Genomic DNA, 231,654 nt, shown 5'->3' on the forward strand with positions numbered 1-231,654 from the left:
AGAACGAATGTTTTTTTAGTATACGTATGTTCCAAATATTGCTTGGGATACACGTATGACTAAAAAATTGTGTTTTATTATTTTTTAAAATCTGAAATTCAAATTTAACTCTTTTTTAACTTAACAAGGGTGGGAAACCAGAGGTTGGCCTGGGGCACTTGGGGCAGTCCCCTCAGGAGGTGAGACTGTTTGGAGGTCAAGCACCGGTTTGGGGATCCCGCTTCCGGCACCGGCAGCCCCTCTCCCGGCGGAGGCAAAGCGCTGAGGGCTGCAGCCCTCAGCAGCTGAGGTCTCGCGCTGGGACCGTGGGAAAGTTCTTTCGGGAGGAAGGGAGGAGTGGTGGCCTGTCCTCATTCTTGCTCGCCTGCAGCCTCGGTTGCCACCCGCGGGCTCCCCCCAACCCCGCGGCCTGCCCAGCGGCCGGCCCACGGTCAGCCTCTACCGCGGGCACCCTCCGGACCACTCCTAGCAGGTCCTGGCGGCTCGCCGCAGGGGGGAGGGGCGGGGCAGGCGGCGCTGAGTGCGCAGGCGCGGCGAACCGGTGGGCGGGGCTCGCGCGCGCACGCGCGGGCGGGAAGGGACGGCGTCGCGCGGCCAGGCGTGGGCGTGGGCGTGGGCGCGAGCGGAGGTCGAATCCCTGGCGGGCGCCCAGCGATTGGGCGTCGCTATTGCTCGCCGAGCGGAATGGAGGGGACGGCCGTGGCCGTCTGCGAGGTGATGCCGGGAAGGGAGTGAAAGCGGAGGAGGACGCTCTGAGGAGACGGGCCTCGTGAGGAGGCCGCGAAGTTTGGGCAGAGGGGTCTGGCTTTGCCTGAGGGGGAGAAGGAAGGTTCGGGAATGATAGGATTCGGTGAAAGTCAGCGTGTCCCTCGCGGGGTTGTGAGGAGCAGAAGAGAAGTGGGGCGTGGGAGCATCTGGGCAGTAAAGCCCGCGGGGTGCTCAGTGAGGAGAATTTAGTCAGTGGGTGGCATGGCCGTCCTCTGAGCGCTGGTGTCGCCCCCACCTGACAGCTGAGAAAACCGAGGCTCAGGCAGCTCAAGTGTTTGCCAAACCTCAGCGGACGCCCAGGTTCGAGCCCGGATGCCAGCGCAGGAGGACCCGCCCGTGCCGGGAGGGCGAGCAGAAAGCAGGGGTGGGCGACCTGCGGGGAAGTCGGGGCCATCCGGTGCAAAGTGGGAGCGAGGGAAAGCCGTATCCGGCCCGCGGGTCAGCCGAGGTGTGGAGGGGATTCCTGGGTCAGGTCCCAGAGCAGCTGCCTGATGAGAGGCTGAGGTTCGGAGGCCTCACTCACCCAGCTCGGACCACACCAGGCGTCAGAGATGCTCTGGGGTGTGGGACTGAACCCCTGGCCCCGACTTGCCACCTTTGTTCGTTCATGACAGCGTTTTTACAGCCTTACATGATTGAATTCGTAACTACTGGCCTCGTATTAGACAGATTAACTACTAGTACGTAACTGCTAGACAGGTGAAATAGGACCAGAGGCCACAAGGGGTTGACCTGAAGGCACCTCGAGTTCTCCCAGTCTTCCTGCCTTCTTTGTTGTCAGAGAGAGTTGGAGGTTTAGATTTTACAGATGACAGAACCTAGCATAGAACCCAGAGCTTCTGACTCACAGGCTGATGTTCTCTTCCCAACTGCTCTCTCATTGTGGATAAAGAAACTGCGGGAAAATCTGAACAGAGGGAGCACAGTAAGTCAGAGGATGTGTGAAGGAAAGTGTTAGGCTGTAGAAATGCCTGGAAACCTTTCTTACAAACTGGTACAAATTGGGATCTTAGTTCCCAAGTTCTCATGCTGGGATCTCCCTGCCTTTAAAAAGAAAGTGGGGGGGGGGCGGGGTAATAATTTTCGCTATGGTACCTCAGTGTGGAATGAAAGTCTACTTTCATAAATAGTAATGGAAATTAAATACAATATGTTTTATTTTAAAATTGTCTCATCAAGATTGAATGTTTTACCAAGATATCGTGGAGACCTGTTAAACTTAAAATATTGTGTGCAGATGAATTTGTTAGAAATAATAGCTAATATTTATTAAGCATTTACTATATACCAGGCACTGTGTTAAACATTTTGCACATATTGTTTTGTTTACATTCAGCAGCTGCTGTATGTGGTAGATTTGTCCTCATTTTTATAAATGAGGAAGCTGAGGTACAGGGAAGTTAAGTAATTTGCGCAAGGTCACATGCTAGTGTTTGGCTCATCAGAGATTCAAACCCAGGCATCTGCTTCTGGAGCCAGTGCTCTCAACTAGTATTCTGACGCTCAGAAGTGTTGATTTAATGAAAGGTAAAGGTGATTCACAAGCAGATGCCATTCTTATTCATAATCTTCATGTTGGCTTTTATTTAGGGAGAAGAAAAAAATAAAACAGGAAAAACAAACTCCCACTTAATTTTTTCAAATTATTATTTCCAGATGAACTTATCCTTTGACTAAAGCAATTTTTTGTCTCCATTTCCTGTCTTGGACATTGTGTTGAATTTCGCTGTCTCCTTTTTTATGTCACTCACCTAGCTGTTTCTTCTGTTTAGACACAATGCTTTGTTCTTAACAATTGTAAATCTGGCATTTTGCAAGCAAGAATATTAGTTTTTGGAAATGAGAATTATTAATTTAACTGTGTCATACAAGTTTATTATTACCATGATTTTTAAAAGAAGTTTGTGTTTTCTTTGAATTGTGCCCTTTTCAGATACTGAAATATTTAATTATTCACTGGAGGTGTGAAACAGCAAGAATATCAAAGGGAGCATTGCTAGAAGGAGAGCTAGTGATTTCCATAGAAGCATTAAATTCTAAGCACCAGGCAAATACTCTTCATTGTGTAACAACTAGTAAGTGGAGGAAGAAAAAATATTGATTTCTATCTTTGTTTTGTCATGATTTATGTTATAGTTTATTTAAACATTTCAATTAGTCATAATCTTTTATTATGTTATTACTCCAGAGTTGTTCCATAATTAAACTTAAGTGATTATGAAGTAAGTATCTGGTGATAGATTTACGAATCTGTCATACAGGAAAGGTGAGTAGGATGACTTATCAAAGGATTATTTATTTTACTGGTTTAAGTTTAGATTGCTCAGAAACAATCTAACTCTTGCTCTTGGTTTTAACCTCCTTTTTCATAGCTAAATTATATTACATTGAATTTTGTATCCTCTTTCATTCATGTCCAGCCTTTGGTAGTTGGAAAAGAGCCAAAAAAAAAAAAAAAGAAATTAAATGATGAATGGTGCATACTTTGATAATTCTAACTTGCAGTTAATTTGAAAATATATATCTCTTCCATTTGGCTCTTACTCTTTCATCATTTTTGCCTGTACTCTTGGAAAGCTGATGCACTGAGTGGCCCTGACACAATTTTCTTGAACTTGTGAAGTGATAACTTTTTTGTCTGACTGTTTTTTGGGTGTGTGTGTGTGTGTGTGTAGGTTTATTGAAGGATACTTTGGAATGAAGTTGTCCCATCAGCCTTAGAGGAGTCACCCTGAGTCCCAGTTGAGACTGGATAGTACTTTAGGCTCTACAAGACATTTTCTCACCTGAACTGGAACGACCTGTCTTCTCTTTGTTTACCTAGCAGTAAACATCCTCAAGAGGGGTATGATAGTTTGGTTTGCTGTTACTCCACATGAACTCCACTCTGATTGGACAGAGTTCCCACCATTTGTGAGAGAGGTGGTTAGTTACATGGCTAGGGTGATATTGGTCTGCATATGGTTCTCTTAGCTTGTGCATTGATCCTGATCCAGTAAACTGTGCTCAAGGTGGCAGGGTTGATTTCACTCAAAGGGACTTGAGCCACAATAGCTTTTGGCAAGAAACTGAATTCTGTAGACATTTTGAGCCTAATGGACCTCTTCAGCCCATCTAGTATAAGGGGCCTTTCTCTTCTGCTTATTGTCTCTTTATTATTTTAATTATTTTTTTGACAGGAGGAAAGGCGATACGTGCTTGTCATTAAACATTATAACATTACAGAAACATATATTATGGAAAATGAGACTCTTCAGTAATCTCACCTCTTGAGATAATTATTAACATTCAATATATATTCTTCTAGATTTTTCTATGCATATGTTCAGAGTCTTTCACCAGGTGGATAAAAAGCCAGATTGCCAGCATTCTGGGATTGAGGGATTGGGGTGGGGGGAGTGGGGGGGGGTTGTATCTTAGCATTCAATGTTTATGTTCACTCAATCCGTTTGTTTTTAGTACAACTTTAGTTCCCAGCCCAGAGACCCATGCTTCTATCTTTTCAAAGAATAACCTCCCCCCAACCCCTCACCAAGGTTAGGGAGGGCCAGTCCTTAGACGGCTGAGTGGAGAAGGGAATCTAAAGATCTGACTACTTCTTAAATTCATTTTTTCAGCTGACTCCTTATTTTGGCTCCCACTCCTACTTCCAGAGGTTCCTAATACTGCCATTTTTGAGTCTTTGGGGATTTTGTTGTATAATTGGTGTCGTTTCTTCACCTTTCCCTTTTTTGGCTTATAATTCAATTTTTCAGGTCTTGAGTCCGAAATCCTTTCCCACTAGTCCTTCTGCTTTTCTGTTTCTATAATATTATTATAATAATCTTTCTCTCTTATTTTCTATCTTTGTGGGTTTATTCCTTTAAAAAATACTCCTTTTCCATTTTATTGAGATTTCAGGAGGGAGTAAAAGTAGATGTGTATGTTCAATCTGTCATCTTTACCTGAAAGTGTGGATTGGTGTCATTGGGCTAGGGCTGGGAACTAAACCTGGGGCTGCTGTAACAAAGTATCAAAACCGGGTGGCTTAAAACAAAGTAAATTTATTCTCTCACAGTTATGAAGGCCAGAAACCCACAATCAGGATCTCAGCAGGGTTGGTTCCTTCTGGAGGCTCTGAGGGAGAAATCTATTCCTTATCTCTCTCCTAGCTTCTGGTAGTTGCCAGCAAGCCCTTGGTGTTTCTTGACTTGTAGATGTATTGCTCCAATCTCTGTCTCTGTCTACATGTAATGTCCTCCCTTGTGTTTGTGTCTTCACATGGCCTTCTTATAAGGACACCAATTGGATTTAGGGCCACTCTAACCCAGTATGACTTCATCTTGATGACATTTATGAAGACCCTATTTCCACGTAAGGTCATATTCACAAGTAATGGGACTTAGTTCTTCAAAATCTCTTTTAGAGGCACAAAATGCAACTCACAACAAACCAGAAAATTTTGTTGCTGGAATGATCCATCTGTGAGAAGCTGAGAGATGAGTATATATTAGGTTGGCCAAAAGGTTTGTTTGGTTTTTTTCTGTAAGATGGCTCTAGTAGTGTTTAGTTGTCTTTAACTTCATTCAAAACAATTTTGTTAGATTGTATTGTGACAGCTGTCGTATCAGCGTGCATTTAAAAAAAAATCAAAATTGGTGAATTTTTGTGTAGCCATTTTAATATCAAAGATGGAAGAAAAAGCAACATTTTCAGCATATTATGCTTTATTATGTCAAGAAAGGTAAAAACACAACTGAAACACAAAAAAATTTGTGCAGTGTATGGAGAAGGTGCTGTGACTGATTGAATGTGTCAAAAGTGGTTTGCGAAGTTTCGTGCTGGAGATTTCTCACTGGACGATGCTCCACGGTTGGGCAGACCTGTTGAAGTTGATAGGGATCAAATCAAGACATTAATTGAGAACAATCAACATTATACTACACGGGAGATAGCCGACATACTCAAAATATCCAAATCAAGTGTTGAAAGTCATTTGCAGGACTTCCGTGGTGGTGCAGTGGTTAAGAATCCACCTGCCAATGCAGGGGACATGGATTCGATCCCTGGTCCGGGAAGATCCCACATGCCACTGAGCAACTAAGCTCGTGCGCCACACACAACTACTGAATCTGCATTCTAGAGCCCGCGAGCCACAACTACTGAGCCCACGCACTCTAGGGCCCATGTGCCGCAACTACTGAAGCCCGCGTGCAAAGAGCCCATGCTCTGCAACAAGAGAAGCCACTGCAATAAGCCCGCACGCAGCAACGAAGACCCAACGCAGCCAAAAATAAATAAAATTTAAAAAAAAAATCATTTGCACCAGTTTGGTTATGTTAATTGCATTGATGTTTGGGTTCCACGTAAGTTAAGCGAAAAAAACCTTCTTGACTGTATTTCCGCATGTGATTCTCTACTTAAACGTAACGAATGTTATGTTCCATTTTTAAAACAAATTGTGACAGGAGATGAAAAGTGGGTACTGTACAATAATGTGGAATGGAAGAGATCGTGGGGCAAGCGAAATGAACCACCATCAACCACACCAAAGGCTGGTCTTCATACAAAGAAGGTGATGTTGTGTATATGGTGGGATTGGAAGGGAGTCCTCTATTATGAGCTCCTTCCAGAAAACCAAACAATTAATTCCAACAAATACTGCTCCCAGTTAGACCAACTGAAAGCAGCACTCTGAAAAGCGTCCGGAATTAGTCAACAGAAAATGCATAATCTTCCATCAGGATAACGCAAGACCACATGTTTCTTTGATGACCAGATGAAAACTGTACAGCTTGGCTGGGAAGTTCTGATTCATCCATTGTATTCACCAGACATTGCACGTTTGGATTTCCATTTATTTTGGTCTTTACAGAATTCTCTTAATGGAAGAATTTCAGTTCCCTTGAAGACTGTGAAAGGCACCTGGCCCAGTTCTTTGCTCAAAAAGATAAAAAGTTTTGGGAAGATGGAATTATGAAGTTGCCTGGAAAGTGGCAGAAGGTAGTGGAACAAAACGGTGAATACGTTGTTCAATAAAGTTCTTGGTAAAATGAAAAGTGTCTTTTATTTTTACTTAAAAACTGAAGGAAATTTTTTGCCAACCCAATAGTTTTTCCTATCAGTAATTGTTGAAGGCTTTAACAAATATTATTTACTGCAGTGTTTCTCAAAATGTGTGCTACAGGATGTTTATATAAATTATGAGAAAGGAGTTATGCAGTCATCTAAACTTGAGGAATGCTGGTTAAAATCAAATGAGTTTTGTTACTTTAGATCTTCTCAGAACCTTTAATATGCAAGCACGGACTGTGAATCTTTAAAAATGGGCTGTAGTATATAGCATTTCCCAAACATATTTGACCTCGTAGCTTTTTTAAAAATCATCTTCTGTTCTATAAAGAGAATTTGGGAGAATGCTGTTGCTTTAAAAATATGTGTTCTGTCGTCTTTGCATTTGAAGGGTAGCACTTTATTTAATACAGAAGGATTAGAAGCATAGCTGAAAATTTGGGGCTGGGTTGGGTGTGGAGCAGGCAGAATGATTGCTCTCCCTGCACATGTTCACCCAAAGTGACCCATTTCAACAATTGTTGATATGATACTAGTTAAAACTAAGAAAGGTTGTTGGAACAGTGTGATATACGCAGTTGAGAAACATCATGGACACACTGTGAGACATACAGTTTGTGGTTTGTTTCTTGTTGATATTCTAGCTCCTCACTAATCACTGGTGTCGGCCTGCTACCACCTTCCATCCCTGTCCCAATCACAATCACCCACTCCTTTAGGTCAGAATCAGTGTATACCTGTGAGGAACACTAAGTTTAAAAAAAAAAAAAAAGATTGTTTTTGTTAAATATTCTATGCTACCTGGGCTCAAGCCTTTTGAAGTATGTATCATTTATCCAGAATCATTCAAAATCTGGAGATCTAGAGCAATGCTATCTGATAGAACTTTTTGTGATGATGGAAATGTTCTTTATGCTGTTCAATACCGTAGCCATTAGCCACACTTGGCTATTGAACACTTGAAATGTGGCTAGTGTGACTGAGGAATGGAGTTTCTCATTTGATATATTTAGTTAGATTTAAATAGCCTCATGTAGCTAGTAGCTACTGTATTGGACAGCACACATTTAGAGAATGGTATTGCCTCTCACCCTAGATCAGTGTTTCTCAACCTTTTTTTCCTGCCTGAAGAATACATATTTCTTGAGGGATAGACACATTTCCATTGGTTCTTGTGGCAGTGGTTCTTAGATTCTTAACTACGGGGTCGCATCACTCTGGGGGAAGGCATGTTCTATTTGGGAAAAAAGCCTCCAGGTGATTCTGATCTTTTCCCCCCTCTTAGGTGCCTGCTTCCTCCCTTACCCTCTTTCCCTGAAGAATTACTGCTCTAAGTGCCCAAATGTTCAGATTTAGAACTCTAGGTACAGATAATTCTTACCTGATAGTCTAGTAAAGAGTAAATTTACTAAAGAGTAAATTGGTTAAAAGAAAGGCCAAAAATTTTAATTGAATCTCATACTGGAATATGAGTTATTGGCACAATATACTCTGATTACTAGCAACAGTCTGTGGTCTTCCTATGATCCTTTTCTATCGGGAATAGTAATATCCAAAGAGGCAGCCCTGGTGTTTAATATAGGTAAAAAGAGTTGCTATTTGGTTCTCATCTCTAAGAAGTTATTCTGCCCCTGAACAGTTGTAGCCTCATAATAATTCTTTGGTGCCTCCATTTTTACTGAATTCATTAGTAGTGACCATCTTTTAATGTTCTGTATTTATAAACAATGATTTCAGGCTCCCATATGATTCTTTAGATGAAATCCATTGAATTGCTTTATTTATGATACTTCTTTGTATTCTGTTTCTTACAGTTGCTTCTGCAGGAAGCATTTTTGGCGGTTTGGTCCTCAAGAAGTTCCTAAAAGGTAAAGAATTACCCATCTTCCACAAGATTAAATCTCTTCCTGTCAATAAATTTAGTATTTTCTGAAACAAACTTAACATATACTGAAAGATAGAGTTGTCAGATTTAGCAAATAAAAATACTGGACACTCACTTAACTTTGAATTTCAGGTAAACAATGAATACTTTTTTAGTATATTTGCATGTTCCATGCAGCAGTTTATCCTGTAATTTATCTGAAAATCCTGCTGAAAGATGATCTATAAAATTGTACAGATACAGGAAAATTGTATAGACCTAAGACAAGGTACCTAGGTCACTGTAGCTTCTCTGAATACTCTCTATACAACCTCAGGCAGAATTTTCCCAGATGTAAAATACAATTTTTAGTAAAGTATTTGTTCCCATCTACCTCAAAGAAATAATATATGGAGAATGCTTTTACTATAAAAGATTTTGGCTGGTATTAATACTGTTTTCCACATGCCAAGGTTTATGGTTTAGGAGTTTTCAGTGACCTTAGTTTTAGAAGTTCTTTCCTTTGATTTGAGAATAATCTAAAACCAAAGGACATATGTACATTATTTTAAGGAGACCAAAATGATTTGAGAACCATTGTGCTTTCATTTTTATCTTTTATGGTTGTGTGGCTTGTAAATATTATCTAATGGGTCTGTCTTTTCCTAATGAGTGGTTAATTAACAAATTTTACAAAACAATTTTTTAAAAGAAATTTCCCCAACTAAACCTGGAATATAAGTAGATTGTGGTGGGTTTTTTTAAACTTTTTATTTTATATTGGAGTACAGTTAATTAACTGTGGTGGGGTTTTTTTGACTTATGTTTGTCACTGCTTTACGAAAATATGCTATATATTAGATATAGAAACAATCAAAAAGCTACATTAGAAGGGTATAATGTTATAAAGTAAATGTTTGTGAAATATATTACCATTGGACATTTTTAAATAGCAGGGTTTCTTAATGCTGTTTAAAATACAATCAATTTATAATTTTAATTTATACCCAAATTTCCAGCAACTCAGTTACTGCATAAACCAAAGTACCTTCCTTTATCTTGGTCTTATCAAAGAAAAGAAGAAACTATTTTTTTGCAACTCACAATATGAAAGACTAAAGACATAAACATATAGGAAACAATTCTACCTTTTGAAACTTCTTATTTGAAGTAACGTTTAGTTTAAACATGGGGATTTAAAAGTGCTTGCTTGTTAATTTAAGGGTCATCAGGTGTATTCCCTTTCGCCTATGAAATTGTCTTGGCCCTCTGAATCTACCTTCCAGCTGTCTGTACACTGGATTCTTAATAAACCTCAGCTTTTTGCTCTATGGTCCTAATTTGTTTAGATTCTGCTTGGTGTGCACACATTTAAAAGCAGTAATTGTGGAGGAAAACTAATAAAACAAAAAATAGAGATTTTTGTTCTTAGCTCCATAACAGATGTTCTGTGGGAGCTTGGGTAGAATGTTCTCCCTGTAGTAATAATCAAAATGATGATTTATTGAGCATTTACTGTGTGCTGAGCTTTGTGCTTGACACAGAGGGGTTACAGTGGTGAACATGATAGATTTGGTTTCTCCCCTTAGTGCCATATTTAAGATATCTTAATCATCTAATTATACTGCCTCCCAAAGCCTATGCCTGGAAGAAAGACAGAATCAGCTTACTGTCCTGGAGAGTTTGCTGCAATTCTAAGACTTTTAGAAAATCTGAATTCAACTTTAAGAATCATGAGTTGACTGCCTCAAAATCATCTAGTCTATTTATCAATCTTTAGTTCTCTTTCTTTTTGGATTATGCCATTGAGATGATGCAAAGAGTGGAAAGGCATTCTTAATGCCACTGCTCCAGTTAAATGTGTGAAAGTGCTTTGAAAGAAATGAAAATTCATAAAAATAAAAGGGAATATGTTATTAACTCTAGGGAGGAGATAGGAATATTTCCTGCACCTTAAACCTAAACTGCACAATGAGTGCTTAGATCATACATAGTGCTGCTTCTTTGACTAATATTTGTGAAAGTGCTTTGAAAACAGTGAAAAGCCATGTAAGTACAAGGAAATGGTTTTATTATCATTGTTAATACTAGGGAGAAGGTATTGAGTATAGTTTATGGAATAACCACCTATTTATTATGCTAATACAAACTTTAGACAGTTTGTGTCATGTTGACTTAGTTTATTTTTTTTATTTTTTTTATTTTTATATTTATTTTTGGCTGTGTTGGGTCTTCGTTTCTGTGCGAGGGCTTCCTCTAGTTGCGGCAAGCGGGGGCCACTCCTCATCGCGGTGCGCGGGCCTCTTCACTATCGCGGCCTCTCCCGTTGCGGAGCACAGGCTCCAGACGCGCAGGCTCAGCAGTTGTGGCTCACGGGCCCAGTTGCTCCGCGGCATGTGGGATCTTCCCAGACCAGGGCTCGAACCCGTGTCCCCTGCATTAGCAGGCAGATTCTCAACCACTGCGCCACCAGGGAAGCCCTTGACTTAGTTTTAATTTGTTATTTTAAAAGCTCAAAGCAATTTTGTGCATATTTATTTAGTCTATTTTCATATCCTTGTGATGAAGTGGAGGTGGCTAACTTTTTGTACAAAGAGGAACTAGTGCACATCAAATACACAATAAAAACTGAGTCATTTGCTCATAGTCAATCACATTTAGTAGCCAACTTTAGCCTGTCTTCTCTCTAGCTGTTAGGGCTCATGATATTAACTTCCACTCAATAATGCTATTTATTCTTACTAATTAGTAACAAAAATGACTCAGTGAAGCTCACAAAGGAAACTGTCCAAGACTAAGATTTGAATTCCTTAGCTCCCTGACTTATGTACCATTAATTATGCCTTTATTACTATTGTTATTTATTTAGCATTCCTATAACATTATTAGCAAACTGCTTTAAATTGGTCCATTCACAAATCTTTACACTATTTAATTAACTTCATCAGGAAGTCTCTGGTGGCTGATTCATTAACCATCAGATTTCCCAGTGCTAAAGAATTACATATCTGTACAAAATTAATACGCCTCTGAATTCAGTTTGTTAGCTGTGTCATCCTCTTCATTGCTCAGTTGATTTCTCTCAGTGCCTAAAAAGAGGTCTGCCCTCTCTTTAGGGGAACTGTACTGTTGTAGAGCCATCCAGCTTCAGTTTTCTTTACTCTTCAATCTATTCTATCAGAGTTGTATCAAGGTACTTTTTCTCTGGATCTGGACCACTTCAGATCAGTTCCTATACAAACAGGCTCATATTTTTGGGTGTTTTATTTATGCTGGATTAATAAATGATGACCAAGATAATCTCCCTGTTTTTCTACCTCTCTAACGGTTTATGTTCTTTTTAAGTTTTCTTTTGTCTGTGGTCCCTAACTGTTTGAACTTTTGTCCAGTAAACCTTCATTGAACCTCTACCTTGCCACAAGAAAGTTATAGTGAGAGGTACCTCTGAAAATAAAATACAGTGTAATAAGTACCATAGTGCTTCTTTGGTAACACAGAGGATATTCCCTAAAGTTCAGTCACCAATATGCCTTTCTTCCCTTTATTATTCTGCATCATTATTCTACGTTTACTTCAGATATCTTCTACTTTTAAGGCTTTAACTATCATTTCTATGTTGATGAGACATTTTTTTGTCTCTATCTCTAATGTGTTTCCAGCTTTGATTGTCAATTGGACTATTCCATTTGAGGGTTCCTCTGGAATATCATGTGCAACATGTCTAAAATAGGGTTCATTTTCTTAAACTAACTTGCTGTGTAATCTCCATTCCTTTCAGTGATACTAACATTTTCATAATTCTCCAGGCTTAAAATTTTTGGCTTTCTTTGAGGGGAAGGGGAGGCTTCTCCTTTTCTTTTCTCCATTATCTAATGTAATTGAATTTTTGGTTAATTCTGCTTTTATAGTGTAGAATTATTATTTATTAAATTATATATTAATTTAAACACAGCTTTATGTTCGTCCCATAACGACTCCCAATTGCTTATTAGAATAAAACACCTCAGACAGGATTTGAGGTCCTCTGTCAATTAGAATAATCTTCTGCACTTTGAAGGATGATGCTCATTAAGATAGATAAATTCTTCTGTGTTTAAAAATTCTCATTCCTTTATATTAACATATGTACTACTATTCTGCATCATATAGTTATCCATTTATGTAGAAATCCATTTACATATTCATTTGTTATCCATTTATGTAGAACTAATTCTATCATAAATATCTATTTGGTGAAACGGGATAGTTTTAGCTTGTCCTTCTTGCCCAGATCTAGAAGCTACTTCCTAACATGTCTGTACTTTAGTGAAGAAAAGAAGGAAAAGAAAGGGTAGAAGAGAGTGATGAGATGGAGGAATATGAAAAAAGCCATATATATATATAGGTATATACTCAATACCTTATTTCACTGTTTTTTTTGTCTCTCCTAGTCATATTATTTTTACTTGTTTTTTAATCTTATTTTAAATATCTCCTCATTCCCATGTTTATTGACATAATTTAACTCTTTACTAAAATACAGTTTGGCCAATCATTTAAAAAAACGTTCATGTATTTTTCCCAAGTAAGAAAATTTACAACCTTTGTTTTCTTCAAAAGACTAGATAGGAATACCAACCCTTGAAAGTGGGGAAGACAGTTTTGCTGTTGATGTATGGTTACATAGTTATGATAGTTCAGCTTTTGCCTCCAAAATGGCATCAGGGAGATTTAAAAAGAAAAATATTTAGTTTTGTCCGTTTTGTTAATTTGTTGGGAATGGAAGTCAGTAGTTGTGCTTTTCATACATTGGAGAGATTGATGTGTCCAGGCTTGCTCAGCATTGAGTGAAAAACTCACAATGGTGAACTCTTGGATGTCTGACTTAATATATATTTTTAAAGTCTGAGATTCTCATAATCAAAAATTTAAAATCTATTCTTTTTTATCTTACAAGATCAACAACTCCAAATCTCACTACTTATCTAACGCTTTTTCTCCTGGGAGCTTGTTTTGTAGACATGACCTCATTCTCGAGAGATAGGTCAGACATAAGTTATCACCATTTCTGTTTCAGGGATGAGGAAACTGAGACTTACCTCAATCTCCGATATTAAGTTTAGAAGTAAGGGAAGAGTTTGGGGACTTAGGTCATTGGTTATCCTGTGAGTCCACACTTAACCCTCACGCTTTTGATACATTCTAAATAGTCTCTTGCTGCTAAATTTGCATAACACATGGCAAGATTTTATTAAGAGAAGATTGACTGAAGATCAAGAGAAGTTAAAATAAATGAATTTGTCTTCTTTTGTTTCTTTAATATTTAAATATGCCCTTTATTGGTTTGAGGAAGTTCTCTTTTAGTCCTGGCTTGCTGAGAGTTTTTATTAGGAATGGATGTTGGATTTTATCGAATGTTTTTATGCATTTATTGAGAAGATCATATGATTTTTCTTTTTTAGGCTGTTAATATGGTGAATTACATTGATTTTCAAATGTTAAACCAACTTTGCATTTCTGGGATAAATCCCAGTTGGCCATGATGCATTATGTATCCTTTTTATGTATTGTTGGATTTGATTTGCTGACATTTTATTTATTTATTTAAAAAACTTTAAAAAATAAATTTATTTTGTTTATTTTTATTTTTGGCTGTGTTGGGTCTTTGTTGCTGCGCACAGGCTTTCTCTAGTTGCAGCGAGTGGGGGCAACTCTTCATTGCGGTGCGTGGGCTTCTCATTGTGGTGGCTTCTCTTGTTGTGGAGCATGGGCTCTAGGCGCGTGGGCTTCAGCAGTTGTGGCTCGCAAGCTCAGTAGTTGTGGCTCACGGGCTCTAGAGCGCAGGTTCAGTAGTTGTGGCGCACGGGCTTAGTTGCTCCACAGCATGTGGAAACTTCCCGGACCAGGGCTCGAACCCGTGTCCCTTGCATTGGCAGGCAGATTCTTAACCACTGCGCCACCAGGGAAGCCCGATTTGCTGACATTTAAAAAATAATTTTTCCATCTGTGTTCATAGGAAGTATTTGTAGTTTTCTTTTCTTGTAATGACTTTGTCTTATTTTGGTATCAGAGTAGTGCTGACTTTATAAAATGAGTTAGGATGTATTCTCTGTTCTTCAATTGTCTAGAAGAATTTCTGTGGAAGGTATTATTTCTTCCTTAAATATTTGGTACAGTTCATCAGAGGAAGCCATCCGGGCCTGATTTTTCCTTTGTGGGAAGTATTTTAACACAAATTCAATTTCTTTGATAATTATAGGGCTATTCAGATTATTTTGTTTTTTCGAGTAAGTGTGGGTAGTTTGTACCTTTCAAGGAATTTGTCCATTTCATCTAAGTTGTTAAATTTATTGGCATAAAATTGTTCATAATATACCCTTACTATCCTTCCAACACTTGTAGAATCTCTAGCAATATCACCTCTCTCACTCCTGATGTTGGTGATTTATATTCGTTCTCTCTTACTTTCTCCCTTTCTCTTTCTTTAATCAGTCTCGCTAGAACCATATTCTTTCTGTTGTATTCTATTTCATTGATTTTCACTCTGATTTTTATTCTTTCCTTTCTTCTGCTTGTTTTGGATCTCTTTTGCTTTTCTGTTTCTAGTTTCTTAAAGTGGAAGCTGTAATCATTGATTTGAGACCATTCTTTTTTACACTGAAGTCATGATATTCTTTTAAATAGTTCTTTTAGTAGTTCTAAAGTTTTTAAATGATATTTAATTATTATTATAATTATAATTAATCTAGAGTTTATGTTTATTTATGATACAAGTTAGGAATCTAATTTAAATCTTTTCCTTTCCCCAATAATTTGTGTTATTATTCTTTCATAAACTAGGGCTCTATATATGCTTGGATCTGTTTCTGGGTGCTCTAGTCTTTATGTCTGTCCCTAGGCCAGTATCATAGAGTCTTATTTCCTAAAGCTTTAGAATTAATCTTGTTGTATGATAGGGCAAATCCCCCCTCCTTATTTTTTTACAGAATTGCCTTTGGTTTTTTTAAAAAATAATTAATTAATTTATTTTTGTCTGTGTTGGGTCTTCGTTTCTGTGCGAGGGCTTTCTCTAGTTGCGGCGAGCGTGGGCCACTCTTCATTGCGGTGCGCGGGCCTCTCACTCTCGCGGCTTCTCTTGCTGCGGAGCACAGGCTCCAGACGCGCAGGCTCAGTAGTTGTGGCTCACGGGCCCAGTCGCTTCGCGGCACGTGGGATCTTCCCAGACCAGGGCTTGAACCCGTGTCCCCTGCATTGGCAGGCAGATTCTCAACCACTGCGCCACCAGGGAAGCCCTGCCTTTGGTTTTTAAAACCATTATCTTGCTTATGAATTTTTTTAAAAATTTATTTATTTTTGGCTGCTTTGGGTCTTCGTTGCTGCGCGCAGGCTTTCTCTAGTTGAGGCGGGCGGGGGCTACTCTTTGTGGTGCTCGGGCTTCTTATTGCGGTGGCTTCTCTTGTTGCAGAGCACGGGCTCTAGGCGCGTGGGCTTCAGTATTTGTGGCACGTGGGCTCAGTAGTTGTGGCTCCCGGGCTCTAGAGCGCAGGCTCGGTAGTTGTGGTGCACGGGCTTAGTTGCTCCGCGGCATGTGGGATCTTCCCGGACCAGGGCTTGAGCCCGTGTCCCCTGCATTGGCAGGCGGATTCCCAACCACTGCGCCACCAAGGAAGTCCCGCCTATGAATTTTATAGTTAGTTAAGTTCCATGAAAAATCTTATTGTGATCTTGATTGTTTTATTCTGAATTTGTATGTTAATTTGGTAGCAATTAGCATTTTTATAGTATTAAGTGTTTCTGTGAGTTGATATACTTTATCATTTATTTAGATCTTCTTTTTCTTAAAAAAAATATGTTATTTAATTTTAATTGTCACAACTGGGAGGTAGGCCCTATGATCTCCAGTATATAGATTCTAGAGAATGAGGGACTTTCCTAAGAGCACCTGGCTAGTAAAGCCGAAGCCTGCCTGACTCCAGAGGCCATTTTGCTAGATTTTATTATTTGTTTGAAATATTTTCTTCTCTCCCTATGGGCTGGGCCATGTAACTTGCTTGGGCCAGTGAAATGTGAATGGAAGTATTGTGCACCACCTTCCAGGAGAAGCTTTAAGAGCCAGTGTGTTTTTCAGTCATAGCTCCTTTTCTTCTGCTGTGAGGCTAGGATGCCTATGATGGACGGTGCTCCTTTAGCCTGGATCCTGCTTTGGAGTGACTCCTTTTTGTGCTTGCCTGGCATGCTGCAACCTCTTAATTGGTTTCTAGAGTTCTCAAAAAGGCAATTTGATATTGTTGTTAAGTTTGGTATCTCCAAGGGAGAGTGAGGGCCTGATACTTGCTCTTCTGCCATCTTGCTGACATCATTCCTATTTAAATCTTCTTTTATGTTAACACTTCGTAATTCTTTTCGTAAGTCCTAGGCATCTTTTGTTGTATTTATTCCTAATGTCTTATAGTTTTTATTGCTCTTGTGGGTGGTATTCATTTTTTCAATATTACTGACTCGAACTGTTATAAATTTTGATAATTTATCTGTAGGTTCTGTTGGATCTTCTATAAGGACAATCAAAGCATTTCTAAATTCTTACTGTTTTTTTCTTTTCATTTTCACTTCTTTTATGGCTTATTTCTTTTCCTTGTCATATTGCATTAGATAGAACAATATTAGTATTGGGTAGAAGAGCACAGGTGATATTAGGCATCTGTGTCTTGCCTTCCTTCAATGATATTACTTAAAATTCTACCATAAAGTATGATTTTACTATAGTTTTCTGATATTTGCTCCTTGTCAGGTTAAGGAATTTCTCTTCTCTTCTTAATTTGCCAGTAGTGTTTGTTATAAATGAGTATTGTACTTTCAAAAGTGCTTTTTCTACATCTTTTGGGATTATGATATGGTTTTTTAAGTCTTTAATCTATTAATATGATGAGTTATGGTGATAGACTTTCTGATAAAAAACACCCTTGCTGGTTGTATCACAATTTCATTATATAATTGTTACATATCCTGGATTTAACTTTTGCATCTGTATTTCTAGTGAGGTTGGTTTATATTGTCCTTGTCTTATTTTGGTATCAAGATTATACTAGCTTTGTAAAATGAGTTGAGTAGGTTTATCCATTTCTGTTCTCGAACTTTTTGTATCTGTCCTCTGAAAATTTGGTAAAATTACCCTGTAAAAAAATCATTTGAACCTGGTATTTTGGGGGTGTGGGAGGTGAAGAAGGAATTATTTTTGATAACCAACTTGCTTTCTTTAATAATGTTTGGCTTGTTAAGTTTTCTGTTTCCCCTAGAGCCTATTTTGGAAATACGGTTGATCCTTGAACAACATGGGGGGTTGGGCCGCCGACCCCCCACACAGTCGAAAATCTGCTACTGTTATCTCTGCCTCAAAAACAAATGAATTGATAAATGACTCACCCAAAGGCAGGAAGTTGAAACAGTTTGGATAGAATCAGGACTCAAACCCTAGTTCTTTTGATTTCACATATTGTGATCTCTAATCAGACACAAACTTTGCCCCACACTTAATTAAAGATCTGTAAAATGAAAATGCAGGTACTATAGTTATTGAAAAAAAAATCAGCATATAAGTGGACCCACGCAGTTCAAATGCGTGTTGTTCAAGGGTCAACTGTATATATATATTAAAAAAAAATGCATGTGCGCACACACACACACATACATTATCCCTTATTCCTTTTAATTCATTCATCCAGTACATATTTATTGAGCACCTGCTATGTGTTCGGCATTTCATCTTAGTTTTCAGATTAATTGATGTGAAGTTATTTATAGTATTCTTTAAAAAAATTTTTTTTATTATTCTTTTTTGGCTGCTGGTTGGGTCTTTGTTGCTGCACGTGGGCTTTCTCTAGTTGCGGCGAGCGGGGGCTACTCTTTGATGTGGCGTGGGGACTTCTCATTATGGTGGCTTCTCTTGTTGCAGAGCACGGGCTCTAGGTGCGCAAGCTTCAGTAGTTGCAGCATGCCGGCTCAGTAGTTGTGGCACGCGGGCCCTAGAGCATGTGGGCTTCAGTAGTAGCGGCACGTGGGCTCAGTTGTCGTGGCTTGCAGGCTCTAGAGTGCAGGCTCAGTAGTTGTGGCACATGGGCTTCGTTGCTCTGCGGCATGTGGGATCTTCCTGGACCAGGGATCGAACCCGTGTCCCTTGCATTTGCAGGCAGATTCTTAACCACTGCACCACCAGGAAAGTCCTATAGTATTCCTTTATGATTTAAAAATATTTGTACGCTTATCTCTTTGGGGTTTCTTATGTTATTTTTGTGCCTTCTCTTTTTCTTGATGGTGGTAATGATAACACTAATAGCAAACATTTCATTTTAAACACAAAAAGGTTAAGTAACTTGTTCAAAGTCACAAATCTATTAAGTGATTGAGTGGGTTATATGAACCCAGACAGACTGGCTCCAGAGGCTGTGTCTTAACCACTATTCCATAGTATTTTGGTCTACTATACAGTATTCTGTTTTGCTAGAGGTTTGACTATGTATTAACTTTTCAGATAATCAGCTCTTTATTTATGCTCAATGAATGGATAGATATTAATTTCTCTCTTTCTTTGACAACTTCTCACTTCACTGTCATACCACAAGTTGAAGAAATCTGTAGCCTGTATCATTTTTGACGGTTGAGTTGTTGAGGTTGTGTGAAGAGGTAAGTGTAGGCTTGGAAGAATGATCATGTTTTTCTTCCTCCATTTTCAATCTACATCTTTTTGTTTGGGGTAGTATGAGGCTCAGGTGCATGTTCCTTTGTTAGGTACCTGAGTGACCACACCTTTGTTGACTGGCTTGCTTGGCTGGGCGAGCCAACTGGATATGCAGCAATGGCCACTAGTTTCTCTGCTTTTTGAGGGAGTGAATGAAGATTTGACAGTGTTTCTGAAAGGTTGCTCATTCTCCATTATAATGTCCTGCTTTCTATTTCCTTCTCTAAAGCATGTCTGGGGTTGTTTTATAATGTGGAAATAATTAGCCAATTTAACTAATGACATCAAGCCACAGAGCCAGCCAAAGAACTTTTCATCTTTTGGCTTAATTAGCCTCATTCTTTAAAATGTTTGGTATTACTATTGTTACTTTATTCACTGGGTAAAGGCAAGAAAACCAAATAATTACTGGTTTGCTGAGTCTGTTGGGAAACAACAACAGACAGCCGGATCTCAACTTTTGCCATCATCAGAGAAATTATTTTTAAATGGTACTTTTTGTTATAGAAGCAATATAGCCCATTTTAGAAAATTAGGGGAAAATAGGGAAAAGGAAAAAACTTCGCACAAACTTTTCCCCCATGTATTTTTAATATAGTTGTAATCACAATACATACACAATTTTGTCCTACTACTTTTTTCTCACTTAACGTGTCAACATTTTTCATGTTATGACAATCTTCTAGTCATTATTTTTAATGGATAAGTTGTCCAGAAGAAGATGTATCATAAATTAAGTAACCATTTTATATTTTTAGGCTTTTAGGCTTGTTCTTTCTTTTTTCCCATTACTATGAATAGCAATATATTGTAGAGGTTAAGAACTCATACTGTGTATCCTTGAGCAAGTTATTTGATCTTTTGAAAAATACCTACCTCATAAAAAGCTGTTTTGAGGCTTAAACCAGGTAATACACATAATGCATGTGGCATAGTGGTTATTCTGAGTGCATAGTTCTCAATAAGTGCTAATTAATCTTAATGTCTCTGGGATGAGTATCTTAATGCATATAGCTTTTTACTTAATTGAAAAATTTAGGACTAATTTCCTGAAGTAGATTTAAGTTGATTAAAGTCTATATTTTTATGGCTCTTGAAATTGCTTTTTAGAAAGTTGTATCATGTATTAGTAGCATTTGTATATGAGGATATTAACTTCCTGTACTTTGCTAGCATTAGGAATTTCAATTACTTAAACTATTTTAGCCAATTTACTAGTTAATTAACAGGTATATAATTTTAATTCATATATTTTTGAAACTTTTTATAAGTGTTTACTATCTGTACTTTCTTTTTTCTGAACTTTTTCCATGTCTTTAGGGAAAAACTTCTAAGATGAAGTTTAAAATAAATTCAGCCATTAGCTCTGTGCTATGGTCTGAATGTTTGTGTTCCCCCAAAATTCATATGTTGAAATCCTAATGGCCAATGTGATGGTATTAGGAGATGGGACCTTTGGGAGGTGCTTAAGTCATGAGGGTGGAGCCCTCACAAATGGGATTAATGCCCTTATAAAAAAAGAACTGACAGAGTTCTCCAGGTTCTTCTGCCATTTGAAAATACAATGAGAAATTTGTAATCCAAAAAAGAGCCCAGAACCCGACCATGCTGGCAGTATGATCTTGGACTTCCAGACTCCAGAACTGTGAGAAATAAATTTCTGTTCTTTATAAGCAATTCAATCTGTCTTATTTTGTTATAGCAGCCCAAAGGGACTAAGATACTGTGTAAATTGTATTTTTAGGCTTGACACAATGATGTACAAATCATTGAGATTCAGTTTCTCTGTTATAATGCCATTTTGTTTCAAGATGCACAGTTGGCTATGGAATGATAGGTCTAATGTAATGATTTCCTAAATCTCATTTTCTTCTAATACTCTACTGATACAAGAATATCACTATGGATGTTCTTTTTTTTTTTTTTTTTTAAATTTATTTATTTAGTTTTGGCTGCGTTGGGTCTTCATAGCTGTGCACGGGCTTTCTGTAGTTGCGGCGAGCAGGGGCTACTCTTCGTTGCGATGCACGGGCTTCTCATTGCGGTGGCTTCTCTTGTTGCGGAGCACGGGCTCTAGGCACGTGGGCTCAGTAGTTGTGGCTCAAGGGCTCTAGAGCACAGGCTCAGTAGTTGTGGCACACGGGCTTAGTTGCTCCACAGCATGTGGGATCTTCCTGGACCAGGCTCGAACCCATGTCCCCTGCATTGGCAGGTGGATTCTTAACCATTGTGCCACCAGGGAAGTCCCCAGTGTGGTATATTTTTTTATTTTTCACTTTGAGTAAGAATTTTCTTATCTCACAGGGTCTTTAAGAATATCATTTAAAAATCATAGTAGAGGTTCTAGCCAATGTAACAAGGCAAGAAAAATAAGTACAAGGCATAGAAGTTGGAAAGGTGGAAGTAAAACAGTCTTTATTTTTAAATGATATAATTTTTTTAATGTACAAAATCCTAGAGAATCTACAAAATAAATATTAGAAGAAATATGTGAATTCAGCAAGGTCACAGGATACATGGTAAATATACAAAAAGATTTTTGTTTTTGGCTGCGCCATGTGGCTTGCAGCATCTTAGTTCCCTGACTAGGGATTGAACCCAGGCCCTGGCAGTGAAAATGCCAAGTCCTAACCACTGGACCACTAGGGAATTCCCCCAAAAGATTTTTTTTTTATACTAGCAGCTAACAATTGGAAAATAAAATTTAAAAATAGTTACATTTATAATAGCATCAAAAAACATGAAACACATAGAGGTAGATTTAATGTAAAAAGTAAAAGATCTTTGCTGAAAACTATAAAACATTGCCAAGAGAAATTAAACAATAAATGGAGAGATATATCATGTTTATAGATTGGAAAGTTCAATATTACTAAGATGTCCATTCTCCCCAAATTGATCTATGGAGTCAACACAATCATAATATCAGCAGACTTTCTGTAGAAATTCACAAACTGGTTAAAAATTTTACATGACCTGATAAGCAGTTATAACAATAACAAGCTTGCAGGATACAAGGATAATATACAAAAGTCAATTGGTTTCCTATATGCAAGCAATGAACAAGTGGAATTTTAAATTAAAAACATATTACCATTTACATTAGCACCATAAAAAACAAAATACTTAGATATAAAGCAAAAAAAAAAAAAAAAACCGCAAAAACCCAAAACCTATGTATAAGAGCTATATGAGGAAAACTATAAAACTCTGATGAAATATATCAGAGAAGAACTAAATAAATGGAGAGATGTTCCATGTCATGGATAGGAAGATTAAATATTGTCAAGGTGTCAGTTCTTCCCAACTTGATCTACAGATCCAGTGCAATCCAAATAAAAATTCCAGCAAGTTATTTTGTGAATATCAACAAAATGATTCTGAAGTTTACATGGAGAGACAAAAGACTCAGAGTAGCCAATTCAACATTAAAGGAGAACAAAGTCAGAGGACTGATACTACGTGACTTCAAGACTTATAAAGCTACAGTAATCAGGACAGTGTGGTGTTGGTGAAAAAATAGACAAATAGATCGATGGAACAGAATAGAGATCCCAGAAACAGGCCCCAGAACAGAAAGAATAGAGAGCCCACATAAATATAGTCAACTGATCTTTGACAAAGGAGGACAGGCATTACAATGGAGCAAAGATAGATTTTTCAACAAATGGTACTGGAACAACTGGACATCCACATGCAAATAAATAAATAAATAAAAGAATCTAGACACAGATGTTACGCCTTCATAAAAATTAATGAAAATGGATCATGAACCTAAATGTAAAACACAAAACTATAAAACTCCTAGAAATTAATATAGGAGAAAACATAGATGACCTTGGGTGTAAAGATGACTTTTTAGATACAACATCAAAGGCATGATCCATGAAAGAAATAATTGATAAACTGGGCCTCATTAAAATTAAAAAGTTCTGTTCTGTGGAAGACAATCTCAAGGGAATGAAAAGGCAAGTCACAGACTGGAAGGTAATATTTGCAAAAGACATACCTGATAAAGGACTGTTATCTAAAGTATACAAAGATCTCTTAAAATTCAACAATAAGAAAATCCAGTTTTTTTTGTTTTTGTTTTTGTGTTTTTTAAATTATTATTTATTTATTTATTTTATCTTTTTGGCTGTGTTGGGTCTTCGTTTCTGTGCAAGGGCTTTCTCTAGTTGCGGCAAGCAGGGGCCACTCTTCATCGCGGCGCGCGGGCCTCTCACTATCGCGGCCTCTCTTGTTGCGGAGCATAGGCTCTAGACGCGCAGGCTCAGTAGTTGTGGCTCATGGGCCTAGTTGCTCCGCGGCATGTGGGATCCTCCCAGACCAGGGCTCGAACCCGTGTCCCCTGCATTAGCAGGCAGACTCTCAACCACTGCGCCACCAGGGAAGCCCAACAATCCAGTTTTTAAAAAATGAGCAGAAGACTTGAACAGGCACTTCACCAAAGAAGATATACAGATGGCAAGTAAGCATATGAAAAAATGCTCCACATTATTATGTCATTAGAGACATGCAAATGAAAACGAGATACCACTACACACCTATTAGAATGGCCAAAGCCCATTGACAACACTGGCAACAAATGCTGACAAAGATGTGGAGCAATAGGAACTCTCTTTCATTGCTGCAGCCACTTTGGCAGGCAGTTTGGCAGTTTCTTATGGAAGTAAACATATTCTTAACATATGATCCAGTAATCGTGCTCCTTGGTATTTACCCAAATAAATTGAAAACTTAAGTCCACAAATGGGAGTATGGATATATGAGAATTCTCTGTACTTTTCCTCAATTTTTCACTCAAGACCGCTCTAAAAAATAAGGGTTGTTAATTTTTTTAAAATAGGAAAATATATGGAAATGAAAAGGAGCCAGAAACAGGCTCATACTTATATGGTTATTTGATTTTTTTAAAAAAATAAAGGCACCAAAGCAATCCATCAAGGAAAAGAAAGTCTTTTCAACAAACGTTGCTGGAATGACCATATGTCTATAAGGAAAAAAAATGAACCTTGACATCTACTGCAGATCACACACAAAAATTAGAAATGGAAGACAGACCTAAAAATAAAAGCTAAGAAGATTCTTGAAGAAAACAAAGGAGAATATCCTTTAACCTAAAAGTAGGCAAAATCTTAGGGCATAGAAATAAGTAACCATAAAAGAAAAAAATTGATAAACTTCATCAAAATAAAAAACTTTTGCTCATCAAAAGATATTAAGAAAGTGAATATGTTAACCATACTTGTGAGAAAATATTTGCAAAACATGTGTGGCAACAGGCTTTTATCCATAATATCCATAATATAAAAACAGCTTCTAAAACTTAATAATAAAAAAAAGACATCCTGATTAAAAAAAAAACAAAAACAGGCCAAACACTGCACACCTACTAGGATAGCAGTGATGACGAAGACAGTGATGATGATGATGATTATGGGAGAAGAATGGGAAGTTGGGTGAAATAGGTGAAGGGGATTAAGAGATACAAACTTCCAGTTATAAGATAAATAAGTCATGGGAATGTAATGCACAGCATAGGAAATATAGTCAGTAATATTGTAATAACCTTGTATGGTGACAGAATGTTACTAGACTTATTGTGGTGATCAATTTGTAATGTATATGAATTCAAATCACTATGTTGTATGCCTGAAACTAATATAATATTGTATGTCAACTATACTTCAATAAAAAAAGAATAATAATGAAAATAACAAATGTTGACAAGTATGTGGTGAAACTGGAACCTTTGAACATTGTTGATGGGAATGTAAAATAATTCAGCCACCATGGAAGAAAGTTTGGGAGCCCCTCAAAAAGCTAAATATAGAATTGCCATACAATTCCACTCCTATGGATATGCCTAAAGGAGTTGAAAGCGGGGATTTAAAATAGATACTTGTACGCCAGTGGTCATTGCAGTATCATTCACAATAACCCAACGGTGGAAGCAACCCAGTGTCCATCAATTTATGACTGAATAAACAAATTGTGATATATATATATGAATATTATTCAGCTATGAAAAGGAATGAAGTTCTGATATGTGTTACAACATGGATTAACCTTGAAAACATTATGCTAAGTGAAATACTCCAGACACAAAGGACAAGTAATGTATGATTCTACTAATATGAAATATCTAGAATAGGCAAATTCATAGAAACAGAAAGTGGATTAGAGGTTACCAGAGATGGGAGGGGGGGAGAATGGGGATTTACAGCTTAATCGTCACAGAGTTTCTGTTTGGGATGATGAAAAGGTTTTAGAAATAGATAGTGGTGATGGTTGTACAACATTGTGAGTGTAACTAGTGACACTGAATTGTATACTTTAAGATAGTTAAAATGGCAAATTTTGTTATATGTATATTTTACCACAACTTAAAAACTAATAATGTAATATACCCCCAAACCACTGAATTGTACACTTTAAATGGATGAATTGTATGATATGTGAATTGTATCTCAATAAAGCTATTTTTTTCTTTCTTTTTAAAAAATATTTATTTATTTATGTGTTTGGCTCGCCGGGTCTTAGTTGCGGCATGTGGGATCTTTGTTGCCACGTGCGGGATCTTTTTAGTTGCGGCATGCGGGCTCTAGTTCCCGGCCAGGGATCGAACACGGGCCCCCTGCAATGGGAGTGTGGAGTCCCAACTGCTGGACCACCAGGGAAGTTCCAAATCTATTTTTTTTCTTAGTGGGCCAAAGATTTGAATAGATACTTCACAAAAGAAAGTATCTGAATGGCCATTAAGCACATGAAGAAGTGCTTACCATCATCAGTCACCAGAGATTGTAAATTAAATTCACAATCCACCAGAATAGCTAAAATTAAAAAACGCCAGATATTAGCAAGGGTGTAGAACAATCAGATCTCTGATATAATGCTGGTGGGAGTGTAAAATGGTACAACCACTTTGGAAAACTGTTTGACAGTTTCTTGTGAAGTGAAACATAAACCTATGCTATGACCCATCAATTTCATTTCTAGGTATTTACCCAAGAGAAATGAAACTGTTTGTCCAAAACAAGATTTACACCAGCTGTTCATAGCAGCTTTATTAAAAATAGCCAAAAACTGGAAAAATCCAAATGTCCAACAAGAGAATGGATAAATAAGTTGGGTGTATACATGTAATGGAATGCTAGTCAGGAATAAAAAGGAATGAATTACAGGCATACCTTGGATACTTTGCAAGTTCAATTTCAGACCATTCTGATAAAAAAAAAACTCAATAAAGCGAGTCACACGGATTTTTTGCTTTCCCAGTGCATATAAAAGTTATGTTTATACTATACTTAGTCTATTAAGTATGCAACAGCATTATGTCTAAAAATATACATACCTTAATTTAAAAACACTTTATTTATTACTAAAAAATGCTAACCATCATCTGAACCTTCAGCTAGTCATAATCTTTTTGCAGTAGTACAATAACATCAAAGATCACTGATCACAGAATACCATAACATAATAATAATGAAAAAGTTTGAAATACTGCAAAAATTATCAAAATGTGACACAGACACTAAGTAAGCAAATGCTGTTGGAAAAATGGCACCAATAGACTAGCTCCATGCAGAGTTGCCACAAACCTTCAATTCGTAAAAAAAAATACAGTATCTGTGAAGTGCAATAAAGTGAAACAATAAAATGAGGTATGTCTGTGCATTAATCTCACAGACATTATGCTGAGAAAGAAAATGGACACAAAAGAATCACTGTATATGGATTTCATTTATATAAAGTTCAAGAACAGTGAAACTAAACTAATGAAAAAACTTCTAAATGATTGCCTCTGAGAAGTGTTCACTGAGAAAAAAGCAATTAGGAATTTTCTGGGATGATGGAAATGTTCTGTATCTTGATGGAGCACGAGTTACCTGGTTATATGCATTTGTCAAAACTCTGCAAGTTGTACACTTAAGATTTGTGCATTATATTGTATGTAAAGTTTACCTAAATAAAAGAACTATAAACAAATGTTGAAATCTAGTTAGTAGGTTTGCTTTGCAGAGATAAGGTTTAACAATTCTGAAACTACTGCCTGTGTATTCTAGCTTGATAAATTGAGTAAATATGCTGAGATTAATAGGAACATGATTTTTCACTGTTGGATAAAGAAGTTACAAGTATGGAAAGGGGGCAGACTAAAATGCACCCTGTGGAATTCGAACTCATGGTTCCAACTGTATAGTATATATTACATATGATAGATAAATATAGAAACATAGAGATATGTGTGTGTATCCTAGCTTTGTCTGTTGAGAGAGCCTAGAAATAATAATATCCCAATAGCAATTGCTTAGCTCTCAAATCTTGGTTTCCAACCACCCTTCTCCACTAAAAAGAACTAGAACTCCTTGGGGAAAACACTGATTCCAGGATTGGGGTAGGGAGAATACAAGATGAGCCTAGAATATCCTTGATTTTAATTTTTAAAAAAAATTTATTTATTTTAGGCTGCATTGGGGCTTTGTTGCTGAGCGCGGGCTTTCTCTAGTTGTGGCGAGTGGGGGCTACTCTTCGTTGTGGTGCGTGAGCTTCTCATTGCTGTGGCTTCTCTTGTTGCAGAGCATGGGCTCTAGGCACGTGGGCTTCAGTAGTTGTGGCTTGTGGGCTCTAGAGCGCAGGCTCAGCAGTTGTGGCACATGGGCCTAGTTGCTCCGCGGCATGTGGGATCTTCCTGGACCAGGGCTCGAACCCGTGTTCTCTGCATTGGCAGGAGGATTCTTAACCACTGTGCCACCAGGGAAGCCCCCGTATCCTTGAAATTAAGGAATTCCTTGAAGGTGATGTGGACAGACACACAAGCCAGCTTGAAGGGACTTCCATTGACCAAATATGGGACAATAATATATGGTAAATAATGATAGTAAGAGATTATAACTCAGTGAATAAAATAAGAACACATGACTCCATACTGATGTAAATAAATAAGGAGAAAGGAAAGCTGTTCTTTACAGGTAGAATGCCAACTAATAAGTGTCGAAAAGATAAAGGACTTAGGAAATCATCAATCGATGCTAACACTAATGAGTGCAACTTTAATGAGGAACAGATACATAATTTGTGGAGATTACTTTGAAAATATTTATCAGTTACAAGGGGAAAATACTAACTTTCACAGTAAAGGAATCTATGGGATACGTTAACCAAAAGATCAAAGTTAACATCACCAATGTTGGAACAAACTGTTATCATATGCTTCCTGATATGTGCTGAGAAGGACACAACATCACTTTTGTGGTATTTCTGCAAAAATTGCATAACCTGAATATTTTAAGGAACAAGTAGATGATCCAATTTGAGGGATATTCTATAAAAAAATTGGTCTGAACTCTTCAAAAATGTCAAGACCAGGAAAGGCAGAGAAATAAAGGAGAGTAAGACTGAAAACTAAATGTAATGTGCAATACTGGATTGAATTCTGGGCCAGGGAAAGATAGCTATAGAGGACATTATTAGGATAATTGCTGAAATTTGAATATGGACTATGGATTAGATAATAATACTATATACATTCATACTAAATTTCCTATTTTGATAATTATACTGAGATTATATAAGAGACTTTCTTCTTAGAACTTAAGCACTGAATTATTTTAGGGATAAAGGGGCACAATGTCTCCAGTTTATTCTCAATTGGTTCAAGAAAAAATATGCATACATACACACACAGAGAAAGAGAAAGAGGATAAAGCAAATGTGTCAAAATATACAATTTCTAAATCTGGATAAAGGGTATATGAGAGTTCCTGGTACTATTCTTGCAACTTTTCTGTAAGTTTGAAATTATATAGTAACAAGTTAAAAAAATTTATAGTATTCCATTGAAAGGTTATAATAATTTATTAAGCTTTCCCCTCTTTCAGGATGTTTGGTGATTTCCAATCTTATGGTATTATAAATAATACTTTGATGAAATTATTAAATTGTTCTCCATAAAATTATTGCAATTTACATTTTTACTATCAATGTATACAAACACCTGTCTCATCCCCTTCTTACCAGTATTGTGCACTACTACTACAAAGAAGACTTTGTTAATTTGATAGGCAGAATATTGCCTTTCATTTTTTAGATATTTAAAACACTTAAAAAAAATATTTCAAAAGTGGGAGTTCCCTGGCAGTCCAGTGGTTAGGACTCAGAGCTTTCACTGCTGTGGCCTGAGTTCGATCCCTGGTCGGGGAAAGCAATTCCCATTATTATTAAAAAAACCCAAAAAAACTAAAGGTGAAAAATAATTATAATATTATACATATTTATAATGTAATCTCAGAGACAATCATACTTTGAAAACCTTGGCATACCTTCTTTCAGATTACCATAGTGGGGTGTGTGTGTGTGTGTGTGTGTGTGTTTCTATTTCTACTGAGAAAAAAACTAGAATTATTGTATCTCATTTTAACTTGCATTTAATACAAGTGAAATGACTGTCTTATGTTTATTGATTTGTTTATTTCTTTGTTGAATGTTTGTTCACATTTTTTGCTCATTTTCCCCTTTAGGATCTTAGTGCTTTTCTATTTGATACAAAGTTCTATCCTGTGTATAGTAAGTATAGTAAACCTCTTTGTCATTGTTGGCAATTATTCTCTTAGTTTTTTGTTTGTGCAGTATTTTAATTTTGAGTGAGTTTTAAAAAAATTTTGTTTTTAGAATTTTATTATTTTTTTATACAGCAGGTTCTTATTAGTTATCCATTTTATACATATTAGTGTATATATGTCAGTCCCAATCTCCCAATTCATCACACCACCACTCCCCCCCCCCCCCCCCACTTTCCCCCCTTGGTGTCCATACGTTTGTTCTCTACATCTGTGTCTCTATTTCTAACCTGCAAACTGGTTCATCTGTACCATTTTTCTAGGTTCCACATATATGCATTAATATATGATATTTGTTTTTCTCTTTCTGACTTACTTCACTCTGTATGACAGTCTCTAGATCCATCCACGTCTCTACAAATGACCCAATTTCGTTCCTTTTTATGGCTGAGTAATAGTCCATTGTATATATGTACCACATCTTCTTTATCCATTTGTCTGTTGATGGGCCTTTAGGTTGCTTCCATGACCTGGCTATTGTAAATAGTGCTGCAATGAACATTGGGGTGCATGTATCTTTTTGAATTATGGTTTTCTCTGGGTCTATACCCAGTAGTGGGATTGCTGGGTCATATGGTAATTCTATGTTTACTTTTTTAAGGAACCTCCATACTGTTCTGCATAGTGGCTGTATCAATTTACATTCCCATCAACAGTGCAAGAGGGTTCCCTTTTCTCCACACCCTCTCCAGCATTTGTTGTTTGTAGACTTTCTGATGATGCCCATTCTAACTGGTGTGAGGTGATACCCCATTGTAGTTTTGATTTGCATTTCTCTAATGATTAGTGATGTTGAGCAGCTTTTCATGTGCTTCTTGGCCATCTGTATGTCTTCTTTGGAGAAATGTCTGTTTAGATCTTCTGCCCATTTTTTGATTGGGTTGTTTGTTTTTTTAATATTGAGCTGCATGAGCTGTTTATATGTTTTGGAGATTAATCCTTTGTCGGTTGATTCATTTGCAAAAATTTTCTCCCATTCTGAGGGTTGTCTTTTTGTCTTGTTTGTAGTGTCCTTTGCTGTGCAAAAACTTTTAAGTTTCATTAGGTCCCATTTGTTTATTTTTGTTTTTATTTCCATTACTCTAGGAGGCGGATCAAAAAAGATCTTGCTGTGATTTATGTCAAAGAGTGTTCTTCCTATGTTTTCCTCTAAGAGTTTTATAGTGTCCGGTCTTACATTTAGGTCTCTAATCCATTTTGAGTTTATTTTTGTGTATGGTGTTAGGGAGTGTTCTAATTTCATTCTTTTACATGTAGCTGTCCAGTTTTCCCAGCACCACTTATTGAAGAGACTGTTTTTTCTCCATTGTATATCCTTGCCTCCTTTGTTATAGATTATTAGTTGACCATAGGTGCATGGCTTTATCTCTGGACTTTCTTTTTTTTCAGTTTTTATTTTTATTTATTTTTATTTTTACACAATTTTATTTGCAGAACATTTTATAGCATACCCCCTCCATTTATCGCATGCATGGATTTTTTTTTAACATCTTTATTAGCGTATAATTGCTTTATAATGGTGTGTCAGCTTCTGCTTTATAACAAAGTGAATCAGTTATACATATACATATGTCCCCATATCTCTTCCCTCTTGCATCTCCCTCCCTCCCACCCTCCCTATCCCACTCCTCTAGGTGGTCACAAAGCACCAAGCTGATCTCCCTATGCTATGCGGCTGCTTCCCACTAGCTATCTATTTTACGTTTGGTAGTGTATATATGTCCATGCCACTCTCTCACTTTGTCCCAGGTTACCCTTCCCCCTCCCCGTATCCTCAAGTCCATTCTCTAGTAGGTCTGCATCTTTATTCCCGTCTTGCGCCTAGGTTCTTCTGGCCATTTTTTTTTTTTTTTTTAGATTCCATATATGTGTTAGCATACAGTACTTGTTTTTCTCTTTCTGACTTACTTCACTCTGTATGACAGACTCTAGGTCCATCCACCTCACCACAAATAACTCAGTTTCGTTCCTTTTTATGGCTGAGTAATATTCCATTGTATATATATGCCACATCTTCTTTATCCATTCATCTGTTGATGGACACTTAGGTTGCTTCCGTGTCCTGGCTATTGTAAATAGAGCTGCAATGAACATTTTGGTACATGACTCTTTTTGAATTATGGTTTTCTCAGAGTATATGCCCAGTAGTGGGATTGCTGGGTTGTATGGTAGTTCTATTTTTAGTTTTTTAAGGAACCGCCATACTGTTCTCCATAGTGGCTGTATCAATTTATATTCCCACCAACAGTGCAAGAGGGTTCCCTTTTCTCCACACACTCTCCAGCATTTATTGTTTGTAGATTTTTTGATGATGGCCATTCTGACCGGTGTGAGATGATATCTCATTGTAGTTTTGATTTGCATTTCTCTAATGATTAATGATGTTGAGCATTCTTTCATGTGTTTGTTGGCAATCTGTGTATCTTCTTTGGAGATATGTCTATTTAGGTCTTCTGCCCATTTTTTGATTGGGTTGTTTGTTTTTTTGATATTGAGCTGCATGAGTTGCTTGTATGTTTTGGAGATTAATCCTTTGTCAGTTGCTTCATTTGCAAATATTGTCTCCCATTCTGAGGGTTGTCTTTTTGTCTTGTTTATGGTTTCCTTTGCTGTGCAAAAGCTTTTAAGTTTTGTTAGGTCCCATTTGTTTATTTTTGTTTTTATTTCCATTTCTCTAGGAGGTGGGTCAAAAAGGATCTTGCTGTGATTTATGTCATAGAGTGTTCTGCCTATGTTTTCCTCTAAGAGTTTGATGGTGTCTGGCCTTACATTTAGGTCTTTAATACATTTTGAGTTTAGTTTTGTGTATGGTGTTAGGGAGTGTTCTAATTTCATTCTTTTACATGTAGCTGTCCAGTTTTCCCAGCACTGCTTATTGAAGAGGCTGTCTTTTCTCCACTGTATATTCTTGCCTCCTTTATCAAAGATAAGGTGACCATATGTGCGTGGGTTTATCTCTGGGCTTTCTATCCTGTTCCATTGATCTGTATTTCTGTTTTTGTGCCAGTACCATATTGTCTTGATTACTGTAGCTTTGTAGTATAGTCTGAAGTCAGGGAGTCTGATTCCTCCAGCTCCATTTTTTTCCCTCAAGACTGCTTTGGCTGTTTGGGGTCTTTTGTGTCTACATACAGATTTTAAGATTTTTTGTTCTAGTTCTGTAAAAATTGCCATCGGTAACTTGATAGGGATTGCATTGAATCTGTAGATTGCTTTGGGTAGTATAGTCATTTTCACAATATTGATTCTTCCAATCTAAGCACATGGTATATCTCTCCATCTGTTTGTATCTTTAATTTCTTTCATCAGTGTCTTATAGTTTTCTGTATACAGGTCTTTTGTCTCCCTAGGTAGGTTTATTCCTAGGTATTTTATTCTTTTTGTTGCAATGGTAAATGGGAGTGTTTCCTTAATTTCTCTTTCAGATTTTTCATCATTAGTGTATAGGAATGCAAGAGATTTCTGTGCATTAATTTTGTATCCTGCAACTTTACTAGATTCATTGATTAGCTCTAGTGGTTTTTTGGTGGCTTCTTTAGGATTCTGTATGTATAGTTTCATGTCATCTGCAAACAGTGACAGTTTTACTTCTTCTTTTCCAATTTGTATTCCTTTTATTTCTTTTTCTTCTCTGATTGCCGTGGCTAGGACTTCCAAAACTATGTTGAAAAGTAGTGGTGAGAGTGGACATCCTTGTCTTGTTCCTGATCTTAGAGGAAATGCTTTCAGTTTTTCACCATTGAGAATGATGTTTGCTGTGGGTTTGTCGTATATGGCCTTTATTATGTTGAGGTAGGTAGGTTCCCTTTATGCCCACTTTCGGGAGAGTTTTTATCATAAATGGGTGTTGAATTTTGTCAAAAGCTTCTTCTGCATCTATTGAGGTGATCATATGGTTTTTATTCTTCAGTTTGTTAATATGGTGTATCACATATATTGATTTGCGTATATTGAAGAATCCTTGCATCCCTGGGATAAATCCCACCTGATCATGATATATGATCCTTTTAATGTGTTGTTGTATTCTGTTTGCTAGTATTTTGTTGAGGATTTTTGCATCTATTTTCATCAGTGATGTTGGTCTGTAATTTTCTTTTTTTGTAGTATCTTTGTGTGGTTTTGGTATCAGGGTGATGGTGGCCTCATAGAATGAGTTTGGGAGTGTTCCTTCCTCTGCAATTTTTTGGAAGGGTTTGAGAAGGATGGGTGTTAGCTCTTCTCTAAATGTTTGATAGAATTCACCTGTGAAGCCATCTGGTCCTGGACTTTTGTTTGTTGGAAGATTTTTAATCACAGTTTCAATTTCATTACTTGTGATTGGTCTGTTCATATTTTCTGTTTCTTCCTGGTTCAGTCTTGGAAGGTTATACCTTTCTAAGAATTTGTCCATTTCTTCCAGGTTGTCCATTTTAGTGGCATAGAGTTGCTTGTAGTAGTCTCTTAGGATGCTTTGTATTTCTGTGGTGTCCATTGTAACTTCTCCTTTTCCATTTCTAATTTTATTGATTTGAGTCCTCTCCCTCTTCTTCTTGATGAGTCTGGCTAAAGGTTTATCAATTTTGTTTATCTTCTCAAAGAACCAGCTTTTAGTTTTATTGATCTTTGCTATTGTTTTCTTTGTTTCTATTTCATTTATTTCTGCTCTGATCTTTACGATTTCTTTCCTTCTGTTAACTTTGGGTTTTGTTTGTTCTTCTTTCTCTAGTTCCCTTAGGTTTAAGGTTAGATTGTTTATTTGAGATTTTTCTTGTTTCTTGAGGTAGGCTTGTATTGCGATGAACTTCCCTCTTAGAACTGCTTTTGCTACATCCCATAGGTTTTGGATCATCGTGTTTTTGTTGTAATTTGTCTCTAGGTAGTCTTTGATTTCCTCTTTGATTTCTTCAGTGATCTCTTGGTTATTTAGTAACGCATTGTTTAGCCTCCATGTGTTTGTGTTTTTTACATTATTTTCCCTGTAATTGATTTCTTATCTCATAGTATTGTGGTCAGAAAAGATGCTTGATATGATTTCAATTTTCTTAAATTTACGAAGGCTTGATTTGTGACCCAAGGTGTGATCTATCCTGGAGAATGTTCCATATGCACTTGAGAAGAAAGTGTAATCTGCTGTTTTTGGATGGAATGTCCTATAAATAGCAATTAAATCTATCTGGTCTGTTGTGTCATTTAAAGTTTGTGTTTCCTTATGGATTTTCTGTTTGGATGATCTGTCCATTGTTGTAAGTGAGGTGTTAGTGTCCCCCTCTATTATTGTGTTACTGTTGATTTTCTCTTTTATAGCTGTTAGCAGTTGCCTTATGTATTGAGGTGCTCCTATGTTGGGTGCATATATATTTATAATTGTTATATCTTCTTCTTGGACTGATCCCTTGATCATTATGTAGTGTCCTTCCTTGTCTCTTGTAACATTCTTTATTTTAAAGTCTATTTTATCTGATATGAGTATTGCTACTCCAGCTTTCTTTTGATTTCCATTTGCATGGAATATCTTTTTCCATCCCCTCACTTTCAGTCTGTGTGTGTCCTTAGGTCTGAAGTGGGTCTCTTGTAGATAGCATATATATGGGTCTTGTTTTTGTATCCATTCAGCGAGCCTGTGTCTTTTGGTTGGAGCATTTAATCCATTCACGCTTAAGGTAATTATCGATATGTATGTTTCTTAATTGTTATGGGTTTGTTTTTTTAGGTCCTTTCCTTCTCTTGTGTTTCCCACTTAGAGAAGTTCCTTTAGCATTTGTTGTAGAGCTGGTTTGGTGGTGCTGAGTTCTTTTAGCTTTTGCTTGTCTGTAAAGCTTTTGATTTCTCCATCGAATCTGAATGAGATCCTTGCTGGGTAGAGTAATCTTGGTTGTAGGTTCTTCCCTTTCATCACTTTAAATATATCATGCCACTCCCTTCTGGCTTGTAGAGTTTCTGCTGAGAAATCAGCTGTTAACCTTATGGGAGTTCCCTTGTATGTTACTTGTCATTTTTCCCTTGTTGCTTTCAGTAATTTTTCTTTGTCTTTAATTTTTGTCAATTTGATTACTATGTGTATCAGTGTGTTTCTCCTTAGGTTTATCCTGCCTGGGACTCTGCGCTTCCTGGACTTGGGTGGCTATTTCCTTTCCCATGTTAGGGAAGTTTTTGACTATAATGTCTTCAAATATTTTCTCGGGTTCTTTCTCTCTCTCTTCTCCTTTTGGGACCCCTATAATGCGAATGTTTTTGTGTTTAATGTTGTCCCAGAGGTCTCTTAGGCTGTCTTCATTTCTTTTCATTCTTTTTTCTTTATTCTATTCTGCAGCAGTGAATTCCACCATTCTGTCTTCCAGGTCACTTATCTGTTCTTCTGCCTCAGTTATTCTGCTATTGATTCCTTCTAGTGTATTTTTCATTTTAGTTATTGTATTGTTCATCTCTGTTTGTTTGTTCTTTAATTCTTCTAGGTCTTTGTTAAACATTTTTTGCATCTTCTTGATGTTTGCCTCTTGTTTTTCCGAGGTCCTGGATCATCTTCACTATTATTATTCTGAATTCTTTTTCTGGAAGGTTTCCTATCTCCACTTCATTTAGTTGTTTTCTGGGGTTTTATCTTGTTCCTTCATCTGGTACATAGCCCTCTGCCTTTTCATCTTCTCCCTCTTTCTGTGAATGTGGTTTCTGTTCCACAGGCTGCAGGATTGTAGTTTTTCTTGCTTCTGCTGTCTGCCCTCTGGTGGATGAGGCTATCTAAGAGGCTTGTGCAAGTTCCTAATGGGAGGGACTGGTGGTGGGTAGAGCTGGGTGTTGCTCTGGTGGGCAGAGCTCAATAAAACTTTAATCCGCTTGTCTGCTGTTGGGTGGGGCTGGGTTCCCTCCCTGTTGGTTGTTTGACCTGAGGTGACCCAACACTGGAGCCTACCCGGGCTCTTTGGTGGGGCTAATGGCAGACTCTGGGAGGACTTACACCAAGGAGTACTTCCCAGAACTGCTGCCAGTGTCCTTGTCCTCACAGTGAGCCACAGCCACCCCCTGCCTCTGCAGGAGACCCTCCAACACCAGCAGGTAGGTCTGGTTCAGTCTCCTATGGGGTCACTGCTCCTTCCTCTGGGTCCCGATGCGCACACTACTTTGTGTGTGCCCTCCAAGAGTGGAGTCTCTGTTTCCCCCAGTCCTGTCGAAGTCCTGCAGTCAAATCCCGCTAGCCTTCAAAGTCTGATTCTCTAGGAATTCCTCCTCCCATTGCTGGACCCCCAGGTTGGGAAGCCTGACGTGGGGCTCAGAACCTTCACTCCAGTGTGTGGACTTCTGTGGTATAAGTGTTCTCCAGTTTATGAGTCACCCACCCAGCAGTTATGGGATTTGATTTTATTGTGATTGCGCCCCTCCTACCATCTCATTGCGGCTTCTCCTTTGTCTTTGGATGTGGGTATCTTTTTTGGTGAGTTTCAGTGTCTTCCTGTCGATGATTGTTCAGCAGTTAGTTGTGATTCCTGTGCTCTCGCAAGAGGGAGTGAGTACATGTCCTTCTACTCCGCCATCTTGAACCAATATAAAATTTTTTTCTTTTAGCTTTTGTATATCATTGGAAATAGATTAAACTACTTATGATCAGCCTTGTTACAAAGAATCCCCCCTTAGGATACTTGATAATTAGCAATCTTCATAAATGCAGATTCTACATAGGTTAAGTCTGAAATTTTTAAAAGTTGAGGTATAATTGTCGTATAACATTATATTAGTTTCAGGTATAGAACATAATGATTCAATATTTGTATATAGTGCAAAATGATCACCACGATAAGTCTAGTTAACATCTGTCATCATATATACTTACAATTTTTTTTCTTGTTGAGAACTCTTGAGATCTACTCTTTTAGCAACTTTCAAATATGTGATAGAAAAAAGGTAGTTGCCGTGCTGTACATTATACTCCTGTGACTTATTTATTTTATAACTAAATCCTTTGACATAATCTCATTGGCCTTTGATAACTTCCTTGCTTTCTGGCCCAACAAGATACCCATCTCATCTTGTACAGTTCTACTTTAGGCCCAGAATCAGCCATTTCTCCTTTTTAGTGAGCACTGGTATTTAGAGAACACATTCTGAGTACCAGGAGTGTTTGTTGCTTCTAAGTTTTAATGACCATTTTAACAGGTGTGAGGTGGTATCTCATTGTGGTTTTGACTTGCATCTCCCTGATGATTAGTGATGTTGAGCATTTTTTCATGTACCTGTCTGTCATCTGTATGCCTTTTTTTGGAAAATGTCTATTCAGATCCTCTGCCTTGTTTTTAATTGGGTTGTTTGTCTGCTATTGAGTTGTATGATTTCTTTATATTTTTTGGTTATTAGCTCCTTATCAGATATATGATTTGCAGATTTTTTCTTCCTTTTCATTTTGTTGATGGTTTCCTTTGCTGTGAAGAAGCTTTTTAGTTTGATGTAGGTTCCACTTATTTATTTTTACTTTTGTTGCCTTTGCTTTCAGTGTCAAGTTAAAAATATCATCGCCAAACCCCATGTCAAGGAGGTTACCACTTATGTTTTCTTCTAGGAGTTTTATGGTTTCAGGTCTTTTTTTTTTTTTTTTCTGAAACATTTATATTAACATATTTCCATACATATTTCCATACAAATACAAATATAAGATTTTTAGAAATTTCATGTAATGTCTGAAACATTTATATTAACATATTTCCATACAAATACAAATATAAGATTTTTAGAAATTTCATGTAATGTCTGAAAATTTATATTAACATATTTCCATCCATATTTCCATACAAATACAAATATAAGATTTTTAGAAATTTCATGTAATGTCTGAAACATTTATATTAACATATTTCCATATAAATAACCCAATGAAAGTTTAGTATTAGTTGTTTTGTTTGTTTGTTTGTTTATACTGCAGGTTCTTATTAGGCATCAATTTTATACACATCAGTGTATACATGTCAATCCCAATCACCCAATTCAGCACACCACCATCCCCACCCCACTGCAGTTTTCCCCCCTTGGTGTCCATATGTTCATTCTCTACATCTGTGTCTCAACTTCTGCCCTGCAAACTGGCTCAACTGTACCATTTTTCTAGGTTCCACATACATGCGTTAATATACAATGTTTGTTTTTCTCTTTCTGACTTACTTCACTCTGTATGACAGTCTCTAGATCCATCCACGTCTCAACAAATGACTCAATTTCGTTCCTTTTTATGGCTGAGTAATATTCCATTGTATATATGTACCACATCTTCTTTATCCATTCGTCTGTTGATGGGCCTTTAGGTTGCTTCCATGACCTGGCTATTGTAAATAGTGCTGCAATGAACATTCGGGTGCATGTGTCTTTTTTTTTTTTTTTTTTTGTACACATCAGTGTATACATGTCAATCCCAATCGCCCAATTCAGCACACCACCATCCCCACCTCACCGCAGTTTTCCCCCCTTGGTGTCCATATGTCCATTCTCTACATCTGTGTCTCAACTTCTGCCCTGCAAACTGGCTCATCTGTACCATTTTTCTAGGTTCCATATACATGCATTAATATATGATATTTGTTTTTCTCTTTCTGACTTACTTCACTCTGTATGACAGTCTCTAGATCCATCCACGTCTCAACAAATGACTCAATTTCGTTCCTTTTTATGGCTGAGTAATATTCCATTGTATATATGTACCACATCTTCTTTATCCATTCGTCTGTTGAGGGGCATTTAGGTTGCTTCCATGACCTGGCTATTGTAAATAGTGCTGCAATGAACATTCGGGTGCATGTGTCTTTTTGAATTACGGTTTTCTCTGGGTATATGCCCAGTAGTGGGATTGCTGGGTCATATGGTAATTCTATTTTCAGTTTTTTAAGGAACCTCCATATTGTTCTCCATAGTGGCTGTATCAATTTACATTCCCACCAACAGTGCAAGAGGGTTCCCTTTTCTCCACACCCTCTCCAGCATTTGTTGTTTGTAGATTTTCTGATGATGCCCATTCTAACAGGAGTGAGGTGATATCTCATTGTAGTTTTGATTTGCATTTCTCTAATAATTAGTGATGTTGAGCATCTTTTCATGTGCTTTGTGGCCGTCTGTATGTCTTCTTTGGAGAAATGTCTATTTAGGTCTTCTGCCCATTTTTGGATTGGGGTGTTTGTTTCTTTGATATTGAGCTGAATGAGCTGTTTATATATTTTGGAGATTAATCCTTTGTCCGTTGATTCATTTGCAAATATTTTCTCCCATTCTGAGGGTTGTCTTTTCGTCTTGTTTATGGTTTCCTTTGCTGTGCAAAAGCTTTGAAGTTTCATTAGGTCCCACTTGTTTATTTTTGTTTTTATTTCCATTACTCTAGGAGGTGGATCAAAAAAGATCTTGCTGTGATTTATGTCAAAGAGTGTTCTTCCTATGTTTTCCTCTAAGAGTTTTATAGTGTCCAGTCTTATATTTAGGTCTCTAATCCATTTTGAGTTTATTTTTGTGTATGGTGTTAGGGAGTATTCTAATTTCATTCTTTTACATGCAGCTGTCCAGTTTTCCCAGCACCACTTATTGAAGAGACTGTCTTTTCTCCATTGTATATCTTTGCCTCCTTTGTCATAGATTAGTTGACCATAGGTGTGTGGGTTAATCTCTGGGCTTTCTATCTTGTTCCATTGATCTATGTTTCTGTTTTTGTGCCAGTACCATATTGTCTTGATTACTGTAGCTTTGTAGTATAGTCTGAAGTCAGGGAGTCTGATTCCTCCAGCTCCATTTTTTTCCCTCAAGACTGCTTTGGCTATTCGGGGTCTTTTGTGTCTCCATACAAATATTAAGATGATTTGTTCTAGCTCCGTAAAAAATGCCGTTGGTAATTTGATAGGGATTGCATTGAATCTGTAGATTGCTTTGGGTAGTATACTCATTTTCACAATGTTGATTCTTCCAATCCAAGAACATGGTATATCTCTCCATCTGTTGGTATCATTTTAATTTCTTTCATGAGTGTCTTATAGTTTTCTGCATACAGGTCTTTTGTCTCCCTAGGTAGGTTTATTCCTAGGTATTTTATTCTTTTTGTTGCAGTGGTAAATGGGAGTGTTTCCATAATTTCTCTTTCAGATTTTTCATCATTAGTGTATAGGAATGCAAGAGATTTCTGTGCATTAATTTTGTATCCTGCAACTTTACCATATTCATTAATTAGCTCTAGCAGTTTTCTGGTGGCAGTTTTAGGATTCTCTATGTATAGTATCATGTCATCCGCAAACAGTGACAGTTTTACTTCCTCTTTTCCAATTTGTATTCCTTTTATTTCTTTTTCTTCTCTGACTGCCGTGGCTAGGACTTCCAGAACTGTGTTGAATAATAGTGGTGAGAGTGGACATCCTTGTCTCGTTCCTGATCTTAGAGGAAATGCTTTCAGTTTTTCACCATTGAGAATGATGTTTGCTGTGGGTTTGTCATATATGGCCTTTATTATGTTGAGGTAGGTTCCCTTTATGCCCACTTTCTGGAGAGTTTTTATCAGAAATGGGTGTTGAATTTTGTCAAAAGCTTTTTCTGCATCTATTGAGATGATCATATGGTTTTTATTGTTCAATTTGTTAATATGGTGTATCACATTGATTGATTTGCGTATATTGAAGAATCCTTGCATCCCTGGGATAAATCCCACTTGATCGTGGTGTATGATCCTTTTAATGTGTTGTTGGATTCTGTTTGCTAGTATTTTGTTGAGGATTTTTGCATCTATAGTCATCAGTGATATTGGTCTGTAATTTTCTTTTTTTGTAGTGTCTTTGTCTGGTTTTGGTATCAGGGTGATGGTGGCCTCATAGAATGAGTTTGGGAGTGTTCCTTCCTCTGCAATTTTTTGGAAGAGTTTGAGAAGGATGGGTGTTAGCTCTTCTCTAAATGTTTGATAGAATTCACCTGTGAAGCCATCTGGTCCTGGACTTTTGTTTGTTGGAAGATTTTTAATCACAGTTTCAATTTCATTACTTGTGATTGGTCTGTTCATATTTTCTGTTTCTTCCTGGTTCAGTCTTGGAAGGTTATACCTTTCTAAAAATTTGTCCATTTCTTCCAGGTTGTCCATTTTATTGGCATAAAGTTGCTTGTAGTAGTCTCTTAGGATGCTTTGTATTTCTGCAGTGTCTGTTGTAACTTCTCCTTTTTCATTTCTGATTTTATTGATTTGAGTCCTCTCCCTCTTTTTCTTGATGAGTCTGGCTAATGGCTTATCAATTTTGTTTATCTTCTCAAAGAACCAACTTTTAGTTTTATTGATCTTTGCTATTGTTTTCTTTGTTTCTATTTCATTTATTTCTTCTCTGATCTTTATGATTTCTTTCCTTCTGCTAACTTTGGGTTTTGTTTGTTCTTCTTTCTCTAGTTTCTTTAGGTGTAAGGTTAGATTGTTTACTTGAGATTTTTCTTGTTTCTTTAGGTAGGCTTGTATAGCTATAAACTTCCCTCTTAGAACCGCTTTTGCTGCATCCCATAGGTTTTGGGTCGTCGTGTTTTCATTGTCATTTGTCTCTAAGTATTTTTTGATTTCCTCTTTGATTTCTTCAGTGATCTCTTGGTTATTTAGTAACGTATTGTTTAGCCTCCATGTGTTTGTCTTTTTTACGTTTTTTTCCCTGTAATTCATTTCTAATCTCATAGCATTGTGGTCAGAAAAGATGCTTGGTATGATTTCAATTTTCTTAAATTTACTGAGGCTTGATTTGTGACCCAAGATGTGATCTATCCTGGAGAATGTTCCGTGCGCACTTGAGAAGAACGTGTAATCTGCTGTTTTTGGATGGAATGTCCTATATATATCAATTAAATCTATCTGGTCTATTGTGTCATTTAAAGCTTCTGTTTCCTTATTTATTTTCATTTTGGATGATCTGTCCATTGGTGTAAGTGAAGTGTTAAAGTCCCCCACTATTATTGTGTTACTGTTGATTTCCTCTTTTATAGCTGTTAGCAGTTGCCTTATGTATTGAGGTGCTCCTATGTTGGGTGCATATATATTTATAATTGTTATATCTTCTTCTTGGATTGATCCCTGGATCATTATGTAGTGTCCTTCCTTGTCTCTTGTAACATTCTTTATTTTAAAGTCTATTTTATCTGATATGAGTATAGCTACTCCAGCTTTCTTTTGATTTCCATTTGCATGGAATATCTTTTTCCATCCCCTCACTTTCAGTCTGTATGTGTCCCTAGGTCTAAAGTGGGTCTCTTGTAGACAGCATATATATGGGTCTTGTTTTCTTATCCATTCAGCCAGTCTATGTCTTTTGGTTGGGGCGTTTAATCCATTCACGTTTAAGGTAATTATCGATATGTATGTTCCTATGACCATTTTTTAAATTGTTTTGGGTTTGTTTTTGTAGGTCCTTTTCTTCTCTTGTGTTTCCCACTTAGAGAAGTTCCTTTAGCATTTGTTGTAGAGCTGGTTTGGTGGTGCTGAATTCTCTTAGCTTTTGCTTGTCTGTAAAACTTTTGATTTCTCCATCAAATCTAAATGAGATCCTTGCCGGGTAGAGTAATCTTGGTTGTAGGTTCTTCCCTTTCATCACTTTAAGTATATCATGCCACTCCCTTCTGGCTTGCAGAGTTTCTGCTGAGAAATCAGCTGTTAACCTTATGGGAGTTCCCTTGTATGTTATTTGTCGTTTTTCCCTTGCTGCTTTCAATAATTTTTCTTTGTCTTTAATTTTTGCCAGTTTGATTACTATGTGTCTCGGCGTGTTTCTCCTTGGGTTTATTCTGTATGGGACTCTCTGCGCTTCCTGGACTTGGGTGGCTATTTCCTTTCCCATGTTAGGGAAGTTTTCGACTATAATCTCTTCAAATATTTTCTCTGGTCCTTTCTCTCTCTCTTCTCCTTCTGGGACCCCTATAATGCGATTGTTGTTGCGTTTAATGTTGTCCCAGAGGTCTCTTAGGCTGTCTTCATTTCTTTTTCATTCTTTTTTCTTTAGTCTGTTCCGCAGCAGTGAATTCCACCATTCTGTCTTCCAGGTCACTTATCCATTCTTCTGCCTCAGTTATTCTGCTATTGATTCCTTCTAGTGTAGTTTTCATTTCAGTTATTGTATTGGTCATCTCTGTTTGTTTGTTCTTTAATTCTTCTAGGTCTTTGTTAATCATTTCTTGCATCTTCTCAATCTTTGCCTCCATTCTTATTCCGAGGTCCTGGATCATCTTCACTATCATTATTCTGAATTCTTTTTCTGGAAGGTTGCCTATCTCCACTTCATTTAGTTGTTTTTCTGGGGTTTTTTCTTGTTCCTTCATCTGGTACATAGCCCTCTGCGTTTTCATCTTCTCTATCTTTCTGTAACTGTGGTTTTTGGTCCACAGGCTGCAGGATTGTAGATTTTCTTGCTTCTGTTGTCTGCTCTCTGGTGGTTGAGGCTATCTAAGAGGCTTGATGGGAGGCTCTGGTGGTGGGTAGAGCTGACTCTGGTTTCAGGTCTTATAGTCAAGTTTTTAATCTATTTTGAGTTAATTTTTGTGTATGGTGTAGGATAGTGGTCTAGTTTCATCCTTTTGCAGAGTATTTACATTTTTAATTTGAAAATAATTTTTGATTTATAGAAGAGTTGTAAAAACAGTACACAGAGTTCTTATATACTGTTCACCCAGATTCCTCTGCAGTTAATGTTTTAAATAACTGTAGTACAATTATCAAAACTAAGAAATTAACATTGGCAAAATACTACTAACTAAACTACAGACTTAAGATTTTATCAGTTTTTGTACTCATGTTGTTTTTCGATTCCTGGATCCATTCCAGGATCTCACTTTGCATTTAGTTGTCATGTGTTACTAATCACTTTCCATCTGTGACAGTTCCTCAGTCTTTCTTTTTCTTTCATAACCTTGACATTTTTGAAGTGTACTTGTCAGGTATTTTGTAGGATGTCCTTCAATGTGAACTTGTTTGATGTTTTCTTACATTAGATTGAGGTTATACATTGCCAGAAAGAATACCACAGAGATGATGTGTCCTTTTCAGTGCATCATATCAAGGAATTGAAGATGTTATGTCTTATTGTTGGTAATATTAAACTTGATCACTTGATTAAGGTGTTATCGGTCAGATTTTTCCAAGTAGAGTTACTCTTTGTAATTTTTAAATATTTGGGGGAAATACAATGAGATTATGCAAGCATCCTATTTCTCCTTAAACTTCCATCTGCTAATTTAGCATTGGTGGGTCTTGCCTGGAGCAATTATTACTGTGGTGTTATCATGATTTAATACATCCTCATTCCTTCTACATTTATTTATTGGAATTTATCTGTAAGGAAGACCTGCCCCTTCTTCACCTTTAATTCAATTATTTATATGAGGATGAATTTGTGAATATTTATTATATTTGGGGGGTGTTACAACTTAATACTATTTTGAATATTTTTAGGTGTTATAATTACTGCTTTACAATGTTATTATTTTTGTTTAAACTGTTAGTTGTATTTTAAGAAAAATGCAAGAAGAAAAAAATAGTATTTTATATTTATCTACTTATTTATTATTTCTGATGCTTCATTTCTTCCTGTATATCTGGGTTTCCATATTAAGCCTAAAGAACATCCCTAGCATTTCTTGTAGTGCAGGTCTTCTAGCAACAACATCTTTTGTTTACCTAAAAATGTCTTTGTCTTACGCTCATTTTAAGAGGATATTTCACTGGATTTGAAATTCTAGTTTGATAGTTTTTTCCTTTCAGCATTTTAAAGATGTCATTCATTGTTTTCTGGCCTCCATTGTTTCTTAGAAGTCAGCTGTAATTCATATTATAGTTCCTCTATGTGTAATATGTGCTTTTCCTCTACCTTCTTTCAAGATATTCTCTTTATCGTTTTTTTTTTTGTCATTTTGACTATTATGTGCCTATGTGTGATTTTCTTTTTATTTATTCCGTACTGAGGTTTGCTGAGCTTTTCACATCTTATTAATTTTCATCAAATTTTAGAAAATTTTGTCCATGATTTCATATTTTTCCTGTCCCATTCTCACTGTCTTTTCCTTCTGCGACTCCCATTACACATATTTTTGACTAGTTGATATTGTCCTGAAGTTTTCTAAGATTCTATTCATTTTTCTTCAGCCCTTTTTTCTCTGCTTTCCAGATTGGATAATTTTTGTTCTTTGCCTTCAATAATTTCACTGACTTTTCTGTCATCTCAATATTATTATTCTGTCATCTACTATTAAACCTATCTAGTGAATTCTTAATTTCAGTTATTGAACTTTTCAGTTATAGAATTTACATTTGGTTTTTTTTTGTTTTTTTTTAACAGTGTACATATTTCTCTGCTGGTATTCCCTATCAGTTCACTCATTTAAACCACAATTTAAGCCTTTGAACATATTTGTAATATATGCTTTAAAACCTTTCCTAAATGTAACATCTGTAACAGGCTTGGTTTTTATTGATTGCTTTTTTGTATGAGTTATATTTTCCTTTTTCTTTGCATGTCTATTAAATATTTATTTTCTACTGGGTAATGTGATCATATTCTATATTCTGTTCTACCTCTGAAGAGTGTTGATTTTTGTTCTAGCAGGCAGTTCTAGCAAGCTAATCACCTTAACCTTGTGTAGGCTTTTAAAATACATTTTAAAGGGTAGATCTATAGAAAGACAAGTCATTTTCAAACCCCTCTAACTTGATACCACTCAACCTCCAACTGTATCTTCTCTGTGAATTTTGTTGAGACTTGGTTTTAGGCTTTTTTAGGGTGGATCAGACCTTCTTCTTGAATGTGTTTTTTACTACTAAAATATTACCTTTTTGCCCTCTCAACTGGACACCATCAGTTTTATCAAGTTCTCTCCATTCTGGCTGGCCCTGAAGGCCAACATTTCCCACCATTGCTTCACCACTAATTTCTTGTTCCATTTTCAACTCCATTGCAACTGCTCTCTGGGAAATCTTATATTGTCTCACCTCTGTATGCATAGCCCAGCCCTTGGCCAAGGGCTCATGGGGAGCTTCCATACAGACTTTTGGTACCCACTTCTGCACAGCTCCCTCCTCTCCAGTGCCCTGCCTTGTAGATTCCAGGTACTTTCACAACCCTGAGCTCTATTCCCTGTCTCCTCAGCTTAATGGAACCACTGTGCTCTGCTTGGGCTCCAGCTCTGTCCTCCATGGGCAGGAAAATTTCCCCAGGCAGACATTCAGGGCAATCATAGGGGTCATGTCATGAGTTTCCCTTCTCTCAAGGATCACAGCTTGTGCTGTTTATTGTTCAATGCCTGAAAACAATTGCCTAATATATTTTATTCAGTTTTATAGTAGTTTTTGGTGGGAGGGCTTATTTGGTACCAGTTATTTCATCACTGCAAGAAGGAGAAGTCCCAATATATCGTTTTGATGTATGTTCACATTGCCACAAGATTGAAATTTTTCTATCTACTTTTTCTTTAACAGTTGAAGAGCTATGTCAATAAGTAGTTTGATATTGATATTATATCATTCTTTCCCCCTTATCTCCACCCCATCTCAGCAAAAAGGTGCAAATGTAAACTCATTTTCAAAGATCATGCTGGTTTATTTAGTAGTTCTTTCAGCAAGGGCTTAAGGAATATAAACATATTAAGTTTCTCATTCTTTAATGGTAGTTTGGTTCTCTTAAAAGTCCAGAGTCAAAGTGAATTTTCTTCAGATCTTTGAAGGTAGTACTCATTTATCCTCTGGCATCTAGCATTGTTGATGAGAAGTCTAACTCATGTTTCTTTTGGCTAATTTGATTCTCTTTTGTAGCTTTTAGGGTTTTCTCTTTATCCTTGTTATTCTGGGTTTCATTGTGATGTGTTTAGCTGTGTGGCTCAGTCATTCTTTATTCTGAATTTTTTTAATTTTAATTTTTTTAGTGTTTTTGTCTTTTAGAAATCTGTTCTTAATGTCTTTTATCTTTTCCTTCTTTTAATTGATATATAATTCACATGTCATAAAATATACCATTTTAAAGCATATAATTCAGTGGTTTTAAGTATATTCACAAAGTTGTACAACTATCATCACTATTTATAACATTACATTTTCATCACCTGCAAAAGAAACCCTGTACCCATTAGCAGTCACTCCCCTTACCCCTACCCCCTGTCCTTTGGCAAACACTAATCTACTTTCTGTCTTTATGGATTTGCCTGTTCTAGACATTTCATATAAACAAAATAATACACTATGTGGCCTTTTGTGTCTGGCTTCTTTCACTAAGCATAATGTTTCCAAGATTCATTTATGTTAGTATGTAGCATGTAACAGTACTTCATTTCTTTCTGTGGCTGAATAATATTCCATATTTTGTTAATCTGTTCATCATTTGTTGGACATTTGGGTTGTTTCCACTTTTTCCTACTATGAATCATGCTTCTATGGACATTCAAGTACTACCTTTTCTTTTAAATATGCTCTTTTACAGTGTATAATGTACCATCCATAGGGTTTTCATTTCAAACACTGTATCTTCAATTTCTAAGATTTCTAATAGGGTTTTTGGCTGTTACTTTCTGTTTAATTGATGGCAGTGTATTCTTGTTTCATGGCTTCTTTTTATATTTGAGGGTATAAAATACAGAGCACTTATTTTTAAAGTTCTTTATAGATTGTTTTATTAACTCTATTTCCTCAGGTGTACATTTTGTTGGTTGATATGTGTCCTATTTTTCATGGTATTGGTCTTCATTGGTTGGTAATTTTTAGTTAAGAGCTAATTGTCCATGACCCTTTTGTCCTGAACACATCCTGCATTGACAGCCTTCCAGTAGGAGGTTCTCTGGGTTGCTGAGCCCTAATCTGCAGGGCACATATCTTGGATTAAACTTTGCTTGAGTGGAAAGATAAAAGGCTCTTGTATCTTAATAGAATATATAGTTCTGAGTCTTATCCGTACTTATATTACATGGCTCTAAGGCCCTCATCCTGCATCACTGATGCTGCTACTAGCATCACTTGGCTTTTAACCAGCCCTCAGGTAGGCAGGTGGCATACCTTTGGCTTTTGTTCATGTTTTGGTCCCTTGCTTATACCTCCTATGTGTGGCCTCTGTGGCTCTTGCTCTTAAACCTGTTGGTGTTGCAATTTTTTTTTTTCCATTCCATGCCTCAAACATGGGGCCTCTTTGGTCCTTACTTACCATTGTGGATTCTCTCTCTCTTTTTCCTTTCTGAAGATTAGGGAAGAATACCTCTCTATTTCTGGTCTATAAAGGTTTCTCTTTTCTTTTTTTCTCACTATGACTGTGTTTTGTTTTGTTTTAATTTTTTTTTTTTTTTAATAAGAATGTGTCTGGATTTTACAAGTCTCACGTTTTATAGCAGGAACCCTGATGAAGCCTGTATTTTTTTTTTTTAAACTAAGTATTTCCGCTTACTTTTTTTTTTTTTTAAACTTTGGGTTTATTTTATTTATTTATTTATTTATTTATGGCTGTGTTGGGTCTTCGTTTCTATGCAAGGGCTTTCTCTAATTGTGGCAAGTGGGGGCCACTCTTCATCGCGGTGCACGGGCCTCTCATTATCGCGGCCTCTCTTGTTGCGGAGCACAGGCTCCAGACGCGCAGGCTCAGTAGTTGTGGCTCACGGGCCTAGTTCTCCACGGCATGTGGGATCTTCCCAGACCAGGGCTCGAACCCGTGTCCCCTGCATTGGCAGGCAGACTCTCAACCACTGCGCCACCAGGGAAGCCCCGTTTTAATTTTTATTCATTCATTTATTTATTTATTTGGCTGTGCCACGCGGCATGTGGGATCCTAGTTCCCCGACCAGGGATCAAACCCACACCTCCTCCATTGGAAACGTGGAGTCTTAACCACTGGACCACCAGGGAAGTCTCTATGACTATGTTTTATTAAAATTTAAAAATACTTGTTTTATCATTTTATGTGTTTGAATGGGAAGATGAAATTTCAACATATGCTTGACTTATCTTGAAATAGAAGGCTTTTTATTTAGTTCTGTTGTTTCACCTTTTCACGTTTAACTCTAGTCAATCCATCTGGATTTTTTTTTTTTTTCCTTTGGTGTATGGAGTGAGTTAATTGAAATTAATTTCCCCCAAATAACTACTCATTTAAAAAAAATCGTTATTAAGATTTCTAGAGAATACCAAGTTATTGACAAAACTTTTTCTCATGTATCTACATGTTTTCCCTATTTTTCACTGTATTACTACTTTATAGGATTGAGGAACAATTTTTTCTTATTTCACAGACAGGTAGTTGAATCACAGAAAAAAGGGGGTCACCTTAGGTCAGAAAGTCAGTCAGTGGTAAAACTGAAGATTGATGTAAGTCGTCCTGGTTTAGTGCCAACTTCATTAAACTTCAGTGTAGCATAACCTTGCTGCCATATTATCTCAAGCTTTGTGACTGAATTATATTTGAAAAACAAACTAATGGCAAGAAAAATATTGCCCATTAAGATTGATAGCTAGAACTTGATCTTCTTTGAGATGGTTAAAGCTTTATTAGATATATGGTATGAATGTTTTAGAAGAAAGTTGTGCTATTATTTTAGGATATATGTTATTGTTATTAAAATTTTTAAGTTGAATTCTTGTATAATATCAACATTGTCAACCTCATTTATAAGGTAGAACGTTCAGAGACTGAGATATATATTTTTATTCATATTTAGTTCTCCATTATAATACTACTATAGAGGGGAAATAAGGGATGGCATTTTATAAAATGGGAGATTTGGGGTATTTTCCCTTTATAATATTAGTGCCAGGGTACAGAAAGAAAGAAGGATGGTGCATACTTTGAGGTTCTATTTGTTGATGATGATCCAGGACTCACTGATGCTTTGTGTAAAGAGTTCTGAATCAACATATGTAAATATACAACGTGGTTAATTGACAATTAAATTAGCAAGAGTTTGCTTTTCTTTGTTAAAGACTACCTCTTAAAGGACAATACTGTATTAGGTAAATGCCTGAGAGGGTCATTCTTGAATTTTTCTGTTTTAAGTTCTAAATTAGCTCACTTACTGGATTTGTGTTATTAAATAATGAATTGATTTATTAAAAAATATAAGAATATCAGTTAGAGCTATCAACTCTGAAGATTTGTGGCATTGGATATGACCTTGTGGAAATTAAGTGAAAATACAAATTGATTTAGCAAATTTTCAATTTGTGTAAAATTGAAAACATGTGATTAAATGTCTTATCCCCATAAAGTAATTATAAATGTTTAAACAACTTGCTGATGCATAGCCATCTCCAGTCATATTTAAAATTTTGCAGATAATCTTTTCATCAGGGAAGAGACTTCTTGGCTCATCAGTTTAATAACTCCAGAAACTTTGGTGCTTATGCAAACTGCTTGTTCTATTCTGCCACCATCTCTTCTCACACAGGAATACAGTCTATACTGCCTGGACTCTCTGCAGAGCTGAGCTGGACTTCAGAGGAAGCCAGCTATTCTCAGGACGTGTCAGGGGTAACACCCTTCCAGATGATTTTTGAGGCAAGTTTTGCTGTGGTTCTATAAATTAATGATGTTTTGATTCTTATTTTTCTACAAATGTAATAACAGGAAAGAAAAGCCTAGGTCCGTTATAGTTCAAAGTTGAAATGAAATAAGGCATTGGTCCCCAAACTTCCGTGTGCCGATTTTAAATCACCTGGGAGCTTTCAAAATAGTGATGTTTGTGTCCCACTTCAAGAGGTTGTGATTTAATTGGTCTAGGGTGCTGGATTAGTCTGCTTAGGCTGCCATTAAAAAAAAATACCACAGATTGGGTGGCGTAAACAACAGAAACTTATTTTCTCATACCTCTGGAGGCTAGAAGTCCAAGATCAAGATATCTTGTCACTGTTCACATGACCTTTCCTCTGTATGTATGTGGAGAGAGAGCCTTCTGGTGTCTTTTCCTCTTCTTACAAGGACACCAGTCCTATCAGATTAGGGCGCCCCCCTTATGACCTCATTTAACCTTAATGACATCCTTAAGGCCCTGTCTCCAAATATAGTCACATGGAGGCTAGGGCTGCAACAGATGAATTTTGGGGGACACAATCCAGTCCATAGGAGGTGTGGCCTGGGCTTTGGAATATTTTTAAAATCCCAGATGATTCCTAATGGGCAGGTAAATTTGAGAACCACTGAAATAAACCATTATTTGAATTTGGATCTCCTGAAAAAGAAAATAAAAATGGATTCCCAGTGCAGATCCTATTTAGATACATTTTTATTAGGTTGGTTTAAAGATCTTTATTGATTTATTTGTAGCCCAGATTTATGAGAGTGACAATTGAGTTCTCCATTCCCTTTAACAATTCTCTGATCCCCTATCTTGCCTTCCTTTGAACTGGTGGAGACAAAGACTTAGAGTACTTTAAACGTTCTCCCAAAAAGCACTTGGGAGGCCTTTCTCCATGTTGGAACAATTATATCCTTCTTCTAAGAGGAAATGAGTATGGTATCGGGACAAAAGATATCCGTGGCTGTGCCATATCTTGTTTAGGGGAACGAAGGGTAAACAATCTGGAGCAATTAATGGTTAGTCAGCTCTAAAACTATTAATGTCGAGTAGCAATAAAAAAGCTGATTTCAGTGAGCCAAGGAAAGTAGTTCTAGAAAAGGAAATCATGTGTTTTAGCCAGTCTGAACAAACAATGGTAATTCTTATACCTAACATATATATTATTTAAGCCTCCTGACAACTCTATGAAATGGATAGGACAAGGATTATCATCACCCCATTTTACAGATACAAGAAAACTGAAATTCAGAGAATTTGACTGACTTTCCCAAGGTCATACCAAAGTTAAGGACAGAATTAGAATCTGAACCAAAGTCTTACTCATATTGATCAGTGCTGTTTCAATATTCATTCATTCACTCAGAAACCTGTGTTTGTTCACGACAGCTTCACTGTGCTAGACAGAGTCCCAAGACATGTTACTTGATCCCAAGGAACTTGGAATCTAAAGGAAAAGATAGATAAGTAAACAAATAATTACAATGCAGTGTAATATATATCATGATAGAGGTAAGCACTGATGCTGAGGTAGCCTAGAGGAAGGGTACCTAACCCAATGGGAAGTTGTCAAGGTCTAGAGGTCTTTGATGAGATTGAAAACAGATTTACTAGGTATAAGAAGTTCAGAGACTTGAAAGAACAAAAATTTGTCATCAGAGTGATAAAGTTTCTTTCTTTTTTTGTTTTGTTTTTTGTTTTTCCTTATTGCAAGAACAGTGTTTCCCTCAGGAAAATCAAAGTGTGCATTTAGAGTACAGATAATTGACTTAATCAAGGTAGCCACTATTAACATCTTGCCGCATATTTTTTCACATAAGAGTGGGACATTTTAGTTTAAGCCTTCCAGAGCAATACAGTTCCAATCTATGGCCATGGAAGTAGGTGGCTGGAAATGAGTGGAGGTCAAGGTCGTTGGAGTTGTGGAGGTCAGAGAATTATGAGACCAAATTGTTGCTTAGACTGGTCATCTGTTTGTATGTGGAAGTCAGCCAAGATGATGGCAGGACTTAGAGTACAGAGGAGAACTGTGAGCTTATAGAGTACAGAGGAGAACTGTGAGCTTAGTGCCCAGTAATCAGTTGGTGATAGGTGGGGAGGGGTAAGAGTAGTATAACCTAAGAGGAACAAGGATTTCCTGAAAGCATTTGCTCTATTACATCTCATTGTCTCTGATACTGTGCAGCTATTTAAAATATTTTTAAAATAAATTTATTTATTTATTTATTATTTATTTTGGGCTGCGTTGGGTCTTCGTTGCTGCGTGTGGGCTTTCTCTAGTTGCAGGGGCTACTCTTTGTTGCGGTGCACAGGCTTCTCATTGCGTTGGCTTCTCTTGTTGCGGAGCATGGGCTCTAGGCGCACGGGCTTCAGTAGTTGTGTTTTTCGGGCTCAGTAGTTGTGGCTCACAGGCTCTAGAGCGCAGGCTCAGTAGTTGTGGCGCACGGGCTTAGTTGCTCCGCGGCATGTGGGATCTTCCCGGACCAGGGCTCGCCCTGTGTCCCCTGCATTGGCAGGCGGATTCTTAACCACTGCGCCACCAGGGAAGTCCCTATTTAAAAGATTTTTGAATGAAGAGAAAAAGGGGAGGTTGTGAAAGATTTCATCATACACGTATATCTCAACTGGGAAGAAGGGTCAAGTGGCAAGGTTTATAGCAAAGGCTAGTGAATGGAGACCTCCATGAAAATGCGGTAATAAATGATCCACTGCTTTGGGCATGTGAAGAGAGCTAATTCCAGGGAAGACTGAGGAAAACTTCATTTAAGAGAGATGCTGGTTTTGTGTTTATGCTCAGTCAGTCCTGCATCTTGGAGTCCATTAGGCTGGATAACATGTCCTTCCAAAAACAATTTGATTTTGCAAGATCCTCTTGACGGATTTATCCATTTTTATATTTATCTTTACCATGATACAAAATGATAAAATGGGTAGAGATATACATATATACATACAAACCTATCTATCTATCTTTGTATTTCTCTATTTCTCAATTATCTATCGTCTATCTACTTACCTATTTAAGCAAAGAGAGAGAGAGACAGAGACAATGACTTTCTTTTAGAAAGTCATATAGAGCCCATAACCACATAAGTTCATGTTTGAAAATATAAAACAGCTCCCATATTCTATGATATGATTAGACTTGTATTTAAAGGCTGAAACATGTGATTCAATAGTAGTTTCTGCTGCCCAGGGCTGGCAGCATATGTTTTTTCCTAACAACACATAAGTAAATTCACTAATTCTGAAGGTATGTCAGGCCTGGGGTACTGGGTTTCTAACACCCAACTGTAAAAGGCTGTAAAAGACTGTGTAGTGTCTCTTTCTTTCTTTTTCTTTCTTTCTTTCTTTCTTTCTTCCTTCCTTCCTTCCTTCCTTCCTTCCTTCCTTCCTTCCTTCCTTCCTTCCTTCCCTCCCTCCTTCCTTCTCTTTCTTTCTTTCTTTCTTCCTTCCTTCCTTCCTTCCCTCCTTCCTTTTCTTTCTTTCTTTCTTTCTCTCTCTCTCTCTCTTTCTTTTTCTTTCTTTCTATCTTTCTTTCTTTCTTTCTTTCTTTCTTTCTTTCTTTCTTTCTTTCTTTCTTTCTTTCTTTCTTTCTTTCTTTCTTTCTTTCTTTCTTTCTTTCTTTCTTTCTTTCCTTCCTCCTTCCTTCCTTCCTTCCTGTCTTTCTTTCTCTCTTTCTTTCTTTCTTTCTCTCTCTTTCTTTCTCTCTCTCTCTCTCTCTCTCTCAATAATTTATGAGTGGATCTTAAAAGGAGCTATTTGCTTTGTGTTAAGTATCCTCCGCTGACCTGACATTATGTCACTTTATCTTCTCAGTCTGGATTAGGTGCCAATCGTTCTTGTGTATTTCTTTAGCATCTCTTATATATTTAAATCATAAAGCTTCTTCCCATTGTCATATAAATTATTTATTTTGTCTTTCTCTTCTACTTATGTGTAAACTCTTCAAATTCAGAGATTGTTTTTATTTATCTCTGTAAGCCTAAGTACATGATAAGCGACATTAAGTGTTTTATCAGTGAATAAATACACATACATGTTCAGTAGTCATGTGTAAGCATTGCCCATCAGGCTTCATAAAAAATAATGATAGATTACGTAGTATCTGATTCAGATAGCTATGTGTACAGAAAATGAACATTCTTGGAGAGGCAGCATTTCATAGTGAAATGTGGGCTCTGGAGTCAGATCTAGGTTTGGATCCCAGTTCTGCCACTTAATTAGCTATGTGTGACCTTGGAAAAATTAATTCGCTTATTTAGTCATTATCCTCATCCATAAAGTGGGGATATTTCCTACTTGTATATAAACTGCTTGGCATGTAGCAGGTGTTCAGTAAATGGTAGTTCCCATCCTTACTAATTGTAGACCCTCTCTGGTAGCTGCTCAAGGAACTTTCACTTACTTGGTTGCCTTACTTCTAGATATAATTAAGCCCTTTCTGTGATATACCCTATAATCACTAAAGTTACAAAAGTTTGAAACTGTTCCAAGAAGTTGTTTTGGAAGTGTTAAGTATAGGAAATGCTTTAAATAGAGACCATTGCTTTTCTACTATTTGAACATTTTATAATAAAAAATTTTAAAAGAAGGATGTGACTATGGTATGTATGCTGCAATTACTGTTTAACTACTGCTGTTTACATGTGTGAATAATCCTAGATTTGTTTCCAGAATTTTCTAATAATCCCCATCCATTTTTCTAATACTTTCAAATATTTTTATAGTAGTTTTTCTAATTATCCCCACCCATTGCACAGTTCTTTTTAAAAAAATTTTTTTTTAATTTATTATTTATTTATTTATTTTTGGCTGTGTTGGGTCTTCGTTTCTGTGTGAGGGCTCTCTCCAGCTGCGGCGAGTGGGGGCCACTCCTCATCACGGTGCGTGGGCCTCTCACCATCGCGGCCTCTCGTTGCGGAGCACAGGCTCCAGACGCGCAGGCTCAGCAGCCGTGGCTCACGGGCCCAGCTGCTCCGCGGCATGTGGGATCCTCCCAGACCAGGGCTCGAACCCGTGTCCCCTGCATCGGCAGGCAGACTCTCAACCACTACGCCACCAGGGAAGCCCCTTTTTTTTTTTTTTAAACGACAATAATCATTTATTATGTCTCACAATTTCTGTGGGTCAGGAATTGGGGCGCTAAATTGTGGTTCAGGGTCTCCCATAAAGTTGCAGGCAGATGTCAGCTGGGGCTGCCATTGCACAGTTCTTGATCTCTTTTTCAGTGTACTTATAAAAAGTATTATAATAGTTTATTCTTCTTTATTAGATATTTACATGTTTCTTTATTGTGTTATGAGATTTTGGGGTCTGGGACCTTTTTTCTCCTTTAATATACACCTAGTACATGGCTCTGTGTTTTCTGAGCCACTAATAAGAACTTACTGGTTGGACTTCCCTGCTGGTGCAGTGGTTAAGAATCCGCCTGCCAGTGCAGGGGACATGGGTTTGAGCCCTGATCTGGGAAGATCCCACATGCCGCAGAGCAACTAAGCCCATGCGCCACAACTACTGAGCCTGCGCACCTAGAGCCCGTGCTCCTCAACAAGAGAAGCCACCGCAATAAGAAGCCCGCACACCACAATGAAGAGTAGCCCCTGCTCGCTGCAACTAGAGAAAGCCCGCGCGCAGCAGTGAAGACCCAACGCAGCCAAAAATAAAAAATTATATAAATAAATAAATTTATTAAAAAAAGAAAAGAAAAAGAACTTACTGATTTCTGACTCTATTTCTTCTTCACTGACTTCTCCATTTTTTCGGAGACGCATTTTAACTTCGGTTTTAGGGACACTATATTAAATATAGTATAGGAAAGTGGTTAATACTAAAGCTTTGGAGCGAGATCAGGCACACCTTAGGAAAGTTGTTTAACCTCTTTGAAATTCATTTTTTTTTATCCATAAAATGTAGGTTATATGTACCTAATAGGGTTTCTGTGAGGGGTAAATGAGGTAATATAAGTAAAATATTTAGTACCATTCCTGGAATAGAGAAAGCTGTCATTAAGTGATAAATCTTATTATATTTGTATGGAGGTATCAGGGTATATTGGAAAGAGCATGGACAATTGTTGTTAGATAGACTTAGGGTCAAATTCTGGCTCTATTACTGAACATCTTAGGCAAGCTGCATAACTTCTCTGAGCCTCATTTTTTTTTTTTTTTTTTTTTTTTTGCCGCGCTGCAGGGCTTGCAGGGCCTGCAGGGATCTTATTTCCCCGGCCAGGGATTGAACATGCGCCCTTGGCAGTGAAAGCTCGGAGTCCTAACCCCTGGACCTCCATGGAATTCTGAGCCTAATTTTTTTTTTTTTTTAATTAAGTAATTTGTTATTATTATTTTTTTGGCTGTGTTGGGTCTTCGTTTCTGTGCGAGGGCTTTCTCTAGTTGCGGCGAGCTGGGGGCCACTCTTCATCGCGGTGCGTGGGCCTCTCACTATCGCGGCCTCTCTTGCTGCGGAGCACAGGCTCCAGACGCGCAGGCTCAGTAGTTGTGGCTCACGGGCCTAGTTGCTCCGTGGCATGTGGGATCTTCCCAGACCAGGGCTCGAACCCGTGTCCCCTGCATTGGCAGGCAGACTCTCAACCACTGCGCCACCAGGGAAGCCCCTGAGCCTCATTTTTTTTAATCTATAAAGAGGGGATTGTAATACCTGACTTGAGGATTGTTGTAGATATAGCACCTGCACATTGCTTGCCACATAGTAGGCATTCATCAAGTGGTGTCTATTATTGTTACCATGTCTAACATATATTTTCAGATTATTCTTTGGTCCTTAAAACAGTTTTGTGAGGTTGAAAGGCTAAGTTTTATGCCTGTTTTGCAGATTAGGAAATAAGGTCCAGAGAAGTTAAGTGATTTTTTTTCATGATTACTGAAGTAATTTTTATAGAGCCAGTATTAGAACACAGGTCTTCTGACTTTTGAGCTTTCTGCTTTACAGCTTTTCCTTAAATATAAATGTTTGGATGAATGGATTAAGGTTTAAAAATAGGTCCTTTTTAGTGCCTGCTCCTTTGACTCCACTCAGATTCTTAATACAGATTGACCCGCATTAGAATAGTAAAGATAGAGTTACTCTTCTCAGCTCCAATCTAAATTACTTTTAAATTTGTTCCAAAAGGTGGTTTTGAGATTGTGGGTTTTACTCCGGTATTTGTTGACGTCTCCTGAAGTTTCATGAAATAGGTACCTTAGCCCAAGAAGTGATGGCTATTAGATTACCTTTGGTGTTCAGTTTTCAGACCCAAAGATGTTTCCCCTTGGATGTCTGAAAAGCTTTCTGAGGTGTAGTTACTTTTATAAGAAGAAATACCATAATTTAATTCACTTGTGCTCTTGGGTTTGTGTATGTGCGGTGGATGTTTTTGTTATGTTGTTACAGGTTCATGAAAAGCCCAGAACTTTGATGACAGATAGCCTGGTTATAAAGAATTTTTTACGCAAAGTCATCACTGTGCTCCCCAAGGTAAGCTGTTCTTTTGCACAGTAACGATTCTCTTGTTTAAGTCATATGTTTTTAAAAGACCTCTACTCTGTAGGGCATGGAAGGATCTGATTGGTCCTCTTTCTTTTAATTACAATGATTAAAAGTTTTAATATTGAATTGATTTGGTTCCTGTATCCCTAAGGCAGGCTTGATGTTGGTCATGTGACATAGTTGAGAGCCCTTGGATATAGAGAGAACTTTCTTTTGGGTTCTTATTTTCACTGCCTTACTGTTTTATTGTATCACTTTGGATACCTCGTTTCCCTCTTCTGTGCTTCATTTTTCTTTTAAACCTGGATGATAAACTTTGCTGATTATCTCCTTTTTTTCTAAAGTGACTATAAGAGCAACTAAGGAAATTTTGATAAAATACTTTGAACTCTGGAAAGCTAAAGTTTTTATTATTACCTGTAGTTTGATATGTTCATAAAGTTGCACACAAGTATGCTATATAACTTCCCCTTTTTTTCTTGCACGTTTCCTACTTTTTCTGTCTTAAGCAGGATTCAGTACTTAATTGTTTGCCAGTCATTCTTCCAAGTGCTCTCCACGTACTCACTCATTCAACCCTGCCAATACCCCTTGTGAAGTAGGTTTTATCATCATCATTCCCATTTTATAGCCAAGGAAATATGGTACAGAGGTTAAATCACTTGCAGGGCCAAGATTTGCAATGAGGCAGTCTGGCTCTAGAGTGCCTTATTACCCATTATATTATATAGAAAGAAAAATAGAGGTTGAAGGTATAAAATAATTAGAACAGTGAAGTAAATTGGAAGGAGGACATAAGAGATGGGGACAGGGGAAGAAAAAACGAAGAAAAAAGCATGGAATATTCCATGTATGAAAACAATGGAAACAATAGAGAGAAAAATTGATAATTAATTTAAGAAGGGGAGAAGAGATACATTAGGAGAACAGCAGAGGATAAAAGGGTAGTATTTCCTCATAATTTGTGACTACTTGGAATTGTAATGTAGAACTCAGTGTATTTAAGATGCAGAATTTGAACACAGACAAGTGTTAAGTATGTTTAGGGAAAGTGCAATGGAAAAAAAAAAGGTGATACAAAGAATATCTTCTCCTTTAGGAATTGAGTATGGAAATTTTTAATCCCTATTCTGGTTCATGTTAAATATCGCACCCCATTTATTTTGCAGATTAGATTTAATTTTAGTGTAAAGGTGAATGGAATCCTCTCCATGGAGATCTTTGGGTAAGTCCTTAATCCATGGCTTAAGTTTATGCAGTGGCTCTACAATTTTTCTCAGTCATTATTGTCCTATTTCCAGTGGGTTCACAGTTTGATTTCTTGACTCGAAGTCACTTTGAAACTAATTTTCTGAGACCCCGCCCCCCACATTTTCTTATTCTAGATTAGTTCTTTTTTAAATAAATTTATTTATTTTACTTTTGGCTGCGTTGGGTCTTTGTTGCTGCGTGCAGGCTTTCTCTAGTTGTGGTGAGTGGGGGCTACTCTTCGTTGCGGTGCGCAGGCTTCTCATTGCAGTGGCTTCTCTTGTTGAGGAGCACGGGCTCTAGGCGCCTGGGCTTCAGTAGTTGTGGCACACGAGCTCAGTAGTTGTGGCTCGCGGGCTCTGGCGCTCAGGCTCAGTAGTTGTGGAGCACAGGCCTAGTTGCTCTGCGGCACGTGGGATCTTCCTGGACCAGGGCTCGAACCCGTGTCCCCTGCATTGGCAGGAGGACTCCCAACCACTGCGCCACCAGGGAAGCCCTCTAGATTAGTTTTTTTTTTTTTTTTTTTTTTTTTTTTTTTTTTTAATTTATTTTTTTTTATTTTATGGCTGTGTTGGGTCTTCGTTTCTGTGCGAGGGCTTTCTCTAGTTGTGGCAAGCGGGGGCCACTCTTCATCACGGTGCGCGGGCCTCTCACTATCACGGCCTCTCTTGTTGCGGAGCACAGGCTCCAGATGCGCAGGCTCAGTAATTGTGGCTCACGGGCCCAGTTGCTCCGTGGCATGTGGGATCTTCCCAGACCAGGGCTCCAACCCGTGTCCCCTGCATTGGCAGGCGGATTCTCAACCACTGCGCCACCAGGGAAGCCCTCTAGATTAGTTTTTAATGAGTAAGTAGATTAAACCTTTCATGACTTTCCCTTTCACTAAAATGAGAAAACTTAAAAATAGACCTTTTCCCCTTGGTTAATTGGTTACTAAATTTCAGTAATCTCTGGGGTTGGTACTCATGGGCCAAAATTTGTACGAGGCAGAGATTGGCTTTAGAATCTTTGAGATATGGCTTAGTTTTTCTTTGCTTTGCAGGGCAGAGAATGAACCTACTTTGAACCTGTCAAATGGAATTGCTCTTGTCGTAAACTATCAGCATTATGTGAGGTGAAGGGGAAAGCATTGTTGTCCCTCTCCATGTTTTACTCTCTTACTATGAGTATGAATGTGGGCAGAAATTGAAAATGGTCTCAGTTGTCAATTCTTAGTGCCAAGTGTCAGATTCTCTGTAAGAAAATTGAAAGTAAAAATTTTAAGCTATCTGTATTGAGAACTATTATTATTCCTGGCTCCTTGAATATATTCTAATTGACCTGAGGACATGCATGTTCCTTCTCCTCTCCATGCCTTAATTTCTTCTGTAAATGAAACAAAACAAACCCTGCTAACTCCAATCCCATTTAGACATGAGAAGAGAGGAATGACTTTAAAGATTACTTGAACTCTTGGCTAGAGAGATACTATGACTGCAAAGGAATTCTTTGTATATTATTGCTTGTGTATTAACATTTTGCATAGGTTTAGAAATCATCTTTCTTCCCACCTCTACCTTTTTCAGACTGCAAAAAAATCCATTGGAGGAGGTGGAAAATAAATGGAATAGGACCCTGGGCTTTGCTTTCCTGTACTATCCAATTACCACAGAACCCAAAGGACATGAATTATAGCAAGAAAATGCCTAACTTATGTTTAAGTCCAACTAATCTATTCTTTATTCAATAGTTTCTGCCTCCACTTATATGCCCTGAATCAACACTGGTAGTCATAGGATCTTAAGGCTTGAAGAGACTGCCTATGGTTTTTCAGTCTGTTTTCTTTTGACCAAAATTACCTCTCAGATTAGACTATGTTTTATTCTTTAATATCTGCAGGACACAAAACCCCCACCCCACATCTTTCTTTAGTAATCTTCTAGCATCATACAATCCCTACAGGCAGACAGCTTGCTATCATAGATTTACTGAAAGAGTTTAAGCCTCTAAGCCAATGTTTGTGGACATATTTCCCTGGGTGACCTGATTAGTTTAGAGAAAGGGGGAAAGGTTCATTAACATTTCTTTTCTGTTTAGAAAAGAGCTGTTGGAAAGTAAGCAAATACCAAATTTCACTAGATTCTTTCTAGGAGAGAAAGATGTCCCAATTTTTTCTCAATCCTCCTATCAAATAGTAACCTCAGACTTCTTCAGGGGAAGGTATAGCATGTGTAAAAGCAGAAACCTAAGTATCATGAAGCCAGTTTTAGGCCATTTGTGATTCAGGGACCCCTGACCCTCACCCCCACCATGCTGATCTTTGAATGATCTTGGAAACTTCTGCTCAGAACCATAGAGTAATTTTAGTGGAGGGAATATACTTTTGAGAATATAAAACTGCCATTAGTGGCAGCAAAAGCAGGAGCCATGCTATAATTCCTGAAATGCCAATTTGTCTACTTTTTCCATTCCCTGTGATTCACTGAGTGGGACACAAGTTACTTATACCAACAAAATTTATATGGTGGATGATATAGTTATGCATATGCTAGAGGTTATAAAAAGAATTTTGAATTCCCTTTAAAATAATTTCTTAAGAGGGAAAAAAGCTAAATTTGTCTTACCTGTTTTTTGACAGTACACCAAAATTTGGTACAACTGAATTACTCTGCAGCAGAATCCATCCTGTGCTAGGATATCCAGTAATGCTCTTCATCCCTGATGATGTGGCTAAAATGGGCTTGTTGGGGGAGCTGATACTGACTCCAGCTGCTGCTCTCTGTCCTTGCCCAAAGGTCTTTTCCAACCAGCTGAATAGGATTTCTTCAGCTTCCATATCCTTTTGATGACAGAGTCCACCAAAATGTTAAAATTCATTGTCTTTAAAAATGGATTTTTATATTTCAATTCTAGAAAAGCCTCTAACGTATAAACTCTGTATCTAGAAGCTGGTACGATTTGTATAAAAACAAAAATCCAATATGAAAGCTAAGCTTGAGAATTTTTCCAAGAAACTGAAAACTATAAAATATGACACGTGCCACACTGTTTTCATATAATCCAGTATGACTGAAGCATGGAATGAATGGTGCAAGAGGGAGAGATGAGGCTGGAAAAGTAGTTTGGAGTTGAATATGGTGGATCTTGAGTGCCACACTAAGGAGTGTGAACTTTATTCTCTATATAATGGGAAACCATTAAATGTTTTAGGAATCTCTAGCAGCCTTGTACAGAATGGGTGGATGAGAGACGTCAGTAATCACTAATTAAATAAGTAAGTGAGCTGGGCAAGAGCTATTAAGTGCATGAATTAAAAGTGTGATGAGCATAGAAAGGAGAGACTTATCACTGGAAGGAATCAACACGATGAGGTAACCAGTTCATTGTTTGGCTAGGGAGAGATTAGGGGCAGAGAATTGCTAAAGTTGATGTCAAGAACTCTATATCCAGAATAGGCAAATTTATAGAGACAGAAAATAGATGGGGAATGATTCTCCTGGGAGTGATAAAAATGTCCTAAAACTGATAGTGGTGATGGTTGCACAACTTTTTGAATATACTAAAACCAATTTAATTGTACACTTTAAATGGGTGATTTGTATGATATGTAAATTAAATCTCAGTAAAGCTGTTAAAAAAGATTTCCATAGATGGCCGACAGAATAATGATACTGGCAACAAGATGGAAATTATAAATAGCAGATCTGAGGAGTGAAGAAGATTACTTTGGCTTTACATATGTTGCATTTATGGTGCCTGCAGGACATCCTTTAAAAATGGCAAGCAGCCATATAGAAATTTTGGTCTGGAATTTGGAAGTGGTCAGATTTAGAGATATAGATTTTAGAGCCTCAGAGTTTTCTCCATAGGTACCTATAGTATAGTATAGTGCTATGGCTAGAGCATGACACGGGAGTAAAAATGCTAGATTCACCACTAATTAGCTGTGTGACTTTGCACAACTTACTCAACCAGCCTAAGCCTTTATTTCCTCAGCTTTAGTATGGGGATAATAATACCTACCTCATAGACTTATTTATTTTCCCTTGCAAAGATTTCTCTTGTTGTTGTTCTTTTGGGATTTGTTTGTTTTAGGGTTAACTATATAATAATCCATGTGAAGCTCCCAGCATATTGCCTGACACATAATATAAGTGTTTGATAAATGTTCAGTATTATTATGATTATATGATTGAAGCTGTAGGAGTAAAGGAAGTTGTAGTAGAGTATAAAGAACAAGAACAGAAGAGGGCCAAGGTCCTGGTATGTTAAATGTCAGCTGAGGACGTCTTTAAGGAGGAAGAAGGAGCCAGGATAGTGATAAACACTATCACTGCATAGTGTCCAAATGCATGGACATTTCATATTTTAAAACATGCTTTTTCTTAATATCTAGATCATACAGAAGAGTATAAATAAAATATGAAAGTTTCTCTTCGTCCTCATCCCATTCTCCAGAGGGAATAAGACAAATTTTCTATCCTCTTGGAGTTTACATTTTCATGGGAAAATTTAATAAATAAATGGATATTAGGTAGTGATAAGTGCAGTGAAGATAAAATAATGTGGGTAAAGAGATAATGATGGGGATGTCATTTTAAATATTAATGGTCAGTGAAGACTCCAGGTAGGGGATGTTTTAGTAAAGAGAGAGAGCTAACTATGGAAACTGGTGGGATTTCAGTTTCTGAAAATGGCAAACTAGGTAATTTAGACCAACCCTCCTAATGAAGACAAAGGCTGGATGAAATACCAAGACATCATGAAAGTATCTAACAGCTAGTGAATAGGGAGGAATTTCTGGGCCCTGATTTAGGAAAGAAAGGAATTACAAAAAGCTGAGCCCAGCACTGAGGGCTCTTTTGCCCTGGGGTCATTTGCCAATTAGAGCAAGCAGCTGAGAGACTAAGACAACTTCTGAATCAACGCAGGAGAAGAAGGCCAAAAGAGTTCAGGGCCTGCTGAGCTTGGGAGTGCTGTTAAAGACACCTCTTGTTTTGGACAGGGATAACTAAAAGGCTATACTTTAAGGAGTAAGGTGAACCTGAAATAAACCATCCTTCAGTGGTGTGCATTTATTTTGGGGGCTGATTTAGGCAGGCCAGAAAATCTTAAACTTTGAAATTGGTTTAAGATGATTCTAAATTTCTAAGTCTCCCAGATGCCTTGTAGAAGCAAACAGAAATTCTTGCTAGAGGAAGATAACTGCATCTATGCTTCAAATTATTTAACAAATACTTAAATATAACATCCAGCTCCATGTGCATGCACACATTAACATATACACACATACACAGTCAGGTACAAGAGAAGACAAGGAGGTGTGAACAAGAGCTAACAAAATCAAAAGCAACAGCAACATGCACTGGGACTCCAGATAATTGCTAATATCAGACACTGATTTTAAAAATAAAAAAAATATGCTTACTATGTTTATGCAAATGAAAGGCAAGCTTAAAAATTTTGCCAGGGAACTGAAACTATTAAATGTGACACAATTTTAAAAAGAACCAAACAAATTGTAGAGCCAAAATATACAATAACCAGTATTGAAATTCAGTAGGCAGGTTTAACAGCAAATTAGACACAGCATAACTGAATTTGCGAACTGAAATATAAGGATAGCAAAAACTGAGCAAAACAAAGCAAAGTGAGACAAAGGACGGAGAATACAGAAGAGGTACACAGTGAGAGGAAACAGTGAGATATTCTAATGTACATTTAATTCATGTTCCAGAGAAGAAGAGAGAGAAAAATGGGGCAGAAACTATATTTGAAGAGTTAATGGCTGAAGCAACTAAAACAGATTTCAAGCTGAACCATCAAGCAGGATAAATAAAAAGATATCCACTCCTTGGGACTTTCCTGGTGACGCAGGGGTTAAAGAATCCACCTGCCAATGCAGGGGATATGGGTTCGAGCCCTGGTCCGGGAAGATCCCACATGCTGCCGAGCAACTAAGCCCGTGTGCCCCAACTACTGACCCTGCATGCCACAACTACTGAAGCCCATGCGCCTAGAGCCTGTGCTCTGTAACAAGAGAAGCCCCCACAACGAGAAGCCCACGCACTGCAGCGAAGAGTAGCTCCCGCTCGCTGCAACTAGAGAAAGCCTGTGTGCAGCAACGAAGACCCAACACAGCCAAAAATAAGTAGATAAATAAATTTATAAAAAATATATATCTATAAATATCCACACCTTCTAGAAGATCAAAGACAAAAAGAAAACCTTAAAATCACTCAGGGAAGACAGATTTTCTTCAAAAGAGAAACTGACAGCTGACTTCCTCATACCAATAGAAGGTAGTAGAATAATAGTGTTAATGTCCTGACATAAAATAATCATCAACCTAGAATTCCATACCCAGTAAAAATATTCTTCAAGATAAAAGGTAATGAACCTACCTATATATTATATTACTGTCAGAATCCATACAAGAAGAAGAATTAATTCAACTGACTAGAACATAGTGTTTTGACTGTACATTCTTGGTGGGATATTCTAAGGATGAAATGAACTGCAAAGAACTCTTAAAATTCATTAAGTGGTCTTGATTCTTAGTAATAATATTGGTATTATTATATTGAAATTGTGTGCATACTTATGTAAAAACAAATAAGTAATTATGGTAACATTGTTAGGAACCAAATTTTTTAGCGTAAGATAGAAGATATATGAGTGTAAATTCAAAGAAATAAGAATTTTTAAAAGTAACTTTGAGACAGAATTGAAAATACCAATGTGAATCCTCAATTTTTCTGACTTTAAAAATTATATATTTCTTAGCTCTATCCACTAAAAAACCTTAGAAGCAATGAACATTCCTGGTACTCAGAATGCGTTCTCTAAATACCACTGCTCACTAAAAAGGAGAAGTGGCTGATTCTGGGCCTAAAGTAGAAATGTACAAGATGAGCTGGGTATCTTGTTGGGCCAGAAAGCAAGGAAGTTATCAAAGGCCAATGAGATTGTGTCAAAGGATTTAGGAACTTCCACTTCCAGCCATGATCAAATAACAGGGACTGGATTTATTTTCCTACCTTGAACAGCTAGAAAAAATGGACAAATTATATTAAACAACAATTTTCAGGTATTACACAACAGATAATGCAAGACAGTGGTTCTAGAAGGAGGAGAAACAAACAAGTGAACCTTGTGTTTGCCCCACTGTACTGTCTAGAGAGAATTTCCAGGCTACAACACCAGGAGGGGATACTCAACTGGAGTCTGGTGGATCTCTCTGAGTTGAGGAGACAAAGTTCAGAGTTCAGGGAGGTCTAGACGGCTAGGATTTATAGAAAAGAGTACTGAAGAGGAAATAAATACATAGAAATAGAGCTCCAGACAGAGGAGAATCCCTGGAATGCACACAGAGCTGGGAATAGTTCCTGTTCCTATCAGCCAGGGTGGAAAGCCTCATACTTCTTAAGGCATGAGGTGGAGTCTTAAGAAGGCTTTGCCTGAGTAGTGGGGAAAAGTTAGCCATAGCCTACAGGATTCTCTAGTCCCACATATCAAAGCTTAAATGTAAGACCAATAAGACTGAAACTGTTTCCAAATAACTTTACAGTGTCCCAGAGAAAAAGTTCAAGAATATTTATAGGAATACAAAAATATTCTGCACCCAAAAAGGTAAACTTCACAATGCTGGGCATCCAATAAGAAATTACTTGGCATGCAAACAAGCAGGGAAATAGGGCCCATAATGAAAGAAAAATTTCAATCAATGGAAGCCTACCCAGAAATGACACAGGTGATAGAATTAGTAAACAAGGACATTAAAACAGTTATAACTGTATTCCATGTTCAAAAAGTGAGAGTAAAGATTGAACATATTAGGGAGGGACTTCCCTGGTGGCACAGTGGTTGAGAATCTGCCTGCCAATGCAGGGGACACGGGTTCGAGCCCTGATCCGGGAGGATCCCACATGCTGTGGAGCAACTGAGCCCGTGCACCACAGCTACTGAGTCTGCGTGCCACAGTTGCTGGAGCCCGCGCGCCTGGAGCCCGTGCTCTGCAATGAGAAGCCTGCGCACCGCAACGAAGGGTAGCCCCTGCTCGCTGCAACCGGAGAATGCCCGCGTGCGGCAACGAAGACCCAACGCGGCCAAAAAAAAAAAAAAAAAAAAAAGATTGAACATATTAAATAAAGAGATGAAAGAGATTTTTTAAAGACCCAAATTGAACTTCTAGAGGAAAAAAATATAATTTTCAGGATGAAAATAATACTGAATGAAATTGATGGCAGATTTACACATTGCAGAAGGAAAGATTAGTGAACTTGAAGACACAACACTAGAAACTAACTAAAGTGAAATTAAAAAAGACTCTAAAAAAATAAACAAAGCATCAGTGAACTGTGGGATAACTTCAAGTGGCCTAATTCGGGGATGTGTAACTGGAGTCCTGCAGGGAGGCAAGGCAGATAAAACATTTGAGGAAATAATGTTCCCCAAATTTCCAAATTTGATGAAAACTATAAACCTGCAGACCCAAGAAGATCAATGAGCCCTAAACGTAAGAAACATGAAGAAAATTATACCAAGCCACACCATAATCAAATTGCTTAAAGCCAGTAGTAAAGAAAAAATCTTAAAAACAGCTAGAGATAAAAAGACACATTACATATTGAGGAACAAAGATAAGAATTACCACAGATTTCTCACTGGAAACAGTGTAAGCTAGAAGAAAATGGAGCAACGTCTTTAAAGTAATAAAAGAAAAGAAAACTGGTAATGTGGGATTCTATACCAAGAGGAAATACTTTTCAAAAATGAAGGCATAAAATAGATAACTAATAAGAACCTGCTGTATAAAAAATAAAATAAAATTCAAAAATTCAAAAAAAAAATGAAGGCAAAATAAAAAATATTTCAGATGTACCAAAGTCTTCATCACCAGGAGACCTGTATTATAAGAAACGTTAAAGGAAATGCTTTTGGCGGAAGGAAAATGGTACCAGATGGAATTCTGGATCTACTCAAATAAAGACGAGCACTGGAAATCATAACTATTTGGGTAGATATAAAAGATTTTTGCCCTATTTAAAAAACCTCTTCAAAAGATAATTGACTGTTCAAAAATATAACAGTGTATAAGACTTAACAACATATGTAGAAGTAAAATGTGTGACAATAGCACTAAGGCCAAGAGGGGAGAAATGGAAGTACATTGTTGAAGGATTCTCATACTATACATGAGTGAACTGTTACAATATCACTTGAAGGCAGACTGTGATAAGTTAGAGTTGTATACTGTAAAGCCTAAAGCAATCCCTAAGTTAATACCACAAAGAGTTATAACTAATAAGTCAAAAAAAGGGATAAAATGGAGTTATAAAAAATACCCAATCCAAAAATAGAAAAGAAAAAAAAGGAAATAAAATACAAGGAACAAATAGAAAACAGGTAACAGGATGCTAGATTTAAACTCAGCCATAACAGTATTCATATTAAATGTAAATAGTTTAAACAACCCAATTAAAAGACATTCACACATTTTGACTCTTCAGATATTCCACTCTTATTCTGAGTTTGCAGTACCTAAAATCTCCCCTGGCTCTAAACAGTGAATGTGTTGGCCTCAGCTAAAGTGTTAATGCCTTCTTCGATTTGTGATGGAGACTTCATTTATAGGCACTGCCTCCCTTTGCTCTGTTGTGACTTTCAGTAATGCCCCAGTGCCTACTGGGTAAGGATTTTAATCTTCACACTTAATGCCTCATGTTTACCCTATGAAAAAGAGGATGAAAACAGAAAGATACAGGAAAATATATATTCTGGTCTTATTAGCCTTGGTTCAGGGGACAACAGAGTTTAGGCAGTGGTTCTTAACTGGGTGATTTTGCCCTCAGAGGACATTAGGCAATGTCTGGAGACATTTTGATCCTTATGACTGGAGGGAGAGGTGATATTGGCATCTAGTGGGTAGAGGCCAGGGATGCTGCTAAACATCCTACAATGCACAGGACAGCCCCACAATAAAGAATCATCTGGCCCAAAGCGTCAACGTGCCAAGGTTGAGAAACACTGGGTTACAGGGAGGGTGAGGGTAGGAATGGGAAGTCAAGAGAAGGAAACCATTTAAGGGCCTACCTTCCTTAGTCTTGGTTAGAGAGTAGGTTGCAGAAGGTGAAGTGTTTCCCTCTCAATCTGAATATACTCAAATACTTACTGGGAGATATTCCTTTGTATATACTTTTATTCTAGCATGTATCACGTCATATTACAGTTCACTGGTTTTTACATGTATCTCCCATACTATAAATATAACTTGACGGTAAGTATTAAATCTGTATATTCATCTTTGTATCCCCAGAACTTAGTACAGTGTAGTGTTTAGCCTGTGGTACCATTCAAACCTATGATTTAATGAGTAGGAGCAGTAAATAAACGAATTGTCCCAATACTATATTTGTAGCTCACACTCATTAAACCCGAAATAAATTCCTGGGGATTCTAGTGGATCTATCTCTGGCACCTCACACCTGTCCTTAATGTGGAAAAGGCTTAATATGTAATCGCCTAGCACACTAGTTTATTTCTGAGAGTGTGAACCAGGTCAGTGTTGTGTTTGTTTTATGCATATAAATACAGTTATAAAAAACTAAAAATTTGCAGTTTTCTTTAGCAACTATACATATTTCTATATGGACCTTCAGGTCTGCCTCTGATATTGCCAAATCCGGAGCAGCCAACTTCTACTATCTTCAAAGATACCTCTTATTTCATTAACTGGAAGAAATACCACTTGTGTATGGTGCCCAATTTGGATTTCAATTTAGATAGAGGTAAATCTCTCTCTCTTTGTTTGCATAGGAATAAAGAACTCTGGAGAATATTAGAGAAATGCAAGGAAATATAAATAGCAAGTGTATATAAGAATAGGGCCTAGTGATCTGATGGCTTAGGTTGGGGGGTACAGGTGGGAGTCTGGCTAAGTTTGAGATTCCACATGAAGTGAGTCAAACAGGTGTCAACAGGCAAAGCCCCATCAGAGCTTAACCGTTCTGGCATTACGTGTTGATGCTGGTTCTCCTCATTTCTACTGCCTTCTCTATTCCTGGCCCTCTTGATGTAGTCAGTGGGCCTTCACCTTCCAGGGACTTGTTCAGAGGGTTTCTATTGTACCTTAATCCATCAACTCTGGGGTTTTAGAAAGGTTAGTAAAGTTGCAAGGACATCTTTGAACTATCATGGAAGAGAATTATTTCCCAATGAAATGAAAAAATCCATATAAAATTACTTAGAAAAATTATAATACTACATAAAAGCAAGGCAGGAGTATAAACCATATAGTAATAAACCTAGGAACCTGACTGTACTGTTCATATAGAGCCTAACCACATTGGCTTTGGGTGAATCATACTGAAAGTTGGATGCTTAATAATTAGACCAACAAATAAAACTGAGAAATAGGAATATGCAACCATGAGCTGATGTCTAAGAGCTTTATAGTCTTGAGTTTGACTGTTGTTAGCTAGAATCCTTTGAAATTTAGAAGGCAGTCTGTTCAACTGGATCCTGATGAAGTGCACCAGTAGCGAGGAGGTATTCTAGAGTTGTGACTGGTATGAGAAGATTGAAGCCTGCCGGTATAGGGAAGTACCTCTGGGGGAAAGATAGAATCTTCATCTTGGAAGTAGGCCTCGTGGTAAGACACTTTTTCTTGAGTAGGTAGTTATTCCTGAGGGCGGAATGAAAGAAGAGTGTCCTCGGGCTTCTGGAGGTAAGTGGTTTTGTGAAGAAAGAATGTTTGGTCTTAATAAGGCTGTGGCCACAGCTGTGGGCTGCCCCTTAGCACTTATATGGGGCCATCAATGAGGGTGAAGTGCTTTCCTTGCTCCCTTGGGTAATGGCTGCCTACCGCACCACCTGGCCCAATGAGGGGGAGTACTTACTACTCCTCTTCCCTGGCAAACTGTGGAAGATGTATTAAGAGAACAGTGTCCCCTAATGGCTCTGCTATTGTACCAAAGAGAGCCTTTTGGAATTGGTTTGGCTTTTATCTTGGGGGGGTGTGTGTGAGTGTCTGGGTACCTGAGTCCAAATCCTGTTCTCTCTTCCTGGTTTTAACCCTCGCTAGGAGGGTCTTAGTAACTTGAATGGTGATTCATGTTCCTCTGAAATTGAGGCAAGTGAATGTGAGTGAATGATATGTATTATTGTCTATTACTGTTATTTGTTTAAACTGAATTGGCTATTTAGAAACTGAAAAAAATCCCTGAAAACGTCCAAGATGGGACTCTTCTGACGTTCTAAAAACTGGTTTTTGCATAGGCCTTAGAGGAAGTTAGCTTTCTAGAAGGAATTGGTATTTCTCTTCCTGTGTCTTTGAGATGTAAATAATCTACCTGGGCTCTCAGGAACTTTAATTACCTGTGATCCCTGAGAGTGAAGAAAAAAAAAAAGGCCTTTTTAAACTCTAGCAAGAAAACTGTGAGATCTCTGTGTCCATATAAATAAATGTGTCTATGTGTACCTTATAAATATGAGGTGTCTCTGCCTCCAAATGGCACTGCCAAGATTGGTTTGTGGATGAGCTCTGTTTAATTGGCTTAAGAGAAATTAAGCGCTCATATAAACTCTCAGAAATATAAAAGAAACTCCAGAATGAATTTCAGTTTGACGTGATATGGGAAATATTCAGTACTGAATGGATATCTGGTATTGAAGCTAGCTTAAACTTGTTGGTTTGATTAATATAGACATGTCTTTAGAGTCATCAGTGTTAAGTATAATACTTCTGTTGTACCTAGGCTTATTTTGAGATCAAATAAGACCATATTTGTTGCAAATTTGTCAGCAAGGAAAATATCTTGCTATGATGAAATTTTAAGTAAATGTAAATGAGATAAGCGCCTTTAGGTAAACTCTATAGGAATAATTATGTTTTGGGAATGTCTATCTAGAATAGTTTCTCCAGATTTTGATAACCATGTTCTGCCTGCTGTCTGCCACACACAGTGGGGTATCACTCCAGGACCTTGCTTCAGACATGTAAGATCCCCCTATCCATTAAACCACTGATGTCTCTGAAAAAAAAAAAAAATTTTTTTTTGGTCTTAACAGATGGGATGTCATGCCATCAGGATTTTTTAAATCTCGAGGGCTCTCCATATCTCCTTTTCTCTTTCATTTTTATTTTCATGCTTTGTTGATTTCCTTCATTTTTTGCCAATTTGTGATGCCTAAACTTGCTCAGTTAATTTTGGAAATGAATAGCGTAGAAAATGTCCGCACATGTCACCTTCCTTCATTACAGAACCAGGATCCACATGGAGGTACTTCTCTATATGGATCTGGATGGAATTTAGGACTATAGTGATTATATTCTAGAAAAAGACCATAGGGATCAGATTACTTGGGAATACAAATATTATTCTGTGGTTAAGAGCACAGATTTTGGAGTTAGTCTAAAACAGTTCCACCACTTCCTGTCTCATGTTGGGCAATGTATTTAACCTACCTGTGCCTCTTTTCTTGCCTGTAAAAGAGCATAAGACTATGTCCCATGCCATAGTGTGGTGAAGTCTGAATGTTGAGATAGTACATGCCAAGAATTTAATGTGGTACGTGGCATGTGGTAAGCATTCAATACAAGTTAGCTGTTATCATTATCATTACTCTTACTAGCTATACCTACTTTTTTACTAGCCTCTTATTAGTGATACCTACCTTAGAAAGTTACATGAGGAGTGAATGAATTTCCTGTATAATACTTCCCAGTAAATTCTAAGGAATGCTGTTTGGTTTGCATTTTATACACCCAGTTGTTATTTTGATGTTCTTCCTGTGAGTCACTATTATTTGCTTTTATCATGTGGGTAGAGAAACAGATTCAGGAGGAGAAGGGAGTGTTCAAATTTAGATTTATCTCAGATCCCTCTTTGTTTGAGGTATAGGTTCTTTATTCACTTAGCATTTTGAAGGCTTTACTTAGGATACTCTGTAATATCTTGTCCTCTAGATTTGGTGCTTCCAGATGTGAGTTATCAGGTGGAATCCAGTGAGGGGGATCAGACCCAGAATATGGACCCCCAGGGACAAACTCTGCTGCTTTTTCTCTTTGTGGACTTCCACAGCGGATTTCCAGTCCAGAAAATGGAACTCTGGGGTAGGTATAGGAGAGTGGGGCTGCCAGCTTGGGTGTGCTTAAATGTTAAGAGAATAAAGAAAGGAGACTTTACATGATGCATAAATCTGAATAGATGTGTTTCTGTAAAATAACTCATTTCAATGAAAAACCTTGCTTAAATAAGTTAAACAAATTACATGCTCTACGGGAAAGATCTACATCTTGAAGCCTCACTTAGATGATGACATTCCCAGATTTGGTTGACCAGAAATCAGCAGACACTTCCTGTTGGTCCCTACAGAGTATATTACCTTAGATGGGTAGTTCTCAACCTCAGCTGCACAATGTATTACCTGGGGAGCTTCTAAAAAATGCCCAAACCTCACCCCCAGAGGTTCGGATTTCCTTGGATTGAGGTGGGCCTCAGGTATCAGTATGTTTTTAAAGCATTTCAGGCTTGAGAACTGTTCACCACCCTACTGCTTTTCCAAGTGGAATCAAGAAAAGTTATCAGTTTTACTTGGCCTTAATGCAACATCTCAGATTGAACACGAGGAGCTGTGGGAGTACATTGGTATGAATGGCTTTGTGTGATTGCCACATCAACCTCTGAAAAGGGAGAAATTGTCCTTGTTCAGGCATACAAATGCCTTTGGCGTTTATCTAGCAGATAGGTGATAACCTGTTATCAGAAGGTCTCTCTGTTAGTGGTAAAGCAGTGATTTCACTGTTCTGTGGTCCATGAAACACATGCATCAGAATCACCTGGAGTATTTGAAAATGTGCAGCTTCCTGGGCAAGGATTAACTCATTGTTTTGCTAATGTAAAAATCTGGTATGGCTCAAGAATATGCATTTTTAACAAGATTCTCAGGTGATTCCTAAACATAGTAAAGTTTGAAAACCACTGAGTATGAGTATGAGAGTTGGCTTATGCATTTTTAATCCAGTAAAGCCTGAGACATAAATTTAAGTGTTTCTCAGTGTCCTCCTAAACTTTGAAGGAAGAAGCAAGAAGTGGAGCTTATAAATGTCTGGGGAAATGTTCACAAGCCTTCCTTTTGGTGTTCCTGATATGTTTTTGGGTTATTCTTTCTTTGTGGGCGACTGTTTTTTCTTGGGACTTTACTCTCTAGGCGTTCCAGTGCTATTTGGTGAGTCATAGAGAAATGAGACAGCTTACAACACCAGACCAGAAGACCTCACATTGCTGCCAACTATTTGTTGAACCTGTGGGATTCTTCCTACTGCCAGCCTTCCATGCCTCTCCTACCTTTTTCCATCATGTATATATTCTTTAGGAGAGAAGCACTGCTTTCCAGGGCTCTGGCTTGTAACTCTTTTATTTGAGGAGCTGGTGTTCTCTGGTGCCCCACTGTGTCCATTCATTAAGGCCCTGGAATGGAAACATAGAAGAGACCCAAACTAATGAGGCTTCCAGCAAGGAGGTCAAAGGTGAGAATGCCTAGGGCTATTATCCGACCTGTGCTGGCATGGACAAAGACTTATAAGAGAAGCAGCTTAGTATGGTGGAAAGGACTTCAGGGTACAATCAGGAGACCTGGGTTTAATTTTAGTTCTGCTACCAAATTCCTTAATGATTTTTTGGGTAGCAAGTTGCATAAATCATCTGATCCTTCCTTTTCATATGTTTAACATGAGATTTTTAGACTAGGTGCTATCAAAGGCCCTTCCAAGTCTAAAGACCCTCTTAAGATGTAAGATCTGCTATCTTTGACAGTTTTTTTTTTTTTTTTTTTTAAGGTTGGTCTGCTAGAGGGAGCACCATGTTCAGTCTTCCCTAGGATGACATAAAATCTGGTATCACATTCTGAATCCTATTAAACATACTTCCTCAGAAACCAGGGTTACCTATCATTATTATAGTACTGTGAGAGTTTGTACACCTCTGTTTAGCTTGACTCTGAAGGCCTGCAGCATCTCAGGTAGTGGTACTCAGTACTGGTTAAACAGAAATCCATCACTGCATTAGTAAACATAGTAGTTATCTTTTAAAATTTCCTTATACATCTGAGAGTTTAGGACTAGCCTTTGAAGAAGATGCACCGTAAGGGTAGGTAGGTATAGATACATGGATATAGATATATGTAGTAATTTTATTTTCTTTTCCCCCTCTTCTTTCTCAGATCCTTGAAAGCTTTCTCCAGAGCTCCTTTTAGGAAACAGCTTGTGCAGAACTACAGTCTGTTTCCATGTGTCTTAAAAAAGAAAATCACTTAATTGGCCTTCTGCCTACCTTGTCATGGTAACTTTTCTATGATTAACTCATTTTCCCACAGTGTTAAAGGCATCTGGTGGTATCAGCAGTTTTAGGGATGAAACTATAGCTTTTTAATTAAATGTCTGCTTTCAAAGGGGCTCCAACTGATTTCTTAAGGCTATTCTTAGGACCAAACTATAGAAAATAGTAATCCACATGATATCATAGCAATAGCGATATTTTCTCTTTGAATATTGCAATGTACATTTCAAAACACTTTATATATATTATCCCAGTTTATCTGCACAAAATACCCATGAGAGCAGGTGGTATAAAGACACTTTCTGTACTAAAATGAGAAAAGTGAAGTGACTTGGTCACTATTAGTTGATAGTAGAATTGACGCTAGAATCTATGTTCTCTTGATTCCAGTTCCAGAACCCTTTTGAGCAGAGCAATTCTTCCCTTCCCTTCCAGGAAAGCATCATGGTGCCTTGTGGTAGAAAATGTTCCTTCTGACTTGCATTTTTTTTTCTGACTTGCATTTTAATTGCAGCCCTGAGAAAAGCCAGCCAGCCTTACCTTTGAACAGACCATACAGGGAGTAGAAAAACACTGAAAGAAGAAAGATTAATTAAGAAGCATTTTCTCCAGGTGTCCCAAAAAATAAATTTGTCTTCCTGTATTGGTTGTATCAGGATCATCAATGCTGGCATATTGTTTAATGACGTATTTTGCCCATCGGTCTCACGTGTTAGCTTTTCTGAAGGATGCTGAGCAGTGGTGCCTATGGTTACTTTATCAGAGATAGTCCCTCATTTAAAAAGACCTTATACCAGCAATTCTCAGATTGTGAGTTTTAACTTTTTCTTTTTTTTTAAAATAAATTTATTTATTTCATTTATTTACTTTTGTCTGCGTTGGGTCTTTGTTGCTGTGTGCGGGCTTTCTCTAGTTGTGGCGAGTGGGGGCTACTCTGTTGCGGTGCGTGGGCTTCTCATTGCGGTGGCTTCTCTTGTTGCAGAGCATGGGCTCTAGGCACGTGGGCTTCAGTAGTTGTGGCACGTGGGCTCAGTAGTTGTGGCTCACAGGCCCTAGAGCGCAGGCTCAGCAGTTGTGCTGCACGGGCTTAGTTGCTCCACAGCATGTGGGATTCTTCCCGGACCAGGGCTCGAACATGTGTCCCCTGCATTGGCAGGCGGATTCTTAGCCACTGCACCACCAGGGAAGCCCTTAACTTTTTCTATGCCACAGCGTATCTAAAAGGATTGATACCCTGACAGTAGCAATGGCTCACCACAACAGTGACGCTCAAATAGGAACAGAGTAGAGTTAGACATACTCTCCAGGTTTTTCCTTTCCTTTGGGAGCCACCAGTATCATTGTTTATAGTATATAGCATATATTTCTGTTTCTGATATGAATTAAACAGGATTCCTCATTTGATTCTTCAAAAATAATGTCATTCTTCACTTTAATTTTAGTGAGCTTTCGTTCATTTGTAAGTGGGAATTGGGTATGTTTGTAAATTGCTGGGGGTTTTTGTCTAAAAAAGTAATTATCTGTGGATAGGCAGAAGCGGCTTCTTTTTTCAAGCGGCCTCTTTCCCATTCTCAGTCCTGACTCACAGCATATGAACAGCAGTCTTGAAGTGGTCATTCTCACTCAAGGTTACCAACATTCTGCCTCCCCTTAGGAGTCCACACTTTGCTCACAACTCATCTCAGTGCCATTCTCACGGAGAGCCACAGTGTGGTGCAAGATTCCATCCAGGTCGCTGTGGACCAGGCCTTGGAGCAGCATCACCAGGCTGTCAAGGTAATAAGAAATTCACAACTCCCTTTCTCCTCTCTCTAAGAAAAAGATAGAGTATATGGCAGACAGGGCCTGAGAGCCCTTCCTCCCTGAATGCTTCTTCCTCTCCTCTTTGGTCATCTGGGATGATCTTTTTAAAAATATTTATTTATTTATCTGGTTGCACCAGGTCTTAGTTGTGGCATGCATGTGGCATCTAGTTCCCTGGCCAGGGATTGAACCTGGGCCCCCTGCATTGGGAGTGTGGAGTCTTCACCACTGCGCCACCAGGGAAGTCCCCACCTGGGCTGGTCTTATAAACTGAATCTAGCCTAGGAACTCGGGCTTTAACTTAGATGGGTCACGGTAACCAGCTTGCTTAGTCTTATCTCCTAGTAGGTGAGTTTGAATAAATACGGGCAGAACAGTAGACCAGGGAAAATGACTGATAACATACCTCTTTTCTTTTCTTTTTTTTTGAGTGTGAACAAATTTTATTTTCTTTTTGGAACACGTGACTTACGATGTGAGTGTGTTTTTTCACAAGCAAAATGAGCTTGGTTTTGCCTGCCTGTTAGTTTGTTTTCACCACTCCCATTATACCAGGGGACAGGAAAACATTTATAAAAGAGGAACAGTAAACACTGAACCCAGGACACTATATTCATTCTAGGTGGTTTTACACATTGAAGTATTTTTGTATATTAATTTGTAGTGTCATTAATGTCTTCTTCCCTCTTTCACACATTGAAGTGCTATATTATTGACTATAAGTTCTGGATAAATTGAAAGCACATGCATGCACTTGGCCTGAAAATTTTTTTTATTGAAGTATAGTCGATTTACAACATTGTGTTAAGTACTGCTATACAGCAAAGTGATTCAGTTTTACATATATATACATTCTTGTTTTATATTCTCTTTCATTATGGTTTATCATATGATATTGAATATCGTTCTCTGTGCTATACAGGACTTTGTTGTTTATCCATCCTATATATAAAAGCTTACATCAATGCATAGCTATCTTATCTATATATTTCCCCTTCCCACACATGTTTCTAGAGCTGCTGTTTCATTAAATCTTACATTCTTCCGCCACTTCCTAATCCTTTATAACATCACTTTGTCTTCTTACCTGACTTTTTGAATCCCTCCATCCTGTGTACTTTTGGTAACACATTTCTTACTTCATATGGCCTCCTTTTCAGAGAAAAGACAACTACACTAAAAGGGTAAAGCTTAAAGCTTTTTGTTTTTTAATAGTAAGTATATCTGTTTTGTTGCTCAGTGTCTTACTACGTGTCTTTTCTGAATGTATCTATGTCAGTAAGTCTAAGTGTCCTTTGTCATGATCTCAGTAAGTATTTTTGGTGGAGGGGGAAGAATTTTTGAAATCCTGCTCTGACTAAAATCTTTGGTCGCTTTGTGATTCTCTGAACCAGCAGTTTGGGGTTATTATAAACTGCGGTCTCCCGCTTCCTTGTTTTATTCTCTAGGCTCATCAGAAACTACAGGCCTCACTCTCAGTGGCTGTGAATTCCATCATGAGTATCATGACTGGAAGCACAAGCAGCAGCTTCCGAAAGACATGCCTCCAGACACTTCAAGTTAGTAGGCGGTTGGGGATGCTTAAAAGTGCCAGGGTTTTAATGACATTCTACTACCTATCTGAGTAATATGTGCAGTGCTCTTAGAAACATTATTTACTTTGATCCTCCTATGATTCTACATAAGTAAGTGTTTTAAGAAATGTTTGTTGAATGGATAGTGATGCGTATACTATTTTATAAATGAGAAAACAAGTTATTTAAAATTTCTGTTTCCTTTTGATCATACAGGTAGTTATAAGCAGAGCTAGGATTATATCAGTGATTCCCAGTTTCTTATTGAAGAATGTTCTATTACCTCATGGCAACAGAATATACTGAAAATGAGCAACCATAAGCATTACATGTGTTTGGCAGTATGGAATAGTGTAACAGGGTTTGGAATCAAAGGCCTGAGTTCAAATTTTGGCTCATTTGTTTACTAGCTAGGTGGACTTAGGCCTGTACTGAACTTCTCTGAGTTTCATCTACAAATTAGAAAAAAATAATAGTACCTCACAGGGTAATTATGAAGTTGAGAGCTAAGTGTGAACCTGCATAACACATTGTAGATTCTTTTTTTTTTTAATGCTAAAGTTTTAAGTTTTAATACATTTCATCTTAAATTGTCTTAAGTAGTATGCAATGGGTAGTATTTTATTTTATTTTATTTTTTTGAATTTTATTTTATTTATTTTTTTAATATAGCAGGTTCTTATTAGTTATCTATTTTATATGTATTAGCGTATATATGTCAATCCCAATCTCCCAGTTCATCCCACCACCACCCCCCCACCCCTGCTTCCCCCCCTTGGTGTCCATACATTTGTTCTCTACATCTGTGTCTCTATTTCTGCCTTGCAAACTGGTTCATCTGTACCATTTTTCTAGATTCCACATGTATGTGTTAATATACGATATTTGTTTTTCTCTTTCTGACTTACCTCACTCTGTGTGACAGTCTCTACAAATGACTCAAGTTCATTCCTTTTTATTGCTGAGTAATATCCCATTGTATATATGTACCACATCTTCTTTATCCATTCGTCTGTCGATGGGCATTTAGGTTGCTTCCATGACCTGGCTATTGTAAATCATGCTGCAATGAACACTGGGGTGCAAGTGTCTTTTTGAATTATGGTTTTCTCTGAGTATATGCCCAGTAGTGGGATTGCTGGGTCATATGGTAATTCTATTTTTAGGTTTTTAAGGAACCTCCATACTGTTCTCCATAGTGGCTATATCAATTTACATTCCCACCAACAGTGCAAGAGGGTTCCCTTTTCTCCACACTCTCTCCAGCATTTGTTGTTTGTAGATTTTCTGATGATGCCCATTCTAACTGGTGTGAGGTGATACCTCATTGTAGTTTTGATTTGCATTTCTCTAATAATTAGTGATGTTGAGCAGCTTTTCATGTGCCTCTTGGACATCTGTATGTCTTCTTTGGAGAAATGTCTATTTAGGTCTTCTGCCCATTTTTACACATGGTAGATTCTTAATAAATATTGGTTTTTTTCCTTCCTTCCTTCCAATGTGTGCTGACCAAATTATCAGAGGGGTAACACATTCTTTCCATGTCACTTCATTTTTTTGTACTTTTTTTCTTGAAAAGTAGTGTAATATACATAAAATTTAAAATAATAACTAATAAACTTTATCACTTAATTTTTGCGTATTATCGCATATACATTATACTATATAGTCGTAACCAAAGTATTTTATATTCATATATAATTTGACCTTTTCCCCTGTTTCAACAGTCTTAAAATTTGTATTGGTTAACCAATATTCCACTATATTAGTTTAATCTAATTTAATAAACCATTCCCCTAATGACAGACATTTAAGTTGTTTACATTTTTTCTGCCAACAAATAGTACTTCAGTTAATACCTATATGTGATCGCTTGCTTCTTTTGAATTATTTCCTGGAATAAATTTCTATAAATGGTAATGGGTCAAAATGTATAACACCTTTATAATCTAGTGCATCTTCTCACAGCTTCAACTTTCTGGGTCATGTGGGTAGCACAGTGAAAGTCAGCCCTAACTTTCATTCTAACTGGCTATGAGATCTTGGGTGGTCACTTCTCCTTTGTGAATTTCAGTTGTCTCATCTATAAAATTAGTGTGTTCATCCCCAAGTTCCCCAGGGCTGCTCCTTTATAGTCAGGGGTAGCGCCACAATTTTGGGGGCCCTTGCAAAATGCAAAAAAGGGGGGAAGCAGTAAAGATAGTAAAGTATAAAGCTTTTAAATTTCTTCTGCAGTTTCATTTGACTTGTCTGGTGTTTTTTATTTGCTAGTTAATGTTCTCAGTAAAGAAAAATTAAAATTTTACATTATTTGTATAAATTTTATCATTCATTTTCATTCTGTGTGGTGCCAGTTTTAAATGCAAATATAAGAGCATTTAAGTGGTATGTGGCATTACTGAAATTATGCAATTTATATTTCATTGCTCGAGCATGCATATGTATTTTGTTCTAGATAGAATTATGGAAAGCTGCATGAAACTGTAACTGAGCAGGACCCTATGGGGCCTTTCCTATAGGGGAAGACCCCTCCACCCATGTCCTCTGCTTTAGCTCCTCTGTGAGGTACCTAGATAACAGTATATGATGCACATTTCCTGAGTTGTTTCATATATGTTTTAAAAACCCTCACCAAATGGAGGATTCTAACTACTTGATGACCATGAGCAGTAGCCCCCAGACCTACTGGAGCCTGAAGACTGATAATGTTACCTCCTGTGACACCACCCTGTTACCTCACCATCAACCAGTCAGAGAACTGTGCATGAGCTGATCACATAACCTGCGACTCCCTCCTTCACCTGGCCTTTAAAAATACCCCCCTGAAACCCATCAGGGAGTTCAGGTTTTTTGGAGCATTAGCTACCCTGGACTCCTTGTATGGTGCCTTACAGTAAACACTGCACTTTCCTTCATGACATACATACATACATACATAAACAAATAAAAATAAAATGAAATGAAATTAGTGTGTTGTATTAGGTGATTACTCTGGCCCCTTTTAACTCTAATATCCTATCAATACAATTCTATACTAAAAAGTAGAGGCTGTTACCCATTCCTTAATGGATGCAAACTAAATTACTACTGTTCCTTTCCTCCCTGAAAGATTTATCTGGGGAAAAGTTCCTATATCAGCCTTAGTTGTTCAGTAGAACCTCTGCTCTCTTGGAACTTGTTTTAGAGGAGAGCAGTTTATATAACCTCTTCACGAACAGATGGATCTCTGGGATATTTATCTCCTATAGAGATAGGAGAACAAAGACCTTGTTTGAAAGATCTTGCTTAGGTAACAGAAATTGGAAGATATATAGGAGCCACAGCTACCTGTCTCATGTCAAGTATCCCAGACCTTCTTTCTACTTATCCTGTGTCCACAGGAACTAAGGAAACTTCTAATACAACATGAAGGATGTCAGTGGTTTGCCTTTCTGTTAGTCTCGATCTCTCCCCATATAAACTTCCTGTGGGTACTTACCCTTTGGTTGCCAGTACTGGAACTCAACATATTCTGTCTCTGGCCCATTTTAGGCAGCTGACACACAGGAATTTGGGACCAAGCTGCATAAATCATTTCATGAGATCACCCAGAACCGATTTCTTCACCACTGCTCACGTGAGGTGAAGCAGGTAAGTGTAAAGTAATAATAGGTACTTTGGTGGAAATCTTCCATATTGATGTATGAGAACCCTGAATACACAATGGGTAGGTGTAGGACTTTAGACTGCACAATCTGAGGTTAGCCTTTTAGCAAGGAAGCCTGTGGTTTAGAAAAACTTTATAGAACATAGTATTACATAGAGGTTAAGAGCATGGTTAGAGATGTCACTTGAATTCCATTTCTGCCACAAACTAGTTGCATGGTATTATTATAGAAGCTATTTATTCCAAGTCTCAGTTTCTTTATCAGTAAAATAAGAATGATGCACACCTAAAATGATCGTTGTGAGGTTTGAATAAGATAATGTAAGTAAACTGCTAAGCACATAGCTACTTTTATGAGGATGATGATATGATGGAATTCCTATGTTTAGTTTTGCCTAGTGAAAAACATACTTTTATCTATTTACCTTTTTGGATGATGGAGATATAGAGTTGCATTAGTTGGGGTCTCTGCCCTCATGGAGGTCAGATAGTTATAGGCTCCTCTAATGAATTAAGAGAAATCATAGCTGGGAAATTTTATGTATTTCCAGATTCTGGGTGTACGTAGTAGTAGTGTTTCAGCTGAAGCCCACTTTTCTGGCTCTCTTGGCAACCATCAGCAGGATTGACTTTTCTGGAATTAAAGTGTAAGATGAGTAAATAAAAGAGATTAAGAGGGAAATGATTATACAGTGGCTTCTGGCCAAGATAGAGTAACAGGGACCAGATTTACCCTCCTGCCTGAAATAACCAAAAATCTGGACAATAACAAAAAAAACAACATATGAAACAATGGTTCTCAAGACATTGGGCCTCAGACAATGGATGGGATAGTCATTCCTGAGAGATGGAAAACAACGAAGTGAGCTCTATGAATGCCCTTGCACACTGCTTAGAGAAAGTACAGAGACTGTGGAACAGGGAGAAGGAATCCAGGCAAAGCCTAGTGGTGTCCCTGAGTTGAACAGATGAAGCTAGGAATCCAGGGATGCTAAGGTAGCTTAAGCTTTCAGGGCAGAGTACCAGAGAAGAGAGAGCTGCACAGAGAGAGAATTCTGGAGATCTGCAGAGGCTCCTCTCTCTAGTATTCAGTTGAGTACTGATCAGCTCATTCATATGAAGAAACCATCCTGGTAAAGAACCACTCAGAAGGATTACAGGGGACAATAGGCAGAGCTTACACAGGGCTGGGAATAGTGCCTATTCCCATCAACCAGAGAGCAAAGTCTTATAATTTACGGAGCATCAGGTAAAATACTAAGAATAGCCTTGCCTCAGAAATGGAAAAAAATTACATCTACAATAAACACTCCTTGGTTCTGCCTAACAAAGCTCAAAAGCAGAAGCAAGACCTAAAAGGATCAAGTGGTTTCCAAGTAATTCAATGGCATCTCAGAACAAAGTTCAAGAATATTTATAAGAATACAAAAATATCCAGCACCCACCAAGGTAAATTCACACTGCCTTGAATCTAATAAAAAAAATAACAGACATGCTAAGAAGCAGGAAAATACAACCCACAATGAAGAGAAAACTCAGTCAATTGATCAATCAGTCAATCCAAACTGATCCAGAACTGACATGGAAGTTAAAATTAGTAGACAAAAAACAGTTATTCTTATAACCGTATTCCATATGTTCAGGAAACTAGAGGACAGATTGAACATATTCGTAAGAGATGTGGAAGGTATAAAAAAGACCCCAAACAAACTTTAAGGTGAAAACTAATGTCTCTGAGGTGAAAATTATACTGGTTACACCGAATAGTATCAATGGCACATTAGACACTTAAGGAAAAACACATAGCAATAGAAACTATCCGAAATTAAACACAGAGGGGGCTTCCCTGGTGGCTCAGTGATTAAGAATCCACCTGCCAATGCAGGGAACACGGGTTCGATCCCTGTGTGGCCCGTGTGCCACAACTACTGAGCCTGTGCTCTAGAGCCCATGAGCCACAACTACTGAGCCTGCATGCCACAACAACTGAAGCCCATGTGCCTAGAGCCCATGTTCTGCAACAAGCGAAGCCACTGCAATGGGAAGCCCGCACACCACAACAAAGAGTAGACCCCACTCACCGCAACTTGGGAAAGCTAAACAAACAAACAAATAAATAAATAAATAAAAATTAAACACAGAGGTTAAAATAATAATAGACTATTGAGCATCTGTGAGTTATAGGACAACTTCACATAGGCTAATACATGTATAATTAGAGAATCTGAAGAAGCAGCAGAGGCAGAAAATATATTTGAAGAAATGATGGCTGAAATTTTTCCAAATTTGATGAAATCTATTAATCGTACAGATCCAAGAATCTCAACAAACTCCAAGCCCAAGAAGCAAAGAAAACTACACCAAGGCACATCATAATTAAATTGGTTAAAACCAGTGGTAAAAAGAAATCTTAAAAACAAACAGAGACAAAAAAAAAAAACCTTTTTATATAATACAAGGAAACAAAGATAAGGATTACAGCAAGTTTCTCATCAGAAACCGTATAAGCTAGAAGAAAATGGAATAACATCTTTATAGTACTGAAAAAAACCCCAAAACCTGTCAACCTAGAATTCTTTACCCAACAAAAGTATCCTTAAAAACAAATATGAAATGAGGACTTTTTATGACATACAAGAGATGAAAGAATTCATTATCTGCAGACAAAAAATATAAATGTAAAAGAAGTCCTTCAAGCAGAAGGTGATACCAGATGGAAACCTGGGTCTACACAAAGGAATGAAGAGTACTTAAAATGGTAACTATGTGGATAAATATAAAGACTTTTCTTATTATTTAAATCTCTTTAAAACATAATTAACTTTTTAAAGCAAAAACAGTAATAATGTATTTTGAGGTCTATAACCTATGTTAGAAGTAAAATGTATGACAACAATAGCGCACAGACCAGGAGGAGAGAAATGGAGATGTATAGTTGTAAGGATTTATGCTATCTGTGGAGTGGTATAATATTACTTGAATAAACTGGTAAGTTAAAGATGAAAGGAACCATCAAAATAACACATCAAGGAGTTATACCTAATAATCCAAGAAAGGAGATAAAATGGAATCGTAAAAAATATTCAACTCTCAAGAGAATGAGAAGACAAGCCACAGGCTGGGAGAAGATATTTATAAGACACCTCTGATTAAAGGACTATTATCCAAAATACACAAAGAACTCTTAAAAATCAACAACAAGAAAAAAAATTTTTTTTTTTAATATTTATTTATTTGGTTGTGTTGGGTCTTAGCTGTGGCATGTGGGATCTAGTTTCCTGACCAGGGATCGAACCCGGGCCCGCTGCATTGGGAGTGCGGAGTCTTAGCCACTGGACCATCAGGGAAGTCCCCCAAAGTTTTTTTTTATAGTCATAGATAGATAAGCTTTATTCCAATGTCTACATAAAAATGAGTTGATGTCGAACAGGAAAAGGTTTTTCCAAAGGGTTAAAATTTATCAAACAACAGAACTTGGTCCTTTTCCCTTTAGTTTGTCTCTCAATTCATTTGGCTGACACATCATTATTAGTATCCACCCTTACTAATCATTTTCACCACACACAATATCTAAAAGTCTTCGGGTGGCACTTCCCATTTCTCTGGAAATCTCTTAAACTGCTTTCAGTTACAAGAGATGGGCAAGGTTTTTATCTGCTCATACTCTACTCCACTGGAGACAAAAACACATCCCTGAATTCTCTCGTTTAAATTGTGGCTGTTGGCAGAGTGTCCAAATGAAGAACTTAACGCTAACACACAAAGAACACAGTATAATCTCTGTATAATAGTAACTTCGCTTTAACTTTTTCTCATTAAAGAATTACTTTTATTATCTCTCCACAAGGAAGTTATAAAAAATACCTGTAAAAACATTGAAAAGGCTCTTAGAGTCCTGGAATGAAAAATTCTGAAGTATAAATTATGATACATCGTCTATGATTTGTAAATAAGAATAAAATAAATTCTACAAGCTAGAATTTCTGAATGATTTTGATAGGAATTTACCAGAAGGAGCCAGAACATCAAACCTTAACAATTTCCTATTTTCATCCCAATTGAGTTTTTGAAAAGCTATATAATCTGTCGACAGGCACAATCCACACAGGAACTTGCTGCTGCCACTAATGATGAAATCAATCTGAGGGACAGAGATTTGTATGCTGGATGCGCCAGGCTCTTCCATGCAACTGATTGAAGTGGTCGTCTCTTATTTTTTCCCTTATGTTTTAAATAAAAGTAAATATACATATGGTAAAAAATTTAAATGGTACAGATCTAGAAAAGATGGTCCACATCATATGTCATCAGGGAAATGTAAATTAAAACAACAATGAGATATCACTACACACTTACCAGAAGGGCCAAAATCCAAATGCTGGCAAAGATGTGGAACAACAGGAACTCTCATTTATTGCTGGTGGAAATGATTTGGAAATGTCTTCCAAATCATCAGTCGTATGAATAATTTGCAAAGTGAAGTCAAACTTGGAGTCTCCTCATCTGAAAATTATTCTCAGGACTTTCGGAATGTGTTGACTCTGTCATATATTACTTCTGTTACAGAGGAAAGCCATGCAGTCTTCTTCTTAAAAAAAACTAATTACAAAAGCAACACGCACACTCTGCTCAGAGACAGCAAGTCCAGGCAGCACCTTGTACAGGATCTGGTCCTGGTTACGGGCAGATTCCTGGGTATCATCCAGAGTCACGGGCGGCAGGAGCTCAGCCGAGCCCTTCCTGAATGCCTCGGATCCTCCTGGCCAGCGGCACATCCTTTGGGAAGAGAAGGACGCGGCTGGCATGTAAGGAGAGGAGATGGGCATCCTCAAAGAGATGAACTAGAAACGCTTCTGCTGCCTCTTGTAGGGCCAGCATGGCCTGAGCTTGCCAATTGAAGTCCACACCATGAGTGAATTTAACACATATTTCTCTTGCCAGGCGGCAGAAGGGGGTTCTTCCTTAACAACAGGTGTGTGCTCTTCTCAAGAGTTCGGATCTCCTTCAGAACCCAATGTCTCCAGCGAGCAAGTTGACGGGAGGAAGTGCCTAAGTATGGGCCCGGCCGGGCGGCGGCGGGAGCCGGGCTCGCGGTGCGCCTCCTTGGGGCTTCGGGCTTACGGATCTGTTGGCGCGGGCCCATGGCAGGCGCTCAGGGTTGTGGACCCGCGGGCTCCTTCTCGGCCTTCCGGGTCCAGAGGCAGAGGCTGGCGTCCAGGTGAGGGCCAGCAGCGCCCTGGTCGCGTGCCCCGGCTGGGTGGCGTTCAAATTGCCCGCTCCGCCATGGATTCACTCAACAAAAATTTTTAAATGGGTCAAAGACCTTAACAGATACCTCACGAAAAATGGCATCAGATAGCAAATAAGCACATGAAAAGATGGTTCACATCATATGTCATCAGGGAAATGTAAATTAAAACAACAATGAGATATCACTACACACTTACCAGAAGGGCCAAAATCCAAATGCTGGCAAAGATGTGGAACAACAGGAACTCTCATTTATTGCTGGTGGGCATGCAAAATAGTACAGCTACTTTGGAAGACAGTTTGGCAGTTTTGTATAAAACTAAACATACTCTTACCATGTGATCCAGTAATCATGCTTCTTGGTATTTACCCAAAGGAGTTACAACTTATGTCCACACAAAAACTTGTACACAGATGTTTACAGCAGCCTTCTTCATATTGCCAAAACTTGGAAGCAACCAAGATATCCATCAGTAGGTGAATGGATAAATAAACTGTGGTATATGCAGACAATGGAATATTATTCAGCGCTGAAAAAGAAATGAGCTATCATGCCATGAAAAGATATGAGGAAACTTAAATGCATATAAGTAAAAGGAAGCCAACCTGAAAAGGCAACATACTATATGATTCCAAACACAGTGCATGATATTCTGAAAAAGGCAAAACTCTGTGGAGACAGTAAAAAAAAAATCAGTGGTTGTCAGGGGTTAGGAGGAAAGGAGGAATGAATAGGGGGAGAACAGAGGACTTTTAGGGCAGTGAAATTATTCCATATGATAGTATAATGGTAGATATGTGTCATTATACATCTGTTCGAACCCACAAAATATACACCAGGAGTGAACCCTAACATAAACTATGAAATTTGGATGATAATGATATGTCAGTGTAGGTTCATCAATTGTAACAAATGTACCATTCCAGTGGGGGATGTTGATAATGGGAGAGGCATCAGTGGGGACAGAGGGAATATGGGAAATCTCTCTATCTTCTGCTCAATTTTGCTATGAACTTAAAACTGCTCTAGAAAATAATCTATCAAAAAATACTCAATCTAAAAGAAGAAGAAGATGAAAAAGAAAAGGGAACAAAGAACAGATGAGACAAATAGAAAACAATTAGTAAGATGATATATTTAAACCCAGCCATATCAATTATCGTATTAAATATAGTCTAAACAACCCAATTAAAAGGCAGAGATTGTTAGATTGAATAAAAAGCCAACTATATGCTGCCTACAAGAATCCCACTTTAAATATAAAGACAGAAATGGATTAAAAGTAAAAGAATAGAAAAAAGATATACCATGCTTACACTAATAAAAAGAGAGCTGGAGAGGGTATAGTATCAGACAAAGTAGAATTCAGAGCAAAGAATATTACTAGGGATAAAGAGGGTTACTTCATAATGATGAATATAATACAGTGAGTACAATGAACACAATAGCTCTAAACATTCATAAAACTTTTTAGAGAGTTTTTAAATGCATGAAGCAAAATTAATAGAACTCTAAGGAGAAATAAAGTCCACAATTATATTGGGAGATCGTGACATACCTCTCTCAGTAATTTGTAGAACAAGTAGACAGAAAAATCAGTAAGTTTGGGGACTTCCCTGGTGGCACAGTGGTTAAGAATCCACCTGCCAATGCAGGGGACACGGGTTCGATCCCTGGTCCCAGAAGATCCCCCATGCTGTGGGGCAGCTAAGCCCGTGCACCACAACTACTGAGCCTGCGCGCTAGAGCCCGCAAGCCACAACTACTGAGCCCACGTGCTGCAGCTTCTGAAGCCCGCGCACCCAGAGCTCTTGCTCTGCAACAAGAGAAGCCACCACAATTAGAAGCCCGCGCACCACAATAAAGAGTAGCCCTGCCTCACCACAACTAGAGAAAAAGCCCGTGCGCAGCAACAAAGACCCAACGCAGCCAAAAAAAAAAAAATTTAGTAAGTTTGTAGAAGTCTCAAATAACACTATGAATTAACTTTACCTAACTGATATTTATAAAATACTCTGCCCAACCACAGTAGACTATACATTATTTTTAAGTATGCAAGGGACATACCGCAAGATAGACTATATTCTGAGCCATTAAATACATCTGAATAAATTTTAAAGGATCTGAGTCATATAAAGTATGTTTTTGACCACAATAGAATTATTATATTTTATTATAATAATATCAATAAGAAAAAGATATCTGGAAAACTCCAAATATTTGGAAACTAGATGACACACTTATAAACAACCCATGGGTCAAACACAAAATCAAAAGAGAAAGTAGAAAATATTTTAATTTAATTAAAATGGAAGTACATGTTATCAAAATTTGTGAGACATAGCTAGTGCAGTACTTAGAGAGGAAAATACCTGTGTTAGAAAAGAAAAAGGTCTCGGGACTTCCCTGGCGGTTCAATGGTTAAGACTCCGTGTTTCCACTGCAGGGGGCAGGGGTTTGATCCCTGATTGGGGAACTAAGGTCCCACATGCCATGTGGTGCGGCCAAAAAGAAAAAGATAAAGAAAAAGGTCTTAAATCAATGACCTCAGCTTCCAACTTCAACTAGAATAAGAAGAGCAAATTAAACATAAACAGAAGTATGAAATAATAAAGATCAGAGTGGAAGTCAGTAAAATAGAAAAACAATAGAGAAAAAAAATCAATGAAACGTAAAGGTGGTTCATTGAGAAAGAAGATTAATAAGAGAAGACACAAATTGCCACTAATATCAGAAATTAGAGAGGTGGCATCAGATATTAAAAGGATTATCGGGGAATATTATGAACACTGCACTAAATTTGACAATTTAGATTAAATGGAAAATTCCTTGAAAGACATAAATTACCAAAGTTCACTCAAGAAGAAATAGCTCCATATACCTGGTAGTTTTATACTATTAAGGAAGTTGAACTTTTAGTTAAAAATTTTACCGTCATGTTCAGATTATTTTAAAACTCTCAAACCTCAATAATAAGAAAACAAACAACCCAATTTTTTTAATTGGCAAAAGATTTGAACACACATTTTACAAAAGAAGATATACAAACAGCAAATAAACATACAAAAATATGGGGACTTCCCTGGTGGCGCAGTGGTTAAGAATCACCTGCCAAAGCAGGGGACATGGGTTTGAGCCCCGGTCCCAGAAGATCCCACATGCCGTGGAGCAACTAAGCCCGCGTGCCACAACTATTGAAGTCCGCGCGCCTAGAGCCCGTGCTCTGCAACAAGAGAAGCCACTGCAATGAGAAGCCTGCGAACCACAACGAAGAGTAGCCCCTGCTCACTGCAACTAGAGAAAGCCCACGCGCAGCAATGAAGACCCAATGCAGCCAAAAAAATAAATAAAATTAATTAATTAATTAATTTTAAAAAACATACAAAAATATGCTCAACATTATTAGTCATTAGGGAAGTGCAAATCAAAACCACAATGAAATAATATTTCACACCTACTTGGAATAAAAAGACTGACCATACCAGGTGTTGGCAAGGATGTGCAGGAACTGGAACTCTTATATCCTATTTGTAGGAATAAAAAATGATACAACCACTTTGGAGAACAGTTTTGCAGTTTCTTAAAAAGTTAAATATACACCTATCTCACGACCTAGCCATTCTACTTCTAGGTATTTACCCAAGAGAAATGAAAGCATATACCACACAAAAATGTATACACCAATGTTCATGGCACATCTACCATATTTGTAACAGCCAAAAACTGGAAACAACCCAGTGTCAACAGGTAAATGAATAAACACACTGTGGCATATCCATTCAGTGGAATACTACTCAGCAATAAAAGGAGTGAACTGTTGATACACACAGTAGGATGGATGAATCTCTAAATAATCATGCTGAATGAAAAAACGTGGAAATACAAGAGTACATACTGCTTGACTGAATTTATAACAATTCTATAAAATGACAATTACTCTGTAGTTACAGATCAGTGGTTGCTTGAAGACGGGAGACATAGGAGTTGGAGGGAGTGGAGGAGTAATGAAGGGCAAAAGAAACTTTTGAGGGTGATGGATATGCTGGTTATCTTGATGGTTTCACAAGTATGTACATTTGCCAAAACTTATCAAATTGTACATTTTATAAAGATGCAATTCATTATATGTATGCAAGTTACATCTCAATAAAGTTGCTATAAAAATTACAGACACTGTTTCTGAGAGACACCTCTTCTGCCTCTTTCCTACTTTTGTTTGCCTGGTCAGATGGGGAGGTTTGGGTACCTAGTCACCCAAGGATCACAGCATCTCACGGATTTGCCCACTCTCCTCTGCTTTGTAGCAGTGAAGCCCCTATAAATACTCCCTTCACTGCACTGTTTTTTTCATGGCTGCATGTACCTTCTAGGAAGCACCTTCCTAGGAATGCATCTGCCGTTCCTTTCAACTGGCTCACTGCAAATGCTCTTGCTGGTTTCCCTTCAGCTCGGTAAGCTGCTGCCCACAACTTGAGCGAATAGGTAAAAGCTAATACCCACTGTATCAGTTACCCGTGGATGTTGTAACAAATTACCACAAATTTGGTAGCTTAAAAACAAAAGAAATTCATTATCTCAGAGTTCTGGAGTCCAGAAGTCTGAAATCAAGGTGTTGGCAGGGTCACACTCCCTCCAAAGGCTCTAGAGGAGAATCCTTCCTTACCCCTTCCAGCTCTGGTGGCCCCAGATGTTCCTTGACTTGTGGCCACATGACTCCAGTCTCTGCCTCCATCTTCACATGGCCATTCCCCTTTGTCTCTCAAGTCTCCCTCTGCCTTTCTCTTACAAGGACACCTGTCATTGGATTTAGGGCCCTCTCTAAATCCACAATGATCTTGAGATCCTTAATTATATCTGCAAAGACCCTTTGCACATTCACAGGTACTAGTGGTTAAGACTTGGACATATCTTTTGGGGGGCTACTATTCAATTCACTACAGCCATCTATATCTTCAAATTTCTAGGGATAGGTCAAGGGTAAGGCATGTGGCATTATCATAGGACCTGAGATATATGGGCAGGATCTACGAGTGTTTCAGCCTGTGAAGTCCTTTTGCTTGGGCCTCTCTGATATCCCAGTGAGATCTGAAAAGGAAATGATCTGACCTCCTTTGCCCCACTGTATTGCTATAGTGATGGCCCATAGCCTCAGGGCCATTCACAGCCCAGTAAATTTGGCAGATGGCTGGCTAGTCTTACGCAGTAGTCATAGGGCTTGGAAGGAAGGAACATTTATTGAATCCCTAATCTGTGCCAAGATTTCCACTTTAATCTCTACAAAAATCCTATGAGGTAGGTTGTAGATTTCCCATTTTATAGATGAAGAAACTGGTTAGAGAACTTTTCTAATTTGCCCAGAATCACACAGTCAGTAAATGGCAAGGCTAGGATTTATAATGAGGTCTCCTGGATCCGAAGCCTAGTAACATTTTTGCCATATAGGACTGGATCACAAGCCCAGGGAAGATGAGTGACCAAACCCATACTTCTCTACTCAAGATCATTACCGTTTCCCTCGGATAATGGCCATTTAGTGATTAGTAACTTGTTAGTGGCACACGACTGGCACCCAGTGGCTATAGCTAAAAACTACAAGATTAATGATGATAGGTCCAATTCTTTTACCTCTGCACCAGTCCCTCAGTTTCCATTTCTAAACAGGTAAAGTAGAATAGTTGACCTCGAGTAATATTGAATAAAACCATCTATGGCTATTATATAGTTTATGGAGAAATGAAAGAAATGAGAGAATATTTAGTGTCTGATAGAATATATTCATGGAAAGGTCGTGCCAGGAGTGGAGATTTTAAGCCTTGGTGTTGGAACAGAGGACAGTGGGCCATGAAGACAAGATAGTAATCCTGGACTTACTGTCACATTTGAGTGTAGGGACTAAAAACTTAAACCCAGAGTAAGCAGGAGCAGTAGCATGGAGGCAGCTTCTTAAGGAAAGGTATTGTTTCACAGGTGGTAGACCAGAATTAAATGTCTCATCGAGTGTTAAACTCAAGGAGGTCTATCCTGAGGATAGGGCTGTCTCATCTGGGGGACCTGATGAGAATGGAAGGTGTGCAAGGCTCTCCTAGGACTCAGAGATTTATATCTGAGTGTAGGTATTTCCATGAGTAAATGTTTATTACATGAGATTTCTAGGCTGGAGTGAAGTAAAAGAATAAGCTTTTTCTCAAAGAAGAAAAAAGATGTTTGGAAATTTTCCTAATACTGTTTCTTTTTTCACACCTTTAGGGCCATCTTTACCTCTTCTATGTTTCTTGGAATATAATTACTTAGAAACTGAAACTTGCCTTGGTAAACAACATATGATAGAATACATTTTTTATTGAGTTATAATTCACATACCATAAAATTTACCACTGTAAATTTACAATTCAGTGGTTTTAAGTATATTCACTGTGGTTTGCAACCATCACCAGTAAATTCCAGAACATCTCCATCACGCCAAAGAAAAAAACCTTGTACCTAATTTGCAGTCAGTCCCAATTCTCCTATCTCCTGTCCCCTGGCAACCACTAATTTACTTTTCCTCTCAGTGGATTTGCCTATACTGGATATTTCATATAAATGGAATCATACAGTAAGTGGATTTTTGTGTCTGGCTTCTTTCACTTAGCATGTTTTCAAGGTTCATCCATGTTGTAACAGGTAACAGTACATTCCTTTTTATGGTTGAGTAATAGTCCATTGTATGGATATATACCACATTTTTTAATCCATCCATCAGGTGATAGACATGTTATTTCCACTTTTTGGCTATTATGAATAATGCTGATGTAAACACTTTTGTGTGTGTGGACATATGTTTGTAATTCTCTTTGGTGTATAGCTAGGGGCAGAATTGCTGGGTCATATGGTAACTCAAACTGTTTTCCAAACTGGCTGCATTATTTTACTTTCCCACCAGCACTGTGTAATGGTTCCAATTTTTCCACATCCCCATCCACAGTTGTTATTATCTATTATTATTACTACCATCCCAGTGGGTATAAAGTGGTACCTCATAGTGGCTTTGATTTGCATATCCCTAATGAATAATGATGTTGAGCATCTTTTCATGTGCTTATTGGCCATTTATATCTCTTCTTTGGAGAATGTCTATTCAAATTCTTTGTCAAACCCATTTTTTTATTGGGTTGTTATTTTAAAGTTGAACTATGAGTTCTTTATTCTGGATACAAGTCCCTTATAAGATATGATTTCCAAATATTTTCTCCCATTCTTGTGGGTTGACTTTTCACTTTCATTTAAGTGTCCCTTGAAGCACAAAAGTTTGTAATTTTGATGAACAGGATATCTATTTTTATATACTTGTATTGAAAAACAAGGAGCTGGGAGGATTGGGTTCTGACCTTTGTTTCTCTGTCCAAATTGAACCAAATAGCAGGGCTTTTAAAGGCTACACAAGACTACAAAATGTGCCCTGTGGCTTCCCAAGTTTGACCTCAGTCAGTCATTTGTTGAGCACTTACCCTGTGCAAGGCACTGTGCTAGCTGTAAAAGAGATACAGGCATGATGAACCTTACAAGGAATTTAAGATGTAGAAAATGGACATAAATACATAAATTGATGAAAAGGGGCATGCAATGCATACTTAAGAGCCCAAGGAATGGAGCAGACAGTACATGAGTGACCGGAGTTCAGAAAAGCTAGGAAATGCCCGGAATGGCTGGAGTGAACTGCAAAGGCTCCAAAAGAAGAAGGAAGTCTTGAAAGTTGGGGGCTGGGCAGGGGGGTTCACATGAGCCAGGAGGAAGTAAGAGGGGGTTCCAGGTGAAGGAGGAAAGCCCTGTGAAGTCAACAAAGCCACCAGGCACGTGATCTCACTGGGGCTTGTTCATGCTTCTGCAAAACTCACTTAGGACTTCTAATTTTTTAAGCAGCTGCTCCCAGAGAAAAACAATGCAGAGCAGAGCACAGAGGATGCACATGAGAACAGCAGCCTGGAGCTCCTTGCAGGTGAGGCTTCAGCTTTTCAGGTGAGCCCTGGATCAAAGCTGGGAAGTAAAAGATGTGACTTCAAACTTTCAGACAGCACCTTACACCACAGCAATGTTCTTCTGGGATTTGGTTGGCTCCCACCACCACTCTGGGTATTCTGGGGCAGCATGAGGCATTCCCTTACAAAAGCTGGTACGATAGGACTGGAAATTTCTCACAGTTTGTGCAGTTAGATAGCTGCACATGATGGGGCAGGGCCCTGAATTCAGTTGGTTCCTTCAATGTTTTCATCATTATAGTGTTGCTACTGTGGCTGTCCTTGGTTTTGGTTACTACTGTGTTTGGGGCTCCGGAGTCTGCTCCTGGATGCAGACACCACCTCAACCTTGATAAATGTTATGGGGAGGTGCCAGTGTGTGTAACGTGATGGTGATTATATTGTCTTTTCCCCTCCCTCCAACACTTAAACAGCCTTCAGGGCCTGCAGGAGCAGGTGTGTATGTCTGAAAATAATCATAGCCAGTGGTGCTTGAACTGGTATGGTGCACGTGCCAGGCACTAGTCGAGATTTGAAAGTGTATTAACGCTCTTAATTCTCAAAACAATACTATGGTACTATTATTATCCTCATTTTACAGATGAGGAAACGGAGGCCCAGAGATGTCAATAAACTTACCTGAGGTCAAAATGCTAGTAAACGACAGAGCCAGAATTCAAACCCAGGCAGTCCGGCTCTGGTCTATCTCTAACAGAGCCAGGCTGGTGGGGATGCACTGTCGGACCAAACAATGCCTGGGCTTGAGGGAATTTGGGGACTGCTTTCAGCACTGTTGGTAAAATTCCTCGTTCCAGGGTAACAGCTACAACATACTGCATGGTGCCTGTGCTTAGGCCTAAGATGTGTTTCTGAATCATTCTGTCATTTAAACTGTATTTTAAATGTTGTGGGGGCTGTTCCTCCTGAAAAGAACCCTGCAGTGAAGGCTGGTACAAAGCCAAGAATCTATAATTTAGATTCGGAGATTTAGAAGAACGGAAGCGTATCATATAGCACAATTCAGTATTCACCACATACGATTCAGTATTTATGTAGTGAAAAGACAAAAGAATAAGTACTTTCCTTAGAAGAAAAAAATTAACATTTAATTCAGCACCTTCTGTGGACCCAGGGAGATGCTAGGCTCTTCCAGTGACCACTTCACAGTGACCCTTTGGGGTGGGTAGCATTGGCCCCCTCTCACAAGAGACAACCCAGGTTCAGAGATCGGGTAGAGCACTTAGCAGGAGGAGGATCTGAACTCCTGCTGCCTCTAAAGCCCATGCTTTTTCTACAATGCAACATAAGACTTAAAATCTAGGTGTTTATGATCTGGTGGACCGCCCCCTAGAAGAGTGTTTGAGCTGCTCTGCCTTACAGAGCTGCAACTCTAGTTGCCATCAGTCCTATGTTCCACATGGGCAGCTACACTGAAGAAAATCACTAAGTGTGTGATGCCACTGTACACCTGTGGTCCATTCCCTGAGGAGCCTTCAGTTTGTCAATTCTTTCCATTGTCTTCCTGGTCTTCTCCTCAGTGGCCACTCCATTCTTTTAAAAAACTACGAAGCCTCGTCCTCCTGATTTAGCCTCCTACTTCACTTACTAATCTCTTTTTTCAGTAAACTCAACCAGTTTGTACTCCCCCCACTGCCAGAACCTTATCAGCATAGGGACTCACCCCCTCCAGGCTCAGGGGTGGCATTATCCTTACTGCTTTCTTGGTAGCACATTATCATTTCTGCACCTTCAACTTCTTTTCTGAGTTCCTTTCCCTCAGGAGGTCCATCTTCAAAAGGATATCTCCCATGATGTTGAACTTCTCCCACCTATCTCTCTCCATCATATCTCAATCAAGGTTCTCAAAAAAGCAAGCTACACTGTTTCCCTCTCTTTCTTTCATTCTCTCCCTAACCCAGGGCACTTGCTTTCTCTGTGGCCTCTGAACTGCAAAGTCTCTTGTTTGGGAAGGCCTCTTAATTACCAAATTGATGATTGTGCATTTATCTTTATCACACCTGGACTATTTGCAGAGCTTGGCCCTGTGAGACTATGACTCACCAGGTTATCCCCATCTCTTATCTTCTCTCTTCGACTAGCTTCCTCTGGCCACCCCCAAACAGTGCTCATACTGCACTCCCTCCCTAGCTGCTCTCTCCCATCCCAGGCGTTGACCCCTGCCTCTGGGCAGAAGACTCCTCAGCTGGTATGACCATTCCAGGTCTCTCCTGAGTGTTAGGTGGGAGATATATCTGCTCACTAGGCTGCTCCATATGGCGGTCCCACTGGTACCTTAATTTCCTTTCTCCTGATATCTTGCCCTCTGCACACACACCCAAGATCAGCTCTTCTTTCTTCAGTCTCTGTCATGATTAATAGCACAACCTATCCAGTTTTTCACATCTGAAACCTGAGATTCGTTTGAGATGCCCCCCATTCTAATGTTTCATATCCAGTCTACCACCAAGGCTTGTCGATTTGGCCTTATGAATACTTCTGACTCCTCCATCCCTGCTGCCTTCACTTCTGGGCTCTTGAGGTCTTCCCTCTTCTAAGTTGACTCTAAGCCAAACCTTTGACGAATGATTGTTCTGAAATACAAAATTAACAATATATCTCCAGTGTTTAAAAACTCTTCACTGCCTTCCTATTTCCTACAGATAAAAATCCATTTCTTAGCCTTCTCTGATTCCCACTAACTCATTCAGATTCATCTCCTTGGACCCCCACCTTGCATTTTGTGTGGGATACTGTTTAATGCCTTTGGGTGTTTGCTTAACCCTTTCAGCCTGTTAATCCTTTCCTCTGCCTTGTCAGTCCGGTGTATTACTCTTCATCCTTCAAAACGCATCTCAGACATCTCAAGGAAACCATTTTTCACTTACAGAGATGGTTAACAGCTTCTTTGTTTTACCCCTGGACTTTGTACACACTTCTGCATCGTTCCTAGCATCTGTGAGCTTCACCCAGGGAAAAGCTCATTGATCTACATTCCCAGGACGTGCTCAGGAAGAACCTATAGATCCAAACTTACTTTAAGTTTGCACTGCTTAATGCAGCGTGCGCAACAAAGGGGGAGAGAGGTGAGGCCGGCTTTCTTGCAGAGGAATCACAGCTTGGCAGGGAGGGAGGAGCTGGATGGTACAAACTCCACGAGGAATTTGTGTGAAGTGACCAAGTGGGCGCAAGCCCAAAGTGAGGGCTTGGTTCAATCCCAGATGCCTCTTCCCAGGCCCAGCTCAGTGGCTACAGGGAGACCCCGAAGCCATTGTGCAGCCTCAGTCTGACCCTGAAGACCCGGAGCTGCCGGGTTTTGATCCGGACAGGACCAGATGAAAGGGTTCTGAGGTGGGAGGGCTAAGAGAGCCGGACTCCAGCTCCTCCCTTTCTCCCACGTTTCCCCCAAGGGTCGTCCTCGCACAGGACATGGGAGTAAGATGAGCGGGCTTGTTTTCTCCTAGGGACCAGCGGGCAAGTAGAAAACAAGAGTCTCAAAAGAGGCAGTCTCTGCCAAGGAGTGGAGGAGACGCGGGCTTTCCGCTCCCCTCGGGCCCTGAACCCGTCAGAGGCCGCCTTGGGCCGCGCGGAACCCACCGCGGCTCCCCTGACCCCTAGCAGAAACAGGACGGGCCCCAGGAGCGGCCTGGAGGTAACCGGGCTAAGGCCGCGCAGGGGAGGGCGCGGCGGGAGGGCGGGGACCCGGCCGCTGCCAAGGGGTCCTCACCCCGGGCCCCCTTTCCTCCCGCAGGACGCGCTGTGGCTCCAGGAAATCTCCAATCTGTCAGAGTGGCTGAGTCCCGGCTCTGCGTCCTGAACCGGCCCCCTCCCGCCGCCTCCACGTCAGCCCCGCCGCTGCCGGGGCCGCATGTTGTCTGTAGTTCAATAAACCTGCTCTGCGCGCGCAGCTTCTGCTTCAGTGTCAGGGAGGAGTCGGGGGCGGGGCTGGAGCCCGCGCCGCCGGATGACGTCACCCACGCTTCCGGCCGGAGCGGGCCTGGCAGCGGCGGGAGCGCGTCACTGGGGCGCGCCGCGGGTCCGGGCGCGATGGCGGCGCTGGGCGGGGATGGGCTTCGCCTGCTGTCGGTGTCGCGGCCGGAGCGGCAGCCCGAGTCGGCGGCTCTGGGCGGTCCAGGCCCCGGTTTGTGCTGCTGGGTGTCCGTGTTCTCTTGTCTCAGCCTCGCCTGCTCCTATGTGGGCAGCCTCTACGTCTGGAAGAGCGAGCTGCCCAGGTGCGGGGGCTGCGCGCGCGCGCACGCGCGCGGCCAGAACCCGCGTCTCCACGAGGCGGGGCTGTGGGCGGAGCTTGGGCGAACAGGGGGCGGGGCCGCGCTGTCAGGAGGTGGCTGTGGGCCCCTTGAACTTACTGCCTCCTTCATAGGGACCATCCTGCCGTCATCAAGCGGCGCTTCACCAGTGTCCTGGTAGTGTCAAGTCTCTCGCCCCTCTGCGTGCTACTCTGGAGGGAACTTACAGGCATCCAGGTGCGAAGGAGGCGGGGCAGAGGGCAGCGGGCGAGAAGTGTCAGGGCTCATTGGGGGAGGAAGCAAGACTGATGCCCCCTTTCCTGTGGCTCAGCCAGGCACATCCCTGCTCACCCTGATGGGATTCAGGCTGGAGGGCATTTTTCCAGCAGCGCTGCTGCCCCTGCTGCTGACCATGGTGAGTGCTCTTGCTTTATTTTTCCTTCTCTGCTCTGTGTTATTAGCGTGACGCTTCTTTCCGTGGCCTTTTTTTTCTAATCCTGATTGTATCCAGCTTTTGACTGATGGGAGACAAGAATTGTGAGGTGGCTCAGGGCCCTCGGGTATGCATCTATGGGAAATCCTGGCAGAGAACAGGAAGCTTGAAGTCTCATGAAGCCATGTCTGGGCAAGGGCAGTGGATTATGGTTTGAACCTTTCCTTTGATCGCTTCTGTTTTTCTGCCCCCAGATCCTTTTCCTGGGCCCACTGATGCAGCTCTCTATGGATTGCTCCTGTGACCTGGCAGATGGGTTGAAGGTTGTCCTAGGTGAGTCCTCAGGGTCAAGGAAAAAAGTAGGCACAGGCAGTCCAGGACAATGAGGTAAGGGGATCAGTGCGCTTATGGTGGGTCCTGGACATGAGACATGAGATGTTCTGTTTCCTCATCAGTAAAGTGGGAGCACATATCCGGTGGTCTCTAAGAGTTAGTTCCTGATGTCCAGTGAGGCCCGTAGGGACCCCAGGCAGTACTTGTTGTGGACAAGAAAGCATTGTCCGTTACTTCCCTCAACCTTTGGTTTCCCAAATTAGAGCTGGTTTTGGGCAAGTTTTGATGTTTCCAGAGTTTACAATCAGGACATCTTGCCTCGGCTACTAATGCCTTCCCTTTCGGTCCCCTTGAGACACTGTTGTATACTAGGTCCGATAAAGAAAATTTGACCCTTTCCTGTTCTCACAAGTATTTATGCCTAACTTGAGTTTGGCCAGGGGGAGGTTTTGGCAGAGGGGCCCTTGGGGCCTCTAGGATCATTTTGTTCAATAGCTAGTCACTCATTGCTTGTCCTGAATCCCCTCCCTAGCCCCTCGCTCCTGGGCCCGCTGCCTCACGGACATGCGCTGGCTGCGGAACCAAGTGATCGCCCCCCTGACAGAGGAGCTGGTGTTCCGGGCCTGCATGCTGCCCATGTTAGCACCGTGCACAGGCCTGGGCCCTGCTGTGTTCACCTGCCCACTCTTCTTTGGAGTTGGTGAGTTTGTCCAACCTGGTCCTGCTGAGATCTTCCTGGCATGGGAACCAAGAATGGGGTTTGGGGCAAGGGCAGGGCCTATAGGGCAGGCTGGGAGGAATGTGACGTGGTTCTCATCTTCCTCAGCCCATTTTCACCACATTTTTGAGCAGCTTCGTTTCCGCCAGAGCAGTGTGGGGAGCATCTTCTTGTCTGCAGGTGAGTCCTAGAGAGCTTGCCTGGGGCAGTCCTGGGTTGGGTGTGTGAGGGTGTCCCTGATAAGTCACTCTGGAGGAAGAATGGGGAACAGAGGGCTATAGTATTGGAGGGGCCGCTGACCATGGGAGTTGGGGTGTAGAGAACAGCCTAGGTACTGGGGCAGGCAGCCACTGCCCCCAGGGGAAGGGGATGTCTCTGGCTGATGGGTGTGCAGTGCTGGGGCAGGAAGGGCATGCAGGTGTGGTCACTCGAGGCCTCCCCGTCTCCAGCGTTCCAGTTCTCCTACACAGCTGTCTTCGGTGCCTACACTGCTTTCCTCTTCATTCGCACAGGTTGGTCCTCAGTCTCTCGGGTACCCTGGGGCTCAAGGGCCCACAGGAGTGGGTGGGAGAATGGGAATCTGTGTTTGTTCTAGGAGCGACAAGTTTCTTCTACCGCAGTCCTTGAGACAAGCTGAGCCAGGGCCCTCGGCCTGGTGTGGTTTGAGAGCTGGCAGGAAGCAGAGGCTGTGGTGGGTGGGTGGATGGGTGGGGCAGTGATCTGTTTCAGGGGATGAGGGTCTTAGCCCTGGAAGGGCCCGGGGAGGTGGTGGGGCTGCTCCATGAGCTACTCTGTCTCCCCTCCCCAGGACACCTGATTGGGCCGGTTCTCTGCCACTCCTTCTGCAATTACATGGGCTTTCCTGCCGTATGTGCGGCCCTGGAGCATCCGCAGAGGTGGCCCCTGCTGGCAGGCTATGCCCTGGGTGTGGGACTCTTCCTGCTTCTGCTCCAGCCCCTCACGGACCCTAAGCTCTACGGCAGCCTTCCCCTTTGTGTGCTTTTGGAGCGGGCAGGGGACTCAGAGGCTCCCCTGTGCTCCTGACCCACGCTCCTGTACACACTCCTATGAACTCTCATGGGCTTCCCAGCCCCTCCCCATCAAGGGGTACTGCAGGGGAGGAGCTGGCTGGGGTCCCCGAGAACTCAGGAATTTTTGTAGGGGATTGAAGCCAGAGCTAGTTGAATCCCAGGGACCAAGAGAAAGGAGTAGATATCCAAAGGATGTGGCCCCTCTTGAAAGGGGGTTGAGGAGCAGCCGGGAGTGAGGGGACAAGGGGCAGGTCCCAGGAGCCGTGCACTCCCTTCCTCACTTTGGACTGTTGCTTCTCTGAGCTGCTCTGTCCCCCCTGCCTCTGAAAAGCTGCTCGGGGGTGGAATTTACAAAAACCCTCCCCCCACCTTCCCAGGGTTTTCTCATTGTCTTTTTGCATCAGGACTTTGTATTGGGATATTAAAGAGATTTAACTTGGGTAACATGGCCTTGGACCTTTGGGAATTAGTCTCTTTGGGGTTTTGGGAATATGCCCCCCACCTGGTCCTGGCTACCTTGAACACTAACCTCTAGGCAGGTAAGCTTGGTAGGCATAGTTCCCTGAAGTACCAGACAGGATAGGAGCCCGTGGTTGCCCTGGGTCTGCAGCTTTCTCCTTCCTGAGCAAGGCCCCAAGTCCTAGCACAGGTGGGCCTGGGACTAGGTACCAGGTGTGGGCCCAGCTCATCCTGGGGCCTGTGCCTGTCTACCAGGATCAGAGTAGAACCCAGGGCCTTGACCCCAGTGACGGAGCCTCCAGCCTCTGAGAGGGTGGGGGAGTCCACTGTGGGCCTTCCACCAGGACCTCCCCGAAGTCTACCAGCCTCACATTACACAAGAGGAAATAAGTCGAAACTGGAAGTTCAGTCACCTGGGAGGCTTTTTTGGCTCTCTCCACTTCAGACCTCTGCCACCGTGCCAGTTGTTTGGTCCCTGGAGGAACCCAGAACAAAGGTCCAGTGAGCATAAGCAACCCTGCCAAGCAACACTAACTCAGGGTTCTTTCTAGAACTTGGTAGTATTTTACCTGCTCTTCCTCGTGTTTTTGGAATGGTTCTTATAGTCTCATTCCGCTGCCCCTAGGACACCCCCCCCCCCTGCTTTTTTTTTTAAACATTCTTAATGTTATCCCTTTAGGTCCCATTCCAGACTCAAGGAGGTTGTCCCAAGTCCCTTTCCCTGAGGCTGGTGGTCAAAGGAAAGGAAACCGATGTGCAGTCACTCCCCACAGCTCCCCCAGGTTGGCTGTGACTAACTAAAGTATATCTGGATCTAAAAGGGCATTGTGACAGTCACATACCTACCTCGCTGGAGAGCTTTCCTCTCCCCCAGCCTGTGTAGCAGCTGTCAGGGAAGCCAAGGAATTGAGCACAGGCTGGTTTTAGAGGGTACATTTCGGATCTGGGAGTCCAGAGAGGAGGCGGCCCAGGACCATACCAAAGGTTAGGTGTAGTACGCTGAGAGCACTAGGCTGGCAGGGTGCTGGGATGTACTTCCTGCCTGGTCCCCTGAGGGTCAGGGGGTCTGGGCTCTGTCCCTCCTCTGCCTTATGCTCCTGCTCAGGAACTGCCCAGGGCCCCCCCCCCGCCTTTCTCTTTACTCACCATCCTTACCTCCCCCGTGCAGTGGGCAGCAGTGCAGTGACACGGGCAGGGTTGCTGTCCCACCCCACAGGTGAGGGAACTGCAGGGCAGAATTAGGATTCTCCCGAGGGCTGTTTGGGGGGCAGGGGGTCGGGCAGGATTAGATCCTGGGACTCAGTCCAGTGCTCCTAACCTCCCACCAAAATCCACACCCAGAGGTTCCCACACCCAAGGGTCTCGTCTGCCTCTAGAAAGTGGTGTCTGTTTGCATCTAGTTCTGAATAGGGTGGTGGGCTGGTCCCAGCTTAGAAAATAAAGCAGTGTAGTTGAGAAGCAAGTTCACCAGCAGCCTGGGTTTGAACTCTCTCTGCCTCTTAACTAGCTGTCAGGTCCTGGACAAGTTATTTAACCTGCCTATGACTCCATTTCTGTGTCTATAAAATGGGTGAAAGTGTTAATAGGTGTTGAGTTAATAGGTGTTAAGTGCTTGGAACAACCCCTTCCCCAGCCCAAGCTCTCAGTGACAACTAGCTAATCCTGTTTGGGGTGTGTATACAATAAGCACTTAGTAGTGACTTAAAACCAGGGCCACTGTTGTCATCCTCACTACCCTCCTAGGAGGAAGATATAATTGACCGACCCCCTGCCCATGGGGGAGTCCAAGAGGCAGCCCTGCCCCTCTGCTGTGTGGCACTAGGGTGGGGTGGGCTGCACAGGACCCAGAATGGAGGGAAGGGGAAAGCCAGTTTTATTGAGTGAAGTTCTCAGACCTGGGACTTAGGTTTCCCCTGCAGGAGGCAGGGCCCCTAAGTCTGCTCCCCTGGGTCCCAGGCCTGCCTGCACCCCCACCTGTAGTCTCCAGCAAGTAGGGGACCCTTGTTTGGCAAGGGATGAGTATGTGAGCGACTGTCCACCGGCAGGGAAAGGACAGAGGGCAGGAGGAAAGGCATGGGCCACCACAGGCAGTGTCTCTCCTGCCACAAACAGCTGAGGACAGGAGCTCCAGGGCCCGGCCTTCCTGCCCTCGGGCACTGGCTGGCCTGGGCCCGCCCTGGCAGCGCAGCATCTTGAAGGCTTTGGGTGGGGATGGCCAGGCTGCCAGTCCGGGGCAAGATCACTCAATCTCCAGGATGAGGTCGTCACCCTCCAGTGTCATGTCTGTAGTCACGTGGACCTTGCGGACAGTGCCCTCCATGGGCGAAGTCACTACAGTCTCCATCTTCATGGCACTGAGCACACACAGAGGCTGGCCCTTGGTCACCTTGGCCCCTGCTGCCACCTTGATGTCTATCACCTTCCCAGGCATGGGTGCCCCAATCTGGCCCTTCACGTCCTTCAGGGCCTTGGGGTGGAAGTGCATCTCCTGCAGACAGGGGAGAGGACGTGAGACACCAGGCCCTGGCCATCCCCACTGCCTGGCTGGCCCTGGGGGGTGCTGTACCTTCATGGCCTGAGTATCCTTGACCAGAATGGATCGCAGCTGTCCGTTGAGCTCGAAGAAGACCTGCCTCTGGCCGGCCCGGTTCAGGTCACTTATGGCCAGGGCTTTGATGTGCAGCGTCTTGCCTCGCTCCAGCTCCACCTGCAGGGAGGGTGTGGAGGCTCAGAGCTGGGGTGGGGGCAGGTGGGGGGAGGGCAGCCTCCTGACCCAATCCCAGGCAAGTCCCCCCTCCCTGGGTCTCAGCTCCTCACTTGTAAAGGCCTAGCTCCCTGGTCTCTTAGGGGTACTTTGTGAACCCACAGCTCATGAGGCCGGGTGACGGCCAAGCCAAAGCCTGGCACTCTAGATGTGCTGGGGTCCTTAGGGATAGCAGGAGTGCTGCGGTGGAGTGCAGATGGGTGCCAGAGCTACTGACCTCAAACTCCTCTGCAATTTTGGGTCCCTGCAGGAAGAGGCGGGTATTGAGGCTGTCCAGTGGGCCAAAGGTGGCAGTGAAGTCCTTGAAGTGGGCAAAGACGTCGGGGTACATGGCCGCTGAGAGTACATCCTCCGGGGTCACCTCCTCCCCATGCCGTTCTATCAGCTCCTTCTCCAGCGCCTGCAGATCCAGGGGAGGGAGGGAGGCTCCGGGCCGTCCCTCCACCCTTGGCAGGTCCTTTAGCACCTGGCGTGCAAAGCAGAGGGTCAGGCCTGATCGCTGGACTCCTCTCCGCCCCACCAGGTTGTGCTGGGCCTTCCTTACCTTGGAGCGAAGGGGCTCAGGGAACCCCCCGTGGGGGATGCCAATGTACCCCTGCAGGAACTCCACCACTGAGCGGGGGAAGGACAGCTCTTCTGCCTGAGCTTCGGCCTCTGCCCGGCTCAGCCCGTTCTGCACCATAAACTGGGCCAGGTCCCCCACGATCTTGGAGGAGGGGGTTACCTGAGGAGAGGGGACCCCTGGGTTAGGGTGCCAGGCACCGTATAGAGGCCCAGAGGCAGGGGTAAGAGCACTGGGCCTGGCTCACCTTAATGAGGTCGCCCAGCATCTGGTTGGCCTCCACATAGGCCTTCTTGACCTCCTTGAACTTGGAGCCGAGCCCCATGCTGTATGCTTGGAAGTGCAGGTTGGTGTACTGGCCCCCTGGGATCTCGTTCTCATACACATCAGAGTTGCCAGACTTCATGGTGGCTGTGCAGTCAAAGGCCGCATACAGTCCCCGGGCCCCCTCCCAGTACTCACTGTAGTCAAACACACGGTCCAGGGGCACCCCTGCAGGGAGGCCAGAGGCAGAGAGGGCTTGGAAATGTGCTGAGCTTCCAGATGCTCCTGCCAGGACCCCAGGGCTAGGTCAGGCCACATCGCAGACGTGGCTGATAGAAGGCAAGACCAGGCCAGGCCAGAGCATCTGGATTCTAGGATACGCCCAACTCTGCTGGGACTGGTGAGGGCTGCAGCTCTGAGAGGGGAATGGCCTTGGGCTGCTGCTGTTCCTACCTGTGTCCAGGGGAGTCCCTCGGGTACAGGCCACCAGGGCCCCCATGCTGGGCTGTGAAGTCATTCCAGACATGGAGTCAGCTGCCACGTCTACCACATCAGCGCCAGCATGGGCACAGGCCAGCATGGCTGCTACGCCCGCCCCTGATGTGTCGTGGGTGTGGATGTGCAGTGGGAGGTCAGGGAAGCGGTCTCGGAGGGAGGTGACCAGCATGGTGCAGGCCATTGGCTTCAGCAGCCCTGCCATGTCCTAAGGGAAGAGAGGAGGAGAAAGAGAGAGATGGTGAGGAGGGGGCGTGACATGGGGGGGATGAGGGACATGGTGGGGAAACTCCTGGGGGTGGGCTGGGCCCAGGCACCTTGATGCACAGGATGTGGGTGCCAGCTCGCACCAGCTCTTCAGCCAAACCCATGTAGTACTGCAGCGAGTATTTGGTACGGCTGGGGTCGGCCACGTCACCCGTGTAGGAGATGGCGGCCTCCACCACACCACCGGCACTGCCCGCCGCCTCCATGCCCAGCAGCAGGTTGGGCAGGTAGTTGAGGGAGTCAAAGACCCGGAAGACATCCATGCCATTCTCCTTGGCCACCTCACAGAACCTGAGTGGGTAGGAGAGCTCAGGGGTTAGCGCCATCCTACTCCCTGCAGCACATCCTGTTCTGCCTCCTGGCCCACTTGCAGCCCCTGGGGAATAAGATCTGAGGGTCGGGTCTGGCAGGGGGCGTGGCCCCCACAGAGCCAGGGGGCACCACAGTATGTCCATAGTGTGGACAAGGCCTCTCCAGGGCAACCTGGGCTGGGCAGGGTCGCCCCAGCAGCACCCGGCAAGGAGCGGAGCTGTCCTGTGCTAGTCGCGTGCAGTGCAGCTCAGTCTGCCCAAGTTCGAAGAATCTGCTGGGGATTCTGCTTTGCAAAGGAATGGCAGGCTGAGGGAGACAGGCCTGGGTTTCAGCCCCAGCTCTACACCACGTGCCCTGGGACAAGTCACCTGCCCTCCTGGGGCCTCCACTGGAAGCCCTCCCAGTTCTCTGACTGTAACTTGCAGCCCTTGCTGGGTACAGCTACCGAGAGACTTGGTTTCAAGCCCGCTGTGGGGAGCGCAGGCCATTGCATTGTGGCCTGGCACCTGCTGGGCCACATCGTGCAGTGTCTGCCCACCCCACCCCAGGCTCACTTGAAAACCACATTGTCGGGGTAGTTGGTGTAGCCCACGGCATTGGCCCCCCGCAGCAGCATCTGGAACGGGATATTGGGGACGAGCTCCCGGAGCTCCTGCAGCCGCCGCCAAGGGCACTCGTACAGGAAGCGCATCGCAACATCAAATGTGGCTCCTGCACAGGGACCAAGAGGCCCAGGTCAACCCCAAAACGTCCTGGGAACCCCACCATGCCCTGCAGCTCTGCAGCCTGAGCCTCTGGCCCTAATACCAGGCCCTGCTCATCTTCAGCATCCCTCGCATCCCAGCCACGATCCCTGCAGACTTTTTCCTTTGCTGATCTCTTGGGACAGCTCAGGTTTACTGTGTCCTCTCTGCATCCACTTTCACAGCCCTCACCCCATATTCTCTGTGCTATAATTAACAGGCGGGCATCTCCTCTCTGACCCTGAGCTGCCTGGGTCTCAGCTCTGCGATCTCATGCCCAGCACCAGGACTGGCTAGAATGGGCACCAGTCACTGTTCGCTAAACACATGAATGCTGTGCCTTGTTCAGTTCTCACTCGCTCCCAGTGTTAACATCTGTAGCTATTCCTGGAGAGCCCGAGTGGCCTGCCTGTACTGTGGATACCACATTCCTTCCATGCACTGTCCCACATCCCATCCCATTCCTCCTCCAGCCTACCTCCCCAGTTCTCTATGCTGAAGAGTTTGCTGAAGTTGTGGGCAACATAGGGGGAGATCTTTTTGAGATCGTGGGTTCGCACACGCGTGGCCAGCAGTGACTGGTGGGCGTCCCTGAAGGTCGTGTCCATCAGCAGCAGCCCCTGGTGGTTCCTCACTGCTCGAGCAAAGCCCTCGGGACCCTCCCGCAGCAGGATGTCTCTGAAACCAGCTGGGGGCAGGCCTAGGGCAGACTGGGGCGTTAGCACCCATCCTGCAGGGGGCAGCCTCCTCTTTGTCTCTCCTACGAGGTGGCAGAATGAATCTCACCTACCTATCGGCACCACAGGGACAATAGGGTCCGTGGGGCTGGGGCTGGCCTTGACGGGGATCGGGGTGGTTGGGCCGTTCACCATGACATGTCCTGGGGAGAGAGTGGGCAGTGGGTCAGGGCAGGCTGGGCAGAGCCTGAGTTGAGGGCAGAGTGAGAGTCGCTGGGCTCAGGGATGGGGGGATTCCTCCAGGATCCCTGGTCTTCCAGCTGGCCCTTGTCCTCTCCAAAGCCAGGGCCTCCTGGGTCCAGGCAGTGGGGACCTAGTGACGGCCACATGGATGGGAAAGGGGGCCTCTAAGATCAGGAGCAAGGAAGGTGGGCGGGGTGGGAGGGTGAAGCAAAGGAAGAAGGTGCAGGACCAGACTGAGGACAGAGGCAGGGGCTGCTAGGAAGCTCTCTGGGCAGGGGGCCAGAAGCAAGGCATTTGGGAGGGGAGAGAAGGGCAGTCTTGGGGCCGGACCAAGGTAGTGCAGCAACTTCTGGGCCCGGTTCTGTGCAGGCCGCAGCTGGAATAGCTCCGGGTTCTCATCGATGAACTGGGTGTCCACGGTGCCTGCCAGGAACTGCTGGTTGTTGAGCACATTCTGCAGGAAGGGGATGTTGGTCTGCAGGACAGAGGCGGGTGGGAGGGTGTCACCGTGCAGCACAGACAGGGACAGGAGAGGCTAAAAGTGCCACCCTAGGCTAGCACAGCTGCCCAAGTTTCCCAGGGCACCATGCTGAGGTTCAAGGCTCCCTGTGGAGTGGCGTCTCCCCATCTCCTCACCAGCCCCACCCCCGTTCTGGCAGAGTCCCCTAAGCCGTGAGGGGCCTGAGCCCGTCCTGCCCTCCTTGCTTGCCCTGGAGCATGTGCTGAGCCCCACCTCCTCCTTCCTCAGGGATCTGGAAATAAGCACCTCCTCCCATCCCACAGCCAAGAAGATGGATTCGGCCTTCCCCACAGCGGTGCGGCATAAAGCAACCCCCTTCTGGCCCTGCTAGCTGCACCTCTTCAAAGAGGCTCCTGCCTCCAGCACCCTCCCCGCCACACACAGCACACGGCCATGCCCTGATAGTCTCCCTATGGCCTCTCCTTCCAGTTAAGGGTGCACCTTCCCAGCCTTCTCCTGCTAACAGCTCCCACCGGGATGTTCTCTCCCTGGGCTTCCAAGACATCTTGCTCCCCTCCTTCTCCTCCCTGGTCCCCACTGGGGGCTCCTCCCACCCCTGCAGGATGGAGTTCTCAGGGCTGTCACTGGGCCTCTTCCCACACAGCACACTCTCTCTGGGTGGCCCTGTCCTGGGCCTCCAGCTCCAGACACAAAGTGGAAATGCCTCCTGGGCACCTGTCCTTGTGTGTCCCTCACAAGCTCATTAGGTCCAAAATCAGCTTCTCTTACCCAGTCCTCTGCCTTCTGCTGGGTGTCTCACCATCTACCCAGTTACCAAAACCTCCGCTAAAATCATCCTCACCCACCACTCCTGTGCCACTGGTCAAGCCAGACGACTCTACCACGGCCATCTCTAGACTCTGTGACCCCTGTCCTCAGGCCATGCCTTCTGCCGGGCTTCCTCATCATGGCCACCGCTAGCCACACCAATCTTGCCTTGTGCTCTCACACTTCCACACCTGCCTGGTAAGCTCTTCCTGGAAGTCTGAACTTAAAGACCTTCTTTGTCCTCATCCCCCACCCTCACGGTGGAGCTGGATGCTCCCTTTCTAGGACTCCATGGGATCAGCTGTTGGAAAGTTCCTCCCTCAGCCTCATCATCTTTTGCTTGTCTGTATTCCTCACATGCCCGGGAGCATGGGTGCTGTCTGAGGGACCAGTGCCCCTGTGCTTTGTGCACAAGGGCCCCCAGTTCTGCTCGTTAAACAGCTGGGTGACAGAATGACGCTAGGGCAGGGTAAAGTCCAACCTAGAGGCCACATGGGGGCCTGGGAGCCAGCGCTGTGAGAGATGCCCCATGACTGCAAGTGCAAGGGATTCCAGTGTACGTGTGCCTATGACCATATGGCTACAGCCTGGCTGTTACTTCAGAGAAGGCAGCTCCATGTGTCACCCATTCATGATCTCTGTTGGCACCTTCAGTAGGGTCTCCAGGCCCAGCATGAGCTGCTGGGCCCTGTTGCTACTGTGAGAGATTCCACCTGTTCCCCCAGGACTCCTGTCACCCGGAGGCCCGGAATGGGAAGGGTGCCTCCCCAGCCAGCATCCCACTGGCGGCCACTGCAGAGTGGGGCCCAGCCGACATTGCCTCGTGCCTGTCTGGTGTGACCAGTCTGCCTGTCTGCCCCTGAGACTAGTCAATGCTCCTCTTAAAGAGATGGGGACATTTCAACTGTGCCAAGGCATGGCATTTGAGATGAAGAAACCAGTTAAACCATCTAAAGAACCTAGAGCCACCTAGGGGTGGGAAGGATCCTAAGAGGCCTCCCCTGTCCCACCCTGCATGTCCCTTTTGTAGACCCCTCCCCCTTTGTAATTTTCGGAGGCTCTGTCATCCCAACTGTACTCCATGGGGATAGGAACCAGGCCCATCTGGTTCCTGATGTACCCCAGCTCCCTGCACAGAGTGGCACACGATGGATGCCAGTAAACACGTACGTTTAGAGTGAATGAAAACATTTCTGATGGGGAGAAGAGGAACAAGGGGCTATCTAAGGCCACTGAGCAAGAGTTGACCTGGGCTAGGATCCAGTGCCTTCATTTTACAAATGCAACAGCCGAGGCCGGGGGAGTGGCAACGGTAAGAATGGCTTCCAGCGGCCAGGTGGCTCAGCCCCTCACAGGCCTGCTTCATTTCTTCTCTCAGCCCTATGAAGCACATAAAATTAATACTCTTTGGCCTAGATAAGAAAATTGTCTCAGTGGTTAAAAAACTTGCCCAAGGTTACCTGGTGCACGAGGCAGGATTAGAGTTCTGTTTCCCTGAGGGAAGGGAAAGGATCTGAGTAGCCTGAAGGCCAGGAAATACTTGGGGGAGGTAGTGACTTGCCTTGTTTCCCATCTGGGCGGCCAAGACAAAAGACCAGAGTGCCCGACCTGGTTCCCAGCCCTCAGCGCTCCCACCCAAGCCCCGGATCTCAGAGGTAGAAAGCAGGGAACTCACGCCCCCCCCACCCCGCCCACCACTAACACACACACCCCGGGAGCCCCTTCTCAGCTGAGCCGTCTAAGCCGAGCTCGTCCCGGGCCACTCTTCCAGGGAAATGGCCCGGTAGGGGCAGAAGCTGGACGGAGGGGCTGCCGGCACAGCCAGGACCACTGACGCACAGCTTCAAACAGCGTGCCACCGTCGGCCTGCTGGGAACCGCGCGGCGCAGACCAATTGGGCCGGAGGCGGAGACCGGTTGGCTCCGGAGCGCACCAGGCAGGGCGGGGAGCCCGGGAAGGAGGAGGGAGGGGCCGGCAGCGGGGGCGGAGCACGGCGCCAGACCCAAGGCCGAGCCCTCTCGGCCCCACCTCGCGGGAGCCCTGCCTGGGGGGCGGGGGGAGGGGGAGAGGGGGCATCGCCCCAAACCCTCCCCCCCCCCCGCAGGTCCCGTGCCTGTTGGGGACCCTCCACGTGACTTGGCGATGCAGAACGGTTATGACCTTCAGCGTGTGTCTGTGAATGCAAGGGTCCCAGCAACAGTGCGGGTTTGCACCAGGCCCTGCCTGTGGGTGTGGGGACGTGTGGGTGTGTGGGCATGTGTGGGTGTGTTCGGGAGGGTGCCCAGCGACATGTGACAAAGACTCTCGTCTCTGGGAGATGGTGAAGGGGCCCGCGAGCTGGCGCTTTGTCTGGCTGTCTGCAGAGTGACGGTTCGCGCAGCGGCAGCAGGCGCCAGTGCGGTGCAGGATGCAGGGGCGCCAGGGTGGCCGGGGGCGCGCGCGCCTGTGCCAGGGTGAGTGCACTGCGGCGGCGCCAGGGGGCTGCGCGGCGGGTCCGCGCCGGCCCCGGCCTCGGGCGTGACCAGGAGCCACCCGTGGGCCCTGCAGTGGCCGCGTATCCGGGTGACCTCGGGAGCCGGCCTGGGCCCCGGTGGATACCCGCGCGCCCCTCCACGTCCGCTCTCCACGTGCGTGTCCACGGTGCGCGTGCTCGTTGGCGCGCACCCCCCTGCCTCTCAGTGCTGCTACTGCTGCTACTGCCGCCGCCGCCGCTGCCGCCGCCGCCGCCGCGCCGCGGAAAAGGTGCCGGGAACCGAGTGAGCCGGGGCCGCGGGCCCGAGCGCCATGGGCTGGAAGGCGTGCGGAGGGCGGCTGGTCTTCCCCGGGCCTCACCCCCGCGGGAGAGCCGCCTGGAGTCAGCAGGGGCCGGCCGGGCCCACGGGGAGGCCGGCCCGCGCCCCCTGAGCTACGGACACCAGGTGAGGGGGCTGCGGGGGACAGACTGGGGGTTGGTCAGGGAGGGGCAAGGGGCCACGGGAGGGGTTGGGGAGGGGCATCTTAGCAGGCGGGGGAGGGGATGGCGCCGAAGGGATGCCGGAGGTTCCAGGGGACGCCAGGGAAAGGAAGTTCCGGGACCCTCCCTGCTCTCATGGCCACCTCCGCTTCCTGCCTCAAGCCTCTCCTTGTCCCCAGAGCCCGGACTCCCCCTAACTGCTTGGGAAATGTGACCTTTACTCTGGGGGCCCTGGCCCTGCAGGCTCCAGCTTTCTCTCAGCCTTGGGGGACCCCTTGGGCCTCTGACCCTGACCCCACCCCCAGGCCAGGCTCTCGAGGCTGGCCCATGAGACTGGGTCTTGGGGCAAGTGGGCACCGGTGCCAGACCCACCTGTGCCTGGGCTGTGACCCTTCCCTACAGGGCGCTCACCATGGCCCCGCCGCTACTGCTGCTGCTGCTGGCCAGTGGAGCGGCCGCCTGCCCACTGCCCTGCGTCTGCCAGAACCTGTCCGAGTCGCTCAGCACCCTCTGTGCCCACCGAGGCCTGCTGTTCGTGCCGCCCAACGTGGACCGGCGCACAGTGGAGCTGCGGCTGGCTGACAACTTCATCCAGGCCTTAGGGCCGCCAGACTTCCGCAACATGACGGGGCTGGTGGACCTGACGCTGTCCCGCAACGCCATCACCCGCATCGGGGCCCGCGCCTTCGGGGACCTGGAGAGCCTGCGCTCCCTGCACCTGGATGGCAACAGGCTGGTGGAGCTGGGCACCGGCAGCCTGCGGGGCCCCGTCAACCTGCAGCACCTCATCCTCAGCGGCAACCAGCTGGGCCGCATCGCGCCGGGGGCCTTCGACGACTTCCTGGACAGCCTGGAGGACCTCGACCTGTCCTACAACAACCTGCGGCAGGTGCCCTGGGCCGGCATCGGCGCCATGCCTGCCCTGCACACCCTCAACCTGGACCACAACCTCATCGACGCATTGCCCCCGGGCGCCTTTGCGCAACTCGGCCAGCTCTCCCGCCTTGACCTCACCTCCAACCGCCTGGCCACGCTGGCGCCCGACCCGCTCTTCTCCCGGGGGCGCAACGCCGAGGCCTCTCCTGCCCCGCTGGTGCTGAGCTTCAGTGGGAACCCCCTGCACTGCAATTGCGAACTGCTGTGGCTGCGGCGGCTTGCCCGGCCCGACGACCTGGAGACGTGCGCCTCCCCGCCTGGCCTGGCCGGCCGCTACTTCTGGGCGGTGCCCGAGGGCGAGTTCTCCTGTGAGCCGCCCCTCATTGCCCGCCACACGCAGCGCCTCTGGGTGCTGGAGGGCCAGCGGGCCACACTGCGGTGCCGGGCCCTCGGCGACCCTGCGCCCACCATGCACTGGGTCGGCCCTGACGACCGGCTGGTCGGCAACTCCTCCCGAGCCCGGGCTTTTCCCAACGGGACCCTGGAGATTGGGGTGACGGGTTCCGCGGACGCGGGGGGCTACACCTGCATTGCCACCAACCCTGCTGGCGAGGCCACAGCCCAGGTAGAACTACGGGTGCTGGCCTTACCCCACGGAGGGAACGGCAGTACCGAGGGGGCCCGCCCGGGGCCCTCGGACATCGCCGCCTCAGCCCGCACTGCTGCTGAGGGCGAGGGGACGCTGGAGTCTGAGCCAGCCGTGCAGGTGACGGAGGTGACCGCCACCTCGGGGCTAGTGAGCTGGGGGCCAGGGCGGCCGGCGGACCCTGTGTGGATGTTCCAAATCCAGTACAACAGCAGCGAGGACGAGACCCTCATGTACCGGTGAGGAGGCGCTTTGTAGTCCGTGGCCCCCAGCGTCACCCCCAGCAGCCCTCCTCTGAGCCCTGCTCCACCCCTCGGGGCTTGGCCACCTCTCCTGCTCCTTCTCTCTCCTCGGGGCTTCCACACACCCCTCCTCAGCTTCTGAGCTGCCTGGGCCGAGTGGGGGCTGCAGGGGGAGGGGAGGGAGAGGCCTCAGGTGTGGCAGAGCGGTGAGGCCTCAGGTATTGGCATCCGTCTGCATTTAAGCTCGTGGGCTTGGCCCGCACACGCATGTTGTTTGTGCACCTGGCGTGTGATTCTCCACCGCCTCGAGGCCAGCCCTGGGCCCGGGTGTCAACATGCACACCTCTCTGGCCCCTGACAACCGGCTCCAGGGCCACACGCGCCTGTCTTGTTTTCTCTGCCTTCTTCAGTGAACACACAGGCCCGTGTGGTCCTGGGGAAGGGAGCGTTCAGAGCTGGGACCTGGGGGCGTGTGGTGAGGCTGGTGGGGGGTGGGCTGGGGCCTGGGCCCCCGTGCCTGCGCTCTGACCGCCTGCCCTTGCCCGCAGGATCATCCCAGCCTCCAGCCACCACTTCCTGCTGAAACACCTGGTCCCGGGTGCCGACTATGACCTCTGTCTGCTGGCCCTGTCACCTGCCACTGGGCCTTCCGACCTCACAGCCACTAGGCTGCTGGGCTGTGCCCACTTTTCCACGCTGCCAGCCACGCCCCTGTGCCACGCCCTGCAGGCCCACGTGCTGGGCGGGACCCTGACCGTGGCTGTCGGGGGGGTGCTGGTGGCTGCCTTACTGGTCTTCACTGTGGCCTTGCTGGTTCGGGGCCGGGGGGCCGGGAATGGCCGCCTCCCCCTCAAGCTCAGCCACGTCCAATCCCAGACCAACGGGGGCCCCAGCCCCACACCCAAGACGCACCCACCACGGAGCCCCCCGCCTCGCCCCCAGCGCAGCTGCTCCCTGGACCTGGGAGACACGGGCGGGTGCTATGGGTACGCCAGGCGCCTCGGAGGGGCCTGGGCCCGACGGAGCCACTCTGTGCACGGGGGGCTGCTCGGGGCCGGGTGCCGGGGCATGGGGGGCAGTGCCGAGCGGCTGGAAGAGAGTGTGGTGTGATGGCAAGGGAGCCAGCCTGGGGTGGGCGGCAGAGGGTGTGGGGTGGGCAGCCTCCTGGCCCGGTGGGTCAGCACTGCCTGAGAGTCCCTCCTGGTTTTACCCTGGGTCCCTTGGGCAGGACAGGGGGCCCTCTCCGTGGTTCTGGCCTCCAGTTGGGCAGAACGGGACAGGTCCCTGTGACAGGTGCTCACAGCCTCCGAGGCAGGGGCTGCAGCCACCAAGTGCAAGTCTTGATTTTCTTTATAATAAAATTACTGGGGTCACCTCAGTGCTAGTCTCTGGTCTCGCCCTGCTAGGTTCCCTGAAAAGAGAGGGGGGACTCCGGGCCAGTGGAGGCACAAACAAGACGGGGTCAGCGCTGGGGCTACCAGCCCCGTGGAGGCCCAGCCAGCCTGGGGTGCCCTCGGACTCTGGAGAGCTGTGGGGCCCAGCGCCTCTGTGCTCTGTGCCCACATCTGAGCGCAGGGAACGCCCCTTCCTGACAGCACATGGGCAGGATGTCTCGCCCTTACCTGGCACGGGCGTTACAGTGCACAGAGCAGCAAAGGGAGCAGATGGGAGGCGGTGCAGCCCTTCTGGGCAAAGGGACCTGGGCTGGTAACCTTCTTAGCAACTCAATAAGGAAGTCCCCGTTGGCTCCCGTGGGTGACAACCTTATTCACCATCGGCCAGGGCACCTTCTGGATGTATAAAATGTCATCCCAAAGGGATTGGAAAGGGACTTGGAATCCCATTGCCCTGCTCAGTCTGGGACCCCCCTAGAAGGTTCCTGTCAGGGATGCAGGCCCTGAGCAAGATCTTGGTTCTCAGCTGCTCCCCTGACGCCCCTCGTGGCTTTGCTCTTGCTGGACACCCAGGGGCAAACACCAAGGGGGACCACGCCCACGTGGCCACTGCTCTAGTCCCCACCTCAAGGAGCCACAGTCACGGGGCAGCCTGCCCTGCCCTGCCTCCGCCAGGCCCAGGTCCCTGCCAGCCTCTGGCCCAGACAGGCCTCCTCCAGCCTTCAAACAACCACTGCTCCTGGGCATCAGCTGGGAGGAATCAGTGCTCCAAACACACTTCCGGGCACGTGTGGCGTGGCCCGTGCACCCAGTGCTTCGAGGACATGCAGGTGCCCCGGTCCCGGTGCGGAGGGTGGGCGTGGCACCCCAGGCCCGCGGTGCTGCACCTGTGCTGAGGGGTGTGTGGCCCTTGCTGCCTAAGGGGACCCACTGTGGCCCTGATGGCGGCCCAGTGAGAGTTGGCGCGATAAGGTGCGTGCGTACACACGTGGCAGGCCGAGCTCACACACTTGTATGTGTGCATGGCATCGACACACACGTGTGCCTGCCCGCCCAGCCCCAGAACACATACCTGGATGTGGCCCAAGAGATCCTGGTTTAAATAAAATGAAACAAGGTCTTCAACAGAGAAGAGCAGGGGAGCGTGAGCCCTGCAAGGGGCCGCGGAGAGAGGGTGGAGAAGGCACGGGGTGGGGGTGGGGGGGAAGGGTAGGTGGCCTGCAGGGCTGCGGCGCAGGGTTGGCAGGGCCAGTGGCCTGGCCCAGGTGCACATTTGGGCAGGACGCTGGTGCCCCAACCTGCTGTCGGCCTCCCACCTTCCTCGGCCCCTTCACGGCCCCCATGGCCCTGGTCGCCCTTCTCCACCTTCCAGCTCTAAGGCAGTGGGTGCTCGGGAGCCCTCCAGCCCGTAGGACAGGTGGAGGGTCCTATGGCCCAGGGGCACAACCACGGGGGGGCCAGCCGGGGTCACCAACAGGACAACACAGTAACAGAAGCAGGCAGGCGAGGGGTGGGGTGGCCGGGCCCCCTGCACACTGGCCACCCCCCACCGGAAGCAGCCCCGGGACACCGCGGTGGGAGACCAAGCCCCCGCAGCGAGAAGCGGGTGGAGCACACGACGTCACGACGCGTCTCTGCCACGTGTGCAGGAAATGGCCCCCCGAACGGGAGCCCTGAGGCTCCTCACGGAAGTGCAGAGGCCCCGAAGCACGGACCCCGGGAGGTGGGCCGAGCCCCACAGGCTCCTCCCTCCCACGTGCTTTTTCAAAAGGCTTCTGCACCCTCGGAGCACCTGCCAGACACCGTGGAGCATGTCAGCAGGTGAGGGGAATGACGTGGGGCTGAGAGAGGACAGCGCTGCCCACGTGCCCCAGACCCAGCGCCGAGCCCGGACGCAGCAGGGCTGGAGCAGCCGAGAAGGAGAGGGTGGTGTGGAGGGGCCGTCAGCCACCCAGCTCCCCATGTGCAGTGGGCGGGGGACGGTGTCCCCAGCACGGGGAGAGCATCCCCTGGGACTCTCAGATGGAGGAGGAGTGGGTCTGCCAGGCCACCACCCTCCACAGGGGGCTGGGCAGCGTGATCCCCGAGGGGCAGAGCCCCGTCCTTCTGCCCCTCCTGCCTTGCAGAGTGTCTGACGGCAGCGTCTGCCCAGGGAGTGCCCACAGCTACTCGAGCAGCGCTGGCCTCAGGGACAAGACAGTATGTGGCTGTGATTCCATCTCCAGCTATACACAAGTGACAGGGCCTGACCGAGAGGCCAATGGGCATCTCGGGCCTGCAGACGCTCACCTTCACGCCTCGGACTCTGAACTCGGCAAGGGCTCTGCTCATCTTCGTGGCGGCCGTGGGGTGGTCCTTGCCGTGGGCGATGACTTTGACCAGCAGGGAGTCGTAGTGGGGGGAGATGACAGCGCCTTGGAAGGCAGAGGCGTTGTCCAGGCGGATGCCCATGCCCTCCCCGCTCCGGAACACCTGCGGGAGAGGCCAGTGTGGGCCGGCAGGGCGCTGAAGGCCGTGCACAGGTGAACCCCAACTCTGGCTTGTGAAGTTCTTACTTTCTGCCAGCAAACCCAGGGGCACCCCACCGTGTGGAGGAAGGGGCACAGTCACCACTCCCTCCTCCCCAAGAGGAGCAAGGGGGCAGGACAAGGGACGGGGAGGGCGTGCCCCGCCAGCCCCAGGGCTTGGCGCCTAGCACTCAGGGCTGATGCGGAGCCTGCAGGGCACGGAGGGACCGGGGCAAGCAGGCCAGATCCCACCGACCTGCCACCCCGCCCGCCTGACCAACCCTCTTGCTTTTCAGGTTCATTCATTTGTTCACTCATTCATTCCACAGCACGTGTGCCCACCTCGTGCCAGGTAGTGGGGACAGAGCAGCTAAAACAGACCCCCTGCTCGCAAGGGGCTCCCAGCCTGCTGGGCGAAGGGGGCAGACAAACAAATGAGGAAGCACACAGACGGGTGACAAGGATGCTGCAGGACAGAGCAAGGCAAGCGGAGGCAGGCCGGGGGCGTTTAACGCACGGTGTCCCCCCACCTTCCCTGCCTTCCAGACGGGAGGAGCCAGCGAGCGGATGATTAACACTAGGAACAGGGAGCCAGGCCAGATGCAGGGAGACACACAGGAGCCCACGGGCCCAGGAGGGGAAGCGGAGCGAGGGTCAGAGAGGCGGCTCATGGGGACGCACGGGGGCTCCAAACGGTCCGATGCGGGCAGGGGGGCCACGGCACTGGGACAGGGGCTTGGGGCGTGAACATCTGTGGAGGGGGAGGGAGAGCCTGCGCCCGGGGCAGGGGACCCATGTGCGGCACAGGTCAGGGAGATGGGGAGCGGGAGAGACAGCCCGGGGGGCTTGGGACACACGCTGCACCGTATTTCCGCGTCTAAGGGACACAGGCCCGTGTTCGATAAAAAGGAACTCAATAAAATATTTAAGGGTGAACACGCAGCTGTGAGCAGGAACTGTCAGCTAAAAATATTCTGTGGTAAACCAGGCTCGGAGGAGCCAGGCCCCGGAGGTGGAGGTGCAGGAAGGCAGCACTGCGTCTCGGAGCTGCCCCTTCCCGGCCGAGGGCAGAGAAGTCGGGGGCCGCCCAGCGCACAGCACTCTGGCCTTGGGGTTGGCCCCCACCTATGGACTTGGATCCTTCCAGAAATGGAACTCCGGCGGCAGCTCTGCCTCAAGCCGAGCAGCTCTATGCGGCTTTCAGAATCCAGATAGCTCCCCTTCCCTCCCCGGCCACCCCATGTCACTTGTCTCAGGAACTCAGGGTCTGTCTCAAAATCACCCTCGCCCTCCTCCCTGGACTCCCGCACGCCTCCTGCTTCCTCAGAAGCTCGGGCCATATGGGGAGCAGTAAACCGGCAGAGCCTGTGACAGCACTGCTGACGTGCAGGACTGGAGGCATCCTTAGCTGGTGGCATGAGACAGGACCAGGGAACAGGAGTCCCAGCAGGCCAGAGGGCTCCTGCCTGCAGCGGGCCCAGAGGCTGGGGCGGGAGGGGAGGGGAGGGGAGGGGAGAGAGGAGTGCCCAGGGGAGGGGCAGGGGAGCCCGCCGAGGCCCTCTCTCAGCCCCTGACAGGCCGAACCTGCCTCTCAGTCTCCTCCCTGGCCCCCTCCATCTCCCCGACTCCCTCATTCATCCCTGATGGGTCCCTTGGCCCAGCCCGTCCCCTCCACTGAGACATAACGGGCCCCAATCCCTTGCTGCACCCAGGGTCTCCCTCAGACTGAAGGCAGGACAGAAGCCAGCAGTGCTGCTCGGTGGGCAGTGAAGCTTTGGGTTCTTGTGACACGAGTCAAGGGCCTGGGCTTCGTTCCCAGGGACCCTGCACTTGGCACCCAGCTGGTCTGCTCCCTGTTCCATGTGATCCCCCCCGCTGGCCTTTCCGGCCTGTGCACATGGCAGTCTCTCCCCGGGAATGCTCTCCCCTTTAGTCCTGGACACTGCCTGGCTCCCACGTACTCTCAGCCAGCTCAAGCCAGGGGCCTCCTTCACTGCCGGGCCCACAGGCTCCCTCGTGTCCCCCAGAGAAGCGTCTGCAAGCAGGCCGAGACTGGTGGCGGGCTCAGTGGGAAGGCGGCCCTACCTCGATGCGGCCGGTGTCCGGCTGGAAGCTGCGCGAGGGGTCCTCAGTGGTGACCCGGCACTGGATGGCACAGCCGTTGATGCGGATGTTCTCCTGCCGCAGGCCCAGGTCGGGCAGGCTCCGGCCCTCGGCCACGTGGATCTGGGCGTGGACCAGGTCCACACTGCAGGATGGGGGACAGGCAGAGGAGGGGGAGAGCGTGAGGCAGGGGATGGGCGAGGGCAGCCCCGGCCCCGCCGCCCCTGCCGGCTGACCCTTCGGCAGCCTCTTCCCAACCAGACCAGGCTGGGAACCCGCAAGGTCTGAATGAGGAGAACGCGGCAGCCGGAGGGGTGGCTGAAATATTAGCATCTACCTGATCTTGCACCCCCTCCCAAACTACTCCTCCCCACGCTCTGCCCTACTCCTTCCCTGGGGTCTCTCTGTCCTCTTACCTCCCCCAAACCCTCCCTTGGTCAAGCCTGGATCTGAAGGCTCAGACCCTCATTCTTAAGAGCGGTATGTGCTACAGGGTGTGTGCTGGGTGGGGCTGGGGGCCAGTTTGCAAGATGACAGGATTATAGTGAAGGCCAGGCTTGTTGAGATGGGGCCACAGCTACTGGAGGGCCCACACCGGTGGGCGCCATCGTGGTCAGGATGCCACCCTACCATGACCTATGTTGCAGCTGGGCTTGTCCCCAAGAAAGACCCTTCAGAGAAGATCTCAGAGTACAGAGCTCTCCAAATGCGCCTGGTGTTCTAAGCACACCCTCGCTGACTGCCATGCTCCTAAGGACGGCAACAAATCTAAGTGGAACAGCTGTTAAAAAAAACTCAAGGTTTTAAATTTATTGTCACCGAGGCTTGTGATAAGGACAGCCTGGGAACTACCACCCTGGCGGATCTTCCTCAGTGCTTTGTATTTCCTGCTAAACCACTCCACAGTCGTGAGGATGATTACCACGCAGCGCCGCATCTACACACCGCAGACTATGGCTGTGCTCTTGCCAAGCGTCACCTCCACAGTAATGCTCTGAGAGTCACTGTCGTTCCCATCAGAGGAGGAGCCCGAGGGCCAGAGAGGCTGCAGCCCACCCAAGCTCTACGCAGCTAGTAACCTGGGAGGAACCTGCACCCCAGTCTGTGTCTGACATAAAACCTCTGCTCTCGAGCAAGCAAAGACTCCCATCCTTAGCAGAACAGGCTCAGAACAGGCTCAAGATTGACAACAGTTTTACAGCAACGCAATGGGGAAAGTCTCACGGGGCCAGAGGGTGAGGCCGGAGCATGTGCCTCGACTCAGCCTTTACCTCGAGAGAGCAAGGACCCTGAGGCCTTCCGTGCAGCTGCCGGGCAAAGGCAGGCGCCCCAGCAGCATCCCCAGTCTCAGGTGGGGTCAGGGGTCGGGGAAGGAACTGTCCGAAAAGTTCCATGGTGAGATGGACTGGCCCAAAGCTAGGGTGTAACACTTAAAAGGCTCAATGTATGTATTTTGAAACAATGAAAGGCCATATTAATTGTTTATAAAATGGGCAGGTTTTTTTGGAATGTCTATACGCAATGCTTGTGGGAGAACAAATTGGAACAAGGGATCTCAAAGGCTCTTTAGGTGAGATGTTGCTTATCCATTGCTCAGGTAATCCTACTAAAGGTGTCTGTCCTCAGAACTCTTCAGAGAGGTGGGCAAAGACTTAGGCCCAAAGATGTTAACTGACACACCCTTAATAACTACAAAAGCCAAACAACCTGATTGTCTAAAAATAGAGGAATATGTAGATAAGTTATAAAATACCCAGAAGATGCAATAGTGTGCAACCACTTAAAAGTATTTGGAAAGAATGGGAATGCCTTAGACAAATATTAAACTTTAAACGTAGAATAAAAGTTCTATACAAAACATCTCATTTGTGTCAAACTACTTATATAGTAAATAAAGATGGAAAGAAACCAAAAGATTTAGTGTGGGCGTAGGAGACACAGCACTGGGCTGGAGACGACCAGCTGTGTGACCTTGAGCAACTCTCTTAACCTCTCTGAGCCTCAGTTTCGTCATCTGAAAAATGGGGTTGAATGGCACCTTCTTCCCGTGAGGTCGTGATGTGCAGCACACAGCACAGCCTGCTGGGAACCTCCTCAGTATCCTGTTTCTGAGGGGTGGGGTCCTGAGTCATTTTTATTTGCTCCTTTGTACTAATTCTTACAGTAACCAGGTAATGCTCTTATAATAATAATTTTCATAAAAAGTAAGTACCTGGATCCCTAAATATTCTCTACCCGTGGACAGTGAGCCGAGCTCCTGCTGCCCACTCCCTAGGAACCACCTGGTGTGGGTTTCACACAAGATGGGGGAGACGCCCCTTCCCAGGACTGCTCCCCGCCATTTGCAGCCGCGGGCTGGTCACGGAGGCTGCCCCTGCGTCACTGGCTCGACCCCTGTGCTCACTCGGTGATCTCCTCGGTGACGGTGTGCTCCACCTGCAGGCGCGAGTTGACCTCAATGAAGTAGTGCTTGCCGTACTTGTCCACCAGGAATTCCACCGTGCCCGCGTTCTCGTAGCCCACCTGTGGGGTGGCCGCATCAGCAGGGCGCAGTGGTGGGAGCCCGATGGGGATGCAGGCTCACCCACTGGGCTGGTTCCATAATAGAACAGACTGCGGCAAACCCCACCCCAACCGATGGCAGGCAGCCCAGCAGCCCTGACCCCGGGAGGCGAGAGCCCAAAACCCACAAGGGGCCCCGGCCTGGACATCTACCCCAGGCCTCCGCAGGAACCTCTGAGGGCTGCACACAGCTTGTCTGGGTGAGACACGAGCAGAAGCTCCTGTCTGGCCCAGACGGCACCCTCTACCCAGCAGCTCCTCAGCTTTTGGGCACAGGCCCACCTGCGCATACCCTGGCCTCTCCTGGACCCTTCTTATTCTTAGAGGGTCTTCAGAAAGTTCCCCTCTACTTTACTCCATCATCACTTCTGGCCACTACCCAAAGAGATGCCATTTGAGAGGAACCAACAGATGAGGCTCTAACTCAAAATACAAGCCTAATTCTAGCTTCACTTCTGGTCCTACCAAAACCACAAACTAGACTTTACTCAGCTCCCTCAAATCTGTTCTGGAAGGAGACACAGCATAAGCCAATAAATAAGACCAAACTCAAGGCAAGAATAGTCCTCTTACAAAGGAACCAAAATCTCAACTATAATCAGACCCTAATCAACACCTCATGTTAGCCGTGGCTGGCTTTCCATTTGGGGAAGGTTACAGAAGCGTCCGTGGTCCGTGGGCACGGGCTGCCTGAGAGCCTGAGGGAGCTCAGCTCTGGAAGGAGAGCAGGCCCAGGGGCCGGCCTGGCAGCCGGGGAGAGCAGATCTGAAGAGATGTCCACTCGGGCCTCTGGGATGGGGAGGCAGAGGCGGGGGTAGGATGCCTGGCCTCTGAGCCGGGGTGGGGTCAGGGGGGCCCCAGCAGAACAGAGAGCAGGGTCCCTGCTGCAGCCTGGTCACACATGGCAGGCACTTTCCCGGGCCGGCCTGAGGGCAGTCACCCCACATCCCTGCAGAGACAGGCGGAGGAGGACCCGGGGAGCAAATGGGTTGCAATAGAGGTGATGTAGGGGACAGTTAACAGTAAGCGAGGGGCTTCCCTGGCGGCCCAATGGTTAAGAATCCGCCTGCCAATGCAAGGGACACGGGTTCGAGGCCTGGTCCGGGAAAATCCCACATGCCGCGGAGCAACTAAGCCCGTGAGCCACAGCTACTGAGCCTGCGCTCTAGAGCCCGTGAGCCACAACTATTGAGCCCCCACGAGCCACAACTACTGAAGCCCGCGCGCCTAGAGCCCGTGCTCTGCAACAGGAGAAGCCACCACAATGAGAACCCGAGGCACCGCAACAAAGAGTAGCCCCCGCTCGCCTCAACTAGAGAAAGCCCACACGCAGCAACAAAGACCCAGCGCAGCCAAAAAAAAAAAAAAAGAATAAGTGAGGAAGAGATGCCTGAATACTGTTCCTTAATCTTAACAGATGCCACCGACTCTCTCATTCCCTTTGTTCCAGGGGTTCGCTGGTACTGTGCAGAAACTCAATCTGTGCAGAGGGCACTAAGGAGGGGCCAGTGGCTCTTTCCCTCCTCTCTCGGCCTTTCTGGTCTCCAGGCTTGGCCTCTGGGCCCAGCGCCTCTGCGGCTGCATAGCAAGGATCCCGAGGGCCCTGCATCAGCCCTCAGTCCTCCTGCCCCCTTCCCGGAGCTGGTCACCCTGGGCCTCCCTGCTCTGCAGCAGCTGGCCCACATCTGGACCCCAGCAACCCAACCGCCGGCCGTGAGGCTTATGCCAGCAGGAGCTCAAAGCAAGCCTGCAGGAATGGGCTCCTTGTCTCCACATGGGGAGGAGCCCGTGCCCTTGGCTTTCAAACTCTGTCCCCGAGAGCCCCTGCCCTTCACCTGCTTTGCAAGTTTGACAGAGTCACTGGTGAGCCGGCTCCGAAGCTGGGGGTCCAGGTGGGCAGCAGGGGCGATCTCGACCACCTTTTGGTGCCGCCGCTGGATGGAGCAGTCTCGCTCGTACAGGTGCAGGATGTTCCCGTACTGGTCCCCTGGGGTGGAAGTAGACTGCGCTCAGCTCCTCCTGGGATCCAGACACCCCTGAGCTCCTGACGATCCCCGCGCAAGCACTGCGGCCACTCGGCACAGCTCCCAGCGGTGGCTCAGCCAGGACAGAAATGGGCACAACGGAGGCCTCGGGCCCGACCAGCATGGCCCCACAGCCCACCTTCCTGGGGAGGGTCTTCCTGAAGGAGAGCCCCTGCAGCTTTCCCCAAGCCAGAAGGAGCGGGGCCTCTGCAGCTGCCTTGCGCTGTGGCCCCCGGAACGCGCCCCACTCACCCAGGATCTGCACCTCGATGTGGCGCGGCTTCTCAATGAACTTCTCCACGAACAGCGCCCCATTCCCGAAGGCGGCCAGAGCCTCTGAGTAGGCCCGGGTGTAGTTCTCCTCCAGCTCCTGGGAGCGCAGGCGAGGGCCAAGGAGACAGTGAGTCCCAAGCTCGGCCGTGCACGGCCCCGCCCGCCCCCAGCACCCCAGTCCCTCTGCAGGTGGTCTCCCAGCCCTCAGCGCCCGCTCACCTCATAGCTCTGCACGACCCTCATGCCGCGCCCCCCGCCCCCATAGGCGGCCTTGAAGATAATGGGGAAGCCGTAGGTGTTGGAGAAATCGTGAGCCTCCTGCAGGGAAGTGATGGGGGTGGCTGTACCGGGGACCACGGGGACACCTGGTGGGATACAGGCAGGTCAAGCCGAAGCCCGCCAGCAGCGCCCCCGCCCCGGACAGCCCCTCTCAGGAGCTGCGTGGCCCCCATCCTCACCTGCAGCGATGGCGATGGCCCGGGCCTCCACCTTATCTCCCATCTTGCGGACCACCTCAGGGCTCGGCCCAATGAACCGAATCCCGGCATCCTGGCAGGCCTGGGCAAAGTCTGCTCGCTCTGACAGGAACCCATAGCCAGGGTGCACGGCATCCACGTTGTTTTCCTGGCGGGGGTGTGGTGGCGTCAGAAGAGTGGAGCTCCCCTCGAAGCCCTTCACAAAGGCCCGCCCAAACCCTGCAGCCCTCGCGCCTGCCCCCACTCACTTGCTCCATTCATTCACTCACTCACTCATTCCCTCACTCACTCATTCGCTCACTCTCTCATTCACTCACTCACTCATTCATTCGCTCACTCACTCATTCCTTCACTCACTCATTCACTCACTCACTCATTCACTCACTCATTCCTTCACTCACTCATTCCTTCACTCACTCATTCACTCACTCATTTGCTCACTCACTCACTCATTCCTTCACTCACTCATTGACTCATTCCTTCACTCATTCACTCATTCCTTCACTCACTCATTGACTCATTCCTTCACTCACTCACTCTCACTCATTCCTTCACTCACTCATTCGCTCACTCATTCACCCATTCCTTCACTCACTCATTCACTCACTCACTCACTCATTCCTTCACTCACTCACTCATTCCTTCACTCACTCATTCACTCATTCCTTCACTCATTCACTCATTCCTTCACTCACTCATTGACTCATTCCTTCACTCACTCATTCACTCTCACTCATTCCTTCACTCATTCGCTCACTCACTCATTTGCTCACTCACTCATTCACCCATTCCTTCACTCACTCATTCACTCATTCCTTCACTCACTCACTCATTCCTTCACTCATTCACTCATTCCTTCACTCACTCATTCACTCATTCCTTCACTCACTCACTCACTCACTCATTCATCCCTTCACAGGGACTCACTGCCAGTAGTGTCAAGTTTTGGGGGGGCAGGCACAGGACCCAGGCCTGGCCCTCAAGAGGCCCCCATCCCAGCCCAGCCCCGCTCACCTTGGCCACCTTGATGATGTCTGGGATGTGCAGATAGGCCTGCACCGGGGCGAGGCCGCGGCCGATGAGGTAGGCTTCGTCTGCTTTCTGTCGGTGCATCTGGCCAGTGTCCTGCTCCGAGTAGACAGCCACGGTGCGGATGCCCAGCTCCGTGCAGGCCCGGAACACGCGGATGGCGATCTCGCCTGGGGCCGGGGGTGGGCAACAGGATGGGAATTTAGATCCCCGGGTCCTAAGAGATGCAGAAACAGGGGCAGGGAGCTGGGGCAGGGGCTGGACGCTGGCTCCCGCTGTGCTCACCTCTGTTGGCCACCATGACCTTCTTGATAGGCTTGTATTCCAGGCGCCGGACACTGGGCGAGGCAGCGGGGGCAGTGGAGGTTCGGCGGATACCTAGGAGCCTCAGGCCCCCACGGATAGTTTGAAACTTCAGCATCTAGGGAGGGAAGTCATGGCCAGGTTAGAGAAGCCTCAGCTCGGAGGGTCCCCAGGAAGAGCGGGGGTCCTGCGCCAGCCTCCCGGCAGTCCCGCATGAAAGCCAGCACCACTGCTGCCTCGATTCCTCCCTGCGGGGCTGAGTGACTATAGGGAAGGGAGCAAATGCACACCCAAATGGCACGCCAAGCTTACCCTAATACTCTCATACTCACTATAATTTCTAAAGCACCGCACTCCAAGCTTTTAAAGCAATTTCAGAGACCAGCTGGCAGCCCTGCATGACCACGGTGTGTGACGTCAGGGTCCCCTCTGCTGGGCACAGCTGTCCGGGCAGCCCCAGACTTCAGAACCTTCGTGCCCCACACTGACGCCTGCGTCCCTCCCTCAGGGTTCCGTCTGGCTGGGCAGGGAGGGTGACAGTGGATCTCCTCAGGAGCGAACCCGCATCAGTGTGCTCTCGGGAAGCACAGCCTCTGCTTGGTTAAAATGCAGATTTCTTCAAACTGCAGAAACCTTCCTTGCTACAAGGGCTACTAAGTAAATTAGTCATGAAACCCAGCTGAGGGCCAGTGAAACGGGCCAGTCACAAAAAGACAAATACAGCATGATTCCGCTTAGATGAGGTCCCTAGAGGAGTCAAATTCACAGAGACAGACAGTGGGAGGGTGGGGGCCAGGGGATGGGGGAGGGGATGGGGAGTGCTTAAAGGGGACAGAGTCTCAGTTTTGCAAGACAAAAAGTGCTGGAAATGGCCAGTAGTGACGGTTGCACAACGATGTGAATGTACGTAATGCCAGTGAACTAACTATACACTTAAAAATAGTTAAGATGGCAAATTCTGTTATATCAATATATATTTTATCACAATAAAAATAAACTGAGGGCAATTTACATCCCAGGATGTAGAACATCTTCAGCGGTCAACCACCCGCCTCATTTTACAAATGAAGAAAACCAAGGCCCAGGCGAGCTTTAAGAAGTGTGTTCAAAGTCACACAGCTGTTACAGCAGAGCCCAAACTGGCATTCGGTCCTTTTACCCCTGCTCCGGTGCCTTTATCCAGCTAACCACATGAACTATTTCTTAGTAAAGTTTAAATGCTTGACTCAACCATTTTGTTTTAAGTAAGGAGCACAAAAATATATATATTTTTATATATAAGAACCTCAGCATCATATTATGGCCAACAAGACGGATAAGGGGAAATAAAGACCAAATAGAAAGACAAGAGAAGAAAAGAAATAAGGAAATAAAGAGAAGAAAGAGAGAAGAGGGAAGCCCTCAGACCAGGGGAGAGAGGGCGGCCCGCCGAGCATCAACCCCGCCAGGCACAGCACCAGCCGAGGGCGGCGAGAACAAGGCAGGAAGGCCTCGGCTCTCACAGGTGGCAGACCCAGGGACGGAGACGAGAAAAGGAAAAAAACAGACAGAAATAAGGTCCTTTCAGATCATGACTAGTGCCCCAAGGGCAAGAAAACAGGTAACATTTTGTGAATTAGCGGGTGGGGGGCTGGATATTAAGTGGGCCTCTCCGAGGAGGGCACAGACGTGGGGACCTAAATGGAGGAAGCCGCAGCCACACACAGATCTGATCTGCAGGGAACGCACCCCAAGCACAGTAACAGCCATGGCCAGGGACCCGAGGGAAGAAGGAGCTGGGTGTGTCCAAGAAAGATCCGCTTTGACAGCTGGGGGCAGGGACACCACGGCTGAAGGTGGGACGGGCCAGGCTGCTGAGGCCTCTGGGTGCGTCCGCCTCTCATCCAACATGGTGGTGGAGGGCACGACCTGCTGCGTGTTTGGAAAAGATGCCTGGGTTGGGAGCAGCAAGGACGGAAAGAGGGTGCACGTGTGGGGCTGTGCAGGGGCTGAGACAGAGACAGCACCTCTGACTGGGGGGGACAGAGGGGGTGGGGAGGTATTTGGGGTACAACAGGCTAGATTCGCTGAGACCCACTGTGGAACATGAGGGGAAGGAAGAAGCCCAGGATGGGCGACTGGAAGTGCCTCCCGCACCTCGGGAGAGACCAGACTGGGGGTGGGGACGGGCTGCCGAAGAGGTCAGAGCCAGGCAGGAAGCCTGGGTGCTTCAGCAAAAGGGTGGGGTTGGAAGCCCTGGGCCTGGGGTAGATCTGCTGGGGACAGAACAGTCAAGAGAGCAGCGGCGGGTGCACCAACGTTGAGTCTGGATGAGGAGGAAGAGCCAGCGAAGGAGGCTGAGGGAGGAAAGCCAGGAAGCGCCGTGGGGCTGGGGCAGAAGCTCTCGGGAGTTGAGAGCCAACAGGGGCAGAGGCGAGGGCGGGAGGTGGGCGCCCGGGGTCCCACCCAGCAGTGCGAATGTCAGGGGTGGGCAGCAGCCTCGCTGGGCTCTGGCTCGTCTTCTAAAATGGAGCACACAGTCCTTACTTATTAATACAAAGTGGACGAACCTGGCAGACACCCCAGTACGCGCCATGCAGGTTAACATCATACCAGCAGGAAACGGCCATCACATGCCTCCTGACGGGCGGCCAAGAAGGACCTGCGGGTGTTCCTGCCACAGATGCCCAGCCTGAGTCTAATCGGGAGGCAACACAAGGCAAACCCAGACTGAGGGACGTTCCACCAAACCACTGGCCTGCACTCTTCACACGTGTCAAAGGTCATGAGGGACAAAGACTAAAGAACTTCCAGGTTAAAGGAGACTAAAGAGCCATAACAACGAAATGCACATGTGCTCCTGGATTGGATCTTGGATTTCAGCTGCGATAAAGGACATTAGGGGGACAACTGACAAAATTTAAATAAGGTCTGTACGTTAGAAACGAGTATTGTGTCAATGTTAATCGTTGTACTGTGGTTACTTTAGAGAATATCCTCATTCTTAGGGAAAAAACACTTAAGTGTTTAGGAGTTTAAGGGCATCATATCTGCAACTTACACTCAAATGGTTCAGGGAAAATCATGAGAATAATGAAGTAAACGTGGTCAACATTATTTGGGAAATTACGGTAAGGGGTGTGAGAGAATTCTCTGTACTGCTTTTGCAGCCTGTCTGTGGGTCTGAAGGAAATAAGCCATGCTCCAGCTGACGCCGATGGAGGAGCTACCCAAGGGAGCCCCCAGGACCTGCTCACAGTTGGTGCCAATGTACCAGCTGGGCCTCAGAGTGGAAACATTTGACTCCCACACCTTTCTGAAAGCCAGTGAACTTCAGATGCTATCCTGTTATCTCCCCCTCACAGGTCTACTGGCAGCACCTAATCCTCTGCACCGGCTTCCGGATTCAGACACACACCCACTAGGAGGGAAGCACTTTCCCAGCAGAGCAGCCAGAAGCAGGCAGGCCCTGGCGGTCGATGGCGCACACCCCGGGGAGCAGGTGTGGGATGCAAACCTCACCCTCGTCCTGGGCACCAGATGCCTGCTCTGCTCAGGGCTGCAGGAGGGATCTTCCTCACTTATCTACAGGTGAGCAGCCTTACAGCTGGTACCACTGGCACGGAGATTCTCCATCCTCCAGGGACGTTTCAACTATTTCCAGGGAGGCACGCTCCTTTCTCCCGCTTGGGTGGGTTTACTCCTGAGGACTCCTTAGGCACTACGCATTGTCCTGTGGATAAATAGACATTTCTGTCCTCTCCCCAACCACACATGCCCCAATCCCTTTTCCAAAGAAAGAGATCCCTGGAGGTTATGCCCCCAGGCTGGGTGCCAAGTGCCTCCCTAGCTCAGTCAGCAAACAAGGGAGTCTGAATTATCCGGCCTTAGAGACCCACACACATTTCTGCATTTGACCCTCACACATGCTCTAGACAGCAAGGGCTTCCCTGGCATCCCACTTTACAAACCAAGAAACCAGGGTCTGGGCACTGGGTGGCGGAGGTGGGGGGGGGTCTGAATGCCCCAGAACCCCCTGTCCTGTGCAGACGGAAGCAAACATCAGCCTGGACTTGAGACCTGAGCAGACCCTGGGGTGCGGGAGTGAGCAGGCAGATGTTTATAGAAGGGGAAAGGTCATGGTCCTTCGCTGAAGTCAGAGCAGTGGGGAAAGTGGGCAAAAGTCAGCCCACCCACCGGCTGGCAGACCAGTGTGAACCTGGAGTCAGCAGGCCTGGGTCTGGGCACCTGAGGCCTCATTCCCTCCTCTGTAGAAGTGGCTAACACCACCCCAACCTCAGCAGGTCGTCCTGTGGATCACTGAGCAGGGGCCCTGAGCGCCATGCCTGGGCGATGAACGTGGCCGCCATCGCCATCTTCCCACTGGCCTTTCCTCCCTGATGAGTGCGGGGCACGAGAAGGAACCCCCGGCTCTGGTGCCCACACCCGCAGGGCTCTCATTCCCGCCCAAACCAGCGATGCGGCCACCTGCCCAGTGGCTCTCGCTGGACAAGGGCCGGCACATGCGCACACGGAGAGCGGACCGCGTTCTCGGGTGGGAAGACCCACACCCGACAAGAGAGCCCCGGGGCACTCACCCCGCACCAGCCAGGCACCCAGGGCTGCTTCTGCCCAGGGAGGCCACGCCATCCGCTCGGCCTAAGTCACTGGCCCAGGGTACAAAGTTCTCCCGCCCCAGACTGCTGGAGGCAGGGACGGCTGCCAAGGCTGAAACTGGGGGAAGGGGCGCCCCGGAGCAGGGGAGGCAGGGAGGCTGGGTCACGCAGGCAGCAGGAGCTTCACAGCCCAAAGCCTGCTCCCCGATCCCCAGGGACAGGGAAAGAGCATGAAGGAGGTGTTCTTTTTTTAAAAATTAATTAATTAATTAATTAATTTGGCTGCGTTGGGTCTTCCTTGCTGCACGCGGGTTTTCTCTAGTTGCGGCGAGCGGGGGCTGCTTTTCATTGCGGTGCGCGGGCTTCTCATTGCAGTGGTTTCTCTTGTTGCGGAGCACAGGCTCTGGGCATGTGGGCTTCAGTAGTTGTGGCTCGCGGGCTCTAGAGCGCAGGCTCAGTAGTTGTGGTGCATGGGCTCAGTTGCTCCGCGGCATGTGGGATCTTCCGGACCAGGGCTTGAACCCGTGTCCCCTGCATTGGCAGGCGGATTCTTAACCACTGCGCCACCAGGGAAGCCCGAAGGAGGTGTCCTGAGGCAGGACACCAGCCGGGAGCGGGACAGCGGACTTCCTGCTGCCCCTGCAGGTGAAAGGCACAGAAACGTCAGCCAACAGGCAGAGTGGGGTCTGGGGAGGCTGGTCAGACGGGGCCCTTGTGGATGCCCGAGGGCACGGGTCACACTGCCCCTGAGAGCCTAGGCACAGCCCCGTAGCTCAGTTCCCGGCTTAGTCGCAAGCGACCCCCACCCCCTGACCCCGCAAAGCCAGGCTTGGGTCCTGAGGACACAAAGGTGAATAAAAATCCTGCTGCGTTCCCAGGCCACCTCAGAACTTGGTTAACCCAGCACCCAGCCTTTTCCCTTGTCAAGTCCCACTCCCCTCCCAGACCTGAAACCCAGGGGGTTCGGCTGCCTGGTGCCTCCTAAGGCCTTTCCAGAATCAACTTCAGCTGGGAGAAAACCTGCAGGACAGAGGTGGGCCACCTCACAGAGGCCTCCCTTCCAGGAAGCAGGCCCTTCGTGGGTCGAGTGTGTGATGCATTCACTCTGGCTGTGTCGAGTCTGAGGGTCCGGGGTGGGCCGAAGGAGGAGCGGAGTGGGCGGAATCCCGCTTGGCGTGGCGGAGGCGGGCAGGCAGGCACCCGGTGAGGCCCGGCCGCAGCAGCCCAGCGCCTGAGGTGTGAGCGTGGCCAGGCCTCAGGGGACCAAACTCCCTTCTGCAGCCCTCCTAGAGGGGCTGCCTCTGGCATTCAACGGGACCCCCGCCCTGAGGCCAAACTCTGGCATCCTGGAGTGACCTGAGTGCCAGCCCCTCCTCACAGCGCCACTTTCGCGGAGCACTGGCCTTCCCGCAAGCACCGTTGCAGGTAGCACCCTCGTCCCCTCACTGCAGGGCAGAGCACAGGTGACGGCACCGGTCACAGGAGGGCGGTGGGGGCAAGGCCCAGGCTCCCACCATGGGTGCCACACTGTGCCTTGCTTTTGGGCTTTCGATTGTGGGATGGGAACCCAGAAGTCCTCAAGGTCGTTGGCAGTTTGGCTGAAAATCTTCCTTAAAAACGCCGAGGCCTTCGTTAACCAAACCCGACGCCCTGGGAAGCCCTTGTGTTCTGTTGCATCAGCTGACCTTGCCCAGGGGAGCCACAAGCCTTCAGCAAGGGCGGCTGCTCTGCGGACGGACGGACAGGACTCCCCCACTGGCTGGGTTCCCCCGGGGGGGGAGGCCCCTTGGAGGAGCCAGGGCACAGCCAGCCTCTGGTCACCTGCCTCGGGGACGCCACTTTGCCTTGCTCAGTGCCAGTGGCACACGTGAGCAAAAATCTCCTTTTCTGACCTCAGAGATGGGGGAGTGATGAGCAAGAGAAAAGCAACCGCCACCGCCCAAAGATCCCTTACCCGGTTTCCTCTCCAGAGAGCCGACAAGCCCAAAGAGGCCCGTTTGCTATTTTTGCAAATGCCAGCTGACAGATCCCTTTCCTTGGCCCCAGGTTGTGCATTAGAGACGGGGAGGAAGACGGCTTTGACTCTCACTTGGGACGTGTAAACAACGCCAGCAAGAATGAGGCACAGGGAGGCGGGGAGTGTCGGGAACACCTGTTTCTCCCCCGCTGCCTCTCAGCGTGACTCCACAGACAGTCTCGACTTCTCTTCCAGCTTCAATCCTCCCCCCAACACTGAATGGATAAGCTCAGTGTTCTCCTTCCAGAAGGGAGTGGTGACGATTCAGTCACTAGGGTGCTGACAACAACCTGGGGCACGAGGCAGGGGGAGGTAGCGACATCGTCTGCCAGGCCCGGTGACCTGACCTGACCTGCCCCTGCGGCTTTTACAACATCCAACACTCGCCAAGCTCCACCTCCGTGCCAGGCCGGTGCCAGCAGGTGGGGACACAGCGGGGACCAGCACACCTAGCAGAGTCTCTACTCTTTCCCAGGCACTGGGCTCCGCACGTACTAACTCAGGTCAGCCTCACAGCTGCTTATCACTCCCTTTGACAGAAGGAACCAGGCATAGTGGGATTAAGTCACACTCAAGGTCAGCCAGCAGGGGCAGTTCTGAGCCCACTCTGTTCGTCTCCTTCTAGAGCAAGAGCGCTGACCCATTAGGGCGTCCTCACCTAACTAAAGGAAGACGTTATGGCTTTCGTCAGAAGCACAGCGTGACAGGCACTTGGAAACCAAAAGCCAAAACCCCACTCCTGATAAAAATGTGTTACTGCCTGAACTCCGGCAGGGCCACCAGTGGGGCTCTGCACTTCTCACCAGGGAGCAGGCTAACGGTGCCAGCAATCATGTGTCCCTGATGAGCTAGGGCAGTTTCAATGCATCCAATAAATCATCAGAATGTCACTAGAGGTCCCATTACTTCAGACCTAAACTACACCTCCCAGGCTGTCTCTTGCGACCAAGAGCAGCACAGAATTCCACTGTCAAGCCATCACCATCCAAATTTTGGTCCAGACAATAAAGCCACTGGGCTCAGGGTGGACGTGCTCTCAGCCAGAGCAGCCTTGCTGGGATCAGGGTAGGCGGCCACCTGAATAGCTGTTGTAGCCAAGCATCGGGCCCTGGAATGTTCCTTCGAGGATCTGTATTGCTTCCACCCTAAATATCCCTGTTCTTCACACAGCAGCTCCTGCAGACTCAGAGGGCAACCGTGGGCAGGAGGCACAGAGGAAAGGAAAGCCGTGGCCCTGCTTTGGGGGTGGCTGGCTGATGTGTTAGTTTTGGAAGCCCACAGACTGAACTGCCCGCCCCCAGTCCCCAAGTCCCTGAGCACATCCATCTCAGACGTGTGTTGGAGCAGCCAGATGGGGTGAGAAGGAGGGAGAGTGGGTCAGAAACAGGCCCCAGGAATCTCCAAATTAACTAGTGAGGCTCCTACACAATTACTTCCTACTACCCGCCCCCAGCACTAGCACCTCCACCAGGCTTTATCCCCTGCCCCCAGCAGGCCTCAGTGGCTGGCTGCAAGCAAAAGCAGGTCAGAACCAGAAAGAAAGAGTTCTTGGTCGAGGACCCCACGCTGTGGCAGAAGCGAGCCTCTGATGGAGGGGGCTGCCCTCGGGGAGCCTTCCTTCCAGGCAGCTCCGCGCTGTCCTAAACGTGTCCGATGGTGGCCCGGGGCTGGAGGCCAACGGGGACAGATGAAAGGGAAAGACTCCGCCTGACTTTCAGGGCTGCAGCGACTGATATCAAAGCGCCCAAGAGAGGACACACCAAGGCCGAGATTTCTGAGTAGGGGGAGCTGAAGGGAGGACACGAGAAACAATGAAGGTGACAGATGAAGAAGAAAGGGGCACGAGAACATCAAAGGCAGGAAGAGACTCGGAGCGGAAACAGCGCGGGGCCTGGGGCAGCACAGCCCGCCTCCCACCCTGAGCGGCGGGGCTCTGCATCGCCCCTGGTAACCCTCGATTTAGGCGGCAGGCAGAGGGGAGAGGGGGGAACAGCGGCACCTGGGACCACGGGCCCTGCGTGGGCCAAGGGGATTTGTGGACTGGGAAACGGAGGAGGCTCAGAGAGAGAGGCGCATGAGGACTGATCAAGGCCCGCAAGGGAGTGGCAGGAAGTAGAGGGTGAGGAGGGGGCCCGGTGGGCACGGCAGCGGCTGCCCTGTCCCAGCCTCATTTGAGGGCAGGGAGACTTTCAGGGCAAACACTGCCCCCTGGTGCAAAAGGAGTGCTACTGCCAACCTGCGCACGCCTGCCTGGGGACCTGAACGTCGGGCCAGGCTCACAGCGGGAAGGCCACTCGCGCGAATTTCTCCACATCCTTTAGGTGCCACTCAGGAAGGCCTTCCTGGACACCCCCCCCTCCCCAGCCAGCTCAGACACCCTTCCTCGGGAGGCCATCTGTCTTCAGTGCAGCTCTGTCACTGTCCCTGCCACACCCCGTCCTCCTGCTTGTGGGGGTTCTTGGTGAGGTTGTGTCTGTGTCCTCAAGAAGGAGCACTTAGCGCTTCCCTGGTGGTGCAGTGGTTAAGAATCCGCCTGCCGATGCAGGGGACATGGGTTCGAGCCCTGGTCTGGGAAGATCCCACATGCCGCGGAACAACTAAGCCCGTGCGCCACAACTACTGAGCCTGAGCTCTAGAGCCTGTGAGCCACAACTACTGAGCCCATGCGCCACAACTACTGAGCCCGTGTGCCACAACTACTGAGCCTACGTGCCGCAACTACTGAAGCCTGCGCACCGCAACAAAGACCAAACACAGCCAAAAATAAATAAAAAATAAAGAAATTTATTTAAAAAAAATGAAATTAAAAAAAAAAAAGGCGCACTTAATATTATAACGATTCCCTGACCCATCTCACTAGACACTGTGAGGACTTGGCGATGGGATTCTCGGTCTGTTTTGTCCCCCACTGTCTCCCTAGCACTCTGCCCAGTGCCTGACACCGAGATTAAATGTCTGGGGAATGAATGAGTGAATGAATGAATGACTGCTCCAGGCCACATGAGCTTGCAGAGTACTGTGAGCCCAGAAATACTGTGGCGCGCCTAGACAAAGATGAATAAGGCATGGCCCCTCCTGGGAGCAGCACACACAAGCTAAAGGGACACACAGGTGTCCCTTACACACAGATAAGAGCCCAAAGTGTTGACAAGGGAGGTCAAAGGGGCAAGGTCAGCAAAAAATACCTCCCAGCCTGAGGGTGGGAACCAGGACAGCATTTCAAGGCTGAGAGGGGTGACAGGCACTAAAGACTCAATTCTAACCATGGCTGGACAATGCTTTGCAGGGAGACGGACACCAAAACACAGCAGGCATGCAGGTGGTCCAGAAAGCTCCCTGACACCTTCGTGGCACACCCACCCCAGCTGGCGAGTCACATAGGACCTCGTCCCCACTCGCTCACTCAGGTCACCCCAGTTTCAAGGTGGTAGGAAAGTGGACACCAGTGTATGGGCTGAATTTTGTTCCCCAAAGAGATACGTGGGAGTGCCAACCCCCAAGACCTCAGAATGTGACTTTAGTTGGAAATAAGGTCTTTTTTTTTTTTTTTTTTTTTTTGGGCCGCTCTGCACAGCATTTAGGATCTTAGTTCCCTGACCAGGGGTCATGCCCCCTGCAGTGGAAGTGCGGAGTCCTAACCACTAGACCACCAGGGAATTCCCCAAAATAAGGTCTTTACAGAGGTAATCAGTGAAAATGAGGTCACTAGGGTGGGCCCAAATCCAATATGTTTGGTGTCCTTATAAGAAGATGAAATTTGAACATAGAGACAGACACACACAGATGGAAGACCATGTGGAGACACACAGGGAGAAGACAGCCATGTGCCTGGAGAGAACGCCAAGGATTGCTGGAAACACCGGAAGCTGGAAGAGATAAGGAAGGATCCCCCCCTTGAACTGTCAGAGGGAGCGTGGCCCTGCCGACACCTTGATTTTGGACTTCTGATCTCCAGACTGTGAGACAATAAATCTCTGCCGTAAGCCATCCCGTTTTTGGTTTTTTGCTATGGCAGCCCTAAGAAACTAACAGACCCACGTTCCCCATAAATGACCAGAACCTATAGAGACCCTAAAACCAGGGGCTGGGGAACAAGGTGTTAAAAACGCCCCCTTGAGAATTCCCTGGTGGCCCAGTGGTTAGGACTTCACACTTCCACTGCAGAGGGCATGGCTTCAATCCCTGGTCAGGGAACTAAGATCCTGCAAGCCGCACAGCGCTGCCAAAAATTGTTTTTAAAAATAAAAAATAAAAACACTCCCTTCTCTCACCCGCTCATCCTGAAGCAGGCCAAGCGGGGGCCTTCAGAGCACGGAGCTATTTACGGCTGTGATCAGCACCCCCTCTGGGCCAGGAAAGGCCGAGTGGGTGGCAGCAAAAACGAGCCTGTGAACAGTGCCGACGCCAACACGTGGCTGCATGGAGAGAGGGCAGAGCCAGCAGGAAGACCTCCTGAAGACACACACCAGGGACGAATCAAAGGACAAGGAGGAAGAAGGGAGGTGGTTCAGGCGTGGGGACAGCGGGAGCAAAGACAAAGGAGCAAACAGCCTGGCAAATGTCCACTGAGGCCAGAGGCAGGGAGTGAGGTTGTCCAGGAGACCAAGCGCAGACACCTAGACTCCAGGTCACGAGCCTGCATGCACAGCAAGGGGCGCAGACTTACCCTCAATGTCAGGGGATGTGACCCAGGAAACTAGGCAGGGGAGGAGGGATTTGCAATTTAGAGGGACCACTCTGGCTGTTCTGAGGAAGATGAATTTGAGGAGGAAAGACTAGAGGTGGAAGAAAAACAAGGAAGATGTTCTAATGTAGGTAAGAAACATGCCGGAAGTACTCCTCCAGCACCTGTTCGACTAGGGGTAAAGAGGCCACAGGTAAGGGTGGCTCTTGGCTCCTGTTTTAAGGGAACGGGTGAACAGTGGCGACGCCAAGTTAAGGAACACAGAAGCGGATGTAGGTAGCGGCCGGCAAGTTCAGTTTTGACCCTGATGAGCTTGAATTAACTGCAAGCTATCCAGCTGGGGAGTCCAAACAGGCGGCTGGACGTGAGCGTGACGCTGAAGGAGAACTCTGAGCAGGAGACGGAGGTCTGGGAGCCACGTCCTGCTGGGGACGTGAGGGCAGGAGGCATGGACGGGATGGCCAGAAACACCCACCAGCCAGGATGAGCAGAGGGACACCCAGGGGCCAGCCAGGGCTGTGGGCGCATGGTGAGCGCCAGGGTTCCGAGGAATGTCAATGTCTAAGGCAGCAGAGCTCTGATAAGGAGTGAAAAAAACAGACATGGGATTTGGCAGCAGAGGGCTCACTGGTGGCCTCAGCGGTGGCTCAGAGGGGCTAGAGGTAAAAGTGAGTTAGTGGGAGGTGAAGAGGTCTCTACTGCAAACTCCCCAAGGTCTGGACAAGGACGTCCTAACTTAATGTTCAAGTAAGAAGAGGAGAAATGCAGGATGAGCATTTGAGGATCCTAGACGATCCTAGAGGGTACTAGGATCGAGGGACCCTCCCTCCCTCCCTTCCTCTCTCCCTTCCTTCCTTCCTCCCTTTCTTTCTTTCTTTTTCTTTTCCTTATGAAACATTTGAAAAATACAGACAATACAGCTAGCAATATATATAAGACCCAGAAACTCAGAATAAACTGATGTCACTATGTTGACATATTTGCTTCACATTTTACGGTAAGAACGAGGTCTGGTGAAATGTATGGATCGAACACAGGGGTTCATTTCTACCCTTCTGAAATCCCACTAAAACATCGGTAAAAGGATCTTTTTAAAAAGAGCACAAACCCCCAAGGACAAATGGGAAAGCCAAGGGCAGCAGATGAGAGAGGCCCCTAAAACTGAACGATGCACAGCATGTGGGCAAGTGGCAATGACTGGGGGTGGGGGGTGGAGAGCACGCAGAGGAATCCACAGAGTGAGCAAATTCGAGTTGCAGGCTCCCGGGAAGTTCAGAACTTAGTGGGTCGGCTGGACAGTGGGGCTGCAAACAGGAGGCTGGTTACAGTCTAAGGGAGTGAGAGCCCCAGACCCGTCTCCCCACCACAGCCCAGCAGAACCACAGGAACAGCAAACAGCCTCAGCCCTGCTGAGTCCAGTGCAGTCACTCGCTGAATCCTTGCAGCGGCCCCTGCGACGGTTCACCTGCGTTCCCAGGTCTAGAGCCGTGGAGACTGAGGCTCAGGCAGAACAGACGGAGTCATGTGCCCAAGAGCACGCTGCTAGGACGTGTCAGAGCCAGGTGGACCGGTTATGGGCATCCAGGGCTCCGCTCCTGACCGCCAGGCACTGGCGCCTTGCAGAAGACGAGAGGTTGGGTTCCTGGAAGGGCTCCACTGTGGCCACGAGGCCCAGCCAGGGGAGAGGCGGCCGACGGGGCACCAGACGGCGCTGCAGACAGCAGGGGAGATGGCAAAGCCCTCGGCTACCATGAAGCGGTTCCCAGGCTGATGGCTAGGGGGCACCCTGAGGGCTCCTCTCTAGGAAACCACCCGCCCAGGACGGACGTCCCGTGGCTACAGACACGTAGTGGGCACCCAAAGAAAGGGATGGCCTGCAGCCTCCTCTCAAGGTGAGGACAACTGGTCCATAAGCCCCACCGTGCCCAGGCTTTCCAATCGGCTTCAGTAGGAAGGGACAGCCAAAATCACCAGATGTTTGAGGACAAAGCCAAAAAAATTCACCAAAGCAAATTGGGAATAAAAACACGGAACTCTGAGGAGAAAGTAATAGAGAGAGCAGATACTTAGGAAAAAAACACTGTAATTAATCTCAGAGAAGTAAGAGAAGCTATAGCATTGCGAGGTGGCAGCTATTTTAAAAAGGCAATGAGAAAGAGCTCTAGGGAATTAAAAATAGCATCGCAGACATTTTTAAACATAATAAATAGAAGAATTAGAAGACAGTGGAGGACATCACCCAGAAAGCATAACAAAAAGACTGACATGTGGCAAATAGGAGAAAAGGTAAGAAAATAAGAGACTGAGTCCGGGGAGCCCACCCCCAGCCCCCCGGGGGGGAGCAGGGCAGAGCCAGCCAGCATCACCTCCTGGACCTGAAGGGTGTGCACTTGTGGCTGTGAGGACCCTTTGAGCCCCAGCACGATGCCCAAAGTCCTGCCTGGAAATAGGATCAGGGGGATCCCGTTAACTTCCTGTATCGCAGAGTGGATGGCTTAAAACGACCAATGTATTCTCTTTTAGTTCTGGAGGCCAGAGTTCAGCATCGGTTTCACTGGGCCCATATCGAGGTGCAGGCAGGGTCATACCCACTCCAGAGGCTGCAGGGGACTGTCTTTCCTTGCCTCCTCCAGCTTCCGGTGCTGCCTGAATGCCTCTGCTTATGGCCACATCACTCCAGTCTCTGCCTCTGTCATCACTTGGTCTTCTAGAACCGCAGTGTGTGTCTAACCTCCTGCATCTCCCTTCTGAGGACACCTGTGATGGCATTTAGGGCCCCCGGATAATCCAGGGTCACCTCCCCATGTCAAGATCCTTCACTTCGTCATACCTGCGAAGACCCTTTTCCCTGATAATGTGACACTTACAGGTGCCAGGGATGAGGACCTAGACATCTTTGGGGGCCGTCACTCAGCCAACTACACTCCCGAAGAGAAGAAGGAGGCCACAGTAACGCTGAGCCACTTCTGAGGGAAACGCTCTCCAACCTAGAATTTTCTACCCGGTTAGACTATCAATCAAGCGTGAGGGAAAAAGAAAGGTATTTTCAGACCTGCTTGGCCTAGGAAAGTTTACCACCCTTGCGTGCATTTTCCCAGGAAACTCTTGGGAGATGAGCACCAACAAAACAAGGGAGTAAATAAACCAAGACCGAGAAGCCTGGGAGCCAGCACAGAAGGAAGCCCGGGGAATTCTCAGGGGATGGTGAGAACTGCTTCTCCAGACAACAGCACGGGCCAGGAAGCTTCCAGAGATGGGGCTCCAAGGGGGCAATCGGGGGTCTAAATAAACAAACAAAAAGGCTGGATTACCTGATGTCTCTGAAAAAATGGGGAGGAGATGGCAATTTATAGTTCGTCTGGGGATGAAGGAATGAGGCAAAGATTAACTCCAGGAAACTGAGAAGTTATACAGGAAAATGTTATCATGTATACACTTGGTGTTCTCAACTGTGAATATTTACTTGATTTTAATAATGTAAAAACTGAAAATGTACTTTTAAATGGTTACGTAACCATGCGGGAAGGAGGAGAGCAGGGAAAGTGGGTATATGTCTGGGCTGGGGGGTAAAAGCGAGCTAAACCTTCCACAGGAGGAGGTCAGAAAATAGAGCCGAATGCTGTTTGGAAACAGGAGGGTAGGCTGCTAGGAGTTAAAGAGATGGCGCACCCCCGGAAAGCGCCTCAGCTCAGGTGAAAGACTGGCCTTGTACTGGATGAAGAGCGCCTCCCTCCTCTGAGAGCAAAGCTCTAGCGCCAGTGTAAAATACCCCAGCGCCGGTTGGGACCCAGGCGTCACCCAATGCACTGACCCTGCCAAGGGCTGAGATGACCAGTGGCTTTTGTGCTCTGGCTCTCTGGGCTGACAGGGCAAGACATCACATTCAGAGAGGCACAGTCAGAGAAGCAGCAGCCCAGGGAAGGCAGACCTGCAGACGGCCGTGCTTCCTGTTCACACCCAAACTCCTGGTTAGCCATAGCCGCTCCAAGAAGCAGGATGAGACTAAGCTTTACGAAAAATATCTGGCCGGTCAGATCAGCAAAAGATACAGATTAGAAAAGGCAATGGCGTTTCCCTGTGAGGAGGTTTAAAAAAATTTTAGACAGTTTTCTGAATGAGTTGGTTTAGGTCAAATGAGTCTTCTGGAATAGCAAAATATTAGACTGATTGTATGAGATTTCTTAAGTCTCTGCAGTGATCTACCTGTATCATGGCATGTTCCTACAACAGGTTGTGTTAATATTCTTTCTTTAGAGGAGAAAAGCAAAAGTTAGACATGTTTGGAATTTAGATATTAAATATGTTTTACTTTAAAATGTACCATGATGGACTTCCCTGGAGGCGCAGTGGTTAAGACATGGTGCTTCCACTGCAGGGGGCGTGGGGGTTTGATCCCTGGTCAGGGAACTAGGATCCCGCATGCCGCACGGTGCGGCCAAAAAATCAATTAAACAAACAAAAAAGGTACCATGAATCAGAGATTGGTAGCCCTCAGCACAATCTGGCCAGAGAAATGTGAGTAGCAAGACTGATTACTTCAATCTCCTCCCGGGCATCCGACTTTCTTCTCAACCAAGATAAAGTCGCTGAGCCAAGGGCCGCCAGATTCAGCCAATTAAAATGCAAAGCATCCAGTTAGAATCTGACTTTCAGCTAGACTGAATTTAAAAAAAAATGTACAAGTATATCCTGTGCAATATTTGGAGCATATTTACACTACTAAATTATTGGTTTATCTGAAATTTGAATTCAACTAGTCATTTTAATAAACTAGCCATTTGAATTTAACTAGTATTTTATCTGGCAGCCCCAATGCACCAACAGTGCCGAGGCCCTGACTGGATCTTAAGGAGAAAAAAAAAACACGTGAAGAGAATTCCCAGATGTTGACGTAACAGGGCAGGGAAAACACAGTGGTAAGACCCCAGGGGTCGAACGGCCTGGGTTCCAGTCAGGGCTCCACCAAGCCCACTAGCTCTGGGCAAGCTGTTTAATCTCCAGGCCTGAATTTCTTCATCTGTAAAATCAGGGGTAATAACAGTAACATGCATAGGCTCGTTACAAAGATCAAACGAGTTAATGCACGTAACGTGCTCAGAAGAGTGTCTGGCACATAACGGGCCTCTATTATAAATGTCAGCTTTCAGTGTCAGCAATGCAGAGGCTGGACAGGGGACTTGGCCCTGCTTCTGATGGGCAGAGGTGGGCAGGGCCAGGGCCATGAGGAAAGAACCAGAGGCCAGCCCAGTCGGGCTGGGGCTTGCTTGTGGAGACGACGCTTTGAAGCACAACTTGACCCTCAGAGCCTCCTAGTCAGAGCAAGTCAGATGCCCTAAGAAATGGGGTCCTCCCGCCCACGCACATCCTTTGGGGGAGGATCTACCATGAGCCACCCGCACCAGGCACAGATCGATCGCTCCCACCGGCTCCCTGACTCTGCCCCTTTCCAACTCAGTGCTCAGTGACATTGAGGTAACAGCCTGAAACTGACCACAGTGGGCATCTGTACACCACAGAAATCGGCAAATGCTACAACCAGGGCCCTTTCCTCACCTCCCCAGGAGCCACAGATGAAAAGAACACCTAGACGGGCTGAGCATCCCACCGTGACCTGGAGACAGGCAGTAAGGGTGGGCTGGGTGAGTGGTACCCCCTCCTCTCCACTTGCCGGTTTGGCTACAGACCCCAAATAAAGAGGCCTCTGTGGGACGTTTATAGCAATACAACCTTACCTCAGGAAACAAGAAAAATCTCAAATAAACAACCTAAACTTACACCTAAAGCAATTAGAGAAAGAGGAACAAACAAAACCCAAAGTTAGTAGAAGGAAAGAAATCATAAAGATCAGAGCAGAAATAAATGAAATAGAGATGAAGAAATCAATAGAAAAGATCAATGAAACTAAAAGCTGGTTCTTTGAAAAGATAAGCAAAATGGATAAACCTTTAGCCAGACTCAGGAAGAAAAAAAGGGAGAGGGCCTAAATCAATAAAATTAGAAATGAAGGAGAAGTTACAACTGACACCACAGAAATACAAAGGATCATAACAAAATACTACAAGCAACTATATGCCAATAAAATGGACAACCTAGAAGAAATGATCAAATTCTTAGAAAGGTACAATCTTCCAAGACTGAACCAGGAAGAAAGAGAAAATATGAACAGACCAATCACAAGTACTGAAATTGAAACTGTGATTAAAAAACTTCCAAGAAACAAAAGTCCAGGACCATATGCCTTCACAGGTGAATTCTATCCAACATTTAGAGAAGAGTTAAAACCTATCCTTCTCAAACTATTCCAAAAAATTGCAGAGGAAGGAACACTCCCAAACTCATTCTATGAGGCCACCATCACCCTGATACCAAAACCAGACAAAGATACCACACAAAAAAGAAAAGTACATGCCGTGTTCATCACTGATGAACACAGATCCAAAAATCCTCAACAAAATACTAGCAAACCGAATCCAACAATACACTAAAAAGATCATACACCATGATCAAGTGATCAAATCACCATGATTTTTCAATATCCGCAAATCAATCAGTATGATGCACCACATTAACAAATTGAAGAATAAAGACCACATGCTGGGGCTTCCCTGGTGGCAGAGTGCTTAAGAATCCGCCTGCCAATGCAGGGGACAAGGGTTCGAGCCCTGCTCCAGGAAGATCCCACATGCTGCAGAGCAAATAAGCCCATGCGCCACAACTACTGAGCCTGTGCTCTAGAGCCTGTGAGCCACAGCTACTGAGCCCATGTGCCTAGAGCCCATGTTCCACAACAAGAGAAGCCACCGCAATGAGAAGCCCGTGCACCACAACGAAGAGTAGCCCCTGCTCTCCACAACTAAAGAAAGCCCGCAGGCAGCAATGAAGACCCAATGCAGCCAAAAAAAAAAAATGAATAAAATAGATTTTAAAAATATTAAAAAAAACCCATATGACCACCTCAATAGATGCAGAAAAAGCTTTTGACAAAATTCAACATCTATTTATGATAAAACTCTGCAGAAAGTGGACATAGAGGGAACTTATCTCAACGTAATAAAGACCATATATGACAAACCCACAGCTAACATCACACTCAATGGTGAAAAGCTGAAAGCATTTGCTCTAAGATCAGGAACAAGACAAGGATGTCCACTCTTGCCACTTTTATTCCACATAGTTTTGGAAGTCCTAGCCACAGTAATCAGATGAGAAAAAGAAATAAAAGGAATCCAAATTGGAAAAGAAGAAGTAAAACTGTCACTGTTTGCCGATGACATGATACTATACGTAGAAAATCCTAAAGATGCTACCAGAAGACTACTAGAGCTCATCAATGAATTCGGTAAAGCTAGAGGATACAAAATTAATACACAGAAATCTCTTGCATTTCTATACACTAACAATGAAAGATCAGAAAGAGAAATTAAGGAAACAATCCCATTTATCATCGCATCAAAAAGAATAAAATAAAAATAAAATAAACCTACCTAAGGAGGCAAAAGACCTGTACTCCGAAAAGTATAAGATGCTGATGAAAGAAATCGAAGATGACACAAACAGATGGAAAGATATACCATGTTCTTAGATTGGTAGAATCAATATTGTCAAAATGATTATACTTCCCAAGGCAATCTACAGATTCAATGCAATCCCTATCAAATCATGAATGGCATTTCTCACAGAATTAGAACAAACAATTTTTAAATTTGTATGGAAACACAGAAGACCCCAAATAGCCAAAGCAATCCTGAGAAAGAAAAACAGAGCTAGAGGAAACTACACAAATGATCTTATTTACAAAAGAGGAACAGATCTACAGACTTAGAAAACAAACTTACGGTTACCAAAGGGGAAAGGGGGGGGGGTGCGGAGGGATAAATTAGGAGTTAGGAATTAACATATACACATTACTATATATATATTAGATAATCAACAAGGACCTATTGTATAATACAGGAAACTCTACTCAACATTCTGTAATAACCTATATGGGAAAAGAACCTGGAAAAGAATGGATATATGTATATGTATAAATGAATCACTTTGCTGTACACCTGAAACTAACACAACACTGTAAAACAATTATACTCCAATATAAAATAAAATTTAATTAAAAAAAAAAGAGGCCTCTGTGTCTTTTGTAGAAGCCTCTTGTACAGAGCATTTAATTCAGTCAAAACATGAGGACGAGCTAAGGAAGAAATGAATCAGAAGCTCTCTCTGCTCAAGGCAGTTCAGAAGCCATTCTGCAACACTAATGAACCTGTGAGAACACCAAAATAAAGATTCCTTTGATAATCTCATTTAACAACGTGAAAATTAGTCTTTGCTTTTTAAGGGACTGATTTCCTTGCTCATATACCCTTGACACCTTTTCTCTCTCCCCACCCCAGCCCCTTCTCTCTTTCTTAACCAACAGAGGCATTTGCAGGTTGAAATGTGAGGATTTTAAATAATAGCTGTTGCATATACATGTCAAATGTCTATTCTGTAACAGAACCTACCCCCTCCCTCCCCTATCCCAGATGACACACACTCCCCAAAATCCAACCAAACACCTCTTGTCTTCCATCCCCAGGGAACTAGGGCTTCAGTTTGGGGGTCATCTTTGCCCTTCCCTCTCCCTCTCCCACCATCTAGTCAAGAAGGCCCATCAGTTCTTCCTCTGAAATCCCTCACGTCCTCCTTGCTTTCATTTCCACTAACCCACCCTAAGATCACCTCCTTCTTCCCACCTGAACTGCTGTAAAAGCCTCCTAACCATGACCAACCATTACCACTGGCGGGCTTTAGCTACTGATCCAGGCTATATACTGAGGACAGCATCCCCAGTGCAGGCATTCTTTCACTCTCTTTTTAAAACCCTCCACGACCCTTACTGCCTACAGGTAAGAATCTCGCCTCACATCATTAGTCCGACCTGCCTGTCGAGCCTCATTTCCCATCACTCCTCAGCCTCCTGGGTCCTGTAACTCCAGCCAAACTGCCTCCTCCTTGTTCCCAAATAATCCAAGCATGTTCCCATCTTCCTCAGAGCACTCCTTCCACCAAGATGCTCCCCACCTGGATGCCCTTTTCCCTGTGCAAAGCCCACTCATGTCTGGGTTATGTGTCTAATTTTTCTCCCTCCCGAAATCCCACCAAAACTTTAGTAAGAGGTTTTTGTTTTTTGTTTTTTTTTTTGAGGTTTTTGTTTTTTAAGCTATAAATCCCCAAGGACAGAGAGACCAGGAGGGGAGACCACAGCAACATAGCTGTGGAAGCAGCTTGGGTTAACTGACCTCGTGGCCCTACCTGGCAGTGGGGAAGGCTGATCATCCACCAGTTTCCACCACAGAATCCAAGAAAAGCTAGGGAACTGTGGCTCCAGGTCCCCTGGGATGGGGTGAATGACGTACAATGGAAGCTGGGTGAAAGCTTTTGAGAAGCAGTTAGATCCCTAGATCCGTTCCCCCCTCTCATGCTGCTGGAGACCACCCCTCTCCCACCGTCTCCTGAAGAACAGAGGTTTGCTCTCTGGAGAGGCCGAAGCTCGGGGTCTGCACTGGGGGGTGCGAGGCACAGCTGAGGGCCTGGGTACCTTGCCAAAAACAGGAGAGGACGGTTAAGTGAGCCTATGCATCCTGTCCCCTCGCCCACTCAGCTCCTAGAACACCGGCAGCCAGCCCTTCCCCTCCTCTGAGACCTGACCCAGCCCAAGAGGGGAGGCCTCAGGATATTGACACTGAGGTTCCCCAACAAATAGCATGCCTCATCACCACTGTGCACCTCAGAAACTGGACTCCCAGGCAGCTTTTAGCCCTACTAGTAATTGTGAACCGGCAACCAGAGATCACTGGGCAGCCGAGGACAGATTCCTTCAAAGAGAGACCAAAGGAAAGTAGCAGAAAAAAGCAACTTGGAGGAAACAGCCAACGCAAGGAGAAGAAAACTTAAACGAACATGGCATTAATATCCTCAGATAAACAAGAAAAGATTACATAGGTGGAACTGCAGGATGTTATGCACATATTTTTAAAGACCCATTTAGAGAGCAAGAAAAGCTCTTGGAAATTAAAATATAATGGGGAAAACAAACAAAAAAATCAATAGAAGGGTTGGAAGATTAGGTAAGGGAAATCTCCTAGAAAGTGAAACAAAAAGACAAAGAAACGGAAAGTGGGCAAGAAAGGCAAGAGAGGGCTTCCCTGGTGGCGCAGTGGTTAAGAATCGCCTGCCAGTGTAGGGGACACGGGTTCGGGCCCTGGTCTGGGAAGATCCCACATGCTGCGGAGCAACTAAGCCCGTGTGCCACAACTACTGAGGCTGCGCTCTAGAGCCTGTGAGTCACAGCTACTGAGTCCTCACGCCTAGAGCCCGTGCTCCGCAACAAGAGAAGCCACCGCAATGAGAAGCCCGTGCACCACAATGAAGAGTAGTCCCCGCTCGCCACAACCAGAGAAAGCCGGCACACAGCAACAAAGACTCAACGCAGCCAAAAATAAATAAATAAAATAAATAAATGTATTAAAAAAAAAAAGAAAGGGAAGAGAATTTGAGGCCAGTTCAAGAGATCCAAAAATTAAATAACAGGAGTCTCAGAAAGAGAGATCAGCTAAAACACAGGGGAGGAAACAAAATAATTCAAGAAACCCCTAGGACAGGAGGCCACATTTCCACATGGAAGGACGCACGGAGCCAACAAGATGGACAAATGCAGACTCACACCAGGCATGTTGTGAAATTTCAGACCCTGTAAGCTTGCAGAAAGTGGGGGAAAGGGGGCACAAAGAATCTGAAATCAGCATGGTTTTGGATTTCTCAATAGCAACTTGGGAGGCTAGAAAAGTACAAAGCAATTCTTTAAAACTGCAAAAGGAAAATGATTTCCAGCCTGAAACTCTCTATCCAGCTGAACTATCCATTATGTGTGAAGGTGAAATAAAGATAAAGAACAAATCACTGGATCCTCAGGCCAGTTAGATGATCTCTCAATTTTAATCACCTTGGAATCAAACTCAATTTAAGAGCAGTCTATGGGAATGAGGATGCGTATGAGAATGGGACTTATACATTATTATGGTCAAGTTCTATGGGAAACCTGGGTAGCTGCTATATTTGGATTAAACCGAAGTTCATGTATAAAGCCATTTCACTCTTCGTAAAATTTGAAACTTTCAGTCTTGTGACTGTGAAATCATGACTGTAATAAAGTGATACTCTGTTAGTATTTTGAGCTCTCTTCAAATAAAGACAATTAGGAAAAAAAAAAAAGACAAAGAACAGGGCTGCCACAACTGACCTCCTGGCACTGCTTCTCAGGAAGCTACTGTGGATGAGCCCCACCCAAAAAAGGGAGAGAACAGGCCAGAAAGGCAGCAGGAGCTGCAAGAAGAGGAAGGCAGAGGGCGTCCCCGGAGCGTGGCACGCAGAGGGGCACCAGGTAAGGCGTGGACTACACAGGACCACTCCACAGGCACCCTTCCCCACAAGGGGACCCGAAGGAAAGCGGAGCCAGAATTCCTACTGATGGCACCCATGGTGGAAATGCCTCTGGCTGAACCTTACTGTGACACAGGAAGACAACATGAGTGACACCTGAGACCCAGGGCCTTGCTTCTAACTGACACAGGAATACTAAATTATATGCTCCTCTGTGTCTGGCTTCTTTCACGTAGCATAATGTTTTCAAGGTTCATCCATGTTGTAACAGGTAACAGTACTCCACTTAATTGCCAAAGAATACCTCATTGTACAGATAGACCACATTTTATTAACCCATCTGATGGACATTTGGGTTGTTCCTACTTTTTGGCTATTATGGATAATGCTGCTGTGAACATTTGTGCACAAGTTTTGGGTGCACATGTGTTTTCATTTCTCTCGGGTATATATTGCTGGATCATAAGGTAACTCTATGTTTAACCACTTGAGGAACAGCCAGACTGTTTTCCACAGCTGTTGCTCCATTTTATATTCCACCAGCAGCTTATAAGGGCTCCAACTCCTCCACATCCTTGCCAGCACTTGTTATTATCTTTTTTTTAAAAAAAATTAATTAATTATTTATTTTTGGCTGTGTTGGGTCTTTGTTCCTATGCGAGGGCTTTCTCTAGTTGCGGCGAGCGGGGGCCACTGTTCATCGCAGTGCGTGGGCCTCTCACTGTCGCGGCCTCTCTTGTTGCGGAGCACAGGCTCCAGACACTCAGGCTCAGTAGTTGTGGCTCTCGGGCCTAGTTGCTCCGCGGCATGTGGGATCTTCCCAGACCAGGGCTCAAACCTGTGTCCCCTGCATTGGCAGGCAGTTTCTCAACCACTGCACCACCAGGGAAGCCCTATCTGTCTTTTTGATTAGCCATCCTAGTGGGTATGAAGTGATATCTCATTGCAGTTTTGATTTACATTTCCCTGATGGCTAATGATGTTGAGCATATTTTCATGTGCTTACTGCCCATGTGGATATATTCTTTGGAGAAATGTCTATACATATCCTTTGCCTTTGGATTATTTGTATTTTTATTGTTGAGTTTTAAGAGTTTTTAAAAATATATTCTAGATACAAATGCCTATCAGATACATGATTTGCAAAAAAATTTCTCCCATTCTTTGAACCGCCTTTTTACTTTCTTGATAGTGTCCTTTGCTGCACAAAAGTTTTTAATATTGATGAAGCCCAATTTATCTATTTTTAAAATTTTATTGCTTGTGCTTTTGCTGTCGTATCTAAGCCACCACTGCCTAACCCAATATCACAAAGATTTATGGCTATGTTTTCTTCTGAAAGTATTACAGTTATTAGCTCTTACGTTTAGGTCTTTAATCCACTTTGAATTTTATATGTGGTATGAGGCTGGGGTCCAACTTCATTCTTTTGCAAGTGGATGTCCAGTTGTTTCAGCACCATTTGTTGAAAAGACTATTCTTTCCCCATTAAGTTATATTGGTACCCTTGTTAGAACTGACTATAAATGTGAGGGTTTATTTCTGGGCTCTCAATTCTATTCCATTGATCTGTATGTCTGTCCTTATGCCAGTACCACTCTGTCTTGATTACTGTAGCTTTGTGATAAGTTCTGAAACTGGGAAGTGTGAGTCCTCTGTGTTCTTTTTCAAGATTCTTTTGGCAGTCTAGTTCCCTTGCATTTCCATGCGAATTTTAGGCTCATATTGTCATCTGCAAATAAAGGCAGCTGGAATTGTGAAAGACACTGCATTGAATCTGTAGATCAATTTAAGGAGTACTGCCATCTTAACAATATTAAGCCTTCTCATCCATGAACATAGGCAGTCCATTTATTTATTTAGGTTTTCTTTCATTTTTTTCAATGTTTTATACTCTTAATAAGTTTTACATTTTCTTTGTTAAATTTATTCCTGAGTATTTTATTCTTTTTGATGATACTATAAATGGAATTTTCTTCATTTCCCATTTGTTCATTGCCTCTGTATAGAAATACAACTGATTTTTGTATATTGACCTTGTGTCCTACAACTTTGCTGAACTCCTTTATTAGTTTTAATAGATTTTTAGTGAATTCCTTACATTTTCCTTCACCAGATCATGTCAGCTGCAAATAAAGATATTTTTACTGCTTCCTTTCCAATCTCTATGCCTTTCATTTCATTATCTTTCCTAACTGCCCTTGATGATCAAATCTGAAACTGTGACTAACTTTGGAAATAGCCCCTGCCCAAAGAGCAGCGGCTGCTATGACCCTTAGGAGGCCAGAGCTCTCATTCCTCCGCTTGTCACAACTGTTTTTGTTGTTGTTGTTGTTTGCTTGGTTTTTTATAAATTTATTTATTTGTCTATATTTTATTTTTGGCTGTGTTGGGTCTTCGTTGCTGTGCGCGGGCTTTCTCTAGTTGCGGTGAGCGGGGGCTACTCTTCGCTGCGGTGTGCAGGCTACTCGGTGCGGTGGCTTCTCTTGTTGCGGAGCACAGGCTCTAGGCCACACAGGCTTCAGTAGCTGCAGCACGCGGGCTCAGTAGTTGTGGCTCGCGGGCTCCAGAACGCAGGCTCGGTAGTTGTGGCGCACGGGCTTAGTGGCTCCGCGGCATGTGGGATCTTCCCGGACCAGGGCTCAAACCCGTGTCTCCTGCATTGGCAGGCGGATTCTCAACCACTGCGCCACCAGGGAAGTCCGTCACACCTGTTGAGTCGATGTTTCCACCAGGAACTAGCCTTTGGGAGAGGTTTCCTGGTTGGTTGCTCTCCGCTCACCTCTCTGCATCCCCCTTCTCTGCTCTGCACCCAGTGAAGCTGAGGCCTGTGGATGGAGGTACCGGGACTCCCTCGCTGGCTGGCGTCCTGCAGGTAGAGCCAATGGGAGGCCCCGGGCAGGAGAGAGGAGGCTGGGAGAAGAGAGAACGTGGAGTATGCTCTTCCCTACTCTCTGCTGGCCTTGATGTCACAGTCCTGACTCGGGATATGTCCGGCCGCTATGACAGTCCCTGCTGGGCAGCCTTGCCTCCACACTGTCAACCCGCCCTGAAGTCTGGAGGAAACACTATTTCGTCTCCTGACCCCTTCAGGCCTAGAGGTAAGTAATGACTTCCCACCATTGCTCGTCCCTGGATGCCTCAACCTCCCCTGCTGGGTGCCTGACTTGCCTTGGCCGATTAATTCAGTTTCTCAGAATCAATGCGTGACCGTCGACCATTCCTGGCCAGCCTTTACTGCTATTCTGCTCAACACCCACACCCCGAACAACCCTACAGAGGAAGGCACTGTGGAACTTCACTCAGCGTGAAAACTTGGTTCTCTGGTAAACTGATCACCACCTCACAGAGTCCATGAGCCGAGGAGATGGTACGGGAATTCAGTGGCAAAGAGCTTCCATTCCTGGAAGAAGGAAAGTAAACAGCAACCCAGACAGGACACGACCTTGAGACCTTGACCATGGCTGCTGCTGCTTTCTCTCCCTGTTCTTGATTCCCCAGGAAAACATTCCTTTGCTGCCCCTTGATCTGACCTTTCACCTGGAATTTGAGCACAAAAGCTGGCCAGAGGCTTCCCAGAGACGGAGTCCTAGGCATCCACTACTGCTGGTTTTATCCTAATGACCGCGGCCACCTGGCAAAGCATCAGAACCATGGATACCGCTTGCATGGGCTTGCCAGTGAGTGCCAGCCATGGCATTAAGTGCTTCACATTATCTCATTTAACCATCAAAAAACCTTGTAAGGTGAGTAGTACGGCCCCAGCTTTGTAAGTAAGGAAACAGAAACTCAGGATACGTAGCTTGGCCACGGCAATCACATTCCGTTCTGCCCATCGTCCCAAGCTGTGCCTCGGTCACGGCCCTGCTCCCCAGGAGCCTGCTGGGGGTAGATTTAAGATCTACCATCCTATCTAGCTTACTCATTACCACCCTCGCTCTGCCCTGCCTGCCAACCCCCAACCGTCCCTCCCCAACCGTCGCGCTTGCCCTGGCTGGTCCCGGGCCTGCAATCGCTGTGTGAGGGCCTGCTCCCCCACCAGCCGGGTCAGCAGCACACCCGCGCCTCGTCCCCCCAGCACAGCCTCTCCCGCACAGGCTAACTGCACCTCATTGGTCCTGCGCCCATCGCTGGTGGAAGCCCGACTGAGCACCCAGCTGAGTGGAGCAGGAACCTCCCCCGGGTTGTTTTGAGGTTTTGCAGTGATAGCCGGGGGGGCGCACAGACCCACACTGGCCTCTACCCTGCAGCGCATGCCCTGGGAGGGGAGAGGAGCCGGGTGGCTGCCAGGAGCTCTGGCAACTACAACCGCGGGCTCTTTTGCCTACTGAGCAGGTTCTGAAGTGCCAACACTCACTTTCTGCTTACCAACAGCAGTGGGCGTGTTCGCTTGAAGGTAGTAGTTTCTCCCCAATGTTGAGAAGTTAGACTGCTGAAAATTCTCCAGGGAGGAAGGAGCACCCCAGCTGAGAAGTTTAGACTTTATGGAGAAACAGGGTTTCGGGACCTGAAGTAGTAAATGAATTACGAAAGCCCCAGGTGACAGACTGCCTTTTCTATCTTCTCAGTGCCAACCTACAGGTCCCTACTTCAGGAGGCCCTCTCAGTGCCACCCACCCCTCTCTGAGGGAAGAGGCCATGTCTTACAATAAGTACAAAAACAGTAATAATGAATAATGGCTACAAGCGTCTGTTAAGTACCAGGCCCTGGACGAGGCACCAGCCAGGTCACCCTCACACTTACGAGGTGGGTATTATCCCATTTGAAACTTTACTGAGCTGCAACTTGCATACTATAATTATATTGAACAACAGTATTCTTACGGCGTTGCAGTTTATAAAGTACTTTAATAGATGCTCTCATTTGCTACTAACAGGAACCTTGACTACTGGCACAGGCAGCAGCATCTTCTTTTTTTTCTTTTTAAATTTTTTTTTTTTCGTCTGCGCTGGGTCTTCATTGCTGCGCACAGGCTTTCTCTAGTTGCCGTGAGCGGGGGCTACTCTCCGTTGCAGTGCGCGGGCTTCTCATTGCGGTGGCTTCTCTTGTTGCGGAGCACAGGCTGTAGGCGCACGGGCTTCAGTAGCTGTGGCTCACGGACTCTAGAGCACAGGCTTCAGTAGTTGCGGCACACGGGCTTAGTTGCTCCGCGGCATGTGGGATCTTCCCGGACCAGGGCTCGAACCCCTGTCCCCTGTATTGGCAGGCGGATTCTTAACCACTGCGCCACCAGGGAAGTCCTTCATCTTCACTTTCTAGATAAGGAAAATGGGCTTTCCAGCCCCATCTGCTGCCCCCCAGGCCCCAGCACCACCTCCTGAACTCCCTGCTACCTCAGTGTTCTTTCATGCAGCCCATTTTCCATTTCTACTCACTGCACCAGCATCCCAGGAGCTGGAGCTTTGGAAGGATAAAGGGAAAAAACAGCCAGGGTGTGGGAGGGGGTGGGGAGTGCAGGGGTGACAGTCAGGTGAAGTCAGGCAGGAAACTCCCTTCATGGAGGGCAGGAGCAGCTTTGATAAAGCGAAGGTGGAGACCACACACCCCCATACGCCCCCTACACCGCGTGGTTCCATAGGAAGGGCAAGGTCTGACAGCCAAAAAACTCAGGTTCAATTTCCGGCTTTGCCACCATCTGGTCATTTGACCCTGGGGATCAATCTACCTCTCTGCACCTGTGTGATACTGTGATCTATAAGAAATATACAATCTGGGTTTTGTCCCTGGTTCCTGGCACAGAGCTCTTAAAATGCTTGGAATTTCCTGAGTGGTAGGGGAGACAGGAGCCACCTTTCTCATTCATAATTAGCACCTTTCAATCACACCTGGGTTTATGTTAATGCGGTGACTCCTGGTGTGTCTCTAGATAGCGTCAGGATGGGGGCTGGTTGCCAGAGGTATCAACCCTGTGATTAGAAGGTTGGAACTTTCAGCCCTACCCCGTTACTTGGAGGGGAGGGACTGGAGACTGAGTTCATCACCAATGGCCTATCATACCTGTGTAATGGAACCTCCATAAAAACTCTAAACAATGGGGTTCAGAGAACTTTCAGGTTGGTAAATCCATCCATGTGCCAAGAGGTGGTGCACCCCAACCCCTGGGGACAGAAGCTCCTGCACTCTGGACCCTTCCAGACCTTGCCCTATTTACCTCTTCATCTGGTTGTTCATGGTATCCTTTAAAATAAACTGGTAATACTAAGTAAAGCACTTTTCTGAGTTCTGTGAGCAGTTCTAGAAAATTCTCGAACCTGAGGAGGGGTCAGGGGAATCTCTGATTCACAGGAGGCCAGGTGTTGTAATTGGTGTCTGAAGCTGGGGTTGTCTTGTGGGACTGAGCCCTTCACTTGTGGGGTCTGCGCTAACTTTCAGTAGTGTCAGAACTGAATTGAATTGGAGGATACCTAGTTGATGTCTGCAGAGAACTGGAGAATCGGTTGGTGTGAGGAAAAAACCCACATATTCGATGTCAGAAGTGTTATGAGTGAAAAACAGTTCAGACCTGTTAGTCCACCTATAAAGCAGGCTTATCCGTCCAACACGGAGGGCTGACAAGTAAGCGACCTGTTGTATGTGAAACTGCAGACTGTCCCTTCGGTTTCATAAACTGTAAACTGCAAAGCATCCTCAAAGGTCTATGATTAGATTTCACACAATCAGAGCCATCAAGTGTTTACTGAGCACCTATTGCCTGTAACACAGACTTGAAGCACAGAGGATAATATAAAACACGGCCCGTGCCTTCAAGAAACTGTCTATCTGGCGAGGAGACAAGACTAGCTCACTTGAAATATAAGGAATATTAAACACCTAGCATACGCAAAGGAGGCGGGGGAAGGGTGAAGCATCTGAGGAGAGCTGGGTAAGGTGTCATGGGGGTGGGGACTTGATCTGGGCTCAGAGGAAGGATCCACTCAAGAGGCCCTGGCGGGTCGCAGCGCCTGGCACACGGGGTGTCAGCACCTGCTCGGTGGGCAGATGGACGGAGAGAGGGTCTGGCATGGGCCTCCTCTCCCTGCGAGCACAGTCTGGCCTCACTAGTTTAGGGCCAGGGTCAGGCATCACCAAGTAGGTGCTGATCAAGTGAAAAGTCTGGTATGGAATCAACAGAAAATGAAGTTGGAGAGGTTTAGTGAAATGAGAAGCAAAGAAAAGGCACTCCATTCATTCAATCATTCGACATTGACTGAGCCTTCCTTAACACACCAGATGCCCTTAGGCACTTGGACAAGAGAGAAGAGGTCCCTGCCCACGTGAAACTGACATTCCATTCCAGTCAGAAGGAGACCAAATACACAAACAAGATCATTCCAGATCCATCCTGATTAGTAAGTACTGATTGCCTCCTTGTCTCAGACTTCCTCCTCATGGCAGGTGTCCCTTAGAGTTACCTGACTTAGAATAAAATCAAAGGAACCACAGCCCTCCATCCCTGGCCCAGGACACCAGGGAGAAAAGGCATATTCCTTATCAACTTCTGCTCTTGGGAAGTTTGGGACAAAGCAGAGGGAATTGTATGTCCCTCCCTCTCACCTGTTCCTTGAAACACAAACACACACACACACACACACACACACACACACACACACACACAAACACACACACACACAGCCAGTTTCTCCCTTCTCCTTGAGTCTTTATCCCATGACCTGGAGGACAGTCTGGCCTGTTTGCAATTGAAGATAAGAACCAGAAGCCATTTGGGGCCCTTATCTGTTTCTCCTCCCTGTAAACTGAGGGAAAGGTTTTCTTCTAAGCAAATGGGATAAGTCCTCCCCCCTGAGACCCGAGCTGCGAGTCTGCTCAAATGCCAGAAATCTGGCCTCCCAGAAGGGGGTGCCTACCCACTTTCCATTCATTGCTGTCTAGGATATAATCACAAACTCACGTCTTGAGGAGAGCTGATCTTTCCCAGATTCCTAAAGGAAAGCCAGGCCTTCCTGTTCTGCGGCTCCAGAGCATTTCATCAAGGCCATAGTTGGCCAAGGATGTGCAGTACAGCACGTGTGCACCCTGGGCCCCCGGCCTGGTGCTGTGCTCAGAGCAGACCCTTGCCCTGACCGCTGGCAGCTTCACCATCTCAACAAGGGACCCCAGTCAAAGGAACCACGTGACCTTTCCCCTAAATGTCACCACCACACAAAGGCACTCTGGCCCACAGCTCTGGGACCCACGGCCCATCTTCCTCTGTCCCCAGGTCTTGGGCAGAACCCATTTTCACTGTCAGGTAGGGTTTGCCTACCTCGGGCTCCTCGGTCCTGCCCATCCCTGACCAGTGTCCCCACAGGCCCATGAGCAATGATCCAGGCCACCCCTCCTGGATTCCTGTCTCTAAGGACCGTTCCCAGAATCCCTGTGCCCTCTCCTTTCCCAGGTATGAGAAGGCTGCCAAGTTCCAGAGAGGGGAGAAACGAGGCCACGGTGCGTGCACACCCCACCCAGGACAGTATGCCTAGGGGACTCTGAAAGGCGGTCCTCTTACCGCGGCAGCTGATCTGCAGAGCCCCAGGGAGGCCATGCTGTCCTTGGTGCCGGAACACCGAAATCTGGGCCCTCTGCCTGCTGCCTGTTTATAAATGACGTTCTGGGTTAAGCCTCTGTCAATGACTTTCCAGAATTGCCCCCTCCCCTACGGCTCAGGGGAGAGAGAGGCTGCTTGTGAGCCAACCTCCAACTCATGAGTAGACCTTGAACAGACTGTTTGAGAAAAGGCAAAAAAACAAAATCAGGTCAGGGGTGAGCTGGGAGGAGGCAGTGAAAAGCTGCTGCCCATGTGTTCTGGCGGAAGGATTAAAGGGCAGTGGTATTTGGGTTTTACAAGGGGAGGAGGACCGGGGCCAGGGATGGGAGAGCCAGGCAGGAGAGAGAGCTTCTGGCCTAAGAAAAGGAACAGAGGATCCAACAGGAGAAGAAAAAAATGAGGCGTCTAATGTCTTTCTCCCCCTCCTGAGACCTCAGGATGCCTCAGGTTGTGCCCCTGGGAACTGGTAACATCATGGGGCCAGGAGACTGGATTCCTTACAAGGGCACATGTTACCCAGTGGCTCTTGTGGGCTGTTGGTCTGGTATGACCTCGTTAGCAAGGTTTTTTTTGTTTTTTTTTAATTAATTTATTTTATTTATTTTTGGCTGCGTTGGATCTTCGTTGCTGCGCATGGGCTTTCCCTAGCTGCGGCGAGCGGGGGCTACTCTTTGTTGCGGTGCGCGGGCCTCTCATTGCGGTGGCTTCTCTTGTTGAGGAGCATGGGCTCTAGGTGCGTGTGCTTCAGTAGTTGTGGCTCGTGGGCTCTAGAGCACAGGCTCAGCAGTTGTGGCGCACGGGCTTAGTTGCTCCGCGGCATGTGGGATCTTCCAGGACCAGGGTTCGAATCCGTGTCCCCTGCATTGGCAGGCGGACTCTTAACCACTGTACCGCCAGGGAAGCCCTAGCAAGGTTTTTAAATGCACGCCCACATTATTAAGCCCACCCAGACCAATTCATTTACTGCAGTGTTCTCCCAAAGACCACTCCAGTCAAGAACAGGAGTAGAGGGACTTCCCTGGTGGTTCAGTGGGTAGGACTCTGCGCTCCCAACGCAGGGGCCCTGGGTTCAATTCCTGGTCAGGGAACTAGATCCCGCATGCATGCCGCAACTAAGAGTTCGCATGCCGCAAGTAAAAAATCCTGCATCCTGCAACTAAAAAATCCTGCATCCTGCAACAAAGATCCTGTGTGCCGCAACTAAGACCCGGCGCAGCCAAAATAAATAAAATAAATAAATAAAAATGAATCTTTAAAAAAAAAAAAGAACAGGAGTAGCGTTCCCACCCACTGGGTACCACCCACTACCACCAAAACAAAAACAACCAGCCTCAGCTCTGACAAGCTCTTGGCGGGAGCAGAGTCAATAACTCATTGTTCTAACTTTGCTTAGTGTCCAGAACCCGAGGTTAATTAGTCAGAGAGGGCCTTCCCTGGCCCCGTGCGTCCACCTGACATGGCAGCTGGCGCCCAGAGAGCCTGCTAATGAAATGTGGGTGCACCTGGTCCCTAAGTCAGGTGAAGGTCCAAATCACAGGAGCCTCCTGGAGCCCACGAGTTAAGTGAAAACCCAGTGGGGGCCCTCGGATCCAGGATCTCGGATCCAGGTCCTGACCTGCACAGCTACCTGTGTTTCCACCTCTTCATCTTTCTCCAGAGCTGACAACAAGCAGCCTCGTACTTCCCCTCCAGCCCACCAAGGAACGGTGCGAACCACTAATAAACCATGCAAAGACCGGCAGCTGGAGATCCCGGGAGATGAGGCCAGAATGACACTCCAACGAGAGGCTCTGTCCAGGAATAGTAACATGTTTCGTCATCTATAAACTGGGGATTAACAACATATACCTTGCATGGTTGTTTGTGAGGGCTCAATGGATCTGGTTACTATGAATAGCCACTTTCTATTCAACAGCAGCAGGAATGACATCTAGAGATGAGACTGGAGGTTAAGGAGGAGACTGACAGGTGGCCTGGCAGGGAAGGAGGAAGAGGAAGTGTTCCAGCAAGAGGGAGCATTGTGACAGGAAGGCCACCTGGCTTTGCGTGTTCACAAGCCACGTGTGGCTTGGCGTTACTGGGACACCAGCTGCCACAACAAGGCTGGGGGGAAAGGCAAGCTCCCTACCCCTCACTGCATCACAGAGGAACGTAATCATCTATGCAGCTGTTTTCAGTCTAAGCAGAACATCCAGCATTGGAAATTGCAGCAACTAACTTTCTACGCAGTTGTGAAATACCACCAAGGCCACCAATTACTACTTCTTCATGGTTGTTTTCTTCATCTTAGGAAACAAAAGTTGGGGGAAGGAGTAAGGGTCTGTCGCAGGTAAACTGATGGCCAAGTTATTCTGGTTTCATGGGTTGCTCAGATGTGCAAACAACACTGTTGACCCTACGTGTGACAGACAGACCAGACTTCCCATCAGGGACTCCAAGTAGGAACGACATCGGTCTGCACTCAGCTCTGGGGATGGGGACATGGTCAACAAGAGGCAGATCTTGCATCCGTCTCAAGCCTCTTGTCTCGCACTACCAGAGCAGCTGGACCCCTCTAATGGCCTTGGTCCCTCATTCTTCTCTATCACCCCAAATCCAGCCACAGAGGCATTGAGAGTCTATAACGTCTAGGAGCAAAGCAAGCAGAATGTCTTCCATTTATTCAAAAAGCTTATAAGGAATGCCCACTGGGTAAAAGAAACAATGCTAGGTGCTATGGAGAAACAAAGATAGAAGGTGATGACCCCTGCATTTTAAGAATTCACCATGTGGATGGTGGAGGCAAGACCTACACGTGGCAAATGAGCTTCCACCACCAGAGTTAATCACCAAAGGATGACGCCACAGGGTATAGGGTCACAGGGCTGTTTCCAGGCCTCTGCTGGCACTTCATCACCTTCAGAAAGACGCAACAAGCCCACTACTTGGAGACATTAGCTCCAGACTAATGAGCAAATGCTTCTGGATTGACCCGACCTGACCCAACCCAACCTTAGTGTTAGGGAGCCTCACAATTTCCAAGAAACCCCCATTCCCTTCCTCCTCCACACAACTCACACCTTCCAGCACCACGACTCCCCTGGTCCAGTGCCACAGCTTGAGCTCTGGGAACTGTGCTGAACTGCAGCTCCAACACGTAATTCGCTCTTTGACTTGGGAATTTTCATGACCCTTTGAACCTTAGTTTCCTGATCTATAAAATGCAGAAAGATCTGAGTCATCTTGTAGAGTTGCTCTGAGGGCTTCAAGAGGTCATGTGTTTTTGAAATACCTAGACAGTCTGGCACATTGGTGATGCCCAGAAGAGTGATCCCAATGGTCAGTCCTTGTGATATCAGCCTTCATCCATCTCTCTTCCCATCATGCCCAGGGGCTCAAGATAAGAGAGGCAGCAACACAGAAACAAGCCTGGGGGCCAAGAACAGTGTGTCAGTCTCAGGGAGGATGAGGACTGGAAGAGCTGTGAGTCACGAGACCCTGGCCCCGCCTCTGCGACCATTAGCCAGTGCTGTGCTGGGACTCACCTTGCATTCTGGGCTTCGGTTTCTTCAACCGTTACACCAGGGGCAGTAATGACCATGCCTTATTCACAAAGGTGGTGTGGGTAAAAAAATCAATAAACCGTAAAACCTTTACTGTAGTGCACTGTGCTACTGAAGTGCCAGGCCCTATGGAGACTCAGTGTGGTTGAGAGGAGAGAGTAGGGAGGAGGGGTAAACAAGATAAAGTTAAATCAAGATACAGTAAGACAAGCACCAAAAAGAATAAAACACCGAGGAACAGATTTAACAAAAGTGCAGACTGGTTCGCTGAAAACTACAAAATATCATTGAAAGAATGTAAAGACCTAAACAAAAACACTTCATTTTCACAGATCAGAGACTTAATATTGTTAAAATGGCAATACTCCCCAAATTGATCTACAGATTCAATGCATGCAATCTCTATCAAAAAATCACAGCTTACTTTATTAGAAATTGACAAGATGATTCTTTGTATGGGAATGCAAAGGAACCAGAACAGCCAAAAAAATATTGAAAAAGAAGAACACAGTTGGAGGACTCACACTTGCCAATTTCAAAACTTACTACAAGGCTACAGTAATCAAAATGGTGTGGTACTGGGATATGGATAGATATACAGATCAGTGGAATAGATTGAGGGCCCAGAAAACTCTCACATTTACAGCCAATTGATCGATCTTCAACAGGGTACCAAGACAATTCAACAAATGGTGCTGGAACAACCAGATATATACATGCAAAAGAATGAGGTTGGACCCTAACCTCACACCATCTACAGAATCTCACACAAAATGGATCAAAGACTTAAATTTAAGGCCTGAAACTGTAAAAATCTTAGAATAAAATATAAATCCTTGTGGTCTTGGATTAGGCAATGGTTTCTTAGCTATGACAGCAAAAGCACAAGCAATCAAAAAGAACATAGGTAAATTGGCTTCATCAAAATAAAAAAACTTTTGTGCTTTCAAGGACCCCAGCAAGAAAATGTAAAGACAAACCACAGAATGGGGGGGGGAGAGAAAAGTTTTATAAATCATATAACCTGATAAGGGTCTAATATCCAGAATATATAAAGAACTCTTACAACTCAATGACAAAAACACAAACAACACAACTAAAAATGGGAAACAGATTTGAATACACATTTCTCTGAAGAAGACATACGAATGGCCAATAAGCATAAGAAAAGATGCTCAACATCATTAGTCTTACAGAAAATGCAAATCAAAACCACAACAGGATACTACTTCACACCCACTAGGGTGGCTATAATCAAAAAGACAGACAATAATAAGTATTGGTGAGGATATGGAGAAATTGGAACGCTCATACACTGCTGGTGGGAATATAAAATGACTACTTTGGAAAACTCTTTGAAGTTCCTCAAACAATTACATACAGAGTTATCATATGATCCAGCTCTTAGATATATACACAAGAGAAATGATGAAGACATTTGTCCACACAAAAACATGCATTTAAATGATCATAGTAGCACTGTTCATAATAACTAAAAATTGGAAACAACCCAAATGTCCAACTGATGAATGGATAAACAAAATGTTGTATAGACATACAATGGAATATTATTCAGCCATTAAAAATTAAGTATTGTTACTTGCTACACAGTAGATAAACCTTGAAAATATTCTAACTAAAAAAAGCCACACACAAAAGGCCACTATTATACGATTCCATTTCTATGTAATGTCTAGAGTAGGTAAACCCATAGAGAACAGAAGATGGTTGCCAGGGGCTGTAGGGGAAGGTTTCCTTCTGGGAAACAGGGTTTATTTTTGAGGTGATAAGAATGTTCTAGAATTAGATAGTGGTGATGGTTGTATAACACTGTGGATATACTAAAACCACTGAATTATACACTTTAAAAACGTGAATTTTAAAGAACGTGAAATATATCTCAATAAAGCTGTTATAAAAATAAAATTTTAAAAGTAATGCATGTTAAAGCTTCTTGAAAAGTTAACATTCTTGTGCAAATAAGTTTTTTGTGTTTGCCTTTTAACCATCAATCAGAAGTCTAGATGCTCCTTGATCTCAGAGACTTTTCTAATAAGGGGAGGAGGGGTTTCTGTAGACAAAGGAAATTCAGTACTGGGTTATTCTAGGATGTGGTACCTTTGTTGATATTTATTAATTTGTTTAAAATAAACACATTACAAGCTAACATAAATATTTTAATAAAGTATAACTATATTTTTAAAAACTTAGTGAGAAGAATGGGTCTTGTTTTACATTTTGCAAATCTCTTTAATGTTCAGCTTAATAGAAGACGCTGGATTCTCACATCTGCACTTCTGTGTTCAATTTATTGTAATAAGTAGAGTCTATGAAGAAAATCTAGACTCGCCCAGACATGTAGTTGCAAAAGGGAGGAATATTTTAATTGCCTTTTCAGACAATTGTGGATACCACTGTTGGATACTATAGCAAAACTTGACAAATGGTAGTTAATTATAATGTGAAATATGAAACCCTTTGGACTTTAATGTACTGTTATGTTAAAAATCCATTGGCCTTTTTTTTTCCCCCTAATAAATTTTATTTATTTATTTATTTATGGCTGCATTAGGTCTTTGTTGCTGTGCGTGGGCTTTCTCTAGTTGCGGCGAGCAGGGTCTACTCTTTCATTGCGGTGCATGGGCTTCTCATTGTGGTGGCTTCTCTTGTTGTGGAGCACGGGTTCTAGGAGCGTGGGCTTCAGTAGTTGTGGCATGCAGGCTCAGTGGTTTTGGTGCACGGGCTTAACTGCTCCACGGCATGTGGGATCTTCCCGGACCAGGGCTCGAACCCGTGTCCCCTGCATTGGCAGGTGGATTCTTAACCACTGCACCACCGGAGTAGCCCCCACTGGCCTTTCTTAAATTGCAAATGGGCCTTCTCCCAACATGATTTTGTAACGTCATACACTGGTCATTTGGAAAATACCGGTTTACTGAGTTATTCTAATCCTCAAGATGCTGACACATTTTACTGATATAATAAAATGCCAAGATGTCACAGGTGTAATATCACCACCAATCTCATCAGAAAACTCTTTAAGTATTGAGAAGTTGTCGAGCACAAGAGGATGGATACAAGCTTTCCAAAATGCTCATTTTGGCTTGAAAGCTCTAATTTTACCAAATACTATTGGTAAACAAACTGGCAAGAAATACTATTAGTTGTTTTCTTTGAAGCAACAGGCTCACTACATTCATTTTCGAGAAAAAGTCTGTCGGATATCCGAGTCTGAATAACCATGACTGCCAGTTATTTTCAAGTAAAAACAGCATCCCCTGAAAATACGGCTAGTTCAGCTCATAACTCAAAAACCCCTGAGGGCTTCCCTGGTGGCGCAGTGGTTGAGAATTTGCCTGCCAGTGCAGGGCACACGGGTTCGAGCCCTGGTCTGGGAAGATCCCATATGCTGCGGAGCAACTGGGCCCGTGAGCCACAGCTACTGAGCCTGTGCGTCTGGAGCCTGTGCTCCGCAATAGGAGAGGCCGCGATAGTGAGAGGCCCACGCACCGCGATGAAGAGTGGCCTCCGCTTGCCGCAACTGGAGAAACCGCTCGCACAGAAACGAAGATCCAACACAGCCAAAAATAAATAAATTAATTAATTAAAAAACAAACAAACAAACAAAAAAACCCTGAAGTGCTTTCCCTCGAGCCAACCAATGCAGTTTGTTTACTTCCCATCTCATCATCATAGAATATCAAAGACCTGCACACAAGCATAGAGAGTTAATAAAATGAGCCATCTTTACTGTTTCATCAAGGTCAGTCTTAAGTGAAGCTGGCTCTTTTGAACTGCAAGTGTGTGGAGGTGAAGGGATCCGCCCTGACTCCTGCAAAGCTGCCAGCCATTTTGCCCACCATTGCTTTTGCACCATCAGTGCAAATGTCAACACAGTGGAAAAGGCAGGTAACTTCCTAGTATTATATGAAAATCTGACTCAGGGACCCCCTCGAAAGGGTCTTGAGGACCTGCAGGGACCTGGGGACCCCACTTGAAGAACCACTGGTCTAGGAGGCCACTCCCTGTGGACTGAGAGAAGGAAAAACAACTTTAAAATAAAGCAAACAGGCTTCTTCACTTTGTGACGTAAGAGGAGGTAGTGGAGGTGAGTGCAGAATGGGCTGTGATTCCTGCACTGAGTCAGGGCAGGCGGACTGACCTCAGCGCCCTGTATTTGACCACCTTAAAGGGCCCAGGAGTCTCAGCTGAGCAGATGGCTTCCCGTGGTTTCAAAGCCTTACGAACAAGCTCTCTGTCCCACACCACCTTCCCACTCCTTTGACCTCGACACAAAAGAGGCCCCTTCAATCTCGGGATTGTTCTGCTCTACAGTAGACAGGGCAAAGAGGAACACACGTGGCTAGGGAAGGATGGCAGCAAGCAAGGAAGAAAGGGAAGAGAGCAGCAAATATCTCAGCTTGGCTCTGCCCAGTTGCCCCCAGTCTCAGTTCACCCAGGGGGCGCAGAGGGAGCTTCCTACCAATTCTCTGCATTCCTACCACACTCCTCTCCTGCCAGGTCAGAGCTGGCCTAGATTCCTGCCAACTCGCCCTTTAGTTCAATGTGAACAAAGGGGTTTTCCCCATTTTGCTTCCCCCAGACTAAGGTCTCTTGGTAGGAAAGGCCCCCTTCTCTGCACCTCAGTTATCAGCTCCCACCCAGCAGCGACCAACACAAGACCCCATGTTGGCTCAAAGCCTTATCCTCCCACAATTCCAGTAAGACAATGTGAAGTCAGGGTGGGAACGAATTTCTCATTTGAGACGAGACTGTTACAACTGCAGCAGCAGGAAAGCTGCTGGCCCGGGAGCCAAATGCAGAAAACAGAGTGCCATTCAGGCCCGAGGGAGAAACAACAGGCCCTTATCCTACACTCTGGTCTAGGCCAAGAGTTGCTGAGCAGAGCTGGAAGGCCGGATGGGTAGCCCCTGGACAGGGCTGCCCTAGGATACATGGGGTCCCAGGCAAACACTCTGGTGGGGGAGCGGGGAAATCCCCTCATCTATATAAAAAACTTGAGTCGCTCAAAATTAGCGTGTCAGCACCATTTTGGCCGCCCAACCTCACACAACCCTACAAAGGACTGTCGCAGCCACCAGAGGAATCTGCCCTCCTGGAACGGGGCCTGGACTCAGGGCCCTGGGACAACCCCACAGGACATCTGGCTGTCCCTGCACAGGGTAGAGGGTTGAGAGCTCCCCAAAGTGGCTGACGTGGGGCCCAGTCTGGGTTCGGAATGTCCAGCTGGAACAGCACTGGAGGGAGGCCTGCAAAGTGTGGGCCCCTCAGGTGCAGAGTTCCAGGCAGAGGCCACACGTGCCCGGCCTAAGGGTGGCCCTGGCCCTGCAGACACGACCACAGTCATGGCCTGAAGAGCTACGAGGGCTGCCTTCAAAAAAGAAATCAGGGCCTCACAGCCCGGGTACTTCTTGTTTTCCGGTCACTGCTACCTGGGCAACCCCGAACTCAGCTCAGTTTCTTCCACCTGCGCTCCTGTGGGTACCAAGGCGGTTTGTTCTGAATTCACACCTCACCCCTGCCCAGTGTCTCTCAGTAAGGTCAGCAGGTAAGAGGCCAGGAAAAAAAGACATCAAGAAGACTCTGCTGGGAGTTCTTCGAGGGAAGGGCTGAGCCTGGCCTGAAGTAAACGCCTAACAGATGTGAGGAGAGAACCAAATAATCCACAATCTGATAATCCGCTGCCCGGCAAGAAAGCGTTTAATTCAACTTGAAACAAGCCCTTCTGCCATCACCCCAGTGACACCACAGGGGCTAGTTAAGAGCAGTGCCACACGGGGTCCTAGGGTGCGCCAGTGGGAAGGGACTCACCAGGACGACACAGCTCCGGAAGAGACTCCAGCTGGGGAGGGGGAGGCGTGGCTCCAGCCAGGGAGGGGGCGTGGCTGTCATAGCTCCTCCCACTCCCCCACTCCAGTTCACTGAGAGTTTGAGACGTGAAACCTGCCCCAAGGTCTCCGGCGTTCTGCCAAGATCCTCACCCAGCCTGCTGTGAAGCAGATAACAGCACAGTGGCGGAGGCTTCTCCTGGCCCACTCGGGTTAAGGCACTCTCCTTACATCAAGGCTGCAATTACATGGCAACTGGACTTCTCTGTCTGTCTCCTCTGAGGACAGGAGATCAGGGCTGTTTTTCTGGTTCCCTGCTGTGTCTCCAGTGTGTAGCATGGGGTCTAGAACAGGATGAGCACTCAATAAATGGTTGGGGAGCAAATGCAAGTCTCTCTCAGCTACACAGTGGCTCCTGAAGCTGAGGGCTAGCTGCTGACCATTCAGAGCCCAGTGACCATGGAGACCAAGGGCTCCATCCCGGGCGGGGCTGTGCCAGGGGCCCTCCCCTCGGTGGGGGCTACTGGGAGAGGGGCAATAGGCCTCAGCGAGCTTCATGGGGAACAATTCATTGAGAGGCACTGGGCCAGGTTCTGAGACTTCCATGACAAATATCCTTAAGTCTCGTGCTACAGGAACAGAGAGGGCGACCAGGTGGAATTCCTGACCCTGAGGAGCAAGCGTTGGGGGAGAGGGAAAGGCTGGTTCCAATCCTCGGAGGCCCCAGATTCGGTTCACTCTCCCTTCTCCTTTCTCAGTCCTCACCTAGCACCAGCTACTGCTTGAATCTTTTAGCATTTCAAGCTACGTGCTAACTACCCTTTCTCCCCATGCTGGCTCAGTCTCTCCCTAAATGCTCTTATACCACCACCCACCCGCCTCTGCTTCAGTCCCTCCTCCTCCTCCTCACCCCCTGAACAAACACACCAACTAGCTTTGCTTTTAGCCACCAACAGAGTCTGCTAGAACTCTCTCTACTGCTGGTGGGACTGGCAAAAACGAATGAGCTTTTCGCGGGGCCCAGACCTCCTCCCTCACTCTCCCATCAATCCCCAGGCTTTCCGTGCGTGGGCTCCACTTTCCAGGGAAGGCACCCAGTTCTCATTCACCACATCCTTCCTGAGTGCCCCCACCATTCAGCCCAGCCCAGTGTCTTCCCCCAGCAACGGGCAGGCCCGGTTCATGGCTCCGGACAGAACACCTGTTCTGCTTGTTGCCAAGCACATTTATTTCTGCAGTCTGTGTTCCGAAGAAGGTTAAGAGGACCCTTGCTTCCCAAGTGACGTGGCTGGCTAGAGGCAGCAAGTAGCTCACCGCACTGCCAGGCCTGAGACCACGGCTTATTCATCTTGGCATCCCAAACCTAGCAGAGCAGGGAACCAAGCAGGCACTGGGTAAACGTTTAGAGAACAAATAAACCCTAAAGGGAGAGAAACATGGCTCTGCAGAATGTACAGAAGCAGAACACCTGGATCCCAGGCCTGGCTCTTCGTGACCTCGGGCAAATCATCTGCAAAATGAGACCTCTGATACCCCTTAGGAATGTATGTGAAAGTACTTTGCTTACTGTAAGGGCCTATGCAAACTGGTATAGGTTTCCAGAGATGGCCCCTCACCTTTTCCTACCTGGGATAAGGAGTTCAAGGATATGGAAAATTGATAAGCCAAGAAAAGAAGTCAGGTCTGAAATTCCAGAACTAAGCTCCAAGGAAAACAGGAGCCAGGCCCGGGATGACTGATCGCATTTTATAGTGGTTGATGTGTTTGTTGCTTTGTACATTGTTCTCAGGCTTTGTCTGGTATGTCTGTGTTTTGCCTAAGCTTGATCTAAGCTTCACGGTAATCTAACACCTACATAAATGCATGTCAACTGCTCTGAACTACGAAAGTTGCTGACAAGGGGAAAAGGTCTGGAAAACTGTTGGCATCATGTATAACAAGGGAGAGATGATTTTTTGGCCTGAGGTGCCGGCAAAAGGCACCTCAGCCCCGGCCTCAGCCTTCCGGACAGCGGCACTCACAGCTCCGGGTGGGCTGTGGGGAGGTCCTTGGAAGGGCTGCCTAGGGCCTGGGACGGTCCATGAGGACCTCCTGTTACAGGAAGGGGAGAAATTGGGATCCTGTTAGCTCCCCACTAAGTTAGCACGTGTTCCTATCCAGCATGGAGCACCCAGCATCCTCTGCAAAATCTTGAGTCAAAATGCCCAAGTCCCTACCCTTGCCACAGCTTGTGAGCTCTCTAGGTGGTAAGGAAAACAGCAAGTAAAATCTTCTTTCCTCCTCCTAAGTAATTCTGAACTAAAGGAAAATTCATGTGAAGGCAATTAGAACTCTTGTCTCCACCTGCAGCTCCTGCAGAAGGGAGATAAACCACCAGGCCTGAGTCTATAAGAGTCTACTCTGCTGCTAACATTTCTACTTCTGACATTCTCTTTTTGCGGTGGGGAGATGAGATGGGTGGGGAGGTGAGAGGCAAAAGAACAAATAAATAAGGGAATGAATAAAAGGTTTCCCCACCCCCTAAGTCCCCAGATGTTCTGCTCACCCTGGCCTCAAAGCAGAGCCCCCACCCAGTGGAGAAGGCCCAGGACCAGAGGGCAGCAACACTCGGGTCTTCCTGAAGATCTCTGATCCAGAAGCGCCCCTAACACAGCAGTTCAGAGAGGAGCTAGACCAAGCCCCACAAGCCTCCAGCACCCCCAGAAACCAGAGAGTTCCAGAAGAGGCCCTGGGAAAGACTCCAATAATCCTGGCATCATGGGCCCAAGTGGACTGATTCAAGCCACCAGGTTAGTCTCAAAGGGTAAAGTAAGTGAATGGAGTCCCTTTTTCTATTTTCAAATTCTCCCTTCACTCACACCCTTAAAGAGCATCTTTGCGGAACCCTGGATAGGGCTTCCTGTGTGCAGTCAGGGACTCTCCAGAGACCTCCAGGAGCTGGACAAGCTGGGAAGGAACGAGAAGCCATTGCCTGGGGGGAGGAGCGCAGGGTGGGAGTGGGGGACAGGGTAGCTACAACAATCAAATGGGCTCCAGGCCAGAGGCAGTGCACAGGCCAATCCTGAGGATCTGTGCTAGGAATAGCAAACAGATAACAAAGGGGGAGGGAGGTTCTAACTCCCATCGCTGAGAAAAGAATGAGACCTGGCAGTGAGGGGCCTGGTTCAGGCTCCCCACCTTGAATTGAGGTCAGAATCAAAATCTAGGCCTCAACTCTTTGGGGAAGAGGTACTGTATTATTCAAGAAGAAAATGAGTTTATAAAATGGGCATCAGGTCAAAGGCAGATCAGTGACCCAAACTTTTGCATATGATACTGGTTTGACAATATCAGATGCAGCCTTGAAAATGTAGGTTACCACAGTGCCTGGCACAAAAGGCTTGTTGAATGAATATGTGGCTAAGTGAATTCAGATTGAGGCTGGTTTGACCTGGAATAGTCAGAGTAGCAGAGACTGAAAGAAGGTGCGTGTGCAACTAAGCTTATTTTACCATGGACCCAGGATACCGCACGCCCCTAGCTGGGGCATAGAGGGAAGGGGAAGGGAGGAGGGGGAAAGCAAGGGAGATGTGTTCTCAGACTCTACATGCCAACAAGATGAGTCCCAGCTGGCTCAGGAGACACCCTGAAGAAAGGTGCCAGGCTACTCATCAGCAGGGCCATCAGCCCCAGATTGAATATGTGTCTGGGACAAGTAGAGGGGAACAGGAGAAATGGCACGGACCTAAAACCGGGTACATAAAGTGTCAGTCACCAGAAGGCCTGTCTCCCAGGGACCTGCTTGCAGCTTCAGAAAGGGCAAAGGGCCAGCTCTAAGCAATGGCTTCCTGTCGATCCCAAGACTCTCAGAGTCACTCCTGTCTTCACCGCACCCTCCTGCAAGCAGCCTCACTGGTTTGGCTTTCTTCCTTCTACCTGGGATCAGAACTCCGACCTCTTCAGGGAATGGCACTGGACCTGGGCTCCCATTTAATTTGCTTAATGCAGAGAAATGTGATAGAGGAAATGTGGCCGAGGACAAAATGCCTCACTGGGTCCACGGCTCGACTGCCCCCGAGCTGCGTCCATTTATACACCTGTCTCCTCCGCTTCTGAGAAAGACGACCCCCAGGGCATCGAGGAGTGTAGCAACAAACCTTGCTGGAAACCTCACCTGCTTGCTAAAAAACCTTCTCTCTTACATTTCTTCAAGCCATTGGGCAGGATTATCTTTATCTTTACTACAGCCTTAAAGAAGCATTCCAGAAAGGAAACAAAAGCAAAAAGAGAACAGAGGCCAAGGATAATCTTGTAAAACAGATGAGAACCAAGACGTCTGAGCAGAGAACCCTGCTTCCAGGCCCTTGGCATCACTCAGAGGCTAGCGGGGAAGGAAAAATAGAAGGAAACCACAGGCTTTGCAAAGGACGCAAGCACAGCAATGACACAGGGAAACACACCACGCGCAGCACTCCGCAGCGGGGCGCGTTTTGTTCTGGCAGCACCCGGCACAGGGCACAGCCTGGGTTGTCGGGCAGAGAGACGAGTCTGAACCTGGGCTCTGCCACTCCGTACCTGCACAACTCTGGGCAATCAGCTCACCTCCTCGAGCCTCAGTTTCCTGAAGGTAACACCTTTTACCCTCCAGAAGAGACCACGGCAGAGCAGAATGGACGGAGCTGCCATTACTATTTTACTGTTGTATCCTTTTATATAAATTGAGTTCTAAACGAGGAAAAAAATCAACCTGCAGATACAACATCACCCAAGAATTCTGACCTGATTTTGCCCACACTTTGGAACTCTCCCTGAGAGCTCCAGACTGGCAAGCCTCCACAAAGAGAAAGCTACCTCCTCCACATCATTCACAAAGGGGTTCCTTCCCTAACCCCCAGCTCAGTTAAATAGGAAAAAAGAGACCCACCACCTTCCTAAGTACAAGTCCCCTGTGCTTGTGAATGAGGTTGGGGGTCCCTTTGTCTGCATAAAGCCCACCCAGCATCTACGATCCCAGAAGAGACCTTCTGAAGAAAGAGGGTTTCAGACAGTATTAATTTAAATCAGAGGGGTGGGGGTAGAACATGGGGTTTGGGGCTTGAAATCTAAACAAACAGAATAATGACAAGAAGGATGAAGAGGCAGCTACAGAGAGCGATACTTTCATTCAAAAAATCACGGTCCCGTCCTAAGATTAAAATATTCTTTTGGTCATCAGCTCAGTGAGGAAAAGCAATGGCCATCAGCTCTGCTGGACTTGCATCTACAACTCCAGGGAGAAGTGCCTGGTCTTCCTCTGCTCTACCCTTTCATTTCCTGTCTCTGGCCCACATCCCCACATGGCCGCAGGGGACGTGGGCATGAGTCGTTTACTATCCGTAGGAAGCCGAGAGCCATCGGCCTCTCCATCACTGAGAAGCCCTGTTAGTTGCACTCCAGGTCCTGGGCTCTCCCCTCACTCTGAGGAACTGTCCTGCCCAAGTTTGCCGTTAGCTAAAAAGGAGGTTTCAGGACTTCCCTTGTGGCGCAGTGGTTGAGAATCTGCCTGCCAATGCAGGGGACACGGGTTCGAGCCCTGGTCCGGGAAGATTCCACATGCTGCGGAGCAACTAAGCCCGTGTGCCACAACTACTGAGCCTGTGCTCTAGAGCCCGCGAGCCACAACTACTGAGCCCACGTGCCACAATGACTGAAGCCCATGCACCTAGAGCCTGTGCTCCCCAAACGAGAGAAGCCACCACAATGAGAAGCCCGAGCACCGCAACCAAGAGTAGCCCCCGCTCGCTGCAACTGAAAGCCCACGTGCAGAAACAAAGACCCAATGCAGCCAAAAATAAATAAATAAATAATTTAAAAAAAAGGGGGGGGGTTTCAGACAAGGATGCAGAGAGTATAAGAGCATCCTCATTCCTGGAAAATAACTCCCAAGAGAAAAGCAAGGCACAGGTCAATAACATTAGCTTCATAGACAGAATGGCCAGTCATTGCTACCACGTCTCACCTCAAGGTTGCTGAGCCATGAGTGCAGCAGGGAAAGGGGACCAGATACCACTGAGAAGCAAGAAGGCAGACTGGCGAGCATCTCTGCCACTCACAAAGGGAAAGGGAGAAGTCTTAGAAGTCCACCGCCTCCTTTCCACAAAAGAGCTATATCATAGATGAAGGGTTTAAATGGGTCACAGAAAAGCACACAGCTTTGGAATTCAGAAAATGACAAGGCCAAAAAAAGAGAAAGAGAGGAAGAAAAAAGTTAGGAATTAAGGGGGTGTTGACTTAGCAGAACAAATGGCAAGCACTCTGTTTATTCTTCCTTCTTATTTGCAAACAAGAGAGATGAGATCTTTGGACAAGAGGACAATGGCATCCTAGGCTCCTGTCTCAGAGAAAGTTACTAAGAAGCTATTTAGCAGGAAATGATGAAAGCCAAGCAAACTCCAGATGCAGAGAAGATGATGAAAAGAATGATAGGGCAAATAGATTTCATAAAAGAAGCTCCTTTGCAGATACAGAATTGTTTGGAGGCCTCTAAAAGCTAAAGGCCACAGTCCAGGCAAGACCATTACCTGAACAGTCTCTTATAATTAGCAGATACTACCTTTGTGATCAGAAAAGGCAAGCAAGCTATTTTCTATCAGGAAAAAATATGTACACAGCTTACAAATGTAAAATGTAGAGCTCTTACTGAAAGGCACATAAACAATCTGGAACAATAGGTAATTACAGCTAACCTGCAATTGTCCACACTAGTGAAATGGGAATAGCAAGCATAGGTAATTCAACAAATATTTGTAGCGTACTTCTTAAGTGCCTGGCACAGCAGAGGAAGTAGAATTTTTTTTAAACTGTATCAAATCATGGTAAATTGATATGACCAGAGACTAGGTACATGACCAATTAGAATTATATAGCAGATGGGCCTGATAATGTACATACAGTGGGTTCAAGTATGTACAAAATGTACAGGTGCATTGGCACACAGGAGAAATTGGTCTAATGTGATGTGAATAAACTTTCAGTTTGCTACCTTAGAAATTTTTTTAAGTTTTTTTTTCACTATTTTAACCATTTTAAAGTATACACCTCAGTGGTTTTTAGTATATTCAAAATACTGTGCAACTATCACCACTATCTAATTCCAGAACATATTCAGCACCCCACAAAGAAACCTGGCACCATTTACGGTCACTCTCCATTTCCCCCTCCCCCCACCAATGGCAACCACCAATCTAGTTTCTGTCTCTATGAATTTGCCTATTCTGGACATTTCATATAAATTTCATACAGTATGTTGCCTTTTGTGTCTGACTTCTTTAACTTAGCATAATGTTTTCAAGGTTCATCCATGGTTGTAGCATGAATAACATTCCACCATCTAGATATACCACATTTTGTTTATCCACTCATCAGCTGATAAAAATCTGGGTTGTTTCCACTTTTTGGCTATTATGAAAAATGCTACTATGAACATTCATGCATATGTGACATTTTAAATACATAATTTTTAACCATCCAGGCTAGCCTTCCTAGTTATGCTTTAATTAGTCAAGAACTTGACCCCAGTAGTCTGACTCCAGAGCTTGGCTCCCAATCACACCGCTGTATTCCTTCATTTTCATTCTCTGATATGGAAGGTAACAGCAGTCCGGAAATGCGCTAGATGGCAGAGGGAAGCAGCTGAAATTTAAAAGTCATTGTCAACAATCTATATACATGAAGCACCAGCTGCACGGACAGAAAACCACCTGACTGTACTCCTTCCTGTCCCCACAACCCCACAGAAGGGAGTTTGCAGACCGTCAGGGAGAAACTCCACAGGCTTTTGGATCCTTTAGTAAAACAGGGATGCTGTTATGTGCATCCATGCTGCTGTGAGGCTAAATGAGACAAGGGGGTGACAGGTGGGCAAGCGCTTACTCAAGTCCCCAGCACACAACAGGCTTTCAGTAAAGGTTTGTCTATTCATGCAATAAAGAAAAGGAAAGAATTTGGGGTGCTAACTTTGGGTTCTGCTCTCCCCACTTGAAAGAGCTGGATGGTGTCAAACCTACTTAAGATGAAAGAGTGGTGAGGAAGGCAGGAAACCAGAGCACAGGAAACAAGAAATGTTTGTAGAATCAGGACTAAGAGAAAGAAAAGAAAAATGTAAAGAACAGAAGAAACTTATATGAAGAAACAGGAAGGGGAAAAGGCTAAGAAAATAAAAACAAACATATGAATTTTTGTCTAAAATGGTCCAAAGAACAGACTGATGCCTTGTGATGAGCATAGCATGACAGGCAGATATCAAAGAGACTAAAGAGGACCACCTGAGAGCAGAGACAGAACTACTAAAGAGGCAGGAATGCCTCAGGGCGCACAGAGGTTCCAGGGCATTTCCCTGGCAAAGGAGGGGAAGCTGGAGAGCAGAGACCTAATAGGGGAAATGAGACCCTATGCAACTGATTACACTGAAAAAGGCAATGCTCCACAGCACAGAACATGTCAGAAATGTGACAGCTAAAACTGTTAAACTCAGTAGGCAATTTATAGAACTGAGGCAATAAAAAATGCAAGATTCATGTAAAGAAAGTGGGAGGAGAAAAAAAAGGGGCACTAGGTAAAGAAGAATATGAAAAAGAAACAGGTATTTTAGAGGAAAGTTGTCTTAATTTTTTATATCATTATAAAATGTAGAGTTCTACAAAAAATGAATATAAACATGGGAAATAATACCTGTATATTTATGGACACACCAGTAAGAGATGGGTGCCTTCCCAGAATCCTCCTACCTCTTTTATTTTGTATACATACAGGGTAAATCACAGTTAGTTTTGGTCAATCATGGTTAATTTCAGTCAATTTCAGCTCCTAGCACAGTAGCATCTACCCATTCCCTACCCACCCCAATAGCAGGCAACTGTGCCATTGTTCTTGCAGCACCTTGCACAGAGCTTGTGGAGCCATGGTGGGCAGAAAGGACTCTGTCCTCCAAATACTGAGGACAATCACTGATTGCTGCTTCTTATCACAAAGGTGCAGACAAAGAGGCAGACAGCCATTGTTGCTGCATCCCTCTCATCCCCCCACCCAGCCCCACTACTGCAAGCCCCACCCCCTCTGGCTGAAGTGACTGCTAGGGGATTTAAAGAGCCCACACCATCTTTTCTCCCACTTCATTTTTGGCTTTTTCTCCTTTTGGAAGCCAGACATTAAAGACTAGGAAATTCAAAAACAACTGCATATGCAGGGAAAATTAGAAAATGACCATGCATGCCTAGGAAAGGGCTCAGAAAACACCTGAAAAGACCTTAAGTTTACACCTCAGGCTTATTCTTGGCACAGAGACAGCCTACAACAATCAAAAAACCAAAAACAGCACACACACCCTGGGAAAAAGGGAGAATCTGATTTCCAGAGTTACCCCATTATTAGAATCAACTGTCCAGTGTTCAACAAAAAATATCACAAGGCATACAAAGAAACGAGAAAGTATGGCCCATTCAGAGGAAAAAACCTAACAGAAACTGTCCCTGAAAAAGACATATATATATACTAGCAGATATACTAGACAAAGACTTTAAACTGTCTTAAAGATGCTCAAAGAACTATCAGAAGATGTGGAGAAAGGCAAGAAAATAAATGAAAATACCAATTAAAAAATGAAAATATCAATAAAGACACAGAAAACCTTAAAAGAAACAAACAAAAAAACTCTGGAGCTGAAAAGTACGATAACCGAAATGAAAAATTCACTACAGAGATCCCAAGCAGATTTCAGCAGACAGAAAACAGAATCAGTGAAATTTAAGATAAAACAATGGAAATTATCAAGCCTGATGAACAGAAAGAAAAAAGACTGAAAGAAAGATGAACAGAGGCTAAGGGACCTGTGGTACCCCATCAAGTGTACCAACATACGCTTTGTAGGAGTTTCAGAAGGAAAAGGGAGAGGGCTTCCCTAGTGGCGCAGTGGTTGGGAGTCCACCCGCCAATGCAGGGGTCACGGGTTCGAGCCCTGGTCTGGGAAGATCCCACATGCCACGGAGCAACTAAGCCCGTGTGCCACAACTACTGAGCCTGTGCTCTAAAGCCTGCGAGCCACAACTACTGAGCTCAAGTGCCACAGCTACTGAAGCACGCGTGCCTAGAGCCCGTGCTCTGCAACAAGAGAAGTCACCGCAATGAGAAGCCTGCACACCACAACAAAGAGCAGCCCCTGCTCACCACAAGAAAGCCCGCATGCAGCAAAGAAGACCCAACACAGCCAAAAATTAATTAATTAATTAATTATTTTTTAAAAAGAAGGAAAAGGGAGAGAAAGGGACAGAGAGAATATTTGAAGAAACGACAGCTGTACATGTCCTAAATTTGATGAAAAACATAAACATAAACATTCAAGAAGCTCAACAAACTCCAAATAAGATGAAGAAGTCAAAGAGACCCACACCAAGACACATTATAATAAAACTTTCAAAAGACAAAGACAAAGAGGATTTTGAAAGCAACAAGAGAGAAGCAAATTGTCACATACAAAGGATCATCAATAAGATTAACAGCAGGACTTCCCTGATGGCGCAGTGGTTAAGAATCTGCCTGCCAATGCAGGGAAAACGGGTTTGAGCCCTGGCCCAGGAATATCCCACATGCCGCGGAGCAACTAAGCCCATGTGCCACAGCTACTGAGCCTGCGTACTGCAACTACTGAAGCCTGCGCGCCTAGAGCCCATGCTCCGCAACAAGAGAAGCCACCGCAATAGGAAGCCCCCACACCACAACAAAGAGTAGCCCCTGCTTGCCGCAACTAGAGAAAGCCCGCACACAGCAACAAAGACCCAACACAGACAAAAATTAACTAATTAATTAGTTAATTTACAAAATCAGATTAACAGCAGATTTCTCACACAGAAACTTTGGAGGCCAAAAGGCAGTGGTTCAATATATTCAAAGTGCTAAAAAACAAACCAAAACAAACCTATCAACCATAAGTCTTGTATTTGGCAAAACTGTCCTTCAAAAGTGAGGGGGAAATTAAGATATTTCCAGATAAACAAAAGATGAGGGACTCTGTGACCACAAGACCTACCCTGCAAGAAATGTTCAAGGAAGTCCTACAAGGTGAAATAAAAGTATACTAGACAGTAACTCAAAGGCATATGAAGAAATAAAGATCTCAATAAAGGTAAAAACATTAGCAATTATAAAATCTAGTATTATTGTAACAGTGGTTTATAACTGTACTTTTCGTTTTCTATATGATTTAAGGGACTACAACTGACCCTGAACAACACGGGTTTAAGTTGAATGGGTCCACCTATACAAAGATATTTTTCAATAGTAAAAACTATAATACTACACAGTCCATGGTTGGATGAATCTGTGCATACAAAGGAACCAGAGATACAAAGGGCCGACTATAAGTTATATGTGGATTAACCTCTGCATTGTTCAAGGGTCAACTATAATACATTTAAGGAAAAAAAAATTATTAGTGAAAAAGCTAGTATTACTGTAACTTTGGTTCGTAACTTCAGATCTTGTTTTCTACATAATTTAGGAAACAAATGCACTAAAAGGAATTATTGTTTTATGTTTGGGGGCACACAACATATAAAAATGTAATCTTATGACAAAACAACTGAAAGTGGCAGGAGTGTAGCTGTAAAGGAGCAGCTTTTGTATGGTACTGAAGTTAAACTAGTATAAATTCAAATTAATGCTATAACTTTAGGATTTTAAATGTAATCCCCATGGCAACCATAAAGAAAATAGCTATAGAATATTACACAAAAGCAAATGAGAAAGGAATTTAAACATTTCACTACCAAAGAACAACTAAACACACACAAAAAAACAGTAACACAGGAAATGAGGGACAAAAAAAGCTATGTCATATAGAAAACAAATAGCGCAATGACAGAAGTCCCTCCTTATCAGTAGTTTCTTTAAATGTAAATGGATTAAACTCTCCAATCAAATGACAGAGATTGGCAGAACGGATAAAAACACAAGATCCAACTATATGCTGTCTACAAGAGAGTCACTTGAGATCCAAAGACACAAACAGGTTGAAAGTGACTGGATGGAAAAAGATATTTCATGCATAGTAATCAAAACAGAGCAGGGGTGGCTATTCTAATATCAGATAAAACAGTCTTTAAATAAAAAAAGGTTAAAAGAGACAAAGAAGGACACTATATGTTAATAAAAAGTTCAATACAGCAAGAAAACATAACAATTATAAACATTTACACACCTAATGACAGACCATCAAAATATGTGAAACAAAAACTGACAAAATTGAAGGGAGACATAGACAGTTCTATAATAATAGTTGGAGACTTCAACACCTTACTCAAAATAATAGGTAAAACAGAAGTAAGGAAATAGAGGACTTACACAACACAATAAATCAGCTATATCTAATAGACATATGAAGAACACTCTACCCAACAACAACAGAATACACATTCTTCTCAAGTGCATGTGGGACATTTTCCAGGATAGACATATATTAGGCCACTAATTAACTCTCAAAAGATTTTAAAAGATACATATCATACGAAGTATCTTCTACCATAACAGGATGAAGTTAAAAATTAATAACAAAAGGAAAACTGGAAAACTCACAAATTTGTGGAAATTAAACACATTTTAAAAAAACCCATTGTTCAAAGAAGAAATTACAAGGGAAATAAAATGCTTAGAGACAAATGAAACCGAAACCAGACATACCAAAACTTATGGGATGCAGTGAAAACAGTGCTAGGGGGGAAATTTATAGCTATAAATGCTTACATTAAAAAACAAGAAAGACCTCAATCACCAACCTAACTTTATAACTTAAGGAACAAGTAAATGAAGAACAGCTAAGTCCAAAGCCAGCAGAAGGAAGGAAATAATAAAGATTAAGAGCAGAGATAAATGAAATAGAGAATAGAAAAATAATAGAGAAAATCCGTGAAATCAAAAGTTGGGTCTTAGAAAAGATCAACAAAATTAACAAACCTTTAGCTAGATGGACTAAGAGAAAAAGAGCGAAGACTCAAATTATTGAAATCAGACATGAAAGTGGGGACATTACTACTGATTATACAGAAATCAAAAGGACTGTGAGAGATAACTATGATCAACAGTACACAAACAAACTGAATCACCTAGATGACATGGATAAATTCCTAGAAACACAAAATCACAAAGACTAAATCACATAGAAATAAAAAAATCTGAATAGACCTATAATTAGTAAGGAGATTGAATCAGTAAATAAAAATCACCAAACAAAGAAAAATCCTGGACCTGATGGCTTCGCTGGTGAATTCTATCAAACATTTAAAGAACTAATACCAATCCTCCTGAAAGTTTTCCAAAAAACTGAAGAGGAGGGGACACTTCCTAACTCATTCTATGAGGCTAGCAGAATCCTAATAACAAAGCCTGACAAAGACACTACAAAGAAAAAAAAACAACTACAGATCAATATCCCTTATGAACACTGATGTAAAAATCCACAAACAGAATTCAGAGGCATATTAAAAGGATTATACACCATGACATAGTGGGATTTACTCCTGGAAGGCAAGGATGGTTCAACAAACAAAAATATATCAATGTTATATGCCACATCAACAAAATGAAGGGAAAAAAAACCACATGATCATCTCATTTGATGCAAAAAAAGCATTTAACAAAATTCAACACCCTTTCAGAGTAAAAACATTCAACAAAACAGTAATAGAAGTAAACTACCTCCCCATAATAAAAGCTATTCATGAAAACCCCACAGCAAACATAATACCCAATGGTGAAAGACAAAGCTTTTTCTACAATCAGGAACAAGGTAAGGATGCCACTTTCTCCACTCTATTCAACATAGTACTAGAAGTTCTAGCCAGAGCAACTATGAAAGAAAGAGAAATTAAAGGCATCCAAATTGGAAAGGAAGAAGTAAAATTACCTCTGTTTGCAGATATGATTTTACACATAAAAACTCAACAAAGTCCATAAAAAAGCTGTGAGAGCTAATAGATGAATTCAGCAAAGTATCAGGATACAATGTCAGCACACAAAAACCAGTTGCATTTCTATACATGAACAACTAATTATCTGCAAAGAAAATTGCAAAAACAATTCCATTTACAATAGCATCAAGAAGAATAAAATACTTAGGAATTAACCAAGGAGGTGATAGACTGGTACAATGTAAACTATAAAACACTGCTGAAAGAAATTAAAGAAGACATAAATAAATGAAAACACATCCCATGTTCATGGATTGGAAGACTTAATATTGTTAAAATGTCAATACTACCCAAAGCATTCTACAGATTCAAAGCAATCCCTATCAAAATCCTAATGACATTTTTTTGTAGAAATAGAAAAACCCATCCTGGATTGGAATCTCAAGGGACCCCAAATAGCCAAAACAATCTTGAAAAAGAAGAACAAAACTGGAGGACTCATACTTCCGGATTTCAAAACCTACTACAAAGCTATAGTAATCAATTACAGTGTGGTACTGGCATAAAGACAGACACATAGACCAATGGAATAGAACAAAGAGCCCAGAAATAAACTCTCACATATATGGTCAAATGATTTTTGACAAGGATGCTAAGACTATTGAATGGGGAAAGGACAGTCTTTTCAACTAATAGTGCTGGGAATATTGGATACCCACATCCAAAAGAATGAAGTTTGACTCTTACCTAACACCATATACAAAAATAAACTCAAAGTGGATCAAGGACCTAAATGTAAAACCAAAAATAACAACACTCTTAGAAGAAAACAGGACAAAAGCTTCATGACTTTGGACACTGGACTTCTCTGATATGACATCAAAGGCACAAATAACAAAAGAAAAAATAGACAAATTGAACTTCATGAAAATTTAAAAAATTTGTGTATCTGAAGACATTATTCAGATGGCCAAAAAGCACATGAAAAGACGCTCAACATCACTAATTATTAGAGAAATGCAAATCAAAACTACAATGAGGTACCACTTCATACCGGTCAGAATGGCCATCATCAAAAAATCTATAAACAGTAACTGCTGGAGAGGGTGTAGAAAAAAGGGAACCCTCCTACACTGTTGGTGGGAATGTAAACTGGTACAGCCACAATGGAGAACAGTATGGAGGTTCCTTAAAAAACTAAAAATAGAGCTACTATGTGATTCAGCAATCCCACTCCTGGGCATATACTCGGAGAAAACCATCATTCAAAAAGATACATGCACCACTATGTTCACTGCAGCACTATTTACAATAGACAGGATGTGGAAGCAACCTAAATGTCCACCGACAGAGGAATGGATAAAGAAGATGTGACACATATATACAATGGAATATTACTCAGCCATAAAATGAACAAAATAATGCCATTTGCAGCAACATGTATGGACCCAGAGATCGTCATACTGAGTGAAGTAAGTCAGACAGAGAAGGACAAACATCATATGATAACACTTATGTGTGGAATCTAAAAAAATGTTTTAGATGAACTTATTTACAAAACAGAAATAGAGTTACAGATGTAGAAAACAATCTTATGGTTACTGGGGGGGGGGAGAAGGGGAGGGATAAATTGGGAGATTGGGATTGACATATACACTCTACTATATATAAAATAGATAACAGGGCTTCCCTGGTGGCGCAGTGGTTGGGAGTCCGCCTGCCAGTGCAGGGGACACGGGTTCGAGCCCTGGCCCGGGAGGATTCCACATGCCGCAGAGCAACTGAGCCTGCGCTCTAGAGCCTGTGCTCTGCAACAAGCCAAGACAATGAGAGGCCCACGTACCGCAGCGAAGAGTAGCCCCTGCTTGCCTCAACTAGAGAAAGCCCATAAGCAGCAACAAAGACCCAATACAGCCAAAAATAAAAACAAATTAATAAATAAATTTATTTTAAAAATTAAAAAATAAAAAATAAATAAAATAAAATAGATAACAAATAAGGACCTACAGTATAGCACAGGGAACTTCTACTCAGTACTCTGTAATGACCTATATGGGAAAAGAATCTAAAAAAGAATGGATACATGTATATGTATAACTGATTCACTTTGCTGTACAGAAGAAAGTAAAACAACATTGTAAATCAACTGTACTCCAATAAAAATTAATAAAAAAAAAAAGAAGACACTATTCACAGAGTAAAAAGGCAACCCACAGAAAGGGAGAAAATATTTGCAAATCATATATCTGATAAAGGGTAAATAACTAGAATATAGAGACAACTCCTAAAACTCAACAGCAAAAAAACAAACAACCCAATTCAAAAATGGAAAAAAGGACTTGGATAGACATTTCTTCAAAGAAGATATATAAATGGCCAATAAGCACATGAAAAGACGAAAAGTATCATGATGGTTGCCAGGGCCTGGCAGGGAGGGGAGAATGGAAGTTATTGTTTAACGGCGAGTTTCTGTTTTACAAGATGAAAAGAGTTATGGGGATGGATGGTGAGGATGGTTGCACAACAATGTGAAATGGACTTAATACCACTGAACTGTATACTTAAAAATGGCTCACAGGGTAAAGTTTATGTGTATTTTACCACAATAAGAAAAAAAGGAAAAATAAAATAAATAAGTAGCCTTTTTGATTTCCAGACAACAGAAGGACAATATAAAAAGGGTTTTTAAGAAAACACAAAACCAAACAAGAATCAGGCCAGCCTGAAATTAACACATAACAAGATCAGTTTGGCAGTAGCAGAATGACAGCAGGGTATTCAGTCTTCCCAGGAATGCAAAAAATCTGTGAATTATGGGGAATTCCACAAATCAGAAGGGCAAAATATTTGGAAAAAGATCTATGTGAAAGTAGGAATCTGCAACCAGAGTCAAGGGGGACCAGGGTCTGAAATAGGATAATATCATTTTTAAAATCCCTTAAGGGCTTCCCTGGTGGCGCAGTGGTTGAGAGTCTGCCTGCCAATGCAGGGGACACGGGTTCGAGCCCTGGTCTGGGAAGATCCCACATGCCGCAGAGCAACTAGGCCCGTGAGCCACAACTACTGAGCCTGCGTGTCTGGAGCCTGTGCTCCCCAACAAGAGAGGCCACGATAGTGAGAGGCCCGCGCACCGCGATGAAGAGTGGCCCCCGCTGGAGAAAGCCCTCGCACAGAAACAAAGACCCAACACAGCCATAAATAAATAAAATTAATTAATTAATTAATTTAAAAAAAAAAATCCCTTAAGACATGTAGTAATAATTGCGCTATTCCTGCTCTCCAAAGCAACCCTGTCTATACAGTGAATGCTAGAGTGGACCTAGCCCCTGGCAAGACCTACTTGGTACAGATGGGCCAACCACAGGTCTTTAAAACCAGGAGGGGCAGACCCCAGGGATTCCATCTTCCATTACAAATTCACAAAGTGGCCTTCTGGGACAAATCAGTGTCACATGAGTTTGAAATGAGTGAGTCACATTTCCTGGCCCAACCCAAGCAGCAAAGTACTACAACTCTGGGGGAACGGCCCAAACCACCTCCATAACATCACTGTGATACTGATGGTCTTATTCTCAAGTGTGAAACCCAAAGACCCATGAGAATGGAAGCCATATCCCTAGAGATGCAAGGACTCCATTCCAAAAGCACTACTTTAAACAAGAATTTTTCTAGCTGGGCAAGATAACCGTCCATCCCTCCTGCTGAAAACAACTAAAAATGCTAGATAAAATATGTGTGTGTGTCTATATATGTATATATATTTAATTTTTTTTCTTAAAAGAATACACAAGTTAGCAAGAAAATAAGGAACACTTGGGTCCAAATCTAAGCAGAGGCAGAAACCCAGAGAGGCAAGTAAACATTGAAGTTTTTGCCCTGAGGGCATTTGCAGAACCAAGGCAAACCTGAGCTTCAGTTTTCAAAGTTTCAAAGGGCACACAGGCAGAGCCCAGAGCCCACCCAAGGTGGGAGGTCTAAGGAGACCTTACCTCCAGTGAAGTTGTGACTTCCAACAATACTCCCTCAGAATATGAGTAAAGCAGAAATAAACCTGATCTACCTCTCCTCACCCCCAAGAGCTACCTGCACAAAACATCAAGTGTCTCTATCTTCGGCACTGAGCAGTTGCAGAAACAAAACAAACTCACCCCAAGAAGCTGTAATCACAAGACAACACTCACAGGTTTGTGGAACAAATTCCCACCACATGGGTGGTCAGAAAATACTCAATGCTCTATATTGCTGGTGGGAAAAAGGGTAAATTAGTACAACCACACTGGAATAGAGTTTTGCATAACCAGGAAGAGTTAGATGTGGCAGGAATTCCACTCCTACTTCATATCCGGGAAAAACTTGCTCCCGTACACCAGGGGCCGTGTATAAGAATGTGCACAGCACGGTTATTCCTAAGAGCAAACACATGGAAGCAGCCTACAGGCTTCTTGGCAGCAGAAAGGATAAATACACTGTAACACATTCCTACAGCGTAAAGCTACACAGCAGTGAAAACGAAAGGAGTCACATGCATGCCCGTGGATAAATCCCAATGTAATGCGAAGCCAGTCACAGAAGTCTACAGTACAACTCCATGTCTATGATGTTCCAAAAAAGGCACAACTAAACAGTAAGTTAGGGGCTTCCCTGGTGGCACAGTGGTTAAGAATCCACCTGCCAGTGCAGGGGACACGGGTTCGAGCCCTGGTCGGGGAAGATCCCACATGCCACGGAGCAACTAAGACCGTGTGCCACAACTACTGAGCCTGCGCTCTAGAGCCCGTGAACCACAGCTACTGAAGCCCACGCACCTAGACCCCATGCTCAGCAACAAAGAGAAGCCACCACAATGAGAAGCCCGCGCACTGCAACCAAGAGTAGCCCCCGCTCACCACAACTAGAGAAAGCCTGCACACAGCAACGAAGAGCCAAAGCAGCCAAAAATAAATAAATAAATAAATAAATAAATCTATTTTTAAAAAACAAAAACAAAAAACAAAACAGTAAGCTATTTAGAGATTGTTCATAAATCGTAAACTATTGAGAAAATCAAGAGAATGATTACTACAAAACTCAGAATACGGACTTCCCTGGTGGTGCAGTGGTTAAGAATCTGCCTGCCAATGCAGGGGACACGGGTTCGAGCCCTGGTCTGGGAAGATCCCACATGCCGCGGAGCAACTAAGCCCGTGCGCCACAACTACTGAGCCTGTGCTCTAGAGCCCATGAGCCACAACTACTGACCCTGCGAGCCACAACTACTGAAGCCTGCGTGCCTAGAGCCCATGCTCCGCAACAAGAGAAGCCACCGCAATGAGAAGCCCGCGCACCGCAATGAAGAGCAGCCCCCGCTTGCTGCAACTAGAGAAGGCCCGCGCACAGCAATGAAGACCCAACGCAGCCAAAAGTAAATAAATTAATTAATTAAATTAAAAAAAAAAGTCAGAAGAGTTGTGGGGGTTAGGGCACTTAGGGGGCTTACATGGTCATAACCTTTTTATTCCTTAACCTGGGGGATGGGACATATATGTTCATTTTATTATTTTGGTTTTTGTGTGTGTGTGTGTGCGTACGTGTCTTAAATATATCTTCTGTGTGATATATTTTGCAATAAACATATGGCAATGGAATGCTACACAGCCGTTAAAGAGGCAATGAAAACACGACGACCCAAAACCTATGGGATGCAGCAAAAGCAGTTCTAAGAGGGAAGTTTATAACAATACAATCCTACCTCAAGAAACAAGAAATATCTCAAATAAACAACCTAATCTTACACCTAAAGAAATTAGAGAAAGAAGAAGAAGAACAACAAAAAACCCCAAAGTTAGCAGAAGAAAAGAAATCATAAAGATCAGAAATAAATGAAAAAGAAGGAAACAATAGCAAAGATCAATAAAACTAAAAGCTGGTTCTTTGAGAAGATAAACAAAATTGATAAACCATTAGCCAGACTCATCAAGAAAAAAAGGGAGAAGACTCAAATCAACAGAATTAGAAATGAAAAAGGAGAAGTAACAACTGACCCTGCAGAAATACAAAGGATCATGAGAGATTACTACAAGCAACTCCATGCCAATAAAGTGGACAACATGCAAGAAATGGACAAATTCTTAGAAAAGCACAACCTTCCGAGACTGAACCTGGAAGAAATAGAAAATATAAACAGACCAATCACAAGCACTGAAATTGAGACTGTGATTAAAAATCTTCCAACAAACAAAAGCCCAGGACCAGATGGCTTCACAGGTGAATTCTATCAAATATTTAGAGAAGAGCTAACACCCATCCTTCTCAAACTCTTCCAAAATATAGCAGAGGGAGGAACACTCCCAAACTCATGCTATGAGGCCACCATCACCCTGATACCAAAACCAGACAAAGATGTCACAAAAAAAGAAAACTACAGGCCAATATCTCTGATGAACACAGATGCAAAAATCCTCAGCAAAATACCAGCAAACAGAATCCAACAGCACATTAAAAGGATCATACACCATGATCAAGTGGGGTTTATCCCAGGAATGCAAGGATTCTTCAATATACTCAAATCAATCAGTGTGATACACCATATTAACAAACTGAAGGATAAAAAACATATGATAATCTCAATAGATGCAGAAAAAGCTTTCAACAAAATTCAACACTCATGGGCTTCCCTGGTGGCGCAGTGGTTGAGAATCTGCCTGCCAATGCAGGGGACACGGGTTCGAGCCCTGGTCTGGGAAGATCCCACATGCTGCAGAGCAACTAGGCCCGTGCGTGAGCCACAATTCACTGAGCCTGCGCGTCTGGAGCCTGTGCTCCACAACAAGAGGGGCCACGATAGTGAGAGGCCTGGGCACTGCGATGAAGAGTGGCCCCCACTTGCCGCAACAAGAGAAAGCCCTCGCACAGAAACGAAGACCCAATGCAGCCATAAATAAATAAATAAATAAAAATTAAAAAAAAAAAAATTCAACACTCATTTGTGATAAAAAAACTCTCCAGAAAGTAGGCATAGAGGGAACCTACCTCAACATAATAAAGACCATATATGACAAACCCACAGCCAACATCGTTCTCAATGGTGAAAAACTGAAACCATTTCCTCTAAGATCAGGAACAAAGACAAGGTTGCCCACACTCACCACTATTATTCAACATAGTTTTGGAAGTTTTAGCCACAGCAATCAGAGAAGAAAAAGGAATAAAAGGAATCCAAATCGGAAAAGAAGAAGTAAAACTGTCACTGTTTGCAGATGACATGATACTATACATAGAGAATCCTAAAGATGCTACCAGAAAACTACTAGAGCTAATCAATGAATTTGGTAGAGTAGCAGGATACACAATTAATGCACAGAAATCTCTTGCATTCCTATACACTAATGATGGAAAATCTAAAAGAGAAATTAAGGAAACACTCCCATTTACCACTGCAACAAAGAGAATAAAATACCTAGGAATAAACCTACCTAAGGAGACAAAAGACCTGTATGCAGAAAACTATAAGACACTGATGAAAGAAATTAAAGATGATACAAACAGATGGAGAGATATACCATGTTCTTGGATTGGAAGAGTCAACATTGTGAAAATGACTATATTACCCAAAGCAATCTACAGATTCAATGCAATCCCTATCAAATTACCAGTGGCATTTTTTACAGAACTAGAACAAAAAATCTTAAAATTTGTATGGAGACACAAAAGACCCCAAATAGCTGAAGCCATCTTGAGAAAGAAAAACAGAGCTGGAGCTGGAAGAATCTGGCTCCCGGACTTCAGACTATACCACAAAGCTACAGTAATCAAGACAGTATGGTACTGGCACAAAAACAGAAATATAGATCAATGGAACAGGATAGAAAGCCCAGAGATAAACCCACGCACATATGGTCACCTTATCTTTGATAAAGGAGGCAAGAGTATACAATGGAGAAAAGACAACCTCTTCAATAAGTGGTGCTGGGAAAACTGGACAGCTACATGTAAAAGAATGAAATTAGAACACTTCCTAACACCATACACAAAAATAAACTCAAAATGGATTAAAAACCTAAATATAAGGCCAGACACTATAAAACTCTTAGAGGAAAACACAGGCAGAACACTCTATGACATAAATCACAGCAAGATCCTTTTTGACCCACCTCCTAAAGAAATGCAAATAAAAACAAAAATAAACAAATGGGACCTAATTAAACTTAAAAGCTTTTGCACAGCAAACGAAACCGTAAAAAAGACAAAAAGACAACCCATAGAATGGGAGAAAATGTTTGCAAACGAAGCAACTGACAAAGGATTAATCTCCAAAATATATAAGCAGCTCATGCAGCTCAATATCAAAAAGACAAACAACCCAATCCAAAAATGGGCAGAAGACCTAAATAGATATTTCTCCAAAGAAGATAAACAGATTGCCAACAAACACATGAAAAGATGCTCAACATCACTAATCATTAGAGAAATGCAAATCAAAACTACAATGAGGTATTACCTCACACGAGTCAGAATGGCCATCATCAAAAAATCTAGAAACAATAAATGCTGTAGAGGGTGTGGAGAAAAGGGAACCCTCTTGCACTGTTGGTGGGAATATAAATTGATACAGCCACTATGGAGAACAGTATGGAGGTTCCTTAAAAAACTAAAAATAGAACTACCATATGACCCAGCAATCCCACTACTGGGCATATACCCTGAGAAAACCATAATTCAAAAAGATACATGTACCACAATGTTCACTGCAGCTCTATTTACAATAGCCAGGACATGGAAGCAACCTAAGTGTCCATCAACAGATGAATGGATAAAGAAGATGTGGCACATATATACAATGGAATATTACTCAGCCATAAAAAGAAATGAAATTGAGTTATTTGTCATGAGGCGGATGGACCTAAAGTCTGTCATACAGAGTGAAGTAAGTCAGAAAGAGAATAACAAATACCATATGCTAACACATATATATGGAATCTAAAAAAAAATGGTTCTGAAGAACCTAGGGGCAGGACAGGAATAAAGACACAGATGTAGAGAATGGACTTGAGGACACGGGGAGGGGGAAGGGTAAGCTGGGATGAAGTAAGACAGTAGCATTGACATATATACACTACCAAATGTAAAACAGATAGCTAGTGGGAAGCAGTTGCATAGCACAGGGAGATCAGCTCCGTGCTTGGCGACCACATAGAGGGGTGGGATAAGGAGGGTGGGAGGGAGACGCAACAGGGAAGGGATATGGGGATATACGTATGCATATAGCTGATTCACTTTGTTATACAGCAGAAACTAACACAACACTGTAAAGCAATTATACTCCAATAAAGATGTTAAAAAAAAAAAGAGTTTGACAGTTCTAGGTACCTTATATAAGTGGAATCATACAGTATCTGTCCTTTTTTGTCTGGCTTATTTCACTTAGCATAATGTCCTCAAGAAGCTTTTACCTTTGACGGCAAAGGGCAAGACAGAGAAAAGCTGGCAGCTGAATGACACTGTTGAACTCCTGTATCAACCCTTCACCCAAGCCCACTTCACCTCTGAGTTTTTTGGTTACTTGGTCAATATATTCCATTTATTATTTAAGCATATTTGTGTCTATATTTTCTATTATTTGCAAGTGAAAACACAGTAACTGATACCCTCCCTTTTTTTCCTCAAATAGAATTAACAGTTTGGTATATATTCTTTCAGACTCTCTAATATACAAATAAAGATGTGCATTTTATTTAAAAAAAAAAAAGAGTGAGGCAGACATCTGTACTGATATGGAAGATCTCTAAGATACATTGATAAATGAAAAGGGCACAGGGCAGAGAGAGAGTGTAGGAGAAAAAAAGAACAGAAATATACTTCTATTTTAAATGGCCACATCATCTCTAAAAGGATAGACAAGACACTTTAACCAGAGGTGGCCTCTAGGGAGAGGAAATGGGTTATAAGGGAGAGAAAACAAAAGGAGATTTTTATACATTTATACATCTGTACCGGGTGCAAGTATTACTGAGCTAAAATATAAAACTCTTTTTTTTTTTTTTTTTTTTTTAAGTCAAGCCCTAATCTTTTGGGTTACCACTTGGTAACCTGTTATAAAACTCTATTAGATTCAAGTGTAGCGCTGCTGAGGCCATTACCTGGGTCACACCTGGGCTTCCTTTGCCTTATCAGTAACTGTTTCACGAGACCTCAGATTTCAGGGTGGAAGGTACTCCATCATCTCAAAAGATTTCACAGCCAGGGTACAACTCCAGCCCATCCAAGCCCAGAATTCCACAGAGACCCTGCAATGTTGTGATATAATAAGAAATATATATTTGGTCTTTGCCCTAGGTTCCTGGCACAAGAGTTTCTAAAACGCTTGGAATTTCCTGAGTGATAGGGGTGAGAGGAGCACCTTTTGTTATTCATAAAAGTCCCTTTCAACCACGCCTGAGTTTGTGCTGATACAATGACTCTTGGTGAGCCCCTAAATACAGCGTCAGGATAGAGGCTGGCTACCGCAGGAAGCAACCACGTGATTAGAGGATTGGCACTTTCAGCCCTAACCCCGGACTTCGAGGAAGTGGGGAGGAGCTGGAGATTGAGTTAATCACCAATGGCCAATCATGCCTACACAATGGAACCTCCACAAATACCCTAAACCACAGGGTTCAGGGAACTTCCTAGTTGGTGAATGCCAGGAGGGTGAGGCACCCTAACTCCATGGGGACAGAAGATCCTGTGCCTGGATCCTTCCAGACCTCACCTAAAGTACCCCTTTATCTGGCTGTTTATTTGTATCCTTTAAAATAAATCAGTAAATGTAAGTAAAGTGTTTCCCTGAGTTCTATGAGCCATTACAGCAAATTATCAAACCTAGGTGGGAATGCCCTATTTCTAGCCGGTTGGTCAGAAGTACAGGTGGTAACTGGGGACTGGGGACTGAAATAGGGACAGTCTTGTGGGACTGAGCCCTTAACCTCTGGTATCTGCACTAACTCCAGGTGGTTAGTGTCAGAACTGAATTAAATTGTAGATCACCCAGTTGGTGTCAGAGTGTCAGAGAATTTGTTGGTGCTGGGAAAAACAGCACACATTTGGTGTCAGAGATGCTGAAGGTAAAAAACACCATCAGACCCCTGGCTGGGATCCCATCGATAACTGACCACTTGGGCTTACTCTGCTGGGCTGGCTGATCTGGGACAAAAATCTCAAAGAGGCAGTGACTGAAATGTCCTTCTGGGGCCATAAGTCTGCCAGGAATGGCTACATTCTGAGGCCCTCTGCCCCAGAAATGTCCTTCATCTGCCCCCTGGAGAGAAAGCCTCTTTAAGCTGTGTGTTCTCCCCAGCTGCAAAAGTGAGTCATGAGGGGGAAGAAAACTGACTCACAGTTGTAAGAACAACAAAGGGAGAGGCCAGCTACAGGACTAGACTCAGACCTTTTCTATAATAGAAGGTAAAGCTGACCATCCCCTAACTTGTGACTTCAGTCTCCAAGCACTTCCCCTCTCATCAGCAGGTGTCCCCCGTCTATTCTAACTTCTCTCCAGGCAAGTTCTCAGGACTAACTGCTCCGGTCTCAAGCAAACTCAATTTTCTCAGGAAATTTTGAGTTGGGTTTAATAGCCCATCTCCAAAGATGGCACCCCATTTCAACTCCTTATTTCTACGCCTCTCCACTTTCCCCGACCTCAGTCCTTCAGCTACATGAATGCGTGGCTTTTCTTGCTCTGCATTTCAGGACAGAGGTAGAGTTACAAACTAGAGCTCTCCAAGTCCTCTCTCCACTTCTCCCCATGACAACCTTTCTTCTGTGTCCACTTCTTCCTTCCCATCACCACCCCTTCCCTGGTCCACACACGTGGCAACAGCAGGTCTGAATTACAACAACCGCCTCTCAGAGCTGGTCCCCCACCCTGACCTCCTGCCTCTCCCCATGCCAGGTCAGCCGGCTCACTGCTTCCAGAAGAGTTTCTCAAAACCCCATTCACCTTTCGGGGGGTCGCCAGCTCAAGCATCTCAGAGGCTTCTTGTTGTCTCAAATCCCAACAGGCAGCTGGGCATTCACAGAATGAATCTCCCAGCCCCGACGCTCGCTACTCCCCAACAGCATCTTTTTTTTTTTTTTAACAGGGTTTCCTAAGTGCCAGGGTCCTGTGGGTTCAGCAGAAAACAAAGCAGACACAAATCTCCACCTTCATGGACCATCCATCGCCTTCCTCCTGCCAGTGAGGCTAGGGGCATCACACCGTTCCCATGCCTGGCTCTTCTCATCGCCATGACTTTGCTCCGTGTGCCACTTTCTGGGTACCGTCCCCTCCTCTCCACCAACCCCAATGTGACGCCCTCATTCAAGGGCCAGCTCTCCCAAGAAGTCCTTTCTGAGCAGCTCCCCTCCCACCCAGTCCCCTCAGCTTGCAGGCCCTTGGCCTCATGTATTCTACTCTCCATAATGAGTTCTCCTGGAACTATTCTCCACTGGCCCCATCAACACAGCCACCACTAGGATGTGCCCACTATGTGCCGCTTTACGTTATTTCATTTAATCCCCCCAATATCACCGTGAAGAAGGTCTTATTGCCCCTATGTTATAGACGAGGAAACCAAAGCTCAAAGAGCCTAAGGAACTTGCCTGGTAATTTTCTACATTCGTTTTTGCATTTAACATCTTACCTGCCACAGAAACAGCACTCAGTAAACAGCAGTTATGACTGTTCCTTATTAGCTAGTTACTACTTGAGCGAGCATGTATTTTGCCCCAGGACATGCATCCCTTCTCTCCTCAACCACAGGATAAGCGACTGAAGGCAGGCGCCATGTCGTCAGATCCATCTGTGCCTGCCACAGATGCACAGCAAATGCTTGAGGAAAGAACAAACACTTTCTTAGAATAATGCACAGTAATAACTTTTGCCCTTTTTAAACCATTCAGTCAAGTGTGAAAACTCAGGACTAGATCACGGGGAATTTATTTTGCCAAATATTGAAACTGCCATTTAAGAATATCAGAAGTAAAAAGGGATGGAAAGATGATTCGGGTCAGCAAAAACACAAACAGCTGTTTTGCAACCGGCTGGAACTGAATAGTCAAAATCCAGGAAGGCTGAGGAAAGGCAAAAGGTCTTAGCAACATGGCAGGGAGGAGAGCCCTGCCCTGAGTGAAGACTCCCAACTGGCCACAAGCCCAGGTGACAACAAATGGCTTTTGGGACAAAAGCAGCAAACACGGATCAAGAGATTAATTTAAGTAGGAAAGTCGGAGAGTTTCGGGTTGGTCTTTTCAGACCTGCGCACAGTGATACTGAGGCATCATGTTCTAATATTCTGTGGGACAGCAGGAAGAACCCAAGGCCAGGAACCGGAACTGCTGCTTCCAAAGCTTGGCTCTGCCTCTTACTGGTGGAGCTGGGTAAGTCACTGAACCCCCCCCGAACCTCTGATCCATCATCCATGACGATGAAACCACGACCTTAACCTGTCCCAATGAGAACTGTCCAATAAAGAATAAAACTATGAAGTGTGATACACATATAAGGAATATTATCAACAACAAAAGCAACACAACATCAGCAGTTGGTTGCATAGTGTCCTGGGGTGAGATAGTTGAGATTAGACCCCAGTATTTGTTGAAACCTTGATGGCTGATGGGTAGGGGAGAGGCTGCCATTAGTAGATTATAGTAGTTGTTCTATTTTTCTTGAGGTAAAGGTTGAATTCACCTTTGGGGACAAAACTTTTTTTTCTGTGTTGTAATTCCATCCTGCTATCACCAAGCATTCAGTAAAATTTTGTGAAATATCTGGTAATATTTTTATTTTATTTATTTTTAAAATTTTATTTATTTATTTTTATTTTTGGCTGTGTTGGGTCTTTGTTGCTGTGCGCGGGCTTTCTCTAGTTGTGGCGAGCGGGGGCTACTCTTTGTTGTGGTGCGCGGGCTTCTCACTGCGGTGGCTTCTCTTGTTGCGGAGCACGGGCTCTAGGCACGTGGGCTTCAGTAGTTGTGGCTCGCGGGCTCTAGAGCACAGGCTCAGTAGTTGTGACGCACGGGCTTAGTTGCTCTGCGGCATGTGGGATCTTCCCGGACCAGGGCTCGAACCTGTGTCCCCTGCACTGGCAGGCAGATTCTTAACCACTGAGCCACCCAGAAGCCCTGGTAATATTTTTAAAAGATGTACTTTGAGAAGTTATGAGATAAGTCTTTTTGCATGTTGAAGGCAAAATAGTATGAGGAAGGAGGCAACAACCCTGAGACAGGGAGAACTAGTGACATCCAGAAGAGAAAATAGACAGCTGGCCAAGGAAATCAGTAACCCAGGTAGATTTTATTCATTTAACAAAGATTTTTTGAGCCCCAACTATGTCCCAGGCTTGGTGGAACACATAATAAGTATTCCTTAGGTATTTCTAAAAATACCTGCAGAGGGGAACTTGGTAAAAGAATTCCTACAGGTCAAGTGTGAAAGGAGCTTGAGTAATTGTTATTTAGGGACTACACTGACATGTTATCCCTGAAGATGGAAGAGATCAGAGCCATCTAAGGCTCAAAGATCAAATACAGTTGAAGGTTTTGCCTCATATGGCATCTATGTTCATCCCGCTGCCTTCTGGCATCCATGGTTTCCAAGGAGAAGTGAGCTCTTAACCTTATCAAAGGTCCTTGTGATGAGTCGCTTATCTCTTGCTGCTTTCAAGATTCTTTGATTATGATGTGTCTAGGTGTGGATCTCTTTGATTTTATCCTACTTGGAGTTCACTGAACTTCCTGAGTATATAAATTACCATTTTTCATCAAATTTGGGAATTTTAGGGCTATTATTTCATCAAACATTCGTTCTGCTCCTTTCTATCCTCTTTCTAGGACTCCCAACATGCGTATGCTGTAGGTGTCTGAGGCTCTGCTCATTTTCCTTCATTCTTTTTTCCTTCTGTTTCTCAGTGTTTAACCTCAATTGACCTATCTTCAAGTTTGCTGATTCTGGGAATTCCCTGGTGGTCTAGTGGTTAGGACTCTGCACTTTCACTGCCAAGGGTGCGGGTTCAATCCCTGGTCGGGGAACTAAGATCCCACAGTCTGTGTGGCGCACCCAAAACAAAAAAAGTTTGCTGATTCTTCTGCCTGCCCAACTCTGCTGTTGAGCTCCTAGTGATTTTTTCACTTTAGTTATTGTAATTTTCAACTCCAGAATTTTTTTTTTTTTTTTTTGTAATTTCTATCCCATATTGATCATCTCTTTTTGGTGAGGCATTGTTCTCAGACTTTCCTTTAGTTCTTTAAACATTTTTTTTTGCCCATGCAGCGAGGCATGGGGGATCGTCTTAATTCCCTAACCAGGGATCAAACCCGTGTCCCCTGCAGTGGAAGCTCCGAGTCTTAACCACTGGACTGCCAGGGAAGTCCTAAACATATTTTTAAATAGATGATTTAAAGTCTTTGTCTATAAAGTCTAAGGCCTGAGTTTCCTCAGGGACAGTTTCTACTGATTGTGTCTTTTCCTGTGTACATGCCATTCTTTACATGCCTCATAATTTTTTGTTGAAAACAAGAGTCAGCCATTTTTCTTGAATAAATGTTCCCTGGATTGCTGCAAGCCTTTGGTTAATTTCCAGAGTTCTGAAAAAGTTGATTCTGACAATTTTTGCCAGTTTTCTCATTTCTTTTACAGAGGAATATCTTTTAAGAACTCCTTATTTCACCATTCCCGAGGAATCTATATCTCATATGGCAGTTAGAAAGAGGTTTTCATCCCTCTAAACAATTTTTTGAAGAATACGGGTAAAAGAACTCTGATACTTAAATACTCTGTACTTGATCTTAAGCCCCAAATAATGTCTTAAATGCCACACTTCTCTAAATTTTTTTAAAAATCTGATTATTTACAAAGACACAGCAACATTTATTAAACACATAATTTTATAATTCCAGCATCCAGAAAAAAAAAATGGAATAACGTTCCAAAATAACCAAAATGAGGTATTATACACTTTGTTTTACCTTTCTCGAGTAAAAGTATCTTGGCTCTTGCTCTGTGGTAATAGGTTTACAGCAACAGTTTGATCAGGGTACATGGGCTATGTTTAAAGCTGCATTGTATAACACTGAATGGACTGCATATGTAGCAATCCTTTTCTGATGTACATTTGGTGGTCTCCCATTTTTTTTGCTATAAAAATGCTGATCCAAACAGCCTAGTATGCTTGTGTGCTTGTCTTATTATACCTTAGGTTACATTTCTAGAACTGAAATTGTCATGTCAAATGCCTTGTCAAATGCCTTTTTTTTTTTAAGTTTTAGTTTTAATTTTCTCTGTATCCTCTGCCATTTAATGCCCTGCCCTGAAATGGAGCACATTTTCCTATCTCTTTGGATGGAGGTTCTGATACTCAGTGATGTCACTGCCATTTAATAAGACTCTCACGTGGTGTATCACGCAATGCTCCTTCACCACCTGAAGGGGGAACTCAGAGTCAAAGGTAAGGAAGGACTGTATTTAAAACTTCTGAAAAGCAGGAATCTAAGACAGTCTCCCATTCAAATTTCCTTTTCGTGGAACTCCACAGACCTGCGCTTTTACCCATATGGAGCCACATAAGCATCAGAGAACAGGGGAAGGTCAGACTGCATTAATAATTTTCAGCCAGGTCCCGCTCACCAGTCACAAGCTTCCTAAGGCCACACCCAGTAACCAAGACAGGAATGCAAGTCCACATCTGTTTATCATCTAAAATCCAAATCTCTGGGACTTCCCTGGTGGCGCAGTGATTAAGAATCTGCCTGACAATGCAGGGGACACAGGTTCGAGCCCTGGTCCGCTAAGATCCCACATGCCACGGAGCAACTAAGCCCGGGCACCACAACTACCGAGCCTGTGCTCTATAGCCCATGCTCCGCAACAAGAGAAGCCACCGCAATGAGAAGCCCGCGCACTGCAACAAAGAGTAGCCCCCGCTTGCTGCAACTAGAGAAAGCCCGCGCACAGCAATGAAGACCCAACGCTGCCAAAAATAAATAAATTAAAAATAAATTTTTAAAAAATCACTTTAAAAAAAATTAAATAAATAAAATATCCAAATCTCTAACAAGAGTTTGATGACAATGCCCCTCCAAAGAGACTTGTAGCTCTCCACTGGGAGGTTAGGGAGAGGCCAGGGGTCTCACCATTTCCAGGGGGATGAACTAAAGAATACGAAAAGGCAGGCATGGGTTTCGGGTGTCAGAATTTCTTAGTAACCAAGCCTGACCAGAAACCAAGAACCCTTAAGTACCAGACTCCCTTTCTCTGCATTTGATAAGATGTAAGATATAGGGAGGAAACGCCAGACCCAGACACAGAAGACTGGGACTCAAATTCCCGCACTGTTGTGTCACTGGCATGATTTTTTTTTTGATTAATTAATTAATTTACTTATTTATTTTTGGCTGCATTTGGTCTTCATTGCTGCGCGCAGGCTTTTCTCTAGTTGTGGAGAGCAGGGGCTACTCTTTGTTGCAGTGCGCAGGCTTCTCATTGCAGTGGCTTCTCTTAGTTGTGGAGTATGGGCTCCAGGCACACGGGCTCAGTAGTTGTGGCTGGCAGGCTCTAGAGCGCAGGCTCAGTAGTTGTGGCGCACAGGCTTAGCTGCTCCGCAGCATGTGGAATCTTCCCGGACCAGGGCTTGAACCCATGTCCCCTGCACTGGCAGGCGGATTCTTAACCACTACGCCACCTGGGAAGTCCCACTGGCAAGATTTTAAAACTAGTCCTTGATCAAAGGTTTGGAAAATAGGCAGAATCTAAATTCCACCTATTTTGTATTTTAATTCCACCTATTTTGTGGCCATAGTGCACAGAAATGAAGCCTCAAGTAGATTAATTGAATCCAGTCACACAGCGTAGCAGCCTGGGTGTAGAAGTGCAGAGTTCCATGAGAAGAGAAGGATTAGGCATGCTTCAATCCAGGGCACATGGGCTATCAAACCATCCCCAATTGGGGGCAAAATGGCAATGACTCGGGGCTCTGCCTAGCAGTTGGATTCAAAGACTAAGACCTAGTTTCACCCTGGGCAGCAATCTCTTGAATTATAAAAAAAGTGTTACCCAGTTGAGAAAGAAACTCCAAAAGTCGCTTAGGAAAGTAATTTACTACAGTTTGAGATCATATCATTATCTCCTTATTAGGCAAGCTTCTTTAATTCCAGGAAGACTAAATTTAAGCATATAAATATGCCTAAGAAAATAAAAACCATAGTATTTATAATTTTGTGTTAAGAAATCTGTGTGTATCTGTTACTTTATGTACTTCAATGTTCAAGGGAATTTGGTCTGTTCAGAGTAACGAGTCAGTCTCAAGATTCCAATTAAAATATGTAACTGAGTAATTGGTTTAAACTTAGGATTTTAACTCGGAATTTTACTAAGTTTAAAATCAGTATTGGGGTTTCCCTGGTGTTGCAGTGGTTAAGAATCTGCCTGCCAATGCAGGGGACACGAATTCGAGCCCTGGTCCGGAAGGATCCCACATGCCGCGGAGCAACAAAGCCCATGCGCCACAACCACTGAGCCCGCGTGCCACAACTACTGAGCCAGTGCGCCACAACTACTGAGCCTGCGTGCCTAGAGCCTGTGCTCTGCAACAAGAGAAGCCACCGCAATGAGGAGCCCGCGCACCACAACAAAGAGCAGCCCCCGCTCACCACAACTACAGAAAGCCCACACGCAGCAACGAAGACCCAACGCAGACAAAAATAAATAAATAAAATAAAATAAATAAAACATTTTTTAAAAAAAAGAAAAAAAGATGAAGTTTTAAAAAACGAATAAAAAATAAAATAATATCAGTATTGGCAGATGACAAATAAGCACATGAAAAGATGCTCAACATCATTAGCTACCAGGGAAATTCAAATTGAAACCACCATGAGATGCCACTACATACCTTTCAGAATGGCTAAAATGAAAAAGACTGACCGCCTCCAGTGTTGGTAAGGGTGTGGAGGGACCAGAACCCTCGTCTGCTGCTGGTGGAAATGGAAAATGGTATAACCACTTTGGAAAATGGTCGGGCAGTTTAAGTTAAACATATACCTACCATATGATCCAGCCACTCTGCTCCTACACATTTGCCCAAGATAAAAGGAGATATATGTCCATACAAAGACTTGTACAGAGGTTCACAGCAGCTTTATTTAGAATCACCAAAAACTGGAAACAACTAAAATGACCAACAGGTGAAGAGATAAACAAATTGTGGAATATCCACTAATGGAATATTACTTAGCAATAAAAGGAACTATTCATACATGCAACATAGACAAACCTCAAAATAATTATGCTGAGGGAATGAAGCCAGACAAAAAAGGAGTACATACATGATTCCACTTATGTAAAATTCCAGAAAATGCAAATTAATCTATAGTAACAGAAAGCAGTTCAGTGGTTACTTGGAGATGGTAGAGGCAGAGAGGGGTGGGAGGCAGGGATTACCAAGGGGCACAAGGACACTTTTGGATAATCACTATCTTAATTGTGGTCATGGTTTCACAAGTGCATGCATATGTCAAAATATAAATTGTACACTTTAAATATGTGTGATTTATTATGTCAAAAATACCTCAGTAAAGCTGTGTGAAAAAATAAGATAAAACAGTATAGGAATGTTTAAGAAAATTTAAGAGTCAGTTTAATTTATTAGTTAAACAGGAATATTTAAGTATTAAAGATTTGGTAATCAGACAATTGCAAGTATTATTAAAGGAAGTTGAATGTAATTCATAAACTCAATTTAAAATTTTCAAATGAGTTAAGATTGCAAATGGATCAAGTATTAACCCAAAGACCCCTTAAAGTGATTATTAAAATTTTCTAGAATCATAAGTAGAACAGAAAGATTTGTAGACTACACTTAAAAGCTAAATGTAGAAGACTGGCCCTTAAAGGAAGAATGAGATTTTTGAGTTTGTAGCTTGAACAAACTGAAAATCAATTTTTACAGTCAAAGTAACTTCTGAATAATCTTTGCATTACACAAAAACCCGGGGGCGGGGGGATGATTAAAAAATCTCACTCAAACAGGCTACTCACCAGTCACCCAAAACTCACCAAGTCACTTGGTCTCACCGAACTTCAGTTTCCTCATTCATGAGAGGAATGTTTTCCAGAATAATCCACTTATTATAAATGATTTAATATTAATCAATTTCACATTGATAAACAGCACATTAGTAAAAGCACTCGGAGAAGCATACAGCGATGGGCAAATAGAAAAGATCAGCAGCATGATATCACTCTATAGTAACTGCAGCCTTTCCCAGACCCTGGGCTGACCAGTGACAGACATGCGAAAGGTGACACACGTATCCTCAGAGACTAAGCATGACTCAGCACAGCCAGATCATGGAATTTTCCCGAGGCCTCAGCCAGAGAGGAGCTGCCACATATGGAGTCTGGTCCACAGCTGGTGGAAATGTACCTAGAGCTGCCCTGGATATCCCAGCACCACTGCCAAATGCCCCCCGGCCCACAGGCAAATCAGGGTAAGGAGGTGAGGAACAGCAGCAATGAGGGGGTGTTGAGATGACCCAGGGTTATGCCTTCTGGAATAATACTTAAAAAAAAAAAAAAGCCCACATCTACCTCCCTCCAGGATCACCAAGGCGACCAAAAGGAGGAGGACAGGGGAAGGCGGGAACCTTCAATGGCAGAGTCTCAGTTACAGTAACTAAGCAAAGCTCCATGGACTCAGGAGGGAAGTAGGGACTGAAAAGCCAAACAAGCTTTAACAAATTAGATGACCTGGCAGAAGAAGACCCTTCCTGGCGACTAATTTTCCCTTCCTACTGATGGATTTGGGGAAGACATGCAAGAAAAGATGACACTCTGGGGGCTTCCCTGGTGGTGCAGTGGTTGAGAGTCTGCCTGCCAATGCAGGGGACACGGGTTCGAGCCCTGGTCTGGGAAGATCCCACATGCCGCGGAGCAGCTAGGCCCGTGAGCCACAACTACTGAGCCTGCGCGTCTGGAGCCTGTGCTCCGCAACAAGAGAGGCCGCGATAGTGAGAGGCCCGTGCACCGCGATGAAGGGTGGCCCCCGCTTGCCACAACTAGAGAAAGCCCTCGCACAGAAACGAAGACCCAACACAGCCATAAATAAAATAAATAAAAAATAAAATAAATTAAAAAAAAATTTAAATTAAAAATAAAATAAATTAAAAAAAAAAAAAGATGACACTCTGGGAAAAAAAAAAGGAGGGGTGTCAGAATCTTGGATTCTGCTAATTAGCCTTCTCTGGGCCCCAATTTCTCAGCTCCGTAAGCTGAGAAATTGGGACTGTCACCCAACTGCCCCTCTTCTCCTCACAGGGATGCCAGTAAGAGCAACAACATTCAACTCTATCAGCCAAGATGGGAGACCGAGAGCAAGCAGAGAGAACAGTGGGAAGTTTGTGGAGGGTGGAGTCCGTCAAAGGTCCGGAGGCATTTCCTCTCATACCACCTGCCTTTACACTCCGCCCACTTTTCCAAGCAAACTCCATCTCAGAGTGGAAAACGGCCACTCCTGGCCCAAGACCTAGGACACGTGAGGACTGTGGAAAAATCTCAGGACGGAGAACAGCTTATGGGTTCTGAAGGATCATCTGAAAAAAATCCCCCGACAAAGGAATCTCCACACTGAGCACTGGACCTGAGCTCTGGGCAAAGTTGTCCCTGAGCCACTAAGTTCCCAGGGCACCTGGTTGTGAAACACGGGGTAGCGGCTGGCCTGCCTCTGGATGAAGGGAAGAGCATATCAGTGTCTGAAATGCAGGCGGGACGCTACACAGAGCCAGGACCGTGCCCGGCTAGGGCCCTCTCACAGGCCATCAGGTGGACCCCGGACCCGAGGGCCTTGGAATTTAGGCTGCGGAGATGCACCGGGATCAATGCAATCAGTGGAGTTTCCTGTGTGAGGGGAAACCTTAAGAGCGGGAGGTTATACAGGGCCGTGCTGCCACACAGAGCACTATGTGGGGGGAAGAAGGGGCAAGTCCACCTTCACCCCCTCATCGTTGTCTGGGTACATGTGTCAAGTGCTTTTACAGCCAGCTGACAGAGCCACCTCCTGTGCCCAGCTGCCTGCTCTCCACATGGACTCAAGCGCTCTTCCCAGAGGCTGCCCAGCCCTACAGATGCTTCCTTCCTGTGGTCCTGAGGAGCCTCGCCGCTCTCCCCCACCACCAGGCGGCCCAAGCCACACCCTTCCAGAAGTAGGGCCTCCTGCTGAGGCTGGCCAGCAGCCAACTGGGGCCAGCAGGGAGCCAGACATCACTTTCCTGTGAAAACCAAGAAAACCAAGAGAGTCGGGAACAGACAAAGACTGCATATATTTTCCAAAAATCAGAGCTTGGCCTTTTTTATTTAGTGAGCTTGATCACTGACGTGCCAGGACTGCTAACATCTACAGCTGCTGCTCCCACAGGCATCCCACTGACCTGGATCCAGGCACAGGACTTACCCTCAAGTGTATCGTCAGCTCTCAGGAGGCAGGCGTTATCTAAATAAAAGAAAAAGAAAGTGTTACCCTCGTTTCTCTCCCGGCACTCCCCAGAGAAGCCAGGCATAGCAGGAACACAGACTTAGAACCCAGAGAAGAACTGCTGCTTTGCTTCCCCTGATCTCAGGGGTAACTGGGGGGCCACCAGGACAGCGCGGGGCTGAGAGCACCCCAGCTCTGTTGTCCAGCTGCCTGGGCTCTATTCTTGCTGCTTTGCCACCCGCTCCCAGAACCACTCAAAGCTTGTTTCCTCATCTGTGAAATGGGAGTAGCACCACCACCCAGGTCGGAGGGTTCCCGAGGAGGTACACACTCAAAGCACTGGCACCGTGCCTGGTATAGAGGACGCGTTCAGACGTTGGCCGACGTGCCTAGTAAGAAGCATTTAAGTAAAACCTTTTTCTGGCACCCCCCTACACAAGAACAAGAAGTTCTAGAAACTTTTCTTGTTTGATCTGAAGTGCCTGGTCCTCCTGCCCACTCCCATCCAACCTCAGGCCAATTTTCTCTGCAGAGCCACCTCCAATCCTTCAGGAGCTACCTCGCCTCCAGATTCTCTGAGCCTGGTTCCTGTCTCACTCTGCAACTGGACACAAATGAAGAAGCTGATGTGTCTCCTATTTCGCCGGCTATGTCCTCAGATCCCTCCCTGCAGAGACCACCACCCCACACACAAAGAGCACACCCTGTGCTTGGACCCATGGGAGCCCAGTTGGTGGTGCGTGACCACTTTCTGGAGTTTACAGACTGCTTGTTTTTGAAAGGCCACGCCTGTCCGTTAGCTTTAGCCACTGGTCAGTAAAGAGCAAAATGGAGACACAGGCCAGCAAACCATCAAATGAACTAAGTCCATGTTCCAAGAAAATGAGTTGCCTTGGTAGATTATGTCAAGGCTGAAAATGAATGTTTGGGGCATTCAATTCAATAAAATACGTCTTGAGCACATACCCTGCATAGAGCACCATTGTTGGGGGCTAGCTAATAGAGCTAAGAACAGGATAATACGTGAGAGGGACCCGAGCGTGTACGCTGAGCCTGACAGCTTGGGGAGGACCCCAGCCGTGCCCTTTCCTAGCTGTGTGACTCTGGGGGAGTTATTTCACTCACAGTTCCTCATCTGTAAACAAGGAGCTAACTGTACTTTTGTTGTAGGGTTGTTGTGATAATCAAATAATACATAAAAGGGGCTTAGCAAGGTCCCTGCCACCACACAGTAAGAGCTCAACAAAGGTTGACTTTTATTATTAATAACAATCAATCATTATTTATCATCATTATTATTAAAAGAGAGAACCCACGTCCAGCTGAATAGATTCAGCAAGGCTTAATGCCGGAAAGCCTGAAGAGTAATTTCGACAGGACAAGAGAAGAGGAAAAGTCCTGCAGAGTCAAGATCACCAGGAACAAGATCAGAAGGACACAAAGAAGTGAGTTTCGGGGCAACAGCCAGTAGTCTCAGATGAGGCTGAGGCAGAAGAGGGTACCTGTGGGGTCAAAGGGAAGAAAAAGCCCAACAGGTGGGAGCCTATCTTTTCATTCAGTAAGGGAGAGGAAACGGTTTCCTCTTTTCGTCATTATCCCATCTTCCACTGTCAGGCCTTACTCCTTTGACAGTTTGGCAAAGTATCCACAGCTGAGACGAGAGGCAGCTAAGACAGATGGAAGGGAAGAGATGGTCAGGCGGGCCCAGGTGAGGCTTCAGAGAGAGCAGGCAAATGCCCCACTTCTGTGAACGATGTGTCTGGAAGAGAAACTTGCCCCCAAACAGGCATGCCTTCTGGATGGGAGGAGGAGGGCCCTGTTCAGAAGAGAGTAAGATGCTACTGGGAGGGAGCCAGAGAGAAGGCCCACACTAGTCCTCACGGGAAATGTTTACCGGCCTGAGGTCTCCAGCTCACGCGGTAAAGTGCCAGGGAGAGATCTGGACAGTCTGGGGCCTGCCCAGGCCTTCCGCCCAGATCCTCTGACATACGACAATCATCCCTGCAGCCCCTGAATGTGCTGCGACTTGGAATGAGACCTGGATCTGCAGTCCTGCTGTGCCCCAGTGCCCCACGCCTCTGCAAACAGTGTCAGGACAGGGACCTAGCACAGCACCCAGGGCGCTGGAAGTGAGACAAAGGGAAAACAAGGCAGAGGATTAAAAAAAAAAAAAACAAAAAACGACAAGCCACCTGTACTGGCACCTCAAAGGCAAGAGGGATCCACCGGGGTTAGAACATCAAGGCAAACCCCTCTGAGAGATGATCTTGGAAGTGAGAACTGGCACGGAGAGAGTCAGTCAAGCTGGGACAGGCTTCAGTAGAGAAAGATAAAGAGATAAGGAGCAGAGGGGACTCTGGGGTAAACTGTGGAAATTCTGAATGGCAGACTAATTCAATTCAACCAATAGATACTGTGCAACTATAGTGAACAAAGCCCTTTTCTGCAGGGCAGAGCAGCCACTAAGAAACTTCTCACAAGGACACGTGCTCATAGGTTGCTTACTAGAACACAAACAGAACAGACTGTAGCTCAGGCCCGCTGCTGCTGGGCCCTCAGAGCCCAACCAAGCACCCCGGCGCCTCTGGACCCAATCTCACTTCTGACTCACCCGCACCTTAGCAAGTGCCCTCACCTTATAATGCCTCCTGCACAGGCCTCTGCGAGGTGACCAACCAAACTTCTCACACTCAACTGGGAAGTGCTATCTCCTCCACGTTCTCCTTCCACCTTCCTCAGCCTTCCTCTGCCAGGTTCCAGTTACTTAAAACTCACCTGTACTTCATCATAAAACCTTGGCTGCTCAAATCCAATCACTGCCTCATCACTGCTGGCCCCGGTGGAATCAAGAGGCTCACAACTCAGGCTTCCCTGGTGGCGCAATGGTTAAGAATCCGCCTGCCAATGTAGGGCACACAGGTTCGAGCCCTGGTCCGGGAAGATCCCACATGCCACGGAGCAGCTAAGCCTGTGCACCACAACTACTGAGCCTGCGCTATAGAGCCCGCGAGCCACAACTACTGAGCCTGCGCTATAGAGTCCGCGAGCCACAACTACTGAGCCTGCGCTATAGAGCCCGCGAGCCACAACTACTGAGCGTGCGTTATAGAGCCCGCCAGCCACAACTACGGAAGCCTATGCACCTAGAGCCTGTGCTCCGCAACGAGAAGCCACCGCAATGAGAAGCCCGCGCACCACAACGAAGAGTCGCCCACGCTCACCACAACTAGAGGAAGCCCACACACAGCAACGAAGACCCAACGCAGCCAAAAAAAAAAAAAAGGAGGCTCACAACTTGCCTCCTCCACCAAGCCTTCCCTAATCCATGCCCATCCAGCCCCCAGCCAGTCCAGTTCTCCTGTCCCTGGCCTTGGTGTGAGTTTTGCCCTGATTTGCCAGCCTCTACGGAACTTCCTCTTCCACGTCCTCCTCGGGCCATACCTCGCCCACACCAGCTCTCTACAAACATCTGCGGCATGCTGACTTTCTGCTTACACTCTGTTTCTTTTTCTCTCCCCCAACCAGTTTGTTGGCAGTTCTGGGGCACCTCGTCTCCCACGTCTTCGCGCAGCACCCAGTCTAGGGCTCTGAACATGACAGGTGTGCAAAGAATGTGACGAAGAGTTCAAGGGTTTAGATGAAGAGCAGGCAAGCAGAAAAGCTGTAGCTGCGAGGGCATCGAAATGCTGAGCACATCCACTCCAGTATTTGCATCACAGGCAGGGGAAGGGTGGGGGGGGTGGGGAGGCCAAGGCTGCTGGTAGCAGTGGGTAAGGGAGCAACGGGAAGGCAAAGACTTCTTGGTAAAGACTGGGGAGGCTCTGGTTATGATCTGGCTAATAGCGGCACCTCTCTGAGCCTCAGTTTTCTCAGCTACAGAATGGAGATCCCTGGCCTCCTCTTTACCACAAAATGAATTTTAATCAGATTTTTAAGAATTTCAAAACTCCCAGGGACCTAGGGACCTGACCTAGCCCCGGCACTTGTGAAATGAGGAAAGGGATCCCCAGAGGTGAAACAACTCACTCCAAAGTACACAAAGCAAGATGTGCTGGGAGGAACCTGTATGGCAGGTCCTCAAAGCCAGGGCTTCAGACTGCGTACCCAGGAGGGCATTTCCCGGAGGGCCAGCAGCTACTCACTGCACTTTGTAAACTGCTAAAAGCTGTAGAAATAACGGGCTGAGCCCAGCCCCACCTCCTCCTAATCACTGCTTCTGGGCGCCCCAAGCTTCCCCTTCTGAAACTAAGTGGAATTACAAGAATGCCCCCCAGGGTTACCAGGAGGATCCTATGGGAAGCAGAGTGCAGGCACTCGTAACACGGAAAACCCTCGCCTTACACGCCACGGCTTTCTTCAGAGCTGAGCAACTTCCAGTGTGGTGGGGAACACTTGGGCTCCGGATTCTGACAGACTTGGGTTCGAGCCCTCAGGGACCTCGCGCGAGGCATTTGAGGGCTCCGTGCCCTCAGTTTCTCCATCTGCAAAATGGGCCCGAGAGCAGGAATAAGGCCGCCGGCGGCCCCCAGGGCGCCGAGTGGACGAGGCCGGGCTGCGCCAGCGCGGGAAGGATGCTCGCGGGGTGGCGGGCCCGGAGAACTGGGGCGAGGGGTCCCCAGGGCGGGGGTGGGGGGCGGGCTCGCGCAAACAGTCCCTCGCGGGAGGGCGAGGGGGAGGGGAGGGGCGGCGCGCGTCGCGTCGCGTCGCGCACCGCCCGCTGCCGTCTCCTCCAGCCGTCACTCGTGGAGCCGGCGCCGCCTTGGCGCGCGCGACCCTTACATAAGCGTCCCCCGCGGCAGCGCCGGCGCACGCCCACCCGCTCCGACCCGCTGCGGGAAGAGGAAAATGCACAGCGCCGCCAGCACTCACCTCCTCGCTGCTGCCGCAAGTCGCCGCCACCGCCTCTACCGCCGTTGCCTCCACTGACAGGGAACAGCTGCGGTCTCCGCGCAACCGAACTTGCTGCGGTCCCAGTCCCGCCTTACGGACTTCCTATTGGCTCAGACAGCCCAACCCCTCCTGTTACTGGACAGCGTCCTCTGTCACTCACCGCTCCCCTGCCCGGGACTCCTCCTTACGCCCGCCTGCCCGTCACGTTTAAGCCTTGGCGCCCCACATCAGCCCCGCCCCTCCCGTCCCCGGCTGGCCCTTGGATTGGTGACGAGGCTGGGGGAGCCCGCCCCTGGCGCACCACCACCTACTCCCTTGTCTCCAGAGCCCCACGTGGGCCTCAAGGCCCCAGCCGCGGCCCGCAATAGGCGGAAGTGGCCGGGCTCTGACAGGCTGTGATTGGCTGTTGGCGGGGGTGGGGACGTGCGATTCATTCACCCGGGTAGCACGTGTCTCTCAAAACCCCAAGCACAACAGATAGACCTCGGGCTCAGGGATCCGGGTAGACTCAGGTGCACGCTAGTGGGTGGAGAAGAGGTCGGAGGAAAAGTGTTTGCGAAGGGCAGGAGGAAGGAAATGGCGCTTGTGCCAGACGGGTTTACGTGATTGTCTTTTAGCAGCTGTGGGGGTGATGGTGACGGGCAGGAGTCTCGGTGTGACCCTGGACAAGCAACCTCGCCTCTCTGAGCCTCAGTTTCCTAATCTGTAAATAGAGGCCACTCAGGACCTAGAGGGTTTAGAAGGCTTGGTTGAACGGAAAGCTTCAAAAATTGGGCTCTGTGCCAACCAGGAGATGCAGGAGTGACCAAAACAAGCCAAAATTTCTGCCTCCCAGTGAGAGAAGACAGACGATAAAATAAAATAAAATAAAATATAAGGTACATCAGATGGTAATCAAGGCATGGAGAAAAAATAACCTGCTTCTAGACAGTTGGGAGAATCAAGGACTATGAGAACATCTTTTTAACTAAAATTTGATGATTGAGAGTGGAGAGATATTACAACTCCATTCTCTTCCCTGTGTTGTGTCCATTTTGTTTGTCTCTCCAATTTCTTTGTCCTTCCTTCCACATATCTGGCTGAACTCCAACCTGGGTCAATCCAACACAGCTATTTCAGTACCAGAACAAGGATTAAAATTCCAGTTTTCCAGATTCAGGTATTCATTCAATTAACAAGCATCCCTTGAGCACCTACTATGGGCCTGGTGCTATGCCGGAGACGGAGGTGAAAAAAAATAGCCTCTGCCATCACATCATAGAGCTCACCTGACCATAATTCTTGCCCTGAACAGGTCTCACTAATAATGATCTTAAGGGAACAAACACTGTTATCAGGTAAGAGAAATAACAATAGCAAAGATAATAAATCAGTTGTAAACTTCCAGTTCTGTTTCAATGATAAAGATTGGCCTGAAGCACTTTCTTGAGCTATTTTGCAGAACTTAACACCTTCCCCCACCAAGGTGCTCAACCACCAGGTCCACTGGAACCTAACTCTGTCAACCTTTGCCCCAGTTCTATGCTGTGTTCTCCGCTCAAGCCCCTTCATGAACATGCATATACCTTTAGCTTAAAACTGCCCCAATTTTGCTGTTTGGGGAGACACTGTTTTGGAAAAAATCCCCGGTGTTCTCCTTACTTGCTGCAAGTAATAAATCCTTCCTTCTCCTGATCTCTGGCTTGGTTGTATCTTTTGGCTCAACACCCACCAAGAGGCAAACCCAGTTTTCGGGGAACATCGGCTCAGTCCTGGCTGGTCCCTGTGAAATCCTGAGTCTGGAGCAGAGGGCAGGTGGCTCCACGCTGGTTCAGGTGAATCCCATGTCAACACCACCAGGTGGAGGTCTGAACAAAGAAACTAACTGAGAACTAAAAGATGGGCTGCTGTGAACAAAAGTAGTATGGATTTTGGACAATTAGCTCAGGCACATAAATTAGTTGAAGTTTGACTAGGAAACAAGACATCTCTCCATCCAGGCTCTGTCCTACCTCAAGGCTGAGTCCTCCAGGAGGACAAAGTTGGGAGGGGTATTCCACCCCAGACAGAGAAAACTGCCCAAGAAAAAGCTGCGACGAGGAGTCCAGGGTGGCTAGAAAAGGCATTTCTCAGCGTGGGCTTCTGTAATACTAGTGACAGAATCTCCTTGGGACAAGGTGCTGATGGGAAACACAGATTCCTGAGCCCCACGCCTCCCCCATGGTTCTTACACATATTAACCACCAACTCAGAGGTCTTAGAATCATCAGCAGAATACCACTTAAGTCTGTCTCTGGCGAATGGAATCCCCTGCATTGCACTGCATTGCATTGCTAGTTTTACAAGCTCTCCAAATGGTTCTAATGTGGGTCAGCGTTGAGACCCACAGAGATGCCTAGAGAAGTTATTACCCAGACTTCCCTGATGAGAGGAATCCCCTGGGGCTCTTTAAAAACAAAATGGATTCCCGGACCTCAGGCCCCTGTGGATTCTGATTCATGGGGTGGGGCCCAGGAATCTTTATATTTAATTAATTTTTTTTTTTTTAAACAGGCCCCAACTTGTGAAATTGACTCTTGAGGCCCTGGAAGGTTGGGAAGCTTGGCTGAGTTTCTGGGAGATGCAAGGGAAGGGGAGGCGGGACAGACAGGCTGAGACCAGCCTGTGGAGGGCCAGCCGGGAGGGTCATAGTCTGGGCAGCAGGGCTCTGTCGGGAGGGAGTGGCCCAGGGGCAGCTGCAGAGCAGCTCAGGGCTCCTGTTAGGCTGGGAGTACGTCTGCCTTATTGCTTCTTAGTAACTGTCACTTTTTGGAAAGTTCTTGGTTTTTGTTTGTTTATCTTCTGTACTCCTGTCCCTTCCCCACAGTTGAACATCACCTCTCCAAAAGTTGAGTTTGGCACGTGGTAGATGCTTAATATATAGTTGGCAAATGAAGGAATGGGAGTCATCAGCCCACACTTAGTGGTCGAAGCTATGGAGTGGATGGGACTGCCCCAGAAGCTGAGCGGAGTCCAATAGAGAGAGGAGTCTGCAGGGTACCACATTTAAGGGGAAGGGGAAAGTTAAAGAGAAGCAGGCACGATCGGATAGGGAGGAGTAAATTCAGAGGAGGGAGGTGTCAACTGGGCCAGGAAGGAAAATGGGGTGGTGGGGACAAATGTGATCCCTTCACTCTGCAGCCACTTCAGCAGCACCCAATAGAGATACGATGAAAACGAGGTATTTTCCCCATACCCAAGCTGCTCCCAGACCAGTGAGGGTACATAGACCTCAAAGCACTCCACTTCAAAACAGTGTGGTGCTGTGCTAGAGATAATGTCCAGAGTGCTATGGGAGTCCAAGGAGGGGTCCCTTACCCCATGAGAGGGGGCTTGGAGGGCTTCCTGGAGAAGGGAAAGTCGATAGATAGATACATACATACATATATACATACATACATACATGCATAAATCAAGAGTTAATCAGGTGAATATATTGGTAAAAAAGGATCCCATACATGGCCCGAGCAAAGCTGGGGGAGGGCATCATGGGGTCAAGGCATGGAGAGGGTCAGTGAGGACAGCTTGCTAGTAAGTTCAGGAAGTGCAGCCTGAGAGGGAGCTGTGGGGAAGGCCAAGAGCAGTTGGCACTGAGAAGGCTTGGGTAAGCAGAAGCGTCTGGGTGGATGGGGACTCGCAGACAAAGCCATGAACCCTCAAACTGTAGCCCTCACTATAAACCCGGAAACAGCCCACCACTCTTGTGTTTACAATTCGGAAGGCCAGGTTTGCCCTGAGGATCTCACAAGGACAACCTAGATTTCCCAGATCCCCTGTCCTGAGATGACACAAGAAAAATCACTTTTTTTTTTAATTAACAAAATTCTGGGGCTTCCCTGGTGGCGCAGTGGTTGAGAATCTGCCTGCCAATGCAGGGGGACACGGGTTCGAGCCCTGGTCTGGGAAGATCCCACATGCCGTGGAGCAACTAGGCCCGTGAGCCACAACTACTGAGCCTGCGCGTCTGGAGCCTGTGCTCCGCAACAAGAGAGGCCGCGATAGTGAGAGGCCCGCGCACCGCGATGAAGAGTGGCCCCCGCTTGCCGCAACTAGAGAAAGCCCTTGCACAAAAGCGAAGACCCAACACAGCCAAAATTAAATAAATAAATTTAAAAAAAATAGCAAATAATAATAACTCTATAAAAAAAAAAAAATTCTGGCAGTTCAAGCTGAGCCGCAGATAGCCTAACTGCTGGTGAGACCTCAGGATAAACCCTTATTGATGGAAACACAGGGCAGAGCACTAGGCTGTGATGAACACACCCACTCACTGACTGAAGAATGGCCACGACAGCCCTTGTCCGCAGGCTGGGGTTGTGTCTCCGTTCTAAGCAGCAGGGAACCCTCACAGTGTGTGATGGGGTGGGGATGGTTCAGGAGTAGCTCTTCTGCTCTTTTTGATATGTTTCCCTCCCCCCACATCCTCGAGGGGTCCAGGCCACTCCACCCAGGCTTTTCGGGTGACTCCTCCGTACACAAGCCCATCCCATCATGGCATCTCTACAAGTCGGTCAGAACTTCCACCTGCCAAAGTGGGCCTTCGTCTACCAGATCACAGTCTCAGCACTTCCCCAGGTCCATATCAAGGCCTCTGCCCACAGGTTGAGGCAGAGGAGGGTAAGATCCTCCTCCCAGCTCTGAGCCATAGCTCCTCTGGACCTCCCAACATCCCTGGGCAGGTATGCTGTACCCATTTTTCAGGTGTGGACACTGAGGCTCAGAGAAAGGAAATGACTTCCTCTCTGGATCACATAGCTAGTCAGGGGCAGAGCTGGAACTGGACCTCCAGTCCACTGACCCCCAGGCTGTGCTCTTTCTGCTCCACTGGCCACCCTGTTGTGAAAGAGAAGACAAGAATGTTTAGAATTCAGATTTCAAAGGAAGAGCTTTGGTTTGAAATTTGAGTCCTACGATCACAGTCCTCAGAGGTGGAAGGGCCTTGAGCAATTATGTTTCCAAGATTTCCCACAAGAGACAGATCTCCTTGGATGTGATTGTACAGACAGCTTTTCAGGGCCCTGCCCAGACCTGTATATGCAAGGGATTTTGATGGGGCCCAGGGACTGGTGTTTTTTTAACAAAGGAAACTTTGGGGCACCCTGGCTAGACCCGCTCAGGCCCATTTTACAGATGAGGAAATAGGCTCAGACAGGAGAAGGGGCAGACCCAACACTGATAGTCATCAGGTCCTGCATATTCGAAAAAAATGCAAGAGCATCTGTATTGCCAGCTCTGGGACCCTGCAATTACTGATACACGCTTTGTCTAAACTGAGAACAATCCTCCCCTGAGTCCTCAGAGTGCTATCAGGACCGAATACAGGAAGCCCTAAGCACAACGCCTGGCACAGCCTGAGTGCTCAGAACGTGGGAGCTCTTATAATCAATAGCATTATTACTATTTATTGTTCCCTTTGTTTGATTCCTCCAAGTGATAAGTTGACCAAAATCTCTTGCTGAACCTGGCGTTCTAGCTTCCTTTGGGAAATGAAAACCAAAACAATGGATCATTGTTCTGAAGTAAAAGAACTAGTTCCCCCAAAATGCACTGTATTATAAGAGCTGCTCAGGCAAAGAGATAAATTACTAGTTGAAACGCACACACACATGAGCCCCTTGCCTCATTGCTGGTGGGCATCATATTTTCAAGGAAAACTCTAGTGCATTAACCTTAGGCTAATGGTTCTGTCTGATCATCGTGTAGGGTGCATGAAGACCGGGGTGAGGAGTGGGGGCTGGGGGGTGGAACACTCATTTGCTGAGGACTCTGTTTGCTGGCCTGACTCTGTGGGGCTGCATTCAAGGCCCACTACTGACTGTGTCTCCTTGGGCAAGTTGCTTCACCTCTCTGAGCTTCTGTTATTTCATCTTAAAAATGGGGCTAAGCTCCAGAGAGTGTGAGGGTGAAATGCAATCACAGAGGTAAGGCTCCTGGAGTGGAGGGCACACCCCATCTCCCTTGTCTCCCAAGCTCAGATTCCTCTTCCGGGCTCTGGAAGGAAGAGCAGGCTCCAGTCTGCCTTTCCAGATTTTTCTCCCACCCAAGGGCGACCCTTTGTGTTCCCAGGCTTTGGTCACCCACAGGATCCTACTTCTATCTCTACTGCAACAATCCTCCCTGCCCTCAATGCTGGGCTCCAACACCACCTCCTCCAGGGAGCCTGCCCAGATGCTAACCACCCCCAAGACAGATGGGGGTCTCCCGTTCTCTTCCGTGCACCCTCAGCACTTGGTGTCTGTTTTAAGGTGCCTTGCTTGATGTACATGAGAATCCCTACTTTTCTGGGGGTGGAGATTCTATCCTGCTCCCCTTGGCCTCACTTCTAGGCTAGACATCATCAAAACAAGATCTTGCCCACAGTGTGTAGGTGTGGATTAATTTCATTGGCTCACTAATAAAAAGGAACATCTGGGGCTTCCCTGGTGGAGCAGTGGTTAAGAATCCGCCTGCCAACGTAGGGCACACAGGTTCGAGCCCTGGTCCGGGAAGATCCCACATGCCGCAGAGCAACTAAGCCCGTGCGCCACAACTACTAAGCAGCCACTGCAATGAGAAGCCTGTGCACTGCAACGAAGAGTAGCCCCCGCTCGCCACAACTAGAGAAAGCCTGCGCACAGCAATGGAGACCCAATGCAGCCATAAATAAATAAATGAATGAATGAATAAATAAATAAATAAATGGAACATCTGGGCAGCCTGCCCCAGTTTGCAGCCTTCCGTATATCTAAGCCTCACAACAACCTTAAATGGTACCAGGCATTTAAGTCTCAGATCACGTTGGGAAATAAACACTGTGTGTTTCATTAATTTTAAGACGTACATTTTCCCCCCACACTTCAAGCTCTGAAATGGGGCTGCATCTTCCAATGAATGGGCAGTGGATATTCTTTCTTACTGGTGTATAAAATAATGTTATCTTTCTATTGATGCCGTCTTAGATTTGATGAAATAAAATATTGTCCCCACATTATAGCGGAGTAACTGTAGGCATATGAGGTTAAGCTGCTCACTCAAAGCACGTAGGTGTCCCATAAACGTGCAAGGCTTTCGGCTCAGGCAGTCTGATGGGGTTGGCACCCAGGTCTCACGGGTAAGCTGCCTCCGCGATGACCCGCAAAGATCCTGCCTCCTGGTGTTCATGCCCTTGTGGGTCCCCTCCCTTGGGTGCTGACTGGACCTGGTGACTCGCCTTGGAGGAACAGTGATGGCAAAAGTGATGGGAGGTCACTTCTGAGGTTAAGTTCCCCAAAGACTCTGGCTTCTGCCCGCCTGCCATCTCTCACACTTTCTCTTGCCGGCTCCAACTGAAGCCAACCCCCATGATGTGAGTTGCCCTTGGGAACAGCCAACAATCAACAAGAAACTGAGACCCTCACTGCAACAACCTGCGAGGAAGCAGGTCCTGCCAACAACCTTGGAAGCAGATCCACCCCCAGTCAAACCTGGAGGTGACTAACAGCCTCCTGATTGAAGCCTGCAAGGGACCCTGAGCCAGAGGCCCCCGTTAAGCTGTACCTGGATCCCAGACCCGCAGAAACTGTGAGGTCATACATTAGTGCTGCTTTAAGCCACTAAGTTTTGGGGTATTCTGTTACACAGCAATAGACACGTAATAGTCTCCAATATTTAAGCCCAAGCATTTACTATGTCATGTCCTGGGGACAGAGATGAAAGAGATGTTGTCCTAGCCATCAAGGGACACCCGGTGTGGCGGGGAAAGGCATCCTGGGGTGACTGCTGCTACTGTGTGTATTGGGTGGGCTGGACAGGGGACTGCCTCCCTAACCCAGGCTGAGGGGTTGGGCAGGCTTCCAGGGGAGCTGTCACCCAGCAGGGTCTGGAAAGGTAAGAACCCCCCGCCCCCACACCGGTGACAAAGGCAGGGAGGCAGTCGGGAGGGAAGGAAAAGAACACATATTTTCTCCTGGTCCTCCACGGATCTACGGATTTGGGAAATTGTTGTAAGATTACACGCTTGGCAAGAGGGTATTGGGCAGCTACAGGCGTGACACAAGAGCGAGTGATTCACCCTGACACATCTCAGAGGCCTGTGAGTCATCAGCAAGCTCTTCCCAGCTCAGACTTGGATGGGAGTGAGGATTTGAGTTAACTGTGCTGGAGTGAAGGCGTTGAAGATTGTGTAATGGTTTTGTTGCTTTTTAACCAAGGTCAGGGTTGGCACATGGGTCAGGCATGTAAACGTGTGGTCAGGGTTGGAATAACGGTCATAGTCCTCCTCTGGGACAGCCTGGGGCAGAGGGTCAGGGTCCCTTTTCTCCATTCTCCTCTTCACACTGGTCCTGCCTTGGCTCCTCTGGCTGGGAGGTGAGCCTGACAGATATTAAGAGATCCTGAACCCAAGGAAGGCCTAGAAATTCTGAGAGAGGAAAAAAAGCAAGACCAGGCGCAGAGGAGTGTGGGGTGAGCCAAGAGTTGCAGTCAGCACTTCCCTGACCCCAGACAGGGCACCCTGTGCCGCACCAGACACAGAGGAAGCAGGACACCCAGCTTCCAAGTCCCGCCTCTGCCACCAACACCAGGACAGGAGAGCAGAGTGGTTGAAACACGGGCTCTAAAGCCAGTCTGACCGGGGCGGGAGTCCCAGCTCTGCCGCTTGCTGGGCATGCTTAATCTCTCTGAGCTTCAGTTTGCCCCATCTGCAAAATGGGGATCTATAAAATGAGGATAACGAGGCACACCTCATAGGACTATCACGAGGTTTAAATGAAATATAGGGAGGAATTAGCTCCAGAACCAGTAAAAAAAAGAAAAAAGCTCAAAAAATAGTGGTTAAAACAAAAAGCAGTGTGGCCCAGATGTGTGAGCTCCCTTTCAACTCTCAAATTCTAGGATTCTGAGGATCGGCTGGCCCAGCCCAAGTACCTTTCTCTTTCCACTGACTTGGGAGAAAGAGCTGCTGCCGGTAGTCTTGCCTTTAGAGGCATCCACATTCATGATTTCATTTGATGGTCACAACAACCCATTTTACAGACGAGAAGACTGACCAAGAGGAGAAAGGATTTGCCTCAAATACTGAATACCACCAACTCACTTGTACTGAGCGCTTGCTGCATGCCAAGCCCTTTGCTGGACATAGCATCATCACATTTAGTCCTCACGACAACACGTGAGTTATCTGTCTCTGTTACAGACGAGGAAACCAAGCGAGAAGGCGCCCAACGTCACGTAGCTGCAGGGGATGGAACCGAGGTTTACCCAGGAGCAGCTGGTCCTCAGAGCCTGAGCGCTTAACCCTGTTCTGTGCTGGAAAATTAGGGGCAGAGCTAGGCCTGGAAAAACCCCAAGTCTCCTAATTTCCAGCCTAGAACTATCCTGTTTCTTTTGTCTTTCTTTCTTTTTTTAAATTTCCAATTGTAGCAAAAAATATACAGAAACATAAAATGTACCATCTTAGCCATTTTTACATGTACAATTCAATAGCGTTATATACGTTCACATTGTTGTACAACCAACCTCCAGAAGTTTCTCACCTTGCAAAACTGAAACTCTATAGCCATTAAACAACTTGCCATTCCCCCCAGGCCCTGGCAACCACCATGCTCCTTTCTGTCTCTGTGAATTTGACCGTTCTAGGTTGGAGCTGTCCTGTTTCTTAAAAGCCTGTCTCTGTTTTGCTGTTGAGCCATCTGTTCTGTCAACGAAATGAGTCTGGACAGCCAGGACTACAGGAGTTCAGGGGAGGGCAAGATCTTTGGGGTGGGGTGGTCAGGGAAGGCTGCCTGGAGGAGGAAGAGGAGGGCAGGCCACCGAGGTCAAGCATCCCTGAGTCACCCACAACACCGCCTCTCCACCCGCCCTTTGGTTTACAATGGCCACCTCAGCAGCACCAACCTTTGTCCCCAAGTGAGCTCCTGTCAGGTGGGTGGAGGCACCAGGCCATCTCAGAAGGCCAGGGACTCGCCAAGGGGCTGGAGCAGTCCCGCGCCTGCAGCCTCCAGAACCATGGGGACAGGGCTACGCAGCCAGTCCTTGCGAGGACCACGGCCCTCCTATAGCAAGCTCCAGGAGCCCTGGGGGAGGCCCCTGGCAGGCCGACTGCGCCGGGCGCTGAGCCTCAGACAGGAGCGTGAGAAGTCCACGTCCTCAGACGGAGGCCCAGAAAGGCTGGACGCCCCCGGGCAGGAGCAACTGCCAGGGAGCCTGGGGGACACAGAGCAGCTGATCCAAGCTCAGCAAGAAGGCAGCCAGCGGTGGCTGAGGCAGTATCAACAGGTTTGGCTGAGGGTTGGTGGATGGAGGAGTGCTAGAGGGGAGGGGGAGGTCCCCAGGAGAGGGACCCAGGGCAGCAAAGGCTCAGAGGCAGAAATGTATGGGGCTGTAGATCAAAAAGATAACAGAGCTGTCTGGGGAAGGGGCTGGAGAGAGAGAGATCCAAGAACTGTATTTCAGGGGGGCCTGAAGGCCTTTGGGTTTTATCCCATAGGCACTGGGGAGTCAGGGAAGGTTTTAGGACAGGTGGGTGATATGGTCAGAGCTGTTCCGAGATGATCAATCTGTCAGCTTGCTGGATGGGTGGATTTTGCTGGAGGCAAGAGATCAGCCAGTACAACTTCCCCAGGGTTACATCTTGTGCTCCCCTCTCCCCCGGAAAAGGGGGTGATAGGCCCCCCTGGGGTGGGAGCTGCGGGCTTCCTCTAGGAGGAAGGGTGGCTAGTGAGCTGTGCTTCTGTCTCTGGGGTCTACCACCACCTCATGGTTGTAGGTGGAACAGCACCTGAAGCCCACCACCCAGTCCGGAGACCTGGGCCCTGATCTCGCCCCCTTCTGTCTTGCAGAAGATAAGGAGAAGGTGGGAGAGCTTTGTCACCAGCTTCCCCAACGTGACCCTGAGCCAGTCGGCCTCCCCACAGCCCTCGCTGGGCACCACCAGCTAAGGATGCTAGCAGCGGTGGGCGTCCTCGCTGCACCTGGATGAGATGGCACGACCTACCTCTTTGTGGCCCTCTGGACTGTGAATGGAGTGACCCCCTCTACGTGGACTGTTCCCCTTCCTTACGTGGCCCGTTGAGGCCTCTGTCACCAGGACAGAGCTCAGTGAAGCCAGACCCGTGGCTGAGAGCCTCTGGCGCATCACCTGGTCACGGGGCCCCAGCCACCCTTCTTGCCAGCTGCTAGTGGTGGGCGGGGCATGGGCCTCCCTCCCAGAGGGTGAGCCCATCCCCAGGGCAAGGACTACGTCTTGTCGTGTATTGTCGTGTATCGTGTGTCACTGTCCTCACAGTCTCCCGAGGAAGGAAGCCGAGGAAGCCTTCCCTCCCTGTGCGAAAGAGAGGAAAGCTGAGGCCCAGAGGCGGGAGGGGATTACTTTCTTTGGCATCTCTGGCCCCGCCCCTACCCAATGCCCAACACTGCGTTGAACACAGGAATAAAGGTTGCTGAACTGAAGTAAATGATTTTCCTACTGACTAACTTGCCCCCAGTCCTCTCCCAACCCCCTGGGGGCAGGTGAGGTCCAGAGCTTCCCAGATGATGGGGCAGAAGCACCAGGGGCAGGTCCCCAGGAGGCTGGGCCTCTCCTGCCACTTCTCTGATTCTCCCTGTGCTGACCTCAAGCCAGCGTCAGAGGGCCTGGATCTCACCAGCTCCTTGCCTTTGTGCTCGCCCCCATGAGGCAGGACTTACCCAGAGGATCAGAGAGGGCAAGGGGCCCACCCAGGGCCACACAGAGGGGAGGGTGTGATCCCAAAGAGCCTGAGCTCTTTGAGAGACACTGGCACCTCGTTTGGGGTCCCTGGGGCTCTCCCAGATCAAGCAGACCCAAGGTCAAAGGTAAGGGAGCAGCTGCAAGCATCCCGGTGGAGGGTCTGTTCTGGGGTGGTAGGGGAACCTGAGGGCCCAATAGACAAAGGGGAGGTTCCCTATTTCCCCAGAGCCCAGAACCCTGGCAGAGCCATTCAGGAACAGGAGGGGTCCTGGGAAAATTTTGTCCCAGACAGTCACCGGGATGAGACCAGGACAAGACCGGAACGTCAGGCTTGGCACCTAGACTGTGGGAGATCCCTGAAAGCTTCCAACCCAATTAGTCACAAACTTTAGATGCCCCCTGCTCAGCCCCCTCTGCAGTATCCCCTGCAGTAGCCCCTGGGGTGCCTCTGGGAGATGCTAGGACTCCAGGGAACATAGTTTGAGTCCATGGCTCTGACAAACCCTCTTGATGTCCAGAGGACGAAACTGAGGCCCAGGAGGGGTCATCCTCTGCGTCTCTGCCCTCCAGGCTCATCCTGGCTTCTTTTGTCCCCAGGGATTCTCCAGCCTATCTCCTTGCTGGTCTCCTTCTACTTGTCACACTCTGTGACAAGTGTGTCCAGTTATAAGCTTTTGTCATCCACAGGATGGAAAGTTCCACAGGGACCTGGCTTGCTCACCACTGGGACCCCGGTGCCTTGCTCGGGGCCTGGCACATAGTAGGTAGTTGTTGAGTGAATGAGGGACTGGCCCAGGGTCATCCAGTTGATGGCTGAGCTCCACGCGGGTGGAGCATTTCCCACCACAGCGTCGTCAGCAACCCCATCATCAGGGAGCACGTCTCCGGGGCCCCTAGCAGAGGCCTTCGCCAAAACACACACACTCTGTTAGGTTGTTTCCAAAGACAGCAGCAACCATCCCTCCCAGGGAGCGTGCCCTTTGGCATTGCCGTTGCCACACCTCCCAACAAGAGGGGTATTCTATGTGTTCTACTTTCCCTTGAATCTGGGTAAGCCCTGAAACCTGCTCTGACCAATAGAACGCAGTAGAAATAATGTTCTGGGACTTCTGGGCCTAGGCCTTCGGAGACTTTGTACCAATAGCTTCTGTTTCTGCCCTTCTGGAAGCCGGCTGCCGTGTGAAGGAGTCCAGGTGGTCCTGCTAAGGTTGGAAGGTGGCACCCAAACAGATAGGTCCATGTTCTAATCCCCAGAACCTATGAATTTTACCTTATTTGGAAAAAAGCCTTTGCAAGATATAATTATTAAGGATCTTGAGATGAGAAAATCATCTTGGATGATCAGGGGGCTAAATCCAATAACAAGTATCCTGGGCTTCTCTGGTGGCACAGTGGTTGAGAATCTGCCTGCCAATGCAGGGGACATGGGTTCAAGCCCTGGTCTGGGAAGATCCCACATGCCACGGAGCAACTAAACCCGTGAGCCACAACTACTGAGCCTGCGCGTCTGGAGCCTGTGCTCCGCAACAAGAGAGGCCGCGACAGTGAGAGGCCCACGCACCGCGATGAAGAGTGGCCCCCACTCTCCGCAACTGGAGAAAGCCCTCGCACAGAAACGAAGACCCAACACAGCCAAAAATAAATAAATACATTTTAAAAAAAAGAAATGCTCTCTCAATCTACATTCCCCTCCAGTGATCATCGTAACTCTTATCACATTTCATTTAAAAAAACAAAAACAAAAAAAACAAGTATCCTGATAAGAGGGACACAAAAAGGGAAAGACACAGAGGAGAAGGCGATGTGAAGTCAGGGCCAGAGATTGGAGTGATGCGGCCATAAGCCCAGGGTGCTAAGGATTGCTGACAGCACCTAGAAGCTAGGAGAGGAAGGAAGGACCCTCCCCTGGAAGCTGCAGAGGGAGCACGGCCCTGCCAGCACCTTGATTTCAGACTTCTGGCCTCCGGAACCATGAGAGAATACACTTCTGTTGTTTCAAGCTACCAAGTTTCGGGAATTGTTACAGCAGCCCCAGGACATTCAGACAGTGTGTTTGCGGCCAAGCTCGCACCAGGAGAAAGTGGGTGGAAGTGGCATGCCTGCTCCTCCAAGCCAAGGCGTGAAGCCTCCCTGCCCAACCCTCCATGCTCCCCCTCTTCCCTCACCAGCCGGCCTGATGCAGAGGGTCCACGGGGACCCTATCCAAGGCTAGGGGATGGCAGTGGCACTGAAGCAGAGCCCCCCTGCCACCCATTTGGACTGTGATATGCGTGCAAAATAGACCTTCATTGGGTTAAGCCATTGATTTGGGGGCTACTCGTTATAGCCACAAGCCTATTGCAACTCATCCCACATCAGCATCGTGTGGAAACTCTGAGAGGGCAGGACGATTCACTCACTGCCAACAGCTCACCTGGGACAGTGTCTGCCTCATTGTCAGTGCCCAGGAAGCAGTTGTTGAATTACTGAAACAGAGACCTCAAGGATGAGTAGGAGTTAGCCTGGCCAGGGGAAGAGATGAGTGTTTCAGGTGAGGGAGGGGCCTGGGCAAAGGCCTTGAGGCCAGAGGGAACGCGGTGCATCTGGAGGTGCAGACCATTCGGATGGGCGAGAATGCAGCAGATGCCCTTGGCTCAGCAAACGGTCCCCCTCCCCCGAAGTGTACTCTCCAAGCTTTGCCCGTCCTGGTTTTGTCAGCACGGAAGACTTCACTCTTATGGTGTGGCAGCCCATCAGCAAGCAGACCCCAGAGGACACGGCTGGTAGCGTGGACACTTGTGGGGGGATGTGGCTCCCCACCGAGGCCTCCTCATGTTGGCGGTCAGTGTGGCCCAAGCACAGAGGGGACTCCTACGGAGCAAAAGCCCTGGGGGCTCTGAGTCTATCCACCCTGAGGCCAGTGTCTGCCACAGTTCCCATAAAGACATCCTTGATGAGTCCGTTTCATGCTTCCGTGTTCTCTTTCCACTGCCCACAGAGGGCAGAGCCTCCCAGTCCTCTCCTGGGCCGTGGGGTCTCAAGGACTGCTCGTGGGGGTCTCAGGGCCCAGAGCTGGAGGGGCCTGATTCCCTTCACCCCCACTCCCAGCTCCATTCTCTCTCCTGCTCCACGTCCCTGCCACACGCAGCCTCTCTGTGCATGCTTCCAGAGCTGGGAGGCTCACTGCTTATCAAGCTCTGATATCTCGATGTGACCTCTGCCCTCATGGAGCTCACGGTCCTGCTGGAGAGGGTCACAGACAGACAGACAGACAGATGACAGGCTGCTCTGCTACAAAACAGAACAAGTAAGTGCTCACTGGGCAGCGTGGTGAGGCAGATTGAACAGGAGGTGCCGATTCCCGAACCAGTGTGATGCTCTGGGCTTGGCTGGACATCTTCCCCAGCTTCCTGAGGCCTGCAGCCATGCCAGATGGGAAGAGGCTGCGAACAGGTGGAAAAAAATATCCTGCAGGGGAAATGGGGCCGCTCGGCTGCACTAATGGGGAAAGCAAAGGGGCGAGCAGGGAACACTGTGTCCCCAGGCACCTTGTGAATTCAGGCTGGAAGGGCCCTCAGAGTCCAACAGATTCAGGCCATTTATTGTGCAGATGAGGAAAGTGAGGCTCCCACAGCAAGCCGGAGGCAAGACTTGGGCTCCCCTCCAGAGCTCCTGCCTCCCCGCTCAGAACTCTCTGCCCACCTGCCCTGTGTGCTCCAAACCCCCTTCCTCAGGGTCACCAAACTCAGTGGGTCCAGCCAGTCAGGGGGCCAGGGCCGGCCCAGGCCTGGGTATCAAACCTGGGACCTAAGCCCCTATCCAGCAGCTAACTTACTGTGTGACCTTGCGCCAGTCGTTACCCTCCTCTGGTTTTCATTTTCTCCTCTGCAAAATGGGGGCCGTGATCTCTGTGTCTTCTCTGGGCTGAAAGGCAGGTGAGGTGGCAGGTGTGCAATATCTTTGCAAACTGAGGTGTGCTGTGTCCTGAGAGGGAGCACCAGCATCGCCCCCCCTCCTCATCACCCTCACCATCAGGCTGAGAGCAAAGTGAGTAAAACTCTGTGGCCGAATGCCCGGGTTCTGCCACTTACTTGCTGGGTGACCTTGGACAAGTTGCTTAACCTCTCTGTGCTTTGGTTTCCTCACCTGTTCAATCGAAATAATAATGGTCCCTCCTCACCCAAGTTAATGCATGGAAAGCACTAAGAGCATTTAGCCCTGGGATCTTAGCAGCCAGTTCCAGGACGTTCTCCCTGCATGACCCTTCTCTGAGCCTCAGCAGTCTTTCTCTGGGAAATGGGGGTGTTAACAATAGCACCTGGCTCTAGGTGTCTTAGGGATGAGATGGGCCAAAGCACGCATGCGCTGAGCCCAGGGCCGGCCCACGGAAGCGCCCTATCAATGAGAGCCTCGGGAAGCCTGGCCCTCAGAGCCTGCCATGTTCTCAGCTCACCTTGGCCGAGCTGGACCTTGGCAGGGTCGCAGGTGTCAGGATCCAGGAAAGTGGGCCCAGCCTCAGACCAGACGGCTGCCCTGGGGCCTCCCAGGAGGTGGTCTCTTTTAGTGCCAATGGTGGATTGGGTGTGGGAGAAAGGCCTCTCTCCTCACCCTACTCCACCCACTACCGTGGCTGTCACTGAACCCTCCCTGCCCCTACCGGCTGCCAGGCCCTGTCTCCCTTCTCTGAGCTCCAGGCACAAGCAGTCAATTCAACCAACACTCAGCAGGTCTCAGTCAGAGCCCTGCTCCGCTGAGAACTTCAGAAAGGACGACGTGCATAGCCCTCCAGGCCCCCTGGGGTGACAGCCCTGTTGATAATCCAGTACTCCAGAGCTGGCCAGGGAGCAGAAGTGCCCAGAGAAGGGCAAGGTTAGCTCTTGGAAGGTGGGCATCACAGAAGGCTTCCTGAGGAGCGGACAGCAGAGCTGAGTGTGGTTCACCCCATGGAAGGGTTGGGGAGGGCGTGCCAGGCAGAGGGAGTGGCACGTCTGGGGCATGGAGACGTGGACCAGCTGGAGCGTTTGGAGATCGAGGCATAACTCAGTTTTGCTGGGGAAAAAATGGGCGTGGGGGAGGTGAGGACAGACAGATAGACAAGGGACAGGGCTCAAAGGACCCGGGATGGCACTTCACCCAAGGATCGCCAGTGAGCCGTGACAGGCTTCTCCGTAGAGGAGGGAGAGAGGTAGCTTAGAGAGATTCCCTGTGACCACTCCAGCACGGAGGATGGGGGTGCCCACTGGGAGGGGAGCAGATCCACTGTGTTCCCACGTTACAAGTGAGAGTCTCAGGGTCGGGGGTGTGGGGAGGGAGTGGCTCAACTGTGAATAGTATTTACATAGTCAAAACAATGTAACCAATGAATATCTAACCAGAACTCATGAGGTACTAATAACTATATTGGGAGGGTGGGTGAGGGGTGATCAAGGAGGGCTACATCGTGATCTTTCGTAGTAGAAGCCAACAGATAACGTCCACATTTGAAAAACCAAGAATTGCAATGAAAGCGTATTATCTAGAAACACGGAGGTAAATCCCAGAGGAAACACCTCTGGGCTGAAGCCACTGGGGGCTGCCATGGGGATGGAGTGGAAGAAAGCAAAGGAATGTTAGTTTCTTCATAAGTTTAGACCATTTTATTTATTTATTTTTTAAATTTTATTTATTTTTGGCTGTGCTCGGTCTTCATTGCTGCGTGGGCTTCCTCTAGTTGCAGTGAGCGGGGGCTACTCTTCGTTGTGGTGCTCGGGCTTCTCATTGAGGTGGCCTCTCTTATTGCGGAGCATGGGCTCTAGGCACGCAAGCTTCAGTAGTTGCGGCACGCGGTCTCAGGAGTTGTGGCGCGAGGGCTTAGTTGCTACGCGACATGTGGGATCTTCCCGGACCAAGGATTGAACCCGTGTCCCCTGCATTGGCAGGCGGATTCTTAACAACTGCACCACCAGGGAAGTCCCTAGACTTTTCTGTGTTTTAAACGAAGTACATTTATTGCTTTGATAGTAAAAATGAAATAAAAATAAATTTAATATAGATTTATAAATTATTTCTGAGGATACGACCCCATGGCTGAAAGGGTTAGACATTTGGAAATAAGTCTCTTTTGACCAGGGATTGAACCCGGGCCCTCGGCAGTGAAAGTGCAGAGTCCTAACCACTGGACTGCCAGGGAATTCCCGGAAATAAGTCTTTTAAAGTCATTTTAAAAAGCAACACAGGATAATTGGCAAATTTGGAGTATGATCCAGATATTGGATAATAGAATGTCATCACTGTAACATTTCCTGAATTTGATAGTGTGGCATAAGAAATATATATTTGGTCTCTGTCCCTAGTTCCTGGCACAGAGCTCCTAAAACCCTCGGAATTTCCTTAGTGAGAGAGGTGATAGGAGCATCTTTTGTTATTTGTAATAAGCCGCTTTCAACCATACCTGAGTTTATGTAATAAGGGGATGCTGGGAGGATGGCAACTGGTTGCCAGAGGAACCAATCAGGTGATTAGAGGGTTGGAACTTTCAACCCCACTTCCTGATATCTGGGGAGGCGAGAGGGGCTGGAGATTGAGTTCCATCACCAAAGGTCAGTGATTTAATCAGGCATGCCTACTTAATGGAACCTTCACAAAAACCCTAAACAATGGGGTTCAGAGAATTTCTGGGTTGGTGAACACATCGAGGTGCTAGGACGGTGACACTCCCAGAGAGGGCATGGAAGCTTCCGGCCCTTCTGTATACTTTGCCCTATGCATCTCTTCCATTTGGCTATTCATCTGTATCCTTTATAATAAACTGGTAAAGATAAATATTTCCCTGTGTTCTTGCTAGCAAATTATCAAACTTGAGGCGAGGGTCTGGGAACCCCTAATTTATAGCTGGTTGACCAAAAGCACAGGTGCCAACCGGCAACTTATGACTGGTGTCCGAAGTGGGAGCAGTCTTGTGGGACTGAGCCCTTAACCTGTGGGGTTTATGCTAACCCTGGGAAATTAATGTCAGAAGTGAATTGAAGGACACCAAGTTGATGTCTGAAGAGCTGGAGAATTGTTTAGTGTGAGGGAAAACCCCACACATTGTGTCAGAAGTACTGTGAAAATAGAAGAACGGTTTTTCTTTTAGATGGTTATGGAAAAGAGTTCTTAGCAGGTTCACCCTGAAATATTTAAGGGTGAAGGGGGTTGATGTTTATTTATTTATTTATTTTTGCTGTGTTGGGTCTTCGTTTCTGTGCGAGGGCTTTCTCTAGTTGCGGCAAGCGGGGGCCACTCTTCATCGCGGTGCGCGGGCCTCTCACTATCGCGGCCTCTCTTGCTGCGGAGCACAGGCTCCAGACGCGCAGGCTCAGTAGTTGTGGCTCATGGGCCTAGTTGCTCCGCGGCATGTGGGATCTTCCCGGACCAGGGCTCAAACCCGTGTCCCCCTGCATTGGCAGGCAGATTCTCAACCACTGTGCCACCAGGGAAGCCCCGGGGCTTGATGTTTGAAACCCATTCTCAAATGACTTAGAAAAATATATCTATATATGAAAAGAGCGTGAATGATAAAGCAAATGTGGCAAAAACTGGTAAATCAATGAGAGTTCATTGCACTATCCTTGTGACTTTCCATAGGTTTGAAGTTTTTTTTCAAAATAAGAGTTTTAAAAAAATTAAGCAACATGATAGCATCATAAAAGGAGAAGCAACCAGACAGTATATGCCTCCAGATGGGAGAAACAGTACCACTTATGAAATATTCTTGCCCAAAAAAGTCAAGCCTGCATTTATCAGCTGCAGTTCTAGATGCAACTCCCAATTTATAAGAGCCCCTGGGGATGGAGAATCATGCTGAACTACACCATGGGGCAGCAATCAGCAAGTTCTAGACTGCAGTGATCCCTACAGATAAAACAGCCAAGGTTTTTTCAACAAAATAAATTGCAAAGAAAAAGAAAAAGAGAGAGATGGAGGGGGAAATTCCAGAGTAAAAGAAACCTGACATATTAACCAATCACAGTGTATTAACCCTATTTAGATACTAATTCAAACTATAAAAAAAAAGAAAAGATTTATAAAGTATCTGGAACTTTGAATATTGACCAGATTTTGGATGATATGAGAGATCTATTCCTTTCTTAGGGGTGAAAATGTTATTATAGTTGTATTAATAAAAGACTCTTCATCTTTTAGATTACTCTTACCTTTTGTGGATGAAATGATACAACATGTGTTTTAAAGGTGAGGGAAACAGACAGGAATGAAGATGAAGCAAGATCGGTCCTGAGCTGATAACTGCAAAAGCTGGGTGATGGGGACTGGGTGAGGGTGGGCATTCTGCCTAATTTTGTATATGTTCAAAATTCTTCCTAATCAAATTTTTGAAAAGCAATCCTCTCTGTAAGTGGTGACCACGTGGAGATGGCTAACATACCTGAACAGCTCTGGACCCTGATTCACCCCCCTGGATGTGAGGCTGGGGTGTGGGGTGCTGGTGACGACCTCGTTAGATGACTCCCAAAAGGGCTCTGTCTGGTGACAAAGACACTGTTGTCCAAGTTGTTTGGGGAGACTCTGTTCACAATTGTTTCGTAAAATGTGAACACTGGAAAAGTGTATCCAAACCGGGATGTGGCTGTTAGTTACTCTGCTACTGTTGATGACAGTGATGGCCCGCGGTGCAGGCTTCCCCTCCCCCATACAGTGGAGGACACGTGCTGTTCCACTGAGGACTCAGACCCAGAACCCGACACCAGGAGGAGCGGAAGAAGGGCCGAATGTGTGGAGTTCCAGACAGTCCTGGCCGAGGCGGGAGGGAACACTTATCTGTATATTTGGAAATCTGTGGGCGGTGTTTAGTTGCTGGGAAGTCTGGGTCCCTTCCCCAGGCATGCTAGAAGCCACAGTGGCCAAAGGACACAAACTGGAGGATGGTCTGGAGTGGGCAGCTTGGGGCGGGGCTGGGGCCAGGGCAGGCCATGGTGGGTGAGAAACAGCTGCTGACTTGGTGGGGTCAGAGGTGGCTTGGCTGTGCGAGGGCCTGGGCAGAGCCACGGACGTGCTGGGTGCACTCAGAGAAACGTCCATTTTCTGGACCTCAGTTTCTACATCTAAGC

At 45.4% G+C, this 231,654-nt stretch overlaps 5 protein-coding genes and 2 long non-coding RNA genes across 31 annotated transcripts; 6 read left to right on the forward strand and 1 right to left on the reverse strand.

Annotated features, from left to right (window-relative positions):
* Positions 1-559: 559 nt before the first annotated feature.
* Positions 560-100,705, forward strand: TOP6BL (TOP6B like initiator of meiotic double strand breaks). Of its 8 annotated transcripts, none has more exons than XM_082478241.1 (17): positions 560-714; positions 1,661-1,693; positions 2,702-2,843; positions 8,634-8,687; positions 51,356-51,465; positions 58,871-58,954; positions 60,136-60,191; positions 61,257-61,328; positions 62,832-63,026; positions 70,832-70,983; positions 74,163-74,309; positions 78,188-78,309; positions 79,785-79,895; positions 83,442-83,540; positions 96,704-96,782; positions 100,263-100,450; positions 100,550-100,705. In XM_082478241.1, the coding sequence occupies exons 1-17, from the start codon at positions 685-687 to the stop codon at positions 100,613-100,615; spliced, it is 1,740 nt and encodes a 579-aa protein (XP_082334367.1). In that variant the 5' UTR covers positions 560-684; the 3' UTR covers positions 100,616-100,705. The 8 variants fall into 8 exon arrangements, with proteins under 8 accessions (XP_082334367.1, XP_082334368.1, XP_082334369.1 ...); XM_082478242.1 differs by having other exon boundaries at positions 96,707-96,782; XM_082478243.1 differs by lacking the exon at positions 100,550-100,705 and adding an exon at positions 88,498-88,649 and having other exon boundaries at positions 96,707-96,782; positions 100,263-100,412.
* On the forward strand, positions 37,878-45,468 carry LOC309668441. Its single transcript, XR_014268236.1, has 2 exons — positions 37,878-38,560; positions 44,451-45,468. It is a non-coding gene; the product is annotated as an uncharacterized lncRNA (long non-coding RNA).
* Positions 100,706-100,710: 5 nt separating the features above from the next.
* Positions 100,711-114,133, forward strand: RCE1 (Ras converting CAAX endopeptidase 1). Of its 9 annotated transcripts, XM_082478256.1 has the most exons (9): positions 100,711-101,030; positions 101,180-101,282; positions 101,377-101,460; positions 101,733-101,811; positions 102,344-102,511; positions 102,638-102,709; positions 102,979-103,041; positions 113,406-113,570; positions 113,998-114,133. In XM_082478256.1, the coding sequence occupies exons 1-9, from the start codon at positions 100,846-100,848 to the stop codon at positions 114,000-114,002; spliced, it is 924 nt and encodes a 307-aa protein (XP_082334382.1). In that variant the 5' UTR covers positions 100,711-100,845; the 3' UTR covers positions 114,003-114,133. The 9 variants fall into 9 exon arrangements, with proteins under 9 accessions (XP_082334382.1, XP_082334383.1, XP_082334379.1 ...); XM_082478257.1 differs by lacking the exon at positions 113,998-114,133 and having other exon boundaries at positions 102,924-103,041; positions 113,406-113,554; XM_082478253.1 differs by lacking the exons at positions 113,406-113,570; positions 113,998-114,133 and adding an exon at positions 103,338-104,004 and having other exon boundaries at positions 102,924-103,041.
* Positions 105,870-211,000, reverse strand: PC (pyruvate carboxylase). Of its 10 annotated transcripts, XM_082478195.1 has the most exons (24): positions 210,886-210,976; positions 210,358-210,497; positions 205,996-206,034; positions 132,524-132,734; positions 129,005-129,140; positions 128,705-128,889; positions 127,673-127,838; positions 127,434-127,579; positions 127,194-127,311; positions 126,753-126,904; positions 124,760-124,878; positions 122,338-122,500; positions 120,035-120,217; positions 110,677-110,821; positions 110,217-110,306; positions 109,905-110,126; positions 109,238-109,394; positions 108,422-108,662; positions 108,063-108,312; positions 107,593-107,837; positions 107,328-107,507; positions 107,001-107,249; positions 106,586-106,726; positions 105,870-106,507 (listed from the first exon to the last, which is right to left on the reverse strand). In XM_082478195.1, the coding sequence occupies exons 5-24, from the start codon at positions 129,138-129,140 to the stop codon at positions 106,259-106,261; spliced, it is 3,537 nt and encodes a 1,178-aa protein (XP_082334321.1). In that variant the 5' UTR covers positions 132,524-132,734; positions 205,996-206,034; positions 210,358-210,497; positions 210,886-210,976; the 3' UTR covers positions 105,870-106,258. The 10 variants fall into 10 exon arrangements, with proteins under 10 accessions (XP_082334321.1, XP_082334320.1, XP_082334324.1 ...); XM_082478194.1 differs by lacking the exon at positions 210,358-210,497 and having other exon boundaries at positions 210,886-210,997; XM_082478198.1 differs by lacking the exon at positions 132,524-132,734.
* LRFN4 (leucine rich repeat and fibronectin type III domain containing 4) lies at positions 114,412-117,729 on the forward strand. Its single transcript, XM_082478209.1, has 3 exons — positions 114,412-114,552; positions 114,990-116,348; positions 116,900-117,729. Exons 2-3 carry the CDS (start codon positions 115,000-115,002, stop codon positions 117,459-117,461), a joined length of 1,911 nt encoding a protein of 636 aa, XP_082334335.1. The 5' UTR covers positions 114,412-114,552; positions 114,990-114,999; the 3' UTR covers positions 117,462-117,729.
* On the forward strand, positions 129,155-133,568 carry LOC309668440. Its single transcript, XR_014268235.1, has 3 exons — positions 129,155-131,930; positions 132,367-132,592; positions 133,306-133,568. It is a non-coding gene; the product is annotated as an uncharacterized lncRNA (long non-coding RNA).
* A 1,154-nt stretch (positions 211,001-212,154) lies between the features above and the next one.
* On the forward strand, positions 212,155-223,956 carry LOC309668437 (uncharacterized protein C11orf86 homolog). Its single transcript, XM_082478276.1, has 2 exons — positions 212,155-221,157; positions 221,721-223,956. The coding sequence occupies exons 1-2, from the start codon at positions 220,588-220,590 to the stop codon at positions 221,817-221,819; spliced, it is 669 nt and encodes a 222-aa protein (XP_082334402.1). The 5' UTR covers positions 212,155-220,587; the 3' UTR covers positions 221,820-223,956.
* The last annotated feature ends 7,698 nt before the right edge of the window (positions 223,957-231,654 follow it).

This window comes from Balaenoptera physalus (assembly GCF_965194825.1).
Source record: "Balaenoptera physalus genome assembly, chromosome: 10".
Lineage (NCBI taxonomy): Eukaryota > Metazoa > Chordata > Mammalia > Artiodactyla > Balaenopteridae > Balaenoptera > Balaenoptera physalus.

Bases quoted from the DNA above. Each gene is read 5' to 3' on its own strand.
- LRFN4 (XM_082478209.1), top strand. From the start codon at position 115,000: ATGGCCCCGCCGCTACTGCTGCTGCTGCTGGCCAGTGGAGCGGCCGCC. The intron at 116,349-116,899 runs GTGAGGAGGCGC...CCTTGCCCGCAG, and splicing joins GACGAGACCCTCATGTACCG to GATCATCCCAGCCTCCAGCC.
- PC (XM_082478191.1), bottom strand. From the start codon at position 160,255: ATGGCCTCCCTGGGGCTCTGCAGATCAGCTGCCGCG. The intron at 127,580-127,672 runs GTGAGGATGGGG...GTATCCCACCAG, and splicing joins GGCCATCGCCATCGCTGCAG to GTGTCCCCGTGGTCCCCGGT. The intron at 109,395-109,904 runs GTAGGCTGGAGG...GTCCCTGTGCAG, and splicing joins CAGCATAGAGAACTGGGGAG to GAGCCACATTTGATGTTGCG.
- LOC309668437 (XM_082478276.1), top strand. From the start codon at position 220,588: ATGAGTCTGGACAGCCAGGACTACAGGAGTTCAGGGGAGGGCAAGATC. The intron at 221,158-221,720 runs GTTTGGCTGAGG...TCTGTCTTGCAG, and splicing joins GGCTGAGGCAGTATCAACAG to AAGATAAGGAGAAGGTGGGA.
- RCE1 (XM_082478249.1), top strand. From the start codon at position 100,846: ATGGCGGCGCTGGGCGGGGATGGGCTTCGCCTGCTGTCGGTGTCGCGG. The intron at 101,283-101,376 runs GTGCGAAGGAGG...CCTGTGGCTCAG, and splicing joins GGGAACTTACAGGCATCCAG to CCAGGCACATCCCTGCTCAC. The intron at 101,461-101,732 runs GTGAGTGCTCTT...TTCTGCCCCCAG, and splicing joins TGCCCCTGCTGCTGACCATG to ATCCTTTTCCTGGGCCCACT.
- TOP6BL (XM_082478241.1), top strand. From the start codon at position 685: ATGGAGGGGACGGCCGTGGCCGTCTGCGAG. The intron at 63,027-70,831 runs CATATCCTTTTG...TTAGCAACTATA, and splicing joins AATAGGATTTCTTCAGCTTC to CATATTTCTATATGGACCTT. The intron at 70,984-74,162 runs GTAAATCTCTCT...CTTGTCCTCTAG, and splicing joins GGATTTCAATTTAGATAGAG to ATTTGGTGCTTCCAGATGTG.